The following is a 266,310-nucleotide window of genomic DNA, read 5'->3' as shown; positions in this document are numbered from 1 at the left end:
CTCCTTTGTTGAAGACATTGAAATTTTAATCAATAAAACTTTAGATGTAAGAATTGTTTGAAAAGATGAAAAATCTGTATTCTGGTCTTCAGTATACATGTGATACATTAGACAAATTTGGGGTGTAACTTCTAAAAACTTGCTCTCTTACTCTGTCACTTAACTCACTTTTACTTTTATTCTCACATCCAGCTGTACATGATTTCTTTGTAAGAAACCTGATATTAAGAAAAAAGAGAAGAAAAGAAAATCGCTATTGAGTTAAAGGTGTTATATTTTTATTATTGTTATTATCCTTTGGTTATGAAAAGTCTGTAATATCAAAGATAGCAGCTTTTTCATCTATAAAATCTCTTGATTTTTTTATTTCTTTGTGTGTTTTATGTGTGAAAAAAAGTGGCAAAATGACAGACTGTAAAATTTTGAAATAGTCAATCTCATATTCATTGCATACAAATGTGTATGGAAGAATGCATCAAGTCACGCTGTCCTGCTGGGTTGGGAGAAAGCTGTTTCAGTGAAATTAGTGCAGATTGGTGAGTAGTTACTCTCACAGGCTCAGTTCATTTGGTGAAATCCAAAGCACATTACCCCAGGACAAAGACTTCTGCAGTTCAGCCAATCTTACAGGGTATAAGGTTCATAAGTAAAAGGACACACAATTTTTGCTATTTTTTATTGTCTTGGAAAAAGCAATACTTAATTGAGGCAACTTCCAGAGTCCTGGATTCCTAAATTCATTCAGCACCAACCAAGGGACATGTATTTGATCAAAGGAAAAGCAGTACAAACCAAGAGCTGATAGGGCACACTTAAAAAAACTAGACAGTTTACATAGAATTTCCTCATTTTAACTTCATAATAACCATGTGCAATAAGTTATTTCATAGTTGAAAATATTAACATTAAAAAAGCAGAGCTTATAAAAATGGCAAGGCATGTGGTTAATATACACACAAGTAGCATTTCTATATAATAGCAACAATGAGAATACATAGTTTTAAATAACACATCCTTTTTGTGTAATCTCTGAATGTGGAAAATTATGAAAAGTTTAATGAAATACATATAAAAGGAAGTTAATGATGAAGTTTTAGCCCATGTTCATGGATATAAAGGCTTGAGGTCTTTAAGATGTCAGCTCTCCTAAACTCATCTGTAGATTTGAAGAAATTCAATAAAGACTCTATAGGGCTTTTCAAAGAACTTGGTAATATTATTGTAAAATACATATCAAAATAAAAAGGCCAAAGAGAAGGAAGCTCTGGAGAAAAAGAATAATGAATATATAAGCAACAAGAGTAAAAATCAGCAGGTGGGACTACATCAAACTAAAAAGCTTCTACACAGAAAAAGGAACAACAAAATGAAAAGGCAATTTACGAACTAGGAGAAAATCCTTAATGAGTATGCTAAATGAATCTCCTGGGCGGGGTGGGGGGCGATGTCAACAGAGTGATGACATAATTGCGCTCTTTGAGAAAGCTGGATACAGTTAAGATCTTGTTTGTAAAGATGATGTACAATGGCAGAGCAAGTGAGGTACTCCTGGGTAGCTGGATAAAGCTGGATGAAGCCAGTGTCCCTATGGAGATAAAAGCAAAGGGGCTGTTGACAGAGACTAAGAATAAAACATATCAGCCAACACTATATCAGCCAATGTTATTAGTTTCTGATATGATTGAGTTTGTGATTTCAATAATATTGGGCACAGGGGATTTAATGGATGGTAACATGGCATTAAGGTTGTGGTAATCCATCATGAAGCACTATTCTTTCTTCCAAGTATAAGAACAGGATAAACTGGGCTGTTCAGTGGTAACTCAGTGGGGATAGTCCTTGAGGGTTGAGTTTTATTTACATTATACCATATATTAAATATTTTGACTGAAGAGATGGTCCATAGTGCCCCATTTTGTCAAGACACTTTAAAGTACCAGTCTTAATTTTATTGCTCATTGAATCAGAATGTTATGCCCACTATGAGATATTTTTGTGAAAAAGGCATAATGACTATGGGGAGTATAGACAAGACCACAGTTGTTACAGTTAAGGTGAGATATAACTGGTCTCCTATATTTTATGTTCAATAATTTCCCCAAGGTTAGAAATGGAGCCTTTTTTAAAATTTGGTGGAAACCCATGGTATAACTGTAGTCTTAGACCCAGTATTGAATAAGGCTATGAAGCTGTATTTTAGGGGATGTTAAAGTTAATTCAGAACCTATTTTGCAGAAGCACAAAAGTCAATCAAGAACTTTTTATCTGTTTGTTGCTTAAGTTATTTCAATAAATTTTGCATTTACGAGTGGGTCAAATTGTGAACTTCTCTTTCAGTTTTTTTGTTTCTTCCCTCTGTATTCAGATTTCCTTCTTTCTCTTACTTCCTCGTTTTCTTACTTTTTGTTTCTTTCCTTCCTCTCTTTCTTTTTTCCTTCTTCCACAGTTACTGGGCATGCCTCAGGCTATAGATCCTGCCAACAGTGATACCTTTCTTCCTTCACAGATTCTCATGTCACTGGCATCAAAGTAATGTTGTCAAACACAGATTTGTATGCTTAATGCCCCATGAGGCTAAACAAACTGAAACATCTGAGTTTGGAGCAGAGGAATATTTATTGTGAAGATGAAGCAAGAAGAACAGATGACTTGTGCTCAAAAGACCTGAGTTTCCCAATGGTTTTCAGGGAAGAGTTTTTAAAGGCAAAATTTGGGGTGAGGGCTGCAGGGTATATGACTTCCTTCCAAATGGCTGGTAATAAGGTAACAGGATGATGTCTTTGGAATCTCAAGTTTCTGGTTTCAGCTAGTCTGGGTTCTACTTACTGTGATCAGGTTATCGTCACCATCCTCCATCCATGATGGGGGGGGGGGGGCGGGTGGGGTGAGAAGGGGTCTTAGTTTCTGTAGAATAATTTGAAGATAAGCATCATATAATGTTATCATACCCCTTTAGGAGAAACTAGGAACCCTATGAATCTATTGTCTTATTAATTGCTTGAGCTTATTCTTTAGACTCAGGGAAGGCCTAGGAAACTAATGCCTTTTCTCCTATTTTAAAACAAGAAACAAGGGACACAGAGGGACTTCTGTACCCAGGAGGGAATGTCAGTTCCTGCTAGGTTTCAGCTGTGGCCTCTGCCACAAAGATGGTTGATTAACTCCCACACTGCCACAAGGATGTTGTACATTCTATAAACCTGAGGATCTATAACCTCAGGTTATATGAACTTGAAGACCATGAACATTTCTGTGATAGAGCCACAGGCTTCAGAAACAGTAGCAGCAAAAGGTATTTAGTGAGGTCGTAGTTATTCTCTTGTTTTTAGAAATGCTGCCATCAAGACACAAGATCCTAGGCTAAGACACATGATTCCTTTCCCTCAATGTTGATGACTCCTGTTCCTGGTGAGTTAAAAGGGGAGGAGGGAATTTTGACCTTATTTAGCTTAGATCTGAAAAGTCATGGTGTCATTGCATGAAGGGGAACTTCTTATCTAAAAGGCTAATTTTATTGGAGATAGTGAAGGACAGGGAAACCTGGCATGTTGCAGTTTATGGGGTCACAAATAGTTGGACACAACTTAGTGATGGAACAAAAACAAATTTCATTGTAATAAAAGCATGATGAGAAACATGTTACATGTGGATGCAGGAGATTCCCGTCTCTCTTTACCTTTATATTTGTCTACTTTCCAACACATGTGATTTCCAGTCAGCCTGGAGAGTGCTGGCCTGTCTGCCCATGCACCCCTGCTCTTTACAAGATGCATGATTTGCTGCTACCTGACCTGTGCCCCCCGCCCTTTCTCTGCTCATATTTAGCTCCTGTTTGCCCTAATATCCTGACTCAGTTCAGTTCAGTTGCTCAGTCATGTCCAACTCTTTGTGACCCCATGAACTGCAGCACGCTAGGCTTTCCTGTCCATCACAAACTCCCAGAGCTTACTCAAACTCATGTAATCGAGTCGTGATGCCATCCAACCATCGCATCCCTTCTCCTCCCACCTTCAATCTTTCCTAGCATCAAGGTCTTTTCCAAAGAGTCAGTTCTTCACATCAAGTGGCCACGTAATGGAGTTTCAGTTTCTGCATCAGTCCTTCCAATGAATATTCAGGACTGATTTCCTTCAGGATAGACTGGTTGGAACTCCTTGCAGCCCAAGAGACTGTCAAGAATGAGAGTCAGGGGATAAATGGGGCCCTGGGGTAAACAGTTGGAGTCCCTTCTCTGTTGACAAATACAGCAAGTTGAAATTACCTGGATAATCGAGGGCAGAGGCTGAACCCGCCCAGACAGAAGATGAGAGACCACATATTTCCTATTCCTGAAGGCGGGAGACCTCCCTGACTACACAAGCACAGGCAGGCTCCTTGGAGGCCAGAAGGGGAGCGGTACTAACTACCCACAGGCCTCTTAAGAGGGTTCTGCAGTATACCAAATTCGGACTCTGCACCAGGCAAACCAAAAGTATTGGACAAAGGAAACTAGAAGAAATGTTCTATATAAGAGATTTAAACTTCCATGAGGACATGAGTCTGAGTTCAGGTATGTCTATCCACATGCTTTGTACCTTTTTCCTTGTGATAAACACTTTTCTTATTTCACTACTTTCTGTCTTTGTGGGAATGCTTTTCTGAAAAGCTGGAGAACCTGGGCCTTGTCATCGACCACTGGTTTAGTGGTTAAGATTTGATGCTCTCACTGCTAAAACCCAACCTCAATCTCTGGCTGGGAAACTAAAGCCTTGCTTCAAGTAACTGCAAGTCAAGGCCGCCAGAGATCACGTTGGTATAGGTGGGAAATTCAAGCCATACAGGAAAATATTTTTTCCAACTCCAATTCCTAATAGTCACAAAAACCCCAGGTCATCTTTTTTTCCTTGCTCTTTCAAACAGTTTTTGGACCAGCTGGAGAAGGCTTCTTTGCTCTTTTCAGAAAACCTCACTACATTTCATTTCATAACATCTTGCTGTGTGTATGTACTTGTATGTATGTGTGTGTTTGGGAAGAAAGGTCATCATTTTTGACATACAAACCAAAGTTTGGGTGAGAGTTCATCCTGTCTCTGCAATTTGTTGGAAACAAATGATGTTAAAACATGCTGTCTGGATGGTGCCCACGTCCACTCCAGGTCTGTGTCTTCTGACGTGGCTTGCTAGCTCGCTCTGTGGCCTGCTAGGGCTTCAGGGCACTTTGTGGCTGACCACTGGGAAGTTTCCATGCTTAAAGCTGTGCTGTCTTGTCCTGCATTTTCTTAGTCTTACTGAGTCTCTGTTACCAATATATTTAACTGATCCAAGTCATGGAAGTTAAGTCCAATGCTGTAAAGAACAACACTGCATAGGAACCTTGAATGTTAGGTCCATGGATCAAGGCAAATTGGAAGTGGTCAAACAGGAGATGGCAAGAGTGAACATCGACATTTTAGGAATCGGAGAACTGAAATGGACTGGAATGGGTGAATTTAACTCAGATGACCATTCTGTCTACTACTGTGGGCAAGAGTCCCTTAGGAGAAATGGAGTAGCCATCAAAGTTAACCAAGGAGTCTAAAATGCAGTACTTGGATGCAATCTCAAAAGTGACAAAATGATCTCTGTTCATTTCCAAGGCAAACCATTCAATATCACAGTAATCCAAGTCTATGCCCCAACAAATAATGCTGAAGAAGTTGAAGTTGAATGGTTCTATGAAGACTTATAAGACCTTCTAGAATTAACACCCTGAAAAGATATGCTTTTCATTATAGGGGGCTGAAATGCAAAAGTAGGAAGTCAAGAGATACCTGGAGTACCAGGCAAATTTGTCCTTGGAGTACAACATGAAGCAGGGCAAAGGTGAATAGAGTTTTGCCAAGAGAACGAACTGGTCATAGAAAACACCCTCTTCCAACAACACAGGAGAAGACTCTACACATGGACATCACCAGATGGTCAACACCGAAATCAGATTGATTATATTCTTTGCAGCCAAAGATGGAGAAGCTCTATACAGTCAGCAAAAACAAGACCAGGAGCTGACTGGCTTGGATCATGAACCCCTTATTGCCAAATTCAGACTTAAACTGAAGAAAGTAGGGAAAACCACTAGACCATTCACGTATGACTTAAATCAAATCCCTTATACAGTGGAAGTGACAAATAGATTCAAGGGATTAGATCTGACAGACAGAGTGCCTGAGGACTATGGACTGAGGTTCATGACATTGTACAAGAGGTAATGATCAAGACCATCCCCAAGAAAATGAAATGCAAAAAAGGCAAATAGGTTATCTGAGAGGCCTTACACATAGCTAAGAAGAGAAGAGAAATGAAAAGCAAAGGAGAAAATAAAAGATATGCCCATTTGAATGCAGAGTTCCAAAGAATAGCAAGGAGAGATAAGAAAGCCCATTATACAGAGTGAAGTAAGCCAGAAAGATAAAGACCACTACAGTATACTAACACATATATATGGAATTTAGAAAGATGATAACACTAACCCTATATGCAAAACAGAAAAAGAGACACAGATGTACAGAACAGACTTTGGGACTCTGTGGGAAAAGGCGAGGGTGGGATGTTTAGAGAGAACAGAATCAAAACATGTATATCATCTAGGGTGAAACAGATCACCAGCCCAGGTTGGATGCATGAGACAAGTGCTCAGGCCTGGTGCACTGGGAAGACCCAGAGGGATCAGGTAGAGAGGGAGGTGGGAGGGGGGGTCGGGATGGGGAATACATATAAATCCATGGCTGATTCATGTCAATGTATGACAAAAACCACTACAATATTGTAAAGTAATTAGCCTCCAACAAATAAAAATAAATGGAGGAAAACAAAACAAAACAAAAAAAAACTCTAAAGAAACTGAAAAATGAAAAAAAAAAAAAAAAAAAAAAAAAACAATGGGCAAAGGACTTGCATAGACAGTTCTTCAAAGAAGAAATACAAATGGCCTATAAGCAGATGAACTGATGCTCAACATCGCTAATCATTGCTAAGTCACTTCAGTCATGTCCGACCCTGTACAACCCCATAGACGGCAGTCCACCAGGCTCCCCCATACCTGGGACTCTCAAGGCAAGAACACTGGAGTGGGTTGCCATTTCCTTCTTCAATGTGTGAAAGTGAAAAGTGAAAGTGAAGTCGCTCAGTCGTGTCCGACTCCTAGCGACCCGATGGACTGCAGCCTACCAGGCTCCTCTGCCCATGGGTTTTTCCAGGCAAGAGTACTGGAGTAGGGTGCCATTGCTTTCTCTGTGCTAATCATTAGGGAAATGCAAATCAAAACCATAAAGAGATATCAGTTCATACCAATTAGCATGGCCACTATCAAAAACAAAACAGAAAATAACAAATGTTGGCAAAAATGTGGAGAAATGTGAACCCTTGTGTACTGTTGGTGGGAATGTAAAATGTTACAGCCCCAGTGGAAAACAGTATGATGATTCCTCATAAAATTAGAAATAAAATTACTGTTGGTTCAAGAAAAAAAAAAAAAGCCTTCCTCAATGATCAATGCAAAGAAATAGAGAAAAGAAGTAGAATGGGAAAGACTAGAGATCTCTTCAAGAAAATTAGAGATACCAAGGGAACATGTCAAGCAAGATGGGCATAATTAAGGATAGAAATGGTATAGACCTAACAGAAGCAGAAGATATTAAGAACAGGTGGCAAGAATACACAGGAGAACTATACAAAAAATATCTTCATGACCCAGATAACCATGACGGTGTGATCACTCACCTAGAGCCAGACATCCTGGAATGTGAAGTCAAGTGGGCCTTAGGAAGCATCAATATGAAAAAGCTAGCAGTGGTGATGGATTTCCAGTTGAGATATTTTGAATCCTAAAAGATGATGCTGTGAAAGTGCTGCACTCATTAGGCCAGCAAATTTGGAAAACTCAGCAGTGGTCACAGGACTGGAAAAGGTCACTTTTCATTCCAATTCCAAAGAAAGGCAATGCCAAAGAATGTTCAAACTACCACACAATTTTACTCATCTCACACGCTAACAAAGTAATGCTCAAAATTCTCCAAGCCAGACTGCAACAGTAGGCGAACTGTGAACTTCCAGATGTTCAAGCAGGATTTAGAAAAGTGAGAGGAACCAGAGGAACCAGACAAAGTGTCCTTGGGGATTCAAACTCAGGAAAAATAGTAATACTGATTACCTAATATTTTAACTTTTTTTGTAAGGAGATATTTCCTTTTTTAACAATTTTTTGAAGGTATAATCAATTTTAAATAAACTGCACATATTTGAAGCACATAATCTGATGCTTTGAAATCAAAGCATGGCACCATGGCACCATCTTCCCACCTCTCCAAACACATCCATCTCCCCAAAGATTTTTATTGTTCCTTTACAAACCTTTTTTCCACCCATCTTTGCTCTTCCCATCAACTCACCACCAAGGATCCCAGTTTAGTTTGCACACAGAATTTTATAGAAACAGTTATATCACTTGTGCAGTTTCGTTGCCTCATTTCTTTCACTACATAGTTATTGTGTAAGTAATCTATGTTCTATAACTTTCCTACAATGTGTTTATCCTTATTATTGAATATTCTAGTATATGGATATACCACAATTTGTCTATCCTTTTAACTACTCATAAATATTTGTGTCATTTCCAAGTTAGGCACTATAAATGAAACATTTGCTATCATCAGTCTTTTTAATTTTAACCAAATAGATATGTAGAAGAATACCATTGGGAATTTCATTTGCATTTCCCTAATGAGTATGATATAGAATAGCTTTTTATGTGCTAATTTGCATCCCATATAACTTTGGTAAAATGCTTATTCCAAATTTTTGAACACTTTTTCAAAAGATGTGTTGTTTTGCTTTTACTAATATTTTTAAAAATTGAGGTATAATTGGCATACGTTATATTAGTTTCAGGAGTACAACATAATGATTAGACATTTGTATATATTGAAAAATGATAATCACAGTAATTGTAGTTAACACCTGCCACTATACATAGTTTCACAATTGTTTTCTCTTGTATTGAGAACTTTTAAGATTTACACTCTTAGCAACTTTCAAATATGTGCCACAGTATTTTTCACTATAGTCTAAGTGTTGTGCATTGCATTTTAATGACTTATGTGTTTTAAACGTAACTGCAGTTGTGAACATTTTGATACCATTTACCTATTTTATCCTTTCCATATTACCCACTTCTGGCAACCCACAGTCTCTTCTCTAAATCTATAAGCTTGTTTTTTTGTTTTTTTTTTGTTTGTTTGTTTGTTTTTTGTTTTTTCTGTTTTCCTTAGATTCCACATATAGCTGAGATCATATAGTATTTTTCTTTCTCTGACATATTTTTCTTAGGATAATGCTACCAAGGTCCATTCATGTTAACTCAAATGACAAGATTATTTTATTTTTTTAATCACTGAAAAATGGAATGTTTCATTACATATATATACCACGTATCTGGTCCCATCACTTCATGGCAAATAGATGGGGAAACAATGGAAACAGTGAAAGACTTTATTTTGGAGGGCTCCAAAATTGCTGCAGATGGTGACTGCAGCCCTGAAATGAAAAGATGCTTGCTCCCTGGAAGAAAAGCTGCGACCAAGCTAGACAGCATATTGAAAAGCAGAGACATTCCTTTGCCAACAAAGGTCCATCTAGTCAAAGCTATGGTTTTACCGATAGTCATGTATGGATAAGAGAGCTGGATTATAAAGAAAGCTGAACACTGAAGAATTGATGCTTTTGAACTGTGGTGTTGGAGAAGACTCCTGAGAGTCCTTTGGACAGTAAGGAGATCCAACCAGTCCATCCTAAAGGAAATCAGTCCTGAATTTTCATTGGAAAGACTGATGCTGAAGCTGAAACTCCAATATTTATGCTACATGATGCAAAGAACTGACTCATTTGAAAAGACCCTGATGTTGGGAAAGTTTGAAGGCAGGAGGAGAAGGGGACAACAGAAGATGAGATGGTTGGATGGCATCACTGACGTGATGGACATGAGTTTGAGTAAGCTCCGGGAATTGGTGATAGACAGGAAAGCCTGGCGTGCTGCAGTCCATGGGTTCGCAAAGAGTCGAACAGACTGAGTGACTGAACTGACTGACCACATTTTCTTTAGATATTCCTTCATCAATGGACAACTTAGGCTATTTCCATATCTTGGCTGTAGTAAATAATGCTGAGTGAGCATGGGGGTGCAGATTTTTTTTTGGGGGGTTACTGCTTTTATTTTCTTTGCCTAAAAACCCAGAAGTGGAATTGCTGGATCATACAGCGTTCCAATGTGAATTTTTTGAGTAACCTCATACTGCTTTTCATAGAGGCTGAACCAATTTACTTTACCCTCAAGAATGCAAAGGGGTTCACTTTATTCCAAATCCTTGCTAACTCTCATCTCTTATCGTTTTGATGATTGCCATACTAACAGACATAAAGTCATGTCTCATTGCAGTTTTGATTTCCATTTACTAGGGATATTACAATGCAGGAAGTCTTGTTCAGGCTTCAGAAGCAGGTGATCAGGCCTCTGACCTGCTTCTGACCTGCCTGGGCACTGCCCAGGTTCTGTGCCTGCCTGCAAACACAGCAAGTCAGGCTGCACTTTAAATAAGAAAGAAAGTGGATCTTGGAATTCTTGCATCCCTGGCTAACCCCTTGGGATCTAATGAAATCTCATGACTCTTTAGGTGAAACAAATAACATTGCAAAAAGCTAAAATAAAACCAGAGCTGCATTTTTGCACTTGCATACTGTAGATAACGATATCGGTTTTTGGTCTGAGAGTATAAGTAGGAGCCCCTGAAACTGAAATTTGAAGTTTCACCTGTGAGATGGACACACTGCCTGGGATCCTCTCCCAGTTGGGACACCAGAGTGCTGTAAACAAGGGGATTTTCAGCACTGTTTGTGTCTGGATGCAGGTTGACTTAATCTGGTGACGTATACACTGGTGCTTTTCTCCATTCTATGTTTCTTCTTTTAATGACTGTTTGAAATTAAGTCAAAAAATGTTCTGTAAAGAACTGAAATTGTTTATGTATGTAACTACTGGCTTCTTTTGTTAATAATCTTTTGAAGCTAAAATGAAAGTAAAACTTTCTGCAAAATACCATTTCCCTAGTGACTAGTGATATTGAGCATTCTTCATGTACTACCTGTCAGTTGTTTGAATATCTTCTTTGGAAGAATGTCTGTGCAGATCCTTGTTTCATTTTTCAGTTTGGCTAAGGTCAGTGGCTCAGTTGTGTCCAACTCTTTGTGACCCCATTGCAGCAGGCCAGGATTCCCTGTCCATCACAAACTCCTGGAGCCGTCTCAAACTCATGTCCATCACGTCAGTGATGTCATCCAACCATCTCATCCTCTGCTGTCCCCTTTTCCTCCTGCCTTCAATCTTTCCCAATATCAGGGTCTTTTCAAATAAGTTGGTTCTTCACATCAGGTGGTGAAAGTATTGGAGTTTCAGCTTCAGATTAGTCCTTCCAATGAATATTCAGGACTGATTTCCTTTAGGATGGTCTGATTGGATCTCCTTGCTGTCCAAGGGACTCTCAAGAGTCTTCTCCAACACCACAGTTCAAAAGTGTCATTTTTTCAGTGCTCAGCTTTCTTTACAGTCCAACTCTCACATCAATACATGACTACTGGAAAAACCATATCTTTGACTAGATGGACTTTTGTTGGCTAAGTAATGTATCTGCTTTTTAATATGCTGTCTAGATTGTTCATGGCATTTCTTTCAAGGAGCAAGCATCTTTTGATTTCATGGATACAGTCAACATCTGCAGTGATTTTGGAGCCCCCCAAAAAATAAAGTCTGTCATTGTTTCCATTGTTTCCCTATCTATTTTCCAAAAAGAGATGGGACCAGATGTGGTGATCTTAGTTTTCTGAATGTTGAGCTTTAAGCCTACTTTTTCACTCTCCTCTTTCACTTTCATCAAGAGGCTCTTTAGTTCTTCCTCCTTTTCTGCCATAAGGGTGGTGTCATCTGCATATCTGAGGTTATTGATATTTTTCCCAGCAATCTTGATTCCAGCTTGTGCTTCATACAGTGCAACATTTCTCATGATGTACTCTGCATATTAGTTAAATAAGCAGGGTGACAATATACAGCCTTGACGTACTCCTTTTCTGATTTGGAACCAGTCTGTTGTTCCATGTCCAGTTCTAACTGTTTCTTCTTGAACTGCATACAGATTTCTAAGCAGGCAGGCCAGGTGGTCTGGTAATCCTATCTCTTTCAGAATTTTCCACAGTTTATTGTGCTGGACACACTCAAAGGGTTTGGCATAGTCAATAAAGCAGAAACATATGTTTTTCTGGAAATCGCTTGCTGTTTTGATGATCCAACGGATATTGGCAATTTGATCTCTGGTTCCTCTGCCTTTTCTAAATCCAGCTTGAACATCTGGAAGTTCATTCTTCACGTATTGCTGAAGCCAGTCTTGGAGAATTTTGAGCATTACTTTACTAGTGTGTGAGATGAGTGCAATTGTGAGGTAGTTTAAGTGTTCTTTGCAATTGCCTTTCTTTGGGATTGGAATGAAGACTCACCTTTTCCAGTCCTGTGGCCACTGCTGAGTTTTCAAAATTTGCTGGCATATTACGTGCAACACTTTCACAGCATCATCTTTCAGGATTTGAAATAGCTAAACTGAAATTCCATCACCTCCTCTAGCTTTGTTCGTAGTGATGCTTCCTAAGGCCCACTTGACATCACATTCCAGGATGTCTGGCTCTAGGGGAGTGATCACATCATCATGGATATCTGGATCATGAACATCTTTTTTGTATTGTACTGTGTATTCTTGCCAATTCTTCTTAATATCTTCTGCTTCTGTTAGGTCCATACTGTTTCTGTCCTTAACTGTGCCCATCTTTAGAAGACTCTACACATGGACATCACCTGATGGTCAACACTGAAATCAGATGGATTATATTCTTTGCAGCCAAAGGAGGAGAAGCTCTGTACAGTCAGCAAAAACAAGACTGGGAGCTGACTGTGGCTCAGATCATGAACTCCTTATTGCCACATTCAGACTTAAATTGAAGAAAGTGGGGAAAACACTAGACTGTTCACATATGACCTAAATCAAATCCATTATGATTATACAGTGGAAGTGAGAAATAGATTTAAGGGGCTAGATCTGATAGACACAGTTCCTGATGAACTGTGGATGGAAGTTCATGACATTGTACAGGAGACAGGGATCAAGACCATCCCCAAGAAAAAGAAATGCAAAAAAGCAAAATGGCTGTCTGAGGAGGCCTTACAAATAGCTGTGAAAAGAAGAGAAGCGAAAAGCAAAGGAGAAAAGGAAAGGTATTCCGATTTGAATGTAGAGTTCCAAAGAATAGCAAGGAGAGATAAGAAAGCCTTCCTCAGTGATCAATGCAAAGAAATAGAGGAAAACAATAGAATGGGAAAGACTAGAGATCCCTTCAAGAAAATCAGAGCTATCAAGGGAACATTTCATGCAAAGATGGGATCAATAAAGGACAGAAATGGTAGAGACTTAACAGAAGCAGAAGATAATAAGAAGAGGTGCAAGAATACACAGAAGAACTATACAAAAAAAATCTTCACAACCCAGATAATCACAATGGTGTGATCACTCACCCAGAGCCAGACATCCTGGAATGTGATGTCAAGTGGGCCTTAGGAAGCATCACTATGAACAAAGCTAGTGGATGTGATGGAATTCAGTTGAGCTATTTCAAATCCTTTAAGAAGATGCTGTGAAAGTGCTGCACTCACTATGCCAGCAAATTTTGAAAACTCAGCAGTGGTCACAGGACTGGAAAAGTTCAGTCTTCATTCCAATCCCAAAGAAAGGCAATGCCAAAGAATGTTCATACTATGGCACAATTGCACTCATCTCACACACTAGTAAAGTAATGCTCAAACTCTTCAAGACTGGCTTCAGCAATACATGAAGCATTGAAAGGTTGTTTAAGAACGGTTTTTATAGCCATTGCGAGGGCTTCCACCTTTTCCTTTGTCTTTCTCTGCCTTTCTTTCTTTTCCTCATATTCCCTACCATAATAGACTGTCTGAGCCAGTTGTAACAGATTATCTAAAGACTAATTTGGCCCATACACCCATTTTGATAACTTACAGCGAATATCTGGAGCCGACTGAGTGAGAAATCTATCCTTTAAGATCACTTTTCCCTATTCACTTTTGGGATCAATCTCAGTGAATCTGCAAAGGGCTTCTCTCAGTCTATCTAGGAATTTACCAGGAGCTTCCTTCTCCTCCTGTTCTATGTCTGTCAGTTTGCCATAGTTTAAAGGCTTAGAACATGTCTGCCTGAGTCCTTCAAGAATACATCTGACAAAATGACTCTGATCCCATCTTCCTTTAGCAGTGTTAGTCCCAGTCTGACTCCCAGTGGGTACCGCGGCCATGCAGTATCACATAGGAAGACCAGGTGTGTCTTCTTTAAGCCCTGGGGATCAAATCTATCCTAGTTTTTCAGGATACAGTTCAAAGGAGTGAGGCTGGAATTGTTAGCTCCCATCTGTAAGAGAGAAAAAAAGCGACCAGCGCCATTTTTTCTACCAGAGGCATCCCTCCCTGCTCTAGATGGGGGTGTAGACAGACTTTACACCAAAAGCTTTTCCTTCCTGGTCGGACTTAGTCTGTCCCTTACCCCCGCAGACGTCACACTCATCCCTCCCGGTTCTACCACCAAGATGGGGTGGGGATGGATGCACCAGGGGTAGACCTGATGGCATCCCTGACTGACGTCCAGCTCTTCACCTCGCTTGCCTCTGATGCCACAGAGAAAGCTCTGTGTAATCAGAGTAACCTTCCGGAATGCCTCCCAAGCTAAGACCTCTGGGGGACACATTCGTCACCTGAGTGCCTGTGCATGACCCTGAGTGTATTCCTGACCGCAATAAGACCTGCACGAACTTTAAACTGAGATGCTCCTTCTAAGCGTCACCACACCAGTATAAGAGCCTCCTCTTATCCACTAAGAGCCAGCGTTACCAAAGGAAAAAAAAACCATTGCCGTTCCAATCCGAGTAACCTTTAACCTCAGAGATGCTCTTGGAGTTAGAGCTCCATCTAGCTTCCGAACTTTCCATGCCCAGTGAGGCTAGGTGCTTCCTGACTACCAATCCAAGTTTGAGACCTAGACCACAGAAGAGTAGCAACGTAGATAACAAGCCCCTTGAAAGCCTATGATCCGGTAGATAAGGTTAGTACTTCTAATTCCCAAGGAGTTAAGAAATGGTCAAAGAGACCGAAAAGTTTGACCGGGAAAGGAGAGTTTGGTCCACACGCTTTGCCCGTTTCTGGTCGGTTCCTGAAGGAGACATTGGTTGCCTCTTGGCATTGGCAGGTCGGTATAAACCCCCGACAGGTTTCTGCCATAAGCCCTATGAGGTCGCCGCGGAACCGCAGAGCAGGGCTCCTCACTTGCTTCATGCAGGGCGTTTCATTCATTCACACAATGACACCTTATAGTTAGTAAAGTACAGCGGAAAATGTGTTCACTAGGAGAACAAAGAACTAGGGCTCCAAGCATCCTTACCTTGTCCTGAAGGATCCCGGACGAGCCCCCAAGATGAAAGGTTGTTGTTGAATGATAAGATGCCGGATTCTTGGCCTCTGGAGGAGACGAATTCAATCCGGGGCCAGAGATGAGGCTGGATCGCTCAGAGCTTTTGTGTAATAAAGTTTTATTAAAGTATAAAGGAGATAGAGAAAACTTCTAACAGAGGCATCAGAGGGGGGCAAAAGAGTACCCACCTCCTAGTCTTTAGCTGTAAGTTATATAGTCACTCACAGTCTGTTAATGAAAAGAAAGGAATGTCTTAGAATTTAGAATGGCACCAGATAATTCATCCCTGGCCATAAAATGACTTGAATCTTTTAGAAGGGCAGATTACCAAACAAATAGTTTCATTTACATAGATTAGGGGAACAATATCTGAGTAAATGGGTTAGGCCATTTGGCGGAACTTACAGAGTCTGGGGTAAATTAACATATCTTAAGATAAACATTTCCATAAAAAAATGTATTGGTTAACTCAAAGTTTGAGAATAGTTAGCTTCAGGTGAAACCAGGTGTCATGGCAACACAACATGTTAAGACAAAACTCCTTTTAAATTTGTATAGAGAAGAAAAAAATATAGCTGGTTTGTTTCCTCCTGACGCTTAAGAGAGATAAAAATGTCTGGCACTTGCAGCCTATTTCCTCCATTTGGAGACCCTTGGCCTCCCTGCCTGTTACCCTCTCAGCATGAACTTCCAGATGTTCAAGCTGGTTTTAGAAAAGGCAGAGGAACCAGAGATCAAATTGTCAACATTGGCTGGATCATCAAAAAAGCAAGAGAGTTCTAGAGAAACATCTATTTCTGCTTTATTGACTATGCCAAAGCCTTTGACTGTGTGAATCACAATAAACTGTGGAAAATTCTTCAAGAGATGGGAATATCAGACCACCTGACCTGACTCTTGAGAAACCTGTATGCAGATCAGGAAGCAACATTTAGAACTGGACATGGAACAACAGACTGGTTCCCATTAGGAAAAGGAGTACATCAAGGCTGTATATTGTCACCCTGCTTATTTAACATATGCAGAGTACATCATAAGAAACGCTGGGCTGGAAGAAGCACAAGCTGGAATCAAGGTTGCCAAGAGAAATATCAGTAACCTCAGATATGTAGATGACACCACCCTTATGACAGAAAGTGAAGAAGAACTAAAGAGCCTCTTGATGAAAGTAAAAGCAGAGAGGAGGAGAGTGAAAAAGTTGGTTTAAAGCTCAACATTCAGAAAATTAAGATCAAAGTATCTGGACCCATCCCTTTATGGCAAATAGATGGGGAAACAGTGGAAACAGTGACAGAATTTATTTTTCTCGGCTCCAAAATCACTGCAGATGGTGACTGCAGCCATGAAATTAAAAGACACGGACTCCTTGGAAGGAAAGTTATGACCAACCTAGACAGCATATTAAAAAGCAGAGACATTACTTTGTCAACAAAGGTCTGTCTAGTCAAGGCTATGGTTTTTCCAGGGGTCATGTATGGATGTGAGAGTTGGACTATAAAGAAAGCTGAGCACAGAAGAATTGATGGTTTTGAACTGTGGTGTTGGAGAAGACTCTTGAGAGTCCCTTGGACTGCAAGGAGATCCAACCAGTCCATCCTAAAGGAGATCAGTCCTGGGTGTTAATTGGAAGGACTGATGTTGAAGCTGAAATTCCAATATTTTGGCCACCTGATGCGAAGAGCTGACTCATTTGAAAAGACCCTGATATTGGGAAAGATTGAAGGCAGGAGGAGAAGAGGACAACAGAGGATGAGATGGTTGGATGGCATCACCAATTCAATGGACATGAGGTTGGGTAAATTGCAGGAGTTGGTGATGGACAGGGAGGCCTGGCATGTTGTGGTTCATGGGGTTGCAAAGAGTCGGACACAACTGAGTGATTAAACTGAACTGAACTTGCATGAAATATTCCCTTGATATCTCTAATTTTCTTGAAGAGATCTCTAGTCTTTCCCATTCTATTGTTTTCCTCTATTTCTTTGCATTGATCGCTGAGGAAGTCTTCCTTATCTCTCCTTGCTATTTTTTGGAACTCTGCATTTAAATGGGTAAATCTCTCCTTTTCTCCTTTTGCCTTTAGATTCTCCTCTGTTCATTTTTAAATTGGATTATTTGATTTTTCTGCTATTAAATTGTATGAGTTCTTTATATATTTTGGATATTAATTATTAGTCAGATGTGTGGTTTGCAAATATCTTTTTCCCATTCCATAGGTTGCCTTTTCTTATAGTTTACTATTTCCTTTGCTGCTCAGAAGCTTTTCATTTGATATAGACTCACTTGTTTTTCATTTTGTTTCTTGTGCTTTAGGTGTCATATCCAAAATATCATTGTCAAGACCCAAGAGAAGAAATATTTTTTTCTATGTTTTCTTCTGGGAGTTTTATGGCTTTGTGGTTTGCATTCAAGTTTTTAATCCATTTTGAGTTAATTTCTGTGTATGGTGGAAAATAGTAGCCCAGTTTCATTCATTTACATGTGGTCATCTAGTTTCTCCAGCTCAATTTATTAAAAAGGCTGTCTTTCCACACTGTATATTCTAGGTTCCTTTGTCACACATTAATTTACCTTATGCCTGTGGGTTTATTTCTGGGCTCTCTGTTTTGTTCCATTCTCGGCAGGTGGCTTCTTTACCACTAGCGCTACCTGGAAAGCCCATGTTTATTGTTCAACAGGGATTAAATCTTTGGGATAGAAATGGGTGATCCCAAATGCATTGGATTATAAAACATGTTCTTATTAGATTCTTGGATTTATTTGTATTAGTATTTCTATGAGCCATTTGTTGATTTCATTTATTTATTTATTGGAGTACTTGTCTGGTTTTGGTATTATGCCCTCATAAAATGAGTCTAAAACTAGTCCCATGTCTTCTATTTTTTGGAAAAGTTTGAAAAGGATTGGCATTAATTCTCCTTTGAATGTTTGGTAGAATTTACCAGTTAAGTTGTCTGGTTCTGGACCTTTATGTTGGGATGTTTTTGATCATTAATTCAATCTCCTCTTAGCCTATTCAAATATTATTATTGAGTTTTATTAAGAGTTCTTTAAATGTTTTATATAGATACAAGTTCTTTATTAAGAGTTCTTTAAATGTTCTATATAGATACAAGTTCTATATAGATACAAGTTCTTTAAATGTTCTATATAGATACAAGTATCTATATAGATGTAACATATATGTAACATAACATACTTTGCTAAGTATGTTACTTATAAATATCATCTCCAGTCCATAGCTCCTAAGTTTTCTCAACTGTGAATGCTTCTTTTGAAGAGCAGATATTTTTATCATGGTGAAGTCCACTTTATGATTTTTTTCTTCTTTGTATTGTTATTTAGTGTCATAGCTAAGAAATAATTGCCTACTCCAAGGTCACAAAAGATTTTTTATTATCTTTTCTTCTAAAAGTTGTATTATTTTAAGTTCTGCATTTAGGTCTACAGTCCATTTTGAACTAATTTTTGTGTAAAATGTGAATGAATGAAAGTTTATCTTTTATTTGCATAAGGATTAAATTGCCCCATAATTGTTTGAACATACTATCTTTTATCTACTAAGTTGCCTTTGTACCTCAAAATCAAAACTATTGTGTCATGAGTTTTGCCTAAACCCAGCCACATTCCCATTTTGAAAAGTCCACCTTAAACCATTTCTGCTAGACCCCAGGTCTTGTAAACCTGTTCCCACAACTCCTGCTTCTGATGACTACTAAGGTTCTGCCAAGGGGGTGTCCTTACTCACTGTTGGAGGTCTCAGAAGCTTAGTGGTGCCTCAAGCTTAGAAGCCGACAGGTTCCCGTCCCACTCAAAAATGTCCTTATTTTAAATTGAAATAATTATTTAAGAGTATGTTTAGATGGGAGATGTCATGCTTAAAGTTCATTTTGTCAGGTGTTATTTCCCAAGAAAATTTTAAATCATAACTTATGATTTACTGTTGTGAAGATTTGACAGTAGCTTTTGAAAAGCACAGTTAGTCAAATTTGCACTTAAAATTATAATTCTTTTATTTTTAAACTAGAACTGCTTATCCTTTAATATTTAATAAAGGTTCTATATGAGTGCTTCTCACTTTTATTTGTTTATTCATAGAAAAGTTACTCTTGGTAAACGTCAGTCTGTAATGTTCCAACAGGAAACTGCAGGAACTATAGGACCAAAAACACTGATATTTCATCATAGCAACTACTGGAAAACATACAGTTTAGGGGCCACAGTGGTATAGATTAAGTCTCTGAGATAGAAGCGAGTTGGGTGATAAAACATGTGTTTATTAGATTACTGTGTCTATTTCTATTAGTAAATATATAGGTAATTATATTTGAGTCTCATGATATTTCTGACCCTCACCATTTTCCATGAAGGATTTTTATAAAATCCAGAGATGATTTTATTCTCTTATCAAAAATATTAAAACAAATGGAACCTAATTTAGCCTAAACACTTTTGCACAGCAATGGAAACCATAAATAAAATGAAAAGACAACTCTCAGAATGAGAGAAAATATTCACAAAGAGAGCAACTGACAAGGGATTAATATCCAAAATATGCAAATAACTCAATATCAAAAAGCAACTCAATCAAAAAAAAAAAAAAATGAACAGAAGATGTAAATAGACATTTCTCCAAAGAAGACATGGAGATACACATGGAAAGATACTCAACATCACTAATCATTAGAGAAATGCAAGTCAAAGCTACATGAGGTATCTATCACCTCACTTCAGTCAAAATGGCCATCATCAAAAAATCTACAAAGAATAAATGTTTGAGAGGGCATGGGGGGAGAAAGAAGCCCTCCTATACTGCTGGTGTGCATGTAAATGTGTTAGCCACTATGGAGAGCAGTATGGAGATTCCTTCAAAAACTAAAAATAGAGCTACCATATGATTCACCAACCCCACGCCTAGACATATATCTGGGAAAAACCATTCTTCAAAAAGATACATACACCCCAAAGTTTACTGCAGCATTATTCACAATAGCAAGACATGGGAGTAACCTAAATGCCCTCTAACAGAGGAATGGATAAAGAAGATGTGGTATACATATACAGTGAAATGTTACTTAGCATAGAGCAGAATAAAATAATGCCATTTGCAGCAACATGGATGGGCCTAGAGATTGTCACACTGAGTGAAGTCAGTCAGACAGAGAAAAGACAAACACCATGTGATATTGCTTATACGTGGGATCTATACAAGGCTACAAATGAACCTATCTACAAAACTGAAGTAAAGTCACATTTGTAGAAAACAAACATGGAGTTCCAAGGGAGTAAGAGGGGGAGGGCTAAACTGGAAGACTGGGATTGACACATATGGACTGCTACATAAAATAGGTAACTAATAAGAACCCACTGCACAGCACAGGGAACTCTACTCAATATGCTAGTGGCCTATATGGGAAGAGAATCTAAAAAGGAAAAAGTGAATCTGTTGTACAAAGTGAATCTTTACACAACGTATGTGTTTGTATAACAGATTCACTTTGCTGTATATCTGAAACTAACTCTACATTGTAAATTGGTTATACCCCAATACAAATTTTTTTCTGAAGTGTGGAGACAAATTTAGTGCACTCTGGTGAGGAACAGAGCTCCAACGCATTTGTCTGCTAGCCTGTTGGACTCTGTACCATATTCTTCCCTCAGTCCATGGAACCTCAAGTCTATTGGAACTGATTTGGTCCTCTCGTCTCAAGCTCAACCATCGAGGAGGAGCCAAGATGGCGGAGGAGTAGGATGGGGAGACCACTTTCTCTCCTACAAATTCATCAAAAGAATAACTGAACGCAGAGCAAACTTCGCAAAACAACTTCGGATCGCTAGCTGAGGTCATCGGGCGCCCAGAGAAGCAGCCCATTGTCTTCGAAAGGAGGTAGGACAAAATATAAAAGATAAAAAGTGAGACAAAAGAGCTAAGGACGGATATCCGTCCCGGGAGCTCCTAGGCAGCATTGCTTGGGGTAGGGTCCGGGCCGAGTGCCCTGAGGACAATCGGAGGGAACTTCTGTGAGTTGCCAACTTGAACTGTGGGAGACCAAAAGAGAGAGAGTAAATTAACCGGCCCGAACACACTGCCGGCCGCTCGCAGAACAAAGAGACCGAGAGGGTCCAGAGAGGAGCTCGCAGGCTGCGGACCCGCCCAGCCCCGCCGGAGGCAGGAGGCAGGGGGGAGGGGAAGGTCGCGGCGAGACACAGGGCGCAGGCACCCGACCTGCGCGGGCGGGGACTGGGGCTGGGGACGCGGAGGGCAGAAGGCGCGCGCACCCGACTGGCGCCAGCGGAAGCTGAGACTGGGTCCGCGGAAGGGAGTGGGCGCGCCACACCTGGGTAGAGTGCGCCCACCAAGCCCCTGGCTGCCTGGACCGCTCTGACGGGGAAGGCACAGAGAGCAGGCGCAGCTTTTCCTTCCGCGCTTTTGTGGAACACCCGAGGGCTGGAACCTCGCGCAGCGCGGGGCGCGCTCCATATAGAACAGCCGGGAGCCTGAGCAGCACAGACGGAGAAAGCAGCGTCAGCCCCTCCCGGCAGCCCCAGCCCATCCCCGCGGCGCAAGCCTGTCCCCACAGCGCAAGCCCCTCCCTGCCCCGCAGAGCGACGGAACTAGCTACCTGAATAAGAGTCCACCTCCACCCGCCTGTGTCAGGGCGGAAATGAGGCTCTGAAGAGACCGGCAAACAGAAGCCAAATAAACAAAGGGAACCGCTTCAGAAGGGACTGGTGCAACAGATTAAAATCCCTCTAGGAAACGCTGACTACACCGGAGGGGCCTGTAGATATCGAGAAGCGTAAGCTGGAACGAGGAGCTATCTGAAACTGAGCCGAACCCACACTGACCGCAACAGCTCCAGAGAAACTCCTAGATATAATTTTACTTTTTTCTCTTTTTTTTTTTTTAATTTTTTAAATTTTTTTTTGTTTTTTTTCTTTTTTCTTTCTTCTCTTTTATTTTCCTTTAAAATCCCCTATTACTCCCCCATTACTCCTTAACTTTCATTTCCACAGACTTTTACGATTTTTTAATTAGGGGGGAAAAAAAATTTTTTTTTTCTTTCTTTTTTTTTCTTTCCTTTTTCTCTTCTATTTTCTATTTTTCTTTTTCTCTTATTTCTTTTAAAGTCCTCTAGTACTCCTCTACTACTCTTCATTTTCATTTTCACTACACTATAACCTTACAAAAAAAAAAAAAAAAAAGAAGAGAAGCCCTATTTTTAAACCGAAGATTATTCTCTCCCAATCTTGACTCTCTGTTTTCTACCTCAGAACACCTCTATTTCCTCCTTTCCCCTTCTCTTCCCAATCCAATTCTGTGAATCCTTGTAGGTGACTGGGCTACGGAGAACACTCTGGGAACAGACAGCTGCGTAGATCTGTCTCTCTCCTCTTGAGTCCCCCTTTTTCTCCTCCTGTTCATCTCTATCTCCCTCCTCCCTCTCCTCTTCTTCATGTAACTCTGTGAACCTCTCTGGGTGTCCCTAACGGGGGAGAATCTTTTAGCCATTAACCTAGAAGTTTTCTTATCAGTGCTGTATAGTTGGAGAAGTCCTGAGACTACAGGAAGAATAAAACTGAAATCCAGAGGCAGGAGACTTAAGCCCAAAACCTGAGAACACCAGAAAACTCCTGACTACATGGAACTTTAAGTAATAAGTGACCGTCCAAAAGCCTCCATACGTACACTGAAACCAACCACCACCCAAGAGCCAATAAGTTTTAGAGCAAGACATACCACACAAATTCTCCAGCAACGCAGGAACATAGCCCTGAACATCAACATACAGGCTGCCCAAGGACACACCTAACACATAGACCCATCTCAAAACTCATTACTGGGCACTCCATTGCTCTCCAAAGAGAAGAAATCAAGTTCCACGCACCAGAACACTGACGCAAGCTCCCCTAACCAGGAAATCTTGACAAGCCAGTTGTCTAACCCCACCCACTGGGTTAATCCTCCACAATAAAAAGGAACCACAGACCTCCAGAATACAGAAAGTCCACTCCAGATACAGCAATCTAAACAAGATGAAAAGGCAAAGAAATACCCAACAGGTAAAGGAACATGAAAAATGCCCACCAAGTCAAACAAAAGAGGAGGAGATAGGGAATCTACCTGAAAAAGAATTTAGAATAATGGTAATAAAAATGATCCAAAATCTTGAAAACAAAATGGAGTTACAGATAAATAGCCTGGAGACAAAGATTGAAAAGATTCAAGAACTGTTTAATAAAGACCTAGAAGAAATAAAAAAGAGTCAATTAAAAATGAATAATGCAATGAATGAGATCAAAAACACTTTGGAGGGAACCAAGAGTAGAATAACGGAGGCAGAAGATAGGATAAGTGAGGTAGAAGATAAAATGGTGGAAATAAATGAAGCAGAGAGGAAAAAAGAAAAAAGGATCAAAAGAAATGAGGACAACCTCAGGGACCTCTGGGACACTGTGAAACGCCCCAACATTCGAATCATAGGAGTTCCAGAAGAAGAAGACAAAAAGAAAGGCCATGAGAAAATACTCGAGGAGATAATAGCTGAAAACTTCCCTAAAATGGGGAAGGAAATAGCCACCCAAATCCAAGAAACCCAGAGAGTCCCAAACAGGATAAACCCAAGGCTCAATATCAACCATCCTGTTTTCTCTATTATGTGCTCTAATGCACGATCCAGGTCAAGGCTTGGAAGATTTGCATGCAGGGTTATCTACCATACACATTTAGGAAACCCCTCCGTGAGTCTTCTTCACTCTCTGGTCAAGGTGTCAGCAGTAGGCTGGGTTCACTCCAAACTGTCTCTGAGCCTCTGAGTCAGAGTCCTGGTGGATGAGGAGCTGTCACTCAGGACTGCCTTGCTCCTTCAATACTTCATAGTCTGAAAATCAAATCCACACCTTTTACAGGTAGATTAGAAATAGAATTTTCTTCTCTATACTTTTTTGCTGGAGGACTAGGTTTTAAAGCCTCTAGTCACTGTGTGACAGTTTCTGCCAGCGGTCTGCTTCAGCAGGGTGGGGTGACTTTGATTGTCAGACCTGTCTCAAGCTATCCACCCACCACCTGGCTTCAACCCATGGTCCCAGGAGTGTGTTGGTTTTCTGAGGAATGAATCCTACCTTCCAATAGAAAGGTTACTTCCAGCTACACACTGGCACATTACAGAGTCTGCATACCTCGCTTTTTTTTCTTACTACTTAGAGAGATTATTCTTCTTACTTCTTAGGGCATTAGAACAGTGTCCTCATTCTTCCAGAACCATAGTTTTCCACATGAGGTTAAACAAATGCCCCTTAGGCCATATTGACCACATCTGGTAGGAAGAGTTGTACTGAAGACTGGAAGATCTAGTTGGTGGATGGATTTGATTTCCCTGAATCTTTTAAAAATATTCTTTGCTTTATTGTGCTGAAAAATGAAAGTTTACATTAGGCTGTCTGGGTTGTGAAACACAAATGTTGACATATGGAAAGATTTCTCAAAGCTCTTTTTATTTTTCTTAAAGTGACAAAATTGCCTTATGTTTAAACTCATTGAGTAAAATGATATTGTTTATTTAATACCCTACATATTCTCAGTTTTATAATATCCAGCATGACTCTGGAGAGAAGTCTTTCATTAGAGATGGGAAGTAGTGAGTATTTAGGATGACAGTGTCATTTTAGGAGTTCAACTGGGACAAGAGATTGGTCTTTTTTTTTTTTTTTTTTTTTTTGCTGTTGTTAAAGAGTGAGATAGTAAATATTTGGGGCTCTGTTGGCCTGCAACTACTGAACTCTGCCACTATAGACTGAAAGCAGCCTTGAACTGTACCTATCAAATGGGTGTGGTGGTGTTTCAAAAAACTTTAGACAGGAACAAAGCAGATTTGATCCCATGCCAGAGTTTGTTGACTCTTGTCCTAGAAAAAACTCTGAAATTTCGCATTCATTTTTATACTCCCTCTCCATGACCCTCCTTTTTAAGAGCATCTTTCATCTGTGTGGTGCAGTCAAATACTGAGTTACCAGATTTATATTTATATGTTTATGTGTGTGTGTGCTCAGTCACGTCTGACTCTTTGTGACTCCATGAACTGTAGCCTGCCAGGTTCCACTGTACATGGAGTTTTCCAAGCAAGAATATTGGAGTGGGTAGCAAATTCCTACTCCAGGAGATCTTCCCAATCCAAGGACTGAACCCAGTCTTTTGTGTCTCCTGCATTGGCAGGCAGGCCCTGGTGGCTCAGGTGGTGAATTTGCCTGCAATGCAGGAGACCTGGATTCGATCTCTGGGTTGGGAAGATTTCCTAGAGAAGGGAATGGCAACCCACCCCAGTATTCTTGCCTGGAGAATCCCATGGGCAGAGGAACTTTGTGGGCTACAGTCCATTGGATTGCATACAGTCAGACATGATTGAGCGACTAACACTTTAGTGCCACCTGGGAAGCCCTTTATATATTTATGCATTGATCATGTTTCCCAAACTACACGTGTATATGAAATTCAAGCTTATCTGGGCATAGTGTCTTTATCTGGCAGCCCCATCCCAATGGTCGTGTTTCCACCTATCCCACCTTAATCTGGAGTTTGATGTCCTTTTCTAGATCACAGTCTTCTCTGGAAAATGAAAGTTCTTAGAGAATGGATGAGGGAAAATTTAGGGCCATGTTGCCTTTCCTACAATTGCCTTTGTTGCAGGTTAGGAACATTAATGAGGAAAAGGAACAAAGTTTTTGTCTCAGGCTAAATATAAGCACATCTGAACTTGGCAAGAGAAGTTTGGTGGAGCCTGAACTTTATTTCCATTCCCTGAACATCTTCCCTGTTCATAGGTTACCTATTGTTTCTAAGTAAGGTGAATCCTGATGGAGTCTGCATGGAGGACAATATTCAGAGAAGAGGAGTCATAAAGGACACCTATAGATTGTTCTAAATTTTAGTGTTTGGTGGCATTGTGATATGATACAAAAGAGAACCTACCTAGTGCAGAGTAAATGCTTTGGTGCATATATGTTCCTTGGGCTTCCCAGGGAGCATTAATGGTAAAGAACTCACCTGCCCATGCAGGAAACATGAGACCCAGGTTCAATCCCTGGGTCTGGAATATCCCCTGGATGAGGGCGTGGCAGTCCAATCAAGTACTGTTGCCTGGAAAATCCCCATGGGCTCTGGAACTTGGTGGGCTACAATCATAGGGTTGCAAAGAGCCACACATGACTGAAGCAACTTAGCACACATGCATATATGTTCATTACTATTCTCTCATTCTTTAATATCCCAATTATTTCAATTCATTCAACATTAAAAATTCAAAGAAAAATTCAACTTGTATACTTTGTGCTTGCTGATTAATAAACACAGTTAAAGCGAACATTTAGAAAAATATGACTATACAAAGTAGTTTGCTGATCTCACAAGACTGAGGTATTATTTCAGTCATTCTAAATGATATTGGTATTCGAGTTCAAATTATATTCCAGGCTGGCTCTGAAACGGGCAAAATTGTTTCCCAGAAGACATTGGTAAAAGTCTGCTAGACTGAGAAGTCAGTTCTCATGTTCTCTGGGGTGTGAGGGAACACTGTATCTTTCCCCGTAAACACGGAGAGAAGGCTAATGGGCTCTGGGGACTTCCTGACGGGGAAGATAATGAAAGATGCCTTCGTACCTGGGCTGTTCAGCACCATTGACCTTCCCTGTAATTGAAACACATGAAAGGGAGTGGGAAGTGAGAGGCAAGGCTCTGTCTATTTCCTGGCAGGTACAGTTACTTAAGCCTCCAAATAAAGAAGTGACTTTAGATTCCCACTTCAAGGTACTGCTTTTAAATCATTCTTTACAAAAAAATCAACTGGAGATACCATTTTTTGTTTTTTAACTCTAATAATATAATCATTTCTTTCTTTTGATCTGTGTTTGTGGATTAAAAGCACATCCATCTCAATAAGGTAGGTGGGCGTTTGCTACTTAATTAATGTAACTAATACAATCCACCATGTAGAAAATGTTACCAGAGGAAAAAAAAAAAAGGTCTTAAAGGTTTACCATAGGAGACCAATATAGGATTCAAAGTGGTTTTAGACTAACAGGCAACAATAGTATTTCATTTCCCACACATGAAATCACTTTATGGAAATGAAAAATGGAAATGCAAAAATTTAACCTAGTTTAAACTGAGGAATAACATCATTTTGTAATCACAATACAAGGAAAATGAACCTAATCCTATAAATGTGTGTATGAACATAAAGAAAGACAGTTATCATCATTATGTCAATGACAAGACAATAGAACAATGGAATTGTGTGTGTGTGTGTGTGTGTGTGTGTTGTGTGTGTGTATGTGTGTGTGTGTTGTGTGTAGGGAGTTGTTATTAACACTTCTCACTTCCCTGGTGGCTCAGATGGTAAAGCATCTGCCTGCAGTGCGGGAGACCCAGGTTGGATTCCTGGGTTGGGAAGATACCCTGGAGAAGGAAATGGCAACCCACTCCAGTACTCTTGCCTGGAAAATTCCATGGACTGAGGAGCCTGGTAGGCTACAGTCCATGGGGTCGCAAAGAGTCGGACCCGACTGAGCAACTTCACTTTCACTATGCCAGTTATACTTGTACATACAAGTATGTATTTCTGTGATAAGACAAAAAACATCTAGAAAAGCATTTTTAAAAGTAGTTATCTTTGCAAAAGCTACAAATTCCTGTAATTAAAAAGTCATCCACCTCATGTCACATACTCAGAATATCATCTAGTGGCATTTGTATCAGAACTTGCTATTATAAGTTAGAGCCTATTTGCTTTTGAATCTACTTGAATTATGCAGCGATTACTTGAACTAAATTAGAAAAAATGTTAAACATTTCTATTATCTAAACCAAGATGAAACTGAAAGAAAGCAAGATGTTTCAAAGTTTCTAATACAGTTTTAAGTGAAAATGGGGAGTAAGTGAAGTTGCCAACTGGGAAATAGTCAGATGGGATATAAAACAATAAAGGCCCTTATATGATAAGCCTTTTACTGACATTATGCTCAATGAAAGCTTTTCCTCTGATATCAGGAACAAGAGAGGGATGTCCACAGATGCCACTTTTGTTCAATATAGTATTAGAAGTCCTACTCAGAGTAACTCAGTAAGAAATCAAAGGCATCCAGTTAGAAAGGAAAAAGTAGCATTCTTAGTATTTGCAGATGATGTTATTATACATACAAAATCCTAAATACTTCACCAAAAAGTTCTTAGAAGTAATAAACAACTCTAGCTGCAGACTACAAAATAAATATACAAAAACTGGTTGCATTCCTATACACTAATAATGAACTATTAGAAAAAAAATAAGCATTGCATCAAAAAAATAAAATGCCTATGAATAAATTTAACCATGGAAGTGAAAGACCTGTACTCTGAAATCTATGACATTGATGAAAGCAATTGAAGAACACAGAAATAAATGGAACAATATTCTGTGGCTCATAGATCAGAAGAATTATTGTTAAAATGTTCATACAACCTAAAGCAATCTAGAGATTCAATTCAGTTCCTATCAAAACTCCAATGGCAATTTTCACTGAAATAGAGTAAAAAAAACCTAAAATATGTAAGGAGCCACAAAAGACCTGAATAACCAAAGCAATCTTCAGAGAGAACAAATCTGGAGGTATCATGCTTCCTGATTTTAAATTGTATTACAAAACTATGATATGGTATTGGTATAAAAACAGGCACATTGATTAAAGGAACAGAATCGAGAGCCCCAAAACAAATCCACACAGATATAAGCAATTTATTTATCACAAAGGAGCCAAGAATATGAAATGGGAAAGGACAATCTCTTCAATAAATGGTGTTGGGAAAACTGGACAGCCATACCCAAAAGAATAAAACTGGGCTACTATCTTACATCATACACAAAAAATAACTCAATGGAATAAAAACTTGAATGTAAGACCTGAAATCATGAGACTCCTAGAATAAAACATACACAGCAAGCTCCTGCACATTAGTCTTGGCCAAGATTTTTTATATATTATGCCAAAAGCAAAGGCAATAAAAGTACAAATAAACAAGTGACACTACACCAAACTAAGAAGCTTTTGTACAGTGAAGGAGGCTATCAACACAATGAAAAGGCAGCTAGCTGTGTGGGGGAAATATTTGCAAATAATGTATCTGATAATGGGCTAATATCTAATACACAGTAAGATCTCACACAACGCAATAGCAAACAGACAATCTAATTAAAAATGGGCAGAGGATCTAGATAGACATTTTTCCAAAGAACACACACAGATGACCAACGTGTATAGAGAAAGATGCTCAACATCACTAATCATCAGGGAGATACAGATCAAAACCACAAAGAGCTATCACCTCACAGCTGTTGGTGTGATCATCGTCCAAAGATAGGAAATAACAAGTGTTGACAAGGATGTGGAGAGAAGGGAACACTCATGCACTCTTGGTGGGAACACAGATTGGTGCCACCACTATGGAAACTCACATGAAGTTTCTTCAAGACATTGAAACTGAGAATACCAAATGATACAGCAATTTCATTTCTGTGTATTCATACAGGAAAGGAGGAAAACATTAACTCCAAAGGCTATGTGGCAAATGTCGGGGTGTGGGGGTGGGAAGTAGGTGACGTGAGTGAAGGGGGTTCAAAACATATGCTTTTCCAGTTATGAATAAATAAGACATGGGGCTGTAATGCATAGCATGGTGAATATAGTTAACAATACTGTATTGCATGTTTAAAAGTTGCTGAGAGTAAATCTTAAAAGTTCTCATCACAAGAAAAAAATCTATGACTGTGTATGGTGATGGATGTTAACTAGACTTACTGTGATGATTATTTTGCAATATATACAAATATGAAATGATTGAATTGTATGTCTGAAACCAATATAGTGTTCTATGTAAATTATACCTCAATAGGAAAATTCTTATATCAAGATCAGATGTCTATTTTGATTTTAAATTAGAAAAAAACTTTGAAGGATACAGTCAACTCTGCCTCCCTCTTCCTTCCCAATAGAAGTAAAGAAAAGCTGTTACCCTTATGCCTTTCATAAAATTAGAAATTTTGTTTAAAGAATATATCTTAATTTTTAAAAAATTGAATAAAAAGGATATTTTCCCCTGGCCGCTCATGTTGTTGATTCTGTGAATTTATCCTTCCTTGTAATGTGACTGAAGGAAGTTCTAGAACCTCCCTTTTCTTTACATGTTTGCACCTTAGCTACTGCCATCAGTGGGCATGTGGTGATTGACTTCGGTGGAATGATGGCTAGCTGACTCTGTATTTCATTTTAATTTTATGTTTCTCTGATCCTATTTGTGCCAGAATGTCAGGAAAAGTATCTGTGTTGTTTATCTGTGTGCAATCATATGAAATGTTTATTAAGCCTCTTTGGAAATACCAAGAAGTATTGCTTTTACACTTTAAGATCTTAGCTGTGATTTTCCTATCTTAGACACCAGTATCTATTTAGATGTGCTAGGTGTTTTAGCCATGTCCAACTCTTTGTAACCCCATGGACTGTAGCCCACCAGGCTCCTCTTGTCCATGGGATTCTCCAGGCAAGAGTACTGGAGTGGATTGCCATGCCCTTCTCCAGGGGATCTTCCAGACCCAGGGATCGAATCCACATCTGCGGCTATAGGATTCTTTACTGCTGAGTCACCAGAGAAGGCAGTATCTATCTTAGATACCAGTGTTAGTCCCCCAAAGTCTTACTAGATTGAAGAGGGCTGAACTGGAAAGAAATATTGTAAGCAGATAAGGTAGGGGGTTCATGATGGCATAGCTTTCTTGACATAAGAGAAGCCATTTTTGGTCCAAGTCATTTCTAATCAAAGTCTGGCCACAGTACTTGCCCTTGAACAGGTCTCAATAATTAAGGATCTTAAGTGGAAAAAATAATTCAGACTGTTATCAGGTAACAATAGCAAAGATAATAATAGCAAAGTAACAATAGCAAAGATAATATCAGTTTTAAAGACTCCCAGTTCTGTTTCAGGGGAAGGATTAGCCCAAAGTTCTCAGCCACCTGGTCAAGTGGAACCTAAGAGATGATAGTGTTGACTTTTTCTGACCGTCAGGATTTCAGTCAACTAAAGGCTGGGCTCTGCCTACCTCCCAAGCCTCTTTATGAATACACACATACCCTTGATATAAAACTTCCCCAGTTTTGCTGTTCCGGGAGACTCTGCTTTGATAAGTGTTGCTGGTGTTCTACTTACTTGCTGCAGGTAATAAATCTTTCTTTCTTCTGCTTTTTGCTTTGGTTGTGTTTTTTAAGCTCAACATCCACCAACAGGCAGACTCAGTTTTTCGGGTAACAATATGAGGTTGACAATTCCTGTAGCTGAGATTTACATAATTAGATGCATTATCCTTTGGTTGTTAAAACCCAGGCTTCCAAGGACTAATTATAGAAAACACAGCTCATCGGAGAGAACCTGCAAAGATGCTGTGCACTGTGTGTTTTATATTGGGCATGTGACGTTTGTTCTCGCTGGAGTCTGTCTCTCCATTATTGTTCTTCAAGATTTGTTGCCTGGGAGTTTATGGGAAAAATTACTCCTAATAGAAATACTGTTATATTTTATTCACAGTATTCTAACTTTCAGAATATTTAATGACAAAACTGTTCCCATTACCAGAGTAAAGCTAAACATACTTTCAGATTTAAATAAAGCATGCAGAAATAATTTATAGGGAGAAAACTATTGAATGAAGAAGAAAAATGAATGGAGTCATGTTCGGTCTATGGAGAGCACTGGGAAAGGACTTCATTCGGGTGGGGCAAGCTGACCTTTCCTCCTCTTAGGGTAGGGAGTCATGAGTGCACAGACTGCTCCCAGGGAGCAGGAAGCAGAAACCAGAAGACTTTAGTCAGGAATTGCTACCAGTGAAGTTTCCGTTAAAATAAACTTTCCTAGGCAGCCTGTCTGCTTTTACACATATGAGAGTACACACACTTCTGAACATGTGCAGTTGATTTCTTGTCTTTTATTTTGTGACTCTTGCTGACTTCAAGTCCTCTTTTTTGTTTGGTGTGAACTCTGCAGTCACACATACACAAACACCCATGATGTTTAGAGTTTGAATCATCACTTAGAGAAATGTGCAAGATTCTGTCTACACATTTTCTTCATCTTTTTTTTTCAATTTTTTAAAGCATTTAATTTAATTTTGTATTGGAGTCATGTTAGTTTCAGATGTACAGGAAAGTGATTAGTTAAATATACATATATTCATTTTTTTTTCAGATTCTTTACTCATATAGGTTATTACAAGATGTTAAGTAGAGTTCCTTGTGCTATACAGTAGGTCCTTGTTGACTATCTATCAACCTTCTTATATAAAAGAACAAAGTGCTGTGGAAAGTGGTCAGGAAATGTGGCAGACTATCCCTGACCTGTGGGGATTTAGCTTGGAGAATGTGGTGGTTCTGTTAGGCATCCTTTCTCCTCTGTGTCCACAGCTCTATCTGACCCAGGTCCCTGTGAATACAAGTGGTGTAAGTACTTGACATTCCACTTTCTCATGTAACCCTCGGATCGGTCCGCTGTTGGTAAGACTTCTATTGTCTTATGAAGCAGACAGCGAAGCTGAGGATCACAGGTGTTGAGTAGCTGTGAGGGTCTCACAGTTCAGTCAGTTCAGGTGCTCAGTCGTGTCCGACTCTCTGCAACCCCATGAAGCGCAGCACTCCAGGCCTCCCTGTCCATCACCAGTTCCCGGAGTTCACCCAAACCCATGTCCGTCGAGTCGGTGATGCCATCTAACCATCTCATCCTCTGTCGTCCCCTTCTCCTCCTGCCCCCAATCTTTCCCAGCATCAGGGTCTTTTCAAATGAGTCAGCTCTTCGCATGAGGTGGCCAAAGTATTGGAGTTTCAGCTTCAACATCAGTCCTTCCAATTAACACCCAGGACTGATCTCCTTTAGGATGGACTGGTTGGATCTCCTTGCAGTCCAAGGGACTCTCAAGAGTCTTCTCCAACACCACAGTTCAAAAGCATCAATTCTTCAGCGCTCAGCTTTCTTTGTAGTCCAACTCTCACATCCATACATGACCACTGGAAAAACCATAGCCTTGACTAGACAGACGTTTGCTGACAAAGCAATGTCTCTGCTTTTTAATATGCTGTCTATGTTGGTCATAACTTTCCTTCCAAGGAGTAATGTCTTTTAATTTCATGGCTGCAGTCGCCATCTGCAGTGATTTTGGAGCCCAGAAAAATAAAGTCAGCCACTGTTTCCACTGTTTCCCCATCTGTTTGTCATGAAGTGATGGGACCAGATGCCATGATCTTAGTTTTCTGAATGTTGAGTTTTAAGCCAATTTTTTCACTCTCCTCTTTCACTTTCATCAAGAGGCTCTTTAATTCTTCTTCACTTTCTGCCATAAGGGTGGTGTCACCTGCATATCTGAGGTACTGATATTTCTCCTGGCAATCTTGATTCCAGCTTGTGCTTCTTCCAGCGCAGCGTTTCTCATGATGTACTCTGCATATAAGTTAAATAAGCAGGGTGACAATATACAGCCTTGATGTACTCCTTTTCCTAATGGGAACCAGTCTGTTGTTCCATATCCAGTTCTAAATGTTGCTTCCTGATCTGCATACAGGTTTCTCAAGAGGTAGATCAGGTGGTCTGTTATTCCCATCTCTTTCAGAATTTTCCAAAGTTTATTGTGATTCACACAGTCAAAGGCTTTGGCATAGTCAATAAAGCAGAAATAGATGTTTTTCTGGAACTCTCTTGCTTTTTCGATGATCCAATGGACGTTGGCAATTTGATCTCTGGTTCCTCTGCCTTTTCTAAAACCAGCTTGAATATCTGGAAGTTCATGGTTCACATATTGGTGAAGACTGGCTTGGAGAATTTTAAGCATTACTTTACTAGTGTGTGAGATGTGTGCAATTGTGCCGTAGTTTGAGCATTCTTTGGCATTGCCTTTCTTTAGTATTGGAATGAAGACTGACCTTTTCCAGTCCTGTAGCCACTGCTGAGTTTTCCAAATTTGCTGACATACTGAGTGCAGCACTTTCACAACATCATCTTTCAGGATTTGAAATAGCTCAACTGGAATTCCATCACCTCCACTAGCTTTGTTCATAGTGATGCTTCCTAAGGCCCACTTCACTTCACATTCCAGGATGTCTGGCTCTAGGTGAGTGATCACACCCTTGTGATTATCTGGGTCGTGAAGATCTTTTTTGTACAGTTCTCCTGTGTATTCTTGCCACCTCTTCTTAATATCTTCTGCTTCTGTTAGGTCCCTATGATTTCTGTCCTTTTTTGAGCCCATCTTTGCATGAAATGTTCCCTTGATATCTCTAATTTTCTTGAAGAGATCTCTAATCTTTCCCATTCTATTGTTTTCCTCTATTTCTTTGCACTGAATGCTGGGGAAGGCTTTCTTATCTCTCCTTTCTATTCTTTGGAACTCTGCATTCAAATGGGTATATCTTTCCTTTTCTCCTTTGCTTTTTGCTTCCCTTCTTTTCACAGCTATTTGTAACACCTTCTCAGACAGCCATTTTGCTTTCTTGCATTTCTTTTTCTTGGGGATGCTCTTGATTCCTGTCTCCTGTACAATGTCCCGAACCTCCATCCATAGTTCATCAGGCACTCATCAGATCTAGTCCCTTAAATCTATTTCTCACTTCCACTGTATAGTCATAAGGGATTTGATTTAGGTCATACCTGAATTGTCTAGTGGTTTTCTCCACTTTCTTCAATTTCAGTCTGAATTTGGCAGTAAGGAGTTCATGTTCTGAGCCACAGTCAGCTCCCAGTTTTGTTTTTGCTGACTGTACAGAGCTTCTCCATCTTTGGCTGCAAAGAATATAATCAATCTGATTTTGGTGTTGACCAATTGGTGATGTCCACGTGTAGAGTCTTCTCTTGTGTTGTTGGAAGTAGGTGTTTGCTAAGACCAGTGCGTTCTCTTGGCAGAACTCTATTAGCCTTTGTCCTGCTTCATTCTGTCCTCCAAGGCCAAATTTGCCTTTTACTCCAAGTGTTTCTTGATTTCCTACTTTTGCATTCCAATTCCCTATAATGATTTCCGTGATATTGAGTGGTTTGCCTTGGAGAGGGTCTCACAGGCGGGTATCAGCTCCCAGGGCAGCTGTGCAGCTGGTATATGGAATGCTCAGTAGGCTGCAGCACTTCATGGGGGTTTCATAGCTGTAATTTCACAATGGTTCTGTGGTTGGTTATCATCACCATTTTACAAACAAGAAAAGTGAAGCCACAAAGTCTCCAACTAAAGAAAGTATTAGTTGCTTAGTCGTGTACCACTCTTTGGGACCCCATGGACTGTAGCTCACCAGGATCCTCTGCCCGTGGGGTTCTCTAGGCAAGAACACTGGAGTAGATTGCCATTCTCATCTCCAGTGGATCTTCCTGACCCAGGAATCAAAGCCGAGTCTCCCTCATTGCAGACAGATTCTTTATGTTTGAGCCACTGGGGAAACCCGACTAAAGAAGGCAGCTCTAAAGGGTAAAACCAGGAGTTTTACATCAGCTGTCTTCTAGCAAGTCCCGGCTTTGGGCACTGCTTTCAACCTTCCTCACTTAGGGCTGCCCTTGTCTTAGAAGGTCATGCAATGGCTCCAGAGCTGATGTCTGTCCAGAGATCGATGTTGTACACTGCACAAGGGTGCCGGGGTCCAGCCTCGGCAGGATCCAGGGGGTACCCTCAGGATGAACAGCGTCGGTGAGAGAGAGAGAGAAGACACGTGAGACCAGCCTTGATAGGGCCAAGTCTGCAAGGGAGAGAGAGAGAGAGTGACCAGACGGGGGTGCAGAGAGTCTGGCAGAGTCTGGCCATGCTGTATTTTTTACCATAGCTTTTATACCCTAAGTTAGTACATTTCTAAGGGGAAGATAGTTTAACATTACGTCAGCTTGTCCTTCATGAAACCAGGGTGTTTTCTGCATACTTCTTTGTTTATGAGGGTCTTGTACATTATCTTCTGGCCTTGGGGCCTATTAACATTTTATGCAGGTCAGGTGAATGTAAACCTATCTTCTGTTTCTATGGTGACCTTAATTAAAAGGTAGTAGTCTCATAGGGCAATAGTACAGAGTAGAATTATATTCTTGTTAATACAAAAATTAATCTTTCTGCAAAAGTTGTCAGTTGCATTTATTTAAGAAGTTTATCCCATACAGACTCTGCGACTTTGGTGAGGCAGCTTCTGCCTAGCACTCCTGGCTGACAATTAACAACCATCTCATTGTTACCACACTAGGGCTAAGTTCTTATTTCTCTAGATCTTTAACTATATTAACAATGGTTTTTATAACACAACCTTAGCACATTAAAGGCAAAAATACAGCAAGCATAAACACAGCAAGCAAATCACAACCCAATAACCACCTATAGAATAATTTTTCTTATGTTTTCTAATAGGACTCCTTTACCCCTTAAAAGAGCTCTATGTCTATTAGGGCTTTTATATAATCAGGTTCTTTATGCTATTTTATGATTAGGATATTATAAGCAATCATGCATATTAGTACTAAGCATTTGGCTAACAAACTACCAGCAAAGGAGTTTAAATTAAAACACTCCTTTCACCCTGAATAATCTCATAAAATACCACCACCTGGGAAACTTATTGATTAAAGTTCTAAATTGATTCTTATTTGGGAAGAGATGGGGAAGGCCTTCCTGCCTGTGTCAGAGAAATTAGGGAGTAGTCCATTGAGGCAGGCATCAGAAAGACAGATATCATCTTTAAGGTGAGAGCCGGGGGCAGCTTTTCGAAATCCCTGAAAACCTGATCTGCCTTGCCTGTCAGGCTTTCTCCTTGTGACCTTGTCATGGGTGGGATCTCGTGAGCTGGCCTTTTCGAAAACCCCTGAAAACCTGATCTGCCTTGCCGGTCAGGTTTTCTCCCTTACAGCCTTGTTAGGGGTAGGGTCTCGTGAGGTGACTTTTTCGAAACCCCTGAAAACCTGATCCGCCTTGCCTGTCAGGTTTTCTCCCCTATGGCCTTTTTAGGGGTAGGGTCTCGTGTGTTGGCTCCCGGCACAAGGGCATCTGCCTGCAAGTCTCAATCTCTTGTATATTGCTTCACCTCTTATTTGTGAAACTCAATCCTGAATGTCTGCTCAAGTAATTTAGCAGTATTGCCCTTTTTGGTTTTAATTGACATCAATTATTGAGGTGCCTACTAACCCATTTTAAATGGATTTCCTGTTAAAGATTAAATGTTTTCACAGGTGACAGCTTTTCTGTTTCAGACACCTTAGAGCCCATGAGAAGGGGTTTCAGAGCTCAGCTGATCTGGTTTTAAGTCTGGCTTGCTTTGTGACACATCCTTTAAACTCTCTGATGTTAGTCTGCCTATCCATTAAATGGGTATATAACATTTGCTTTAAAGGGATGCTGTGACCATCTATTTAGAACACACAGAAACACACAGACTGGTGTATAGGCTTTAAAAAATAATGAACACTTAATGTAAATCATTACTTTATTTTAAAATTAGGAAATAAAATATTCAGGTCCTGCGATATGTAGTAGGTACTGAAAACATGTGTGTTTAATGAATGCAGGTCATTCTACTGCTTGTGGCTTTTTTCAAGGTTCTAAATGCACCCTTCAAGCAAGATTTGCTGTCAGTGTTTCCCCAGGCCTGTTGATTAATGGGGTGGCTGGGTGGGTGGGAAGAGTTCATGACGCCCAGGGTCCCTGAATAGGAATGGAGAATTTAGAAAGTTGAGATCAGAATCTCCATACTTGGGCAAATTCTCAGCAGTTCTACTTGTAAACTCTTGTGACCTTGCCAAGTTATTTTCATTTTCTATTCCCGCTTTTGTTTTTTACTCAGGTTTCAGAATAGAAATAATAGAAACACCTTCTCTGCTTCGTGTTCAGGCATATAATGCCCTGCTCAAAGCTAAATTTCCTTTCATGTTCCGACCACTTTGGATGGTGCAAGAATGCCTGGAGCCTGTTCATAAGTCTCAGCACATTGCTATGAGTCTGGTCCCAGTTTTAGGAGAGTGTTGACCCTAGTGATGCTACATTCATGCTTTCTTCATTTACACCTGCTGGCAGTCTCTTCAGAAAATAGAGGAGGCTGCCAGGCTTATTTCAAAGTCATGGATCTTGAAATCCTTCTGACTCCATGGAACAACAGGCCTCTATCTGTATACTCTGAAATTTTTATTTATTTGTGATGCCTTTTATATTGCTTTATTTTTCAGTATGATGCTTTGGGGAATTGTTATTGAAGAATTTGAGTGAAAAGCAATACACACACAGTATACAGAAGTTGATGCAAAACTCTTCATTCATCAATTAAGTGTATTCAATTTACCTCCTTAATATAAGGTCACTTCCATGATGATGTTTGGAATAAGATTCCTTCTCCCAGGGTGCACAGTTTTTAGTTTTCTGTATCTGCAGACCATAACTCGCAAATCTCCAAGTAGGAATACACATAATAAAATGATTACATTATAGTAGAAGTGGGGTAGTTTTTAAGATTATTTATTTTTTATTTCCCCTTTATTGAAATATGTTTTGATATATAACACTGTATATATAACTCTACATATTTTAAAATGATTACTATAATAGGGTTTTTAAAAATACGAATCATTAAATGAGTTGAGAAAGCAAAAACAGTCTTTTTTTACAACAGTTCTCAATACATGCAAATATTTCCTTCAAATCTGATTACTTGCTCAACCTTCTTTTCAACTAAAATAATAATAATAACAAAAAACACTTCTCCTAGCATCAGTGTGCGTGCTCAAGCATCATCCCCATGGTGAAGCTCGGTCTCCTTAGACTGAAGTCCATTGACCCGCTCAGCTGCCGAGAGTGGGAAACCTGCAGGTGAAGGAACTAGGACCTCGGATCCAGAACGACCTCCCCAGCGTCCTCTGTAGAGAGTTGAGGTTGAAGATCTTCAACCATCTGACTCGCACTTCCGCCCGCCACCGCCAGGGGCGCCCGGGCCTCGCAGAGCTAGCAGAGCGGCAGGAGCGGGTGGAGGCGGGGGTCGGGGGTTGGGCTGGGGGTGTGGCTGCAGGTTGGGGCTCCCGCCCAGCTGGCTGCGCGGGTTCGCAGTGAGCAGAGGAGGAAGCGCTGGCGACCCCGAGAGGGAGGAAGCAGGCAGACCCCATCTCAGAGCACCTGCCTGGACACCGTGGGTTTTTGGGGTGGGGGAGCCCCGGCGACTTGGAGCATGGACCCCGTGGCGGGAACCTTTCTCAGAATGCTCTTTCTTTTGTCTGCCCAGCCCTGGAGTACATTAGCAGCAGGAAATACTTGTGAGTACAGCACGTCTTTTAAAACTTATGCTGACAACTTAGAATTCGTGTTATTAAAAAATAATAATAATTGAATTTTACAAATGGACTAGCTGGCCTGTTTCTGAAAATGAGGCATTGAAAAAACATCGCGAAGTCCCAACGTGTGGATAGGACGGTTTACAATGGTTTTCCCACTTGTCAGGTCTATGAAACACAAAGCCTGTTTGACTTTTTGTCTGTGAGCTGAATTTTGTCTCTGTGCTGTTGTTTTGAATATTCATTGAGAAAGCTCAAGTTCTAGTAAAACCTAAAATTAGCATGAGAATATTGAGGCGGACAGAGACCAGAGAGAGAAAGGAGAGAAGATCATGCCAATGTGGTCATTTATTTCTTTTTAATACCAATGCATTTTGTTGGATTTATGTAAGAAAGAAAATCGCTGGCCGACCTGGCCGGGTCCTGTATTAGCATAGATGGTTGCTGGTGGGGCTCTGCAGAATCGGGCACGGAGAACTCCGGCGCTGCATAGACGGGCGGGCTCCGCAGCAGAGCTCAGATGGCGAATCTGGATAGTCAGAATTCCGGTAAGGGTAGACCCGTCAAAGGTAGATGGCTTTTGCTGAAAGGAAAAGTAAAACCTGCCATTCAGGTTCATTTGCAAGTGTACATGCTTGTATATTGTGATCTGTTGTGTTTCTGACTTTGTTGGTTCCGTGAAGATGTATTAACCCCTCTGTTCTGAACTAGCACCCTGAGTGATCTGAAGATGCTAGCCAAATTGATTCAGCTGACCTCAGGGCATTTTAATCTGAAAATCAGAAAAAGTTTTCCAAGGGTTATTCAGATTAAAATCTCCATCACAGGTCTTTTCTTTCTTTGAGGGATTTTAAGAAAGCCCCCATGTCCTCCTTCCACACCATATTCCCTTGAATAATTTTTAAAAAATCAAGTTGTAGGGAGTAAGGTAAGCTAGTATGCATTTCAAGAAAGTGCTAGTAGGCATGCTTAGAAACTGACCTTGTTTCTGGATATCCAGATTTAGCTGGAGTGGGGGAGGGGAAACAACTCTGCCCTCACAGTGAAGTTTGTACTAAAGTGAAAAGCGTTTTGTACAAATACAGTGACACTTCCAGCATTCATCCATATATCCAGTCTGTGATACTTTTGTGCTGTCCTCATTTAGTATTTATGGCTCATTTAATGCCATATTATGTGAGTCGCTCCTAAAAATGAGTGTTAGCAAATACTGCCCCGTGTTTCAGACACAATTTTAATTATCTTTGTGTACAACTTCCATGAGTTAATTAAAATGGGGGCATTTACATGAAATCCGTAGGTCCTGCAGTCACTTTGTCACTTTGCTGAGAACTTAAAAATGACTAGTACTGAATGATTTGCTAGTATGAAAGAATTGTGGAATAATTTAATGCAGTACCCTGAGGTGCAATTAAAAAGTCACTGGAGGTCACTCTTACTTAAAGGAAGCAGCTTCAACAGTCCTTCCCTTGTAAGCTAAGCGGAGTTCTGAGCTGCCTTTCTTGTTTCCTTAGTTGTGATTACAAGATACTGGCAAGATCAGTTGTTTGTATATTTATTTTTTCTGTTTGTGTTTTGTCCCCTGAAATCCACAGAGGTATAATGTTCTTCTTACTGAGCATCTTTTTAACAGTCACTTGCTCTGAGGTGCTCCGCGTCTGAGTAGCCAGGCAGATATCCCTTTCTGAGTTGGCTGTGTCTCCTAGCTCAGGCCACCTGGGTCTCTGGCTGACTCTTCAAATATCATTGCTAGTTTTAACTTTTCAGCCTGTTTTATTTAGATGTATTTGGTACTCCTGTTTAAAGTTCAGTGAATTAAAAGTACCTATGTAAATTTGCATTGTTAAGAACATTTGAGATTCTATAGTTAAAATCCTTGATTACCAAACAGATGGCTGTTACAGTTGATCAAGTGTGAAGTATATATTTAAACGGCTTTGCAGACTTAAAGGTTCATAGAGACTAAACAAAGTGATAATTTCTTGGTAATCGCATTTGACAGTATCCTTTGTAACCATAGCTTCAAAGGCCAGTGGATCTCATTATAATCCATATTAGCTAATTGGATCAACTGGATTTTTCCTTAACTCTAGAATGTTTGGGAGGTGTTTGTTTGTATATGTAGATTTATATACAAGCAAGGTGTTTCAAGCATGTATTTGAAATTTGTTATTACTTAAGTCAAGGTAGAGGTTTTTTTTTTTTTTTTTTTTTTCAGTCCTGTCCCATCATTTGAGAAATTCTAAAAAGGAGTTTGTCACCAGGGTGGGATTTAGGCTTATAAAGAAGAAATCATAAACATCAGCATTGCTTAAGGCTTTTGATGGCTAACCTTTTTATTCCTAAGAAGTATTTTAAGAACTCAAGTAATCCTTTCAGACAGGATTTTAAAACTAACAAAAATGAAATATTCTTGAGCCTTAATAAGAAAACAGTGATAACTGTATGTAAATTTTAAAAAGGTACAGATCTTTCCCCCCAAAGGATCCAGAGACATGTTTACTCTGTTTACAACTTGTTCTCAGTAGTAAATCATACATAAGGCATCCTCTCAAGATATAAGACTTGCTTGAAGCATTTGGCATCTCAGAAATTACCCATGTTTTGAAATGAATCTTTACAATTAATGGGAAGTTTTAAGTCAGAAAAAGTCTGCATGGAGAGAGTAATGTTTCTAAAGACCCAAAACCATGGATGTTATGTATGTATGTATACACACACACACACATACACACACACACAAAAATATATACAATCTCTGCCTTTTTGAAGATAACACACACACACACATATATATATATACATATACATATATATGTATATATATAATGTCTTTTTGAAGATAAAACAAGTTGAATGGGCAGCATCTCCAAATTTTGACCTAGGACTTGATATTTAAAAATCATCTACCTCTACTTGGTTTGCCTTCTAGAACTTTCTGTACTTAGTCAAGATGAAAGTGTTATTCAAGTGGGGCTCTCCTCTTAAATGGAACTGAAGAGGAAAGTTAGAATATAGATCCCAAGTTAGAGTCCTGTTTGTGAGAAGATGTGAAGACAGTGGTTGGTTCACTTACTTCCCACTATGAGCCACGAGTGGAAGAAGGCAGTAGCTCTCTGCTTTAGGATTATTCCTGTTAATCTACTATTTCTTTGTGAATTTCCAGATCTTTGGGGAAAGGGGGAGGAGAAGAAGAAGAGGTATAATTTGTATAAGAAAATGTCAATATTTTGATTGCATATTTAGTGTTGTAAATTTGTTTCCTGGATCACATATCACTTTGAGGAGTAATGGTAGTCTTTCCTATTAAGGAACAACACAATTGGAAGTTAATTTACAGTTGAATTATTTTCCTAGAAGTTGCTCTCCTCCCTAACCCTATTCCCCACTGAAAAGAAAAAGAACTGAAGCATGTGTTAGACATTTCAATTGCTGTTGATGGTGATTATTTAACATGAATGATGACATTTATAGACGAAGGGATTCAATTTAATGAGTATGACCCACTCAACTCCAACTTGTAATTTTCTCTAGAATCTTCATTTTGTTTCCTTCCTCTGTCATAAGTATCCTTGTTATGAGGGGAAAAAAAGATATATTCTGGCCCACAACAGGTGGAGCATACAATTTGAATGACTGTTTTAGGAGTGATAATCAGGATTTGTATTTATCCATCAGTATCTCTTCTCTTAACTCCTGCATACGTGTGAGAGGTCTCTGCCCATCATTGAGGGCTGTTGGCTAATGTGGAAAACAAACCTGTGATCTTCATGTGATACCTAATTCTTGATCTAAGCAACAAATGTATTAGCACCTCAGTTTGAAGATTTGTATCAGATTTGAATCCTTTCTTCATTGGAGGGTTGGCTTCCTTATGTGCTAAAGTGTTATTGTATCATCTTTAATGAAAGTTTATTATTATATTCCTCTAATAGAAATTATCACACAATATTATTATGTTGAAATAAAAACAATATGGATAGAATAATAGTGAGACACATTGTATGAATTATCCTAACCCAATAATACGATTAACCTGAAGAATTTGGTATAAAGGTAAATGCAAGCAGAATGGAGGAACTGAAGATAATGCTGCAACTGCTAAGAAGTATAAAATCACGAGAATTTAGGTGAATGTCTAATAGTGTGTTTATCACCTGTGCCTTCTTGAGGATATTGTTTTCAGAACTCTTTATGATTTCAGTGGGCACAGATCCTGTGTGATTATTTGCTAAGTGTCATCACATACTTTACTGCTAAGTCTTACCATCAGTCTCAGGTCATGCTCTGTGTGCTGTGACTGTGTAGTTCATAAAGGAGTCTTTACCGTGGAGAGTATGGACTGAAATCCTGCTAATGTTTCAGCTGGCGCAGGCTTCTTTTGGTCTCATGGTGTGCTTAATGTTTATCTGAAGTGAGTCTGCTCCTCCAGATTAATCAGGATTATCCCTGTGAATCTACTCTTTCTTTATGAATTTCCTTATCTTTAGGGAGGAAGAAGAGATATAATCTGAATAGGAAAATGTCAGTATTTTGGTTGCATATTTAGATTGAATTATTTAAGACTGCCCATTTCTGAAAGGCATTAGACCATATGTAATATGTTCCTTGGTTTAGGAAGCGAGCCTGTCAGAGGACGTGCCCCTGGAACAAGGGAACAGGGAATCCGTTCGTGATGTGGTGTGGAAAGAGAGCATGGGATACGGACAGAAGCCTAGAAAGCAACGGAGATCGGTCTTTTTGGAAAGAATCAAAAAACTAGTAAACAGACTTTAAAAAAAAATCATATTTGGATAAACTTCCCAGAAATACGGAGGTCAGGATATTTTTAAAATTTAAGGAAAACAGTGGCACTTTTTTCCTCAAAAAAACAAAAAACTTACTGAGTCCATGTGACTATCAACATGGGGTGACAGGCAAGGCTAGAACTATGCTTGGGGGGGCCCTGAAGCTTATGCAGTTTGGAGAGACTCTTTAAGCAAACAAACATAATGACTCTAAGGACTAAGGGCAGATTACCAGTGACCCTACCATCCCTGAAGACCTGTTTTGGGGAGAAGACTGGAGCTCAAGAAAATCTGCTCCTTTGAGTAAATCAACCAAATCAGGAAGGAAGGAAGGAAGGAAGGGAGGAAGGAAGGAAGGAAAGTTGCTCAATTGTGTCCAGCTCTTTGCGACCCCGTGGACTATACAGTCCATAGAATTCTCCAGGCCAGAATACTGGAATGGGTAGCCTTTCCCTTCTCCAGGGAATCTTCCCAGCCCAGGGATTGAACCCAGGTCTTCCGCTTTGCAGGTAGATTCTTTACCAACAGAGCCACAAGGGAAGTGCACCAAATCAGGAATCCATTAGTAAGAAGAAACATTCAAAAGTACTAAATAAAGGACATTCTCAGTAACAAAAATCCCAATTAACTGAGCAAGTTTTACCTTGAATATTTCCCTTGAAACCAAAATCAGAATTTCAGTATGTAAGTAATCCATGGCTGATTCATGTCAATGTATGGCAAAACCCACTACAATATCGTAAAGTAATTAGCCTCCAACTAATAAAAATAAATGAAAATAAATGTTTAAAAGAGCTCAAACAATTTGGAATGAATAGAGCCAGGGTTTACCTGTAATTCTGATTTAAATCCTGAAAAGCAAGTATGAAATTAACCTCTAGATCTTCTCCCTACTTACATTTTAGAGCCCTTAAAGGCTTGGCTTCAACATCTGGAGTTCTTTAGAGTAACTTCTGAAGTGCTCCCACTGCATCTGCCACCTGTGGCAATGATTGCTTTCAGTGTCTTTTGCACAATGTTGGATAACTTTAAAAAACTGAATTACTTATGTCTGCCCATTTCTGAACGGCATTAGACCGTGTGTAATACATTCTTTCAAAATATCATACTTGTTTTTCCCAGTTCGAGTTCTGTGGCATAAAGTCAATACGCTAAGAACAATTATACACAACTTTTAAGTTAAGCAAAAATCAATGCTTTGTAAGTCAACTGTACTCCAGTACAAAATAAATAAAAGTAAAGATATTATGGTAGCATGATCTTTTGACATTATGCAGGAAAATTATTTAATAGATGTACATGATTGTTTAAGTATCTAGAAGAATGCACCTATGTCTGACTTGGTCATTTAGTATTTGATTAGAGTTTGGACATTACAATTGATGATTTCTTTTTCCGTCAGGTACACATGATAACTACAAAGGTTGTATTGCCCTGTAGAGCATTGGTCAGCCTTTATGTAACCTAGCAATATCATTCTAAGCTTCCTCTAGAAATGCTTGTAAATTCCTAGTTTCTCAAAATACTCTTTTACTGGACTAGGCATTAATGAGTTTATAAATCTTTAGCATACATTTGTTCTATATTTGTATGTGCTGTGTTTTAACTCTTTGAAAATGTTGCTTTGACATAGAGATTGCACATATCTGGCAGGTAAAAATATAATCTTGTGTGATAATAAATATGCTTAGTTTGGTTGTTGCTTTAAAATAAATTTTCTTTCTGGTTCATTGGAAATTTCCCTTTTTAATAATAAAGTAGAGAGTCTGGCTCACAATAAATAATAAAAATATTCTCCTTGGTTCCAGGTAATGGGTATTTTCAATGTACTGATTTGAAATAGAATTGAAACAGAAAGTACTTAACATTTTAAGCAGTTTGAAGTTAAAAGCTTTATAATTTAAGCTAAATAATTTTTATTTAAAAATATATACCCATTTCATGGGCAAATTTAAAAAAAAAAATTCCTCCAAGGCTGTTAATCACAATTAAAAAAAAGAAAAAAAAAGGTATATCCTACTAGAATATGGATTTTATTAAGTTTTTACTCAGTAGTGTGCCAGGATATGATACTCATGGAGGATGTGTTAGTTATACCTAACTTATGGAGAGAGACATGAAAAATCTGTGCTTTTTTAACTGGCAAATATAATATTTTCAGATGCGTCACTTTAGTGATATGATAAATGGTGTATCAGATATTTAAATATGTCTGTTCCTAAGTTTTATTGAGGGCTTCCCAGGTGGCACAGTGGTAAAGAACCCGCCTCCCAATGCAGGAGACTCAGGAGACATGAGTTCGATCCCAGGGTTGGGAAGATCCCCTGGAGGATGAAATGGCAGCCCATTCCAGTATTCTTGCCCGGAGAATCCCATGGATAGAGAAGCCTGGTGGGCTTCAGTCTACGGGGTCACAAAGAGTCAGACGTGACTGAGCAACTGAGAACATATGCACACCCACGTTTTACTGAGATGTGGCTTTGATAATGTATCACTTGTGGTTCCATCACTTGCCTTGGTTGCTGTCACCTGAAGAGAAAAGGTTTTTATGCTGCATGTTCACTGGACCACTGTGGGAAGAAGGGGCTTATTCCAAATAAGATTCCACCTTATTTTGAATCTGTGGCAGTTTAAATAACCTCAGTAGCCATATAATGCTGTGGCTTAGACCTTGTGTTCCCACATCCTCATTTCAGCATCATCTCACTACTTACAGTGTTAAGGACTCAATAGACAGTTTCTCTGGAGTTTAGAAGTAAGCATGATATTGCTGTTTAAATGAATTACAGGAGTGACCTGCTGCCTTGAGACACAGATCAGGTGCCACCTGCACCTCTCAAGGTTGTAATTAGTTTTTTTATTTTAACATTTTTAAATCCTCAGGCAACCAAAGAGCTTGATAAGGTTAAGCTGAATGAATACATAAGGAATGGTGAATTGGTGGGGAAGTGGCAGAATGATACTTATGTGTGCAGATATGTCTGTGGGTCTTAGGGAACAGACACACAGTTCTCTCTGGTAGGGCAGAGAGAGCTGCTGATGGAATTAAAAACTGTCAATAGTTATAAGAGAGGCACAGATTGGATTAGGTGACAATCCAGTTATGTGGGATTGAGCTATTTCTTATTTACTACCATGCAAAAGCAAATATTATTTACTCAGGATTTCTGAGTATGTGAGCAATCAAGAAATGTAACGACATCTGTCCTGACCCAGTTGAACCCAGGTGAAACTGTCGCCTCCGTGTGTCTGAGGTAGTCTGTGTCCAGTATCTTCTAGGATACTGGAATGCAGTCACCCTTAGAACCAGCAGCAGTTAACCTGCCTCTGAGGCCTTCCCTGGTCCTGGTTCCTGTTAAAATAGTACTAAGGGATGGCTGGTAGGATTTTCTATTAAGGGCCAGTAGATATGATAAAGGGAATCCAATTAGCAGTAGAAAATAATTCAATAATTCGATTCAAGTCAGAGAAAGTCATTTTAATCAAAACTATTATAGAAGAAAATACTTTAACAACTGTTAATATTTAAATGTCTCAGATTTGGCTGATTTAAGAAAAACAATACGTATCTATTGACATCTATTTGAATGTTTGGAGATTATAAAAATTAAAGATTTGTCATGTAGCTTGACTTTCGCTGTGTCTTTGATATTTAAAAACTTGAGAATAAGGACATTGCTACACTAAAAGTAATACAAGATAAAAAGGAAAAATAAATAGCTGTGTAATGTCATCAAGCTAGCCAGCTGCTGTGTGTGAGTAATTCTTAGGCTTCTCTGCAATGCTGTCTTGATTCATGGACGTTCTGATAAGAAAACCTGTGAGCTTGATACTTCAAGCATATCCTTCTCTATGTATGAACTGTTCCATCACTGTGAGGGGTTAAAAAATTGAGGGACTTGCCGGGGTCCAGCCCCAGCAGGATCCAGGGGAACCCCCAGGATGAACGGCGTCAGCGAGAGAAGACAGACAGACAGACACACACACACAGACGTTGCGTAGAAGAGGTAGCTTTTTTTTTTTTAATTTTTTTTATTTATTTATTTTATTTTATTTTATTATTTATTTTATTTATTTATTTATTTTATTTTATTTTTTTTTATTTTTAGGATAGCTCAGTTTTTATAGAATGAATGTTACCCTTAAGTCACCACATATTACATCAGATATTGGTTTGTGCTTCCGTCAATATTTTTTTCCCCATGTTTTTCCCCTAAGCATTTATCTAGAACATTTCTGATTACAGGGTTTATACTTAAATATCCTGGACATAATCTTCTTGCCTCAATGGCCTCACATTCTCACTCTAACAAAAACAATGTTTCATAAATCTCAGGTATAGTGTAAATTCTTTGGACAATAAACCAATACATGGGAAGGGTTACAGTAACATGTTTGACATTTCTGAAAATAGTACCATGAGAAAAACCTGATATTTTTCTTTACGTGAAACCACAAAATCCCAATTTACAGCGATTAACTATTAAACAGCAAAAACACCTCTAAAGCAGCAAAACACCTCTATTAATAGTAAAATAATGGCAGTAAAGCTGGTTAATATAAATCTTCTATTAAAATCTTATATACCCCATTTTCTAACTTTACAAAAATACCCATAATATCCCATATTGTTTAAAGAAAGGGAAACAATGAACAAGTAGCAGCAAGGAAATAGCAATAGTGAAAACCCTTTCAACCAAGGAGAAAGTAAACTAAAGCAGTATATCTACTTCTAAATCTAAACACCTCTACTCTTTTCTATTCTAGAACATTATAATCTTTTAAGCAAGCAGCCAAACTATACCTGTGGCCTTTTCTTTTTTTTTTTTAATTTTTTTATTAGTTGGAGGCTAATTACTTCACAACATTTCAGTGGGTTTTGTCATACATTGATATGAATCAGCCATAGATTTACACTTATTCCCCATCCCGATCCCCCCTCCCACCTCCCTCTCCACCCGATTCCTCTGGGTCTTCCCAGTGCACCAGGCCGGAGCACTTGTCTCATGCATCCCGCCTGGGCTGGTGATCTGTTTCACCATAGATAGTATACATGCTGTTCTTTTGAAACATCCCACCCTCACCTTCTCCCACAGAGTTCAAAAGTCTGTTCTGTATTTCTGTGTCTCTTTTTCTGTTTTGCATATAGGGTTATCGTTACCATCTTTCTAAATTCCATATATATGTGTTAGTATGCTGTAATGTTCTTTATCTTTCTGGCTTACTTCACTCTGTATAAGGGGCTCCAGTTTCATCCATCTCATTAGGACTGGTTCAAATGAATTCCTTTTGACGGCTGAGTAAAATTCCATGGTGTATATGTACCACAGCTTCCTTATCCATTCATCTGCTGATGGGCATCTAGGTTGCTTCCATGTCCTGGCTATTATAAACAGTGCTGCGATGAACATTGGGGTGCATGTGTCTCTTTCAGATCTGGTTTCCTCAGTGTGTATGCCCAGAAGTGGTATTGCTGGGTCATATGGCAGTTCTATTTCCAGTTTTTTAAGGAATCTCCACACTGTTTTCCATAGTGGCTGTACTAGTTTGCATTCCCACCAACAGTGTAAGAGGGTTCCCTTTTCTCCACAGCCTCTCCAGCATTTATTGCTTGTAGACTTTTGGATAGCAGCCATCCTGACTGGTGTGTAATGGTACCTCATTGTGGTTTTGATTTGCATTTCTCTAATAATGAGTGATGTTGAGCACCTTTTCATGTGTTTGTTAGCCATCTGTATGTCTTCTTTGGAGAAATGTCTGTTTAGTTCTTTGGCCCACTTTTTGATTGGGTCATTTATTTTTCTGGAATTGAGCTGCAGGAGTTGCTTGTATATTTTTGAGATTAATCCTTTGTCTGTTTCTTCATTTGCTATTATTTTCTCCCAATCTGACGGCTGTCTTTTCACCTTACTTATAGTTTCTTTTGTAGTGCAAAAGCTTTTAAGTTTCATTAGATCCCATTTGTTTAGTTTTGCTTTTATTTCCAATATTCTGGGAGGTGGGTCATAGAGGATCTTGCTGTGATTTATGTCGGAGAGTGTTTTGCCTATGTTCTCCTCTAGGAGTTTTATAGTTTCTGGTCTTACATTTAGATCTTTAATCCATTTTGAGTTTATTTTTGTGTATGGTGTTAGAAAGTGTTCTAGTTTCATTCTTTTGCAAGTGGTTGACCAGTTTTCCCAGCACCGCTTGTTAAAGAGGTTGTCTTTTTTCCATTGTATATCCTTGCCTCCTTTGTCAAAGATAAGGTGTCCATAGGTTCGTGGATTTATCTCTGGGCTTTCTATTCTGTTCCATTGGTCTATATTTCTGTCTTTGTGCCAGTACCACACTGTCTTGATGACTGTGGCTTTGTAGTAGAGTCTGAAGTCAGGCAGGTTGATTCCTCCAGTTCCATTCTTCTTTCTCAAGATTACTTTGGCTATTCGAGGTTTTTTGTATTTCCATACAAATTGTGAAATTCTTTGGTCTAGTTCTGTGAAAAATACCATTGGTAGCTTGATAGGGATTGCATTGAATCTATAGATTGCTTTGGGTAGAATAGCCATTTTGACAATATTGATTCTTCCAATCCATGAACACGGTATGTTTCTCCATCTGTTTGTGTCCTCTTTGATTTCTTTCATCAGTGTTTTATAGTTTTCTATGTATAGGTCTTTTGTTTCTTTAGGTAGATATACTCCTAAGTATTTTATTCTTTTTGTTGCAATGGTGAATGGTATTGTTTCCTTAATTTCTCTTTCTGTTTTTTCATTGTTAGTATATAGGAATGCAAGGGATTTCTGTGTGTTAATTTTATATCCTGCAACTTTACTATATTCATTGATTAGTTCTAGTAATTTTCTGGTAGAGTCTTTAGGGTTTTCTATGTAGAGGATCATGTCATCTGCAAACAGTGAGAGTTTCACTTCTTCTTTTCCTATCTGGATTCCTTTTACTTCTTTGGCCTTTTCTTTTATGACTTGATGTTTATGGTCGTGTCCTGAGCCAGAGCAATCTTAAGCATTTCCGAAAAGGCTTGGACTTTTCCAGCGAGGCCTTATTACTATATATTATAATTTCCAAAAATTAATAGAAAGCCCAACAACAGTAAGACAGAAGGAAGAAAGGGACATTCCGGGCCCCTGGGACAACCTCTAGGGGAAGAGCTGCCTTGCAGGTTCCTTTCTTGTCCCGGCGGCTCCCAACAGGGACTGAAGAGGATATGAAGAGTTTAGTTAAGATACATTTAAGAGAGTTTAAGGGAGCAAATACCAATTACTTTTTGCATTCTTAAATTTACAGGGAACATTTCTGAAAAAAAAAAAAAAATGAGGGGCATAGAACACAGTAGAATTGACAAATCTCAGAGTCAGTTACCAATTAGAGAAAGTTGAATGGTCTATTTTGAACTCTGGTACAAGGTTAAGAAACATAATATCAATTTTCCAGATTATAAGAATAAATGTTTTATCATCATAGTTTACTATTCTTTGTCATGATGAACTACTGATCTCTTTTAAGAAACCTGAAAATCTGATCTTTGGGAGATTTGCGTTGCTATTGACTGATTTCACTCGTTCTTCTTATAGGTGATATTAATAGGATTCAGTTTTTGGAAGAGAGGCTGCATGTTTGTCTAGAAAAAGATGCTTTTCCTCATGAATTTTGTTGTAAGGGGAAGCAGGAGTGGGAAGATACATCCTGCAGACTATTGTGCACTTGAGCAGGAAAAGGACCTATGTTGTATGTTAATCACCATCCCAGTTTCCTAGGAATAAGACTGGGTTACCCAACTTCGCTTACCTTCCCTCCCAACCCCCAGCATCCACATGCCAGAGCCTCCCATTTTCTTAAATGACGTGATGCTAAGTGACTGCCTGGGCCAACTTGCATGGATTTTGTCGGCCAAAGAGTGGTCCTTCTTTTTTCACTACTTCCTCTGGGAGACACCCTGAGGCCTTCTGCTATTGCTCTATTTTACAAGTGTAAGAAGGACTGAAGTGGGAGGATGGCAGTGAGAATGAAAAAGTGGCTCTGCACATAAAGAATACTTTCAGAACTTAGTGGTTGTTTGATTATATGTGGAGTAATGAGAAATGGGAGCGTCAAGGACTGGGGTATTGGCAAGTGACCTAAACAAAAAGGCGAATTGCTCACATTTCATTTCAGGCAAGATTAGATCCAGGTGAGGTGATGCCATCGGTGTCAGCCGCTCTTCGTCTTTCAACCCTGTCTTTCCAGTGTTGGCTTGATGCTCAGGCAACAATCTGCTTGGTAGCTCCATATCCAAGGTCAACCTTCCTAGCCACAGTGATGCTTTCTTCTATTTGGACTTTGGTCCTTATCACCCTGAAGCATTAAGCATGCACTTATTTATTTATCCCCTCAACCCAAGCTCCAAGAAAGCAGAGACTTCCTTTTTCTTTTTTGTTGTTTCCACTTCATGGTCCCCAGAGCACAAGGGTAAGTCCTGGAAGACAGTGGGTTCTCAATATATACTTTTGGGTAAGTAAAAGTGTGAATGATTCTCTTTTGCAAAACATCCAGCAAGATTCCCAGGTCTATTATAACTTTCACTGTTTTGATAGTGATTGCTCTTTTCCAGCTACTATGACAGGAAAGGGTGGCTTTCTTTTGACCAAGCAAGGAGCCAGGAAGTGACTGCAACTTGATCCCTGACCAGGTGCTTTGACTGCATCACTTTGAAAAGAAAGCAAAATGCACCATCCATTTAAGTAATTAGTTTAACATCTATTACGAACAGTATTAGCTTTCAGGCTCTTATCTGCTTCATAGAACAGATGGTTGGATAAGTGTCTTCCTCCTTAGTCAGATTTTAAACTTCCTGAAAACTGAGTCTTCTTTCTTTGTCCCTACATTGCTCTGCTGTTGGTACTCAGTAAGTACCAAATAAGTGGAGAAATTAATATATTTTAAACATGCTACCTTGAAAGTATATGGAAGATCTGCAGAATCCCCCTGTGTATTTTATATATATTTTTTATTTTAGGTGACCTAATAAAAATGAATTTTCATGTGACTGTCCCTGAACTCTCTACCAGCCACTGATTTCTTCATGGAAGCATCCATTGGCTCATTTTGAGTGTCTTATTTTCTTTCAGTAGCAAAATTTCAGACATAATTTCTAGCCCAAGGCTTTGCTAAAAAGCATGTTACGTGCTCTAAGAGTTGCTGTGAAGTCCTGAGGGAGAGCTTGAAAAGGCCAAGTGTCAAGAGAGCTACCGAGGACCAACAAGCAGCAGAGAGCGCTTCCAGCAAGTGTCATTAGACAAGATGACTGTGTCTCAGGAGGTCTTGGTCCAGTCTGATCTCAGCCAGGCTCCATGCTCAGGAGGGGCCTAAAACAGAGGTGTCTGGAAGCAGTGTGAAAGTGGCATTCTCCACAAGTCTGGCGCTTAGGGTCTTCCTGATACTTGAAGCAGTTTCTAATCCAGGTGGGAAAGGCTTGCTGAACATTAGGGCAAAGGATCTGCAGGTGGCCAGGTGGCCGCTGCCCTTCAGTGAGGTGTCCAGTTATTTCTTTGACACCCACGAGTCTAAATTTCTTTGAGCCACACCTGCCTTTGGGAGCAGGAGCCATGGACTCTGTGTCCAGTAACTTGCGACATCAGGAGGAAGTTCCCACTGGGCCTGCAAACTTGACCTCCACCCCCACCCCCAGTCTGGGCTGAGGGATTTCTAGTCTGGTTATTATTGTCAACAAAATCTGCTATTATCTTTGAAAGTTTTTATGACTAGCTAGCTCAAGGGCATGACAATATGCACATGCTGTCACATAGAGAATATCTGTATTTTCAGATGAAGATTGTTTCTATTTTGAGAATTACACAGAAGGGCATGGTGGAGGTGATATAAATGAAGATGATTCCAGCAGCACTCTTTCAAACAGCATAAAGCTATAAAATTCAACCAAACATACTAATGTAAAGAACCACACTTTTAGATAGGCAGTAGAGTGGAGTGGTTATGAGAGGAATGTTTGAATTGGAATTCTCACGTCAGAGGTTAATGCCCACTGCATGACCTTGGTTAATGGACTTATCCTTTCTGTATCTCAGCTTTCTTGTCTCTAAAACTGCAAGTAATAATTATAACCCATCTCATAGGATTGAAGATTAAATTGGGCTTCCCAGGTGGCACTAGTGGAAAATAACCCACCTGCTAATGCAGGAGACGTTAGAGAGGCGGGTTCAGTTCCTGGGTTGGGAAGATCCTCTGGAGGACGGCATGGCAATCCACTCCAGTGTTCTTGCCTAGAGAATCCCATAGAGCCTGGTGGATGCCCTATGGAGCCAGACCATAGGGTCACAAAAGTTAGACATGACTGAAGAGACTTAGTATGCATACATGAAGTTTAAATTAATTAATATATGTAAATATTGTCTGGAACATATTAAGTCCTCAGTGAATTTTAGCTATTATTATTATTGCTTCTGTTGATCTCAAGTATAAATTCAGAAATGTGACTTTGGTTCATGACTTCGGGTAGAATAATTAGATATGTAATTTTAGGGAAAGATGTAAACATCTTTGGGTATTTCTGTTATCCAAATTGTCACTAATAGTGTAGATTAAGATATTATTACAAAAAGATAATATTAAAAAGAAGTTTATGTTACAGAATTAGAAACTCTAACAGTATACTGAAATGTTTCGGCTTTCTGTAATATCATCTCTCTAAACAATAAAGCTTTTCTGATTTGGCTATTTGGATTAATTTGGCATTAGCAACTTTAATCTTTAAAACTTCTTTCAAGTTTTCACATTTTTTTCATTAGCTGAGAACAACTCCCCAGATCAAGACAGTATACCCCTGAAACATTAACTTCTTGTTATCTGGCTGTTTTCTTAAAGTCTTCTAAGACATGTAGTATATGACCATCAATACAGATAGTCTAACATTTATGATTGTGAAATTAGTGTTAGTCTCCCAAGTAAGAATACTTTGGATGCTTTGGGGTGTCATCTCTATTAGAATGGGTATGAAAACATTGGTGTGGATCACTGGAAAGAGAGCATTACTGGTTGATTTTTAAAAGGTTAAGTTTAGCTCTGTGTCTTGAGTTTTCTTATGTCTCCTTTTCTTCAGTTATCCCATCACTGACTTGTTCAAGCTTTCCATATCTCTGGCATTTACTACTGTTTTCTCCATGATTTCCTGTCTCTGCCTTACCTCCTTCTAATCCATTTACCATCCTGCTGCCAGAGTAATCTACCTAAAGATGACTTACCTGATGATCTTGCATTTCTGGTAGGGCTTTTCAAGTCTTCCCTCATATCACACACTCATTCACTCACTTATTCCTTGAAAGGTGACTTCTCTTCACTTATTGCTCCCAATCCCTCTTTTAACTGACCCTAAACTACAACCCCCTACCTACCCTGGCGTTCTTACATCAGGACTTTCACTTTCCCCTCCCTCTACTTATGGCACTTTTTCTTCATGTCTTTCTGTTGAATGCAGTCATGTAGGCTTACAGATCCATTTCCAGGAAACATATGCTCACAATAAAAATGAAAACATCAAATGCATGAGGAAACAAGTCACCATGAGTAAAAATCAGCAGAAATAACAGGCTACTAAATCAAACCAAAGTAAATGTAGACATTGAAATAGATTTAGGATACAAAATGTTTTGTATGTATAAAGAAATAAAAGATTAAAAGAATGGAAAGAATAAGAGACTATTAAAATGATCAAGTAGAACTGGAAAAGAGCAGTATAGAGAAATGAAAAGTGGAATCACCGAAATAAAGAATTTAGTAGATGCTGAAACAGCATATTACACCCTAGTAAGGAGAGACTCAGCAAATTATAAGACAAATTTGAGATAAATAACCAGTGTAAACTACAGTCGGATAAAGAGATGGAAAATAGGAAAGCCAAGTTAAGGGACAAGGTGTAAATATTCTACATGAAAAGTCTGCAGACTTTTCAATTATTTATGGAATATTTATATTTTTACTTAACAATAGATCAGGTTCAGTAATTTAAAAATTAGTAGCAAAAACTAAAATTTCTTAAAACTGTAAAGAATAATGTGTCTCAATTATAAAAGCTCATATTATGCTGAGTTAGATGAATGGAAAATATAATTAAAACAGAAGCGCGCACACACACACACACACACACACACATACACACACCTAGAAACATGGTCACATTTTAAACCACTAACAATAATGATATAAACTGATTTTCTATAAAAGAATGAGAGCTAGTTTGATCTCAGCAAAGCAGTAATACCAGAAGCAGAAAGAAATATAGAACTAAATATGAGTTGTGAGGAAAATAACTTTTTAACTAGAAACTTGTTTAAACTATCATAAAACATGAGCAGAGATGATAAAGAGGGAGTCTAAATTCTTGCTAATATTCTTGGAGAAATAGGTCAAATTTAACTGTAAAAATTGAGATTAAAATTGTGTTATAAATAGAAGGATGGATCAGTAGAAGTAAATTAGATGTGATATTTTCTGTGCTTTTCAAAATCATGAAACTGATTTAACTCTTTAGACAAATGTCATGTTTCCTATTTCATGTTTTAATATGGTTGCATGTTTTTAATGAAAAAAAAATTCTTCTTTTCATCTGCTAGCAAGAGTATTCATAGTTTAAAAAGGGGTGTTTGTATTTTAGAATGAGTGAAAGAGCTTATTTAAGCATGTGGGGTTTCTGTTTGTTTGTTTGTTTTACCCAACTTAGTTATTTTCTGGACCTCTGTTGGCTTGTGGGAGCTTACCCATGAAAACCATAAAGGTTGATGAGTAGCACCTCTGGGAGGATTTGGGTGACACAATTTAATTCACACCTTTACCATCATACTAGTATACTTAGAAACAATCACCAGTTATTATTGCTGAAAACTAATTGAAGCATTTTTTTGTGAGTGATTAAAATATTTAGCTATTTCTCAGATTTTTAAATATAATGAATTTGGATCTTATTATGCATTTTCTGTAAAAATCTGGAGTTCCCTGAGGTTAACAGATTTACAAAAGACATTTTTTATAAACTAATTTTAAGTGCTATAGTCTTATATAATGTTTATATGTAGTCTTATATATAACCTATAGTCAGGTTTATGAAAGAAAAGGCCATTTTCATATCTGGTATAATTCAGCAAACCCTGTGAGTCTCTAATTCCTACTTGCTGCTGAATTAAAATGTTTTACCTTCAAGCTGACATGAGCGCCACACACCAGCACAGTTTGGAAGGTTGGTAAAAAACACACTCTTCAGGCACAGTTTTAAAGAAATGTTTACTGTACTTTGTGAAAATAATACCAAATAGGTATTTTATCTTTATACATGAATCTAATGAGATATGAGAATGCACTTCTTTATTCAATAGTAGTCTAATTTTGTCTTTACTTAAACATATGTGCTCATGGGCATGCACACACACATACGCAATTCCTAAAATTATTGGATTTTTCACTCTCATAGCAACAGTGCCTTATACTTTTGAATAAACATGAACAATTAAACAAAATGATTGTTTTATGGACTTTTTTGGGCAGAGATCCAAGTTTTCAATGAACTATTAATTATTAGTTATTACTAAATAACTATTATTACTATTAATATTTAAATATTTTTAGGTAAACATTGCATTAAACAGTAGTGATATATTATAATAATAGTGTACCTCAGTGAATTAAACCAGAAAATATTTACCAGGAATTAGTTGTATTAAAACTTTAAGTATCATTTGAATCCAAATTCATAATATCAAGTTTTTCTTTTTCTCCTATGCCATTTGTACACATTCTTGGAACTCTACAAAGAAATTACTGTCTTGCTTTTTCTTCCCTCCAATAAAATGAGAAAAACAGCATTTTATGGAAGGGTCAATAACAAATACTTGTACTTTGAATGAATTGATTGTACTTCCTGCCATTAGCTATGGACATCATTTTGTCAACTGTCCCCTATTAAATCTCATGGAGAAAAGAAAGAAGAGAGGAAAGGAGGAAGACAAGGAAGAAGGAGCGAGCGGGAGGAACAAAAGGAAAGTGTATCCAGATTGTAAGACAGCGTGTGAATAGACTTTTATCTGTAGTCGGACAAACTTTCTGAAAGTCTCAGTTGATTATTTAAAGCACCAGATACACATTTCTTTGCAATGATATATATTCTGTTTTTATTCTACAACAAAGCAGTAATCTTTACTTTGGAATATGTTAGCTATTTTATGTTAATTTTTTCCAATGAAAATGTCCAAATTACCAAATAGAGTGTAAAAAAGTTTCTTGTGTAATCTGTCTTGTCCTAAAAATGTAACAATGGTTATTTATGAATCAAGTATTATAGTACCAGGTATTATATTTTTGTTAAATATTGTAAGTTTTTAAAGTCACATGGCATTTTTAGAAGAAACATTCCTATAAACATAAATGAACGTCTAAGGTCTTTATTTTCTTGGGCTCCAAAATCACTGCAGATGGTGACTGCAGCCATGAAATTAAAAGATGCTTACTCCTTGGAAGAAAAGCTATGATCAACCTAGACAGCATATTAAAAAGCAGAGACATTACTTTGCCAACAAAAGTCTATCTAGTCAAGGCTATGATTTTTCCAGTATGTGAAAGTTGAACCATAAAGAAAGCTGAGTGCTGAAGAATTGATACCTTTGAACTGTGGTGTTGGAGAAGACTATTGAGAGTCCCTTGGACTGCAAGGAAATCAAATCAGTCCATCCTAAAGGAGATCAGTCCTGAATATTCATTGGAAGGACTGACTGATGCTGAAGCTGAAACTAAACTTCAATACTTTGGCCACCTGATGTGAAGAACTGACTCATTGGATGCTGGGAAAGATTGAAGGCAGGAGGAGAAGGGGATGACAGAGGATGAGATGGTTGGATGCCATCACTTACTCAATGGACATGAGTTTGAGTAAACTCTGGAAGTTGGTGATGGACAGGGAAGCCTGGCGTGCTGCAGTCCATGGGGTCATAAAGAGTCAGACACGACTGAGTGACTGAACTAAACTGAACTGATAATTGTACTACGACACTATGATCTATATTCATTATACTGTTAATTAGACCTCTATGGTTTATTTGTGCATTGATACTATTTGTACCCTTAAACACCTTCACTGTTATCTCTGCCCATACCCTAGTAACCATTTTATTTATTTTTTTTTACAGATTTCACTTTTTTAGATTCCACGTATAATGACATCATACAGTACTTGTCTTTCTCTCTGACTTTCTCTCTTAGCATTGAAAAAAGTGAAAGTGTTAGTCACTTAGTTGTGTCCTACTGTTTGTGACCCCATGGACTGTAGCCTGCCAGGCTCCTCTATCCATGGAATTCTCCAGGTAAGAATACTGGAGTGAGTAGCCATTCCCTTCTCCAGGGAATCTTCCCAACCCAGGAATTGGGCCCAGGTCTCTTGCGCTGCAGGCAGATTCTTTACCATCTGAGCCACCAGGGAATCCCCTCTCTAAGCACTGGAAGTGAAAGTCATTCAGTTGTGTCTGACTCTTTGTGACCCCATGGACTATACAGTCCATGGAATTCTCCAGGCCAGAATACTGGAGTGGGTAGACATTCACATCTCCAGGGAATCTTCCTGACCCAGGAATTGAACCGGTCTCCTGCATTGCAGGTGGATTCTTTAGCAGCTGAGCTACTAAGCAGGAAGCACATTAGCATTCTGTTGTAGCAAATAGAAGGCTATCTCCCCTTCTCATGGCTGAGTAGCATTCCATTGTGTGTGAATACCACTTTATCTGTTCTTCCATTGATGGTCTTTTGGGTTGTCTCCATATCTTGGTTATTGTGAGTAATGCTGTGATAAACATAAGGGTGCATATATTTTGCCAAAAACTTCTTTTTTTCTGGTCAGGCAAGAAAAGGAAATTTATTAAAAGGGAAATGAGAGGGTGACTGACCCTTGAGAAGAACCAGGGTCCTCCCTTTTTGATGGGGTCCTTCTTATACCCTGCCAATGGAAGATTCTCTGAGGGAGTGATTTTTTAATTTAATTATTTTAATGTGTATTTGAATTTGTTTTGCTAACATTTGGTTGAGAAATTTTACATCTATGTTCGTCAGAGATAATAATTTAATTATTTAACTTTCTTTTCCTGTAATATCCTTGACAGATGTTATCTCTTCCTATGCTATAATTTCATTGCCAAGTTGTAGCATCTATGAAAAAGTGAAAGTGTTAGTCTCTTGGTCATGTTCAACTCTTTGTGACCTCATGGACTGTAGCCTGCCAGGCTCCTCTGTCCATGGGATTCTCCAGGCAAGAATCTTGGGAGTTGGTTGCCATTTCATTCTCCAATCTCAACCCATGGATTGAACCCGGTTCTCCTACATTGTAGGCGGATTCTTTACTACCTCAGCCACAAAGGAATTATTTTTAATGCTCTTCTCCTTTAACACTTATAGTTAAGAGTTTAACATACTATTCTAAAATAATTTGCAGCATTCTATTTCTTATCTTAATCAAAGTTTTGTATACTTGGATCTTTTTGTTTCAGCTTGAAGAGTTCCTTTCACCATTCCTTGTAAGGCAGGACTACTGGGGTGGTGAATTCTCTCAGCTTTACTTTGTCTGGGAAAGGCTTTATTTTTTCATTCTGAAGAATAACCTTACTGGATAGGGTATCTTGGATGGAAGGTTTTAATATGTCTTTTTTTTTTTTTCCTGGATGCCTTGAAAATTGTTTATTTATGATTGAGTTTTTACTTTTGACAGCTTCATTAAAGTATGTATTGGACGAGGACTTTTTGTGGTGAGATAATAAGATATTCTGATAGCTTCCTGGATTTGTATACTGAGCTGTACCCTAGGTTTGGGAATTTCTCAACTATTGTTTCTTTAAGTAAACTCTGCTTTTTCTCCCCTTTCTTCTCTTTCTGGGATAAACATTATTCTTATGTTGGCCTTTCCAGTGGAATGAGATGGTTCTCAGGGTACACTTTAAAATCCATAGTTCTCTTTCCTCTCCCACCTGAATTATTTCTATGTTTCTATCTTTAAGCTTGCTAATTCTCTCTGATCTGCTCTATTTCTAATGCATTGTAATGCACTCTTTATCTTATTTATTGAGTTCCTCAGCTCTAGAAATCTGATTCCTTTTTAGAAATTTAGTCTCTTTGGTAAAGTATTCCTTCTGCTTGCTATTTTTACTTCTGATATCACTGAATTGCCTTTATGAGTTTTCTTGTAGTTCATTGAATTACATCATAGCAGCTATTTAAAATTCTTTACAAGTTAGATCACGATATTCCATACCTTTGGGTTTGGTTGCTGGAAAATTGTCATTTCCTCTTTTGTGATATTGTATTATCATGATGCCCTAATTTAAAAAGGGAACACTTTTTTTTTAAATTTTTTATTTTATTTTATTTTTTAAATTAGTTGGAGGCTAATTACTTCACAACATTTCAGTGGGTTTTGTCATACACTGATATGAATCAGCCATAGATTTACACGTATTCCCCATCCCGACCCCCCCTCCCACCTCCCTCTCCACCTGATTCCTCTGGGTCTTCCCAGTGCACCAGGCCCGAGCACTTGTCTCATGCATCCCACCTGGGCTGGTGATCTGTTTCACCATAGATAGTATACCTGCTGTTCTTTTGAAACATCCCACCCTCACCTTCTCCCACAGAGTTCAAGAGTCTGTTCTGTATTGTTAGGAGATTTCCTTTTGTTTTCCAGAAGGAGGCGGTATGGCACAAATTTTTGGTGTATCTTAACCAGAGATGATGCTGTGAAAGTGCTGCACTCAATATGCCAGCAAATTTGGAAAACTCAGCAGTGGCCACAGGACTGGAAAAGGTCAGTTTTCATTCTAATCCCAAAGAAGGCAATGCCACAGAATATTCAAACTACCTCACAGTTGCTCTCATTTCACATGCTAGTAAGGTTATGCTTAAAATACTTCAAGCTAGGCTCCAGCAGTTCTTGAACTGAGAACTTCCAGGTGTACAAGCTTGAGTCTGGAAGAGGCAGAGGGACCAGAGATCAAGTTGCCAACATTTGTTGGATTGTGGAGAAAGCAAGAAAATTCCAGAAAAACATCTATTTCTGCTTTATTGACTACAGTAAAGCCTTTGACTGTGTAGATCACAACAAACTGGAAGATACTTAAATGGGAGTACTACACCACCTTATCTGTCTCGTGGGAAACCTGTATGCAGGTCAAGAAGCAACAGTTAGAACTGGACCCGGAACAACAGAGTGGTTCAAAATTGGGAAAGGAGTACGACAAGGCTGTATATTGTCAGCCTCCTTATTTAACTTCTATTCAGAATACATCATGTGAAATGTTGGGTTGGATGAATCACAACCAAAGTTAACCAGCAGTTTCTAAGGTTGGGAATTCACAGAGTTAAGAAAACAACAACAAAAGGGAGTTTGCTGGGAAAAATAGCAACAACCTCAGATATGCAGATGATCCTACTCTAATGGCAGAAAGTGAAGAGGAACTGAAGAGCCTCTTGATGAGGATGAAAGAGGAGAGTGAAAAACCTGGCTTGAAACTCAACATTCAAAACACTAAGATCATGGAATCCTGTCCTATCGCTTCATGGCAAATAGAAGGGGAAAAAGTGGAAGAAGTGATAGATTTTGTTTTCTTGGGCTCCAAAATCACTGTGGACAGTGACTGCAGCCATGAAATTAAAAGACACTTGCTCCTCGGAAGGAAAGGTATGACAAACCTAGACAGTGTATTAAAAGTCAGAGTCATCACTTTGCTGACAAAGATCCATATAGCCCAAACTTTGGTTTTCCAGTAATTATGTACAGATGTGAGAGTTGGATCATAAAGAAGGCTGAGTGCTGAAGAGTTGATGCTTTCGAATTGTGGTGCTGGAGAAGACTCTTGAGAGTCTCTTGGACAACAGGGAGATCAAACTAGTCAATTCCAAAGGAAATCAACTCTGAGTAGTCACTGGAAGGACTGATGCCGAAGCTGAAGCTCCAGCACTTTGGCCACCTGAGGCAAAGAGCTGATTCTTTGGAAAAGACCCTGATCCTAGGAAAGATTGAAGGCAAAAGAATGGTTAAATAGCATCACAGACTCAATGGACATGAATCTGAGCAAACTCTGAGAGGTAGTGGAGGGTGGAGGAGCCTGGCGTGCTGCAGTCCCTGGGGTCACCAAGAGTCAGACACAAGTGGGTGACTTAACAACAGCCACCAAAGTTAACCAGCAGCTTCTAAGATTAGGAATTCACACAGTTTAAAAAAAAAAAAAAAACAGCAACAACAAAAGCAAAACATGGTGGCAAATGGGGAGTGAGAGAGATGTGAATAGTTAGCACAGGGCTTTGTGAATGCCCGTGTTCTGGTAGAGATAGCCTCAATTTGAGGGGAGCCCCAGATGCCCTTGGGTGATCCTCTTGCCTCCAAGGGCAGACAGCCAGAGAAACTTTCCTTCAGTTGTCTATTCACTAAGCTTTCTTTCTGCATTCACTGGAGTCTTTCCTTACAGAGAGCAACTGGTCCCTCCAGCTGGGATACATGTGGCCGGGCAGACTCCCACTTACTGCCTTCACCCTCCATCTCTTCCGGCAGGAAGGCTGTGCTTGCTCTGTGCCAGAAGATCCCCCTCCTTTCCTACTGTCTCCACCTCCTGCCCTAGCTCCTCTGCTGCTTCCCTCACTCAGCTGCCTACTCCACAGTCCGGGCCACCCTCTTTAGGGGCACAGATGGATGAGCTCTTGGCTGTCCATGCATGCTGTGCAAAGGTACACCCCCACTCTGGTTATGGATGTCCTATTCATTGTAAATCAAAGGAGAGAGGAGAAAATTAAAAAAGGAATGATTCCGTATCAGTGCCATGATACTGTTCTTGTTTAGCTGCTAAGTCATGTTCGACTCTTTGGCAACCCCGTGGACTGTAGCCTTCCAGGCTCCTCTGTCCAGGGATTTTCTAGTCAAGAATACTGTAGTGGATTGCCATTTCCTTCTCCATGATACTGACATCACTTCAGAATTGCATATTTTATTGCTCTGTGACTATTTCAATAATTTGAATAAAGTTTGTGAAATATGAGACTCTGCTCCTTAAGTGGACATTTCAGATTTCTATGCAAGCAAGGAAGCTCTCTAGTTAATGAGCTATGGATAGTTAACATCTTTTAAAACTACACATTTAATGTAATATCATTACTAATGTGAATTGACAGCTGAGTTTCCCAAGTGCATCCTTCTAGACAGAATCTTGATAAGGTGTCAGATTTCTGAATGTGTGTCTTTTACACTGCCCAGGTCTCCAATTCTAGTTTAATAACCACAAAACACAATACAGGTGCCAGGACTACTCATATGAACACTGCCGTATCATCCTGGTGGTCACATTGATGGTCTTTTCAGGAACCATTGAGGTTTTCATCCGCTGCAGAGATTTCCCAGCTTCAGCCCCCAAGCAGTGCACATTCCCTTCTCTGAAGAACAGAGTGTATTTGCCTTAAGTACACAAGTATCATCAATTGTGACTCAAATACTCTGTTTTGGTGGAACTCAAATGAAATCCTCTCACAAATCAGAATCTCAGGGGCAGAAGTGGGGAATTATCCCTTGGGCACTTTCAGGGTCTGAAAAACTATTATGTCTGTTTCTCCCCTGAATTTTATTGCACAGCATTTTACAATCTTGATAAATCTAGAGATGTGACTTCTAATGCAGATATGTTCTAATCTTTCCATTTGTGAATTCTTTCTGAAAAATATCTGAGTGTGGTGGACTGTTAAATTTTACTGACATGCCCTATTTAAGCAGGAACAAGAATGTCTTTTAAAATAGATGCTCTGTTGGCTTCCTATTGGTTAGATCTCACTTCTCTGTCTATATTTTCCTGGGCCCCACTGTCACACACCTACCCCACCTCCATGGACATTAAGGCCGCATGAATTTTCTGTTAGGATGAGCTTGGCTGTTTCAATGTTTGAAGCTCAATATATGTCAGGGTTGAAATATGACTTAGATATGGAGATTTAAGAAAGTTCTCTCAGACATGATCAATTTAATTCAGCAAACATTTATCAAATGCCTACCATGTACCAGGCATTGTGATAGAAGCTGAAGAAATAAAGATATATATATATATATTTAACTGCTGATCCTGTATGAGGAACAGGTTGATTCATTAAACTGGAACCAGTTGTAATTTTAGAACCACTCCCATCATTGGGAATCTGTTCTTTTTGTCGAATACAGTTTTTCAGTGGCCATGGGTGAATAATTATTGAGATAATTAAAACTGACCTTTCAAGCAGGTTTAAATCTTTGGCTGCTTAGGGTGCTGAAGAGGACAGTCCATGAAAACTGGGACCATTCTCTCTCCAGGTATTTGATTCATCTGAAGGTCGACAGAGTCACACCATCTTGCATAATTTTAAAATCATGAAGGGATATATTGGATTCTTTCAGTTGCCAGGCTAAGAGCAAGAACTAAGTTTTATAAAAAGGCTCCTGGATATATAACACAGAAACAAAAAACACAATGGAAATGGTATCTCTTTTCTCAGTGAGTTATTTGAATATAGTCTTTATTTTTAAATTAATTTATTTTTAATTGGAGGATAATTGCTTTACAATGGTGTTGACATTTTGCCATATAGTAACATGAATCAGCCATAGATATAAATATGTTTTCTCCCTCTTCAATCACCCACCCACTTGATGGATGAATGGATAAGGAAGCTGCGGTGTATGCACACGATGGAATATTAGCCATAAAAAGGAACACATTTGACTCAGTGCTAATGAGGCGGATGAACCTGGAGCCTGTTATACAGACTGAAGTAAGTCAGAAAGAGAAAGACAAATATCATATATCAGTGCATATATAGGAATCTAGAGGGATGGCGCTAATGGACCGCAGAGCAGCAGTGGCGACGGAAACGGATAACAGACTTGCGGGAGAAGAGGGTGGGCCAGATAGGTCAATCGTAACTTTTATTTTTAAGTGAAGTCTCCGGGTTCTTGATAAAGAGAAAGCTTCCCTGTCCTTTAAAAAAAAAAAAAAAAAAAAAAAAAAAAGCTTTATTTTTTAGAGCAAATTTAGGCTTATGTAAAATTGAAGAGAAAGTATGGATTTTTCCCCAATAGCCCCTTCCCTCACACATGCTTAGCCCCTCTGTTATCGGCGTCCTTCTCAGAGTGGTACATTTTGTTTATAATTGATGGACCTACACTAACATGTGATAATCTCCCCAAGTCCATACTTTATGGTTTATTCTTATTGTTGTACATTCTGTGGAACAAATGTATAATTTCATGTATCCAGTGTTACCTTATTGTACAGAATAGTTTTACTGCTCTAAAAAAAAAATCCCTCATGCTCCTATTCATTTCTCTTCCCATCTAAACACTGGCAACCACTCATCATTTTAGTTGCTCCATACTGTTGGTTTTTCTAGGATATCATATAGCTAAACTCTTACATTTCTCATGCTTTTAAGACTGGTTTCTTTCACTTAGTAATATGCATTTAAGTTTCTCCTGTGTCCTTTCATGCATTGATGGATTATTTCTTTTTGTTACTGATATTTCACTGTATGGATGTACTACAGTATGTTTATCCATTCCCTACTAAACGATATCTTGGTTACTTACAAATGTTAGAGCTGAGTGGTTAAAGCTGCTACAAACATTTTTGTGCATGTTTTAGTGAAGACATGACTGTTCAATGATTTTGAGTAAATACCAAGGGGGAGGTTTTACATTGCATGGTAGGAATATGTTGAGTATTGTAAAAACTTGGCCACATGGTCTTCCAAAAAGGCTGCCCATTTTGCGTCCCCCCAGCAATAAATGAGAGTTTCTATTTCTCTACATCCTCACCAGCATTTGGTGTCATTAGTATTCCAGAATCTGACCATTTTCATAGGAGTGCAGTGGTATCTTATTGTTGTTTTAATTTGCATTTTTCTGAAGACATATAACATGGAACATCTTTTCATATGCTTCTTTGTCATCTGTGTGTCTTCTTTGGTGAAATGTCTGTTAAAGTCACCTTTGGACCATTTTAGATGGATTTGTTTGTTTTCTTATTGTTTAGTTTGAGTTCTTTGCATAATTTGGATAACAGTCCTTTGTCAGGTGTATCTTTTGCAAATATTTTCTCCCATCTTTTGGCTTGTGTTTTATTTCTGTTGACAGTGTCTTTTGCAGAGCAGGCGTTTTTAATTTTAATAAAGTCCATCTTATCAATTTTTTTCATGGATTGTGCCTTTGTATTTGCAAAATCTTTGCAGAACACACTTTCATCTAGATTTTCTCCTATGTTACTTTCAAAGAGTTTTATAGCTTTGTGCTTTACAGTTATATCTGTGATCTCTTTTGAATTAATTTTTTAGAGGTGAAAAGTCTGTGTCTGGATTCATGTTTTTGCTTACGGAAGTCCATTTGTTCCAGTATCATTTGTTGAAAAGACTATCTTTACTCTGTTGTGCTGCCTTTGCTCCTTTGGCAAAGGTCCATTGATTGTCTTTCTCTAGATCTACTTCTGGGCTCTCTATTCTGTTTCTATTTGTCAGTTCTTTTGCCAATATCCTGTCTTGACTGCTGTAACTTGACGGTAAGTCTTAAAATCAGGTAGTGTCATTCATACAACTTCTTCATGTTCTTCTTTAATATTGTGTTTACTATTCTGTGTCTTTTGCCTCATCACACAAAGTTTAGAATAGATTTGGTGATATCCACAAAATAATTTGCTAGAATTTTGACTGAGATTGCCTTGACTCTATGATCAAATTGGAAAAAATTGAAATCTTGACAATATTGAGTATTATTGTCCATGAACATTGAGCATCTCTTCATTTATTGATATTTAGCTTTTCTTTGATTTCATTCATCAGAATCTTATAGTTTTTGTCAAATTGTGTTGTTGTTTTAGTCACTCAGTCAAGTGTGACAAATGACATGAGTCATTTGTGACCTCATGGACTATAGCCAACCAGGCTACTCTGTCCATGGAATTCTGCAGGCAAGAATACCAGAGTGGGTAGCTATTTTCTTCTCCAGGGGACTTCATGACCCAGGGATTGAACCCAGGTCTTCTGCATTGCAAGTGGATTTTTACCATCTGAGCCACTAGGGAAGCCCTTCCTCAAATAGATCTAATACATATTTTGATAAGTTTATACCTGAGTATTTTTACTTTTAGATGCTAATATAAATGGCAACAAGGAGTTCATGATCTGAGCCACAGTCACTTCCTGGTATTGTTTTGCTGACTGTATAGAGCTTCTCCATCTTTGGCTGCAAAGAATATAATCAATCTGATTTCAGTGTTGACATCTGGTGATGTCCATGTGTAGAGTCTTCTCTTGTGTTGTTGGAAGAGGGTGTTTTCTATGACCAGTGTGTTCTCTTGGCAAAATTCTACTAGCCTTTGCCCTGCTTCATTCTGTACTCCAAGGCCAAATTTACCTGTAACTCCAGGTGTTTCTTGACTTCCTACTTTTACATTCCAGTTCCCTGTAATGAAAAGAACATCTTTTTTGGGTGTTAGTTCTAAAAGGTCTTGTAGATCTTCATAGAAGCATTCAACTTCAGCTTCTTCAGCATTACTGGTCAGGGCATAGACTTGGATTACCATGATATGCAGTGGTTTGCCTTTGGAAATGAACAGAGATCATTCTGTCAGTTTTGAATTCATTCCAAGTACTGCATTTCAGACTCTTTTGTTGACTATGATGGCTACTCCATTTCTTCTAAGGGATTCTTGCCCACAGTAGAAGATATAATGGTCATCTGAGTTATATTCACCCATTCCAGTCCATTTTGGTTCACTGATTCCTAAAATGTCAACGGTCACTCTTACTGTCTCCTGTTTGATCACTTCCAATTTGCCTTGATTCGTATACCTAACATTCCAGGTTCCTGTGCATTATTGCTCTTTATAGCATCAGACCTTGCTTCTATCACCAGTCACATCCACAACTGGGTGTTGTTTATGCTTTGGCTCCATCTCTTCATTCTTTCTGGAGTTAGTTCTCCACTGATCTCCAGTAGCATATTGGCCACCTAATGACCTGGGGAGTTCATCATTCAGTGTCCTATCTTTTTGCCATTTCATACTGTTCATGGGGTTCTTAAGCCAAGAATACTGAAGTGGTTTGCCATTCCCTTCTCCAGTGGACCACATTTTGTCAGACCTCTCCACCATGAAGTGTCTGTCTTGGGTGGCCCTACATGGCATGGCTTAGTTTCATTGAGTTAGACAAGGCTGTGGTCTGTGTGATCAGATTGGCTAGTTTTCTGAGATTGTGATTTCAGTCTGTTTGCCCTCTGATGCCCTCTCTCAGTGCCTGCCATCTTATTTGGGTTTCTCTTACCTTGGACGTGAGGTATCTCTTCACAGCTGCTCCAGTAAAGCTTAGCCACTGCTGCCTACGTTGGTCATGGGGTATCACCTCTCTGCCTCTCTGCCAATCACCACTCCAACTCCTTATTGCCAAATTCAGACTTAAATTGAAGACAGTAAGGAAAACCACTAGACCATTCAGGTATGACCTAAATCAAATGCCTTATGATTATACAGTGGAATTGAGAAATAGATTTAAGGGTCTAGATCTGATAGACAGAGTGCCTGATGAACTATGGATGGAGTTTTGTGACATAGTACAGGAGACAGGGATCAAGACCATCCCCAAGAAAAAGAAATGCAAAAAAGCAAAATGGCCATCTGAGGAGGCCTTACAAATAGCGGTGAAAAGAAGGGAAGCGAAAAGCAAAGGAGAAAAGGAAAGATATTCCCATTTGAATGCAGAGTTCCAAAGAATAGCAAGGAGAGAAAAGAAAGCCTTCCTCAGTGATCAATGCAAAGAAATAGAGGAAAACAATAGAATGGAAAAAACTAGAGATCTCTTCAAGAAAATCAGAGCTATCAAGGGAACATTTCATGCAAAGATGGGCTCAATAAAGGACAGAAATGGTACAGACCTAACAGAAGCAGAAGATATTAAGAAGAGGTGGCAAGAATACACAGAAGAACTGTACAAAAAAGATCTTCATGGCCCAGATAATCACGATGGTGTGATCACACACCTAGAGTCAGATATCCTGGAATGTGAAGTCAAGTGGGCCTTAGGAAGCATCACTATGAACAAAGCTAGTGGAGGTGATGGAATTTCAGTTGAGCTATTTCAAATCCTGAAAGATGATACTGTGAAAGTGCTGCACTCAATATGCCAGCAAATTTGGAAAACTCAGCAGTGGCCACAGGATTGGAAAAGGTGAGTCTTCATTCCAATCCCAAAGAAAGGCAATGCCAAAGAATGCTTAAACTACCTCACAATTGCACTCATCTCACACGCTAGTTAAGTAATGCTCAAAATTCTCTAAGCCAGGCTTCAGCAGTACATGAACCATGAACTTCCAGATGTTCAGGCTGGATTTAGAAAAGTTAGAGGAATCAGAGATGAAATTGCCAACATCCGCTGAATCATCAAAAAAGCAAGAGAGTTCCAAAACACATCTACATCTGCTTTATTGACTATGCCAAAGCCTTTGACTGTGTGGATCACAATAAACTGTGGAAAATTCTGAAAGAGATGGGAATACCAGACCACCTGACCCACCTCTTGAGAAATCTGTATGCAGGCCAGGAAGCAACAGTTAGAACTGGGTATGGAACAACAGACTGGTTCCAAATAGGAAAAGGAGTATGTCAAGGCTGTATATTGTCACCCTGCTTATTTAACTTATATGCAGAGTACATCATGAAAAACACTGGGCTGGAAGAAGCACAAGCTGGAATCAAGATTGCCAGGAGAAATATCAACCTCAGATATGCAGATGACACCACCCTTATGGCAGAAAGTGAAGAGGAACTAAAAAGCCTCTTGATGAAAGTGCAAGAGGAGAGTGGAAAAGTTGGCTTAAAACTCAACATTCAGAAAACTAAGATCATGGCATCTGGTCCCTTCACTTCATGCCAAATAGAGGGGAAACAATGGAAACAGTGACAGACTTTATTTTGGGGGGCTCCAAAATCACTGCAGATGGTGACTGCAGCCATGAAATTAAAAGATGCTTACTCATTGGAAGGAAAGTTATGACCAACCTAGATAGCATATTAAAAAGCAGAGACATTACTTTGCCAACAAAGGTCAATCTAGTCAAGGCTACGGTTTTTTCAGTAGTCATGTATGGATGTGAGAGTTGGAGTATAAAGAAAGCTGAGTGCTGAAGTATGGATGCTTTTGACCTGTGGTGTTGGAGAAGACTCTTGAGAGTCCCTTGGACTGCAAGGAGATCCACCCAGTCCATCCTAAAGGAGATCAGTCCTGGGTGTTCATTGGAAGCACTGATGTTGAATCTGAAACTCCAGTACTTTGGCCACCTGATGCAAAGAGCTGACTCACTGGAAAAGACCCTGATGCTGGGGAAGATTGAGGGCAGGAGGAGAAGGGGATGACAGAGGATGAGATGGCTGGATTGCATCACTGACTCAATGGACATGAGTTTGAGTAAACTCCAGGAGTTAGTGATGGTCAGGGAGACCTGGAGTGATCTGGTCCGTGGGGTGGCAAAGAGTCAGACAACTGAGTGACTGAACTGAACTGAACTGAATATAAATGGCATTGTGTTTCAGATCCTTAATTACATTTATAGATGAGTGATATACAGAAATGCAATTGGTTTTGTATATTAACCTGTATCCTATGTTTTTGTTATAACCACGTCTTAGTTCCAGAAGTTATTTTTTTCTATTCTTTTGGATTTTTTTATAGAGATGATCCTGTCATCCATGAACAAAAACAGATTTTTTCCTTCCTAATCTGTAACTTTTTAAATTTCCTTTTCTTGTTTAATTGTATTAAATAAGCTTCCAGTAGGATGTGGATAAGGAGTTGTGAGAGGGAAAATCATTGCCTATTTCTTGATCTTAGTGGGAAAACTTCAAAGTTTTCACCAGAAGTGTAGTGTTAGCTGTAAGTTTTTCGTATATATTCTTTATCAGGTTGAGTGTGTTCACCTTTACTCCTAGTTTACCAAGCGTTTTTGCCATCGATAGGTATTGGATTCTGTCAGATGCTTTTCTGCATCTATGCTTATTGATATGAAGGATTATATAAATTGATTTTGGAATGTTAAACCAGCCCTGCATACCTGGGTCAAATTCCACTTGTTTGCAGTATATAATTATTCTTGTACATTGTTGGATTTGATTGCTAATATTTTGTTGAGGATTTTGTATCTGTGTTCATGAGAAATATTGGTCTGTAAGTTTTTTTTTCTTGTAGTATCTGTGACTTTTTTTATATTGTGGTAATATTGGCCTCATGGAATAAGGCATAAATTATTCCCTCTGCTTTTATTTTCTAAAAGGGATTATGGAGACGTGGCATGATTTCTTCCTTAAATGTTTCACTGAATTCACCAGTGAAGCCATTTGGATTTGGTGCTTTCTGTTTTGGAAGGTTATTATTATATATTTTTAAAAAAATATTTGAATTATTGTTTCAAATTCTTTATTAGATATAAACTATATTTTCAAGGAATTGGTCCATTTCATCTAGATGATCAAATTTATGCCCACAGAATTTCTCATACTATTCGTTTATTATCCTTTTGATGTCTATGGAATCCTAAAGATCAGTCCTGAGTGTTCATTGGAAGGACTGATGCTGAAGCTGAAACTCCAGTACTTTGGCAACCTGATGTAAGAGCTGACTCATTTGAAAAGACCCTGATGCTGGGAAAGATTGAGGGCAGAAGGAGAAGGGGATGACAGAGGATGAGACTGTCAGATGGCATCACTGACTCAGTGGACATGAGTTTGAGTAGGCTTCACGAGTTGGTGATGGACAGCGAGGCCTGGTATGCTGCAGTCCATGGGGTTGCAAGAAGTTGGACACAACTGAGCGACTGAACTGAACTGAACTGATAAGCAAGAGTCTTCATTAAAGAAAGGAGTGTTTATGACTTGATGAAATGATTATGATGCAAAATTAGTGCGGGAAAGATTATTTATTTATAATTAAAGGACCGATACTGAAGCTGAATCTCCAATACTTTGGCCACCTGAAGCAAAGAGCTGACTCATTAGAAAAGACCCTGATGCTGGGAAAGGTTGGAAGCAGGAGGACAAGGGCGAGGCAGAGGATGAGATGGTTGGATGGCATCATTGACTCAATGGACATGAGTTTGAGCAAGCTCTGGGAGATGGTGAAGGACAGGGCAGTCTGGTATGCTGCAGTCCACGGGATCACAGAGTCAGGCACAACTGAGGGACTGAACAGCAAAGAAGTAAAAATAAAAGTGCTTATCTTTGGGCTCTGCTAATGGCTAGGCATAATACATATGCATGTGTGAATTAAATGAATTAACCAAGAACATGGTCTAAGGCTCCCTTTCTCACTTTGTTCTGGCAAAGATATAAATATGTTCTACTATTAGAAAAGCAGAAGTGCTAGTTGCTCAGTTGTGTCTAACTCTTTGTGACCCCATGAACTGTAGTCCACCATGCTCCTCTGTCTGTGGAATTCTCCAGGCAAGAATACTGGAGTGGGTGACCATTGCTTTCTCCAGAGGATCTTCCCGGTCCAGAGATGGAACCCAGGTCTTCTGCATTGCAAGCACGTTCTTTGCAAGCCACCAAGGATGCTCTACTATTAGAATGCATAACTTGTTGGAAAAAGCAAGAAATTAGAAATCACCTCTGCTGTCCTCCACCCTATTTCCTATCAGAGTGGGCATTGAGGGTCATGAAATTAAACAACTGGATCTAGTGTAGTTATGCAAGCTCATGGCATGCAGAGAGGTGCCAAAGGTAGACCCACATTGGGTAGCTGCAGATATGAACACACTGGGACCTGCTGCAGCACATATTTTTGGGAGAAAGTGAGGGTGGTAGCAACTGAACTGAAGCTGGGAAATTATTCAAGGGTCCCTAGAGTGTCCTGCATGCCAGTCTTATAAGCTTAGAACGTCCTGTAGATTCCAAGGGGTCATCAACTCCTCTGCACTGTGTGTGTAGCTGAGGGCTAGAAATTGGCCAGTGCCCCCAAAACAGTTGGCTAAGTTCAGAACTGGAGTCCAAAGTAGTGAAGACATGGATTGAGAATCTGCATGAAAATGGAACCCCAGTTATGTGGATTAAGCACACCACACTGTCCTTTTCATTCGAGGGAGTATGCCTGGTTATTACGAAGTGGTTATTGTTACGAGTGGTTATTACAAAGAGAAATAAACTTACTTTTAGCCTATTTAACTATAATATTATCTATTTTCACTTGTTAATTCTTATAAGTTTATTACTTGTACTCACTTCTTTTTCCTGCCTAGGTGGTAAATGGTTGTACTTATCAATTGTTTTGCTATCTCATTTGTTAAAAACAATTGTTTATGAATAATTCTTGTAGCTTTGAAGCATTTCAGGATTCATGCTTATTGGGGGATAGAAACAGTATTTATCAGAATATTGATAAGAATGATATTCAGTGGAAATCAAAAAATTTTTTTAATAATTCCAGAGAAAAGTTAAATTGGGTCTTTACAACTTTGTCTTCAGGAATTATAGTATAAAATATAGACATTTCAGATAGAAAACAATAGTCAGGGAGACTTTGGATGGCATCTGAGCCTTCGCGTTGCTTGAATATAGTTTACTTAGAAACACAGTGAATGCACAGAAAGCATATACAGAGTTGCTCTTCCATGTAGTGGGACGTGGTCATGTTTTTTGATCATGTGCATTCTCAGATTTGACTGTGTGAAACTGAATTGGAACAATTAGGGTTGTAAAGAAAGCTATTACTTTTAAAATTGTTTCTCAAAAACAAATATTGCATCACAAAAGTGATTACATCTCACTCTTTTTTAAAAAGACTATGGTTTCTTTTGAAGAAATAATAAAAAATGAAAATATGACTTGGAACTCTGAATGCTGCCTTCTGTATCTCTCTATGGAGATAATATGTTTATAGACTATTTTGAAGAAGTTTATTTGATGACTTGTGTTACCATACAGAAAGTAATAAAAACAAATACTTCAGTCCTCATAGAAACTCTGTCATTCTTTGATTTCTTTTTCCCAGTTGTGTGATTCAGTTATGTAACATCCTCATTGTACAGATGATATAACTGAAGCTTAGGGAAGGCCACTGACACCACAGTAGTAGGCAGCTTGGTAAATGCCAAACCCACACCCCATCTGGCTCCAGAATCCACACTTGGTCCTCAAGTTTTCAATCCAGTAAGGAGAGATCTCAAAATGGTGAGATGAGAAAGATGTGCCTAAGTGGGGAGCATCTGGCCAGACTTAGAAAGAAAGCTGTGCTGGGGTGAGGTGGGAGCTGGGAAAGGAGCAGTCTTGCCAAGTTAAGCAGTTGATGGAAATAGTCCTTACTTGCCCTCAAACAGCTTTGTGACCTTGAGGAGGTTACTTAGGCCCCAGGAACCCCTTTATTTAAAGGGGGAAATGATGCAGGCTCCATCTCCACAACAGGCTGTCACCCTTGAGAAACTGTCAGGTCAACATTTGCATTAGCGCAGCTGACTATGGATTGTGGATGGTCCCCATCTTCTGGAATTTTCTGAAAAATGTCCCAGTAATAATCATCTCCCAGGAATATCTCAACAGCTTGTACCTATAATACGCACACCCACTATGGGAGATTCTTTGCTCTTTTTTTTTTTTTTTTTCCATTTATTTTTATTAGTTGGAGGCTAATTACCTTACAATATTGTAGTGGTTTTTGTCATACATTGACATGAATCAGCCATGGATTTACATGTATTCCCCATCCCGATCCCCTCTCCCACCTCCCTCTCTACCCGATCCCTCTGGGTCTTCCCAGTGCACCAGGCCCGAGCACTTGTCTCATGCATCCAAACTGGGGTGGTGATTTATTTGTGCCATGGATCCTTCTGGCACTTTGCTGAAGCTGTGACCTCTTTTCAGAGCAATGCTTGTGAAATGTGTAAAATGTATACATCTGGTTACAAAGTAAATAGTTATATTGAGATGCTAATATCAATATATTAGAAATTATACTCTGTCTTCTTAATTATTAGAGCATTAAATAACAAGATCTAGTGGTGATTTTATTTATTTATTTTTCTAGTGGTGATTTTAATAAATGCTGTTATTTTGAAGTAAGGAGGACCATAAACAATATTTCTGGGTATCTGTAATTTACGTTGGTAACAAATGCATAGCACTAGTGAATACAGTCTCTTTTGTCTACATTTGTGATTGAGGAATATGCTAAAATTTAGCTAGAGGTTAGTGAAAATAAAGATGTAATTTTTTCTATTCATCTTAACAGACCTGCTAAATCACATCTGTACTGCATGTTATTAAGAACCCTTGAACTGTGTGGTTCAGTGTTTCAAGTTCTATGAAAAAACCTCCTGGGCTTTTGATTGAACTTCTAATGAATCTTCAATTCAAACTAGAGAAAACCAATACATTAGAAATACTGTCTTCCTATTTGCGATCATTGCAGTCTGAGCTTATGTAGTTATTCTTTAATGTCTTTCAGTACAATTTTTATCATAATCTCCATAAACATCTTGCAAGCTCTGTAAGATTCATTCTTAGGTATTTTGTATGTTTTGTTGCCATTTGCTATTCTATTTAATTTATTTTCTAACTATGAATAAGTTTAGAAATGTAATCAGCTTTTGTATAAGGAATTATGAAGCTAGCCCATGACTTTCAGAATTTCAGCCTATATAAATATCTGGAAATGATAACAGTTCCTTTTTTCCCGCCAATTTTGTGCTTTTATTTTTTAAATTTTCTTTTATGTCCTAATAGGACTTTTAGTGCAGTGTTCAATAGAAACAGTAGTTAAGATGTTCTTTCTGACTTTCAAGGAAGTACTTTTAATATTTTCCCATTGAGGACTATTGTGCTGGAGCCAATTTTTAGCAGCTATGAAGTCCTAATCATTAATTTTCAGTGAATTTTGTATGAAAATACAATCATTATAAAATTAAATTACTTATTAATTTAGTAATTTATAAATTAGCATAATAAAGTAAATCATATAAAAACAAAGTAATGCATTCTGAAATTTTGACATATACTACTTTATTTTATGGCATCTTCAGTTTAGTTCAGTTCAGTCACTCAGTCATCTCCAACTCTTTGTGGCCCCATGGACTGCAGCACACCAGGCCTCCCTGTCCATCACCAACTCCTGGAGCCTACTCAAACTCATGTCCATTGAGTCAGTGATGCCATCTGACAATCTCATCCTCTGTCGTTCCCTTCTCCTCCCGCCCTCAATCTTTCCCAGCATCAGGGTCCTTTCAAATGAGTCAGCTCTTCACATCAGGTGGCCAAAGTACTGGAGTTTCAGCTTAAGCATCAGTCCTTCCAATGAACACCCAGGACTGATCTCCTTTAGGATGGACTGCTTGGATCTCCTTGCAGTCCAAGGGACTCTCAAGAGTCTTCTCCAACACCACAGCTCAAAAGCATCAATTCTTCAGCGCTCAGCTTTCTTCACAGTCCAACTCTCACATCCATACATGACCACTGGAAAAACCATAGCCTTGACCAGATGGACCTTTGTTGTCAAAGTAATGTCTCTGCTTTTTAATATGCTGTCTAGATTATTCATGGCATTTCTTTCAAGGAGCAAGCATCTTTTAATTTCATGGCTGCAGTCAACATCTGCAGTGATTTTGGAGCCCCCCAAAAGATAAAGTCTGTCACTGTTTCTGTTGTTTCCCCATCTATTTGGCATGAAGTGAAGGGACCAGATGCCGTGATCTTAGTTTTCTGAATGTTGAGTTTTAAGCCAACTTTTCCACTCTCCTCTTTCACTTTCATCAAGAGGCTGTTTAGTTCCTCTTCACTTTCTGCCATAAGGGTGGTGCCATCTGCATATCTGAGGTTATTGATATTTCTCCCAGCAATCTTGATTCCAGCTTGTGCTTCTTCCAGCCCAGCGTTTCTCATGATGTGCTCTGCATATAAGTTAAATAAGCAGAGTGACAATATATAGCCTTGACGTACTCCTTTTCCTATTTGGAACCAGTCTGTTGTTCCATATCCAGTTCTGACTGTTGCTTCTTGACATGCATACAGATTTCTCAAGAGGCAAGGTGGTCTGGTATTCCTAGCTCTTTCAGAATTTTCCACAGTTTATTGTGATCCACACAGTCAAAGGCTTTGGCATAGTCAGTAAAGCAGATACAGATTTTTTTCTTTTTTTTTTGGAACTCTCTTGCTTTTTCAATGATCCAGCGGATGTTGGCAATTTCATCTCTGGTTCCCCTGCTTTTTCTAAATCCAGCTTGAACATCTGGAAGTTCATGGTTCATGTACTTCTGAAGCCTGGCTTAGAGAATTTTGAGCATTACTTAACTAGCGTGTGAGATGAGTGCAATTGTGTGGTAATTTGAGCATTCTTTGGCATTGCCTTTCTTTGGGATTGGAATGAAAACTGACCTTTTCTCGTCCTGTAACCACTGCTGAGTTTTCCAAATTTGCTGACATATTGAGTGCAGCACTTTCACAACATCATCTTTCAGGATTTGAAATAGCTCAACTGGAATTCCATCACCTCCACTAGCTTTGTTTGTAGTGATGCTTCCTAAGGCCCATTTGACTTCACATTCCAGGATATCCGGTCTAGGTGCATGATCACACCATCGTGATTATCTGGGTCATGAAGATCTTTTTTGTACAGTTCTTCTGTGTATTCTTGCCACCTCTTCTGCTTCTTTTAGGTCCATACAATTTCTGCCTTTTATTGAGCCCATCTTTGCCTGAAATATTCCCTTGGTATCTCTAATTTTCTTGAAGAGATTTCTAGTCTTTTCTATCCTATTGTTTTCCTCTATTTCTTTGCATTGATCGCTGAGGAAGGCTTTCTTATCTTTCCTTGCTATTCTTTGGAACTCTGCATTCAAGTGGGTATATCTTTCCTTTTCTCCTTTGCTTTTCACTTCTCTTTTTTTTCCACAGCTATTTGTAAAGCCTCCTTGGACAGCATTTTGCTTTTTTGCATTTCTTTTTCTTGGGGATGGTCTTGAAACCTGTCTCCTGTACAATGTCATGAACCTCTGTCCATAGTTTGTCAGGCACTCTATCAGATCCAGCCCCTTAAATCTATTTCTTGCTTCCACTATATAATCATAAGGGGTTTGATTTAGGTCACACCTGAGTGGTCTAGTGGTTTTCCCTACTTTTTTCAATTAAAGTCTGAATTTGTCAATAAGGGGTTCATGATCTGAGCCACAGTCAGCTCCTGGTCTTTTTTTTTTTTTTTGCTAACTGTATAGAGCTTCTCCATCTTTGGCTACAAAGAATAAATCAATCTGATTTTAGTGTTGACCATCTGGCGATGTCCATGTGTAGAGTCTTCTCTTGTGTTGTTGGAAGAGGGTGTTTGCTACTTTATTTTTATGGCATCTTACTGTTATCTAATCTCTTGAGGTTATTTACATACCTTGAATCTGTGTGGTGAAAATGCCATATAATGATGTAATACATGCATTCTCTTTCCAACTTCATGATTAGTGACATCACATTGATAGCCTTGAATTGGCCACAGTATAAGTATTTACACCAGTGTTTTTGTTGTCTAGTTCAGTCATATCTGACTCTTTAATGACTTCATGGATTGTAACTCCTCTGTCCAAGGCATTTGCCAGGCAGAATACTGGAGTGGGTTGCCATTTCCTCCTCCAGGGGATCTTCATGACCAAGAGATCTAACCCAAGTCTCTTGCTTGGCAGGAGGAACAGTATACACCATGGGTAAGTGACAAATGCTACCACGATGTTAAAGGTTTATTAATAAACCTCTGATCAAGACTAATGTTTACCACAGGCTCTAGTGCTTTCCTAGCCTGTTGGATAAAGGAAAGGGAATTAAGAATGAAAAGATGGAGAGTGGGAGGGGAATGAGAAGGAGATGAAAGTAAAAGGGCAGGAAGAAGACAGAGAGGCGTCAGTCAATGTGTTAACCAGAATGTGGTGTGTTTCCCCCCAGATAACTGTGATGCTCCTCTGGCGTCCTCCTTGCCCCGGGCTTCCTTCACCAGTTCCTCGGAGCTGTCTAGTAGCCATGGCCCTGGCTTTGCAAGTCTTAATCGCAGGGATGGTGAGTCTGCAACTGTTTGCTTGTTAATCTCCTTTTTAGTTTTAGAACTGGTTATAGAAGGATGACTAATCAAGTGTGCTGGTTAGGAATAACTAAAACAACACATGAAGAGCCAGGGTCACAGCCACTGGGGAAAACTCAATAGGCCACTGCATATGTCTGTGAGATGTGAAGCTGCCATAGGATATGGTGGGAAAATGACTTCATCCCCAGACTTGGCCTGAGAAAACCAGGTGAAGGCTGCTACTGAAAATAAAGATCCCCTTCCTATTAGTGGGAAAGGAGTTAGTGACAATTTTTTGGAGAGTTATTCATCCACTTTTGCTATTTGAATGTTGTTGAGTTAATCACTTTTTCTGTTGCACATATATTAATTCAGTGGATTAAACACGTGAATACATACACATAAAACTCTAATGTTTTGATATTTTTTTAAGAGATAGATTTTTTAAATGAAAGATTTATTCAGAAAGTAAAAGTTAAAATTAACTGCCTCATGTAGAAACACTGCTGTAAACTCTGGAGATACTACTAGGGGATTGACTGTGTTTCTCCCTCTTTGACATTTTCTAAGATTAGCATTTAAGATTAGCGTTCAAGATTTTCTAGCTTGAATTTACTGTGTCCTTAAGAATCAAATTCCAAAAACCCAGTAAGTGATCAATAAATGGGCAGGGAAAAGTAAGAAAACAGGTGAAGAAATTCATTGAGCTCATGGTGGGAAGGCATGTCTGTTAATTGCCTACCTTCATCATCTTTGCCCAGGAAAAGGCATTTTATGGGCAGATATTTACTCCTCAAAGCATCATCCATAATCTAGATTTCAATGAGATCAATTAAATTAAAATTACCCATTTTGGTCTAATAGTTACTCTAATATCAGGTTATCATATAAACTTTCCAGTGGTACCCTAAAATTGTAAAACCTAAATAAGCCATATTTAATTAGTTTAAAGAAGCTCAAGGGGCTTGTGTGTTGTGTTTCAAATTTGCATATGTCAAATATGTTTCTGATTCAGGACTCTAGTACTGTCAGTATGGTAGCACTGGAAAGTTTATAAACATTAGAAGGGAAAATCCTGAAGTTTAAGATAAACTTATTTCTATTCAATTTAATTAAAAAATTAATAACTCAGAGTATGATAAGCCATCATTATAAAATGCTAAGTACAAAGCTTATCTTCTATATTTAAACTACTCTCTTTGCATATTTAAATTAATTAAAGAGAGTGGCAATCAGCTAATGAAGTTTTTTTTTTAATGGTTGTTGCTACTCTGATTGTATATAGTGTAGATTTTGCTAATATTTCTAGATGCTACCACCTGATTTCAGACCCATTTCTAAAGCATGCTTTAGATAGCACAATTTATCAATATTCCTACTAAGGGATTATTTATGTGTGTTTTCTATTAAAAGTCAGCATCTTGGAGTCTTTTTTTGGCATTTCCTTTGCCTTGGCGAATGCTGGAGAACATATTAGTTCACTTTAGATTACTGTGAGGTAAAATATGGATAGTATAAAATGTGGATGAGCAGAATGAGCATAGTGATGATGATGATTCTTCATATATAGTAGTTTTAGCTTTAAAAAAATATTTTGTGTATGATCTAGCAATGAAAACCATGTTGGACTCCCTGATATATGCTTAAAATTCCCTTGGTCTATGTTATAATATTCGCAGGTTTTAAAGAAGGTGGCCTGTCTTACATTCCTAGTTTCTTATAATGTTCATTAGAATTAGAAATGCCTCCAATATTACAGCTTCCACCAAGAGCTTTATACATAATAGCCCATCACTTCATCTACCTGATACATAAAGGTGATAAGAGAATAATCTATGTATAACTTTTGATTGTGTGAGTGTGTATCTGTCTATCTATAAATTTGACCCCTGGTATAAACCAAATTCAAAAAATTCAAAATTGAAGGTATCTGATGACTTTAAAGTACATCACCGATTCAACACATAACAATACTGATTTATTAGAATTTATTGCACATTTAATGTTTTTCATTTTATATATAGTTTTGCTTTCACATTTTATTTATGCATTTATTTTGTTTTCTATTAATTTATGAAAAGGAGTAAACTATTTCTTAGAGAAGACTTTACAATAAATAGAAGAAAGAGGTCTGTGAAGGATATTGAGAGGGATGAGCAGAGAAGTCAGGGTAGATCCACATGTTTCCAGGGACAGGCAGAACTCAAGCAGAGAGTCTAATCATATCAGCTGCTTTTGTTTCTATTAATATTAAGTTGATATTTCCTAGAATTATGTTACCCAATATTTCTCATAAAAATAAGATTGCTGAAATCTGTATATTCTAAATAAGAATGTTGTAATATGATTTCATTTTTTTCTTCTAAAAAATCTCCTAAGGAAACTTTATCCAGTTTATCCAAGGTTTTCCAGACGAAAGTTAAAAAAACAAAACCCAAACCAAAGACTATCTTAGTAAACCATGCTGGACTTTCATTCTGTATCTTGCATATAAAAATAGCCTTTTGTTTTTACAATTATTGTTATTCCTCAGATTGGTTCTGTAGCATTTCAGATGCTCCTTTCCAGCATCGCTGTGTTCTCTCTGGTCATGTGATCTGTAAACACAGGTGTGATGGTGAAATGTGTGGTTCTACTGCTGCTGCTGCTGCTGCTAAGATTCTTCAGTCGTGTCCAGCTCTGTGCGACCCCTTAGACGGCAGCCCACTAGGCTCTGCTGTCCCTGGGATTCTCTAGGCAAGAACACTGGAGTGGGCTGCCATTTCCTTCTCCAGTGCATGAAAGTGAAAAGTGAAAGTGAAGTCCCTCAGTCCTGCCCGACTCTTCACGACCCCATGGACTACAGCCCACCAGGCTCCTCCATTCATGGGATTTTCCAGGCAAGAGTACTGGAGTGGGGTGCCATTGCCTTCTCCATGTGTGGTTCTGACCAGAAGCTCATTGAAGTTGATTAGAAGGAAGTATGGGCTTCCCTGGTGGCTCAGAGGTTAAAGCGCCTGCCTGAAATTCGGGAGACCTGGGTTCAATCCCTGGGTTGGGAAGATTCCCTGGAAAAGGAAATGGCAGCCCACTCCAGTTTTCTTGCCTGGAGAATCCCATGGACAGAGGAGCCTGGTGGGCTACAGTCCATGGGGTCGCAAACGACTGAGCGACTTCACTTTCACTTTCAGAAGGAAGTAAACACACATTTGGGCTTCCCCGGTGGCTCAGCTGATAAAGAATCCACCCGCAATGCAGGAGATCCCAATTCAATTCCTGGGTTGGAAAGATCCTCTGGAGAAGGAGATAGGCTACTCACACTGGTATTCTTGGGCTTCCCTGGTGGCTCAGATGGTAAAGAATCTGCCTGCAATGCAGGAGACCTGGGTCTAATCCCTGAGTTGGGAAGATTCTCTGGAAGAGAGCATGGCAACCCACTCCAGCATTCTTGTTGCAGGAAGGGAGACTCCTTCCAGGGCCCGAAAGTCGGCTCTTGTCTAACACTCAGAATTAAATTTTCCAAGGAGATACATGTGCTGATAAAGCAAGAGATTTTATTGGGGTGGGGGGCACCTGGGTGGAGAGCAGGAGGATGAGGGAACCAGGGAGAACTGCTGTCACGTGGCTTGCAGCCTCGAGTTTTATGGTGATGGGATTAGTTTCCGGGTTGTCTTTGGCCAATCATTCTGACTCAGAGTCCTTCCTGGTGGCACACGCATTGCTCAGCCAAGATGGATGCCAGCAAGAAGGATTCTGAGAGGTGGTTAGACACATCGTGTCACCTTTTGACCTTTCCTGAACTCTTCCTGTTGGTGGTGGCTTGTTAGTTCTGTGTTGCTTACCAGGACCTCCTGTTGTAAAACAACTTATGCAAATGTTTACTATGGTGCCTGGCCAGCGTGGGCGGTTTCAGTCAGTGTGCTTCTCCTATCATTCTTGGCTGGAGAATCCCCATGGACATAAGAGCCTGGCAGGCTATAGTCCGTGAGGTCCCAAAGAGTCGGACACAACTGAATGACTAAGCACAGCATCATACACACATTTTGTTTGAGGCTGATAGCTCAGTTTCTCTGTACACTGGTGCTGAGTTGAATCTAAGAGACAGAGTTTGGGGTGAAGTGGTAAAGGATAGCTTTATTACCTTGCCAGGCAAAGGGGGCCACAGTGGGACTAATGCTTTTTAAATCATGTGTCCACACTTCGGAGAGATAATGAGAGTTTTTATAGCAATTGTTCAAAGAGGATGTGATCAGCTCATGGACATTCTTCTGATGGTTTGGTGGTGAGGTAAATGGAGTCAACCTTCAGGTCCAACTGGCCTGGGGTCTCCAGGCTTGTGGGCAGCATACTGTCATTGATCGTTAACTTCTCCCACCTCGAGGCAGCTTCAACATCTGCAAAATAGTTCAAAGATATTGTTGTGTATATCTGTTGATGGGGAAACAGGACCTTGTCCAAAAGCTGCTCTTGACTTTCTTCCTGGTCTCACATCCCTCCCTTCCCTAATTAACAACTGCATGAATCTGCCCATTGGAACTCAGGGGAGGTCATAGAGGCTGAATGAAGGCTGTTTCCTGTAATCAAAGAAATGAGGGACATAGAAAGTTGTGCCCAGGAGCCCCATAGGGCCCTGCATGGTATCATGTTCTTTTTTGTTTTTCCAAAATGCTTGCATAAACCGTCATTCCCAGAAAGAGGAACCACTCTATTCATGGCCCAGATGCTGAAATTCATGCACTCTACTGCAGCAAGCCACTCATCAGTGACAGCGCAAATGAGATTGCTTCAAATTTAGCTTGATCAAAAATGACATTTCAGATTGCTATTTGTGTATTGCCAACAGGAAGTAGATGGAAACAAGCTGAAATGACTGGATGTCTTCTTTTTTCTTTGTAATTCTTCACCTTCTCATACTGACATTGATCCCGTTTCCTCAAAATAGACATATATTTTGGTGGAGCCAAGAAAGATTTTTGTCTGAAGTTCCAATACAGTGAATGACTAAGAATTTTAGAACTATTCTCAGTTTTAAGATACTTATTTTTCAAGTTAGGAAGTACACTTACTAGTACAAGTTAATGCTATAGGTTTTAGCAGAAAATAAATATGTATGATTACATTAGGGGAAAATGCTTAGACTTGGGCATTAGACAGTGAACATTTTCTTATAACCTGCAATGTCTGATTATTTGGATCTGCAGTATCCCAAATAAGATATGATATAAAATTCATTCTTTGTTATAACAAAGTTAAAAAATAAGGGAAAGAGTGAATAATAATTTAAAATGTCAAAAAGTATGTCAATTCCTGATATAAATCAGAATATTACATCAAAAATTTCTGATGCAAATCTTATAATAATTAACTTTCCCCTCATATTTTTTCATAGAATCATAGTTCTCAAATATTCCTATCATTTATTCACAGGCTAGAAGCCTGGTAGACCTGGTCAGTATTCCCAAATACTAGTCTGAGCAATTCAAATTGCCATAAAAGAGCTTATGAATTAAATTTTTATAGATATATGAATGTACTGGGAAATTTTTGCCTCTGGATGTCAGATTTTGCATTCTGTTTGTCTGTGCTTCTAAAAATTTTTAGACCATTTAAGGCCAATACACATTTTTTCTTGAAGCCACTTTTTTTCTGTTGTTATTATTTTTTAAACAAGTGATCCTGTAGATGCACTGTGGTTGTTGAGTGCAATGAATAAGCCAAGTGTAACAGCATCTGTACACCCACATACTAAAGCCTGGGCGGCACTGTCCTGACAACCATGTAACTTTATTATTAAATCACAGCTCCTCTAAAATGCACTATTGTAGGGACTTCCTTGGGATCCAATGGTTGACTCGTGCTTCCAATACAGGGGACTTAGGTTCAGTCCCTGGTCAGGGAACCAAGATCTCACATGCCATGGAGCAAGGCCAAATAAATAAATAAAATAATAAAATGCATGTTAGTAGCATGTGGGAGGAGAAACCATCAAATCCCAGAGTTTGTGTAGACCAGGCTATAGAGTTGTCATGTGGAATTGCATAGAACTCATCTTTTCTGATTCTTCAGTGGTCCTTTTCAAGATCTAGAGTCTTCTGTTTCCCCATAGAGCCTAAGGCACTAGATGATACAAACCAGGACAAACCAAGAGTGTTTTCAGTGTCGTCAACAACTTCCAGGGAGACAGTGTTGTCGTTTGTGTCTATCATGTAGCCCAAATTATAGAACTACCCCCCAAATAAGGCAATCTTGTCTCTTTTGGATTCATAGCCTCTTTTGAACAGAAGAACATCTTCCAGGGATGCTCAGAGTTCCTTGCTCCTACTTCTGTCCAAGACAGTATTTGGGTTTACAGACGGGCTCCTGCCCTCATGGAGCTGAACAGTAGGAGGGGTGCCCCATGTTGGGGTCTCAGCTCCTTGTTATCTGCTGAGGGACGTTTGTCTGCTCTTAACTCTGGGGGTTACTGGGCACCCATTCCTGAAACCTGTGGCAGATATACCTCTTGGTAAGATCATGTTCCCAGGGAATAAGCCACTATCCCTTTAGGAATCTGTCTGGTGTCACTCCTTGCCTCCTTGAAGCCTGACCTTGAGTCTCATTTGGTTTCCAGCCTGAGTTCCCTTGATTACAGGTTTAATTTGTCTTTGTCAAGTTAACCTGTTCAGATCCAGTCAGACTCTCATTTAACTTCTATGCCCCCTTTTGGTGGCCTGTGGGGAATTCTGGGTCACTATGTGGGGAGGTGGGGGGGCGGGGAATCCTGTGAATGACTTCGTCCTGTCCCGAAGTGACCTATCGCTTCCACTCAGCTTGTGGCCAGCGGTGGTCACGCAGCCCCTCTCAGCCACCAGGGGGCGGGGAAGCGCAATCCTGCCTGGGCCTGGAAGGGAGAAAACCGGAAACTGTTGGAGACTCTTAGTAATGACCGCCCAGCCCCTACACGATGATCTCTCCAAACTCCACACGGGCCCCCAGAAAGCCTCTCCTCTGCTTGTTTGTTTCTCTCACTCTCTGTCCCCCTGGGACTTCATTCCTGAGCAAGGTGTCTGAATCACTTCTCCCACGACCTTTCACCCTTCCTCCATTTCCCCTCTTTCCCACAATCCTCTGGGCTTCCATCTCTTCTTCCTGACAAAGGGGGCGACACCACACGTACTGTTTCTTGTTTTCTCAGTTGGTCTTTGTCCTCCGTGGCTTCTCTAGGGCTTAAGGGGATAGTGATCACTGGCTAACAGGATTTGCTGGAGAGAGGAGTGAAAAGCACAATGGATTATCTTTGCAAATTATGTCTGTGTTTGTAATCTGAGCAGTAAGTATCTCAAGGTTGCAACAATTTTGCCATAGTATTTTTCCAAGAGTAAATAATACCTATGACGTACTTGACAACTTCCCCAAAGGTATGTAGAAGCTCCTCTAAGCACTGTCCAAATTCTAAAATGGTTGTCTAGCAAATTCAGCTGATTTTTCCCCCAAAGTAATTCACTTTTATGTTGTGTGTAATATACAGAAATGTTCATGAAAGTCATTTACTTAACAGTATGTATCCTTGACATGAATGAGGGCTAGTGGCTTAGTCAGTAAAGAATCTGCCTGCAATGCAGGAGACCCAGGTTCAATCCCTGGATCAGGAAGATGCCCTGGAGAAGGGAATGGCCACCCACTCCAGTATTCTTGCCTGTGAAATCCCATGGACAGAGGAGCCTGGTGGGCTGCAGTTCATGGAGTTGCAAGAGTCAAACATGTCTTAGTGAGTAAACCATCACCATCCTGACATACACCATGATTGGTCATTGTTTACTCCACTTTAAATATTGGCATCCCTATGAAGATATGTTTTGCCCCATCACCTCATACTGCTTTGCTCATACAATGTAATTCCATTGCTTCTTGTGGGGATATCCTTTTTTTCCCATGTTAGAGCACAGAGGAACCCTGAATTGCTAGTTTAACTGGTGACATCGAAACTGGTCCAGGAAGACCATAGCCAGTGACTAAGTCTGCTGGAATATCTCAGTGGAACCTTTCGTGGCTGCTCCTGCCTTTGCTCTGAACATAATGAGGAGCTTCTTAACCAGTTGCTGACTGAAAGATGGTATTTCAGGGGTTCCCTGTTCTCTCTACAGTGTGATTTTTGCAGTGGAATCCTCCCTTGTTGCTGTGTTTCCTTCAAGGAAATCCAGCGGAGGGGCTTCACCCTGACAGATAATAGTTCCATACTTTACTGGGGATGAATGCCAACTCCCTGAAAAAAAAAATGCTCCTTTATCAGTTGTATTTGCATTTTGTGATGCTTAGATCTCATCCTTTTTGGAGTCTCACTTTACTACTCTATTTTATATAACAGGTTGTCGGTACATACTCTTTTTATCCAAGGCTTTCACAGTGTGCTTACAAAGTGTAATGAATTCAGCTAAATAACATCACTAAAGAAAATGTAACTTATACCATCAATGGAACTTTTTCCAGAGGCTTCTGGCTGAGTGAGCAGTGAAGTATGGATGGCTAATTTAGTTATCATGGTTATTTCCCTGACATGATCCTATACTGTATTTAATTGAAAAAGGAGCCATTGACTTAAGAAGTGTAATGGTGTATCTGTGGGAAGTGGTGAGGGCCTTGGAATAGAGTGCCTGGCCTCCTGGGCATCCTGGACTCCCCACTGTTCTCTACACATCAGAGGGAAATGATGCCTATTCTGAGTGATCCCATGAATGATCCAAACTCATATCTGTTCTGAGTAACTCAGGGGCCCTGAAAGATGCACAATGATGCTTTTATAGAATCAGACCAGATCTCAGAGCTGCACGTTTGGTAAACATGAAGATTTCACAGGAGATGGACAAATAAGCTCTGTCATACATGTTATTTAGTCATAATGAAGTACTACATGTTTGGATGGTTTATAGGCTTGCTGGGCAATTCTCATTTTATCTCTAAGATAAGAAATTAGCAAAATCATCTTATAGTCTTGTCAGTACAGAACTTCAAACAAATAAGAACTGAAAAGCTAAAAATCAACTCAACTCTGATTGCCTCTCTAGTGTATGTTTTCTGACACTTGGTTAGGGGTGTCGATTTGGTTTACAGAGATTTGGAAGGATGGACTAATTATAGCTCAGGCAGGCAGGATATCTCAGGCTCCTGTCTTGTTGTGGCAAGAATTTAAACAACAGATTGGTTTACAGCTCAAGCAGACAGATCTTTTATGAGCGATGAATAGTACACTCCTGAGAAGAGGGAGTACCTGACCTGAAGGAGTGGCCACGATCCCTCTTGACTTTCCCTTTTTAATCCTTCCCATCTTCTCCTCTTGGTTCTGCCCTGTGTGAGGTAGGGCTTGTACCAGCCACCAATCAGGAAAAGGAATGCAAATAGATGTATGCTCAAGGCTGGCTGACGGTTGCAAGTTACATAACAGTAGGCTTTATTGCACATGACTTTCCCATAATTTAGTCTGTTGGATATATGTGTAGAATATTTATGAGCCCTTAATGGGCCCCTGGCTGCCTAAGGTCCCTTGAGGACACATCTGTGCATCAAGGGCACTGTGTGCTGGACCTGGAGAAGCCCCTGGGGTTAGTTTTCATCCACTGTGTGCCTAGAGTGCTTGTGCAGCAGTTGGAAAAGTCTCTGTGGTTATTTTTGTAGCATATCTGTGAGTTTTCCTGGGCATGTCTAGGGTGAGATTTAGAGATCAGCTTGCATCCCTTTAGGCTAGGCCATCCCTTGTTGCTAATGCCTAACTCCCTACTTAACATTACTGTATATGAGAAGCAAAACAAAACAAACGGTAGCAATGGATTTTTATTTATTTTATGCAGAAAGAGCTGCAGCAGTGAATGTTAAATGCCACAGGCATTCAAAGTTGTCCCTTGGGATGCTTCAGACAGAACTTCAGGGAGTCACAGGTGAACAGTCACACTGTGTTTTTTTCCCCTTAATATTACTGGCATTTAACTGAAATCACAAATTAATCAGTATACACTTTTAAATTTTATTTTGAATTGTCTTCTTACAAAGCCATTACAGGGTATGTTTGCATTTAGTACAGGAGCGTGTTTTACTAGGCTGCTGTGTGATTTTTTTTTTTCCCCTTATGGATGCACTTTTTGGAAAACAGTATGTTCTCTCCTGCTCAGGCTGCTAGCAGATTGCTGGGAGTACAGCAGAAAGGGGATCAGAGGTTACCTAGACAGGCCCCAGAGGCAAAGTTTCTGTGTTTTCTCTACATCTTGATAGTCAGGAATGATATATGTAGCTAGTTGAAACTGCTTCTTAAGAAATCAGAGCTGGAGCAAATGCTTAAATTTTCCTCAGCACTGTAGGTGTGGTTGTGACAAAAACATCAGTGTTTAAAGCCCAGAGATCTCTGAGCAGGCAGGTCAGAGAGCATCCCCAGGGCCTGCCCACCCATCAGCCCCTCTTTCCTGGAACATCTGTCATTCCTGCTTCTCTCATCCTCTCCCTACTCACTCAGACCCAGCTGGAATCAGTAATATGTCTCCTGTGAATTTGCTGCTGTTGTTCAGTTGTTAAATTGTGTCTGACTCTTTATGATCCCATGGACTGCAGTACACCAGGCTTTCTTGTCCTTCACTATCTCCTCAGATTCGTGTCCATTGAATCAGTAATGCTATCCAACCATCTCATACTCTGCTTTCCCCTTATCCCTTTGCCTTCAGTCTTTCCCAGCATCAGGGTCTTCTCCAGTGAGTCGGCTTTTCACGTCAGGTGTCCAAAGTACCGGAGCTTCAGCTTCAGCATCAGTCCTTCCAATGACTATTCAGAGTTGGTTTCCTTTAGGATTGACTGGTTTGATCTCCTTGCAGTCCAAGGGACTCTCAAGAGACTTCTCCAGCACCACAATTCAGAGGCATCAATTCTTCAGCACTCAGCCTTTTTTATGGTCCAGTTCTCACATCCATATGTGACTACTGGAAAAACTATAGCCCACCAGGCTCCTGTGTCCATGGAATTCTCCAGGCAAGAACACTGAAGTGGGTAGCCATTCCCTTCTCCAGGGAATCTTCATGACCCAGAGATCAAGCCCAGGTCCATCTGAGTCACCAGGGAAGCCTCTTCTGTGAATTAAGATGCATTTAAGTGAGGAAAAAAAACACACAGAGCTTGATTAGATCCATTTGAGACAATGTAATGGAGATCTTGAAGGGAAACTTCCCTTGATGACAGTTTCAATTTAGCCATTTACTTACTTGACATATAGATGCCCTGGAGATGGGTGGGTCTCTTCACTTCAAATTAACCCATTTGACATTAGTCCCTTGGGTATCTCTCTGCTCTGAATCTTGTTGAAAGTTGAGGAAGGCTTGAAATTATTTTTCTTTTCAGCTCTGGGTAATTTCCCTCTCAGCACAAAACTGACAGTCTTTATGACAGTTCATGCCCCATGGTCACCAGGAGCAGGAGTCATTGTCTTTGTGGTCAGTGACCAGGATAATTAAGGCCCCAGCTGAGAGTTTCCTGTTCAACCTTTCCTTTCCTCCAAAGACACAAGTCACTGCCTGTGTCTGAGCCGACCAGAGGTGGGGGAAGCAGTCCCACAGGAGTAAGTGGAGACAAACCTTCCAATATATCTGCAAATTGTTTGCTGTTTTAGTCCTTGAGTCTTGTTCAACTCTTTGGGACCCCTTGGACTATAGCCTGCCAGGCTTCTTTGTCCATGGGATTTCCCAGGTAAGAATACTGGAGTGGGTTGCCGTTTCCTTCTCCAGGGGATCTTCCAGACCCAGGGATCGAACCTGCACCTCCGGCGTTGGCAGGGGGATTCTTCACCACTGAACCACCTGAGAAGTCCATGTCTGCCAGTATAGCAATATTAAATATAGTCTGGCTATCAAGAAACAAACAATACTGAACAACTGACAAATCACAGAGGTATGTTCTTAGAAGGGGTAGAGAATGAAAAGGGACCTAAGCTTTAATTAAACACCTTCATGAGAACCTAAAATGGTTGTTTCTTCTTTGCAAAGCAGAGACTGTAACACCAGTCTTACTTGCAGGGTGTGTGTCAAGTAACACTTGGAGCACCTGGGAGGGTCCTTAGCACATCCCATGCTTGTGAGAAGTATCAGCTCCTGCATTGTCTCTCGTTTATCTCGTTTACTGCAGAACATTGGTTCAGCTCTACCAGTCAGTAAGGCTGCTCGGGGCCCCCTAACAGTGTTCAGGTTATATTTGTGTATTTCCCACTTTTCCCAGTCATTAGTAAAAGAGGCAGTCACCGTGGTGGACTATGTGAGTGAGCAAAGCACAGTAGCTCACATCATCCCCCAGCAGGTGTCTGGGGATTACCCCATGGCTGTGTTATCTAAGGGAAATGAATTGCCCCATGGTACAGGGGACTCTGCAGTTTCATTACTTTGGCAGAGTACCTACTTAATCAAATAGCTTCATTTGCATACCAGTAGCACCTCCTCACCACAGGTAAGGGGTATGAATTGTTCAGGGTCAGTTACCTGCAGATGTTGAAGACCAGTTGACAGAGATGAAGATGTGTCTGTGAGAGGCTGGTCCCAAGGCAACATGCTGGCAACAAGCTGATACCTTTCAGTCTGTTGTGCTTTTGTACATGTGGTACTCATAACATGTTAGTGATACTTCCTGACTTCAACAGAGATTACAAATGACACAGAAAGATTGTGAAGTTTTTTAAAAGAGCGTATCATCAGTACATCCTTTGATACTAATATAAGTCAAAATACAGGACATTTAATAGTTTCTCAGAGATTTAAAAGGATTCATATAAAATTTTGTAAGTAGAACCTCTAAGTTAAAATGACAGCTAAATGCCAACACCTAATATTTGACTTATTTTGGTTACAAAATTATAGGCAATTGCCGAGTAATGTTACTTGGGACTATTAGTTAACCCTCAGCTAGAACTCAGAGGGACTTCTCATTCATCAGATATTAGTTGGGACCTTGGCACAAATGAGTAGAATTAGCAGGAAGGTGTTGGGTAATGATCATTCCTGCAATTAAAGACAAAGAAAGATTGATAAACTTTCACAGGGTGTAGAACACTAAGGAGATACAGTGACTAAATGCAACACAGGATCCTGGAACAGAAAAAGTGAGTTAGTAGAAAAATTGGAGACATCGAAATAAAGTTTATCATTTCTTTAACCTTGTACCAGTGTTCATAGCTTAGTTTTGATCAAAGTGCAATGGTGATGTCAGAAATTAACAGTAGGAGACATTAGCTAAAAAGTAGACAGGAATTCCTTACCCATCTTTGCAACTCTTTTGCAAATCTGAAATTATTTCAAAATAATTTCAAAAAGTTAAAAAATGTATTATAGGACAACCAAAAATGTGGCATATTATAGATTCTGGATCAAAGGAAAAGATTGTGCTTGTGACACAGTAAGAAGAAAATTTATAATATTGGAACAAGGATTTACTATAGGAAATGAGGAAGTCTCAGAAAGAATCTGTAAGCTTTAGACTTAACTAAGAGTTATACATGCAGTGCAGTTAACAGAGGATGTAGTGAAGCGATAGATGTGCCCACTTGCTGGTGACTTGCTGGTCACAGCCCCACACACTGATGTAAGTACCCCACTTCCATTTCCCTTCAAGCTGTCCTGTAACCATTTCACACCTCTCCTGATGGGCACTGTCATAACAGTTTTAGTAAACGGGGTGTGGATGTTAATAATTGCCCTTAATATAAAGATAATAAATGTTGCCTACAGGATCAGGCTTTGTTATGAGAGTCTCGAATTAGGTGTAAGAATAATGGGAAAAAATTTTTAAAGCTACTTTTTTCATGTTAGGGATTGTTTACATGACACTGTGTTTTCTAGACATGGATAATTAGCAAAATATCAGTTCTAGAATGCATTTCAGATCTATTTCCCAATTTTATATTGCATACTAATTTAAATGAACAAAGTGTATTATAATATGATATCTAAATCCAAGTTAAAAGCTCATGTTTCCAATAAATGGAAGAACAAAATATACCAATAATACATTCTCAGAAATCTGTGACTCTTTGGTTTCTTACCAGCACTGGAAAAAGCAAAGCACAGTGATTTCTACTCTGCACCTATTTTCATCAGCACGCAAGAAACTCCTTATCATTAGCCTCCTCTGGATCCTCACTCATCCTACCTCCTGCCTGTCCAGAACTCTCGCTCCCCGCACAGAAATTAATTTCATCTTCACCACTCCCATGTTGTCTTTCAAGTTATTCTCTGAATTGTTGTCAAGTTCTTCTATTATGAGTCCATGAGCACCTTGAATGCAGGGCTATGCCATAACCATCTTTGTTATCCCAGTTCTCAACACTGTAGTTCCTTGTGTTAGGAATCCAGAGTTAAGGTTTTCTAATTCTGCCATGGTCCGGGTATTCTCCTTATGGCCAACAGAGGGCAAGTCATGCATTAAAGCCAATGAACACACTAGTTCCAAGCACTGATGTGATGGCCTGTTGTCCACCTGTTATATTAAGCACTTTCAGTGAGTGGGACCCCCAAACTCCAAAGAGTCAAGGGCTACAGACAGTCCAGTTAATAAAAGCTTCATTCATTCACACTTAACTTGTGTTTTTACTTTTTGTTTGTATAAGTGTGTGTAATTATGAGGCATTATATAAGAATTTGAAACTATGATTTTTATAAATTTCATTTATGATACCGTTCTTCCAGGTTAATAAAAACTTCAAAGATTTCTCCATCTTTATCATTTTTCTTTTTTCTATTCCCCGCAAAAAGGAGCTGGTGGCTGGTCGCCTCTTGTGTCAAATCAATACCAGTGGCTGCAGATTGACCTTGGAGAGAGAATGGAGGTCACAGCCGTGGCCACCCAGGGAGGGTACGGGAGCTCCGACTGGGTGACCAGCTACCTCCTGATGTTCAGTGACGGCGGGAGGAGCTGGAAGCAGTATCGCCGAGAGGAGAGCATCCAGGTATGTGCGTCTATTGAAAAGCAGTCTGTCAGAATATGAACTGTGCCAGTTACAACATTTTGCTGCCCATGTGTCAGGTCAAGTACAGAAACAGAGCCTCCTAAATTACTCGAAAATATTCCCATGGAATGTATGGCACATGTGACATTTTAGAATACACTGTCTCTGTATAATTTATGAAATAAGTAAAAGGTAAAACAATGTAGGGGAAATGTCTTCCCATTATTTCTTTAAACAGTGTGTAGTCTAAGGTTTAAATAAATCACATACAACGCACTTTATTTTTGTTTAATATCAGGCACAGTAGTTTATATTGCCTGAGCATTTTTTAATTAAAGTATATCCATTTTTTTTCTGTGCCCTTTGATAAATTGAAATTTCTAAAAGACTCAGAGCATTTAAAGATTGATGTAATGGAGAATGTTCTGTGGAAGACTTCTTGAGGCATGTGTTGAATTCCTGATCCAACAGGAACGTGAGCACCATGTGGCTTCTTGCAATTTATGGACAGTATATGGTTAGGATTCTTTGAATCATAACTACTTTAATTTACATCAGAGACATAGTTTCTATTCTGATCACATATTCATGCTCCTTTTAGAAGAATTAGGTTTTGTTTGCTTAACTTCTGGAATTTTAAAATATAGGTAATCGACTACATAGTTAGGGTTTCATATCTTTAAATCACAGTTTGCTCCAAGTGAAAAGCTTCAAAAGTAGTGTTGTAAAGACCTGCCCAGGGTTTGCAATTGGGTGATGGGGCAACCAACTGGGGGTGGGAGGGGTGGCCTGAAGAAGATTTGTCAAATGGAGACAAAATTACTTTTTTTCTTTTTATTAGAAATGTAATTTAGAAATTTGGAGGAGCAAGGAATGAACTGTTAGTGTTTAATGAGGACAGGGTTTCAGTTTAAGATGAAAAGTTCTGGAAATGGGTGGTGGTCATGGCTGCACAACAGTGTGAATGTTAATGTCTAGAATTGTGCATTTCAAAATGTCTAAAGGGCTAAATGTTACGTTGTATATATTTTACCACAATAAAATATATACAGTGTGTCTTCCATTTAACTTAGTCTAAGGATGTTGTGTAACTTAATTTTTTTTTTTTTCTGAATTGTCATGGTAAAAGGAAAAATGTCAGCTAAAAATCCATTATCAATAAGGCTAATAGGCCACAAAGTGATAATATTTCTTGGGTAACAAATTGCCCTCATTTGAGTTTCCTTAGACACCAATGTTATGTTAAGACCTAATAGATTGTCTACTTAATCTTTTTGTCTCTGGAGTGCTTATTATTGTCAGTAAATGTTGATGTAAATTGAATCAAGAAGAATTCGTTAATTATCTAACATTAATTAAAATAATAAAATGGGAAGGAATTTGTGAGTGTTTTTAGGGCTGCCTGACAAAGTTTCTAAACCAGCAGTTGCCATGTATATGATTGGGAGCAGTTATTAGTGTTGTGCTAATTCTAAGAGCACCAAGTCCAAACCAGAGTCAGTTCAGTTCAGTCACTCGGTCGTTTCCAACTCTATACAGCCCCATTGACTGCAGCGTGCCAGGCCCTCCTGTCCATCACCAACTTCTGGAGTTTACTCAAACTCGTGTCCATTGAGTCGGTGATGCCATCCAACCATCTCATCCTCTGTCGTTCCCTTATCCTCCCACCTTCAATCTTTCCCAGCATCAGGGTCTTTTCAAGTGAGTCAGTTCTTCGCATCAGGTGGCCAAAATATTGGCATTTCAGCTTCAGCATCAGTCCTTCCAGTGAATATTCAGGACTGATTTCCTTTAGAATAGACTGGTTGAATCTGTCCAAGGGACTCTCAAGAGTCTTCTCCAACACCACAGTTCAAAAGCATCAGCTCTTCGGCACTCAGCTTTCTTTATAGTCCAACTCTCACATCTATACATGACTACAGGAAAAACCGTAGCCTTGACTAGACAGACGTTTGTCCACAAAGTAATGTCTCTGCTTTTTAATACGCTGTCTAGTTTGGTCATAACTTTTCCAAGGAGTAAGCATCTTTTAATTTCATGGCTGCAGTGACCATTTGTAGTGATTTCGGAGCCCCCAGAAATGAAGTCTGTTTCCACTGTTTTCCCATCCATTTGCCATGAAGTGATGGGACCAGATGCCATGATCTTAGTTTTCTGAGTGTTGAACTTTAAGCCAACTTTTTCACTCTCCTCTTTCACTTTCATCAAGAGGCTCTTTAGTTCCTCTTCACTTTCTGCCATAATGGTGGTATCATCTGCTTATCTGAGGTTATTGATATTTCTCCCAGCAATCTTGATTCCAGCTTGTGCTTCCTCCAGCCCAGCGTTTCTCATGATGTACTCTGCATATAAGTTAAATAAGCAGGGTGACAATATACAGCCTTGACGTACTCCTTTTCCTATTTGGAACCAGTCTGTTGTTCCATGTCCAGTTCTAACTGTTGCTTCTTGACCTGCATGCAGATTTCTCAGGAGGCAGGTCAGGTGGTCTAAGATCAGTATTATTTACGAGTAAGCAGGTTTAACTGTATAGCACAGGGAACTTTGCTCAATATTATTTGGCAGCCTGGCTGGGAGGGCAGTTTAGGGGCGAAAGGATATGTGTATATCTATGGCTGAGTCCTTTACTGTCCGCCTGAAACTATCACAACATTGCTAATTGGCTGTACTCCAATATGAAATAAAAAGTTGTGTTTTTTTTTAAAGAATAAGTTAAAGTTAAATGAAGCATCTACTTATAAAGAGAAACTTTGCTAAAAATTGCATATTATTTTTCAAAATTAGGTAACTAATGGTTGTGCTTATTCTCTCAGTCATGTCCAACTCTTTGAAGCCCATGGACTGTAGCCTGCCAAGCTCCTCTGTCCATGGGATTTCCCAGGCAATAATACTGGAGTGGGTAGCCATTCCTTTCTCCAGAGGATCTTTCTGACCCAGGGATCAAACCCTTGTCTCCTGCATTGCAGGCAGATTCTTTACTGTCTGAGCCTTCAGGGTGCCTGCTTATTCTTAGTTGTATGAATTAAGGTTTATGCTTTTGCCATCTTCAACTCCATTTGATTGAGAAAGTGTAAAAATTCTTATTTTTCAGTTAATCAGGTTCTAGCGGAACCACATCTAAGCATCACCTTCTGTCAGTCTGTTTAATGATCAAGTACCCTGTGGAAGTAGGGTCAAGAATGGTGGTGTTGTTAATCCTAGACCATGCAGGTGAGGACAGAAGGATCCCCCAGACCTACGCATTGTGCCACACAGAAAACCTGGTGAGGTAGCCTGCCTCCCACTCCTGAACTTGTGTAAACAGAGACCTGCGTACCCTGCCTGTGTCCCCAGCACTTCATGGTGCCCGGGTCTGAGCAGAAAGTTGGCCAGTGTTTGCTGAGTTATTGAATGAGTGGACTCTCTCTTCTGGTAGGTTGCCTTTGTTGAGCTCCATGCTCTGTGCTTCTCTGTAGCCCACTGTCCCAGCTTGCAGCCCTTGGTCCTTGAACGTCCAGTGCAGGTGTTTCTCCTCTCTTAGCATTTTTAGTTCCTTTAGGAAAGGGGCTCATCCTTGCATCTTCAGCATTCATTATCATGGGTTGAGCAAATTCACCTCTTACTCGGGGCCCATTGTACACAATTGGCATTGACAGCAGTAAGTCTTACTACTTGATAATTATGAATTATACTTTCAGTTACTTTAAAAACATTAGGCACAGTGAGCCATCCTTATCATGAGTCTTGGGAATGGGCCAGCCTTGCAAGCAGGCCTTTCAGATGGTAGCAGTCAGAAGTTCCCTGCTGACTCTTCTGTGTACATGCTCACTTACTTCCCTGTGGGTGTAGGACTGCAGCCCTTCAGGCTGTTAGCTGGGGGCTGGTCTTTGCTTCTACAGGCCTCCTGCCTCCCTTGTGCGTCCCGCGTGGCCTGCTCTTGCAGCAGCAGGTCGAGTCCTTTCGCCTTTAAATCTCCCTGTGTTCTTGTTCTCTTTCTGCTTCACCTCTCCGATTTCTTCTTCTGGCTGGAGAAAGTTCTCTACTTTAAGGGCTCCTGTGGTTAAACTGGGTCAGCTTGGGACAGTCTTCCTAACCTTGATCCCATCTGCAGAGTCCTTTTTGTCATGCAAAGTTATATGTTCACAGTTCTGGACATTAGGGCCTGGACATCTTTGGTGCCATTCTGCCCACCCTAATGTATTTGCGCATCTCTGGTTTTTTTCTTTCCGCATTTGGCATCCTTTCCTGTCAAAGACATTCTCATTGGATCTGAAGATGTTTTCCAAAGTCATATGGAGTCTTGCTGCTGGGGTATCTGAGCATGAACTCACAGTTAGTGTTTCATGGATGGTCCCCATAAGAAGCTGCTGCCGCGTCCTCACTGATGCAGTTCTCATCCACAGCAGTGTCCCCAGCTTGTGGCCTCTCTGAGGCAACATTGACCCCTCGGAAGAAAGACCGTGTATAGGCTTTCTTCTTAGGCCTCCTTCTACATGTTAAAAAGAAGAAGTCCAAATCAAGCACTCCTTCTCTGGCCGTAAAAGTTTTGTGGGTGTTCTCCTTGTCTTAATTTTTTAAAGGGCTTTTCTTCTTCTTTTGCATCTATTACTGTTTGTGCAAACTTTGTCCACTAACACAGGTTAACTGTTTCATTTATAATTCCAAATTCCAAAAACTCTGGGAAAAGTTTTATCCTAATTCCTTATTTAAAATGGACATTAAATGATAGTAAGACAAAAGGTCTTTACTTATGTTGCTTTGGGCAAGTTGTCCATATGCTTTCCCATATGTTTGCCATGGCATGTTAATTAATATGTGAAATGCCATGTATACCTCCCTAAATTCTCCAAATTATAAAACTGAGACATAGCTGGCCCTGAAATCTTTGACTAAAGAATTTGAGGACTTCAGCTCTAATCACTGAAGGTTAGTTACACAAATTTATTGATTTTTTAAAAAAGAAATTATATTCTTTACTGGTGATATGTTTCACATTAATATTTACTGATGAGTGACTGCTTCCTTGGCTAAATTAGATTTCTGTGTGAAAATAACCAAATAAATTAAGTACTCAGAACTGCAAAAATACACTCTAAAAGGATTTTATTTAAATAAAATATAGGACTGTGTCTTAAATGAAGGTAAAATTATTGCCGTTTCTTGCCAAGTGGTGTGCTACTTCTCAGGACACACACACTCTTTTGATGTGCAGAGTAAATGTCCTCATTTGAAATGCAGTGGAAGATATATCACTGGGGAAAAAAAGGTGAGAAAAAGCGGCTCATTTCCTATACGATGTGAAGAAGCATGGTTTACATCAGTCCGTTGGGAAACCAGGTGGCTTGACAAGGCTTGATACTGAACACTCATAGGACTTAAAAGATGTGTTTGCAAGTTCAGTCCAACTAAATCAGAAAATGGCCAGAATCTTAGGATGCTGCGGGTCATAGAAAGCATGGAAGTGAGCAATACAACAGACCAGAGATCACTGTCAAAATTCAGTAATGTTTATTTTATTTTTTATAATTAACTGATTTTGTTTTTTGATTATTTTATTTATTAATTTTTGGCTGCACTGGGTCTTCATCGCTGCGTGGGCTTTCTCTGGTTGCTGTGAGCAGGGGCTCCTCTTCCTTGCAAGCGTGAGGCTCGGGCTTTCATAAGTGCTGGCCTGTGGGCTCGGCAGTTGTGGCTTGCGAGCGCTGACTCACAGTCTCAGTAGTTGTGGCACACATGGGCTTAGTTGCTCCCTGGCATTTGGGATCTTCCCAGACAAGGGATCAAACCCTTGTCCCCTGCACTGGCAGGCAGATTCTTAACCACTGGACCACCAGGGAATTCCCAGTAATGTTTATTTTCTACTTTCCCCTGAGGTAAATCAACTAATACATATCAATCTACTGTGATTCTTGGATTCAGACAAGAATTTTGTGAGGCAGTCCTTGTGAATCAGAATTCTTACCTATAGGCTAATGTGAGCTCTGAGTTCCCTGGAGGCTTCTGGACCAGGTCGGGGAGAGGTGTGGGCTCCATCAGCTCTCCTGCTCTGAGGCTGTGGTCTGCGAGAATGCCTGGTGGGCAGCAGAGGTCCATGGCTGGGCAGCGTAAAGCTCTGATGGTATTCCAGGTGGAGGTCAGGACTCCAGCTCCATCACTGCCTCCCTGGACATCTATGAGGTCTTCCTGGGGCTGTCACAGACTTTGACCAGTTATCTTGCTCAGGCTACCAGCCTGCCCTGACTTTGTCTCTTCTCCCTCTCAGTTCCATGTGGTGGGAACAGTGGGCTGACTCTATGAAAGCCAGACTAATGCACCCCCTCACCCCCTCCTGTCAGGTGATGATGGCTCATAGCTTCCTCTGCAATGGCGTCCTTTGTCAAGGCTCATCGGGCCCATGACCACTGGGTCCCTGCTCAGCCATGGGCACCTTTCCTCCTGGAGGGTGTTTTTCCTTCTATATTACTTTGGCTTCACTCTCATGTCCTATTTCTCCCTCTTTTCTTCTATCCTTCTGTTCTTTCTTTATTTTTTCATCTATCATTAAATATTTTTCTCCTCATTTCTCTCTTCTTTCTCCATTTCCCCCTATATTCTACCTCCTTTCTGTATTGCTACAAACTCTAGATAATCAACTCAAATCAGTCTAGGTACTCAGGAATCCAACGGCACTGAGAAGGGGAGGATTTAGCTGGGTCTCTGGCATGGTTGTAACTAAGAATCAGCCTGGCCTTGGGTATTCATTCATGTGAACTGGCTTCTGGTATTCATTTTTCCAGTACTGGCTCAGAAATCTGAGGAAACACGTTGACTTATGTGGCTCTGGCGGAGGGTCATCTCAGATCCTATGGCCTGTGGCCGGGGAAAGAGTTGGTCTGATCAGGACAGCTCTCAGACTACCCTGCATCGAGCCCTGAAGCCCCTGGGTTGGTAGGTGGGGCCATACAAGGACTTCATGTCCACTCTGATGGGGGCACTCAGGAGGGAGAGATGTTGGGAGGGCCTTATTATCACATTTCCTGGTTTTTTTTTTTTTTTTGGTCTCTCTTTCACTCTCTGCCCATGACATTTTGCTTTCTTTTTTATTTCTCTGGTTTCCTCTTCTCACACATCTTATCTGTCTACTCCTCTCTTTCCCATTTTCTCTACAAAAAAAAGGACGTAGGCTGTTATGGATCCTGCTACTCGGCAGGTGGCCAGTGGACCAGCAGCATCACTTGACAGATCTTGATAGAAATATGGACTTTCAGCCCCCACCCAAATGTATAGAATAGAATCTGCATTTTAACAAGATGACCAGGTGATTTCAGTGCAGTTTAGATTGTGAGAAGGACATACTGGAATGACCCAAGTCCCATCTGTGGGGAAAATTGTTTTGCACCTTAACCTAGTCTCCAGCTTCCTGGATCAGAGGGGACTGTGCTCCCTGCATGCGGATGCAGCTCATCCCGCCCATGTGTTAGCCTGGGCAGGTGACGCTTTCTGTAACAAGACCTCGGGAACCTTGCTTCAGTGGCCTTTGGCTGCAGGGCATCCTCTTTATCCCTGAGAGTCACCAGCCTCATGGGGTGAAGCCGAGGTATTTTTTCATTGTTATCAGTAAATAGCAAGTGGTTAAAGTTAGTCCTGCCTTTGGAAACTATAATATATCTTGAGACTCTATACTCTGCATTTGTTAGGGGTTTATTCTTCATATTAAAAACTCATCAGAACTCTAGTTCAGAAGTTACACTCCATGAATTTAAGATGGAAGTTCTTATTCATAAGGCAATGAACTTAGATTTTTAAGTGGATAAAGTGTATTTTTCTTCCTATGCAGGCCCTTTGCGTGAAAAAGGCATTCTTCTAAGAAAGGACTGGCAAAATATATTTGAGAAAGATAAGAAAAGAAATTATTTGAAATAAACATAAGTCCTAGTATAAATAATTCCATTTAATAGGTTTCTTTTGCCTTGAAAAAATAAGTAGCAGTAGGTCCTTAAATGAATATAAAATAGACAGAGCAAGTCATTTGAAACTTTGTTCTTCTTTGGATAACTTCCAACCTAGTACACCAAGTAGACTAATTAATGAGATTAATTAATATTGAATTGAAAGATTCACAACAATCTCACAGGATTCTAAGAGAGCAACAAAGGTGAGCCCAAGGGTGTAGGGTAGAAAAAAGACAAGGAAATATTGGAAGCATGAGGGTTGGGTTGGAGGCCATTTGTTGGTTATATATGCACCAATTTATTTATTTAAGAGAAATAGCTGATGCACACATGGCAAAATATTTACCTTGTTAAAATAGATCTAGATTGTTGGTACATGTATATCTGTTTTGGCAGGGATGTTTGAAATATTGCATAATCAAATTAACAAACCATATTGGATTCAAGTTTAAATGAATTATGTTTACTTGGTATAAATAGAAAGATCATATGACTGTGTGTAGTTTCAAAATAAAGAGGGATAAGAGCAGTGTTGAATCAAAATAAGAAAAACTGGACTCAGAGACAAGGAGGAGGGTTTGTATGTAAGGAAGTAGGTACATGTGAAGCTCCGTCGGGAGATAGAAGGAGCAGAAATCCTCTTGACAGAGATTTCTGCTAATTCAGTCATTAAATATATGTTGGTTTATTTCAGATCAAGGTTAATACACTTATTGCTAATGAGTTAATGACTCAACAGAGCCAATCCCTGCGTCAGGTAGGTGGTTGCTCAGAAGGGTCTGCCGAGTGTACCTTGGCTGTCTGAGGCTTGTGCTAGTTCTGGACTCACTGATTTCAAGTTTGGTTCTGAGACTGGATGGTTTCTAGCACAACAGGAGCAACACTTCAGTGATTCTGTGTTGATCTCTTCCACGTCCTTGGCCTTGGCGAGGACATGGCCCTCCGTTTCCTAACCGTCCACCTCATGAACATGGAGTGCATTGATTCCCAAGGCAGTGACTGTGTACCATGGTCAGTCCTGTTGATTTCATTTACCATCATGGACCACAGTGGAATTCTCTGTACATTATCTCCCCCATCCTGGGCTCTGAGAACCATTAGGTCAGGGGCTAATTGCCCCAGAAGGCCAGGCCTATTACAATTTCTCAATAAGGAGTCATTAGACTGAGTTAAGGAAAAGTTGCAGTTCTCAAACAGACCTCAACCCAGATGGTTTAGTTAGGGTAAAACTTAGCCAAGTATGATGCTTCTTATGTGATGGGAGGCTTTCAGTGCCAGGTCTAACAAGAAGCTTGGCACTTTTCTCCCACAGAGTTGTAGGAGGATGATGCCCTGTTGAACCAGAGACAGAGCTAGTCCCACTTGCCTTTCCCTCAGGTCTCAGTGACACAGAGATGAACACTGGATTTGGTCTGTCAAACTGTTCAAAGTTGGAAAGTTTGAAGCAGAGAATTGAATGAATCTGATCTGTGACCACAAAGTAATTGATGGGTCCCCAGAAGCCTGGGATCCAGTATAACAGCTGCTTCTTGCCAGGCTGACTGCATCCAGTGGGTGTGGGGCATCCTTCCTTCCATTTGCCAATTACAGTCCTTTCCAATCTGAAAACATTTGCTCACATCCCTTTCTCCTTGTATGAAAAATGCTTAGACCCTCCCTTCTTTTTCTACTCCTAGGGATTTTTGTTTTTATTTCTTAAGTATCACTATTCTTCTACCATATTTATTCATCTCATGCCTATTTCACATCAATTCTGGTGTCAAGGACTACAGTTTGTTTATAACTATATCCTTTGTACAGACTTTATTGCTTTGCAAAAGTAACGATTTTACTTATCTGAATTGCCATGTGTTGTCAGGTTGAGAGGAGGGGATGTGGTGGCAAGTAGAATTTTAAATATGTAGCAGGATAAACAGCAACTCTTGAGACATCTTAAAAGTTACAATTTTACCTTTCATAGATTGAAGTTGTTGCAGAAGTGGTGTTATTGGAGATCTATGTAAATTAGGGTATATTTTATGAAAAAAGTAAATCTTAAAACAGTAACATGAACAGAGTATGGCAGAGTTGTGGGGGAAATAGCTTTGTAAGTAGAACTTTTTACCCATTTGAGAAAGAACACTGCTTGTAAGCAAGAATATTGTTTTTAAGCAGGAAAAGTATATGATGGAAAAAGTAAATTTTTACCGAGAAAGGTAAAATGGCAGCACACTCATTGAAAGGAAATGTCGCTGAGCCGACTTTTAGGAAGGCGGAAGGCCACATTTTATAAATTTACACAAGCAAAGGCACTAATGGAATTTTTAAGTATTCATTTATTTTCGGTCGCACTGGTTCTTCGTCGCTGTGTGCGGGCTCTCCCAGTTGCAATGCGAAGGCTGTGTCTGCCGCGGAACACAGGCTCCGTGCGCGTGGGTTTCAGGGCCGCAGCGTGTGGTCTCAGCGGTTGTGACTCACAGGTGCTAGAGCTCATAGGTTTCAGTAATGGTGGCTCGTGGGCTGAATCCTGGACCAGGGATGGATTCCATGTCTCCTGTGTTGGCAGGCGGATTCTTATCCACTGTGCCACCAGTGTGGGACACAATAACGAAATTTTAAAATTTTGCAAAAAGGAAGACAGGCTTTGAGGATTTTTTTTTTTATATTAGTATTGCAGTCTCAAAATTCTGAGAAAATAAGAATTTCTGATGAGCAAACCTCAGACTTTCAGAGCAGTTATGGTTAGGAAAGCAGGTGAGAAGCTGGATGCTGTTCAATCATGTTTAATGTCTCAGACAGAAAGAAAGATTGGTTCGACCGGGGGCCAGACAACTTCCCCTGTGAATGGACAGATAATAAATATTTTTGGCTTTGTAGACCGTATAGTCTCTGTTGTGACTGCTCAATTATTCTGTCCTGTGAAAGTAGCCACAGGTAATATGTACTAATAAATGAAGGAGAGTAGCAGAGTTCCAATAAAACTTTATTTACAAAGCCACGCAGCCAGCTGGTTGTGGATTTAGGTTGTTTAGCCCTGGTCTAGTCCATTTTTAAAAATCTATTTAAGGTGAAATGTAGGGATCCAGTATGAGAAATGAAAATTATAGCATCAGTGTGACGCAGTACAACCTCTCAGACTTGAACTCCTCAGAACTTTTGCTAATACTCCTGCTTAGGACGGTACTTTTCAAATTGTGTCCTAGAAAAGCTTTCTTTTCATTGTAAATGTATGCATGTAGTTTGATGTCTTTCAGGATAAGATACAAATACTACACATCTGACCTATGATACCATTACATAGTACTTAGAATAAAACTAAGTTTAAAAAAAAGAATCAGTTTGAAGAAAAATGTTAAAACAAGAAGAAATGCTAACCCACACTGAGTACTTAGCAAGTGCCTGACACTACTTCATATGTTTTATACATATTTATTAAATGTATCCTCACAACAGCCCTCTAACACCCGGTTTACAGAAAATGACACTGAGGTGTGAAGAGTTCAAGTTCAGTACCCTTAAAGCACAGAGCTTGTTGTGATGTCAGAAGGTTTGAACTCCAGCTCTCTGGCCACAAGGCCCACATTCAAACCACCTCACCACAGAACAGAGGATTCATGTTGGAGGTGGATAAAATGATGGTGCAGAGTGGGGGTCCTCTTCCTCAGGACGTGGGAAGCAGGCACGCTCAGACAGTGATGGTAACATAAAATGTCATAAAATGGGTTTATGTTCAACTCATGTCTCCTGCATTGGCTGGTAGATTTCTTTACCACTGAGCCACCAGGGAAGCCAATATGCCCAAAACATGTACCCAAAGCAGGATCTTAAAGAGATATTTGCACACCCATGTTTATCACAGCTTTGTGCACACCCTTAGAAGATGATTTCTATAAACTTAAGTGTTCAAAAGCACCCACAATTTAGAGTTCTGAAGATGACAATTCAAAAGGAGTGGTGCTATTAAATTCCATCAATATATTGTCTACACCAAGTAACAATTCTACTTCTAGGAGTTAGTCCCACCAGAATACTAAGAGATGAAGAGAAAGTGCCTTTGAAAAAATTAAGTACATTGTTTATAGTCATGATCCAGTTGTCTGTCAGTCGGTGAATACATAAATACTTCATTTAATGGAATGATATAATACATGGAATTATTTCCTTTCAAAACAAAGAAGTTACTTAATCAATCTATTTATGTCTTTGAAGTTACATTGGTTTAAAACATATAATGTTCATATGTACAACATTATCAAATACATTTACTGATAAAGACCTTTAAGAAATATTTTTTTACAGCAAGGAAAGAGTATGTATTTATTGTGCTTCCATTAGAAATGTCCAAGATGAACACATACATACATGTGCATGCAAATATATATAGACTATTTCTGGAAGCACACAAGATAAATTATGAATAACATTTCTCACTTTGGGTAGATATACAATGAGTAAGCAATGAATGCTATTTTTCGATTACATGCATGTATTGCTGCTCAATTAGATACAAATTTTGAAAGGAGTGAAGGAAAAAACAAAGGAAATACAAAGTAGTATCTTAATTCTGGTAAAGAATTGTTGTTCAGTTGCTAAGTCATATCCGACTCTTTATGATCCCGTGAACTGCAGCATGCCAGGCTTCCCTGTCCTTCACTATTTCCCTGAGTTTGCTCAAACTCATGTCCATTGAGTCAGTGATGCCATCCAACTATCTCATCCTCTGTCACCTGCTTTTCCTCTTGCCCTCAATCTTTCCCACGGTCTTTTCCAGTGAGTCAGCTCTTTGCATCAGGTGGCCAAAGTATTGGAGCTTCAACCTCAGTATCAGTCCCTCCAATGAATATTCAGGGTTGATTTCCTTTAGGATTGACTGGTTTGATCATCTTGCAGTCCAAGAGACTCTTAAGAGTCTTCAACTCCACAGTTCAAAGCACCAATTCTTTGGCACTCAGCCTTCTTTATGGTCCAACTCATATCCATACATGACTGTTGGAAAAACCATAGCTTTGACTATAAGAACCTTTGTGGGCAAAGTGATGTCTCTGCTTTTTAGTACTGTCTTTAGTGTTGTCTAGGTTTGTCACCATTTGCTGGATTATAGAGAAAGCAAGGGAATTTCAGAAAAACATCTATCTCTGTTTCATCAACTACACCAAAGCCTTTTACTGTGTAGGTCATGACAAACTTGGAGACTCTTAGAGAGATAGAAATACCAGACCATCTCTCCCATCTTTTGAGAAACCTGTATGCATATCAAGAAGCAACAGTTAGAACCATGTATGGAACAACTAATTGGTTCAAATCAAGAAAGGAGTACGACAGGGCTGTGTGCTGTCACCCTGTTTATTTAACCTATACACTGAGCGCATCATGAGAAGTGCTGGGCTGGATGAGTTACAAGCTGGAATCAAGATAGGCGGGAGAAACATCAACAACCTCAGAGATGTGGATGATACCATTCTAATGGAGAAAGTGAAGAGGAACTGAAGAGCCTCTTGATGAGGGTGGAGCAGAGTGAAAAAGCCGGCTTAAGACTAAATGTTAAAAAAATACCATGGAATCCAGCCCCATTAATTCATGCAGATGGAAGGGGAAAAGGTGGAAGTAGTGGCAGATATCCTTTTCTTGGGCTCCAAAATCACTGTGGATGGTGACTGCAGCCGTGAAATCAGAAGATGATTGCTTCTTGGCAGAAAAGCCATGACAGACCTAGACAGTGTGAAAAGCAGAGAAATTACTCTGCCAACAAAATCCGTATAGTCAAGGATATGGTCTTCCCAGTGGTCACATAAGGTTGTGAGAGCTGGACCGTAAAGAAAGCAGAGCACCAAAGAATTGATGCCTTTGAACTGTGGTGCTGGAGAAGACTCCTGAAAGTCCTTTGGACAGTGGAAAAGCTTGTTTAATCAGCAAACAGATCAAATGAGTCAATCTTAAGGGAGATCAACCCTGAATATTCACTGGAAAGAATGATGCTAAATACTGAAACTCCAGTATTGTGGTCATCTGATGCAAACAGACGACTCATTGGAAAAGACCCTGATGCTGGGAAAGATCGAGGACAGAAAGGAAAAGAGGGTGTCAGAGGATTAGATGGCTGGACAGAACCACTGATGCAATGACCATGAACTTGAGCAGACTGAGAGATGGTGAGGGACAGGGAGGCCTGGCATGCTACATTCCATGAGGCGGCAAAGAGTTGGACATGACTGGCAGACTGAACAAAAACAACAACTAGTTTTGTCATAGCTATTCTTCCAAGGAGCAAGTGTCTTTAAATCTCCTGACTGCAGTTAACGTCTGCAGTGATTTAGGAGCCCAAGAAAATGAAATCTGAGACTGTTTCCACTTTTCGCCCATCTGTTTGCCATGAAGTGATAGGGCCAGATGCCATGATCTTCATTTTTTGAATGTTGAATTTTGAGCCAGCTTTTCCACTCTCCTATTTCACCTTCATTAAGAGGCTCTTTAGTTCCTCTTCACATGCTGCTGCTGCTGCTGCTAAGTCACTTCAGTTGTGTCTGACTCTGTGCGACCCCATAGAGGGCAGCCCACCAGGCTCCCCCATCCCTGGGATTCTCCAGGCAAGAACACTGGAGTGGGTTGCTATTTCCTTCTCCAATGCATGAAAGTGAAAAGTGAAAGTGAAGTCGCTCAGTTGTGTCCGACTCCTAGCGACCCCATGGACTGCAGCCTACTAGGCTCCTCCATCCATGGGATTCTCCAGGCAAGAGTACTAGAGTGGGGTGGCATCCTCTTCACACACCAGCCATTAAAGTGCATGGCATCTGCATATCTTGCTGTTATTGTTCAGTTGCCCAGTTGACTATTCTCTGCATTCAGTTGGGTTTATCTTTCCCTTTCTCCTTTTCCTTTCATGGTAAAGACTATAACATTAAATTTACCATTCTTACCCTTTTTAAGTGTACAGTTCAATAGTATTAAGTATAGTCATAGTGTTGTGAAATAGATCTGTACAACTTTCTCATCTTGTAAAACAAATTGAGTCAGCACAAAGTTCCCTCTCTGCACCTAGCCATTGGCAATCCCCTTTCTACTATCTGTTTCAATGGTTTTTGGTGCTTAGATTCTTCATATTAGTGGAATCCTACAGTATTTGCCCTTTTGTGATGATTTATTTCACATAGTATAATGTTCTTTTGGTTTATCCATATTATGTGAAAGTGAAAGTTGCTCAGTCATGTCCAACTCTTTGTGACCCCATGGACTGTAGCCTGCCAGGCTCCTCTGTCCATGGAATTCTCCAGGCCAGAATACTGGAGTGGGTAGCTGTTCCCTTCTCCAGGGATCTTCCCAATCCAGGTATTGAACTGGGGTCTCCTGCATTGCAGGTGGAGTCTTTACCAGCTGAGCCATCAGGGAAGCCTGAATGTAAGTAAATAGATTCTGTATCATTTTTACAGTGAATATATTCCCAATATAGGCTTTTAGGTGGTATGGATAAGAAAAAGTACTTTTTCAACTTAGAGAAAACATTCTAGGCGACTTTCTCCTTTTTTAACATGTGTTATTGAAATGTAGTTGATTTATAATGTGTTAATTTCTACTGTATAACAAAATGATTCAGTTATATATCTGTATATATGTATGTATGTGTGTATACATATATATAATTCTGTATACATATGTATCCCTGGGAATGGTTACCTACTCCAGTATTCTTGCCTGGAGTATTCCATGGGCAGAGGAACCTGGAAGGCTACAGTCCACGGTGTTGCAAAGGGCTGGACCCAACTAAGTGACTAACACACACACACACACACACACACAAATATATATATATAGTTTTAGTTGTCAAGTGATGCTCAACTCTTTTGCGACTCCATGGACTGTAGCTCACCAGGCTCCTCTGTCCATGGGGATTTCCTGGGCAAGAATACTGGAGTGGGTTGCCATTTCCTTTTCCAAGGGACCTTCCCAAAGCAGGGAACCCGAGTCTCCTGCATTGCAGGCAGCTTCTTTCCTGCTGAGCCACCAGGAAATATATATATACATGTATAATTATTTCTCATATTCTTTCCGTTATTGTTTGTCACAGAATACTGAGTATAGTTATCTGTGCTGTGCAGTAGGACCTTGCTGTTTACCCACTCTGTATAATAGTTTGTATGTGCTAACCTCAAACTCCTGCTCCATCCCTCCCCTACCTTCCCTGCACTTTGGCAACCACAGTGTATTCTCTATGTCTGTGAGTCTGTTTCTGTTTCATAGAAAAATTAATCATTTCTGTCATACTTTAGATTCTGCATATAAGTGTTGTCATATGATATTTGTCTTTCTCTGACTTACTTCACTTAGTAGGTCCATCCATGTTGCTGCAAACGACATTCTTTTATTATTTTTTTTTTATGACTGAGTAGCATTCTATTGTATATATGCACCACATCTTTATCCATTCATTTCTTGATGATCATTCACGTTGTTTCCGTGTCTTTTGGCTGTTATAAATAGTATGCAATGAACATTTCGGTGAATTCGTCTTTTTTAATTATAGTTTCCTCCAGATATATGCCCAAGAGTGAGATTGTAGGATTATATAGCTACTCTATTTTTAGTTGGTTGAGAAGCTTCCACACTGTTTTCCACAGTGACTGTGCCAGTTTACATTCTCACCAACCATGCAGGAGGTTCCCCTTTCCTTCACACCTCCTCACTTGCTATTTGCACTTTTTGATGCTGGCCATTTTGACTGGTGTGAGGTGGCACCTCACTGCAGTTTCTCTTGCAGTTTTGACTTGCACTTCTCTGATAGTTAGGAATGCTGAGCATCTGTGCTGGCCGCTTGTCTGTCTTCTTTGGAGAGGCGTCTGTTCAGGCCTTCTGCCCATTTTCAACTGTGTTGTTTGTTCTTTGTCATTGAGTTGTATGAGCTGTTTGTGTGTTTTGGAAATTAAGCCCTTGTTGGTTGCATCATTTGCAAATATCCTCCTCACTTCCATATGTTTTCTTTTCATTTTGTTTATAGTTCTCGTTGTTGTACAAAAGCTTGTAAGCTTGATTAGATCTCATTTGTTTATTTTTGCATTTATTTCTATTGTCTTGAGAGACTGACCTAAGAAAACATTGGTATGATTTATGTCAGAGAATGTTTTGCCTATGTTCTCTTCTAAGAGTTTTTTAGTGAGGTGATTTTCTCCTTGCAGATAAAAAAGCAAGTGTCTCTGGGATTATATTACAGAGATTTGTATGTGTGGACAGAAGTGCACTTGTCCACCATGCTGTGTAAGTATTCATAGGATGAAGCTTCAGACACGAAGCACGTGACTCATCTTCCATCCATATTCCCAATTACTCTTTTGCTGTGCTGGAGATTCTGTGCTTATTTCTTTAGGAGGGATCAGCTAAGAGCTAAGGAAGAGAAGTTTTGAAAAAGAGTTGAAGATCAGGGCATTTTTCTAGAAGGGGCTATGAGCAAGAAAGAAGAAGGGCAGGCAGTGGAAATATGAGAACTTAGCCTCACACTGCATCTGTGACCCAAAGAGAGAAGTTCAGAATAAATCAGTTTTGATGCATATTAGGCAAGTGGAGTTTATTTGGATTTGAACTACTGTCTTCCCTTTTGTGTGTGTGTGTTTTTTTTTAAATGTTCCTAATCATTCAGCCTGAGTGGCTTATCTTCCTTTCAGAGCTTTGAACATTTTAATGTTTCAATATCCTTCTTTTTTAAAACAAGGAGAAGAGAAAAATTATGTGAGCAGTAGAAAGAACTCCCTGGGGAGCTCTTGTGTATTCTGCAGCAAAAGCTTTATTAGCTAAAGTTCCCACTGATGGAAAATTCAGACATAGGAAAAGCTCTTGCATATTGTAAGCAAATTTGAGAGCTACCAAAAATATCTTCAGAATGCAATGCAAAATTACTGTGGCAACAGGTTTTCATCTTCATATCCCCAAATAATAAAAAGTGAAATGGTCAGTGAATTACATCACCAACAGGTGATGTTCAGTTCAGTTCAGTCGCTCAGCCGTGTCCGACTCTTTGTGACCCCATGGACTGCAGCACACTAGGCCTCCTTGTCCTTAGATTAAATAAATAACTAAATAGATGAATCAATTATTTGAGGAACCTGACAGTGATATCCAGGGTCTTCTGTAAAAATGCCTGTCAAACACTCCATGTGTGTGTGTGCTCAGTCTCTTCAATTGTGTCCAAATCTTTGTGACCCTGTGGACTGTAGCACACCAGGCTCCTCTGTCCATGGGGATTCTCCAGGCAGGAATACTGGAGTGGGTTCCCATGCCCTCCTCCAGGGGATCTTCCAGACCCATGGACTGAACCCACATCTCGTGTCTCCTGCATCGGCAGGCGGGTTCTTTATCTCTAGCGCCACCTGGGAAGTCCCGTCAAACACTCTGGGGCGCCTTTAAGTGGGAAGGGGTTACATCTATCCCTCTATCAGTGTCCTAGGGCCGTGGTCACAGAGTACCAGAGAGCGGGGGCTTAGAACAACAGGAATTCGTTGTTTTAAGTCCCCTCCTCTCATAATTCTGGAGGCTAGAAGTTAAAAATCAGTGTCCTGGCAGGGTGTGGTCACGATAAAGGTCTCCGGAGAACCTCCTCCAGGTTGCTCTCTTAACTTAAACGATGTTAACAGCGATTCTTGGAGCTCTTTGGCTTGTAGATCGTCATCGCGATCTCTGCCTCTGTTGCCATGTGGCTTTCTGCCTCTGCACCTTTATCTCATCTTCCCTCTCTGTGTGTCTCCCCTCTTATTAGACTTCCTTGGTGGCTCAGACAGTAAAGCGTCGGCCTGCAATGCGGGAGACCCAGGTTTGATCCCTGGATTGGGAAGAACTCCTGGAGAAGGAAATGGCAACCCACTCCAGTACTCTTGCCTGGAAAATCCCATGGACAGAGGAGCCTGGTAGGCTACAGTCCACAGGTCTTAAAGAGTCAGACACGAATGAGCAACTTCACTTCACTTCACTTCCTCTTCTTGTAAGGACCCAGGTCATATTGGATGAGGGCCCTCTGTCATGACCCCATCTGGAACTGATGACATCTGCAAAGGCAACATTTCCAAAGAAGTTCACATTCACAGGTTCTGGAGTTAGGATTCCAATATATCTCATTATGGCAATTGTCTAGAAGGACAGAGGTGTGCATGTGTCCTGAGTTGTTTCATTCATGTCTGACTCTTTGCAACCCAATGGACTATAGTCCGCCAGCCTCCTCTGTCCATTGGGATTCTCCAGGCAAGAATATTGGAGTGGGTTGCCATGCCCTTCTCCAGGGTATCTTCCCCACCCAGGGATCAAACCAGCATTTCTTATGACTCTTGCATTGGCAGGAAGGTTCTTTACCACTGGCGCCACCTGGGGGGTGAAAGTGAAAGTGAAGTCGCTCAGTTGTGTCTGACTCTTCCACCCCGGGGACTGTAACCTACCATGCTCCTCTGTCCATGGGATTTTCCAGGCAAGAGTACTGGAGTGGGTTGCCATTGCTTCTCTAGAGGATCTTCCCAACCCAGGGATCAAACCCGGGTCTCCCTCATTGCAGGCAGACGCTTTACCGTCTGAGCCACCAGGGAAGGCACCTGGGGGGTAGCTGTAGTCAAATTAGGCTTATTGAAAAGAAAATGAAGCACTTTCTCATGTTGCTTGTTGTGCCCACTCTTTGTTAGGGAAGAAGAGGATTAATCTGGATTTGATAAGAAATGCTTCTGGACCTCATAGCAAACAGAATCTGAGAAAGTGAGCAAACAGCACCCTGGAGTGCTACAGGGAGCAGGATCTAGAAAGGGAGACTGGGATTTGAGTCAATGTGAAGATCAGTGGTTGGTATCTAACATTTACTGAGTGTTCATTGTGAGCCAGGCATGGCTTTAAGCATTTCAGGGGCATCATATCCTTTAATCTTTCTCCATGAGTGTCTTCATTTCACAAAGAAACTCTGAAGCTCAGTTACACAATGGTCAATTTCTATGTTACTCTGGAATATTCTAAGGTAGATTGAAGTAGCCCTTTATTTTTCTATTATTATTATTTATTCTTTATTACCTTCAATGAGATAAATACCCAGAGCTCACAGAAGAAAGAGAAGGTGGAAGGGAGGAAGCCTTTACAACATCATCGTGTTCGTGGTGAGGCAGAGGCAAGTCTGAGTCACCTGAGGGCTGGGTTTAGGAGGTAAGAGTGTGCCCAAGGATGCTGTTCAGAACTGATATGGAGAATTGCCGACCTCAGGATACTTAATGAAAGTCTGCGTACTGTGGTTTTGTGGCTGCCCCAGCTCAGACTGTGCCTCTGTACTTAGGGGTCTACCATCTTTGTTCAAGGTTCCAGACAGAAACACACGTGCTGAATTTTTGGTGCCTTTGTAAATTCTGTCTTACTCTACTGGGAGTGAGATGGAGACTAGACCCAGATGTTTCTGCCAGGTTTGGAGGCAGTTCAGTGTTGAACAAAGCACATTCTCTGCTTCATAAAAGGGTGCTCAGCTCAAGACTTGGGGCGTCTTGTTCACGGAAATGAGAAACAGCAGCTTTGGGTCAGGCTTTGCTTTTATGCACGTTTGGGCACAGCATCTCTGAGCAGCAGGTTTTTCAGAGTCTCTGTCCTTTGTTGGTCCTTTGCTCAGTCATAGGAAGCCCTCAAGATGCATCCAGATGTGTGAGTGAGCACGTGCTCGGTCGTGTTCAACTCTTTACGACCCCACGGACTGCAGCCCACCAGGCTCCTCTGTCCATGAAATTCTCCAGGCAAGAATACTGAGTGGGCTGCCCTGTCCTTTTCCAGGGGACCATCCTGATCTGGGAACCAAACCCATATCTCTTGTGTCTCCTACACTGGCAGGGGGAATCTTTGCCACAGAGTCACCTCAGAAGCCCATCTAGATGCATATTATTCCCTAAATCACTCTGAACCCAAAACCTGATCCTCAAGTACTACCATAGGCCAAAAATCAACCAGGAAAGGGGAGGAGGGATGAAAGGAGGATGCAGGTGGGAGGTGCGCAGGTAAGGGTCCTGGCTCAGCTGTCACCTGCAGAACAGAAGCAAGTTGTCACACCTTACTTTCCCTGCCTCCAGGCGGAGCCTGGAGAGCTTGACTGGATTCAGTTCTCTCTATTAAAAAGTTGCTAGGTCATTTTCAAATTTCATTTTATTTTCTCATTTACACTTAGTTTGCAGTTGAGCTTGTTTGGGTTTTGCTTTCTCCTTTTTTCCTCCTGATTTTGGCTTTATTACTTTCAAATAATACTTTTCCTTCAATCACCATTTTCTTCGTATTAATGCTATTTTACACTGCTTGCTGAGGGCTGATTTTGTTACCCTCACTGCTGTTTTGTCTTCTTGGCAGCCCCCTGAGACGATATATTTACTATACTGTGTTCTCCAAGAAACTGTTTAGAGGCTGCCAAACAGACAGGCTCCTGAGAGACTTTCTGTTACCCATTTTCAATGGGAAGCAGTTTCAGCCAGAACTGGGTAATTACCCGGTTCCATCGTAGCTGGGTAATACAAGCCTCCAAATCATAAGGGGTGGGGGATGTGAATTCTGAGCATTTATTTTGATGGAATCATGGGTGTAACTTTCCCTCTTTCGGCTCCTGACGTGGATTAATGATTCAGAGGTCGTTGTGTGTGTGCTAAGTCGCTTCAGTCACGTCTGACTCTGTGCAGCCATATGGACTGTAGCCTGCCAGGCTCCTCTGTCCATGGGCTTCTCCAGCAAGAATGCTGGAGTGGGTCTCCATGCCTTTCTCCAGGGGATTTTCCCACCCCAGGGGTTGAACCTGGCTGTCTTATGTCTCCTGCATTGGCAGTCGGGTTCTTTAGTGCCACCTGGGAAACCCTCAGAGGTCATTACCTTAATATAAAAAGGTGTTCATGCTGGCAAGAGCTGGATAAGCGAGTAGGCACTTTGCGACTCTCACTGTGTGAAGCTGATGAGCAGTATATCCCCTGGTAAGGAATGAGAAATTATGCCACGTGTCCTGCCGCTGCGTGACACCAGATGAGGTGCGGTGTCAGTGAGCTTCACGCGACGTGAAGCTGAGGGTGGGTGTGTTGGCAGCCGGCCAGAGTGCCGAGGAGACCTACAGCCGTGGTGAGGATGGGTGGTCGCCCATCACCACAGGGGCTCATATGCAGGAAACTTGGTGTTTCTCTGTATTGGCCTGGGTCACAGTGATGACATTCACATAAATGAAAATGCTGCTTTTCTTTGTGTAAGTTTTTGTTATTATAAAATATACATAACATACAATTTACCATTTTAAGTATTTTAAGTGGCATTAAGTACACTTACTTATATTTCTGTCACCCCACTATTCATCTTCAGAATTTTTAAGAGATAAAAGAACTGATATTTATTGAATGTGTGTATTTTTATATAATTTTGAAGGTTACACTCCATTTACAGTTATTACAAAATATTGGCTATATTCTTCCTGGCATATATCCTTGTAGCCTATCTTACATCAATAGTTTATACCTCCCCCTCCACACTCCTATTTTGCCCCCCTGCCCTGGTAAACACTATTTTTTTCTCTGTATCTGTGAGCTTGATTCTTTTTTTGTTATAATTACTAGTTTCTTATAATTTTTAGATTCCACATGTAAGTGAGAAAGAGAAAGACGAGAGTTCCAGAGAAGAGCAAGGAGGATAAGAAGGTCTTCTTAAGTGAACCATGCAGAGAAGCAGAGGAAAACAAGCATGGGAAAGGCTAGAGATCTCTTTAAGAAAATTAGAGATACTCTAAGCCTGAACCCTAACCCTAACCCCTAAGCATAACCCTAACTGTAACCCCTTAGCCTTTGTCCATACAAAGATAATAAAGGAAAGAAATGGCCAGACTTTAGAAGCAAAAGAGATTAAGAAGAGGTGGCAAGAATACACAGAAGAACTATACAGAAAAGGTTGTAATAATCCAGATAACCATGATGTTGTGATCGCTCACCTAGAGCCAGACATCCTGGAGTGTGAAGTCCAGTGGGCCTTAGGAAGCATTACTATGAACAAAGCTAGTGGAGGTGATGGAATTCCAGTTGAGCTATTTCAAATCCTTAAATATGATGCTGTGAAAGTGCTACACTCAATATGCCGGCAAATATGGAAAATTCAGCAGTGGCTACAGGACTGGAAAAGGTCCGTTTTCATTCCAATCCCTAAGAAAGGCACTGCCAAAGAATGTGCAAACTACCATACAATTGCACTCATCTCACATACTAGCAAGGTAATGCTCAAAATCCTTCAGGCTAGACTTTAGTAGCACATGAGCTGAGAACTTCCAGATGTACAAGCTAGTTGTAGAAAAGGCAGAGAAACCAGAGACCAAATTTCCAACATCCACTGTGTCGTAGAAAAGGCGAGGGGATGAAGACAAACACCTGCTTTTGCTTCACTGACTCAGCTAAAGCCTTTCTGTTTTCCTATGCTCAGTCGCTCAGTCATGGCCACGTCTCTGTGAGCCCGTTGTCCGTGGGGATTCTCCAGGCGAGAACACTGGACTGGATTGCCATGTCCTCCTCAGAGAATCTTTCCAATCCAGCGATTGAACCAGGTCTCCTGCATTGCAGGCGGATTCGTTACCATCTGAGCCACCTGGGAAGCCTTTGACTGTGGCTCACAACAAACTGTGGAAAATTCTTAAAGAGATGTAAATATCAGACCATCTTATCTGTCTCCTGAGAAACCTGTATGCAGGCCAAGAAGCAACCGGACAGGAAATGATGGACTGGTTCAAAATTGGGAAAGGGGTACATCAAGGCTGTATATTGTCACCCTTCTTATTTAACTTATATGCAGAGTGCATCATGTGAAATGCTGGCTGAATGAATTACAAGCTGGAATTAATATTGCTGAAAGAAATATCAACAATCTCAGATATGCAGATGATAACACTTTAATAACAGAAAGCGAAGAGGAACTAAAGAGCCTCTTGATGAAGGTGAAAGAAGAGAATGAAAAAGCATGCTTAAAACTCAACATCCAAAGAACTAAGATCACCACATCTGGTCCCATGTCTTCATGGCAAACAGAAGGTGAAAAAGTAAAAGCGGTGACAGATTTTATTTTCTTGGGCTCCAAAATCACTGTAGACATTGTCTGCAGCCATGAAATTAAAAGATGCTTCCTCACTGGAAGAAAAACTATGACAAACCTAGTAGCATATTAAAAACCAGAGACACCACTTTGCTGACAATTGTCCATATAGTCCAAGCTATGGTTTTTCCAGTAGTCATGTATGGATGTGAGAAATGGACTGTAAAGAAAGCTGGGCACTGAAAGATTGATGCTTTCAAATTGTGTAGCTGAAGAAGACTCTTGAGAGTCCCTTGGACTACAAGGAGAATCATCCAGTCAATCATAAAGGAAATCAACCCTGAATATTCATTGGAAAGCCTGATGTTGCAGCTGATCCTCCAATACTTTGGCCACCTGATGGGAAGAGTCACCTTATTGGCAAAGACCCTGATGCTGGAAAAGATTGAGAGCAGGAGGAGAAGGGAGTGACAGAGAATGAGATGGTTAAATGCAATACAAACTCAATGGACATGAGTTTGAACAAACTCCAGGAGATAGTGAAAGATAGGGAAGCCTGGTGTGCTGCAGTCCATGGGGTCACAAATAGCTGGACAGGATTTAGGGACTGAACTGCAACATTAATGCAATGCTGTTTTTGGCTGCTTCTTGTTGTTCACTTAATGATTCTACGGAGAAACGAGGCCTCCAGTTTCTTTGTTGCCTAGCTCACACCACTCACCTTTATTTTTAAAATATCACATCTTTTTCAATATGTGCTGAGGTGTACATTTTCACATTTTGTAATTTTTGCCTGTCTTTATATTTTTTAATGAAAATAAAAACAGGAACATATCCTAGTCACTGCTGGAATAAAGAGAAGCTTTACTCTACCAGAATACCCTGTGCAGTGTCTATAAGGGCCTTTTAAACCACACGTGTCAGTTTTTCAGAGAACCAATTGACCTTGTATGACTGGAGATGCTTCCCTTCAAACCCAGGTCAGCTCCCTCTGTTGAAGGTGGTGTTGGTCTCTCCAGATGTTGCTGTATATGGGACCCAGCATGCTTGCACCCCCCCACAAAATTCAAGGGCACTGACAATTCCCCCAAGTCAGTACTTATTCAGGAGGTGACAGAAGCACTATAAATATAAAAGCATGCCAGGTTCTAAGGCAGCCTTCACTCCACATAGGAAGTATGTGGCCAGAATTTGATTTGATGAAAAATGAGTATCGGTTAGAAGCCAGCATGGACCCCTTGCTCCTTTAATGACTTCATCTAACATCTTCTTGTTGACCCACCCAGATGTGTTTTATCCTGTGTCCAGCTATCATTGGCTCTGCGAGTCCCCTAAGACTTTCCCTGTTCCAGTATCTGCTCCCTTCAGGTGACCTACACCTGCCCATTTTCTATCAGACGTTTCCTGAAGGCCATCCTGATGTGGTCCTAACAGCCTCGGCTGAGCACTGCCACTTCATGAACTCACTAAAGGACACATTCCTGTGGGTCATGTCCTCCCAGCCCAGTGACTCTAAGAAGCTCCAGCACAGAGGCTGCCAGCAAATGCTGGGAGGAGCCCTTAGTGCCACAGGGAGGCACCCATGGCCCCAAACCCAGGGCTTCTTCCAGGAGAGACTCCCCAGGAGGGAAAGGGACTGTCTCCCCGTGTGGACAGAGGGACAGCTCACCTCTCTGACCTCAGGCTGGAGAACGTGGAGGGCTCAGGACTGTGGAAGTCTCTGCAGGGCACTTGCCTCCTTCCTGAGAGTCTGTGTGACCCACAAACAGGCAAGGAGGTGAGATCCTGCTCCTGTCTCTCCCTCAGGAGTGGAGTCACTGTTACGGGGAAACCTACCCTCACCCTGATTTCATTGTGGCTGGTTAGAAAGCAGGGAGAACAAGCAAAACCAAAACCTGAGTGTGGTTTTTGAAGATACATGAACCAGCATCTTTATGTAGCACCTTCTAAAAACAGAAAAGCGAAAGTGTTCGTCACTCAGTCGTGTCTGACTCTTTGAGACCCCATGGACTGTAGCCCACCAGGCTCCTCCGTGGGCTTTTCCAAGCAAAAATACTGAAGTGGGTTTCCATTTCCTTCTGCAGGGATCTTCCCGACTCAGGGATCAAACCCAGATCTCCTGCATTGCCGGCAGATGCTTTACCATCTGAACCACCAGGCTTGTTATAGCACCTTCTAAGGATTGGAATTCTAATTCCAAATGAAATGGTCTCTGTTTTAACTCATTACTGATGGCTAACTTTCTTCATTTCAGATACAGTCTTTAACAAATAGATCCCTGTTCTGTGTTCTGAAGCAAATCCCATAGCCTTGCCTCCCAACCCTGTGGGACCAGGAGAGGCATTTTCCCCTAGAAAAGTGGGGGTATTCTGTCCCACTCTGTACTTTCCTGAGTGCCCTCTCTCCTGGTCTGTTCTTGGGGCTGCGATCTCCCTTCCTTACTCTGATCCTTCTCTGACACTCTGGGGCCCTCACAGTGTGGCCCTGACCCAGACTCTTCTTTCCTAGCCATCTCGTTTCCTACACTTCAGCTGCATAGAAGCAGGAAGTTCTGCCCAGCATCCTGCTTGTCCTGAGAGCACTCTGCTTCATTCCAAGTCTTGGCCTTTGCATGGAGGTTCCCTTTACTGGAAATGCTCCTCCTCTCCTGGTAACAGGTTTAAAGTCAGAAATTTGTGGCCTCTTTCTCCTCCGAGCATTGCCTGATTTCCCAGCAAACACATCTGCTATGGTTCCCTCGAGTGTTGAGTCAGGAGCCATGTGATGCTAGTTTTGGCTCCCGCGTCACCAGCCTGCATGTCCCTGAGTGCCCAGCTCTCTCACTGGTCTCTGCCTTGCGTGTTTCCTCACTGGTTACTCTTTGTAAATGTTGTGAGTGAAGTATTTACCACATTTCTGGCTGTAAGCTGCTGCTGCCTCATAGGATAACTTTATTAAAAGAAGTGATTCATGGAGTACAGAGATTATTCTGGCTTAACCAATGGTGGGGGATAGGGTTGATACAAATTTCTTCTTGTTTTTAGTGCCAAATCACCAGAGTGATGCTTAAAGGCAAGGACAGATCTGCTAATCTTTGCAGAATAATTTTTTAGTTCACAAAAATCATTCATTCTAAGCCTAAAAAGTAGTATGTGAGACAAGCACATGGTTGATACATCCAAAAGTGAATTTTTACAGCCCCTGGACATTTGTGATGCACTTGAATCCTCTTGGAACAGGTTGAAATTTAAACTGCATTGATTTCTGAATTGCTGATACAGTAATATACCATAGTTCTGTAGTTCAGCTAATTTAATAGAATGAGATTTAAAAATCACATTCAAAATGGAGCAAAAGCCAAACTGACTCTTTTCATATTAACTAAATGATAACAGTGGGAAGTTTGATTGTCCTTTTCATGAAACACACCAAAATTATATGTTATATTACATTCACTTAGCACAAAATGTCTTTAAAAAATAAATTGTAAGCACAAAACAGCCTGAGGCGTACACTTGCATGCCTGCCTGTGCATGACTGACGTCCCTGACAGCTTGCAATTCATGTTTACAAAATTATTCACTGTTTTAAAAGGATATAGCTGAAGGATGGCTTCCTATGCCTAAATCACTTGTGCATGGTCCCCACTCTAGTGCGTTTTACACAACAGGATTTTATTAGTCATAAACCATGGCTGATGGTCATGAGCACTGGGGTTAATGGGGGAAATAAAAATAAAGATGGGACCTGAGAAGCTGAGCTATTGTGAGCAAATGTCCAGGAAACAGACTCTCTAATAGCTTATTAGGTATCTAGGAGCCAACAAAACCTTCTAGATAGTCTGTGTAGAAAAGAATGTAGTTTTCCAAAACTGCATATATTTGGGATTAAAATTCCATTTGCTGCCAGTATCATTGTAAATGAAGGAGTAAGTCTCTCGTGTAGGGTCTTAAAGGACCACTGCAAGATTTCTACAAAAGAAATTAAAGGGGTTATTATACTCACAGATGCTTGAGAGGGAGGCAGGGCTACCTCAGCACACAGCAGCCGCCTCCCTGTGGGGAGTTGAGAGAGGGGACCTCAGGCACGTCTTGGAGGAGAAAGGAAGGCTCGGGGAGATTTCATTGTTTCCTGGAATGTCTAAGTCATAGTCAGTGTGTGCGCTCAGTCACTAAATTGTGTCCAATTCTTTGGGACTCCGTGGACTGTAGCCTACCAGTCTCCTCTGTGTATGGGATTCTCTAAGCAAGAATACTGGGGTAAGTTGCCATTTCCTCCCCCAGGGGATCTTCCTGACCCAGGGATCCAGCCTGCATCTCTTGAACCTCCTATACTAGCAGGCACATTCTTTACCACTGCATCACCTGGGAAAAGGAAATATTGTAGCAGGAATCAGCCTGAACACACTGGCCCACCAGGTTCCCTGGGTGGACACTCACAGCCTGTTTGTGTTGAGGCAGCAGAGAACTAGGGAATTTAAAACAATTTACAATCCAGTCATCTTCACTCTTTATTCTCATTTTCAACCTTATTTTCCTTCTTCAAGGTGAGAGAAGCAAGACTTTGCTATTGCTCAGGAAAGGTCCAAAATGTCCAATCCTTAGTCTTCTGAAAGTTAGGGAGAGGAAACTGACTTCCTATTAATTAGTGGTGATATGGCATTGAAATACCAGACATCCAGCTGAGGCTTCTATGGTGCCCACTGGGCTCATCCACACCCAGCCATGAGCATTTTTCAGACTCCTCAGTGCATTCATTATAGTGCAAAAGAAAAGAACACCTTGTCTTTCCGTTTTTGTTCCTTCTGCCACTGTCTTTATTCTTGTTGTTGTCTTTCAGTCACTAAGTTGTGTCCGAATCTTTGCAATCCTGTAGACTGCAGTATGCCAGGCTTCCCTGTCCTTCACTATCTCTTAGAGTTGACTCAAAATTTTATTCTACCTTTCCTTGTTCTACAGACTGTTGGCCATGGAACTCTGGTTAGTTTTTCATTATATATATAGCACCAATACATCTTCCCTCCTTGGCAGGGGTAGTCAGGAAGTCACTGTTAACCTCTGTTTTGTAGAAGAAATTGGAAGTGCATGGAGATTAAGAGATTTACCCAAGTCGGAATCACAAGAGGTCAGGCATTCTTAGTTCTTGTGACTTAAAAAAAAGAATATTGTCCTCTCCATAAATTCATCACTGCCTCACTAAGTTTGTATGAGTGGCAACATGGGCAGAAAAGGCTCTGAGGGCCTCAGTACCTGGGCATCCATCACTACCTCCAGGGAAGGAGTCCAGGGGCAGCAGTGCTGAGGGTGCTCACTGCCCTCAGTTCAGTTCAGTTGCTCAGTCGTGTCTGACTCTTTGCGGCCCCATGAACCGCAGCACGCCAGGCCTCCCTGTCCATCACCAACTCCTGGAGTGCACCCAAACCCATGTCCATTGAGTCAGTGATGCCATCCAACCATCTCATCCTCTGTCGTCCCCTTCTCCTCCTGCCTTCAATCATTCCCAGCATCAGGGTCTTTCCCAATGAGTCAGCTCTTCACATAATGTGGCCAAAGTATTGGCGTTTTAGCTTCAGCATCAGTCCTTCCAATGAACACTCAGGACTGATCTTTAGGATGGACTGGTTGGATCTCCTTGCAGTCCAAGGGACTCTCAAGAGTCTTTTCCAACACCACAGTTCAAAAGTATCAATTCTTCTGTGCTCAGCTTTCTTCATAGTCCAACTCTCACATCCATACATGACCACTGGCAAAGCCATAGCCTTTGTTGACAAACTAATGTCTCTGCTTTTTAATATGCTGTCTAGGTTGATCATAACTTTCCTTCCAAGGAGTAAACGTCTTTTAATTTCATGGCTGCAATCACCATCTGCAGTGATTTTGGAGCCCAGAAAAACAAAGTCAGCCACTATTTCCACTGTTTCCCCATCTATTTGCCATGAAGTGATGGGACCAGATGCCCTGATCTTAGTTTTCTGGAGGTTGAGCTTTTAGCCAACTTTTTCAGTCTCCTCTGTCACTTTATCAGGAGGGTCTTCAGTCCTTCTTCGCTTTCTGCCCTGAGGGTCACTGCGCTCAGTCTCCCTCTTTACTCTCCTGGGCCGAGGTAGAACTCTGTGGGCAGCTCATGTGGTCCCTCAGGGCCCTCCTAATGGGTCCAGCTTTGAATCCGAGAGGCAGACCCCATGGGGCCTGTAAACCGCCTGCCCGTTCGCACAAGGATGGCGGGTACTCAGTGATGGGACAGGCAGAGCTTGCATAGAAGCACCGAGGCAGTGAGCTGCTCCTCTGTGCTTACTTAAACCTTTGAGAAACGCATAGGGAACTGAAAATGCCATCCTTCTATCAGGACATCTACCACCCTTGTATTACTTTCAATACATAGCATACTCAAAAACACAAACTAAAAGCTTCTTCAAGGCAGAAGAACAGGAGAGTTCTGTCTTGGAATACTCCTACAATATCTGAAGTTAGTATTTAAAATGAGAAAAAAAAAATAGCTGAAGTATTGTTCTTAAAATCACCCTGTAAGCAGCTATAAAATTCTTTAAGAAAAATAGCTCAGGACAGAAATATAATAGAGGCTGCACGCATTCATGAATTTATCTGCCTCCTAACAAGCCCAACCTGTGAAGTGTGGAGCATTTTATATGTTAGAGGCGTAATGATAAATCACTAAAATACTCACTTGATCACGCTGCAGTACATTTGTATTGCTTTACTTGAATGCTCACTTAAGATTTTTCTCTGAAATGTACTCAGAGCAGAGACAGTTATACAATAAAAGTGAGAAATTGTAAAAGCATAACACTGTCTTAGAAATAGTCCATACAGAAACAACTTACTCAGGCACAGACTTTCCACATGTTTTATGTTCTGTCCACAGAGCTAGCCCAGGGCAGAATAGTAAGGCGGTCAAAGAAAGTGTCCTATCATTTCCCTCTTACCAACTCAGACATCAACATTTTCTCCCACTCTTTCAGTGCCAGTTGCTCTCAGCTGAGAATAAAGGAGGTGAAAATGTGAACTCCCCAAAGAAAACTCTTTCTTTGTCTCCCCCATCCTTTGCAGAGCCTTGCACGATGCCTGCTGGCAAATGTGGTCCAATAATATTGTTGGATGCATAAACGGATGTGAGACCCTGACTTAGAAGAATGCCTCAAAGGGTAGTTCTGTTTCAGTAAGACACTTCTTAAGTTTGAAAAGTCTTTGAGATTCAGAGTAAATCAGTATTTCAATGCCATGGCGGCTCCTTAGGAGGAATGGAACAGTTATTTTGAGCGACAGTGGCCATTTCTGGTGTATTTCAAGTCACACCTCATAGTTTGCTCAATGTTTATAAATTTCATGCCATTCATCATATCGTCCTTTTTTATCATTTGTTTTCTGTAGACCTTTAACCATGCACTACCTGTAGTACTCAGGTGTCAGGTTTGAATCGTTAATTTTTTAATCTTGTTTTTTTTTTTAGCATATTCATGAATGAGATAAATCTTTGCTTTTATTTGTCTGTAAAGAATATATTATACTACATTATACTATATTTGCATTTCTGAAATTTTTATAGCTAAGACATGATAAAAATAAAGGAATATCTCCTAAACAAAAATGGGGAATTTTCTTCTAACACTTCAGTCTAATGTCTGCAAAATAATCCAGAAGAAAAGTAATAATAAGCAATTTTCTTTACAAACTAGGAAACATCAGCTAATTCCTCCTTGCATTTCAGACAGTCAGAGTGATTGAATTCATGTTTAGGTGAGAAAGACTATGTCACTGAGACAATTAGGTGAGGTTATATAAGCACTGTATGGTTGTGAGAGTTGGACTATAAAGAAAGCCGAGTGCCGAAGAATTGATGCTTTTGAACTGTGGTGTTGGAGAAGACTCTTGAGAGTCCCTTGGACTGAAAGGAGATCCAACCCGTCCATCCTAAAGGAGATCAGTCCTGGGTGTTCATTGGAGGGACTGATGTTGAAGCTGAAACTCCAATACTTTGGTCACCTGATGTGAAGAGCTGACTCATTGGAAAAGACTCTGATGCTGGGAATGATTGAGGGCAGGAGGAGAAGGGGACGACAGAGGATGAGATGGTTGGATGGCATCACCAGCTCAATGGACATGGGTTTGGGTGGACTCCGGGAGTTGGTGATGGACAGGGAGGCCTGGCGTGCTGCGGTTCATGGGGCCGCAAAGAGTCAGACACGACTGAGCGACTGAACTGGACTGATATAAGCACTTGTGCTTGGCTCAGGGTTTCATTTATGGGAAGCACTCCACTAGGATACAGTGAGATGGTTACTTCTCTTGGTAGCTCCCATATATATGAATAAATTTTTTCCCTTGTTAATTGTCTTTTGTCATTTTAATTTGCAGGCCCCTAATTACTAAACCTAAGCTGGCAGAGGAAAAGTCTGCTTCCTGACACTAGCAGTTGTTTGAAGAATAATGCCATCATTTCCTGTGACTATGAAATCACAAGGTCACAGATTAACCTGCATACTTAGCAAGTATAAAACATACTCTGAGTTCAAAAATAAGATCATCAAAGCATACTGAAGTATTGATATAAACATTTTGAAATGATAAAGATCTGACTGTACAGATAATATAGTATGCCATGCCAGGCTCCATTGCTTCAGCCCTGTCGGACTCTAAGACCCCATGGACTGTAGCCCGCCAGGCTCCTCTGTCCTTGGGATTCTCCAGGCAAGAATACTGGAGTGGGCTGCCACGTCCTTCTGCAGGGATCTTCCTGACTCAGGGATAGAAACTGAGTCTCCAGCAATGCAGGCCAATTCTTTACTGCTGAGCCAGCGGGGAAGCCCATAATAAACTATAAAAAATGGTTAAATTTAGTGCTGGATGAAAGAGTGGCTTCTTCATTCTTTAAGCTTTTCTGTGTTATTTGAGTTTTCTAGCCAGGCATGTCAGTGTCTATTACTTATTTTATATGTCACCAGGGATTTTCTGACTAGTGAGATCATAGACTATATTTTTATTGTTATTTTCTATCAAAAAGCAATGGAATACATACTATTTTTAAAACGGGAGCAAAGGAGAATTTCTAATCATGCATCAATAAAAAAAAGAAAAGAGCAGAAACATAAAATAGCAGATCAATATGTTAAAATATATAAACATTTCCACAGTGACTTGAATTAAATAGATTATTTAGTTGCAGACATTTTCATACACATTCTCTAGTAAGTCTTCTGGGAGATAAACTTTAGTCTTTCCATCCAGAACTTTTGAGTGTCTGACCCTTTGCCCTACTTGCTACATGTTAACCTGCCATTTTCGTGGGTGCCATAGAAGACGAGAGACTTCTGGGTCGGAGACAAAGGTCTCTATTTCCTACTTGGTTACTCACCAGGCACCGCAGGCAGCACAAAGGTCAGAATATCTGCTTGGTTCTCCTTCACGCTGAGTCACACAGAGGCCATGTGGGTAAGCCCAGATGGATGTCGGCATGCACAATGGGTTATGTTGCAAGATCTCAGGGAATCAGAATCTTTTGGCAGGTAGCTGTGCTTGCCCTTTGCTTTGGAAGAAGACGTTATCTTACAAGGCTGTTTTCAATATAAACATCCTTGGAAAGAGAGCTGGGAATAAAGGGCAGTTGATGCTTCTCTTAGTAGGATGTGCAGAAATGTGGGAAACCCATGGCAAACTGTCTTACCTCTGCTCTGACACACTCACAGACTTTTACTTTTCTTATAAAATCACAGTTATATGTTGCAAATGACTTATTTTACATTTGCTTTAACTTAGTTTTCAAATATATATTTCTTTATCCTGTTTTAAAATTAACTCCTCTTGTGTAAGAGTTAATTTTGCACTTATAGTATGAATCAATATGACCCTAATCATTCTGGTTTAACTGTATCGCTGACTCAGATTTAAAATGCTGAGAAAAAAGCACCTCTATTTTATCATTAAAACTACCAAAACAGCTTTGAAATGCACAATTAGTTTAAAAACAGCTGTTTGATCTTGACATATTTTTAAACATATTTGGCTAAATCCTACTTAAGTTAACACTTCCTTTGAAAACAGAATTGTGACAAGCACTTTGAATGTGTTATTATTTTTCTGCAGAAATAATAGCAGAATCCTGTGGCAGTAGTATGTCCCTCATAAACACAGTGTAGGATAAATCTAAATATTCTGATTTGAGAAGAAAATTTTGAATGGAGGGATTTTTATTCCACTGCTGCAGGATTGTCTGTATGTTGTATGTTTAGTTGCTCAGCCGTGTCCAACTCTTTGCAATCCCATGGGTGTAGCCCACCGGGCTCCTCTGTCCATGGGATTCTCCAGGCAAGAATACTGGAGTGGGTGGCCACTTCCTACTCCATGGGATCTTCTGGACTCAGGGGTCAAACTCCTGTCTCTTGAGTCACCTTAACTGGCAAGTGGATTCTTTGATCACTAGCGCCACCTTGGGACTCTTTTTCTTTTCTTTCTTTTTTTGGACACTATATAGCGATTTATTGCTTCAGGTCCATTTCTAAAATTTCATAAACAAAGGATAGATGTAAAGTCATGAATTTTGAAGAAGCATAATTAGAATAATAGAACATAAAATACTTATCATTTTGAAAATAATTCATAGACAGGATTACATTATCTACCTATCTGGCTCATTAACCCAGATAACATTGTTCCATTTTTAAGCCACCCAGCAATAAAGGAATAGAGAGGGAGAGAGGGAGAGAAAGAGGGAAAAGAAGGGAGGGAGAAGAGAGGAGAGAGAGAGAGAACCCTAAGAGTATGTACATTCTTGTGACAGTAAGTATCGTAACTTTCATGGACTGATTTTGAAAGACAGCTAAAGAGTGCCATATATATGTTAAAGGTTTGTAGAAATGTGATGGTTTTGAAATGCTGAAATTTCTAGCTTTACTTGTTAAAGATTTTCAATATTTCTTGCAACTAAAGTGAAATTTGATAAAGAATAAGCTTTTAGGAAGTTTAAGAGATTTGTTTTAGAAAGTACTGATTTACAGAAATGGTAGAGAAGAAAAATATTTCTTCAAGATATTCCAGTGGGAGAAGAATTCACAAATGATATTAATATCTCTGTGCTTCACTCTCATCTGTAAAGTATATGACATAGAACTGAGCAGTCTCAAGTTTCTTACATGTTTTTCGTACTCCTGTAGGAATAAGAAGTCCATAAGGGACTCACTGATCCAAGGCACTCAGCAGGACCACCAGAGCCCAGTCCAGAAGCTAAGAGTATTGTTTTGCTCCACCTACGGTCACAAAAGACCACATTCAGATGGTTTAAACAACAAAAATCAGTTTTCACTCTTCTGGTGTCTAGAAGTCCCAGACTAAGGTGTTGACAGGGTGGTTTTTCTCTGGGACCTCTCTGCCTGGCTAACAAATGGCTCCTTCTTGTGTGTGCTCACAACCGTTGCTCTCTCCACTGCGTGCAGGCTTCCCTGATGCCTCTCTCTGTTCAGACTTCCTCTTCTAGTAGGGACGCCAGTCAGATCGAATTAGGGCTGATGCTAATGGCCTCACTTGACTGCTAGTCACATCTTTAATGACCCTTTCTTCAAATACAGTCCCAGTCTGTGATACTGGGGGTTAGGATTTCAACCTATAAATTTGGGGGTGGTATGCAGTTGGGTCCATTCCCTACCATTTGAAGTATTTTAATGTTGAACTAGACTCATGTTGGCATCACTTTAAGTTAGCAGAACTTCTTAATGGAAATCTTCCTGATTCTATACAAATCACCCAGTTTACATATTCCTATTTTCAACGTATACAGCAGGCCACTGGGTTAGTGCTATTATCCCAATAGTCTCAAAATGATCTACACTCAGAGTTAAATACTTCAGTTCCTTTAATTTTGTTACTTTATTTAATTCCTTGAAGCTCCCAACAGAGTATGCACACCATCCAGTACTCATTTGAGGCATTCCTTATAACACTAACTACGTTTTATTCTTGTAGGTTACTCTTGAAATATTGGAAGCTACTTTATTTATCAAAACTAAATTTGTGCCCATGTATCAAATTACATGTAGTTTTATTTGCAGTGTTCTGACACTGTTTTCAATAACAACACATTGATTCTAAAAATATGGTCTTAATGTCATTGGAAATAATTTTTCCTGGCTTTTTAAAATTCTCTTTTCAACCTCTTTGCCCCCCTCCCAAACGTCTTCTAAAATGTTTTCTTCCTGATCATTTAGAAAGATCGGGAAAGAAAGAATATTGAGAAACTTGGCCCTGATTTTGCTGCATAGGAAGGGTGACTTGTCTTTCATCCTGGTGGCTTAGTTGCTAAATCATGTCCAATTCTTGCGGTCCCATAGACTGAAGCCCATTAGGCTCCTCTGTCCATGTGATTTCCCAGGCAAGAATACTGAAGTGGGTTGCCATTTCCTTCTCCAGGGGATCTTCCTGACCCAGGGATTGAACCCTCATTTCTTGTGCCTCCTGCATTGGCAGGTGGGTTCTTTAGCGCCCCCTGGGAAGTCCATCTTTCAACCTAGATTAATATTTCAAGCATGAGGGGAAAAAAACAGTAAAGATCTGTAACTTTAGCAATGTGTTTGAAAAATATTTGATTTCAATGATATGTCTTTAACGCTTACATTGCAGTTTAAACAATACAGTGGTTAACAAAAGCATGTCAATTAAAAGTAGGATTTAGGACTTCATTTCACATAGCTGCATTGGCCCTGGTTTTTGGGTTATTCCAGGCCCAGATGCTGTGGATTCCTGTGTGGTGTAGCTGTGCTCCGCTATGGGGCAGCTAGGTTCCTCTTGCTGCAGGAGAAGGTGGTGGGACCCATGGAGATAGATGTCTCTTTTTGCTTTGTTTTTGTTTTGTTTTTTCGCTTGGTGACTTGCTTCCACCAAGAGGCAGTAAACAAAAACTGAAAATATGGATTAAGTGCATGCTTTTCCTGGACTTGCCAGGTTGACTCAGTGGATAAAAGAATCCACCTGCAATGCAGGAGATGCAAGAGGTGCAGGTTTGGTCCCTGGGTCAGGAAGATCCCCTGGAGAGGACATGGCAGCCCACTCTAATATTCTTGTGTGGTCTCATGGACAGAGGAGAGTGAGGGCTACCACTCATGGGGTCACAAAGAGTCGGCCGTGCTGAAGCAACTGAACATGCACACATACACACTTTTCCCAACACATTTACCCAACCTGACATTTTCATGGCGGAATATATTATATAAATGTCTGGAAAGAAAATGTCTTAAGTGTACTTTAGGTAGATGCTTGCTTAATCAAGCAGAAGCAGAGATTATTCTCTCATTTTCTGGAATGTGTTGAGGTAAACGTACCCACACAAGGGAACACTTTGGAGTTCCTCTGGTACAAAGCCCCCTTCTTTGGATGAGCTGAAGTCTCAAGGAGTGAGTAATCCGTCCAGGTCACGTATTTGACATCATGAACCATGTTGCTGAATTTTCAGCTCACTTGATAAAACTAAAGTGAAAGGAGGATACGTTCCTCAATTTTATTCATGTATAAATAGTACAGTATTTTGCAGTTCATGAAGATACTAAAAATAATTAACAAGAACATTTGTTTTAAAGCTATTGAGTACAATTTTTTCATGGTCCAATTATAGGAAATCATTTGAGTATACATTTTTGTGATCTGTGAGCGTCTGGAAATAACATGGACTAAGTATTATTATTTTGAACAATAATACTTACTGCTATTCCCACATTACTCATGAAGAAGCTGACAGTTGGGAATGTAAAATGTTTTGTCTAAGACCTTCATAATCCAGCAATTAAAAAGGTCAGAATTAGAACCTGGGTCTTCCTGTTCACCTTCTTCATCCCAGCAACATCCTACCCCTTACCTCAGGGGTGGCAAAATCCAATTAACAGTGTGCTTAAATTACGGATGCCTGAATTCCTAGTGGCACAGATTAGAGACAGTCTTCATTTATTTCTAGTGCATTGAGACCTATTTCTATAAACAGTGCCTCTCACATCTTGAAATGAAGAATTGATAAAAATCTTTCTTAAGGCACATATACTTCAAACTTAAAGTAATGAATGTGTTATACGCATCTTGAAGGTCACTCAACACAGAATTGTGATGACTCACATTACACCAGAGACCTTGGCCCTGCAAGAGCCTCTTACCTATTCTTTTTCATGATTCCTTAGATGCCACTGATGTGATTGCTAAGTAAACTCAATGGGGACTTAGAAGCTTTTCAGAAATGTCATCAATTTCTAAATAAATTATTTTGGAAACACTATTATAGCATGTGAGTGGACCCCAAGCCACAGATTTCAGTCACTTTCATGCACAGTGAAAGAACATGCTTGTGGAAACGGAAAACTTTATGAAACAATGTTTGTTCTTAATTGTTGTTGTTGTTCAGTTGTTCAGTTGTGTCCAACTCTTTGCAACCCCATGGACTGCAGCACGCCAGGCTTCCCTGTCGTTTACCAACTCCTGGAGCTTGCTCAAACTCATGTCCATTGAGTCGGTGATGCCATCCAACCATCTCATCCTCTGTCGTCCCCTTTTCCTCTTGCCTTCAGTCTTTCCCAGCATCAGGCTCTTTTCTAATGAGTTGGCTCTTGGCATCAGGTTGCCAGAGTATTGGAGCTTCAGAATCAGTCTTTCCAATGAATAGTCAGGAGTGATTTCCTTTAGGATTAACTGGTTTGATCTCCTTGCAGTCCAAGAGACTCTCAAGAGTCTTATCCAACACCACAATTCAAAAGCATCAGTTATTCAACACTCAGCCTTCTTTATGGTCCAACTCTCACATTTATACACGACTACTGAGAAAACAATAGCCTTAACTAGACGGACCTTTGTGGGAAAGTGATGTCTCTGCTTTTTAATATGCTGTCTAGTTTTGTTATAGCTTTTCTTCCAAGGAGCAAGAGTCTTTTAATTTTATCGTTGCAATCACCATCTGCAGTGATTTTGGAGCCCAAGAAAATAAAGTCTGTCATTGTTTCCACTGTTTCCCCATCTATTTGCCTTGAAGTGATGGGTCTGGATGCCATGATCTTTGTTTTTTGAATGTTGGAGTTTTCAGCGAGCTTTTTAACTTTTCTCTTTCACATTCATCAAGAGGCTCTTTGGCTCCTCTTTGCTTTCTGACATAAGGGTGTTGCCATCTGCATCTCTGAGGTTATTGATATTTCTTCCCACAATCTTGATTCCAGCTTGTACTTCATCTAGACTGGCATTTCGCATGATGTACTCTTCGTATAAGTTAAATAAGCAGAGTGACAATGTACAGTCTAGATGTACTCCTTTCCCAGTTTGGAAGCAGTCCTTTGTTCCATGTCTGGTTCTAACTGTTGCTTGTTAACCTGCATACAGGTTTCTCAGGAGGCAAGTGGTCTGGTATTCCCATTTCTTTAAGAATTTTTAAAGTTTTTTGTGATCCACATAGTCAAAGGCTTTTGGGTAGGCAACAAAGCTGAAGTAGATGTTCTTCTGGAATTATCTTGCTTTTTCTATGATCCAGCAGATGTTGACAATTTGATCTCTGGTTCTTCTGTCTTTTCTAAATCCAACTTGAACATCTGGAAGTTCTTGGTTCACATATTGAGCATTACTTTGGTAGAGTATAAAAAGAGTACAATTGTGAGATAATTTAAACATTCTTTGTCTTTGCCTTTCTTTGGGATTGGAATGAAAACACATTTTCCAGTCCTGTGGCCACTGCTGAATTTTCCAAATTTGCTGGCATATTGAGTACAGCACTTTAATAGCATCATCTTTTAGGATTTGAAATAGCTCAGCTGGAATTCCATCACCTCAATAAAATATTCAATTGGAATGCCCTTAAGTTATTGAAAATTGAGTCTGTATCAAACTAAAGAGATTCTGGTGATCAATAATGGAAAACATTGTGCTGGCTTTTTGAAAAATTCTATGATAACTAACAGGATAATGCTATTAAGAAAATGGTTAGATGATAAGCCTTTAAAATTCCTTACACTGACTCATAAAAATTCCAGGATAGATAGTCTTGCTCCTACTTTACACACGGAAATACTGACTCCCACAAGGTCACACAGGTAACAAGATGGAGAAAAGATTTTGTTGAAGCCTGTTGCCTCATGTTCATTCTGTATACCATTGACTCACCCACTATCAAATCTCTGAACCTACAGTAGGACTTCTGAGGAAGCACCAGTGGCTGATTTCTCTATGAGGATTTTCATCATATTCCCTCAGTTCAGTTCATTTCAGCCACTCAGTGATGTCCGACCCTTTGTGACCCCATGGACTGCAGCAGGCCAGGTCTCCCTGTCCATCACTAACTCCTGGAGTTTACTCAGACTCATGTCCATCGAGTCGGGATGCCATCCAAGCATCTCATCCTCTGTCATCACCTTCTCCTCCCACCTTCAATCTTTCCCAGCATCAGGATCTTTTCCAATGAGTCAGTTCTTTGCATCAGGTGGCCAAAAATATCAGAGTTTCCGCTTCAGCATCAGTCCTTCTAATGAATATTCAGGACTGATTTCCTTTAGGATGGACTGGTTGGATCTCCTTGCAGTCTAAGGGGCTCTCAAGAGTCTTCTCCAACACCACAGTTCAGAAGCATCAATTCTTCTGCACTCAGCTTTCTTTATAGTCCAACTCTCACATCCATACATGACTACTGGAAAAACCATAGCCTTGACTAGATGGACCTTTGTTGGCAAAGTAATGTCTCTGCTTTTTAATATGCTGTCTATGTTGGTCATAACTTTTCTTCCAAAGGGCAAGCATCTTTTAATTTCATGGCTGCAGTCACTATCTGCAGTGATTTTGGAGCCCAGAAAAATAGTCAGCCCTGTTTCCACTGTTTTCCCATCTATTTGCCATGAAGTGATGAGACCGGATGCCATGATCTTAGTTTTCTGAATGTTGAGTTTTAAGCCAACTTTTCCACTCTCCTCTTTCACTTTCATCAAGAGGCTCTTTAGTTCTTCTTCACTTTCTGCCATAAAGGTAGTGTCATCTGCATACCTGAGGCTATTGATATTTCTTCTGGCAATCTTGATTCCAGCTTATGCTTCATCCAGTCCAGCGTTTCTCATTATGTACTCTGCATATAAGTTAAATAAGCAGGGTGACAATGTACAACTCTGATTTACTCCTTTCATGATTTGGAATCAGTCTGTTATTCCATATCCAGTTCTAACTGTTGCTTCTTGACTTGCATGCAGGTCAGGTGGTCTGGTATTTCCATCTCTTGGAGAATTCTCCAGAGTTTGTTGTGGTTCACACAGTCAAAGGCTTTGGCATAGTCAATAAAGCAGAAGTAGATGTCTTTTCTGTAACTCTCTTGCTTTTTTGATAATCCAGCAGATGTTGCCAATTTGATCTCTGGTTCCTCTGCCTTTTCTAAATCCAGTTTGAACATCTGGAAGTCCATGGTTCACGTCCTGTTGAAGTCTAGATTGGAGAATTTTGAGCATTACTTTACTAGTGTGTGAGATGAGTGCAATTGTGAGGTAGTTTAAGCGTTCTTTGCAATTGCTTTTCTTTGGGATTGGAATGAAGACTGACTTTTTCCAGTCCTGTGGCCACTGCTGAGTTTTCCAAATTTGCTGGCATATTGAGTGCAGCACTTTCACAGCATCATCTTTCAGGATCTGAAATAGCTCAACTGGAATTCCATCACCTCCACTAGCTTTGTTCATAGTGATGCTTCCTAAGTCCCACTTGTCTTCGCATTCCAGGGTGTCTCGCTCTAAGTCAGTGAACATACCATCATGATTATCTGGGTCATGAAGATATTTTTTGTTTAGTTCTTCTGTGTATTCTTGCCACCTTTTCTTAATATCTTCTGCTTCTGTTTAGGTCCATACCATTTCTGTCCTTAATTGTGCCCATCTTTGCCTGAAATGTTCCCTTGGTATCTCTAATTTTCTTGAAGAGAGTCTTTCCCTTTCTATTGTCTTCCTCTATTTCTTTGCATTAATTGCAGAGGAAGGCTTTCTTATCTCTCCTTGCTTTTCTTTGGAACTCTGCATTCGAATAGGTATATCTTTCCTTTTCTCCTTTACCTTTAGCTTCTCTTCTTTTCATAGCTATTTGTAAGGCCTCATGAGACAGCCATTTTTCCTTTCTGCATTTCTTTTACTTGGGGATGGTCTTGATCACTGCCTCCTGTACAATATCATTAACCTCCATGTATAGTTCTTCAGGCTCTCTGTCTATCAGATCTGATCACTTGAATCTATTTGTCACGTCCACTGTATAGTCATAAAGGATTTGATTTAGGTCACATCTGAATGGTCTAGTGGTTTTCCCCACTAGACTTTATTTCCCCACTTAACTTTATTCAAGTTAAGTATGAATTTGGCAATAATGAATTCATGATCTGAGTCACAGTCAGCTCCCATTCTTGTTTTTGCTGACTGTATAGAGTATAGAGCTTCTCCATCTTTGGCTGCAAAGAATATATTGAATCTGATTTCAGTGTTGACCATCTGGTGATGTCCATGTGTAGAGTCTTCTTTTATATTGGAAGCGGGTGTTTGCTATGACCAGTGTGTTCTCTTGGCAAAACTCTGTTAGCCTTTGCCCTGCTTCATTCTGTACTCCAAGGCCAAATTTGCCCCTTACTCCAGGTATCTCTTGACTTCCTACTTTTGCATTCCAGTCCCCTATAATGAAAAGGATATATTTTTTGGGTGTTAATTCTAAAAGGTCTTGTAGGTCTTCATAGAACTGTTCAACTTCAGCTTCTTCAGCATTATTGGTAAGGGCATAGGCTTAGATTACTGTGATATTGAAAACGATATTGAAAATTATATTGGAAACGATATTGGAAATGAACGGAGATTGCTCTGTCGTTTTTGAGATTGCATCCAAGTACTGCCTTTTGGACTCTTTTGTTGACTATGAGGGCTACTCCATTTCTTCTAAGGGATTCTTTCCCACAGTAGTAGATATAATGGTCATCTGAGTTAAATTCACCCATTCTAGTCCATTTTAGTTCACTGATTCCTAAAATGTCGATGTTCACTCTTGCCATCTCCTGTTTGACCATTGCCAATTTGCCTTGATTCATGGACCTAACATTCCAGGTTCCTATGCAATATTGCTCTTACAGCATCAGACTTTACTTCCTTCACCAGTGACATCCTCAAGTGGGTGTTGTTTTTCTTTGGCTCCATCTTTTTATTCTTTCTGGAGTTAGTTCTCCACTGATCTCCAGTAGCGTATTGGACACCTACTGACCGGGGGAGATCATCTTTCAATGTCCCATATTTTTGCCTTTTCATACTATTCATGGGGTTTTCAAGGCAAGAATACTGAAGTGGTTTGCCATTCCCTTCTCCAGTGGACCACATCTTGTCAGACCTCTCCACTATGACCCATCCTTCTTAGGTGGCCCTACATGGCATGGCTTATAGTTTCATTGAGTTAGACAAGGCTGTGGTCCATGTGATCAGATTGGTTAGTTTCCTGTGATTGTGGTTTTAAGTCTGTCTGCCCTCTGATGGAGAAGGATAAGAGGCTTATGGAAGCTTTCTGATGGGAGAGACTGACTCAGGGGGAAACTGGGTCTTGTTCTGATGGGCAGGGCCATGCTCAGTAAATCTTGAATCCAATTTTCTGTTGAAGGTTGGGTCTGTGTCCCCTCCCTGCTGTTTGACCTGAGGCCAAACTATGGTGGAGGTGATGAAGATAATGGTGATGAATGCTATACTCAGTGCCCCCAACCATACAGCAGGCCATCGCCCACCCCACGCCTCCGCCAGAGACTCCTGGACACTCACGGGCCTGTCTGGGTCCGTCTCTTATGGGGTCACTGCCCCTTTCTCCCGGGTCTGGTGCGCACAAGGTTTGTCTGAGCCTTCTGAGCTTCTCCAGTGGTTATGGGGTTTGGCTCTAAACGTGATTTCACCCCTCCTACTGTCTTGCTGCGGCTCATCCTTTGTCTTTGGACGTGGGATATCTCCTCAAAGTCGCTCCAGCACCACACAGCCGCCGCTCCAGTGGCTTCCTTAGTAGCTCAGCTGGTAAAGAGTCTTATTCCTACAGGCTTCATTTTGTTACTTGTTAGAACAGGGCAAGAACAGGCCTTTGTTCCTGACATTCTGTGCTTGGCCTGCACATTTCCGTCTGTTCTGGAAACATGGAAGCAAAATTATATGATGATAGATTATGCCACATTTAAAACAGAGTAATGTCAGTGTACTAAAAAAATATGAGATCATTTCAGTAATAAACCCCAGATGTCAGAGTGGGGTGTTACTAGAGATACATTATACTCCAAATTAAGTTCACTTAAATTTCTGTATCTTAAAGAAATATATCATTTATTTGCAAAGGAACTATTGATAGTTCTATATTTCCTGACCCAGGGATTGAACCCAGGTCTCCTGCATTGTAGGCAGACGCTTTACCATTTGAGCCACCAGAGAAGTCCTCTATATAAGACAAAATAATGTAATTTCCTAAAATTAGAATGATCTAAGATAGTCAGTCACATACTGACATACCTGGGTACAGGTATGTGTGTGCTGTGCTTGGTCGCCCAGTCATGCCTGACTCTTTGTGACTATAACCCACCAGGCTCCTTTGTCCATGAAAATTCTTTGGGCAAGAATATTGGAATGGGTTGCCATGCCCTCCTCCTGCAGATCTTCCCAAACCAGGGATTGAACCCAGGTCTCCTGCATTGCAGGCAGATTCTTTACCATTGAACCACCAGGGAAGCCCATGAATACTGGAGTATGTAGCCTATCCCTTCTCCAGGGGATCTTCCAGACCCAGGAATCAAACCAGGGTCTCCTGAATTGTAGGCAGATTCTTTACCAGCTGGGCTACCAGGAAGCCTACATGTATGTATACATACATACATACAATCCAAATATTGATTAGGATTAAAATCACGTATAGGGAATGTTTTGTATGCAGATCTCAGAAATTGTAAACAGTAAATTCTTAAGCTCCTCTATTCATAGACTATTAGCATTGATTATTCTCACTTGAAGTGTTTCTCAAAGAGTATTCTGTCTTAAATTTCAATAAAACAAAAAGAGAAATCCCTTTTGTTGTAGAGTATTACCATCATAGCAATCTGAAATACAGTTTGTATTCAATAAAAGAGTACTTCAGAAAGAAGTAATAATGTATAAGGAAAGTTTAAAAAATTAAATAGCTTTCCTAGGAAATAATTTCATTTCCTAGCTGTGCTAAAATAAATATCAACTTTACTTCTTGGCTTCAATCATAATGTTGGAATTATAGTGAATGTAGAAAGTGATGTTCCTTTCCAGTTTACCTGGATGTCATAGATATTATGGAGTAGGAAATGGCAACCTACTCCAGGATTCTTTCCTGGAAAATTCCATGGACTGAAGAGCCTGGCGGGCTACAGTCCATGGGGTCACGAAGAGTTGAACACGACTGAGCACACACAGGCAAGTGCTTAGATATTGAACCTCAGGTAAAATATTAAGAACAGTTTGCAGAGTCTGACAGATGAGCTGTCTCTGCCAGATGCAACAATAATAACCCAATATCAGCCACAGCCGTAGTCCTTGCAGCCGTGCCTTCTGGAGCATTTACCTATAGGTAGGCTGTGAGTGGCTTCCATTTCAGACATTTTTCTCAATTAGTACTCCAAACTTTAGAGTACATTTTATCAAACTGGTTTTGTAGACAAAAGAACTGTGATTTGCAACAGACAATATCAGCTTAGTACCACATCCTAGGCAGTGGTGGAGCTGAGAAAATGCTACTTCTACGCATATCAGCCTGGGGTCCAATATAAAGTTGGGGGGTGGATGTTCTTGAGTTCTTCTTTGGAGTAGAGAGGTGGTGAAGAGGGTTTACCTGATTTTGGCATAGCAGTTGTTAACATTGGAAAGAAAAGATGATTTAGGTCAAAGATTTTACTTTCATTGAACAAGATAAATAATCAAGTGACCTTATGGTGTCATTTCATTCATTGGCCAAGAGGCAGCACCACAACCTCTGGAATATGCATTCTCATTACATTTGAGTCTTCTCTTTTCTTATTTCCATTTGTTTATACCAAGGAAATCTCCCTGGTGGTGACAGTTCACAAGCTTGATTACCAATTTGGCTTGGTTTGATCTGGTTGTTAAACCTGGCCCATCATTCTGCAAAGCTAAATAACTAGGCAGAGACCATTCCTGGTTGATTTAAGGAATCTTGCTCTCTGGGGGCATAAATGCATCTGGCTGTTTGTGTTAACTGCATGGCAGGTTAGGTGGGTTTGTCCCTCTGCTGCAAGTGAGCATGAGAAAGCATCAACCTCTTTTTGTTCCATGAATTTATTATTATCAAATAGAGGTCTGTTATGTGACATCTTTGATTTCTGATTAATAAAATTTTGTGAGATCAAACAGTGCAGAATTTGAAGGTAGCCCACTCCAAAATAACTCTACGTTTTATGTTTTGGCTATTGGTTCCAAAAAATTGGTGGAATTTAGATAGCTTTAACATTTGACAGTAGTTTTCAAAAGAGACACATATACCTAAGAGACCTTACACTTTGTTTTCAGAGCTTAAACTGGTCAGGTCCAATTGCATTACCTAACCAAACTTCGGTCCACTTGCCCACATGCAGTAAATCCAATCTACTGACATTGAGTTGTGGCGAAGGAAAGTAAAGCATTAATTGCAGGGTCCCAAGCAAGGAGTCCCGGGAGGTAGTGCTTAAGGAGTGATTAATATTATATATATGAAATCTGGAAAGATGGTACTGATGAAATTATTTGCAGGGCAGCAGTGGAGACAGACATAGAGAACAGACTTACGGACACAGTGTGGGTGGGAGGAAGGAGCGGGTGGGATGTTTGGAGAGAGTAACATGCAAACATATGTTAACATATATACAATAGACAGCCAATGAGAATTTGCTGAATGACTCAGAAGACTCACACCATGTTGATGTTGGGCAGAAACCAACACAATACTGTGAACCAATTATACTTCCATTAAAAATAAATATATATGCATTTTTAAAAAGACCCAAACTCCCCAGTGGCTTTCAGGGGAAGATTTTTAAAGACAGGTAAGGAAAGGGGGTTGTGAGGTATGTGACCAGCTCATGGACATTCTTCTGATTGGTTGGTGATGAGATAATCAAGAGTCAACATCATCAACCTTCTGATTCCAACCAGTCTGGGATCTATGTGCTTATGGGCAGCATGTACAGTTAACTTCTTCCACCTGGTGGAGGTTTTTATATTTTCAAAACAGCTCAAAGGACATGGCTCAAAATATCATCTGTGACCCTTGAGGAGGTACTGGAGGTCTTTAATGGCTAAACTTGTTATTTTGCTTTATTTGGTGTTTTTTCTTTTCTTTTTTTTTTTTTTTCACTTCTATGATTAAATTTACTCTTGGAACTCGGGGAGGGCCTGGGAAGCTAAGTTTCTCTATGGACAGGAGACAAGTGGAGGGCGTGGTGCAGGGGAGTCTCTTCCAGGAAGGTCCCGTGTGATCCTGCTGGTTTCACATGGTTTCTCTTTGAAGGCAGAGACAAAGGAATTCTTTACAGATGACTTGTGATGGTCTTTCAAATTGTCATGAAACTTCAGGACAGAGATTGATGTACAGTTGTTAATGTACCAAGATTGGCAAGATGGCAGAGGTGAGAGGGAAGTAGATTCTATAATAGGAGGCAGCTAGATTCATTTCATCTGAAACCCACCCATCATTTTTTAAAGTACAGTAAACTCTGGGGCTTCCCCAGGGGCTTAGTGGTAAAGAATACACTTGCAATCCAGGAGCCACAGGAAACGCAGGTTTGATCTCTGGGTTAGGAAGATCCTTTGGAGAAGGAAATGGCAACCCACTCCAGTATTCTTGTCTGTAGAGTCCCATGGACAGAGGAGCATACAGGGGCTACAGTCCATGGGGCCGCAAAGAGTCAGACATGACTGAAACGACTTAGCTTTAGCTCACGCACAGTAAACTCTGGGCTTCCCAGGTGGGAATCCTGGGAAGTGGTAAAGAATTCACCTGCCGAGCAGGAGAAGTGGATTTAACCCCTGGGTCAGGAAGATCACCTGAAGCAAGCAACCCACTTCAGTATTCTTGCCTGGGAAATCCCATGGACAGAGGAGCCTGGCAGGCTACAGTCCATGGGGTCACAAAGAGCCAGGTACAACTAAGTGACTGAACAGCAGAACAGTAAAGAGTATTAAAGAGAGGTTTGCCAGGATGACTGGAGAAGTTGCATTGGAATGCACTTCCTGTGTGTTGGAGATTGTACTGTGTTTATGCAAGCTTTATCGCCTACATGTAAGTCTTTTTAAAATGAATAAGTCATTAGTATCATTAGTAACATATCTCTAATCGATGTATGTGTATACAACAACATCATTCATTTTTTGGTTTCCCTACCTTCTGATATTTACATTAAAAGGAACACCATACTCCTTATAACAAGTTTCTTTGCTCTCATGCTGACCTCCTCTAGCGTGAAGCCAGATGCCCGCGGTGAGAAATCACACTTCTTATCTGTGGCAGGTGGCGTTGCTGTGTTTCCCCAAGCACCTCCTAAATGCAGATAACTTGGGGCAGCCTGACAAAGCACAGTGAACACAGATCAAAATTTTAATTCCCATGACCTCATCCTGGTCACAGTGGAGAATAGCTATCCTGCCGGCACAGACTCTTCATTTTCTTAGGCTTGAGTTTTGCATTGGTGGCTCACCAGTGAAGAATCTGCCTGCAACGCAGGAGACGCAGGTTCAATCCCTTGGTCGGTAAGAGCCCCTGGAGGAGGGCATGGCAACCCACTCCAGTATTCTTGCCTGGGAAATCCCCTGGTAGGCTACAGTTCCTGGGGTTGCAAAGAGTCGGACATGTCTAAGTAATTAACATTTTTGCATTTATAAGTTAAGGATTTTGAACTAGAACACTGGTCAGATCCCCCCCACCTCTCAAATTTTAGGGTCTAGGATTCCTTTTGTACATCCTTCAAGCTGGCATTGTGCTTGTTTGTCCTGGAAGTGAGGCTGTGTGTCTTGACTACTTGGAGATTAGGAAATGATTTAGGTGGGGGCTGAGCAACTTTCTAAAAGCAAGTCTTTGAAAGCAGCAGGTTTATAGCCAGTTTAATGGTGCCATTGAAGCTTAAACTACCCTACAAATAAGGGAAGTTTAGATGATGATGACTAATCCAGGCATTGAAGAGAGATTGTCACATGCCTCAAATGTTAGCAGAGTTGCTCTAAAGTAGCCATGAATTTGCATACTAACAAAGTGAAGGATCGTTTGCTCATTATTAGTCTGTGAGGTGAGAGCAGGAAGATGGTATTATGCAGACACATTGATTCCTTTCTCCGTTTTCTCTCAGGGTTTTCCAGGAAACACAAATGCAGACAGCGTGGTACACTATAGACTCCAGCCGACCTTCCAAGCCAGATTCCTGCGCTTCCTGCCCTTAACCTGGAATCCCAAAGGCAGGATTGGGATGCGGATTGAAGTGTACGGATGTGCCTACAGTAAGTGGTGCTTATTCCTCAAATGAAGTTTTTGATGGAGTGTTGTGTTCTAAACACCAAATTGAAAGTGGAACTTGACTTTTTCAGCTTTTTAAATATCTGTGCAGGCGGCACTGGTTTTATGGAAAGTCTTGATAATATTACAGTTATTTTAAGGTCGACTTCAGAGGAGGACCAGAAATGAGCCTTTAAATCTTAGATTCTCAGAGGTTAGCTGAGTACCTGTTATAGAGTGGGCACTTCATAAAATGAACAAAGCTCAAATCAAGAGCAGTTATATTTATTGTGATTGATGGTTCTGTCTTCTGCTGCTGGAACGATCCTCCTGTAGGAACACAGGTGAGAACAGCTGTCCCCGTGTTCCCTGGTCCCCATGGGGACTCACTTTTCTCTCTACTTGCGTCGCTGTGGAAACTTCTTTTGAACATCATTTATGTTTTATGTCTTCTGGCTTTTCCCCACTGACAATGAAAGAAAAGATGCTGGCAGTCAATCTGAGCATAAAAACAAGCATAAAAGCATTCCATGAAATACATGGGGGATTAAATCTACAGCTGCCATTTTGAAGGTCTAGAATATACTGGTATTTTTTAAGTGAACACAAAAATTAAAAAAAATTAATTTAAAATATAATCTTCTAGAAAACTGGAAGATTGACCTGAAGAATCAGTTGGCTGGGAACATCTTGGGGTTTTTGTCCTACTTCATTCTGTCCCTTTGTAGAGAAGTGTGACCATAAGATATACCACACACAGGATATTTAATATGTCAGATCCGACCTCCTGCAACATTTTCTCATTCAACTCCCACTCTAACCAAATGAATTCAGTATAGTAGTAACCTCACTGTTTCAGAAAAGAAAGAAACCAAACCTTTGAGAAAGTAGATGTTTGCGAGAGCTATTACATATTGGATCTAAGATTTAAAACTGTCTTTTTTCCTCATTTTGTATTCACGACTACCATACTATTCAGACATTGATTTCTTTATTCCCTCACCTGTCATATATGAATTTATTTATCTGCAGAGAACTGGATTGTATGTGGAGGATGCTTCTGAGATTATTTATTTCTTTGTCAGGAGTTTATGAGAAGTCATACAATTGTACAAAGCAAATATAACATATTGTAACATGATCATGGGGCATGGGGAATAGAGGGGTTGGGTTGGAAAAGGAAACTTTTTGACATTCAATTTTCAAAGTAAAGGTCGTGGGCAGTGAGACGGGGGTAGGGATGGTGCTTATAAGATGAAATGACATATATAAACTGGGGGAGTAGAAATTTAGTGTTCTTGTGGTGCAGGGATGGATGTGGGCATGAGTTGTGGAACAGTGGAGATATCAGTTCCACTTTGATAACCCCCCCACAGACAATGGGTGGTTCTGGAGCTGAGGCTCACCCACGCCACCCATCCCACACTCAAGGGTCACCTTTAGCCTCTGTTCCATATCCCTTCCTAATGGCATGTTCTATTTGGCTCTGCTTCCTAACCCCACCTCACTCTCTAGTGTTTATGAGTCCATGGACCATTCAGCATAGATGATGCCGGGTTGCCTCCCTCTTTCTGCTGATCATTTCCTTCCATCCTTTTGGTTCTGGGGTCTGTCAGAGTGCTCACTGCTGTGATGGCCATGATGCCTGATATTTAGAGTTTCTCTTTGATCCCATGAAATTAATGTCTCCTTCTCCCATTTACTCTGGAAGCAACTTCAGGTTTACCGACTTCAAAGCAGAACATGTTCTTTGATGGGGATTTGCCGTTAGCTTGATGTTCTTGGTGAGGAGCTACTACTCCAGTTTCTTGGGTTGGAGGTCAGTACCAGGGAGATCAAAGCTGCGTGTCTGGTGCCTGGAAGGGCCAGTTGACTGTACAGCTGTCTTGGACCCTGCCTGCATCCTAAATTCAGCAAACATGAACTGCTGGGCACAAGGGACTCCTAGCATAAAAATGCAAACAGGAAATAATCATCACTTGTAAAACAACACAAAATATATTCCTCAATACTAGTGGCTCTGCTTTGTCTTCATTCTTATTATTAATAATGATTCCAGTGTAGCACTTTGCATTTTTATTTTTGGCAGTAACTTAATGTGATTTGGTTTATAGCTCAAAGTGATAATTATTCTCTTTTTTCATGTGTGCTTCCTCTGCCCTGTTGTTAGTGAGAGAATGTCCAGATTGCTTATTTCTTTTCAGTTTCATCTTTTTACATTCCATTTACAGTGATATTTACTATTCCTATAAACACTGCGTATTTTCATGGCTTCTTGGCTTGGCATATATATTTTCACTAACTGAAAAGCCCTTCCCCCATTTCTAGAGTAAAAGTGGAAAGTGTCAGGTCTTCTTAGAGTCCCTACTGACCTACCCACCAAGGCCAGGGTCTGGCATGGGATTCCTCACTTTCCCCTGCCCCTCCCCTCTCTAGCATTCCCATCCATTCAATGTTAACATTTCCTATGTACTTGTTCTAGACTCTATATTCTACCCAAAACTGGTCTCTGAGCTTTCATCCCATTTCATGTTTTCAACATTTACATACAGTCTGACCAATTCCAAGTTGACATCCTTGATACAGGTCTCTGAAGCCCCACATATCTGGCTGCTGCTGCTACTGCTAAGTCACTTCAGTCGTGTCCGACTCTGTGCAACCCCATAGATGGCAGCCCACCAGGCTCCTCCCTCCATGGGATTCTCCAGGCAAGAATGCTGGAGTGGGTTGCCAATTCCTTCTCCAATGCATGAAAGTGAAAAGTGAAAGTGAAGTCGCTCAGTCGTGTCTGACTCCTAGCGACCCCATGGACTGCAGCCTCCCAGGCTCCCCCATCCCTGGGATTCTCCAGGCAAGAGTACTGGAGTGGGGTGCCATTGCCTTCTCCACAGACATCTGGATAATTCTCCACATTTCGCCATCATTTCTTTAGTGAAGCTGCTGGTCGTCTTTTGAGTCTCTCCTGCCGTTGGCTCTGACTCCACACGTTCATATTCAGAGTCGACTCAAGTCTTCCCTTGTCGTACTGCATCATATCAGCCCCACAATTGTAATGCAACTTTATGTTCATCACTGTGTTTATTGCTGGAGTGAGAGAGGGAAGAAAGGCAGAGAGGAAAGGAGGGGAGAAGAAATGAGGGGCATAGTTCATGAATTCAGAAATGTAGCCTAGATAGGCACAGAATGGGGACCCCCATTGGGGTCTACAGTCATCCATGTGGCACTTCTGTCCTGTGTCAAATCATTCATTGAAAATCAAATGAGTTAAGAGGGAAGAGAAGAAGGGAATAGAACATGTACTTGCCTGTTTTAAAACCGTGTGTTTATTTTACTTAAAAAAAAATGTTGATTGTTGCAGTGAAAAATGTTCTATGTAACAACCACACCATGTGTCAATGTTTATAAACCTGATCTTAATGTCTCTGAGCAACTGTTCTATGTAATGAAGGGCTTTTGTGGGACCAGATCAGAGGCTCTAAATGTATCAGCATTAACTTATTCTCCTTACTGACAAAATGGCAAGCATATGTGGGGTTTTCTTTAATAATATTGTTACTGATACATTTATCAAAATATAGCCTCAGTTAATAAAGCAAATGTTTATAACATGTGACATTGGAAAAACACTTCCTATTTTTCAGCTAAATATCACATTTCCCCTACTCCTTTTGGAATGTATGTTCTGTACTCTTACATAGAGGGAACCATTGCTTTCTGTTTCAACACATAATGAGTGACTTCTGTGTCAAGTACCCGAATTGTTTAAATAATTGAATTATATACAAAAGCATTTTATAAATATGAGGATTTCTTGTAAAAGTTAAGTATGATGCTAAGTGGTAATTTAATGCATTATTTTGGTGTTTTCATTCAAATAAATTTAGTGGATTATTTGTATTAGTTGTGGGCATATAGCATTTGATTTGTTCTTATAGGAGTACAATAACAACAATTTTATGCTTAGTGGGCTGGTGGAAACGAGTTCATCTTAGCATTCATCACCAGTAAGCCCTGAGACATGAAAGCTGGCTTCTGCAGGTCATGGCATGATTGGTGATTTGAAGCTCAAGGGAGCCTCTACTTAGCGGAGATTAAACTCAAGGAGGACCACCTACGGTTCTCCCCCATTCATATTTGGAGAGCTCATTACTGCTGACTTACTGAGCAAAATACTCTCTATCCCAAAATATGACTGTCTTTAAAATTTTTGCATTTTTAAATCTATAGCTTTTACAAATCATGTTTCAGTATTTAGTGCTAAATTTTAAAATATACATATATATTGACTTGCCAATTTGTTTTCAAATATTCCGATTAGTTTATGAATACTTGGTAGTGAATGATATTTTATAAAATAAATTCTGTTTGATGAGGCTTATTATAACTGAGTTTCCAATCTGAATATTCTGTGTGATCATGTGTATTCTTAATTGTTGTGTGGGCTTACCTGGAGGGCTTCTTGGTTAACACTGCAGCCCAGTTTTTGAACCATGGTTGGCGACTTTCCAATGCCTATGTGTAAATTCTGTATAAAGAGTATTTGTTCTGTGATAGTTTGATATCTAGATGACCTTGATTCTTTGCATTCTTTCTTTCCAAACCCTTTCACCAGAGAAGAGTCTATGTTTCTCCTATCTCCATCCTGAGCTCTAAGACATTTCCTTGTCACTGTAGTTTCCTAGAAACCCACAGTAAGACATTCGATATTACAGGTGCAATCTGTTTTTTCATGGTAGTAGAAATGAGAAAGTGAGGGAAGAACTGTCAGTTCCAGGAGGGATGGGCCATGTCTGTCCCCTCCTGTTTTGTCCCAGCATCCAGCAGAGTTTGCGATATTTGCATCAGCATCAACTGAAAATAAAGCTGTGCTTGTGGAATGGACAGAAATTAGTTTGGGGTTGGGGGATAGGGAAGATGGAAAGAAGTGGTCTTTTAATAAGAAAATTTCATTATGCCAAAGCAAAATCCTTGCCAAAGTAGAATTTGAAGCTGTGGAAGACTGTATAGAAACCAGTCTTTTATATTATACACAGGAATATATAGCCAGGAGCAGAAATATTGACCTATTCTTTACCTCATAAAATATATATTCAAGAATAATCAGAGTATATTGAATTATGTAATAGGAAAGTCAACAAAAATAATGGCATTTGTGATTTCCTATATAAAATAGGATTTTTGATTTTTCAGTTATAGAAAACTAATTTCTATAGTTATTTATATTATATTATATTAAAAAAAAAAGTCTGGTTGTGAGTTCATTCTTACTGCTTAACCATCAGGAGCCAGGTCCAGTAATAATCGCTACATGGTTCTGCTGAGTGGGGCATGGCAAACTTCTGTAAAGGATCAGCCAGCAAATGTTTCTGGCTTTGCAGGTCCTTGTACTCTCTGCCACCTCTTCTTTGTTTTCAAGCTTGATTCTTTTTAAACAAATCTTGAAACAGTTCATGGGACTGTACAATAACGGGCTAAAGCATGATGTGGATGGTTTCAGATGAAGAGAAGCTTAAAAGTCCGGGTTTCTAAAAGCAAATTTTGAATTTTATCTCTTTAGTAACCTCTTCAATTGAGCTCAAGTTATTATCATTTAAAATTTTAGTTAAACTGTTACTAGATACATGATTTTTAAGTGGTTACATATCTGTATTATAATTTAGTCACTTTAGGCTTAAAAAAAATCTGTCAAAATACATGTTGAATATGCCTCATAAAATATAATTTGATGACTCACATGTGGTTAATTGTTCTAGAAACTAGTATTAGTGATTACATTAGAAATAGAGTCAAAACATTAAGAAAAAAGAAATTTTTTAAAGCCATGTTTTTGTGTTTCTATTACATAATACATTTTTCATGACTCCATTTTGCCTGAGGAGAATATTCCGGGAAATATAATTTAGGTGCTTTAGAGCAGTGATTCTCAAAATATAGGCACAGATCAGCCACGTCAACATCACAGGGGACTTTTCAGAAACCCAGATACTCAGGGCCGCTCCCCCCCTCCCCAAACACACACCTGGTCAGTCAGAAACCCTGAGATGGAACCTATCAGTCTGTGTTTAATAAACCCTCCAAGAGATTCTGAGCCCTAGAAGATGAGTATTACTATTACAAAGCAATACAGCAAGAGGGAAGACGAGGAAAAAAATAATTCAATCAAAATAATCCTGGGAAAATCACTTACAAAAAAAAATTTATTAGCTGACTACAAAACTAAGCCTTAATTATTAGCATTGCCTTTCAGTGACACATAAACCATACTGCAAAAATGTGAAAGCATTTAAATTCTCTGCTAACAAGTTTTCATTAGCTTATTATTATCTAATACTCTAAGGGACACATTTGAATTTAACATAATTATGTTTTCATTAATCATGTTTATTTAATTATGCAACAAAGAATAATTGTTTGATTATATGGCTTAGAGACAGAGTTCAGTGTTTATATATTTTACATTTTGTATGTGAATCAAAGAGAAGAGGTGGCAAGAATACACAGAAGAACTATACAGAAAAGATCTTCATGACCCAGATAACCACAGTGGTGTGATCACTCACCTATAGCCAGACATCCTAGGATGTGAAGTCAAGTGGGTCTTAGGAAGCATCTCTACAAACAAAGCTAGCGGAGGTGATGGAATTCCAGTTGAGCTATTTCAAATCATAAAAGATGATGCTGTGAAAGTGCTGTACTCAATAGGCCATCAAATTTGGAAACCTCAGCAGTGGCCACAGGACTGGAAAAGGTGAGTCTTCATTCCAATCCCAAAGAAAGGCAATGCCAAAGAATGTTCAAACTACCTCACAATTGCACTCATCTCACGCGCTAGCAAAATAATGCTCCAAATTCTCCAAGCCAGGCTTCAACAGTATGTGAACCATGAACTTCCAGATGTTCAAGCTGGATTTAGAAAAGGCAGAGGAACCAGAGGTCAAATTGCCAACATCCATTGGATCATTGAAAAAGCAAGAGAGTTCCAGAAAAACAGCTACTTCTGCTTTATTTACTACACCAAAGCCTTTGACTGTGTGGATCACAACAAACTGGAAAATTCTTAAAGAGTTGGGAATACCAGACCACCTGGCCTGCCTCCTGAGAAATTTGCATGCAGGTCAGAAAGCAGCAATTAGAACTGGACATGGAACAACAGTCTGGTTCCAAATTGGGACAGGAGAACATCAAGGTTGTATATTGTCACCCTGCTTATTTAACTTATATTCAGAGTACATCATGAGAAACGTTGGGCTGGAAGAAACACAAGCTGGAATCAAGATTGCCGGGAGAAATATCAATAACCTCAGATATGCAGATGACAACACCCTTATGGCAGAAAGTGAGGAAGAACTAAAGAGCCTCTTGATGAAAGTGCAAGAGGAGATTGAAAAAATTGGCTTAAAACTCAACATTCAGAAAACTAAGATCACAGCATCTTGTCCCATCACTTCATGGCAAATAGTTGGGGAAACAATGGAAACAGTGAGAGACTTTATTATTTTGGGCTCCAAAATCATTGCAGATGGTGACTGCAGCCATGAAATTAAAAGACACTTGCTCCTTGGAAGAAAAGCTGTGACCAGCCTATATATCCTATTAAATAACAGAGACGTTACTTGGCCAACAAAGGTCTGTCTAGTCAAGGCTTTGTTTTGTCCAGTAGTCATGTATGGATGTGAGAGTTGGACTATAAAGAAAGCTGAGTGCCAAAGAATTGATGCTTTGAATTGTGTTGGAGAAGACTCTTGAGAGTGTCTTGGACTGCAAGGAAATCCAACCAGTCCATCCTAAATGAAATCAGTCCTGAATATTCATTGGAAGGACTGATGCTGAAGCTGAAACTCCAATACTTTGGCCACCTGATAGGAAGAACTGACTCATCTGAAAAGACCCTGGTGCTGGGAAAGATTGAAGGTGGGAGGAGAAGGGGATGACAGAGGGTGAGATAGTTGAATGGCATCCCCGACTTGATGGACATGAGTTTTGAGTAAGCTCCGGGTGTTGGTGATGGACAGGGAAGCCTGGCGTGCTGTGGTCCATGGGGTTGCAATAAGTTGGTTCAGTTCCGTCCACTGAACGACTGAACTGAACTGACTGATGTGAATCAAACTTCCACATTTTCAAAAGGTACCTGCTTAAAATGGACGATTCTTTTTAAGTTGTGAATATCAAGGGTTTTCTGGAAATAGTTAAAGTGAAGTGAAGTCGCTCAGTCGTATCCGACTCTTTGTGACCCCATGGACTGTAGCCCACCAGGCTCCTCCATCCATGGAATTTTTCAGGCAAGAGTACTAGAGTGGGTTGCCATTTCCTTCTCCAGGGGATCTTCCTGACCCAGGGATCGAACCCGGCTCTCCCGCATTGCAGGCAAACGCTTTACTGTCTGAGCCACCAGGAAAGCCCAAAGATTGAGAGAAATGAAAGTTGCTCATTCATGTTGGATTCTTTGCAACCCCATGTGCTTTACAGTCCAGGAGTTCTCCAGGCCAGAATACTGGAGTGGGTACCCTCTCCCTTCTCCAGGGTATCTTCCCAATCCAGGGAGCGAACCCAGGTTTCCTGCAGTGAAGGCAGATTCTTTTCCAGCTGAGCCACAAGGGAAGCGCTGGAAATAGTTACCCTGAATGAAATGCAGGTCCATGTACAGGTTGGACACAGAGTACATAGCAACAGTGTACCAATGACTGGCTGTAGCAGAACAACCTTCTTAGTGCGCTTGAGATACAACACAAAATAGGTGTGCCCTTTTGTGCTGTCCCTGGACCAAAATGTTGTCATAAAAATACATGCCTGTTTACTGAGAACCCTTTAATATGGTCTGCAGTAGTATTTAGTATATCTGATGTCTTTATGTGTGTCTTTTACGGCCAGACAAAAATATATTAAAGTGACTGCTTATGTGAGAATTGTTAAAAGTCAGAGTTCCTGGTTCAGAAATAATTAAGCCATTTACATTGAGTGACACTGATATTTAATTTCTTACCAGTCTGTGAGAACTAGTATAGCTTTTCAGAAAAACAGAAATGTTGAATGATTATTAAATGTACAGGGAGATTTTATTCAGGATAGATTGACTTTAACTTTTTTCCTAATCTTTGTTATTTATAGGATGGAAATAGGCCAGTAAAAGATAGGAGAAATTGAAATTAATCAACATTTCTAGATGATACATTTTGGGGAAGATGTGAGAAAAGGCAAACAGTGTGGAGTTGAGATATGCCAAATACGTTAGATACGTTAAACAAGCCAGAGATATGCTATGTATGTATATGTGTGTGTTGACTTACACATTTCAATGCACTGATAAGACTATATTATAATTAGACCACATTTTAATGTCTTCCATTGTAGGATCTGAGATGGTTCATTTTGATGGGAAGAATTCTTTGCTGTACACATTTAATCATAAATCCATAAATCCAATCAAAGAAGTTATTTCTCTGAAATTTAAAACCAGAGAGAACAATGGGATTCTACTCCACAGAGAAGGACCAGATGACAAACACATCACCCTGGAGTTAGTTAAAGGAAAACTCATCGTATTCCTTAATTCAGGTAAAAAAAAAAGTGTTTCGGGAAATACTATTTAGATGAAAGTATCTTTTATGATGAATTTTTCTTCACAGTTAAGTAGTTAATTTAAAACCAGAGTGCTTTTGGATGTGAGGGTGATCTGGCTTGGCTAGAAATGTGTTCCCTTCCTCCCTCACAGCTCCACGTGCGTTCCTCCCAAATCTGTGCTCTTGGTTGAGGAGGACCACCTTCTCCTCTAGAGGAGGGCCGTTCTTTGGTCAAGGGTATATGCATAGCTTTGCTCCTTCGCTAGAACATCAAAACAAGCTCTCAAGGTCCATTTGCAGGAGAACGTAGGGTCGTCAAGCTTCCAAGACTCCAGACACATCCAGATGAGGCATTCCATGTGGCAGTCTGCCTTTCTTTAAAAAACAAAACAAGCATAAACAAAAAAGAACACTTTGTGAAAGAAAGCAGATCCTATAAATGATTATTCTGAAGACCAGAGCTGCCCAGGCAAATGGACACATGGTCGCCTACAGTCGAGCTCTACTAAGAATGACATGTGTGATCCTCAGTGTGCTTTTTTGTAAAAAGTTTTATTTCTTGATAATCATGTAAGATCAGTAGCAGATGTTCAATAAATAACCTGATAGTATCATTATGACAAGGGTGGCTTATCATAAACTTTTGAAGTAGTCCTATGAATGAAGACCTAGGAAGAAAATATTTTCAAGAAAAATGAAAATTCAGTACATAATAATAATAAAACAAGTTAGATAGAAGATGTTCCTCAATATCAAAGAAGATTGTATTGAAGATTAAGGTAAAAGCAGCTCGCCAGTCCTTGGGATAAAAGAATGTAAGGAAAGCGTAACTGATGTGAGAAATGCTAAACCTGAAAGCACTGATCATGGTATTGAGCTAGACGGAACGGTGCATTTACACGTCTTCCTTTTCAGGTCGTGCTAGCTCGCCCTCGCCGGATGCTCTCATGCTGGGCAGTTTGCTGGATGATGAACACTGGCATTCTGTTCTCATCGAGCTCCTCAATACAGATGTCAACTTCACTGTGGACACGCACACTCATCATTTTCGGGTGAAAGGAGAGTCCAACTATGTGGATCTCAATTATAAGGTGTGGAATAACTTTTTAAGTATTACAGATTTTATCATTTGATTGCAGCATAATCTTCTATAGAAAATACTACTACATTGAAAAATTCCCTTTCCTACTAATTCAGAATTCTGATAAAATATTTCTTGTGTGTGGTAACTTCACACTGGAAGATACATGCTCAAGCTATTGAGACATTTTATTCCTTACAGATGTTAGTCTTCACATGAGAGTAAATAGTTGTTAAATTTAGGAAATCCATACATGAAGAGCTACCAGTTCAACAAAGAATATTTTTAAATGCATTTGTTCACACAGTTCCTCTGTATTTCATCTGGTGTTTGGCTGCGAATATTACCTTCGAGATTTCTTTGTTTTAGGGCAATCCTAAACAGAATTAGCTACCTAGGATAATTTAGAGAAGTAATCCACATATATTCCAATCTGAATTTTTTAAGTAACAAGAAGGCCAGGAGCACACATCTCAGAATACTGTTTCTTGGGGTTTTTAAACACCTGACGATATTTGCAGCATGTTGCCCATGTGTGTCTAATGTACACTGAAATGCATTGTTTGTTCTGCCAGTTCTGCTGCGCACATCTGTCAGCAAACCAGGTTTCAGCATTCACTTGGTATGAGTGGCCTCAGCAGCAGGGGCCAGCTGGCGATTCTGGTCTTAAATGATATTATTAGTGGCTTTGTAATTCTAATCTATCAGAGTCGTGGCAAAGAGCAGGATCCCATAGTCTAGTTTATAAAGTAGAATATCCTCACAGTAGACTGCCTTGTCACACAAATTGAGATTTACTGTGGGCATAAAGATCGATATTCCCCATCAACAAAAATGACAGAACTATATGAATAGCAGCAAATTGTAGGAAGGACATTTAATATATTTATCTCAGTGTAATAAATAAAGCATTGGTAAATACATATAAAACCTCCTTTGAAATTAGCATGGTAATATAAAATAATTCCAAGCAGATTTGAGACAATTACCACTAAACCTGCTAATCATACATGTTTAGGCAGATAATCAGAAAATCATTAAACAATGTTATTTATGTCATTTTTTTCTTTCTAAGATCAGCTTCGGAGGGATTCCTGGACATGGAAAATCAGTGGCATTCCCACATAAAAACTTTCATGGCTGCTTTGAAAATCTCTATTATAATGGAGTGGATATCATTGATTTGTCCAAGAAACACAAGCCACAGGTCCTCATCATGGTAAGAAAGTCTATAGGCAAGTTCAAGAGAAAATGAAACTGCAGTTTGATTGATTCAGCTTTAAAATAAACTTCTGAAGGCAGGGAAGGTACAAATCATGTATATAGTTATCCCTAGATATCCTTGGGGAATTGGTTCCAGGACCCCCGAGTTGGAGCAATCCAAGGATGCTCAAGTCCCTTGTATAAAGGCACAGTATTTGCATATAACCTAGTTATATCCTCCCATATACTTTAAATCAACTCTAGATTATATATAGTACCTAACATGATGTAAATGATATGTAAATAGTTGTAAATACAATGCAACTGTTATGTGAGTAGTTGCTGGTGCTGGTCAAGTTCAAGTTTTGCTTTTTGGAACTTTCTGAAATTTTTCTTTCTAAATATTTCCCTGGTTGGTTTGTTGTATATGAGGATGTAGAACCTGGGCATACAGAAAGCCTACTGTACTTTTTTAGTTTATGTGTGGTTTCATTTTTCTGTGTTTGTGGAAATAGATGAATAGTTTCACAAAAATGTTTAAGTACAATCATATTAAGGCATTTTAATGCAGTGTTTTTCTTTTCAGTAGGTTTCTTCCTTCTTTCTCCATATTCTCCACATGGCTACAATCCCTCTGTCAACCTGGGATGTTACTAAGCTAACATTTGTCCTTCCTTGTTTGGTCCATAGTAATGGAATCCTCTATAGATAGATAGACTCATACTCACACATGTATTTATGAATCTGTATGCTTCCACATTTGACATTGTTTACAAAAAATCATTTTATAAAAGTTTTTCTCCATCTAGATTTTTTGATTCAACAATACCTTGTAGGAATTCTTTTCCATTATCAGGAATAGTTCTACATTAGAATGTCTACATCACTATCCATTAGGAAAACGTACCATTATTTATCTAGTCATTTCCTACTCAGGACATTTGCTTTACCTAGATTTTTTTTACCACTATAAGCTGACAGTTGCACATGTATGCTCAGTACAGGGCCTTCCCTTTTCATGAGATAAAATTCCAGAAGTAGAATTTCTTGGTAACAAGTTTTATATAGTTTTACATTTTAATAAACATTGTTGGATTGCTTTCCAAAAAGCTATAGCATGACATTTTCCACCAGCAATGTATGTTAGAACCTTCCATCACATCTCAGCCAGCCCTCATGTACCCCTGCCAGCTCAAGGAACATGAACTAATATCTCTTTGTTACTTTGTGTTTATGGGACTACTGGTGAATTAAATAATCTTCTCACTTTTTTTTTGTCCATTTGGACTTGTTTTTCTGATCATTCTTCACTCTTATTCTTTTGCCTAATTTTTATTTTATTTCTTTAATTTTTGGTCACTTTACAAGACAGTTTTATATTTGATAGATAACCCTTTGTTATTAATATTATCTTATTTATATCATATATTATATATATTTTGTATATATTATGTGTATTATGTTAATATTATATATTCACATATAACATATACTCTCAGATCTTTTTGTGAGTCCCTTGTTCCATCTCATTGCTATGTCTGTCCCTACACCACTAACACACTGATTTGCTTACAGTAACTTCACAGTATGCTTTGCTATCTGGTCAGTTCTGTCTCACTGGTTTTTTATTTGCATTATTATCTTTTGGAGAGGAAGAGTAATGTTTGAGTATGTATTCTGCTATCTGAAATCCATAGAAAAGTTTTTATCTTCAGACAAAATTCTTGTAGAGGGTTTAATTGGAATTATATTGAGCCCATCCTGTCCAAGCACTATGATTAAAAATAGTCTGTTCCTGGAGCAGTAGACATATTGTAAGGATTAAAAATATCTTTAAAAACAGAATTATATACAAATAAAAACAGCCTGCTAGACAGATCAGATCTTAAGCTGGGTGATAGCCTTGGGTGATTTGGTTTGTAAGAAGTTCAGAGAAGAGACCAGCCTACCTGTGGCAGGACCAACCTGGCCACACTCTTATCTTCAGACATGCAAAGCACATGCCCTGCCTATAGTCAGATGTAGCTATCGCCTGAGGGACACACCACTTCCAATCACGTTTACATAGTCAAGACAAGCACAGGAAACCTCCTGGAGTCAATGACCCTTGGTGCTAGCCTTCACGATGGGAAAAGCATCCAGTGCCTCAGGAGAGGCACCTGTCCCTTATGCTGTGTCCCACGCCTGGCATGCCGCCACTGTTCAGTCACTCAGCCGAGTCTCTTCACGACCCCATGGACTGCAGCAGCACGCCAGGCCTCCCTGTCCTTCACTGTCTCCCACAGTCTGCTCAGATTCATGTCCATTGAGTCTACAGTGCCATCCAGCCATCTCCCACCCTCTGTCGCCCACTTCTCCTCCTGCCCTCAACATCAGGGTCTTTTCCAGTGAGTCGGCTCTTCACATCAGGGGGCCAAAGTATAGGCGTTTCATCATCAGTCCTTCCAATGAATATTCAGGGTTTATTTCCTTTAGGATTGACTGGTTTGATCTCCTTGCTGTCCAAGGGACTTTTTAGTCTTCTCAAGCCCTATTCAAAAGCATCAATTCTTTGGTGCTCAGCCTTCTTTACGGTCCAGCTCTCACATTGGTACATGACTACTGGAAAGACCGTAACCTTCACACCCAGCATTAAGTCTGAGAAAGATGTGGCTCAGGATTCCTTTGCAAATGCTTGGTAATGGAGATGGACAGTTCCTCAGAGACTCAGAAATAGGCAATGCCCTATTCAGGCAAACGCCCAACTGAACAGCACTTTTTCTTTTCATTTTTATATTTAGTTATTTTTGGCTGCACTGGGTCTTCATTGCCCTTTCATTGCTGTGCATGCATGGGCTTTCTCTAGTTGCAGTGAGTAGGGGCAACTCTCTAATTGCATTGCATGGGCTTCTCATTTTGGTGGTGTCTCTTGTTGCAAAGCGTGGGCCCTAGGGCCCACAGATTGCAGTTGGCTTAGTTGCCCCACGGGATGTGGGATCTTAGTTCCTGGACCAAGAGTCGAACCCATGTCCCCTGCATTGACAGGCAGATTCTTAACTACTGGGCTACCAGGGAAGTCCTTGAACAGTGCTTCAAAGGACCTACAACGTAAATCTGGATTTAAGTTTGATGGGGAAGCCTCATTTTAAAAATCCTAGATTGCTGACTTGTTGATAAGAAATTCAGTAAGTCTTGGAAAATCTGTTGTCTGTGAAATGGAAGCATTCCGACTGTGCTTTCCTAAAGCCTGTTTCACTGTGTTCACAGGGAAACGTGTCCTTCTCCTGCTCACACACACAGACTGTCCCCGTGACTTTTCTGAGCTCCAAGAGTCACTTGGTGCTGCCGGGCGCTTCCGGAGAGGACAAAGTGTCTGTGATCTTCCAATTTTGAACATGGAACAGAGCAGGACTGCTGCTGGCCAGTCAGCTTCAGCATAGGTCAGGAGCTCTCATCCTTGTTCTTAGTGATGGAAAACTCAAGCTGAGTCTCTCCCAGCCGGGACATCCAGCCAGGGACATCACAGCAGGTAACAAACGTCCCCCCTGAGATAATGCATAGGTCTTTGTTGTGACTGTATCTTCTTGCATGTAAACCTAAGATGGGTAATCTTTAAAATAAATGAATAGCTGGATACATAAGATATTCGTAATCCTACTAGAGAGAACTAGATTGGTTTTTCTTTTGAAATAGGTAACTCCAGGCTGTTGGTGTGTCAGTCAATGTGACATAGCATAATTATTAAAAAGTTTAAAAATAAATGATCATAAACTTGTGGTTACCAAAGGGGAAAGAGGGAGAGGGATACATTAGGAGTTTGGGATTAGCAGATATTCACTACTATTAATAAAAATGGATGACCATCAGGGACCTACTGTTATAACACAGGTACAAAGGGAAGTTTACTCAGCATTTTGTAATAACCTATAAGGGAAAAGAATATGAAAATGAATATGTATATTTATGCATATATAGATGTAGACATGTGTGTGTATATGAATCACTTTGCTGCACACTTGAAGCTAACACATTGTAAACCAACTATACTTTAATAAAAAATTAATAAAAGAAAAAAAATATTTAAGTTTGAGTTAGAACCTAGAAGTAAACTTAGTTACTAGAAGGCATTAGACTATTCTAAGGAGTCTTAAGAAAATAGATTTCTTTGAACTGTTTTTTAAACCTATATACACATTGATTTTCGAAATATTATAAGTTACTTTCCTTTCTTATGTCTGAGCCTTCGCTTCCTTTGTTCCTACTTGTTTTTGGTGAGGCTGCTTCTAAGTGGGTGAATGTTCTATAGTTTTCTGAGAAGAACCTATTTATTTCTAGACTCACTTCTGAGTCGTGCTATTTTTGAACTTTGGGGACTGCTTTACATTTAAAACTGATAAAATTTAAACCTAGGTGGACTCATGGCATGTCATTCCTTGAAGGCTTAATGTGGAAGGCCTGCCTTGTCTGATCTATGGTTATCAGCTTGGGACTGAAAAGCTAGGAATAAAGACTAAATTTTCCTTTCTTTTTATAAATTAAAAAATATATATATATGATGATCAGCATGCAAATGAACTGAGTTGACAGTGTCAATTCAGATTCAGTCAATTGCTTAAATCTTTGCTCAGCGGTAAACCATCTGCCTGCAATGCAGGAGCCACAGGTGACATGGGTTCAATTCCTGGGTCAGGAAGATCCCCTGGTGGAGGAAATGACAATCCACTCCAGTATTCTTGCCTGGAAAATCCTACGAACACAGAAGGCTGGCAGGCTTCAGTCCATAGGGTTGCAAAGAGTCAGACATGACTGAAGCAACTTAGCAGGCACGCATAATTTACATGTAATATGAACTAAAAGAGATCGTTTTTTAGTGTCGTTCATGTGGGTGCACACTGCCCTTCCCCCGACACACAGGTATGTGTCAAGTATTGACTTTTTTGTAAGCTGGCACTGACCCAGCACATAAATATTTTATTGCACCAATGTTAAAGGTTTTACAGTGTAATGTGCCATTTTTCAGGAGCAAACTGAAGGTAAACTTCTCGTGATGCTTGCTTCTTCCTTTAGCATCATTTGAAGAGGAATCTTTTATGCAGTTGAAATAGATGCAAAATTTTTTCACTCTAAATGTTGTATCAAGTACTCAAATGTGTACCAAATTGAAACTTAAATTTCATTAAATGATATTGAAAAGGCATCTTGTATCCTATTTCCAGATTGGAGATAATTTTTCCTAATAGTTATCTCATGATAGTTCTGAAGAGCTGGAAAAATGTACCAGAAGTGTAGATTCTGGTGCATGTGTGTTCCTGGGGCAGGGCTAAAGAAGTGGGTCATAGAAACAGAGAAAAAGTGGGAGCAATAAAGGAAAAGGAAAAAATGAATGTCTGCATTCACCCTTTATAAGAAAAGACACAAGTCTACCCTTTGCCAAGTTGTGTGTAGTGCTGTGGTCATTATCCTCTGTTATTAGAATAAATTATTTGGTTTATGAGGTGGGGTGTGAGAGGACTCCTCTCCCATGCATGTTTCCAGATCTGCCTTTGATAAGCAGTCCACTTGTTCTCATGAAGCCTCAGAGTCTTCATCTTTAAAATGACACTAATAAGTGTTATGGTGACAATGCAGGGATATGTCATATCTAAACCCTTGGGACCATAGTGTCAATTAGTAATAACACAACAACCATTAGTTATCAATATTTCAACACTAGCACTACAACCATGGCATCACCCCCAAGACTGAGGCCTTTAGAGGGATTGGAAGGGTGTGGTAGAATTAGCATCATATTTATAGTTGCACAAATCAAAAGTCCAAAATCTATTTTCTGGTCTCCATCCATCCTTTGACAAATCATGTTTCCTGGAAAACAGACTGTCCTTTCATCAGAAGTGGGCCAAGTTGAAATCACACTGAAGAAAAACAAAGGATGAGATTTACAATGGAGAGGAGACAATGAATATAAATGCCTTCATTTTGTTTTTAAATTAGAATGGCTAATTTTTACAAAGAACAGTCTTGTATCACATAGATGGATGACATCTACTACAAATTCAAGAGATTCTGGAGTGCTTTCTGCAAATTCTCCTGTGAAGTACCTCAGTATGCTAGATCAGCAGTCCCAGCCTTTCTTGGCACCAGGGACTGATTTTGTGGAAGACAAAACAGTTTTTGTAGAAGACAAAAACCAGTCTGTGGCTTTTCCACAGACATGGTGGGGAGGATGGTTTCGAGATGATTCAAGTGTATTACATTTATTGTGCACTTTATTTCTACTGTTATTACATCAACTCCACCTCAGATCATCAAGTATTAGATCCCAGAGGTTGGGGACCCCCGTGCTAGACAGAGAAAGAGAGAGAGACAAGAGAGAGAGGCAAGGAAAAGGTGGTTGGGTGAGAGAGAGAAAGGAAATATTTCACAAAATCAAACTAGGTTTTAATGACAGATTTTAAGTGAATATAGTTATTATACTGACAGGTATATGATATAACAATTAAGAGAAACTCCAAGTGATAAGGCTGAAAAGAACATGTAGAGTTTTTTTTTTTTTTTTTTCTGGTTCATCCTCTTTAGCTCTAAGACTACAGAACTTCTTTCGAAACTTTATTTCAGGTTCAGTTTCATAATATATGTTTTAAGGGTCTAACTTGAATCCTCCATATTCTAGTTTTCAACTTTTCTCATGAATTTTCATGAACAAGTGTTGAATATTTGAAAAGGTTTCTGACTTCACCAATAAGAAACAAAAAGCAAGAGTGTAGCATTTTTACTGTCTGCACATGGTGGTCTTAACTAGTGACTTTAAAGCTATCCCCTTCCTGAAAGTGAAAACGTTTTGCGATGCATTATAACTAATATTTAACAGTATGAGAAAAACAAAATTTCAGCTGCTTCACAGCAGGATCCTTGACCTTCTGGGTCATCCTGGAAACATTTCCGGCTCAAGTGAATCTTATATGTGTGCCAAGTCATGCCCGACTCCTTGTGACCCTACGAACTATAGCCCACCAATTCCTCTGGGCTTGGGATTCTCCAGCAAAGATACTGGAGTCAGTTGCCATTTCCTTCTCCAGGAAACAGTGGTTTGGAGTTGAATAGATTGGAGTGCATATTGGAGTGGATTGCCATTACTTCCTCTAGGTGATCTTCCTGACCCAGGGATCAAACCCGTGTCACCTAAGCTCCTACATTCCCAGCAGACTATTGCTGAGCCACAGGGGAAGCCCCCAGTAGACCTTGGTGGTGGTAGTTAAGTTCCTAACTTGTGTCCAACTATTGTGACCCCATGGACTGTAGCCTGCCAGGCTCCTCTGTCCATGGGATTCTCCAGGCAAGAATACTGGAGTGGGTTGCCATTTCCTTCCCCAGGAGATCTTACCCACCCAGGAATTGAACCCAGGTCTCCTGCATTGCAGGCAGATTCTTATCAACTGAGCTATGAGGGACGCCCCAAGTGAATCTTGAGTCCAAGTCGTTAATGAGAGATCCAGCAGGGAAAAAAAAAAAAAAAGCTGGTTTGAAGAGCATTTGAAGGACATGGATTTACATGGTCAATGGGTTGTAAATACCAAAATATAATATGAATTATATATGACTGGTTAACTTTCTATCAGAAATATGCACTTATTTTGGGGGGTAGACTAAAATCCCCACTATTCTCTAGCATAACTTCTAATTTGTAAGATTAACTTCTAAATTTACAGAGCTGTGAAGAGTCTGTGCCTTTAACATTCGTAAAATTTGTTAGTTAAATATATGGGTACATACCAGAAGATGTACAGATTGGAGTCATTCAAGCTTACTAGTACGCTCAGTCAGTCAGTCAGATCAGTCCCTCAGCCGTGTCCCACTCTGCGACCCCGTGGACTACAGCACGCCAGGCTCTCCTGTCCATCACCAACTCCTGGAGCCTACTCAAACTCATGTCTATCCCACTGGTAATGCCATCCAACCATCTCATCCTGTCTTCCCCTTCACCTCCTGCCTTCAACCTTTCCCAGCATCAGGGTCTTTTCAAATGAGTCAGTTCTTTGCTTCAGGTAGTCAAAGTGTTGGAGTTTCAGCTTCAGCATCAGTCCTTCCAATGTATATTCAGGACGGATTTCCTTTAAGATTGAGTGGTTGGATCTCCTCGCAGTCCAAGGGACTCTCAAGAGTCTTCTCCAACACCACAGTTCAAAAGCATCAATTCTTCAACTCCCAGCTTTCTTTATAGTCCAACTCTCACATCCATACATGACTGCTGGAAAAATCATAGCTTTGACTAGAAGGACCTTTGTTGGTAATGTCATGTCTCTGCTTTTTAATATGCTGTCTAGGTTTGTCATAGCTTTTCTTCCAAGGAGAAAAGATCTTTTAATTTCATGGCTGCAATCATCATCTGCAGTGATTTGGGAGCCCAAAAAAATAAAGTCTCTCACTGTTTCCATTGTTTCCCCATCTATTTGCCATGAAGGGATGGGACCGGATGCCATGATCTTAGTTTTCTGAATCCTGAGTTTTAAGCCAAGTTTTCCACTCTCTCTTTCACTTTCATCAAGAGGCTCTTTAGTTCTTCGCTTTCTGCCATAAGGGTGGTGTCATCTGTGTATCTTAGGTTATTGATATTTCTCCCAGCAATATTGATTCCAGCTTGTGCTTCATCCAGCCTCGCATTTTGCATGATGTACTCTGCATATACATTAAATAAGCAGGGTGACAATATACGGCCTTGGCGTACTCCTTTCCTGATTTGGAACCAGTCTGTTGTTCCATGTCCAGTTCTAACTGGACCTTCATACAGGTTTCTCAGGAGGCAGATCAGGTGGTCCAGTATTCCCATCTCTTTAAGAATTTTCCACAATTGTGATTCACACAGTCAAAGGCTTTGGCGTAATCAACAAAGCAAAAGTAGATGTTTTTCTGGAACTCTCTTGCTTTTTCAGTGATCCAACAGATGTTGGCAATCTGAGCTCTGGATCCTCTGCCTTTTCTAAATTCAGCTTGAACATCTGGAAGTTCACAGTTCAGGTATTGTTGAAGCCTGGCTTGGATAATTTTGAGCATTACTTTTTTTTTTTTCCTTCTTCTTTTTTAATCAGCTGGAGGCTAATTACTTTACAATATCATAGCGGTTTTTGCCATACATTGACATGAATCAGCCATGGATTTACATGTGTTCCCCATCCCGATCCCCCCTCCCACCTCCCTCCCCATCCCATCCCTCTGGGTCTTCCTAGTTTACCAGCTCTGAGCACTTGTCTCATGCATCCAACCTGGGCTGACGATCTGTTTGCTGGCGTGTGAGATGAGTGCAATTGTGCGGTAGTTTGAGCATTCTTTGGGATTGCCTTTCTTAGGAATTGGAATGAAAACGGACCTTTCCCAGTCCTATGGCCACTGCTAAATTTTCCAAATTTGCTGACATATTGAGTGCAGCACTTTCACAGCATCATCTTTCAGAATTTGAAATAGCTCTACTGGAATTCCATCACCTCCACAAGCTTTGTTCATAGTGATGCTTCCTAAGGCCCACTTGACTTCACATTCCAGGATGTCTGGCTCTAGGTGAGTGATCACACCAACCTGGTTATCTGGGTCATGAAGATCTTTTTTGTACAGTTCTTCTGTGTATTCTTGCCACCTCTTCTTAATATCTTCTGCTTCTGTTAGACCCATACCATTTCTGTCCATTATTGTGCTCATCTTTGCATAAAATGTTCCTTTGGTATCTCTAACTTTCTTGAAGAGATCTCTAGTCTTTCCTTTTCTAATGTTTTCCTCTATATCTTTGCATTAATTGCAGAGGAAGGCTTTCTTATCTCTCCTTGCTATTCTTTGGAACTCTGCATTCAGATGGGTATATCTTTCCTTTTCTCCTTTGCCTTTAGCTTCTCTTTTCTCTTCCTTTGTAAGGCCTTGTATGACAACCATTTTGCCTTTTTGCATTTCTTTTTCTTGAGCATGGCCTCAAAAAAATCAAGCAGTCATCTCACTGTTGCTTTTCCATGAATGGAAGTATTTTTTTTATGACCCCCTTCCCTGTTGACCAAGACAATTTCTGAAGATTCCAATTATTCCTGCCCCCACCCCTTCCATTGAAGCATTCATGTCTGGGGCCTGTTGTGCAAGCTGCGCGACCTCCTGTGGAGGGGACAAATCCCCTGCTCTTGGCCAAATAACTCATTTTGGCCACTGGCACGTGACCAGAAGGAGCCTGTGCCACATCTGAGTAGAAGCTGCCAACACCATAGCAAGATTCTGCCAAATGCTGTTTTCTCTCTGCAGTGAGGCAGGGGGTAGGTAGGGCTGTGTATTAGCCTTGGCGCTGCTTGAACGAATGCCTGGAGCACAAAGGAAAGAAAGCCAGATGGCCTAGGGCCAGATCAAGAAACAAACCCTAGTTGTTACTCATTGAAACGTTCTTTATGTCCACAAAATAACCTAGTAGAAGCTAACACACACACACTGTGTGGGTGAGTGTGCTGGGACACCTAAGGCTTACTGATGCATTTGCATGATACAGCACTGGGCTTTCATTCAATAGAAGACCCTACAAGTTGGTCTGTAGTAGATGTTAGGGTCATGCACAGTTGGTGGGCACTCAGTGATTCAACTAGTTTATCATTCCAGCTCCATCACTTGAAGAAAATATAGATATTTCATCTCATAGATTCAAGAGACAATGACTGCTTTGAAGGAATTAACAGTAGTTTAAAAAAATGATAGGCTTCCCAGGTGGCTCAGTGGTAAAAAATCCATCTGCCAATGCAGGAGACACTGGTTCAATCCCCGGGTCAGGAAGATTTCCTAGAGTGGACAATTGACTCTAATATTCTCGCCTGGAAAATCCCATGGACAGAGGATCCTGGAAGGCTGCAGTTCATTGGGTCACAAAGAGTTGAACACAAACATGACTGAGCATGCATGCATGTCATGTGACGATGGCTGGAATACATTGTATCTTATTTGGAAAGAAAAACAGAAAATGTAAAAATGACATAAAATGAAAAACACAATTCCTGCAACCAAAAATGAAGGTTAATATTTAAGAATATTTCTTGCCACTCTTTACCATCTTTATCCAATGTTTGAATATATACAGATACACTTTAATGTAATGCTTTTATAAACTTTTATTCTATTCTATGAATGTTCATGTTTTATTAATACTTAAATTGTTATTTTTAAAGACTGTCAGTATATTTTTTTAAATAGTCTGCCAAGAATATTATAAGTCAGTCAGTCAGTCAGTTCAGTCACTCAGTCGCATCCGACTCTTTGTGACCCCATGAATCGCAGCATACCAGGCCTCCCTGTCCATCACCAACTCCCGGAGTTTACTCAAACTCATGCCCATTGAGTCGGTGATGCCATCCAGCCATCTCATCCTCTGTCGTCCCCTTCTCCTCCTGCCCCCAATCCCTCCCAGCATCAGGGTCTTTTCCAATGAGTCAACTCTTCACATGAGGAGGCCAAAGTATTGGAGTTTCAGCTTCAGCATCAGTCCTTCCAATGAACACCCAGGACTGATCTCCTTTAGGATGGACTGGTTGGATCTCCTTGCAGTCCAAGGGACTCTCAAGAGTCTTCTCCAACACCACAGTTCAAAAGCATCAGTTCTTTGGCACTCAACTTTCTTTACAGTCCAACTCTCTCATCCCTACATGACCACTGGAAAAACCATAGCCTTGACCAGACAGACCTTTGTTGGCAAAGTAACGTCTCTGCTTTTTAATATGCTGTCTAGGTTGATCATAACTTTCCTTCCAAGGAATAAACGTCTTTTAATTTCATGGCTGCAGTCACCATCTGCAGTGATTTTGGAGCCCCCCAAAATAAAGTCTGACACTGTTTCCACTGTCTCCCCATCTATTTCCCATGAGGTGATGGGACCAGATGCCATGATCTTAGTTTTCTGAATGTTAAGCTTCAAGCCAACTTTTTCACTCTCCTCTTTCACTTTCATCAAGAGGCTTTTTAGTTCCTCCTCACTCTCTGCCATAATGGTGGTGTCATCTGCATATCTGAGGTTATTGATATTTCTCCCAGAAATCTTGATTCCAGCTTGTGCTTCTTCCAGCCCAGCCTTTATCATGAGGTACTCTGCATATAAGTTAAATAAGCAGGTGACAACATACAGCCTTGACGTGCTCCTTTTCCTATTTGGAACCAATCTGTTGTTCCATGTCCAGTTCTAACTGTTGCTTCCTGACCTGCATACAGGTTTCTCAAGAGGCAGATCAGGTGGTCTGGTATTCCCATCTCTTTCAGAATTTTCCACAGTTTATTGTGATACACACAGTCAAAGGCTTTGGCATAGTCAATAAAGCAGAAATAGATGTTTTTCTGGAACTCTCTTGCTTTTTCAATGATCCAGAGGATATTGGCAATTTGATCTCTGGTTCCTCTGCCTTTCCTAAAACCAGCTTGAACATCTGGAAGTTCTCGGTTCACAGATTGCTGAAGCCAGTCTTGGAGAATTTTGAGCATTACTTTGCTAGAGTGTGAGATGAGTGCAATTGTGTGGTAGTTTGAACATTCTTTGGGATTGCCTTTCTTAGGAATTGAAATGAAAACGGACCTTTTCCAGTCCTGTGGCCACTGCTGAGTTTTCCAAATTTGCTGGCATATTGAGTGCAGCACTTTCACAGCATCATCTTTTATGATTTGAAATAGCTCAACTGGAATTCCATCACCTCCACTAGCTTTGTTCGTAGTGATGCTTTCTAAGACCCACTTGACTTCACATTCCAGGATGTCTGGCTCTAGGTGAGTGATCACACCATTGTGATTATCTGGGTTGTGAAGATCTTTTTTTGTATAGTTCTTCTGTGTATTCTTGCACCTCTTCTTAATATCTTCTGCTTCTGTTAGGTCCATACCATTTCTGTATCGAACCCATCTTTGCCTGAAATGTACCCTTGATATCTCTAATTTTCTTGAAGAGATCTCTAGTCTTTCCAATTCTCTTGTTTTCCTCTATTTCTTTGCATTGATGGCTGAGGAAGGCTTTCTTTTCTCTCCTGGCTATTCTTTGGAACTCTGCATTCAAATGGGAATATCTTTCCTTTTCTCCTTTGCTTTTCACTTCTCTTCTTTTAGATAATGACGATATATGAAAGTGAGAATAAGTTTTTATTTTTATAACTTGCATCTTTGGAAAATACCTGTAGTTCTCAGCATCACAAACTACTAGTGGGCTAGATGAGGCTAAAATATGTCTGATACCATGTGATTGGAAATACTTTATGATTTCATGATTGTTCAGGGTCATTCATAGGAATTTTATTCTCTTAAGGCCCTAGGACTGACACAAACCAATGCTGTGTTTTTCAAAGCAAGATGAGTGACCCACTGTTGTTTCCACTTTACCCTTTCATTCTGATTTCTTTCTTTGCCCCCCCCCACAACTTTTTTGCACCTTTTTGACTAAACTGAGTGATGAGAAAGTGAAGTATATCCCTGGCACTGTGCACAGAGGCCATAGTAATCCTAACTGAACATAATCGTTTTTGTTATTACATAAACAAATACCAGACAGGCCAGTCCACGACTGATGGATCAAACACAAGGAACCTCTGCAACCACAAAATTTACTCCACAAGACCCTCTTCCAACTGACATGGGTAGCACCTTCTTCTAGATAAGCATGACCAACATATCATGTAACCTAATTGCCTGCTTAGAAGCCCCCAGGCAAGTCCACATCTGTCCTTCACCTCTCTCTGTCTCTCTGTGTCCCCTGTGGTGCATTCTGCATTGGTCAACCAACTAAGTGACCTAGGTGGGCTTCAGTGAGTTCTTGGTGGTCTGTGGAAGGTGGCCCAAGTATGTGTCATATTGTTTTCAAGTAGTGGCTCTGTTGAGGTATTAACAAGGTTTGTAGGAATTTGTTTTAACCCATTTTGTTTACCTCCAGGTGCTGGATTAAATGATGGGCAGTGGCATTCTGTGTCCTTATCTGCAAGAGGGAATCACCTGAGTGTGATGGTGGATGGTGAGGCAGCCTCCATGGCTCATTCCTTGCATGGGCCGATTGAGTCAGGCGACACCTACTATTTGGGGGGTAAGTGAAAGGAACTGGGCTGCACTGACAATCAAGCCATCTTTATCTTTTCTGCTCCTGCCTTCTAAGGCAACTCATATTTTTACATGAAAATTAATAGTGAAGAATGATTTTTCTTTTTTAGTTATTGGGAATTTTGAATGATCAAAGATGATAAATTGTGGTCTAAAAATGAAAGTCGGATAGATGGCTTTGTTTAAAAGTGCACATCATAAGGTTGGTTTTAAATTTGGCATTTGTTTTCAACTACGGTTGCACGTTGCAATCACCTGGAAGGATTCAAAATGCTGAGGCCTGGCTGCATCCCCGGAAATTCTGATTTAACTGGTTATGTGCCGTGTGCTTATGCTTAGCTGCTCAGGTGGATTCTTTACCTGCAATGTGGTCTGAGCCACCAGGGAAGCCCAAGAATACTAGAGTGGGTAGCCTATCCCTTCTCCAGGGGAGCTTCTCGACCAAGGAATTGAACTGGGGTCTCCTGCATTGCAGGTGAATTCTTTACCAGCTGAGCTACTAGGGAAGCCTGACCTGGACAACAGGTTTTTGAGTACTTTCTGGTGATTCTATGTGAAGATAACACTGAGGGTCATTGCTCTCTATTTCTTACCTTGCCATCAGGTAAGGCCAAATGATGCTTATAATTTTTCCTTTAGCTTTTATGTGGCAGGTTTTTTGCTGCATGTGGGTGTCCTTCTGCCTATTGGCTTCTTTTCTGCCTAGAGCCTGGCTACTCAAAATGTGGTCCATGGACCAACAGTATCAGCATCACCCGGAAGCCCTTAGAAATGCAGATGCACCATCCAGACTTCGAATCTGCATTTCACCAAGATCCCCAGGAGGTCTGCTGCATTTTAAAATTTAAGAAACTTGGACTTCTCTGGTGGTCCAGTGGTTGGGATTCTGCCAATGCGGGGGACACGGGTTTAATCCCTGGACTGGGAAGATTCCACATGCTAAGGCAGCTAAGCCCATGCACCACAACTGCTGAAGCCCAAGGCCCTAGAGCCCATGCACCCCAACCAGAGAAGCCACCCCAATGAAAAGCCCACACACCACACCTAGAGGGCAAGCCCTGCTCATTGCAACTAGCAAAACCTATGTGCTGCAATGAAGACCCAGCACAGCCAAAAATAAATGAGTAAATAAATGATTTTTTAAAAAGATGTCTATTCCCACTGCCTAATACAGAAGGGCATCATTATATACAACAGAGGAAGAGATAAATTCAATGGCTGTTAATATGTCACGCATGGGTGTTCAGTCGTGTCCTGCTCTTTGCGACCTCATGGGCCATACCCCCCAGTCTCCTCTGTCCGTGGGATTTCCCAGGCAAGAGTACTGGAGTGGGTTGCCGTGCCCTCCTCCAGGGGACCTTCCTGACCCAGGCATTGAGTCCCTGTTTCCTGCATCTCCTGCACTGCAGATGGATTCTTTACTGCTGAGCCACAGGAGAAGCCCATTAATATGTCACTCATTGCTTAGTGATGGATTTTACCAGGACATCACCAGTCCATCTCCTCGGGATGTAGTCAGTGGGTGTTTTGCCTGCTTAGTGAACCTTGATTGAGTCCATCCAGGATCTTTTCCAGCAGGGAGGGGGAACTTCTGAGGGTAATAAATCTCCATCCCTGGAGCATTCAAGTGAAAAATCCTCAGCCACTGGAAGCTTAGAACTGTCAATAGTAAGACTTATTTTTAATCTTGGCTTGAAGCCGTCTCTGACATTATTGCTGTTTTGCATTTTATACTTTTCTTTTTCTAAAATAAGTTTGGAATCATGGTGGAGATAACTTGATAGCCCAACAAGAAAGTATAAAATTCTCCCTTGAGAATTGACAATAAGTACATCAACCATGAATTGGGTTGTTTAATCTTTGAAGTCCCCTAAAGCAAACTTCATGGGGAAAGGTGGAATTGTGCCAGCAGCTTTAAAAGTTAGGATTGCTTGCTTTTCTTGTTTGCTAAATGTGATGCATTTCTGACCCAGATACTCTTTTAAACCTTTACACTTAAATGATGCATTTTATAGCTCAGGAGAGGAACAGATTCCTGCAAAACTAAATAAAGAATTTATCCAAGAACTGTAATTTAAAAGATAAAATATTTTGAAGCACTGAAAGATACAGAAAGAACAATCTGTGTCTACTGTTTAATGACACAAAATAAAATACCTTTAACATTTTGTTTTAAAAAGTAAAAGAAAAATACTTTTCAAATCATCTTTCATATTGAACATACTGCATACTCAGAATGCACAGCTACTTGAGAGTAGGTACTTTCCATAAATATTTGCATACTGCTGCAACATGAGTCAGTTGTTACTGTGAAATAGATCATATGCACACACTTTAAAAAGACTATAATATTTCATAAAAAGAATATATATGGGTGCATCTTCTTGTCTACATAATTAACCACTACAACACTTGAGGCTTCTGTTGCTCCTCTAGACTTTCATTCCCCTAGTTAAGTATTACCCTGCTTTTTTAAAGCCAGCCTTTGTGTATTGCTTTTTTTATAATCTATCATCTATGTAGGTAACTTTAAACAATAAATTGTCTTGTGTTGCCTTGCTTTTAACTTTTTGAAGAGGATAAACCTGCATTCATTCTTTTGTGACTTGCTTTTTCTGTTGAAATCCAGCCATGTGGCTATGAAAAGCTGAATTTAATTAATTTTCATGGATGTGTGGTTTTTTGATGCATATTGTACCATGTTTTACTTATCCATTTTACCATTTTATGTTGATGGACATTTTGATTGTGCCCATTTTTATTTTAAGAATGCTATAAATATCAGTGCAGCTGCTAAGAGACATCTTGCCAGTGATTTTTAAGTTTTTCCTTATGTATAAACTATCTGACTCCTGATAAGTACAGTTAATTTAGTGAAACAACATTCGGTACCGTGGTTTTAGTGGCAGGCTCGAGAACCCACAGTTGTCACATCGGCTGTGCACATACACCTTCGTTACTATCTGTTTAGAGGTCCTAGAGAGCTGGAGGAAATGTGATGAAAAAGGTATAATAAGCCTTTCTTATGTAGTTTCATAAAATTGTGTTGATATACAGAGAACTGTCTTGTTAATATGGTTTCCAAGAAGAAACAGTGTCCCTAAGACGAGTGGAATTGCGAAGTTTAAACATCCCACGAGATGGCATAATGACGTTTCTTCATGACAACTTTCCTATTTTTCTAATGTCTGTGTTGGCACTCAGTGGCAAATATAGAACTTGCAGTCACAGCACTTTCTTCCTAACTAATGTATAAATTTAGAGTAGCCTCTATAAGCATAGCTATAAATACCTAGTTGATTCCTACAGAACAGTTTCAGATACTGATTCAAATGAAGTCAGTCAACTGTATATCTTACACCAAGCATAACATAACAGCATTTTTTCCTAGAGAAAGAATATATATTACTTTTAAAATTCAAGTAAAGCCTTTGCCAGATTAAAACAAAAAAGTAAAGCCAAAATGGACTAATTTACTGATGTTAAATAAAAAGATAGATACTATTTTTACTCAAGGAAAACCAGGAGAGGCAGGTCTAGGACTAATGAGCATGGAGTTCTGATTCTCAGTAGATTTATTATATTCACAGTTTTTATGCACGTCTAGAACCTTTGCTCATGGTTTCCATATTTGTCTCCATGATATGTTGGACTTTCCAATGCTGTTCTGGGTAAAGTAGGGTAGGTCAGCTACAGCTTGAGCTCTACTCCTGAAAACTCTAATGTCCAAAGAGTAGCCTCTGTCAGTATCTGCTCACTTATCTTCTTGCTCAGTACCAGAATATGTATGATGTTGACAAAGAAGTGAAGTTCATCCAGTCTATGCTCTGTAGCAATATTGGGACTAATAAAATCAGTGTTCCTGGGTCATCTAGGTGGAAACCAGTTAATGATATTTGACTTTTCAAGGAAAACAATACTCCCTGTTCTGAAATACTGCCTGACCAGGTTTCCTTCCCATCCATTACTGTTTTTCCTGATGGACAGTCAACTGCAAGTTTCCAATTATCATTATATGGTCAGTCGAATTTTGTTGGGATGCTTCCCCATGAAAGCAGACTAGTATAGCTTGCTATTACAGTTTTGTTTTTTTTTTTCCTAATTGAAGGATAATTGCTTTATAGTATTGTGTCGGTTTCAGCCAAACATCAACATTTTTTGTGTTGTTCATTCACTAAGTCATGTCCAACTCTTTACAACCTCCTGGACTGCAACATGCTAGGCTTCCTTGTCCTCCATTATCTCCCAGAGCTTGCTCAAACTCATGTCCATTGATTTGGTGATGCCATCCAACCATCCTGTCCTCTATTGTCCCCTTCTCTCCCTGCCCTCAATCTTTTCCTGCATCAGGGTCTTTTCTAATCAGTTAACTCTTCGTATCAGGTGGCCAGAATATTGGAACTTCAACGTGAGTCTTTCCAATGGATATTCAGGGTTGATTTCCTTTAAGATTGACCAGTTTGGTCTCCTGCTGTCCAAGGGACTCTCAAGAGTCTTCTTCAGCACTACAATTTAAAGTCATCAATTCTTTGGGGCTCAGACTTCTTTATGGTCCAACTCTCACATCCATATATGACTACTGGAAAAATCATAGCTTTGACTATATGGACCTTTGTCAACAAAGTGATGTCTCTGCTTTATAATACACTATATCAGTTTGTCATAGCTTTTCTTCCAAGGAGCAAGCATTTTTTAGTTTCATGGCTGCAGTCACTGTCCACAGTGATTTTGGAACCCAAGAAAATAAAATTAATAAAATCTGTCACTGTTTCTATTTTTTCCCCATCTATTTACCATTAAGTGATGGGACCAGATGCCATGATCTTAGTTTTTGGAATGTTGAGTTTTAGCCAGCTTTCTCACTATCCTTCTTATAGTTAGGGTGACCATATAATTTCAGGACACTTTAGCAATGAAAGAGGTGATTTCAGTGATTACTGCAGGACAGAAGCCTAAACCATGGCTCTCTGGCCACCTGGAAGTCTCTATTCCGTCTTGGCCTGGCGATCTCAGAGCACACTATCTTACAGTAAGAAGGATTGTCTATAAATGGCAATAGGATTGTCTATAAAATGGCAATATTTCTAAAAGTCCCTTCAGAACTCTGTGATCTAGGTATCACTTTTTTAAACTTTACACACCCTCCTGGGTGTCTTTTCTGGGCTGTGCTGGGTCTTTGCTGAGGCATTCAGACTTTCTGTAGCTGTGGCACCCAGGCTTAGTTGCCCCGCCGCATGTGGGATCTTAGTTCTCCGGCCAGAGATCGAACCCACACCCCCTGCACTGGAAGGTGAATTTTTAATCACTGGACCACCAGGGAAGTCAGAAGGTATCCCTTTTTCCTTTTTGCCTTTTCTTAGTCTGAGCTTTTTTTGTAATTTTCCTCCAACAGCAGTTTCACTAATGGTCCATTGTATATTGGTGCCTGCTTTTAGGGGTAGTGGAAAGTAAAGCTTTAATAAATTCCCTTCTATTGAATCTTTGTACTGCTCAGTAGCATACTTGCATTACAGAGTTGGGGAATATTAAGTTATGTTCAAAATCCCCCGAGTGTCCTTCTGTGAAACGTTAGCAGGCCAGTGAGCCTATGACAAGCCTAATGAAGTCTCATCTGAGGACCCATTCTGGTGTATTGACATAAATGACAATTTATCTGCCATCCTCAGAGGTACTTAAGCTCCTGAGTCCCTCAGTCATGATGGATATCTTTCATTAATTTAGCAGTAACTACTCATTGTGCACGTCACTGTCCATTCCAAATCATGTCATGGATGAATGGCCCGCTAGGGCTTTGGGACAACCATCTGTACGGAAAGGTGTCTCCTGACCCGAGCTTCTCCCGGGCTGCAGTGCCCTTACTTCTTGACTTTTATATCATACCTGGAGAACAGAGCACTCATTGGTTTGACCTTTCCTTTTTTGAAGTGTCACTTTCAGAAAGTTTTCCTTGTGACTACTGGATATGTTTTTTCTTTGTCCTAACAGGTATAGTTAGATACTGAGATGTGTTCTGGATGAGTTTGAGGATGGCAATCTGGAGAAAAGGAAGAAAAGAGAAAAGGATTAACAGGGATTCCACAAAATTATTTATTGACTTCATGTTTCCTATGTTTTATCTTAACATTCTTAGTTACTAAGAGCAGTAAGGAGAAGCCACCTAGAAGATACAGGGGCTTCCTAGGCGGCTTAGCAGTAAAGAGCCTGTCTGCCAGGGCAGGAGCTGTAAGAGCCATGAGTTCGATTCCTGGATCAGGAAGATCCCCTGGAGGAGGGCGTGGCAGCCCACTCCAGTACTCTTACCTGGAGAACCCTACAGACAGAGGATCCTGGCAGGCTGTGGTTCACGGGGTCGCGGAGCTGGCCGTGACTGAAGCGACTTAGCCCAGCACACCGCAGAGCACAGAGCATGCAAAGACATCCCAGGTTTCCTCCAAATAGACCCAGTCCTTCAGAGATTCTCTGATACATGAAAGGTGTGTGTTTTCACACCAGACAAGAAAATGGTAAAGGAAAACTGCAGAGTTAAACAGTTCTTTATGATGTAACATTACAATTGAAATGTCAAAGTCCCTTTGAGGTTAATTTCTGAGGTTTCATTGTGCCTTTAATGGCTTCAACCTGATGCAGTCCTTGGTTTGTTTTGAATCCTGTTTGTCAGAAATACAAACCATTAAAGCCTCAGTCACTGAAAGAAAAGTATAGGAAAACTGTGTGTATTTTATGAAAATTCTTAGGTAGAAAGCTAGCATCCATTATGCAGGAACAAGAAGAGGCTCTGTCTTCAGTTTTTGCTTTTTGAAAGTACACCAGCAATTTCAAGACACAAGTACAAAGAGAGATGAATGAAAAACACAGAAGTACAATGAGCAAAATCTTTACTTTATAAAATTACTTATTCCATCTGATTTAAAATAAAATATTTTTATTTAAAATAAAAAATAAGAATCTTATAAAATAACCCCAAACTGTAAATATTAACATAAGAATTTCTGAATATTAAAATTATTGGAAAATACAAAGCAAAATAGTTAAAATAGTTCTATAAGTGATATAAATGAAACATGGTAAGGCAAAGCATAAATAAAATAGGTAAATTTCTTGTCAAGCATAAAATTGCTTGACAATTTTGGGGAATTATTACAATATTAATCATTTAGAATATTATCCTTGTTTCATATTTGCAGATGAAAATAAAGTGTTCAATTCAGTAAACACTTTGAGCGTTTTACCTATGTAGAGTTGTAGCTTTCATTCCATAGGAAGCTGCCTCTGCATGGGAGATTTGCGTGTGGGTGGGTTAGTAGGGGTAATTCTTTGAAACAACACCTGGAAGGTTGAAAGAGTAACTGTGATGGGCAGAGAGACAAGCTGAACTGCAGGGCAGTTGTGGTGAAGCCTCTGAAAACCCCAAGGGGTTCTCTGAAGCAGGCATGCACTTTAAGGACGTCCCATTGAGAAAATGGTGTGCAGCCACTGTGTTGCATCACTCCATTGCATCCTTGGTCACTTTTATTCCTGAGGACAGACACAGCCTTATGAGAGCTAGCTTCCTGCAGCCCAGCTGTTCCCGGGGAGGGCCTCAGTCTTGATTAGAGGGGAGTAATGGGACCTGGGCTCTGTACAGCAGGTTTCTCCAAATTGCTGCCTTTTACAGAAGCATTTCACGGTGACAGCATCCTCTTAGCCTAACTTTCCCCATCTTCTACATTGTCAGTCTTGCAGTAGGCAAACCTAAGAACCTGTGATTTCTTTAGGAGACAATTCAGGGGAGGGTGAGAGGGCACTCAGAATCCTGCTGGCCTTACAAGTGGAGAAGAAGGTGGCTCTGGACCCCACTTGCTTTGATTTTGATGTTAAAGTCTTGTCCTTGTTCATAATCATTCTAAGAGCATTATCTCTTGGGAGACCCAGGACGATAAAGCAAAACTACTCTGTAGGAATTGTGGTTGGTAACTGTACAGCAAACCAATTAATGGCTGTAACAGAATTTGTAAATTTGACTCTTATTATTGAAATTAATCAAAGGTCATTTCTTGTTTCCATAGAACATTGTGTTGCTTGTTTTCTCCATTATTCACAATGCTATATAGTTACGAGAAATTGTTAATTTATTTGTGTATTCATGTTGAAATATATTTGACTAAAATGCCTAATTAAAAAAAGAAAAATGTACAAATTGCTATTAGACCAGTTATTATCAAAAGTGTCTTAAAATACACCTGTGAATGCACACACGTGGATATTTAACAATATTTAGATGAATGGAGGGTATCCAGGTCAATTCTCAATTTAAGATTATTTTTAAGCATTTTAAATTTATTAAGTCCTCTTGTGCCTCTAATTTTTTTTCCTGATTCTGCTCTCACATGCCTTTAGTTCATCTAGTTTAACATCATACTAAAAAGAGTGATGTCTTAAATGTGCTTTCAAAAAATAAATCAGACTGCTTAGATTAAAAGTGCAGTAACTCTATTCGTCAGATTTCACATCTTCCCTTCCTCTCATCTCTCTGTAAGCCTGGCTTTGGTCTTTATTTTTACACTTTACCAATACCAACACATTTTGTTCTTGTCAGCTCTCCACCACCCTCTCCATAGGTGATGTGACCTTCTCAAATGGTGTTGTTCAGTAACTAAATCATGTCTGACTCTTTGCAACCCCATGGATTCCAGCATGCCAGGCTTCCCTATCCTTCACTATCTCCCAGAGTTTGTTCAAACTCATGTACCTTGAGTCAGCGATATAATCCAACCATCTCATCCTCTGTTGTCTCCCTCTCCTCTTGCCCTCAATCTTTCCCAGAATCAGGATCTTTTCCAATGAGTCAGCTCTTCAAATCAAGTGGCCTAAGTATTGGCACCAGCACCAGTTCTTCCAATGAATATTCAGGGTTGATTTTCTCTAGAATTGACTGGTTTGGTCTCCTTGCTGTCCAAGGAACTCTCAAGAGTCTTCTCCAGCACAACAATTTGAAAGCACCAGTTCTTCGGCTCTTAGCCTTTTTTATGGTCCAACTCTCACATCCGTACATGACTACTGGGCAAACTATAGCTTTGACTAAACGGACCTTTGCTGGCAAAGTAATGTGTCTGCTTTTTAATACGCTGTCTAGGTTTGCCATAGCTTTTCTTGCTTCAAGTGTCTACTAGCAATTTTTGCAAATGAGAAATACGGTACAATATTTTTTTCATAACTGTTTGTTTTCTCCTGTGTCTCTATGTTCATTCAGGCTGTCCTGACAACAGCAGCTCTCACCCTGGATGTGCTGTTTCCGCGGGTGGATTTCAGGGCTGCCAGAGGCTCATTTCCATTGGCGACGAAGCAGTGGATCCCATCTCCGTTCAGCAGGGGGCGCTAGGGAGTTTCCGTGACCTCCAGATAGACACCTGTGGCCTCACAGATAGGTAGGCAGCCTCCCGTCAGCGTGCCTGTTTTCAGGGTGTTTTTTGTTTGTTTGTTTGTTTTTTAATTTTTAATTGGAGGGTATTTGTTTTACAATGTTGTGTTGGCTTCGGCCATACAACAGTGTGAACCAGCCCTAAGTATCATGTCCCCTCCCTCTTGGACCTCCCTCCTCCCCCCACCGCATCCCGCCCCTCGAGGTGGCCACTGGGCACCAGCTCGGGCTGCCTGCATCATATGGCAGATTCCCACTGGCTGCCTCTTAATATTTTATATATGGTAATGTCTATGTTTCAATGCTACTCTCTCAGTTCATCCCACCCCCTGCTGTTTTCAATTTTTGATAGTAGATTAGAAACAAATAAACTGGTGAAAAAGAGCATCTTGCCCTTTCTCCATTCCCAAGATTCCGTTCCATAGGGGAAAATTATATTTACACAAAAAACAAAAATGACAGACTTTAAGTAATCGTTTCTTTCCAATGATACAGTTTTAGAAGACACACTGTCATAAATTTTCCTTGTATGTGCCTCCAGGCTACTTAATTCATACAGAATACTGTTGATGCTATTATAATTATTGATGACTATATACTTTAAAAATTTCTAACACTTCAGAGAACAGATTAGGATATTCTAAAGAGATCATGGAGGACCCAGAAATCAAAATTCTATGTGGTTAGCTGCATTCACCTTACATTCTCTATTCTACAGGAAAAATGAAAAGTAACTCTTTCTTTGATAAAAGTTGAAGCTTTAGGGATTTCTAGTGATGTTGTAAACACAGCAAAGAGTGGAGAGGATTCAGTCGCTACATACTGAGCATAGTACCACTTTACTGGAGAAGATAAGAAAGGCAAAGCTTTAAAACAACAGCATATTAACGTTTCTAAGCATTGCAACTTTACCAAAGTTATTTGCTAGCCATACTATCAGACTTTTAAGTGATTTTGGCTAAAAGGGATGGCTTAATCATCACACATGCACCTTTTTTTCTGTGCCTAGTATGTCTCACTTCTCTGCAATAGCAGTGCATTAAATTTGTGTTGAACAAATGTACACACCCCAGACATCCCCACACATCCCCACATAGGGCACTTTTCAAACATTCACACTGCACATTTGTGGAGTAAATCTAATCCAAAATTAACAGTAATTGAAATTCCCTGTCATCACCAATTAACTACAAGTTACAGCGCAATTTAGCAATGTATGAGAAGATCACAAATTCCCAGTATGTAAAACACTGACTCCCAAGAACTTGATACTTTAATGCAAATGCCCATGGCTGGATATTTGCATTCTATCCATTTGTAGTGGAAAAAAATTATTTAAATAATTTAGACAAAACTCTCAATACTAATTTTCAGATTATAAAAAACAATTGGCATAGAAACTATAGCAACATCTGTAAGTTTTAATTGCAGTCATCTCTGGAATCTTGAGTCTTGGAAGAGGGTTAGAAATGTTCTTTTGAATGTAGAGTGCTACCCTCACCCATGGGAATGAGTTAGTAGGGCAAGAAGGTGAGAGGTCAAGTTCACAGGCAGCAGCAGGGTTGTCACTTCAGTCCGGAAACTCAAAGAAAGTTATTTTAGGGCCAGGAGAATTCCATCCCAGCATATGTTGCAATCACAATATTTTTCTCACATAATGGTGGTCCCTTTGTGCATAAAAATTTCTTGTCCAAAAATAAAAAAGCAAACAAACAAACATATCTATGTTGTGTGTGACCAAAATAGAAAATAGAAACATTTTCCACATCACATTTTAAGAAGATTTTCAGATATGTGTACTAATCTATGGAGACTTCTGTACTGTTAAGCTATCTTCTATACAAATCAGGTTCATGGCAACTCTGTAAGTGGATATAAAAATAGCTGTTGGCACTTTGGATGGCCTATATAGTCACTAATTGTAATTTTTTATGGCTTAACATCTAAAAACATGTCCTTATTCTCCATTCTTCTTATTACTAAAAATGTTCATTTTCCTCAGCCCTTTAGTCCATACCTACTAACTGCATGTCCAATGTACCATGAAATAGATTCCCTTAAAAGCGCAGCGAAGCAGACACCCCCGCCCGGGCTCTTTGGGCGCTGCGCACTGTGGCCGGCCATCAGCCTCGCCCACCGCTCTGCCTGCCCCGAGCAAATCCTAATGTGCTCAAGTGAAGCTGAGCTTTATTATTAAAATGCAGCTAGCTTTATGACTTCTGTCCATCAGGCACAGGAATTAATAATTCACAGTGGCATTCCTCCACACACTGCAAATGCTGCAAAGATGTTTGGAATCCAAGGGGTGCTTAGAAGACCTTCCCGAGCCACACAAGGACCTGTGCTTATGACACTCTGCCTTCCTGAGGCTCTGATGTCACTTTACGGGGAAGGGCTCCCTGTCCTTCGGGACGAGGCTGTGGGGTAAGGATAGCAGTGAGGAGAGATCGCGCCTTACACTCTTTGGGTTTTGGACATTAGGATTTCCTGTTGTGTAACTCAGGCTACATAGCTCTTTTCAGGTTCCTTTTAGGCTTAAGTATTTGCCATCCCCAGCTATGGACTGTGTTGATGGGGTCACTTTTTCCAGTTCCACTGCTTTTGATCTAACATTAACCTTCTAGATGCTAAATGCAAAATTGTGAAACAAACATCTTGTTTTTTTTTTTTTTTAAATAAATAATACATTTAAAAGAAAATTAATTACCACAAACTCAAACATTTTGTTTTTGAAAAAATCTTATACCCAAACAATTTTAGGTAACCCTATAATATACTTTATCATAGAAGAGTCATCTTCATCCTATTAAAAAGTATGGAATCTATTTAAGCAAGATTTTAGAGAGTTTCAACTTGTCAAAAAAAAAAAAAAAAAGGCAAGAAGCTGCTTTGTTCAAATGAGGGGCAAAGGGGATGGGCCGAGCTTGGGTCAGGCCACCTCTTCAGCCCCAGAGGATCTGCAGAACACCATCTGAAATTCCTCCCCTCCAGACACTTGGTGACTTTGCTCTTGACTGTCCATTTCTTTAACTATTACTGTAATTTGCTGACTGTCAAGCTATGGATAAGGGCTTCCCTGGTGGCTAGGTGGTAAAGAATCCACCTGCAATGCAGGAGACACAGATTGGATCCCAGGGTTTGGGAAGATCCCCTGGAGAAGGAAATGGCAACCCATTTCCAGTATTCTTGCCTGAAAAATTCCATGGACAGAGGAGCCTGGTGGGCTACAGTCCATGGGATTGCAAAAGAGTTGGACATGACTGAGCGACTAAGCATACAGAGACATTTTTTTTTTGAGTAAATTTCATATACTTGCCTGTATTGATTGAGTCCCTTACAATGAACATTTTTAATTAATACACAAAATTTTTTAGAGCAGTTTTAGGCTAGCATAAAGTATAGAGAGTTCTCCTCTATCTCTTTTTTCCAGTCTCCCTACACACAGTTTCTATATTTTTAACATCTTGCATCAGTGTTGTACACTTATTAGAATTGATGAACTGATACTGATACATTCTTGTTAACCAAAGTCCCTGCTTTACATGGGCTTCCCAGCTGGTAAAGAATCCACCTGCAATGCAGGAGACCTGGGTTTGATTCCTGGGTTTGGAAGATCCCCTGGAGAAGGAAAAGACTACCTCCCCAGTATTCTGGCCTGGAGAATTCCATGGCCTATAGTCCATGGAGTCGCAAAGAGTCGGACATGACTGAGTGACTTTCACATACACACTGATTTACATTATAGTTCATTCTTTGTGTTAGACAGTTCCATGAGGTTTTACAAATGCATACTGTTTTGTCTTCACCATTATGGTATCATGTATAGTAGTTTCACTGCCCTAAAAATCTTACATTCATCACCTATTCAATCATCCCTCCCTTTTCCCAACCTCTGGCCTGGAAATCACTAATCATTTTACTCTCTTCATAGTTGTGCCAATTCCAGGATGTCATGTATAGGAATCATGTGCTACATACAGAGCCTTTCATTTAATAACATGAATTTAAGGTTCTTCCAGGTGTTTTGTGACTGGACAGCTCATTTGTTTTTAGTGCTAAGCAATATTATATACCACAAGTTTATCCATTCACCACAAGCTGGAATCAAGTTTGCCGGGAGAAATATCAATAACCTCAGATATGCAGATGACACCACCTTTAAGGCAGAAAGCGAAGAGGAACTAAAAAGCCTCTTGATGAAAGTGAGAGAGGAGAGTGAAAAAGTTGGCTTAAAGCTCAACATTCAGAAAACTAAGATCATGGCATCTGGTCCCATCACCTCATGGGAAATAGATGGGGAAACAGTGGAAACAGTGTCAGACTTTATTTTTGGCGGGGCTCCAAAATCACTGCAGATGGTGACTGCAGCCATGAAATTAAAAGATGCTTACTCCTTGGAAGGAAAGTTATGACAAACCTAGATAGCATATTAAAAAGCAGAGACATTACTTTACCAACAAAGGTCCATCTAGTCAAGGCTATGGTTTTTCCAGTGGTCGTGTTTGGATGTGAGAGTTGAACTGTGAAGAAAGCCAAGGGCAGAAGAATTGATGCTTTTGAACTGTGGTGTTGGAGAAGACTCTTGAGAGTCCCTTGGACTGCAAGGAGATCCAACCAGTCCATCCTAAAGGAGATCAGTCCTGGGTGTTCATGGGTAGGACTGATGTTGAAGCTGAAACTTCAATACTTTGGCCACCTCATGCGAAGAGTTGACTCATTTGAAAAGACCTTGATGCTGGGAGGGATTGGGGGCAGGAGAAGAAGGGGATGACAGGGGATGAGATGGCTGGATGGCATCACCGACTCGATGGGCATGAATATGAGTAAACTCCGGGAGTTGGTGATGGACAGGGAGGCCTGGCATGCTGCGATTCATGGGGTCGCAAAGAGTCATACACGACTGAGTGACTGAACTGAACTGAAATGAAGGACATCTTGGTTCCTTCCGGGTTTTCCCAGTTAGCAAAGCTACTATAAAAATTTACGTGCAGGTTTCTGTATGGAAGTAAGTTTTCAGCTTATGTGAGTAAATACGAGGGAGCTCAATTACTGGATCATGTAGTAAGAAGATGCTGAGTTTTGTGAAATATTGCCAAACTGCCTTACAGAGTGTCTGTGTCATTTTGCACTCCCACCAGCAGTGAATGAGAGCTCCTGCTGTCCTCATCCCTGCTGGTATTTGGAGTTGTCAGTGTTTTGGATTTTTGCTTTCCTAACAAGTCTGTAGTGTTATCTCATTGCTTTAATTTGCATTTCTCTACTGACATATGATGCTGGAGATCTTTCTGCATTTTTATTTGCAGTCTTGGTACCTTCTTTAGTCAGGTGTCTATTCAGATCTTTTGCCCGAGTTTTTAATTAGTTGTGTTCTTATTGTTTAAGTGCGTGCATGCATGCTCAGTTGCTGTCGTGTCAGATTCTTGCAAACCCATGGACTGTATAGCCTGCCAGACTCCTCTGTCCATGGGATTTTCAAGACAAGAATATTGTAGTGGGTTGCCGTCTCTTTCTCCAGTTCCTCCAGTATTTTATACCCCAATCTTTGTTAGATACATGTTTTACAGAAGTTATCTATTAGTTTATAGCTAATCTTTTCATTCTCTTAGTGTAATTAATAGAAAAAATTTTTTTAATTTTACTGAAGTGCAAATTACCATTTTTTTTCTTTTGTGGACTGTTTCTGAAAAGTCATTGCCAAACCAAGGTCACCTAGATTTTCTATGTTATATTCTGAGAACTTAACTGTTTTGCATTTTGCATTTAAAAATTCTGAGATCTAGTCTGAGTTCATTGTTGTGAAGGATGTAAAACCTGTGTTTATAATATTATTTTTTTGCATGTGGATGCCCAGTTGTTTCAGCAGTATTTGTTGGAAAAATTGTCCTTTCTTCAGTGAATTGCGTTTGCATCTTTGTTAAAGATGAGTGGATTGTATTTGTGTAAACCTGTTTCTGGACCTTCTATGCTGAGCCATTAGTCTGTTTGCTCGTTTGCCAGTGCCACGTGGCCTTGATTTCTGTAGCTTTATAGCAAGTCTTGAAGTTGGGTAATGTTAGTTCTTTGATCTTTTTCATTTTTAGTATTCTCTTGGATCTTTTACTTTTATATGTAAACTTTAGAATCAGTTTGTTGACATCCACAAAATTGCATGCAGTGATTTTGATTGATTCTTTTCCTCTATAGATCAAATTGGGAATAACTGAAATCTTGACAATTTTGAACCTTACTCTCCATGAACATGGAATATCCCCACTTACTTAGATTATTTTTGTTCATCAGAATCTTATAGTTTTTCTTGTATAGATCTTGCATATGTCTTGTTATTTTTGTATCTAAGTATTCTGTTTTTTGATAGTGCTAATGTAAGTGCTGTGTTTTTTATTCTAGATTTCAGTTCATTGTTCCTTTATAAGAAATAATCCTAAAAAATAAATAAATAAATAAAATATAAAAAAAAGAAATAATCCTGCAGCTTTGCTCTCATCACTTATTAGTTTCAGAAGTTTTTTTGTTTATTATTTCAGAATTTCTACATAGAGAATCATGTCATCTGTGAACAAAGATAGTTTTATTTCTTCCTTCCCAGTCTACATATCTTTTACTCCTTTTTTTGTCTGATTGCATTAGCTAAGACTTCCAGTATGATGTTTGAGTAAGAGTGGTGAGAGCAAATCTTTGCTTTGCTTCTACACTTAGAAGAAAGCATCTTGTTTCTCTCCAATAATATGACGTTGCTCTAGGGTTTTGAAAGGTTTTTTTTAATCAAGTTGATGAAATTGCTCTCCATTGCTAGTTTCCTTAGGTGTTTTGTTGTTACTGTTTTTGTTTTGCTTTTTATCATGAATTGGTGTTAGAGTTTCTCAAAGACTTTTTCTGCATCTATTGATGTGAACTTATAGTTTTTCTTCTTTAGCTTATTTGTGTAATAGATTGCCTTAATTTTCAAATTATTTTTTCAGATTTTGGAGCAGCCTTTATACTTGCAATATATTCCGCTTGATTATGTTGTATATATTTTTATACATTTTTGAATTCAGTTTATGATTGCTTTGAGGATAGCATTTATTTTTGGTAACGAAAAATTAAATAACCTTCTTACAATTAAAATTTTAATCTTATAAACCAACATTAAAATCTCACCTTTGATTTTGATAAGTGAGGTATAATAGTGTCCATGAGACGTAAGTGGTTATTTGGTTTACCTGAGTGATTTTGTGGTTTATTCAATTATGAGGGGAAAAATAAAAATAAAGCCCTCAGTCATAAGTGCTCTCTCTAATTCCTGAGGGCATCCTCAGTCTGACTAAAGTAGATCACATTCAGAATCCCTGGCACTGTGATACTACATGGATAAAAAAACTGTCTCTGTTTTCCCGCCTTCTTTCCTTCTCTTTAAAATGGAGGGAGGGGGGAGGGGGGATCAGGATGGGGAACACGTGTAAACCCATGACTGATTCATGTCAGTGTATGGCAAAAACCACTACAATATTGTAAAGTAATTAGCCTCCAACTAATAAAAATAAATGAAGAAAAAAATGTTTTCTTATGCACTAAGTCAACATGGCAATATGTTACAGTGTGGTGTACATAATACACCAGCTAGCTTTGGCTGCACAATAGATTATCTTTAAAACTGACTAGCCCAAAACAGCAGCTGTTTGTTTATCTCACAGTTCTGTATTTGCTGCTGAGCTCTCTCGTGCATCTGTGGTTGCCTGAGGGTTCAGCTGACAGCTGCAAGACTTATAATCCTCCCATTCACTTGTCCTGTGATTTTGAACCCACCAGAGTGACTGGACCGCATGAACCAGCCCAGGTTCCTTCATGTGGCTGTGCTTTCAGGGTTCAAAACTCAGTGAGAGAGAAAGCCCGTTGCCCAAGCCCTTTTCTAGCCTCTGCTGGGTCGGTTTGCTAATGCCTCATTGGTCTAAGCAGGTCACATGCCCAACCCTCACTCAAGATGGAGAAGTAAGCTATACCTTTTGATGGAAGTATCCATAGGTCACACTGCAAGGGCATGGAATCAAGGACAGAAAATGTGCTATTTGTGGCCACTGCAGGCAATTTATATCCTTAGTCATGTATGAAATTAATCTTGCCTTATTTGTGAAAAAGCAAACATGTTTTATGATGTAATGAGATGTGTAGAAAATTTGCCTGTCACGAATGCATGACAGTTGGTAGCATCTAATTAACTTTTTAGTCTGTAATTGATATCACATTTGAAAATTTTGATGATAGACCCAGCAAGTGTTGTCCATGTTAAGTTTTTCTGGTCAATTCACTGTTGCTATCAATCTTTGATTACATTTTAAGATACAATTTATCATGACCAAATGTGAGAGATAGTGCTGTGTCTGCTTTCCCCTAGGTGTTTGCCCAGCTATTGTGAACATGGGGGTGAATGTTCCCAGTCCTGGAACACCTTCTCCTGCGACTGTGCACACACGGGTTACACGGGCGCAACTTGCCACTCCTGTAAGCCTCGCACTCCTTTGTCCAGATTTCCATGTGGCTCTGTTTTTCTGTCCATTATTTTGTGTATATGTGCATGTCTGTGCAACTCTGTGCTAGAAAGTAACAACAAAAATAATTACTTTAGACATTAATTTTTGTCTGATTTGTTTAATTTACTTTTTACCTCTTATACTTTTTATTTTGCATTATTTCATATGAGTGGTAAGGCAGCTTACAGAAATATGTGTATCCTAGGACAGAAAATATGTAGGTGAAAGACAATAAAGATAAGAAAATAAAATATAGTCAAAGGTAAAAATAAAATCTAGAGTTCATGTTTTGTAAACAATGTTTATAAAATTAAGCAGGAAGAATCTCAGAAGTGCAGGGTGGAAGCTAACCTGGTTGGGTTTCTCAATATCAGTAAGAAGCCAGGTGAATACTCAGGTCCCTTTGCAATCTTGATGCTCTTTGGTGATGATGGTGTTGGTGTTGGTGTTGGTGATGATGATGATTAATATACTGGCACTTACCACGTACTTGCATGATTCTAGGTCTCTGCTTATTTCAACGCCTTTAATCCTTGAAACAACTCTAGGAGATAAATGTCCAATTATCTGTGTTTTGCACTTGAGAAGCTAAGTTTTTTTACCCAATGTCACATTCTCGATCACCTCTCATTGGTGTTTCTTTTGTTTAGAACATCAGTCTCTTTTCTGAAGAATCATTCTTTCATCTTTAAAGCTAACAAATCTTTATGATCGACCAATCCATTATCTACAAGCAAATTATGAGAGAAAGCCCTGAAATGTCCTTGGTTTTCTAATTATTGGCTGTCGTTTAAGCTTTTGTTTTATTGTTTTCCTTATTTCCTTTTCATTACTGACACTTCTGAAACTCTTCTCTCATAGCACCCCTCCCTCTTGGTCTTCAGAGAGAGACAGCATGATATGAAAATTCACTCATCTCACCACATTCAGTCCCTCCTACTGGGGGAATACATTGCACTGTTAAGAACTCTTCCCTGTGAATTATTTAATTTTATTTCCACATATGGGAGAAAGGCAGAAATTGGATTGACATATCCTCCTAGGATCACTCTAGTTTGTGGATCTTGTCTAACTACCACCTGAGTTTTTCTGTGTAGATGCCAGATTTGATCCTTAGAGCTGACTTAAAGATCCAGTCCAACTCTGTGCCAGAATTAGTGCCACACTTCCCTCCCAGCAGCCATTAGCAGCTTTTCAGGTTTTCAAAGGGTTTTTCCTGTCAAGGCAAAGGGTGATGAGCAAGGGAGCTGTTACTCGATTGATCATTCATTTAAATGCATGCTAAATATTAATTGAGTTCATCATCTGCAGATGCTAATCACTTGCCTTGTAAAACATTCATTGTATACATAGAAAATTCATTTATGAATTAGGATAAATTGAAACTACAAAGAGACTTTTCATATATATTATATATATTCCTTTGAATTTTGATTTTCTTGAATAATCATTTCCAAAGCATTTTAGGATGCTTCTTTTTAAAACGAACTTTAAAGACGGAGTGAAGTAGAGCTGCTGATTTGTGAAATCCATTTCATTGAAAAAAAATGCATTTCATGTGGAAATTGTCTTAAGTAAACAAAGAATATAATTACTAAGTAAATTTTTTAAAATAGCATAATTATTATATAATAACAGGTCATTTAGGGATATTAAGCCAATGCATTTCAGATGCTTAGATATTCTGAAACAGCAAAGAATTAGACTAGAGCCAATCCAGTTACCCTGATTTTGACAGGAATTCTGTGTTTCCAGAGCATAAGGTATTCAGATCCACATGTTGCATTGTGATACTTCCTAAAATCTTTCACTCTGTGCCTGAGAATCTTTGTGCTATCCGAGTGAAACAGGGAAACACTCCTCTAGAGAAAATGTCCCTCAGCGCAAGACAGAGTGAGTGTCACTGGGGAAAGTATCACTTAAGTAGCAACGTGGAGGATTCGTCCCACGGTCGCTCCTGTCTGAGACCTCCGTCCTCTGCAGCTCTCCACGAGCAGTCGTGCGAAGCCCACTGGCACAGAGGCAACTCTTCAGGGCTCTATTATATCGACTCAGATGGAAGTGGCCCTCTGGAACCATCCCTGGTATATTGCAACATGACAGGTATGCTAATAAGCATTTTTAATGACAAACTCATGTAAATACTTGCTATGTAGGAAAAATCCAGGTGCAGTAAGCAGAGCTTACCTAGTGGCAGCTTTACTTAGATGTGCATTTTGATTGTAATTGTAATAGGATTTCTAAGAAGTATTAAATGTAATGTTCTAAAATAGTTAAGAGGTGGTAAATAAAAGTTATGTCATTATTTTCCTGAAAATGTTCTTTCTTTATGCAAAAAATAGCAATAAATTGCTGTTTATTAATCTACAACATAAAAGGGTAAACTTTCTTTCTTAGTTCATGTCAATAAGTGCCAAAGTCTTTGGAGAATGTTCACTTCATAAATTGATGAAAATTTCCATTTATATCCCTTTGAATCTGTAATCAGGTGAGTTTATCTGCGTGCATGCATGCTAAGTCGCTTCAGTCCTGTCTGGCTCCTTGTGACCCTATGGACTGTAGCCCACTAGGCACCTCTGTCCATGGGATTCTCTAGGCAAGAATACGGGAATGAGTTGTCATGTCCTCCTCCGGGGGATCTTCTGGACCCAGGGGTTGAACCCACATCTCTTATGTCTCCTGGGTTGGCAGGCAGATTCTTTACCACTAGCACCATCTGGGAAACCCTGAGTTTATCTAGGGAATAATAAATGTTTCTAAAGTGTATATGGACTTCCCCGGTGGCATGGTGGTGAAGAATCTGCCTGCCAATGCAGGAGACACAAGAGACCTGGGTTCAGTCCCTGGGTCAGGAAGATCCCCTGGATTAGGAAATGGCAACCTACTTCAGTCTTCTTGCCTGGAAAATTCGCTGGACAGAGGAGCCTGATGGGCTACAAGTCCATGGGGTCACAAAGAGTCAGACGTGACTGAGTGACTAACGCACACAGCAAGTGTATATATGCCATCTAATAATACTATTCACGTGCAACTGTATAAATAATAACTCATCTTCCTTAAAAACCTGATTGTTAATATGTGTTAAAGGACTTGTGTATTACATAGTGTTTATGACACCTTTAATTCTTTAAAACTTTTTAATTTAAGCTCTCTGACAAATGTATAGGAGCACAAAGGACCAAAACTTCCACTGCAATGAATGACAACTTGCCTGATGGAACTGATACAAATTTTTTATACCTCTTCTCTACCGGTATCTATATGTGTTTGTACCCATAAATTTTTCTCCATGCTCATATAAGGTTTGCCCAATAAAGAGGACAAACCTCTTTTAGAAAACTTTCTGTTACTCTAGCAGTGTAGCCCTAACAGATACTTCAACAACCACAGAATTTAAGTACAAATTCTGAGATAATTATCAGAAAAAAACCAACTATAGATGGTTCTTAGGTAACTATAAATTAGTTATAGTTTGGTTTCTCTGTTGTTATGGCTCTACATCACTCAGGAAGGGTTGCAGATCTCACAAGGAGGAAATTATTTATGGGTAAACTTATAATGATGGTTTGTGAATAGCTTGCAATCCTAATGTGGTTTTTATATCAATACCTATTGTCATTTCATACATGAAAAAAATCTAAGCATTTTTGGCAGTGGTTAATATGTGATCTGATCTAAATTCAGTCAAATATGTATTCTAGTCCCCAAACCACCCCAGAAGTTGTTACAGAAGATGCAGGAACTCCCAGGGCATTGCACTGGTGTGAGTATGGCTGTTTGGGGCTTTGGGGAAAATATTTTATCATAAATACTGACCAGAAGATTGTGGTGTGATGATCCAGTTAAATACATCAACTTACTTTTACTGAAAGATATGTGATCAGTGAAATATGTAGGGAAACGGCCCAAGGGATCTTTCTAGATATACTGGACTCTAGTGGTTTATAACCTTCAAGTGATTCAGTTTCTGCTTTGATTTACTTTCATTGCCATGACTCAAGTGAGTGCCAAGAACAAAGAAAGCTAAATAAAGAAGCTAGCATCCCAATAATACGTTTCCTTTATATCAATTAGATTCTTAATTATCACAAAAGTCTAGGGCAGATTTTCATATATATTTTCTTATATTTTCATATATATTATCTTGGGTTAATCCTATGAGCAGAGTTCCATATACACTGAAAAATTCCAAGAATCATAGAAAGGTAGAAATAGTCCCAAATAGCATGTACCCAGATGAGTAAAATTTCAAAGGTATTTGTTGATAATTAACTGTTGGCAGGCTTGGTAAGGCTGAGGTCAAGTTTATAAGTCTGCCAAAAGGAATAACCAAGAGCTGATTGCCTGATCTTCTCCAGTTTATGGTTGTAATAAAAGAAAAACATATTAATCATCATAGTGAACACATGATCTAAGCTTTGCCATGAAGCTTTAGTTGTGCATATTTCTAAAGCCCATTTGGAATGTGTAACTATCTCAAAGGTGTTCAATTTTTGATACTGATTGCTGCAATAGCTGATACATTTTGATTCCCTGCAATTGCTATTACCTCTTCAAAGTGAACCTAGGTCCCTACCACCGTAGACAAGAATAGTTATCAAAATGCAAAGGGACAGTAAGAACAGATACTCAGCTTTTTTTTTTTTTTCATTTATTTTTATTAGTTGGAGGCTAATTACTTTACAATATTGTAGTGGGTTTTGTCATACATTGACATGAATCAGCCATGGTTTTACATGTATTCCCCATCCCCATCCCCCCTCCCACCTCCCTCTCCACCCACTCCCTCTGGGTCTTCCCAGTGCTTTGATTTCAATTAACTTAGGATAATACTTGATGATATATAAGCATGTTTTTCTTATCCTAGAGATAAGAAGGAACCTATGAATAAGGGAGGGAATAGGTAAAATCTACTGATTACCCATCCTGATTAATTTATATATATGATGGCCTTGAAAACTGTCTTCCAAGGACATGAATCACTCCCTTTCCCAGGGTGACGTGAAGAAATGCCCAAGTTAAGGCACAAAACTGAAGAGTTGCGAGAAAACTTCTGACAACATTGAACACGTGTACTCAGCGCCTGCCCTGAGCTGACACAGCTGGGGTCACAACAGACTGTGAATCTGAACACCTCCCTCTCATGATCGGGGGTGCTTTTTCGGGTGGGGAACCAAACCCTTGACAGAAGCGAATCAAATACATGGCACATTATAAGGCAGTGGGTGCTGTGAAGCAGAACAAAGCGGGGAATGGGGCACAGACCGCAGAAGGACGGGTTACAGTTTTAAACAGAGAGATCAGAAAAGGACTCAGTTGGAAAGCTGACATTTGCACTTACCACATCACAGCAGCAGCACTGAGACAGGAGGTGGAGCCTTCGGGGGACGGGGGAGACGAGGGCAGGAGGCCTCCAGCCACAGGGAGCCTGGCCTGTGGGACCGGCCCAGGCAGAAGGACCAGGATGTGGCCTTTCCTCAAGTCATGTGGCTGGAAAGGGGCTGGTCCAGGTTTCACAGTTAAGACCTTTAACCATCATGGTGCATCAAGGCGGGGCAAGGAGACCAGTTAGGACTTTGCTCTAGTAATTTAGCCAAGATGGTGGTAATGGTGGGGAGCAGGGTAGGAGAGAGGAGGAGGAGAGAAAGATTGCTTTAGAACCACTGGACCGGATATGGACAGAGAGAAAGAGAGGCAACAAGCAGGGCTCCCATGTTTGGATCTGACTCCTGGAAGGAAGGGGCAGTTATTGTTTATGGAGATGGAGAATTCTTGGGAAGGACCATGTTTTAATGGAAGACCAGGATTCCAGTTGTGAGCATGTGAAGTTTGGTTTGCCTGTTGGTCATTTAATTAGATAGTAGGGATCTCTTGTTTACTAAAACAAGTGTAAAATATCTTCTTAAAGCCTACTGGGTGGTTATAATATCCTTGGCAGTACAAACTTTTAAAAATATAATGTGGACTGTGACTTCACAAATCAACCTGACCTGCCGGCTGTCGTTTGCTTTACTGTCACTAGTGGACACTGTCCAGCAGGATGAGGCTTTTCCAGGTCCCTACATGTTTGTCCCCCTAGGGGAGCTCTGCATTCTGCAGAAGGATCCTGTGTCAGCATCCAGGAAAGGCTGTATTATTATTATTAAGCTTCTTTATAGATGCTTAGGGCTTTCCAGGTGGCACTAGGCTAAAGAACCGGCCTGCCAAGACAGGAGACATAAGAGATGTGGCTTTGATCCCTGGGTCGGGAAGAGGGCATGGCAGTTCACTCCAGTATTCTTGGCTGGAGAATCCCATGGACAGAGGAGCCTGGGAGGCTATAGTCCATGGGGTCACAAAGAGTCAGACACAACTGAACACAGCATAGCCCAGAGGTGCTTATTTGCACACGGGTTTAGGAACCACTGTCGTGAAGTTGAGGAGCTTTGATTTCAGTGAGCACAGCCTCCTCTATCTTCAAAAAATTAAAATGGAAAGGGAATAAAGGGCACCACACAATGGAGAAATAAAACTAATGGAGATGTAAAATTTTGGTGCTGCTATTCATTTCACAGCCCAAGCAAATATTCTGTTGTTCCTAGGTTGCTGTGGGTGAGATTGACTGATCCATCATTGAATCCTTGTGGCTATGGTTTGTCCACAATGCAACAAAAATTGTTCACATGTATTAAGATAAAGTCTAAGACATTAATTCTCTAAAGTAAATGTTTTCTAAAGACTCTAACTTAATCTTGGAAAGTTTTAAGAGCTCTAAGGTATATGTGTATGTGTGTGTGTTCATGAAAATCATTGATAATAATTTAATGATTTACATTGATATGTAAATGTCTATTATTAAAGCACACTTAGTAACTATGCCTTTATATTACATTGCAAATGAACAAACATTAAGTCCAGATTATTGTTTCACTATGACTTTTGCATAATAAGTTTTTTAGAGAAGTTTGTGGTTGCCTAACTCTCATCTAAAACTCCTGAAATTAGTATAGTCTTGTTCTATGTGAAAAGATTAATGTTCTAAGAGTTCTATAATTGCAATTAAGGTGGAACATCAAATGGATCATGGAGATGGAGTGCAGGAGTTAAATAGTTCAGTGAAGATTTCCAAATAATATTAAATGCCAAGGATTTTTATAAAACTCAAAGCCTTAAAGAAATCTGTGTGCTGAAGACATATAGGCCAAATGACCAATGACTACCTCCAACAGCTAAGCAACAAAATATTTAACTGAAAAATTTAAAAACACAGATGGTTCCTGGAAAAAACCCAAGGAATGAGCCAGGGTTATAGCTCAGTGGTAAAGAATCTGCCTGCCAATGCAGGAGACTTGGGTTAGATCCCTGGGTCTGGAAAATCCCCTGGAGTAGAAAATGGCAACCCACTCCAATATTCTTGCCTGGAGAATCCCTTGGACAGAGGAGCCTGGTGGGCTACAGTCCATGGGGTCACAGAGAGTTGGATACTACTGAGCACACACACACACATAGCTAAATAGTTCTTACTGATCCAAGGGTCACATGAGTTTCCCTCAAAGTCTTTGTATTGATAGAGGAACGATCTTAGGGTCCTGATTCTGTTCTTCCAACCTGGAAATATTTACACTATAATCATTTCTCCTTCTCCATAAGGCTGCAGTGCCTGTGAACAATTAAACATTCTTTAATTATTCAAAACAAAACAAGTACTAACACTTGGAAAAATATACCCAGAACAAAATTCTAAACCAATGACTCAAATTAAATCCTTGGTAACAGCCTTCAGAAATGTAGTCCTAGGACCTACAAAAAGTCCTACAAAAAGCCACTCTGCAAGTCTTTTTTAGTACCTTTAGTACTGAGACATCCAAAACAAGACAGAAAATGAAACTGTTTTGAATGGACTGCTTGTGAAATTTGTTGATGGGTCTATTCCCTTTCTAAACAGAAGGAACAGAACATAATTTCTTTGGTGACAAGATGAGGAAGGTCAATATCTCTCCCCACTGAGACGGAGATGTTTGTGTCCATACTGTACCCAGGATGTTAGCAGTCACTCAGTCAGTCTAACTCACTTTGACCTTATGTACTGTAGCCCTCCAGGCTCCTCTGTCCATGGGATTCTCCAGACAAGGACACTGGAGTGGGTAGCCATTCCTTCTCCGGGGGCTCTTCCCAATGCGGGGATCGAACCTGTGTCTCCCACATTGCAGGCAGATTCTTTACAAACTAGGCCACCAGAGAAGCCCCAGGGTAGTTGTTTGCTATTATAACATCATAGTCATGAGGCTCAGAAAGTGGGTCTCAGACACTGCACTGTGGGAATGATTGTTGCTGGAAGAAAATGGGTTATCGTCAGAGCAGTGAGTCAACTTCCGGTCCATAAGAATCCCTGGAGGCTTAATGAACAAGCTGAAGACTGGGTCTGTTGCCTCCCTGACCATTCCCCCTTCAGATCTTAATTTATTGACTAACCAGTTATAATGCAGCACTTTTTACTCATTAGTATTGCCTTCATGCAAACCAAGCAGTTGCGTTTCTTTTCTTATTGAGACACAGTTGATTACACATTGTGTTAATTTCAGGTGGACAGCAAAATGATTTAGTAGTACCGACATATATATCTATTTTTTTCAGATTTTTCCCCTTATAGGTTATTACAAAATATTGAGTATAGTTCCCTGTGTTGTATAATAGGTCCTTGTTGATTGTCTACTTTATGTATAGTAGTGTGTATTTTGTTGTTGGTTCAGTTGCTCAGTTGTGTCTGACTCTCTGCAAAACCATGGACTGCATACCAGGCTTTCCTGCCCTTCACTATCTCCCAGAGTTTGCTCAAATTCGTGTCCATTGAGTTGATGATGCCATCCACCCATCTCATCCTGTGTCACCCCCTTCTCCTCCTTCCCTCAATCTTTCCCAGCATCAAGGTGTTTTCCAATGAGTCATTTCTTTGCTTTAGGTGGCCAGAGTATTGGAGCTTCAGCATCAGTCTTCCCAATGAATACTCAGGGTTGATTTCCTTTAGGATTGACTGGTTTGATCTTGCTGTCCAAAGGACTCTCAAGAGTCTTCTCCAGCACCACAGTTCAAAAGCATCACTTCTTCAGTGCTCAGCCTTCTTCTTTTTTTTTTTTTTTAGTGCTCAGCCTTCTTTATGGTCCAACTCTCACATCCATACATGACCACTGGTAAAACCATAGCTTTGACTGTCCAGACCTTTGTTGGAAAAGTAATGTCTCTGCTTTTTCATACACTGTCTAGGTTTGTCATATGTATATTTTGAATCTAAAAAATGATACAGATGAACTTATGTACAAAATATAAATAGACTCACAGACATGGGAAAGAAAATTGTGGTTACCAAAGGTGAAAGGAGGGTATAAATTAGGAGTTTGAGATTAAAATATCTGCAGTTGTGTTTCTTCAACAGCCATTTTCCTGTGTCAGAAATTGTGTCAGGTCCCCAGCATGGTGGTTTAGCAAAGGGCAGTCAGTCCAGTTGTCTTACACACAACACAAGCTGCTTTTGGGGGGAGAGAAGTAGATTTATTAATATAAGAACGCTTATGAGAGATGTAAGCAGTAAAGAGAGGGGATTCTGCCAAGCTATCTTTTTAAGTCCTCTACAGACTGGGTGTAGCCCCAAACCACTATGTGTTTAACGTTTGTTTGTTAGTATAGATCTTCTTCCTTTCTTCTCTCTTTTTCTAGAATTCCTGTCTTGGCATATCCAAACAGCTCCCTTTTCAGTTATCCATTCAGTTCATGCATTCATTCAATTATACACACTTTATACTATGAACTTGCAGGCACTAAGCTATATGTGAGGAATGAAAGGGAAATTAACTGTTCTCATAGACTTTCAGATGAGTGAGACAGACAGATGTTAACTCAACTCACTAACAATGTTATGAATATCATAAGTTTTACATTTGCTATTTTAAGTAGATATCAGCGCTTGTTGGAAATTTGTCAAAAAGAAGTGGTAAGTATAGACCGGAGAGTTCTTTCATGAGTAAATGCACAGGTGCTGCAACATATATTTTCTTTGCTTATAAAGAGTTGGGATTTCATTGCTCTTGAAAATTGAGATTGGCAGGAATCATAGCATTATTGTGCATTCATTACATGTGGCAAGTTTTGTTTGGAACTAGCGTTTCTTACAAAAATGTATTTAAAGTTGAAATGTTGGAATTTATAAGGAAAATGAAAGAAGAGCTGCACTTTGATGATTATCATACATAGTGAACCTGCATTTCTTTTATACTGGCCTTTGCCTGGAAAGAACTCTTTTCCACCTCCACTGGAGAGACATTATTCTGACCTGCCTCTTGACACTTCTAAAGGTAGTTCATCAAACATGTGGCATGGTGTGGTTGGTGACGCAGAATTTCTGGGGCAGGTCCAGTCATTGTGCACAAGGGTAAAAAGACAAATGCTTCAGGGAAGCTTATTTTCCTGCTTTTCTGTCAGCCATGCAGTCTGCCCCGACCTCGTGGGTGGACATAGTGAATGGTCTGGATGAACAATAAAAATATAGATGCTCAGAGAGTAGCTAGGCCAGAAACATGCCCGGTTCACGGCCTTAGCATTCAAAGGTGGCTATAACGATAGCATTTGGTCTTCAGCATTTACTAAATACGGAATTGGAGGCGCAGAGATTTCTTTTACTTTTCTAAGACCATTTCTCCCCTATGGCTCAGCAGTAAAGAATCCTCCTGCAATGCAGCAGGGGCTGCAAGTTCGATCCCTGGGTCAAGAAGATTCCCTGGAAAAGAAAATAGCAACCTACTCCAGTTGTTATAGCCATGCTTTCCAGGAAACAAACTCACTCAGAAGTGGAGTGCAGTTTATTACACCGGCGGACCCAAGGCAGAGTCTCCTCTTAGCCAAGGACCCTGACCAGAATTTGTGAAAATCTTTTATACCCCATGTGTACGTGTCCAAACCCACCACCCCAATTCCCTTGAGACTTACATAAACAAAGGAAGGGTAAATACAACTACAATAACCCCATCATTCATGTGTTATGTGTTCAAACAGTCAATAATCAATAAGCCCGTAGTTACATTCCAAACAGTTAATAATCAATAAGCTTGTGGTCACGTTCCAACCAGTTAATAATCGATAAGCCTGTGATTACATCCCGATAGATACGGAAAAAATTTATGACCTGTCCGGAGACAGGGGTGATTATGGTATGTTTCCTCTTAGGTGATGAGTAACCTGGATGTGGTCTTCAAGATTCCCCTGCCTGGAGGGGGTCTTATCCTTCCATTGTCATTCCCACAGGCACTAAGCAGAGAGTTCAGAGTCCACTGGAGAGGCAGCCGAGCATGATCAGCACAGATAGGCCTGAGGTGGAGTCCTGGCCCTATGAATTCCTTCTTCACAGTATTCTTTCCTGGAAAGTCCCCTGGACAGAGGAGGCTGGTGCTAACAGTCCATGGGGTTGCAAAGAGGCAGACATGCCTTAGTGACTAAACAAGACCATAGATTATAACCCATATCTCTTATTGACCATGACCATACAGACTCTGTCTGTATCTAATTTTATGAATGAATTATATAATGTGCTCTCTGAGAAAATTATTTTGCTCTGGAGCTGTATGATGGGCTGACACACAAAGGGAGGCACTAACATCATCCAATAACTGAGCTCCTAGGAGGTTCCGGGTAGGGGCCAGGCATGTGTATGTATTGCCTGAAGACAAGGTACGTCATGTTGAGTAAACGTCCATTCTTGTTAAATGGCAGATGTCTGCCCTTATGAGTGAGCAGACACACATTCAGCGTGACCTCGTAAGTGAAAGCATCATCCTCTGAAATCCCAAGAAAGAAGGCTGTGAAGTAGCTACATTCCCTTGAAGCTATCGAGCTGTATCCTATAGCATTTTCTTGTGTCCAAAATATTAAAGTAAGTCAGAAAAGCCTCAAGGCCCCAAAATTATGGCAGGAAGGGCAACCCTTATGAGGATGCTCCTATAAATATTTATCAGGAGGGACCCGAGATGTGGGGCCAGGATGAATGCCATCTCTGGGCCCCCCAGGGCCCGGCAGTGTCTCCTTAGTAGAAATCTAAGGAGATGTCATCCCTTCCCTTCAGTAAAATGCACACACCAGTTATCCTCAGCTTTGACAAACAGATGACATGGCAGGGACCAGGGCCTCTGCAATCCAGGGCAGGGCCAGGTGAGAGCTGACCATCATCTTCCTCAGGACACCCTCCGAACATCTGGAGCAGTGGACTTGGCCTTTATTGGCCCTATGAGCACATAAATGACCAGGATCCAGTTCTATTTTCATTGCAAATATAGGAGAGGGTTCAGGTGAGTAAGACTGTCTGGGAAAATTACAGACCTTAGCACTCTTTGAGAAGTTTACTCAGAAAGCTCAGTGACTTACACTATATTACTTAGAAATGTGTGGCTAAATTACATAGTTTCATGGATTTAGTTTTGCAAGTGAGTTTTTCTAGACTTCCGTCTCCTTATCTGTGTGGCAAGAGGGTTGAGGTGAATAAAAAGTGAAAGCTAGTTGTAATGATATTTCTCTCTGTATAGTAACACAATTTCTAAGAAGGCTGTCTTGGGTCTCTATTGTTGTTTTTGTTCAGTTGCTAAGTTGTGTCTGACTCTTTGCAACCCCATGGACTGCAGCAGGCCAGGTTTCCCTGTGGTTCACAATCTCCCTGAGTTTGCTCAGATTCATGTCTATTGAGTTGGTAATGCCATGCAACCATCTCATCCTCCATCATTCCCTTCTCCCCCTGCCTTCAGTCTTTCCCAGCATCAGGGTCTTTCCCAGTAAGTAGGTTCTTCACATCTGGTGACTAAAGTATTGGAGCTTCAGCTTCAACATCAGTCCTTCTAATAAATATTCATGGTGGATTTCCTTTAGGAGTGATTGGTTTGATCTCCTTGCTGTCCTTGCTGCTCATCAAGAGACTCTAGTTCTTCCTCGCTTTCTGCCATTGGGTGGTATCATCTGCATATCTAAGATTATTGGTATTTCTCTATTGTAATATTCAGATTGTCTTTGTGGGTTCAGGAATGACTTCTAGTGTTTACATCTGTCTATCCTTATTTATCATCCTGATTGCATCTTCTTGACTAGCTGTATCTGGAGATAGATGTGACAAATTAAATTGTCTGGCATTTTGCCTTCTCAGTCTTCTCAAAACATGTAACCTCTTCTCATTAGAAGAAACAAAGGCAGCTGGCTTAATTTCCAAAAATATTCTGTTTGGACACAAATGCGAAATGCTGGACTGGATGAAGCACAAGCTGGAATCAAGATTACTGAGAGAAATACCAATAACCTCAGATGTGCAAATGATACCCCCTTTATAGCAGAAGTGAAGAAGAACTAAAGAGCCTCTTGATGAAAGAGAAAGAGGAGAATGAAAAGGCTGGCTTAAAACTCAACATTCAAAAAACTAAGATCATGGCATCCAGTCCCATCATTTCCTGGCAAATAGATGGGGAAACAATGGAAACAGTGACAGACTATATTTTCTTAGGCTCCAAAATCACTGCAGATGGTGATTGCAGCCATGAAATTAAAAGAAGCTTGCTCATTGGAAGAAAAGCTATGACAAACCTAGACAGCATATTAAAAAGCAGAGACATTACTTTGCCAGCAAAGGTCCATCTAGTTGAAGCTATGGTGTTTCCAGTAGTCATGTATGGATGTGAGAGTTGGACTATAAAGAAAGCAGAGCACCAAAGAATTGATGCTTTTGAACTGTGGTGTTGAAGAAGACTCTTGGGAGTCCCTTGGACTGCAAGGAGATCCAAGCAGTCCATCCTAAGGAGATCAGTCCTGAATATTCATTGGGAGGACTGATGCTGAAGCTGAAACCTCAGTACTTTGGCCACCTGATACGGTGAACTGACTCACTGGAAGAGACCCTAAGGCTGGAAAAGATTGAAGGCAGGAGAAGGGAATGAAAGAGGATGAGATGGTTGGATGGCATCACCAACTTGTTTGACTTGAGTTTGAGCAATCTCAGGGAGTTGGTGATGAACAGGAAAGCCTGGTATGCTGCGGTCCATGGGGTCCCAAAGAGTCACACAAGACTGAGCGACTGAACTGAATGGACACAAATTAGACTTCATTTCAGGCATCTGTGGGAGGAGGAATTTTTACCTTCATTTTCTTTGAGGTCAATTTCCAGATCATGAGCAGTGAACCCACTAACTATAAAGGCATCAGATTTTTCATAATGAAGCCTTATTTTCTGTCTACTTCTCAGAGAAATGGAAATGAGTATAGCAGATATGCTTTCAATGTATATTTACCTGAATATGTAAAATAAAGATTCCATAACTGATTGTTTTGCTATAAAAGATTCCTTGTATAGTTCAGAGGTCTATTATAAAGCATGAAAAGTGTTGCCAATTGCAAAGTGAATATAACTTGGCAAAAAGAAAAATCAAACTGAAGGATAATGTATGATATGGTAAGTCAGTGTAATTATTATAATATCAAACCAAACCAGCAAATTAACTTGGCTAAGTTAACTTGACTAGGTTCATTGGTCCAGGCAAAATGGTTGACCAAGTGCCGCCAATGGTCTCCCTTCTCCTGTGCAGAGGAAGACCCCACTGAGGTCGATTAGCATGTTCTGAAAGAGTCTAGTTTAACGATAGTTCAAAATTCGTGTTTAAATTTGCCCATGATTAAAAAGTAGCTCAGTCGGTAAAGAGTCTGCCTGCAATGCAGGAAACCAGGGTTCAATCCCTGGGTCAGGAAGATCCCCTGGAGAAGGAAATGGCAGCCCACTCCAGTATTCTTGCCTGGAGAATCCCACGGACAGAGGAGCCTGGGGGGCTACAGTCCCCGAGGTCGCAAGAGTCGGGCACGACTTAGCAACTAAACCACCACCACTACCAAAATTAATTACTTCAGATCCAAAATTGTGCTTCAGACTACCCTGAATAATGGCTAAGTTGAGCAAACTCCGGGAGATAGTGGTGGATAGAGGAACCTAGCATGCTGCAGTCCTTGGGGTCCAAAAGAGTTGTACACAACGTAGCGACTGAACAACAATTTTTCCATCATGCTGGTCACTTTAATTCATTAGTCTGTCTCCTTGTGGTTGAAAATTAAGTTTATGTGGCATGTCAAAGGTTCATGGTTTTGAAATCTATGAAAATAATATGTTGTGGAATATTAGAGAAATATGATGTGTCATTGTTGGGGTCTTTTAAATAATATTTCTAGAAAGAGCAGTCATTTAAAGTATTTTTCAGAAGAGCAATTTGGAGGTTCTTTTCAACCATTCCCTTCTCTCCATTCGAAAAGATTTCTATTATTATACCTTAGCCATGGAAGACCATAAATCTATCATACTGACCACTAGCCTATATGAACCATTCAGGCATATCATAAGCCATGAAAGTAAATGACACAGTGGCTCTGGAAATGATGGACTCCCAAGCCTAACAGTCTTCTGCATGACTCCCTGCACCTTCATCTCATTTGATGGAAGAAACCCTGGGCGTGAATGTGAGTAGGTAATTACCAAAAATAATACCAGGCCCACTTAAGTAATTTTCCAGGAAAATGTTGAAATGTAAAATGTCTAGTGAAAACATGATTAAGGATGAATTCAAGTTGCCATGGGAACACTCACAGCCCCCTCTAGTGAGCAGATAGGTGGGTGATCCATTAAGTCTTTTTTTAATTGAATATAAAACTGCATTGGTCATGCTGACTCACAGTTTGTTCCTGTTCTTGCTAATTTTTGCATATTTTGATGCTTTTTCCCATAAGCTTTGAACCAGAGTTTTCCCCATGGCCCTTGGGGTTCTCTTCCCTGAATCTCTCAATGTATTTCATGTGTTAAGGGTTTGTGAGCACCAGCACAGCTCTTAGGTTTTTCCCAGACCCACATCCCCAGGGGAGGAAAGGAACAGGGACCTGTGGGGACCCCCTAAGTGAATTCTTTGTATTATTGTTTTGATTTCTTGCTCTTTTACTCATGTATTAATTATTAAGAAATCATATAAACTCTATAAGACTGTTTCCTGCTCTGTAATATAGAACATTTGTGTGCAGACTGATCATTTATCAAATACATATTACAGAGAAAGTTAAATGACATTACAGAGATAGTTGACTTAAGGTAGCTTGAGCTCAGCCTTTTAGCCACAGAGCCACGGCCTTCTATACTGTGGGAGCTTCTGTGTTTATGGTGGGAGGTACATTTGGGGGGGTATTTGTGGTGGGATGTATATTGGGGGGAAGATAAAAGAAGTCAAGTTGTTTTTCTTCTGTTATAAATGTTATGGAGTGTGCATTGTTTTTTAAATCTCTTTGAAAACATAGGTAATCGGTGTAACAGAAATATGTGAGAATTTTCCAACAGGCATTCATGTAACTATGGTTACTGCTAGGAACAGTCTTATTCCTAGGCACTGTGTTTTTTTTTAGTGCTGGCCATTGAAAAGGTTGCTGACACACTGTTAGTTAATTTTTGTCAAAAATTCTTAGCTTCTATTATTTTGCATGATCATGCTTGCAGCTTATTCCTCAAATATGTCTTTTACACATTTCTCTGATTATCAGAGGAAAAGATGCTCAAATGAGAAATATACTTGTAGAAAGATAAATATATACACCGTAACCTTTGGCTTTCTCCTTATAGTAATGGAAAGAAAATATTAGGGCCAAAAAGTTCTATTTATAACTTTGAGTGTTATACTGTAGAATTTTAAAAATTGGCCGCCTGACAATGTTGCCTATAATAATGATAGTGAAAATTTCAATAAAGAGAATCCCTCCTGTTAAACATTTTGAGAATAATTGCAAAGAGATCTGATGACTACAAAAAAATAAAAGAAAACTTAATTCAGATAAAAGATGCTCTGCTTTCCATATTTACATTTAATGATTCCATCCTCATTATGGTCTCCTTGCTTTCTCCCCACCCTTCTTCTGCCCACCAGACACTGCGTGGACCTCAGTGCACCATAACGGCTCCCACTTGGTCAGGGTCAAAAGCTTGAATGGAGAAAGCCCCCATCCGGTATTTTTCAAGTACATGGCCAGCATGGACCAGCTCCAGACCATCATTGGCTATGCGGACAACTGCCAACAGGAACTGACTTTCCACTGCAAGAAGTCAAGGCTTTCAACTCCCCAAGGTGAGTAATCAGAGTAATTAGACATCATGAGCTATTGTCCCCACAGGTCACAATGACTTGCAACAGATGTATGAGAATCTGTGCCCATAGCACCCAGGTCACAATCTGAGATACTTTTTCTTGGAGCAAAGACTAAAATCTTTGCCCAAAGCCACAAATGATCTGAAGTTCCCTCCCATCCCCAGACTCAACTGGGCAACTGAGCAGTAAAAGCCTCTTAAAGAGGCCCCTGGAGGGCTCAGTACTTATTTGCCATAAAGGGCAGGGACATCTCAACCCTGTGGTATCTTGGGAAGCATTGCTAACAACAACTTGGCTTACTTATCTGGAGGTGATTATTTGATGAGATCCTTTTTCCTACACTGAATGTGATTAGTGTCTTGGCTAATTATAAAGTAGGGAAAAATGTTGGTATCACCACTTCTTTCACACGTGAAGTGCTAGCAGTTTATTTTCCATATCTTTTCTTCTTTTGAAAAATTTTATTTTTGATTTTCTATTTTCTTCCTTTGAAATACCTCATTTTGTTGGAATGTGCAACCTGCCTGCATGAAGCATGCAACTATTTGGTTTTCTGGAGACTGGCCTGCCGCTCCTCTGATCAGGCATCTGGGGATTAGAATAAGCAGAGAGTGCTAGGCAGGTCCTCAGAGTTCAGGCTTGTCACTCAGCAACTATGGGACTTAGGAAATCATTTTTTCTGAGTCTTCAGGGCTAAGGCGCTAACTCTGCTAGAACCTAATTGCACCATACCTATAAATGGCATGAAGTAAATGCTACTTATTTGCATCTCTCTGGTTTATTGAATTTATAGTTAGTGCTAGTGGGTTTCAGAGAAGGCAATGGCACCCCACTTCAGTACTCTTGCCTGGAAACTCCCCTGGACGGAGAAGCCTGGTAGGCTGCAGTCCATGGGGTCGCTAAGAGTCGGACACGACTGAGCGACTTCACTTTCACTTTTCACTTTCATGCATTGGAGAAGGAAATGGCAGCCCACTCCAGTGTTCTTGCCTGGAGAATCCCAGGGACGGGGGAGCCTGGTGGGCTGCCGTCTATGGGGTCTCACAGAGTCGGACACAACTGAGCGACTTCACTTTCACTTTTCACTTTCACGCATTGGAGAAGGAAATGGCAGCCCACTCCAGTGTTCTTGCCTGGAGAATCCCAGGGACCGGGGAGCCTGGTGGGCTGCCATCCATGGGGTCTCACAGAGTCGGACATGACTGAAGTGACTTAGCAGCAGCAGCATTGGGTTTAGTGCTTACTGTTAGTTGATTGCTAACTAAATTGCTAATTAGATCTATTGCCAAATAGATCACTGAACTAAAATTCTACGTTCCCAGAAGAATGAGAAAGCTGCCTCCAGGAGAGTATTGTTTATGGGTTCTCTAACCAGGGAAAACAAGACAAAGACAGAGTAGCGTTGAAACCAACCACTAAAAAAGCCTTAAGACAAAGCCACCCCGTGAGCCAGGGAGCAAACTCATACACAGAAGCAGATGGTCTCGTCCAGAACCTGACATGACCCAGATTGCCAAAGGAGTCCCACCCGAGAGGCCAGTGTCTATTTGCCTGTGGTTACTCAATTGTTAGCCCTTTGTATGAATATGTACATTAGCACCACCACCACCACCACCAACAGGTATTTAAATGTGTATTTAATTGAGGCTAGGGGAAAAGATGGAAAGAGAAAAGACTTATAAACTTGATAAACACCTACTAAAGAAGCAAAATAAAGGACTTCATTAAATATACATGCTCAAGTTATTTGCATTTCTTATATGCTGCTGCTGGAGAATTTTTAGTGCAAACTTAATTTAAACAAATTCACTGCAGACCTACATATTTCCAGATGTGCTTAATTAAGGTTGAGATGAGGCAGGCAAATAGTGTTGCCTGATACACCTTAAAAGTTTGCACTAATTTGCTAGGTTTTATCAATAGACACAAATGAGCATGCAGAGCTTTGATGTTACACTTGTGTGGAAGGAGTGAAAACAACAAAGCCTGGGTCCCTCGTTGCTGCTGTTTTAGTTGCTAAGTCTTGTCTGACTCTGTGAAACCCCACAGACTGTAGCTCCCCAGGCTCCTCTGTCCATGGGATTTCCCAGGCAAGAAGTCTGGAACGGGTTACCATTTCCTTCTCCAGGGGATCTTCCCAACCCAGGGATCAAACCCGCATCTCCTGCATTGCAAATGGATTCTTTACACTGAACCTGGGTCCCTCATTAGATGGCTGCAATGTGAAAACAGCGCAAGGGGACTGCAGTATGGGAAGCAAGTAGCTTAGGAATTTTATAGGACAGACTGGGGACCATCAGTCACAATTCAGCCTTATCTCAAGAATTTTCCACCCTCATGTTCTCAGAAGTTATCAGGAGACCAAGTGGTGGTGGTAATCTCGAGAGGAGCTATAACAAGCCTGGGTTCTCAGAGCAGCGGCCCTCGTGTTGGTTTTGATTTCCAAGAGGGCTGGGGAGGAGCAGTGGGCCTAGGATCTCGCTCAGATCCTGGAACATTTTTCCTTCAGCATCTTTAAGGTCTCCGTGTTATAGATCGTTTCGGGGATATGATTACAGGTGGCTAAAGAGGAAGTTGTGTGACTGTGTTGACTTTAGGAAACCATTCCATCACCGTACTATGAATGCTTAAGGTCACTGAGGATGGTCGCAGTGGCTGGCGAGGACAGTGACCCATGGGCTAAAACAATTGAGAAAGTGGAGCTGTGAACCCTGGTCATTGCTGTCTTTCCTGTTCCTTTTCATTTCAGCCTCTAATTCTTCTTCATGTTATTCCTAATGCTTTCTTTTTTTTTTTTTTTTCCTAATGCTTTCTTATGCAAATTCTCTAGGTTACTCAAAGAAATTTTGAATGGAGCCACATACATTTTGTACCTTTAAGAACCCTTAATGGTTCTCATTTTAGAGAGAAAAATGTAAACACAGTTGTGCATTTGCATATAATGATTTCTTTGCTCTTCAGTCAATGAAAGAAGCTGTTGAATAATTACATTTTTAAGATGGAATTTTGAAAAATACCTATTAAATATTTATTAAATATTAAGCTGAAAAGATCTTCCACCTCCTAGAGATGTTTTCAACACATTTTAAAAAATGATGGTTGATATTGATTTCTTGGCACACATCACACCCACTGGGCCCGCAGTGCATGGTAATGAATGCAGTCTATGTGTTTACAAGCTGGGAGGTTGTCAGCAGAAGCCAAAGTCTTATTGAATAGGGAGCCATAATGAGCAGTGACGATTGTAAGTTAGGAAGAAGCTGCTACAGATTCTTGGTGGGGGCCTGATGGGGACAACTTAAGAGTGAAAAGCACAGACTCTTGACAGATTTAATGTCAGTTCCATTCCCTGCTCCCCCCCTGGCCTGAATCTCTGTTTACCAGGGACTGTTTCCTCTCCACCTTCCTGTGTGCGCCACCTTCACTGAACATCCTCCTCCGGGTGCTCTATAATCCCACACTGGGGCTTCGGCAGCGTCTTCAGCATGAATAAACAATCTTGCAGAGCTGAGGCAGCCTCTGCTCCTGTCACTTAGGCATCGCACTGAGCAGTGGGTTTTGCTGAAGATCCACTCTGTAGTTGTCTCGGATTTGTCCAAACCAAAGACTCACTTCAGGCATGAAGAGGGCTGACTGGTGCCATTTCTTTAGTTTCCAGAGTAACCCATTTAGTATAAGTACATATTCCCAAGAAACTAAAGATATGCTAGGAAGTGCCAGTGTTTTTAGCTAATACATAAAGTGAAAGAATTCTGTATTTTGCATAACATGAAACATTTTAATGGCATTTTATTAATAGGATCGCAAACAGATTTTAGATTCAATGTATAAATTACTCTGGTTTCTATTTTGATGACAATTCTTTCTTGAACATTATTTCTGCAGAAATGATGTAATTGGAGTCCTCAAGAGAAATATGTAAACATCATGCTTGAATGAGTTAGGGACAATTTGCTCATTTTCTGATAAAAGAAAAAAAAATGGTTAATGATGATATGACTTGACATTAAAGTATGTATTTTTAAATAGTTGGGAGTCCTCCTAAAAATGATCCTATTGCAGAGTTAAAATATAAAATACACTTCTAAAAGTCTCTCTATGCTTTAAATAAAGAGGAGTAAAGGAATTATTTTGGGGAGGCAGGTAGTGGGGGCCAAAGTAGGTGTCACCTTTCTCATGCTTGTCTTTCAGATGGAACCCCAGTGAGCTGGTGGGTTGGAAGAACCAATGAAACACACACTTACTGGGGAGGTTCTCAGCCTGATGCTCAAAAATGTACTTGTGGATTAGAGGGGGACTGCATTGATTCTCAATATTACTGCAACTGTGATGCTGACCGGAATGAATGGTGATTTCCATATAATTTCCCTGTGCAAACTGTAATTTTTTTGTTGCTTAAACTGTGTACCTTAGGCAGACATTGGCCATGACAGTACAATAAAGAGAATAAATTAAAGTATGCCCTAGCAACTTAAAAGTATAAGCTGTGATGTGCATATAGTGTCATTAATCAGAAGCCTAAAATATTAGGTAGCTCTTTTTGTTTACTGGTGGATAACTAAGCATGTCTGTTCTATTTTTCTACTAAGACAAAATAGGAATGAATGTTTCCCATTCACTGAAAGTGAAAGATAAGACTTCTTAAAGTTAATTCAGCTAATAAAATGACCAGGCCATGGATTATTTACTGACCTTCCTAAACTTCCAGCTGATTTCTTGAATGGCCACATAAGGGAAACCAGACAAGGCCTTGAGTCCATGAAAGAGAATACAGAGAACACAAAATTCTCCATGCAGCCGAAGGTCTCAGAAGGCTACAAACCCCAAAAAAGTGAATGAGGACAGATCTTCTAGTTTAGCACTCTGAGTAGAAAAAAAAATTCTCCCTGAAAACTCATGTCTACAGACCTGCTCTCACGCAGATTTGGTGCCCAAATTGACATAACTTGGATGGCCCTTAAATTGGTTAACATGGCCACGGGTTGGCAGCACCAGTGGCTCATCCTGAGATTACATGATATTCTCACTGCAGACCCGCCGTCCCCTTCACACAGGTCTCACAGGATTCCCATGATAAAACGCTACCAAATGTGGACTCACAATCCAGGGTCATACAACGCCAGAGGACACGACTGAGAGGCAGAAGAAACCCCAAAGAGTAGATCCAATGCCTAAAAATCTCAGATCAAGGATATATTAAAAACATAAGATAAAATAAATATGTGAGCTGCTCAAAAAATTAAAAATGGAATTGAAACATGAGAATCTTCCTGTTAACAAAGAAGACTGTGATTTACAAAAGAACCAAGTGAATGCTTAGAAATGAATATATTAACATGTATATCAATATATATTAGAAATAAATATATTGTCATTAGTAATGACAATATTACTCAGTTTAAAACTTTTGGATCAGATATTAGTAGAAAAGGTGTGTAAATTAAATGACACACAAAATGAATGGAGAAAAACAAAATGGGACCTAGGAAAGTGGTGACACTGAAGAGTCATGTGAAGAAGATGGAACGTGTGTGTGATTAAAGTGTCAGAAGAAAAGATTTGAGATATAATAACTAAAAGAGGCAGTACTCAACTAGCTGAGAAATTTCCAGATTGAGGAAATATTAAAACACCAAGCTAAAAGTAAATAAATAAAAGTAAATCTGTATCTAGACATCCATGGTGAAATCAAAGAACACTAAAGAGAATGTTTAAAGGAGGAGAAAGGAAAGGAAGACTCTGAAAGGAGAGACAGCCAGAGAGCTGTCCTTCCCTGAGCAGCCCAGAGCCCAGCCCACAGAGGGCGCAGCATGCCCCCTAGAGGGCAGGAGTGAGATGCCTGTCTAACTCCCGGTGTTTACCAAGCTGATATTTTAGGAAGTGCTATAAAATTAGTGCTATAAAATTATAGACAAACAACACTGGAGAAATTTACCAGCTGCAGACTCCACAAAAGGGATTTTTTTTTTTAAAGCAAGCCATATTTTTTTAATCACAGGCCACTCAAAAGGTCTGTAGCATCTGTGAGATTTATTTAAACAGTTGTTAGGAAGAATTTGTTTTCTCAGTAAACACAGCAAACCTTAGACAAAGTTTTTTGATCGAGTCTTTGACAGTGTTAACATGAGACCATTTTCTTCATTATGATGGTCTCTAAGTTGACTGATTATACCAGCAACTCGTCGACCCATTAAGTATTGCAATGTTACCACACTTCAGCATTTTAAAACTTCATGATCCTGTTTCTGCTATTTTTTGAAATTAAGGCTTCAAAAAAAAAAAATATACCCTCACGTAACCAGGACTATTTTTGACAAAACAAAATAGTGTAGAAATCTAAGTTATCCCCCTACAGCTTTTTTTTTTCCCCTCTACAGCTTTTAAGATGAAATTACACAAAAGGGATTTTTAAGAATGGTTCTCAGAATGAAAGAAAGTGATATTACAAGGAAGGTTTCAGAAGCAGGAAGAAATATTGAGGAAAAAATTTATAAACATAGAAGTGGAAAACATGTACTGATAACTTATGACTAGATGTGTGAAGTTGAAACATAAGAAAGCAGTCAGATCCTATTAACAAAGATGATTGTGGTTTACAAAGGAGCTAAAAGACTGCTTAGAAATAAAAATATTGTTGAAATTTAAACTTATTTTGTAAATATTTATTAGAGTTAAATTGCTTAAAGTGTTTATATTGAAATTTATATAACCCTTAAAGAATTGTTTCAATTCAGCAGAGGGAAGAAAGAAAAATGGGATTTTAAAAACTTAGTTAATGCAAAAGAAGATAGAGCATGAGATTGAAAAAGAAGAGAAAGCAACAAGTCTGAGATAAAAATGTGTGAACAATCATGCACAATAAATGTGACAAAAATGGCCATTTAGATCCAGATCTCATATTGCATCTTGTTTGTACAAGTGGAAATATTGAAAGCAAAGAATTACCAGCTAAATATCACAAAGTCAGTAAATTTTAAAGGTTTTTTAGGTGGATTAAAATCACTGTTACTATGTAATGATACTTCTTAATTTCACCAGAGAAAATTAACAATCCTAAATATGTATGCTTCCAATAAAAATGACTAGAAATATATATAGAAAAAACTTTGACAGAACTGAAAGAAGAAATTCACAAATCAACCATGATAAGAATATCTGTTTGTAATTGGTAATCGAACAAAAACTAGTAAGAACATAGAATATTTTCAAATTAAGTTAACAGCTTGATTTGTTGGGAACATAAAATTATAGAACACATAATTTTCTCAAGCACATGTGGTGCATTTCTGCAAATTGATTTTCCCAGTGTTTCATAAAGCAAAACTCAAAAACTTTTGGTGCATTTGTTATCCTATGGACAGTTTCTCTGATAGCAATGCAATTAGGTTAGAAATGAATAATAGAAAGCTAAAAAATATGTGTGAGTTAATTCAAAATCGCAATTGGAAAGATTGGAAACAAGGAAATAAAGATTATATTACTCATAGAAAATACAGTTGTCAACAAAGGAAACCTAAGAGAACAAACAGAAATATTATTGAAATTAATGAGAGAACTTAGTAAGACTACTTACTGAATCATAGAATAACTGAATTCTTATCAAAAATGTGTTATTATGAGAAAGTCCTATAAACGCCAGTTGCAAAAGCAACAAAATAGTAATGTATCTTGAAATAAAGATAGCAAAAGTATGCAAGACTTTGATTAAAAGAAGACTTTATAAAACTTTATTATGAAAATCCAGATGACCGAAATAAATGGAGACATCATACCACCGCCATGAATAAGAAATCTAAGCATCTCTCCTCCAAATAAATTTCTCGATTCCATTTAATTCCAAACAAATGCTAAACATTTGTTTATTATTTTTAAGTATTGACAAAGTGGTTGTAAAACTTATTTTGGAAAAGAATGGCGCATAAATAACTAAGACGACTATGAAGATGAAAACAAGGTGGGGAGACCAGCCCTATCAGACATGAAGAAGTCTTAATGATCCCTCAGTAATACAGCATGACTTTGCCAAAGGGGTGAGCCAGTAGAACAGCAAAACCCAATCAAGAGCTTGGAACTTTCAAAGTATGTGATTCTGGATGATGAAAACTATAGTCAGCAGTCCCTCTTTCTCCCCAATGATTGTAACACTTAAAGTTGACACAGTATTTCTCCCCTGCAACTTTCCCAACAACTCAATGTTCTTAAAGCTCTATTATACCTCAAAAATATAACAACAAACAGAATTTCTAAAGCATTAGACTCTCTGAAAAGAGTGACTTTGGAAATTCTCTTACTGAATGTTTAAAACTGTTGTGAGAAAACTTTATGCCTAGAAATGCAATGTTTACAGATTTGGGGAAAAATTGAAAAGCAAGCAAAGTGAGATATAATCGTAAATTAGGCAGTTTTGAATGAGTCTGGTGACCATAGCGTTGCGAGTCGAGCACTCTGTGGCTTAGCGTGAGCACGCGCTGCTGACCACGCGTTACAGTACTCTGCATAAAGCATGGGCAGCTGGGGATGATCTATACTAATGAGGAATTTTGAGGTAAGAATTGTTTGAAATTTTCTCAGATTCAGGAAGGTACTTAATGATATTATCTACCTTAATGCACACTATTTGCATTATGATACTTTAAAGTTTCTTTTAGGTTTGTGAATGCATTGTCAGTGTTGAAAACAGAACTACAGTGTAGCTTTTTCCTATATTAGACAGTGTAGCTTTTAAAGGTTTCCTTAAAATTCAAAGTTTCTCAATGAAGAACTAATATACTTACATTTTTCCTCTAAGATATCTGCCAAAATAGCAGTCATAGGAATTAAAATACTTATTTGTAATGCTTACTGATATTTAATACCAGGAATTAATTTGGTGTGCTATTCCTGTGTTTATAACAAAATAACTTTCCATACTGATCGCCCTGTAATTCAGTGGCACCTTCTAGCTTGTGATCCCAACAAAGCCGGGTATTTTGTGTTTAGGATGAAGCCTGTGTGCTTCTATCAGTAGCAGCCGCAGGGGCTTCCCCAGATAAAACCATGTGGCTTAATTCAGTCTGATTTTTTGAAGCAATTTGATTTTTAATATTTGTTTCTTCAATTTTAGGGTGTTTAGTTCCTATTTTTCATATCTTACCACATGCACTGCCAGTCACTGTGCTCAAATTTTTAAATAAAATAAAAATCTTAATAATTTTTAATTTTCCGATTTACAAGAATATTTTGATGCCTAACCGCACTGGAATGATTAACTATTAAGTTAGGAAGATTTTTTTTTTTTGCACCAAAACTGTGAGGTGATCTGCACTATTTTTGATAATGCTTCAACTTATATAAATACATATATAATTTGGAACAATTACTATATATATGAGTGACTGGTGATTTTGTAATTGTTAAAAATGAAAACTTGCTAGGTTCTACACAGAACAATTGACAAACCAGTATTTGTCCATAAATTAGAAGTACATATGTAATTGAAATATAAAATGAAAAACATGAACAGCTTACTGAAACCTTTCTACTTTGTCCAGAGAGGACATTGGCAGTACAAACAGCTTACCAACCAGGTCTTCTGGCTTCTGTTCCAGTCATTAAATTGTATTGAACTATAGATTTTAATATGTCCCCAAATAGTCACTTACATGATGATATTATTGTTATTTCTATTATTTAGAACATCCACTAGGGTTCTGGGGGACACTGACAATGGGTTTTCTGTTCACTTCCCCAACACACAGGGCATGACTAACAGAGGATGTGTAATAAGTGTTTGTTGAATGAATGGATGGTGAAAATCATTGGCAAAACACTTTCCCATGCATTAGCCCATTTATTAATTTTAAGGATACATTGTATCATATCTTCATCATGGTTTTGAATCAGTATTTTGTTTTGATTTTGTTTTTAAATTTAAGGCTTCAACAAATAAGGAAATGCCTCATAACCACAGTAGGAATTTCTGAAACTTTTAATAAAAAAACACAAGTTCCAAAAATTGAAAACCTATTTCTTGTCAGTCAGATGGTTTTGGTTTTTGTCTTTTGCTTTTTTTTTTTTTTTAAATCAAGGCAGACTGCTCTTGCGTCTGTAAATTTTACATTCCAGTATGACAGACTGGCTGAATTGCAAACAGCAGTAAGCTGCTTAATTGCATTGAAATGTAATTTCATGTCTGTTCCTATGACCACAATTTTGGACCTGCCTGCTTTCTTCTCTATGGCCCTGTAGATGAACAAAGGTCTCTGGTCCTCAGAAGACCTCATTCAGTACACTAGTATGTTTGTAAGTGTTCGGATGAGCTGTTTGATTTCCCTCCTGTTATATGTTTACAAATTTAGCTTAATACCCCTTGAACTGCAATAAAATGCTTTTACCTTTCTGTATATTATTAAAAATAATGTTAAGGTGGTTGTGTTTGTTTTCTAGGACCAGCAACACAGTAGTCCTTTCCCATAAGAAGTACCTGCCGGTTACTCAGGTTGTGATGAGAGGCAGAGGGCGGCCACATTCTGAAGCGGCTTATACACTGGGCCCTCTGCTCTGCTCAGGGGACAGTAAGTAGTGGCAACAGGAACTGCCTTGACCCTTGCTAATGTATTTCAGTGATTTATGAGAAATCTAACTGCCTGGGTTCATAGAATCACTGTCTATACTGATAATCTGTACTTCATTAGGAATGTATTAACCTATAATAAAATAAGTGTATGTTGCTAATATAATTGAGAAAAAGTACTACCTCTGGATCATGTGTTTTTTATATAGCATTTAGGGCTTCCCAGGTGGCGCTGGTGGTAAAGAACCCACCAGCCAATGCAGGAGACATAAGAGACGCGGGCTCAATCCTTGAGTTGGAAAGATCCCCTGGAAAAGGGCATGGCAATCGACTCCAGTACTCTTACCTGGAGAATTTTAATCCCATGGGCCTACAGTCCATAGGGTCGCAAAGAGTCAGACATGATTGAATGACCTGGTACACAGGCACGCATATAGAATCTACATCAGACTCTCCTGAAACACTCATGAAATTGTTTGAAATATCATGTAATTTGTTCAGCAAACATCCAATATGTACCTACTAAGTATAAGACATTTTGCTGAGGGCTGAAATGCCTGAAATTGGTGAAATAATGAGAAAATGAGAGGACAGAATCCATCAAGTGTATCTATGCATTAATGCCTTCTGGTAGTTCTTAATATTCACACTGGAAGCCTTGATGCTCTTAATTCCACTTACCCCTCCAACTGCACCTTAATTTCTTTCATATCCTTCACTGCCCCCAAATAACTGAAATAAAATGAGTTCTATCTTTAATTTCCCTACTTCTAGCCTCTCTTGAACATAAGACAGATATTCTCCTTCATTACTCCTCAGAAACTGGTTTTTCTAGGTCACGAATGAGAATTCAACATTGCTAAGTCCAATTCTTATTCTCTGATAAATATCTGAGTTGACCTGTCAGCAGCTTGGGAATTCTCCCATGATTCCTTGTTCTTTGAGTCACTTTCTTTACTTGGTAGCCAGCATACCACAAAATTCTGTTCTTTCCCTTCTTTCCCTAACCTTCTTCATCTTGCCAGTGGGATAGTGTTGGGGTTCCCCAAGGCTCTATTCTCTGCCCTCTTTCCTGTCTATTCTCCACTGGTGATCTTTGCCCATTATCTCATGACTTTAAATGCTGCACAGACAGGTTTCATGAAGCAGTTATCTCAGGATGCTGGAAAGCAAACAGCAGCGGGGAACAGAAAGCAGAATTCACCATGCGCCTTCCTCCAAAGCCTCTTAGCCATGGGATCACAAAGGGAGAGGGTTCCAGGGGAAGTCCTCTAGTCCTGACTGGAGGAGGGGACAAGGAACTCCTGTCAGTAAGCACAGGAATCTCATCCCTCTCATACTTATCTCTGTTTTCTGAGGTTCCAGTTCCCGGGCAACCCCATGGCAACAGTGGCAGACTCATGTTACTTTTGTTTTCTTTCTCTGTTCCCCATCACTTGGCAATGGTTGTAGGTACAGGAACAGAAGTAAATAGGAAAGCACAATAAAGCAGGCTAAATAGAGCCCTAGTTTTCTGGCGATGTGGATGAAAAGAGAGCCCCAGGAAACTGGAAAGTATTGGAAGAACACAGAGAGGAAAGAGTTCAAAAAAGTGATGTTATAAGTTGTTTATGAAGTCCTGGGTTCACCTCTGAACTACATGTGCCTCAAACTGGTCTTAATTATAGACCAAGAAGTTGAGAATGAGTGAAGTAGCTACCACCCAGGACTCAGACTGGCCACTGTGTGGTGCAAAGGTGAGGCAGATCTGAAAAGTACTGCAAAAACTCTGAAAACTGGACTGCCATAGGAGCCACGGACCACAGAGGGAAGGTTGAAATGTGTGGGCAGATCATAACCAGGTCAACAGGACTGGAAAATAAAAATGTCAACATATTCCTTGAATTTAAACAAAGCTCCCAGTTTGTTAACATAGTATTGTAAATATCTAGGAAATAATCCAAAATTATTAGCATACAAAGAACCAGAAAAATCAGTTTGCATAAGAAAATGTAATCAGTAGATAACCAATAACACTGAGGTTAAAATTAACTGATAAAGACTTTAAAACAACTATTACACAAAACTGTAATGAATAACAAGAAATGCTTTTGAAACAAATAGAAAAAGAGAATGTTTCAAAAAAGAAATAGGCTATATAAAGGAAGCTAAAAGAAAACTTTAGAACTGAGAAGTATAGCAATGGAACTAAAAGATGCACTGGATGGACTAAGTAGAAGATTTGAGATGGAACAGCCAAGGGCCTTGAAGATAGATAAATAGAAATTATCTAATCTAAGCAAGAGAAAGAAAAAAATACTGAAAAAATGAATAGGGTCTCAGGGGCCTGTGGGTTAATAATAAAAAATATAATATTCATGTAATTGAATTTCCAGAAGAAGAGAGGAAAAGTGTTGGTCCTGAAATAATATTTGAAAAGATAATGGCTGAAAACTTTCCAAGTTTGGTAAAAGAGAGACTGGGAAGTTGAGTGAATCTGAAACAGGATAAACTCAAAGAAATTCACATCTAGACATATTGTAAGCAAACTGATGAAAACTAACGACAATGAGAGGAATTTTTTGAAAGCAGCCAGAGAGAATAATGATGTGTTGCCTATAGGAAAACACCAATTCAGATGACAGTAAGTTTCTCATCAGAAATATGGTGGCCAGAAGGAAATGGCAAGATATTTCTATTTGGAAAGTATTGTCAATTTATAATTCTGCATTCAATAGAAAGATCCTTCAGGAGTGAAGATAAAAGTTTTAAATATCTCCAATGAAAGAAAACCAAAAGCATTCATCGCCAGGAAGCATCCTTTAAAAGAATTTAAAGGAAATGGTATCTGAAGGAAATTTGGAACTTCAGGGATAAAACAATCAGCATTAGAAATGGTAAATACCTGGGTAATTTAATAGAGTATTTTCCTATTGAGTTATTTTAAATGTATCTGTGGACTGAAAACACAACACTATTTATGAGGCTTTTATTTTATGTAGATATAATACAAGTAGCAACAAAATCAACAGGAGTAGATAAGGGTCAAATTGTTTCCAAGGTTTTTGCAAATCACTTAACATGATTAAAATATAGATTTTAAGCAGACTGAGAAAGTAAGTATATTATTGTAATCCCTAAAAGAAACAATTATGAATCTGCTACAGACAAATACAAATAGAATACTGGAAAGTATTTAAATAATCCAGAAGAAGGCAGAAAGGGGGAAACAGAAGAACGAGAACTAGGACAAATAGGAAAAAAATAATGAAATGAAGAACTGATGTATCAAAATTCATATTTAATGTACGTGGTCTAAATAAACTCATAAAAGACTTTGTTATGACTCAACAGTATACTGTCTATAAGAAGTTCAATTCAAATATAATGACATAATAAAAAAAAATGATGGAGAAAGATATACTGCACAAACACTGGAGTTTCTATATTAAAATTTTTACTTGAAAGCAAAGTAAAGTAATAGATATAAAAAAGAACTAGAAGACCTAAGAATCTTAAATATGTATGCAAATAACTGAGCTTCAAAATACATAAAGCAAAATTTGACAGGATGGAAAGGAGAAATAGAGAAATGCATAATTATAATTAGAGTCTAATTCTCCTATCTCATTAATATATGGAACTAATAGAGGGAAAATTAGCAAGGATATAGAAGATCTGAATGACACCAGAAAGCAACTGACATTTATAGAATACTCTACGAACAGTAAAATGCACATTCTTTGCAAATGCACATGAATCTTTAACCCAGAAACAGCATATTTTGTGTCATAAAACAAACCTTAGCAAATATCAAATAATTTAAATCGTATAAAATGCATTCACTGACACAATCAATTAAATTAGAAATAAATAAGAAAGATAGCAAGAAAATCTCCAAACACTTAGAAATTAAACCTCAGGTCCTTAAATAATACCTAAGTCGAAGACAAGGTCTTAATAGATCTGATAATACATTTTGAACTGAATAAAAATTAAAATACAGAATATCAAAATTTGTAGTATTAAATTTTGTTATAGCAGTGCTCAGAGGGATGTTTGCAGCAATAAGTACTTATATTATTAAAGAAGTACTTATATTATTAAAAAAGGTCTCAGTTCAATAATGTTAGCTTTCACCAAAAGAAACTAGAAATAGAAGAGGGAAATAAACCTAAAACAAGCAGAAAGAAGGAACTAATAAAGACAAGAATAGAAATCAATTAAATTAAAAGCAGAATACATACTGATCTATAAAAATTAAAAGTGATTTTTTATACTCTTTTAAAATACTGATAAAATAGTTAATCCTCTAACAAAACTACCCAAAAATAGATGAAAATTATCAATATGGGAATTGAGTGTTGGGATAACACTGCAGACACCCCCAACATCAAGAGTATGAAAAAGTACACTACAAACATCTGAACAAGTATTACATCCATTATACAGATGAAGTGGACCAGTTCCTTGAAAACCACTAACAACCAAAACTCACTCAAGATGAATGAGACAACTGGAATAGACCTAATAGTATTAGTGGGATTGAATTTGTAATTAAAAACCTTCAAAAAAATCCAGACCAAGCTTGATTCACTGATGAATTCTACTCAAGAAATAATACCATATCTATAAAATCTCTTTCAGAAAATAGAAGAGGAAATTCTTTCCAACATTTAAAGCAGAATGTTGTTCTGATATTGAAACTAGACAAAGACAGTAAAAAGAATGATAACTGCTAACAATGTTATTACTAACACAGACACAAAAAATATCAACAAAACATTAACAAATAATCCAGGAATATATATTTTTTAAATGCACCACCACCATCTGCAGTTTATCCAGGATGCGAGGCTGATGCAGTGCTTGGAAGTTGATCAATGTATCTACCATGTTAACAGTCTAAGGAAGAAAAATCATGATCATGCCAGATGCTTTTTCTGTATCAATTAATATGAACATTATAATTTAAATTGCTAAAATACCAAATTAAAAATTATAGTTTATATCATAATAGCATTTATAATGAAGTTCTTAGCAAACTAGGTGTAAAAGAAAATTCTTCAGCCTAATAAGACAGTATCTATACAGAAATATCATAATTATTGGTAAAAAACTGGATGCTTTTCCCCTCAGGATGGGAACAAGATTAAGATATCCAATCTCAACACTTTTATTCAACAATATTTATCATTGTCTTAGCCACGGCAATAATGTAAGAAAGAAAATAAGTGCATAAAGACTGGAAAGCCAGAAAGAAAACTCTATTTACATATGCACACTTGATTGGTTGATTGGTTGTTTAGTCACTAAGTTGTATCCAACTCTTCTGTGACTCCGTGAACTGTAGCCTGCCAGTTTCCTCTGTCTATGGGATGTTCCAAGCAAGCATACTAGAGTGGGTTGCCATTTCCTTCTCTAAGGGATCTTCCCCTCTCAGTGATTGAAACTACATCTTCATTGCAGGCAGATTCTTTACCACTGAGCCCCCAGGGAAGCCTGCATATATGACTGCCTACATAGAAAATCTCAAGGAATGTACTACCCAAAACAGAAACAAAAACCTTACTAGGTCTTATAAGTGAGCTCAACAAGATCTCAAGATGCAATGTCAACAACAGACAAATCAGTTATATATGCTAGCAATGTAAACTAGAAACCAAAATCTATAAGAGAATATCATTTTCAGTATCTCCAAAGAACATATAATACTCAGGTATATGTTTAACAAAAACATGTATAAAATCTGTAAACCAAATAAATGACTAAATACTGAAGAATCAAAGAAATCTGAATAAAGGAAGAGATATACTGTGTTCATGGATTGGAAGACTCAACATAAGAAAGATGTCAGTTGCCCCCAAGCTGAACACACTCTTCACCAAAGAGGACATAAGGTGGCAAATAAGCACATGAGAAGATGCCCAACATCATTATCTATTAGAGAAGGAAAATTAAAACCACAATGAAATAATACTTTACATCAATTTGAATTGCTAAGATAAAAAAATATGTATACTAACAATGTAAAATGCTGGTAAAGATATAAAACAACTATATCTGTTACACACTGATCATGGGAATTAAAAATGGTATGATCACTCTGGAAAACTGTTTGGCAGTATCTTATAAAGTTAAACATATACTTACCATATGACCCAGGAATCATGCTCCTGGGAATTTACCCTAGAGAAATGAAAACATATGCTCACACAAAAACTTTTCACAAATGTGTGTTCTTGTGGTTGTGCTCAGCTGCCCAGTCGTGTCTGCCTCTTTGCAACTCCATGGACTACATAGCCCACCACCAGGCTCCTCTGTCCATGGAATTTTCCGGCAAGAATACTGGAGTGGGCTGCCATTTCCTACTCCAGGGGATCTTCCTGACCCAGGGATCAAACCTATGTCTCCTGCATTGGCAGGCAGATTCTTTACCACTGTGCCATGCAAATTTTTAGAGCAGTTCTATTTGTAATTGACCAAATTTGGAAACAACTTTAGTGTTCTTAAATATGGATAAATAAACTATGGCACATTCATGTGATGGAATACTACAGAGCAGTGAGAAAATAATAGATGTTGACATGAAGCATCTCAAACGAATCTCAGAGGCTTTATGTTGTTGCATTCTGCTTGACTCCATTTATATTTTATTTGGGAAAGGTAAGACTGCAATACAGAGACTAGTTCATGACTGTCAGGCTGAGGGCTGGGTAGAGGGTGTGACTGCAAAGAAATAGCAAGAGAGAGTTTTTTGGGGGTGATGGAACTATTCTTTATTCTGATTTTGATGATGGTTACACAAATCCATGCCTGTGTTAAAATTTATATAACTGTAAAAGTCTGTAAACTTTATATAACTGTAAAACCCTAAAAAGTCAATTTTACTCTATGATAATTTAGTTTAAAAAAAGAACAAAAAAACCAGGCCTTTACCAAAGTGATTATCCATCCACTCACTTGCAGGCATGTCCAGATTCTTAATCCTCAAAAGAATCACTATTTAGACATTCATCTCGTGGCCACATCTTCAGAAGAACTCCCATAAGAAGGCTTGTATGGATAAATAATTCTTTGAATGGATAAATAATGCATTGAACAGTAACAATGCTAGAAATATAAAAGGCAATTGTTACTTGTTGTATTTTACTGCTATTGTCATTGTGTTCTATTTTCTTTTTGTAAACAGATTCATTTTGGAATTCAGCTTCCTTCAATACTGAGGCTTCATACCTTCATTTCCCCACGTTCCGAGGAGAGCTTAGTGCTGACGTGTCTTTCTTTTTTAAGACCACAGCCTCTTCAGGGGTGTTTTTAGAGAACCTGGGAATCACAGACTTCATCAGGCTAGAGCTGCGCGGTGAGTTGTCCAGCGGGCACACATCCACTGGGGCACTCAGTGATTAACAATAACCTTGCTGGTGACCTAGCTCCTAACACACCGACATGTTTCCTTTGTCAGTTATATTTTTTCTTAAATACTAAGTGGAAAGTGAAACAGTGATTCCTGCAACACGCAACAGTCTGTACACTTCCTTGTTGTTTTAATTCTATGTGCAAAAAGAGTATTAAACCAAACTGGTCAAATAACTTCTTACTAAATCACAACATTATGTGATTTAATTGACTAAACACATTGTTTATATATATGCAGACAAAACTTAATGTCTTGCTATCTGAAATTCACCTAGTGCTTTTAAAACTACATAAAGGTTTAAACCACCTTTAAATAAAATCACTTCTATATATAAAGTCAGATAAAATATTAGTTTTGCTTCTGTAGGTAAATATCTCTATTGCTTAGGGCTTAGCAGGATGAACAGTAAACTCTGGGGAGAAATACATTAAAATCAGCTTCACTTTTCTTTCTCCAGGATACAGATTTATTCTCCACCCCGACCCCTCCCCAACCAATGCAGACTGGCATCTGTCTGCATCCCTAGCATGTCTTCTTCCATAAGAAGCATGCCATAGTACTTTTTTCAGATCTACTCAAGACTAAATTTTCTCTCCTGTGGATGAACTCAGGCATCTCTCATATTTTCATTTCCAGCCCCAACAGAAGTAACCTTTTCCTTTGATGTGGGGAATGGGCCTTGTGAGGTCACCGTGCAGTCTCCCACTGCCTTTAATGACAATCGGTGGCACCACGTGAGGGCAGACCGGAACGTTAAAGAAGCGTCCCTTCAAGTGGGTCAGCACCCTCGCAAGACCCACCCTGCCCCAGCTGACGGGCACACCCGCTTGCAGCTCAACAGCCAGCTTTTCGTGGGTGAGTGCTGCTGGCGGCTTCTAACTGTACCATGCTCTGAGTGCAAAGATACACCAAGAGGAGATCGCAGCTACAACAACAGTGATGGTAACAGCTGCTGCAACTGCTGTAGGCACTGGTGGGAGAAGGAGACACTGAATAAAATCCCCTTTAACTCTCTCCTTCTCCCACTGTGTCCATAATTTCGTTCTCTATGTCTGCGTCTCCATTCTCTCCCTCAGATAGGTTCATCAGCGCTGTTTTTCTAGATTCCATATATATGCGTTAATATACGATACCTGTTTGAGCCCAGCCTGGTGCTCTGAGATTCTGTGATTACCTAGAGGGGTGGGATGAGGGGTGGGAGGGAGTCTCAAGAGTGAGGGGAGATATATATATATATATATACATATATACACACACATATATATAATTATGTAATTATGACTGATTGACACTGTTGTGCAGCAGAAATCAACACAACATTATAAAGAAATTATCCTCCAATTAAAAGGTAAATTGAAAAGAAAAAATGTTCTGAACTGAAAAGGAACTTTGAGACTGAAACTCAATGCAGGCAACTCCATAAAGGACAGTTCTGATGTTTGCTGTGGGTAACTTACATCCAGGGGATGATGAACCAGAGGCATCCACAGGGGCACCTCGTGCCCTGGAAAGGGATCCTGGGGGAATCTGAAGTGGCAAAGCTAAAAGTAGAATCTGACTACCAAGTGAGAAGGACTCATGGCCCAGTCCCAGGACTTTTCTGCCCCCATGGAGGTCTCATGACCACCTGCATCAGCAAAAGACACTCTTCCAGCTTTCATATCAGGTGAAAGCAAGGGTAAAGGTTGATAGGGAAATAGCCGGCTGGGATGCAGTCCTTGTGAGTAGGCTAAAGATCAGTCATCCAAAAAGAGGAGGGTGGGGTGGGGTTGCAGGGCTAAGATGGAGCTGATAAAAAAAAAAAAGAGTCAGTGTGGTTCAGCCACACAGACACTGTACCAAGAACTCATTTAATATGAGTATCTCTGCCATAGATTATGTGACTCAATGGCTCAGTCATGTCCGATTCTTTACAACCCCATGGAGTGTAACCCACCAGGCTCCTCTGTCCATGGGATTCTCCAGGCAAGAATACTGAAGTGGGTTGCCATTTTCTACTCCAAGGGATCTTCCTGACTCAGAAACTGAGCTCACATCTCTTGCATCTCCTGCAATGGCAAGTGGATTCTTTACCACTGGGCCACAGATTATTATACCCAGTTTACAGATGAGATCATGGAGGTTCAGCAAGATTAAGGGATTTGATCATAGAAACCCAACAGGAAGGGAAATCCAAACCCATGTTGTACTGATTCCCAGGCTTGCACTCAGTATCATAGACAATTTATATTTGTTTCAGTTACCTCTTATCGCTACTATTTATTTTTTAAAAATAGCAATTTTTTAAGCCATTTCTCTCATTTCACTTCTTAGTGAAGTCAGAGAATCAGACTTGTAATTGGGACAAAATCCTCCAATGTCCGCCCAAAATCAGACAGTAGGAGGCCAGGCCGAGAGAAGTAGCCTCGTGTGACTGCACAACAGTATTTAATCCAGCCCAGCGCCAGGTTCCTCTCCGCCCTGCTCCCTCTCTGCTGCTCTCATTACAAGCGTCATGTTTAGAACCAGAGTGGACTCATTATTCTGCTGTCCCTTCTTTAAAGATAAATACTCTGAGTAGTGGAAGTCTTCCCTCTAATTTACTTGCTTAGTCTTTATTATTGTTTGTTTTCCCAAAGGGAGAAATAAATTTTGCTACATTGCTTTTTAGACAACTCTATTCTAATTTGGAGACTAAGCAGATTAATGAAGTAGCTCTCACTTGGTCTGTTCTCATGTATTTTAAAGTAAATAAGGACACAGTCCAATTAAAAACTGACGTAAATCACAAATTAGCAGAGTCTGCTTTGCCAGAAGTTACCTACTACAGTGTCCAGCAACTGATGCTATTGAATGAATTTGTGTGTGTGTGCGTGCATGTGTGTGTGCACGTGTGTGTGTGCGTGCGTGCGTGTGAATGTGTGCACGTGTGTGCGTGTGTGTGTGTGCGTGTGCATGTGTGTGCACGTGCGTGTGTGTGCGTGTGAGTGAGTGTGACTGTGTGTGTGTGTGGTACAGCCCATGGCACCATTAAACTCAGGTTCAAGCACAGTTAGTTCTCACTGACTCGAGGAGGCTTCTCTGAAAGTTATCAGATTGCAAATCAAACTAAACAGTTCTATTTTCTGATTTAAATTCTGAGGATTAATTAACAGAATTTCTAGGAACAAAGTTTGAATGGAAACCTACCTTGAGCTAGTGTTTCTGTTATGGCGATGTTTCTAAATCCTGAGGTGTTCGTTGAAAATTCAGTGAATCAGGATCTTTGGGAATAAATCCAAAATCTGTTTTTAGCAGGTACTTCAGGTGACTCTTGTGCTCCCATATTTATTATGTTCACATGATAAATGATATAAAAATAGGGAGATATATATTATTTGGTTAATGTTATACCGCCTAATCTCAGAGCTGCCAGGATGGAGTGTGAAAGGCCTGAGGTCCTCAATTTTGGTTTTACCTCTTCTGCCTCCTCTTTCTTCCCAGTTCCTTTTCACGGCTTTATTATTCAGAGCTCATCTAAGTAAGGATTAGCATTATACAACACACACACAATATATAGGGTTGGTCAAAAAGTTCATTTGGCTTTTTCTATAAGATGTTACAATAAATCTTAAATAAACTTTTTGGTCAATTTAATACATACATTTGTAATACATCTATTATACAAAAATATATATGCACAAAAATTGTCATATATATATAAAATACATGTACAAATTTATGTACCACACATTTATAATATATATTACATTGCAAAGATTTTTAACTATATAACCTTTATTATACATGTCATTGTTTATAAATTTAAACTTTAATAAGGATCAGTGGTCTTCATTTTGTCCTTTAAGAGAGGAACAAATGTAAAAATGTAAGTCTTTCTAAATATTTTAGAATAAATATTACCAAGTTCACCTTAAAAAATATTTTCATTAATGCTTTTAACTCAGTGCCATTTGATGGTTCTTAACATTCGATCACAGACTATGTTTTCAGAATTGTATTTGTTCATAAAACTTTGAGCAGTGACTTTTTTGTCATTACCTATATGCGGCTTCCCTAGTGGCCCAGCAGTAAAGAATCCACCTGCAATTCCCGGGGCGCAGGAGACACAAGTTTGATCCTTGGATGGGGAAGATCCCCGGAAGGAGAGCATGGCAACCCACTCCAGTATTCTTGCCTGGAGAGTCCCACGGACATGGATAGAAGAGCCTGGTGGGCTACAGTCCACAGGGTCGCAGAGTCGGACATGTCAACTGAGCAGAGAGCAGAGATATGGCCTCAGTTCAGCATGAAGGTGAAATCCTAAATAAGACACCGAGGAATGCATTTGCATTTGCAGTGTTTCCCTTGTAGGTGGAACCGCAAGCCGACAGAGAGGCTTCCTGGGGTGCATTCGGTCTCTGCGATTGAACGGGCTGGCCCTGGATCTGGAAGAAAGAGCCACAATGACCCCAGGAGTGGAGCCAGGGTGCCCAGGACACTGCAGCACCTACGGCCATCTGTGTCACAACGGAGGGAGGTGTAAAGAAAAGCGCAGAGGGATCTCGTGTGACTGCACCTTCTCTGCGTACGACGGGCCGTTCTGCGAGAAGGGTGAGTGTGCCCAAGGAACAGCCTGCAGGGAACGGATGGAGCCGGAGAAGTTCGTGAAGATGCTCTGGCATTTGACTCTAATGAAAAGATAAGGCAGTTCTCTGTGCTAAGTTGAAATAGAATTGTTTCTATCCCAAATGCCTCCATTTCCCTTGAGAGGAGGTAAGCTTGTATTCTTGACAAGGCTATGACTGCTTCTAGTGGATCAGAGGGGCATCAGTGAGGTCTCCTTGAGGATTTAGTTACAGTTTACTGCTGTAGTAAACTTTATACGTTTACACTGGACATTTAATTTTGCATTTTTGAGGCAATAATAAAATATTGTTACTCAATTCTGGGTTATGGGACTATGGAGGGGTTATCTCTTTACTTAAGCTTTATTATTTTCCATCTTGACTTTTTTTTTAATTAAAAAACAGCAAAGGCGGAGTTCCCTGGTGGCCTAGTGGTTAGGATTCGGTGCTCTCACTACAATGGCCTGGGTCTAATCTCTGATCAGGGGACTGAGATACTGCAAGCCATGTGTCACAGCCAAAATAAGAACAAATAATACTAAACTAAAAAGTACTCAGCAGAGCATGACATTATTATTTTTCTCTTTTGAGATATTTGCAGATTAGAGATATTCTTTGCATATATAGAAATATACATAATAAGAGGCGTGCACTTACATATTGCAAATATAGCCAAAATTGCTTGCCATTCCAGACATTTCTGCCTATTTTGGAGCTGGCTCCTCAGTGATCTACAACTTTCAAGAACATTACAATGACACCTTTAGCAAGAACTCCAGCTCCTTCACGGCTTTATTTCATGAGGATCTGACACTGACAGGAGAAATGGCCACACTTAGCTTCCGGACCACAGGGACACCCAGCTTACTGCTCTATGTGAGCTCATTCTACGAGGAATACCTTTCAGTCATCCTTGCCCCAAACGGTGAGTGTCTTTACTTTAAGAACAAGAAGACTGACTTGGGTGGCGTCCATGTCCTGGCTATTGTAGATAGTGTTGCTGTGAACATTGGGATACACATATCTTTTTGAATTATGGTCCATCAACAGAGGAGTGGATAAAGAAGATGCAGAGCAGATATGCAAAAAAATATTAGTCATAAAAAGCAACAAAATTGGGTCATTTGTAGAGATGTGGATGGACCTAGAGAGTGTCATACAGAGTTAAATAAGTCAGAAAAAGAAAAACAAATGCTGTAAATTAATGCATACATGTGGAATCTAGAAAAGCATATAAATGATCTTATTTGCAAACAGAGACACAAATGTAGAGAACAATTGCATGGTTACCAAGGGGGAAAGGGTGGGGGTGGGAAAAATTGGGAGGTTGGAATTGACTTATATACACGGTTGATACTATGTATAAAATAGATAACTAATGAGAACATGCTGTATAGCAGGGCAGTGGGGGGAGGGAGTCTTGCCTTCTGAAATGAAATAATTAGTGTCACTGTATGGATATGCAGCAACACAAGAGATGACTCTATACATAGCCATCACCAGACGGTCAATACCAAAATCAGATTGACTATATTCTCTGCAGCCAAAGATGGAGAGGCTCTATACAGTCAAAAAAACAAGACCAGGACCTGACTATGGCTCAGATCATGAACTCCTTATTGCCAAATTCAGAGTTAAATTGAAGAACGTAGGGAAAACCACTAGGCCATTAAGGTATGACCTAAATAAAATCCCTATGAGTATTCAGTGGAAGTGAAAAATAGATTCAAGGGATTAGATCTGATAGACAGAGTGCCTGAAGAACCATGGATGAAGGTTCATAATGTTGTACAGGAGGTGGTGATCAAAACCATCTTCAAAAGAAAGAAATGCAAAAAGGCAAAATGGTTGTCTGAGGAGGCCTTACAAATAGCTGAGAAAAGAAGAGAAGTGAAAGGCAAAGGAGAAAAGAGATACACCCATCTGAATGCAGAGTTCCAGAGAATAGCAAGGACAGAGAAGAAAGCTCTTCTAAGTGAACAATGCAAAGAAAGAGAGGAAAACAAAAGAACAGGAAAGACTACAGACCTCTTCAAGAAAATTAGAGCTACCAAGGGAACATTTCATGCAAAGATGAGCACAGTAAAAGACAGATATGGTATGGACCTATCAGAAGCAGAAGGTATTAAGAAGAGTTGTCCAGAATACACAGAAGAACTATACAAAAAAGATCTTCAGTTCAGTTCAATTCAGTCCAGTCACTCAGTCGTTTCCAACTCTTTGCGACCCAATGAATCGCAGGACGCCAGTCCTCCCTGTCCACCACCACCTCCCAGAGTTTACTCAAACTCATGTCCATCGAGTCGGTGATGCCATCCAGCCATCTCATCCTCTGTCATCCCCTTCTCCTCCTGCCCTCAATCCCTCCCAGCATCAGGGTCTTTTCCAATGAGTCAACTCTTCACATGAGGTGGCCAAAGTATTGGAGCTTCAGCTTCAATATCAGTCCCTCCAATGAACACTCAGGACTGATCTCCTTTAGGATAGACTGGTTGGATCTCCTTGCAGTCCAAGGGACTCTCAAGAGTCTTCTCCAACACCATAGTTCAAAAGCATCAATTTTTCGGCACTCGGCTTTCTTCGGAGTCCAACTCTCTCATCCCTACATGACCACTGGAAAAACCATAGCCTTGACTAGACAGACCTTTGTTGACAAAGTAATGTCTCTGCTTTTTAATATGCTATCTAGAACTTTCCTTCTAAGGAGTAAGCGTCTTTTAATTTCATGGCTGCAATCACCATCTGCAGTGATTTTGGAGCCCCAAAAAATAAAGTCTGACACTGCTTCCACTGTTTCCCCATCTATTTCCCATGAGGTGATGGGACCGGATGCCATAATGTTAGTTTTCTGAATGTTGAGCTTTAAGCCAACCTTTTTTTTTTTTTTTTATTAGTTGGAGGCTAATTACTTCACAACATTTCAGTGGGTTTTGTCATACATCGATATGAATGAGCCATAGATTTACATGTATTCCCCATCCCGATCCCCCCTCCCACCTCCCTCTCCACCCGATTCCTCTGGGTCTTCCCAGTGCACCAGGCCCGAGCACTTGTCTCATGCATCCCACCTGGGCTGGTGATCTGTTTCACCATAGATAGTATACATGCTGTTCTTTTGAAACATCCCACCCTCACCTTCTCCCACAGAGTTCAAAAGTCTGTTCTGTACATCTGTGTCTCTTTTTCTGTTTTGCATATAGGGTTATCGTTACCATCTTTCTAAATTCCATATATATGTGTTAGTATGCTGTAATGTTCTTTATCTTTCTGGCTTACTTCACTCTGTATAAGGGGCTCCAGTTTCATCTATCTCATTAGGACTGATTCAAATGAATTCTTTTTAACGGCTGAGTAATATTCCATGGTGTATATGTACCACAGCTTCCTTATCCATTCATCTGCTGATGGGCATCTAGGTTGCTTCCATGTCCTGGCTATTATAAACAGTGCTGGGATGAACATTGGGGTGCATGTGTCTCTTTCAGATCTGGTTTCCTCAGTGTATATGCCCAGAAGTGGGATTGCTGGGTCATATGGCAGTTCTATTTCCAGTTTTTTAAGAAATCTCCACACTGTTTTCCATAGCGGCTATACTAGTTTGCATTCCCACCAACAGTGTAAGAGGGTTCCCTTTTCTCCACACCCTCTCCAGCATTTATTGCTTGTAGACTTTTGGATAGCAGCCATCCTGACTGTTTAAGCCAACTTTTTACTCTCCTCTTTCACTTTCATCAAGAGGCTTTTCAGTTCCTCTTCACTTTCTGCCATAAGGGTGGCGTCATCTGCATATCTGAGGTTATTGATATTTCTCCTGGCAAAAAAGATCTTAATGACCCAGAAAACCATGATGTGATCACTCACCTAGAGCCAGAAATCCAGGAGCGTGAAGTCAAGTGGGCCTTAGAATGTATCACTATGAACAAAGTTGGGGGAGGTGATGAAATTCCAGCTGAGTTATTTCAAGTCCTAAAATATGATGCTGTTAAAATGCTGCACTTAGTATGCCAGCAAATTTGAAAAACTCAGCAGTGGCCACAGGACCAGAAAAGGCAATGCCAAAGAGTATTCAAACTACCGCACAACTGCACTTATTTCATGTTCTAACAAAGTAATGCTCAAAATTCTTCAAGAGAGGCTTTTGCAGCACATGAACCATGAACTTCCAGATGTTCAAGCTGGATTTAGAAAAGGCAGAGCAAGCAGAGATCAAATTGCCAACATCCATTGGATCATAGAAAAATCAAGAAAATTCCAGAAAAACATCTACTTTTGGTTCATTGACTACACTAAAGCCTTTGTCTGTGTGGATCACAACAAACTGTGGAAAATTCTTAAATAGATGGGAATGCCAGATCACTTTACCTGCCTCCTGAGAAATCTGTATGCATGTCAAGAAACAACAGTTAGAACCGGACTTGGAACAATGGACTGGTTCAGAATTGGGCAAAGGAGTATGTCAAGGCTGTATATTGTCACCCTGCTTGTTTCACTTATATGCAGAGTACATCATGTGAAATGCTGGGCTGGATGAAGCAAAAGCTGGAATCAAGATTGCTGGAAGAAATATCAATAACCTCAGATATGCAGATGACCATCCTTATGGCAGAAAGCTAAGAGGAACTAAAGAGTTTCTTCATGAAAGTGAAAGAGGAGAGTGAAAAAGCTGGCTTAAAACTCAACATTCAAAAAACAAAGATCATGGCATCCAGTTCCATCATGTCATGGCAAATAGATGGGGAAACAATGGAAACAGTGACAGACTTTATTTTCCAGGGCTCCAAAATCACTGCAGATGATGACTGCAGCCATGAAATTAAAAGACGCTTGCTCTTTGGAAGAAAAGCTATGACAAACCTAGACAGCATGTTAAAGAGCAGAGACATTACTTTGTTGACAAAGGTCAGTATTGTCAAAGGTATGGTTTTTCAGTAGTCATGTATGGGTGTGAGAGTTGGACCATGAATAAGGCTAAGTGCCAAAGAATCGATGTTTTTGAACTGTGGTGTTCAAGAAGACTCTTGAGAATCCCTTTGGCAGCAAGGAGATCAAACTAGTCAATCCTAAAGGAAATCAACCCTGAATATTCATTAGAAGGACTGATTCTGAAGCTGAAGTTCCAATACTTTGGCCACCTGATGTGAAGAGCTGACTTGTTGGAAATGACCCCAGTGCTGGGAAAGATTGAGGGCAAGAGGAGAAGGGGATGACAGAGGATGAGATGATTAAATGGCATAACCAACTCAATGGACATGAGTTTAAGCAAACTCCAGATATAGTGAAGGACAGGGAAGCCTGGCGTGCTGCTGTCCATGGGGGTCGCAAAGAGTGACTGAGAGACTGAACAACAACAACGTGTGTGAGAATTGTATCATAAAGAAGGCTGACAGCCAAAGAATTTCATACTGTGGTGCTCGAGAAGACTCTTGAGAGTCCCTTGGACAGCAAAGAGATCAAACCAGTTAGTCCTAAAGGAAATCAACCCTGAATATTCATTGGAAGGACTGATGCTGAAACTGAAGCTCCAATACTTTGGCCACCTGATGCAAAGAGCTGACTCGTTGGAAGACACTGATGCTGGGAAAGATTGAGGGCAGGAGAAGTGGATGACAGAGTACGAGATGACTGGATGGCATCACCTATTCAGTGGACCTGAGTTTGAGCAAACTCTGAGGGGTGGTGATGGATAGGGAAGCCTGGAGTGCTGCAGTCTGTGGTGTCACAAAGAGTCAGACACAATTGAGCGGCTGAAAAACAACAACAACACTGTTCATTTTGAAAGACGGTATCTCATTTTGTATATGGAAAATACTTCCTCCTCCTTGGAAGTGAAATCATGAAATGTATTAAATCATATCAAACCCAATTTCCTTGAGCATCAGATAAATTGTTCTCTACCCATCAGAGGTTGGGAAGTCAGTCATGCCCTGTTGCCTGCGTGCAGGCTAAGTTACTTCAGTCATGTCCGACTCTGTGACCCTGTGGATTCCAGCCCTCCAGGCTTCTCTGTCCACAGGATTCTCCAGAAAAGAATACTGGAGTGGGTTGCCTTGCCCTCCTCCAGAGGATTTTCCCAACCCAGGGGTCGAACAAGAGTCTCTCATTTCTCCTGCATTGGCAGGTGGGTTCTTTACCACTTGCGCCACCTGGGAAGCCCCCATGCCCCATCCACGTATAAAGAAAAGTAGAATGAGTGTTCCCTAACCCATGGTCGCCCGGAAAAGAGCAGGACTAACACTCTCCCATTAGAGAACAAAGCAAAGCTTTAACCCTTTCTCATGGAGAATAAACAGAAACTTCTGGAAAAGATTTCTACAATCACTGACTAATAGGACCTATTACATGTGATACCATAGTGCCAGGTGGAGAGTGCATCTGTGAAGAAGAGCAGTGTGTGGATTGGGAGATTTGGATACTGTAGCAAATCACTCACTTTTCTCTTTTTGCTATTTCTTGATTATGGTAGAAACATTAGAAAATATTTCTGGTTGTGCAAAAAAAGTAATGTGAATGTCAGTGATACATTAAAATGCATTAAAGTAAGTCACATTAAAAGAAGTTATGCTTGTAGAAACTGAAAGTTAATACAAAATTGCTTGAGGTGTTACCATTTAATAATATGAATACCACATGAATAATCAACTTCAAGCCTCACTTGGTGTTTTCATATGCTTAACTTGGACTTTTTCCTCTGGTTCAGGAAAATGGAAGAACTTGGAAAAAGACTGTTTGGTCTTGACTTTTAAGACTGTGTAATTGGATTCTGAATTTGGCCCCACAACAGCATATAAATAATTGCTAGTCTGGGAAAAGTGACTGTATGCACTCAAGTAAAGGCTCCATAGATTCAAATTGTATTAATTTTTTTAATGTGCATTAGGACCTGCATTGCTAGTTTTTATAAAATTCTATTTTAGTTAAAATGTCATTTTTCTCTTCTTTAGGAAGTTTGCAGATCAGGTATAAGCTAGACAGACACCAAGAACCTGATGTTTTTAATTTTGGTTTTAAAAACTTGGCTGATGGGCAGCTTCACCATGTGAGGATTAACAGAGAAGCAGCAGTGATGTTTGTAGAGGTAAGGTCGTAAATTCAACACCAACAACAGTAATCAAAATCATGATGCTCAGAAAGTATGACTTAAAGCCAAAAGTTGATAACAAATCCTAATAAGTGAAATACACATTCAGCACTGTCCTTCCATAAGTCTAGGATAGGAAATGTAGTCAAGGTGTTTTATTTCATTTAGCAATGTTAGTTTATCAAGAGACTGTCAAAGCTTTGATTAATATTTGACCTTTTAAAATACCATGCTCTCCTCACTGGTTTCACTTTATTTGATTGGGAAATATTGCCTAGTTTTTCATAGGGACTACTGGAGATAGTCCAATGGGAACCTATTCCTACTGGATTACAAAAGAACAAATGCTACTGAAATGTAAACACGCAAGAAAAAGCAAGATCTTGCTTAAAGTGGAAATACATTTTGAAAAAATCGGAGTCTTTTAAATTATGCATTGTCACTGGGTTTTGAAGAGTAATCTTTTATATTGAATCTGTATGAATAATACATTTTTTTCTGTTCATGTTATAAATTTCCTCTAAATAAGTAAAAACTTTGAGGTTCAAAGTAGCTCTTGCATCTCTTTGTGGACTGTACCAATTATGATACTTAAATCATGAAGACAAATGTAGGGGAAAAGGATGGGATGGAGTGAAATTTGAGGTGCTATAGAAGTTGTTTATAAAATACTTTTCTCTTTTAACCTTTGCGATAGCTTGAACATACGGATTATTTTTATCATTTTTCTTGATTTTCCTTTGATTCCCATCCTTTTATCAAAATTGTTTGCCATTTTGATGTTTACATCTTGTGGAACATTTAATAGGTTAACCAGAATGCACGGAGACAAGTCAGCCTGTCTTCAGGGACAGAATTCAATGCTGTCAAGTCCCTTATGTTGGGGACAATTTTAGGTAAGTGGAAGAAAGAGGGCCCCTCTCCCCCTACCACCCCATGATTGAGATCAGAAGTGTTAAGTTGCAAATATGGGAAATATTCATCATGCGGAAAGAAGCTCCTTGACATATTCATGATTTCCCAGTGAGTGGCATTCAAGGTAGAAGCTTGCACTCTTGTCTGAGTGCATGTATAATCACGAATAAGTGCTGCTTGTGAGTTGAACAGGGGCGTTCCTTGAAAACTGCCTCCACATTTACCCTCTCACTTAGCAATCAAGCATAATGAAAATTTGCATTTTTCTGACAATTCAGGAAAGACAAAATCAAAGCAGATAGCAAGTTCACAAACTCTTTAGTAATCAGGTGTCAAATGCAGAAATCATTTTAATGATAAAAATAGACTTAGGCTTAAGAAAAAGCTGCTCTTAGCAAACAAATAAGCTTTGAGCTGTGGCCTGGGCCCTGCCTTGCCTGTGGGCTGAGGTGAAATGTTTTCATTACTCCCAGCTACTCTTGGAAAATCACACTCTAAATATCCCACAGACATCCTATCCTTTATGGCTGCTAGTTATTCTCCACAAAAATGCCAAAGTAAAAGCATACTTTACTATTTAAATGTCAAAACCTTGATGCCTTTTTCCCCCCTTTCACCAAGAATTACATTGAAATAAAAACAAATATTGAAAGGTATTTCTTTTCTTTTTGATTATTTATAAACTATATGTTTTATTGATATTTAAATGTTATCTAGGGGAAATTATCCATGGCATATTTATTATTCCTTCTCTAGTACTTGATATTCATATAATTTTGTTTTGTCCTAAATAATCGATGGAAACTTGTTAGGTGTTCAGCCATTTATGCATTGATTCTTTTGGTCATTTCTTCTACCCTACATGTATATATATATATATAGTACATCACAAACTTGAGAATGTTAGAGAAGGCACATGAACGGATGTTCCAAATATGTCGAGAAGCATAGTAACTATTAAAACTATCACATCTTTCAAACAGATGGACAATAAAATGATGACTTCTTATTTTTCAGACAGAGGAAATGTTATGAATCCTAGTGTGCTCTTCCAAGGGTGCTCTTATAAACGGTAATAACAAAAGTGTAAGTTTTAAATGCTACAGCCTAACTGTTAAGTTCAGCTGTTAAAATGGCTGATTAAGCCAATGAAGAAGGGTAAGAATATAGTTTTAGCTTGGTATGGTGAATAACAACTTTATGGTGAAGTGGTGATGGTCCTGCACTGTAATCATGCCTTAAAGGTGGATATAGAATCTGTCTGGCCTTGATAATGTATTTGATAGACAGGCAGCTTATGCTGAATGTCTTTTCCTGTGGTTCATTGTTCTTCACACTCCCCACATGTGGGGTAGTGGTGGAATAATTAACACAGAAATAAAAATGAAAATATTTGTTTCCCATTGAATGCTGGGAGATGTTTATACCCATCACAGCCTATTGTCGAGGTGAGTATTCCAGTCTGTAATGTGCCATTTGGATGCTTACCAGGTACTTCTGACATCTTTGTTTTCATGATATTAATAGATTTTTTATTCTGTTTAAATAGTGGCATAATTTTAAAAGAATGGGAAAGCAAACAGAAACAAACCAAAAAAAAAAAAAAGAGTTGGAAAAACAGTTCAAAAGAATAACTGCTCTCTCAGCTTTCGCCCATGAGAATAACAGTATATGTTTAAATAGAGATTAAGAAATTCCTAAAAGCTCAAAGACCACCTTCAGTTTTAGAGAACAGGGAGATAAAACCCTATCTTTGGTTGTCAGCCTAACTTATAATTGTTTTTAATATCCAAATGGAGAACAATTTGCTCCCTTTTTATCTGATTTTGAGCTCTACTCTCTGGCCCTACTGATCCTTGGTTTGGGAAAAGTAAGTAACTGATCACCTAAAATGTATGCAAGGGACTTCACTGGTAGCTCAGCTGGTAAAGAATCTGCCTGCAGTGTGGGAAACCTCGGTTCAATCCCTGAGTCGGGAAAATCCCCTGGAGAAAGGAATGCCTACCCACTCCGGTATTCTTGCCTGGAGAATTCCATGGACAGAGGAGCCTGGCTCCAGTCCTGGAGTCACAGAGTCAGACACAACTGAGCAACTAACACTTTTACTTCAATTTCAAAGGGTGTGCAAGCCTCATAGCTGCATTTCTGTCAAGTGGATGCAACCTGTGGGTGGAATGACTGTCCTGTCTGCACCCAGATCTGATCCCTCCTCCACTGTAGAGAGGAAGTCTGTGTGCACTCTTTTCCCAGTCCAGAGGACAGACATGGTCAAACAAACACATCACACACAACTCCATGTCCTCAGTGACTCCAGCATCCAACAGGAGAAAGGAGGCATGTTCAGAAATGCCCATGTCCCCAAGTAGAAAGTTGCCATCAGTAAGTGTGAAATTGACAAAGGAGTATTTTAAAGGCAAATTAGGTTCAAATGTATGATCTATAAAGAAACAGGCAATAGATTATGGAAATTGACTTAATTACTAAACTGTATTATATGAAAAGGATTATTTTAATTAAAAAGTATAATAATAGGTTTTGGTATATGAGTTTTTATTTTCCTGTGATTTAATATATAGAGAACAGTAGCATGGAATTGACGGTGTTAATGTTTTTATTCAAGGATGATATACTCAAGGATGATATATTCAAATGCATCTCTCTCAGGCCATAAAAATTAAAGTTGAAACTCAGCAATGAAGTTTATAGCCTGAAGCAATTGAATCTAATAAAATTATAAATATTCATTTCATCTGTACCTAGAGGTATGTATCTTGATCAAAGGCTAATAAAACTTTTCATGTTTTGGATAACTTTATTTTCGGATGGCTTCTGTTCTGCTACCACTCTCAAAATCAGTTACTGAGTATAAGACTACAGTTTTGTGTTCAGATTTGGCAAGTAGGCAGAACTTCACTTCACTGACATAGTAAACTAGACCAACAGATTGGTTAATAAGGAGCTATTAATTTCGCTGAGAAAGTTGTCCCAAACTATGATGAGCTATCCAGTACTTACTTTTGTGTGTGTGTGTGTGGTGTGGAGGTATTTTTATAATCTTGTAGAGGAGAAAGTCTTTCCAAACATGTTAAAAAAAATCAGGAATTATTAAATTAAAGAGTTTAAAATTACAGCATGAGATTTAATAACATCTATAAAGAAAAATATAAATAAGGTTAAGGAGCCAAAAATAATAAAGTGGTCAAAATTTTGTAATACAAGATAATAATTAAAATTTTGTAACACAAGATAATAAAATGTCCTTAACATACATAATTCTCAAAATCATTAAGATTCTGTTTAATGCAAGAGTATATTGCTGTTCAAGACAATAGAAAACTATATTAATTGACATGTGCAACATTGACATTAAGTAAAAGAAGCATCTACTTCTTTTTTTAGTAGAAAGCCCTACATAGAGTGTGACCTCAGCATTTCTTGTTAGCTATTTTGACTCACGGAGTTATCCATTCTGAAATGTTTGGTGGTTCCTAGTATGTGCTTATATTTCACTGGATATTTGAATGCTTCATAGCAAAATACATACTATACCTGCCCCCAAAGCACTTGTGATATAATACAAAATATAAACAATAAAATAGTGTTCTAGTGATTAACTAATCTAGTTATTATTATTGTTTTCCCTAATGAGTTTTGGAAAATGCTTTTAAATAGACTTCTGATTAACAACCCCTTTGTTCTTTCCATTCTTCAATGATTGTATTAGTGATGACCAATCAGGTTAAGTTTTCCCAGTTACTATAAAATTATTTCAGTAAAATCCTACTTTAAATGTAAATTTTTAGATTTCTAGTGTTCTGTCTAGTTTTGGCTCTGAAAGGACTTATAATCCCAAAGTTTGAGAACTTTAAGATACCAATTAAGGTACCCTACTTTGAGATTGGATACAATCTCAAAAATGACAGAATAATCTCTTTTTGTTTCCAAGGCAAACCATTTAATATCATGGTAATCCAAGTCTATGCCCCGACCAGTAATGCTGAAGAAGCTGAAGTTGAATGGTTCTATGAAGACCTACGAGACCTTCTAGAACTAACACCCAAAAATGACGTCCTTTTCATTATAGGGGACTGGAATACAAAAGTAGGAAGTCAAGAAACACCTGGAATAACAGGCAAATCTGGCCTTGGAGTACAGAATGAAGCAGGGCAAAGGCTTACAGAGTTCTGCCAAGAGCACACACTGGTCATAGCAAACAACACAAGAGTGTCCCAACAACACAAGAGAAGACTCTACACATGGACGTCACCAGATGGTCAACACTGAAATCAGATTGATTATATCCTTTGCAGCCAAAGATGGTGAAGCTTTATACAGTCAGCAAAAAAGAGAACAGGAGCTGACTGTGGCTCAGATCATGAACTCCTTATTGCCAAATTCAGACTTAAATTGAAGAAAGTAGTATGACCTAAATCAAACCCCTTATGACTATACAGTAAAAATGAGAAATAGATTTAAGGGGCTAGATCTGATAGACAGAGTGCCTGATGAACTACAGACGGAGGTTCATGACATTGTACAACATGCAGGGAGCAAGACCATCCCCAAGAAAAAGAAATGCAAAAAAGCAAAATGGCTGTCTGAGGAGGCCTTACAAATAGCTGTGAAAAGAAGGGAAGCAAAAAGCAAAGGAGAAAAGGAAAGATATGGAAAGCCTTCCTCAGCAATCAATGCAAAGAAATAGAGGAAAACAATAGAACGGGAAAGACTAGAGATCTCGTCAAGAAAATTAGAGATACCAAGGGAACATTTCATGCAAAGATGAGTTCGATAAAGGACAGAAATGGTATAGACCTAACAGAAGCAGAAGATATTAAGAAAAGGTGGCAAGAATACACAGAAGAACTACACAAAAAAGATCTTCACGACCCAGATAATCACGAAGGTGTGATCACTCACACTCAACTAGAGGTGGACATCCTGGAATGTGAAGTTAAGTGGGCCTTACGAAGCATCACTATGAACAAAGCTAGTGAAAGTGATGGAATTCCAGTTGAGCTATTTCAAATCCTGAAAAATGATGCTGTGAAAGTGCTGCATTCAATATGTCAGCAAATTTGGAAAACTCAGCAGTGGCCACAGGACTGGAAAAGGTCAGTTTCATTCCAGTCCCAAAGAAAGGCAATCCCAAAGAATGCTCAAACTACCACAGAATTGCAATCATCTCACATGCTAGTAAAGTAATGCTCAAAATTCTCTAAGCCAGGCTTCAGCAATACATGAACCGTGAACTTCCAGTTGTTCAAGCTGGTTTTAGAAAAGGCAGAGGAACCAGAGATCAAATTGCCAATATCCGCTGGATCATCAAAAAAGCAAGAGTGTTAAAAAAAAAAACACACATCTATTTCTGCTTTATTGACTATGCCAAAGCCGTTGACTGTGTGGACCACAACAAACTCTGGAAAATACTGAAAGAGATGGGAATACCTGACCACCTGACCTGCCTCTTGAGAAACCTGTATGCAGGTCAGGAAGCAACAGTTAGAACTGGACATGGAACAACAGATTGGTTCCAAATAGGAAAAGGAGTATGTCAAGGCTGTATATTGTCACCCTGTTTATTTAACTTATATGCAGAGTACATTATGAGAAACGCTGGGCTGGAAGAAGCACAAGCTGGAATCAAGATTGCTGGGAGAAATATCAATAACCTCAGAAATGCAGATGACACCACCCTTATGGCAGAAAGTGAAGAGGAACTAAAGAGCCTCTTGATGAAAGTGAAAGAGGAGAGTGAAAAAGTTAGCTTAAAGCTCAACATTCAGAAAACTAAGATCATGGCATCTGGTCCCATCACCTCATGGGAAATAGATGGGGAGACAGTGGAAACAGTGTCAGACTTTATTTTTTTGGGCTCCAAAATCACTGCAGATGGTGATTGCAGCCATGAAATTAAAGACGCTTACTCTTTGGAAGGAAAGTTATGACCAACCTAGACAGCATATTAAAAAGTAGAGACATTACTTTGTCAACAGAGGTCCGTCTAGTCAAGGCTATGGTTTTTCCAGTGGTCACGTATGGATGTGAGAGTTGGACTGTGAAGAAAGCTGAGTGCTGAAGAATTGATGTGGTGTTGGAGAAGACTCTTGAGAGTCCCTTGGACTGCAAGGAGATCCAACCAGTCCATCCTAAAGGAGATCAGTCCTGGGTGTTCATTGGAAGGACTGATGCTGAAGCTGAAACTCCAATACTTTGGCCTCCTCATGTGAAGAGTTGACTCATTGGAAAAGACCCTGATGCTGGGAGGGATTGGGGGCAGGAGGAGAAGGGGACGACAGAGGATGAGATGGCTGGATGGCATCACTGACACAATGCACATGGGTTTGGGTGGCCTCCGGAGTTGGTGATGGACAGGGAGGCCTGGCGTGCTGCGGTTCATGGGGTGACAAAGAGTCGGACACAACTGAGTGACTGAACTGAACTGAACTGAAGGTACCCTAGCATTTTTGCTATGTTTTATTTCTCTAAAAACTTTTGTATAATTGGTATTCTGTTCATTTTGGCTTTGAGCATTAAAAAAAAAAAATCAAAATAACAAACCTCAAATATCAAAACAAAACAAAACAAAAATCTGTTCTTGAAGTGTGCAAACTAAAGATATATCTTCCTGTCTTTTCCTAGGGGAGAATACAGTTCAAATCAATATAGTCATGTGAATAAACTTTAGTAAGCCAATTATCTGAGTGGGAAAAGAAATTAACTGAAGGACTCTATGTGGAAATGGAACTCCATATATGATAATTGGGTGATAAACAGTTCATGGAAAGTACCTACTGAGATCTGCATGGAGAGACTAGAGTTTAGACAGTAAAACTCCCTTGACTTATGTGACATGTATTAGTCTTTCCTATGCTCTCCCTAAGAATTTTATCTCATTTATCTCAGAAGAAATTTACATAGAAAGACACAAATAGTTTATAGAATTTCAGGAATATGAATGTAAATGCAAAAATGCTCAGCAAAGTATTAGCAAGTCTAATGTAGTAATATAGAAAAATTATCATATGCCATGACCAAGTAAGATTTCTTCCAGGAATTTAAGGTTGGCTTAACAGATAAAAATCAATGTAATGCACTATGTTAATATAGTTAAGAACAAAAAGCACATGATAGCCTCAATAGACACAGAGAGATCATTTGAAAAAAATCCAGCATGCTTTCATAGTAAAAACACTGAACAATTAGAAATGAAAGGGACTTCCTCATGTGTAAAAAAGGCATCTGCAAAACCCGCACAGCATGGTGAAACAATGGAAGTCTTCCCCTAAGATCAATAATGAGATAAGGATGTCCACTCTTACCATTTTTGTTCAAGACTGTAGTGCAGATTTGAATGAGGGCTACTAGGCAAGGAAAAGAGCAAAAAATATCCAATAAAAAAGCAAGTAAAATTATCTGCATTTGTAAAGGACACGATCTCCATGGAAAAAGCTATTAGAACTAATAGTTTTGGCAAAGATGCAAGATCAACACACAAGAATTTATTGTATTTCTACATACTAGCAATGAATAATACAAGGATAAAATGAAGAATGAAAGATAAATTCTATTTACAATAGCATTAAAAAGAATCAAATACTTTGAAATAACTTTAACAAAAGAAGTACAAGACATGTACACTGAAAACCATAAAATATTGTTGGAAGGAATTATGCAAGAGTTACATAAATAGAAATATATGTGTTCATGGGTTAAAAGACCCAAGAGCACTCAGATGGCAGATGGCAGTGCTCCCCAAGTTTATCTACAGGCTCATATCGAAATCCAAATGGCCTTTTCTACAGAAATTGAAAAGTTGATTCCAGAATTCACGTAGAAATGCAAGGGTTCCAAGTAGCCAAAAGAATCTTGAGAGGAACAATAAAGATGGAGGTCTCATCCTTCATGATTTCAAAACTTAGTACAAGGCCACAGTAATCAAAACTATGTGGTATTGGCATAAGAGATATATATTGATTAGTGGACTAGATCAACAGTCAAGAAGTGAAGCTATGTATTTGTGGTCCACTGACTTTTAACATTGGTGCCAAGGCCATTCATTAGAGGGAAAAAAAGTAGTCTCTTCGACAAATGGTGCTGGCCCAGCTAGATATCCACAGGTTTAAAAAGTGAGGCAGGACCCCTACCTAACACCATACACAAAAATTAACTCAAAATGGATGATAGACCTAACTTTGTACCTAAAATTATAAAATTCTTAGAGTGAAACATTACTGTAAGTCTTTGTAACCTTGGATTAGCCAATGATTTCTTAGAGAAGGTTTTTCAAAAGCCTTGGGTTAGATCAAAGTTTCTCAAAAGCATAAGCAGCAAAGAAAAATATATAAATTGGACCTCATTAAAATTAAAACTTCTGTAATTCAAAGGACACTATCAAGAAAGTAAAAAGACAACCCACAAAATGAGGAAAAGTATTTGCCAGTCATGTATCTGATAAGAGACTTTTATAGAGAATATATAAAGAACTCCTATAACTAAACAATAAAAAGATAGGTAAACTAACTTAAAAATGACCAAAGAATCTGGGTAGACATTTTTTAAAAGAAGATACACAAATGATGAACAAAAAATGATGTTCAGAATAACTAGTCATCAACAAAATGCAAGTCAAAACCACAAGATACCATTTCACGGCCTTCCCTGGTGGCCCAGCAGTGAAGAATCCACTTGCAATGCAGCAGACACAGGAGACACGGGTTCTGTCCCTGGGTTGGGAAGATCCCCTGGAGGAGGGCTGGTAACTCACTCCAGTACTCTTGCCTGGAGAATCCCATGGACAGAGAAGCCTGACGGGCTACAGTCCACGGGGTCACAAAGAATCAGACACAACTGAATGACTAAGGACGCACACACCATTTCACCCCCAATAAGACGTCTGTGATCATAAGGACAGACAGTAACAAGGTCATAGAGGGTATGGGGAAATTGGAACTCTTGTGCATTGCTGATGAGAATGTAAAATTGTGCAGCTGCTGGGGAAAAACTGTTTGGCAGTTCCCTAAAACTTTAAACACAGTCAAGTGACCCAGAAATTCCACTCACAGGTAAATACCCAGAGAAATTGAAAATATATATCCACATACAAAAAGTGTGCATGAGTCTTCAGAGAAGTGTTATTCATAAGAACCAAAAATTGGAAACAACTCCTGTGTCTATCAACTAAGGAACAAACAAAAGTTGTGTACAATGGAATGCTAGCCCATAAAAAGTAGAAGTACTCATACATGGGACCATATGGATGAACCTTGAAAACTTTATGCTAAATGAAAGAAGATAAACACAAAAGATTACATATTGTATGATTTCTTCTATATGAAATGCCCAGAATAGTTAAATCCATAGAAACAGAAAGCAGTTTAGATTTACCAGGGACTGGGGGCAGGTAGGAGTGAGGAGTGACCACTAATATGTACAGGATTTCTTTGGGGGTGATAGATCCTGCAGTTACGTACTGGGAATAGTTTTACAACTGTAAAAAACCCACTGAACTGTACACTTTAAAAGGGTGAATTTTATGAGATGTGAATTATATCTGAATAATAAAAATTCCATTAGAGATTTATTTCTTTTGCTAATAATGCATTTTCTGCACATGTCCCTGGGAGAGTTGGAACACTGAGTGATAACTGAACATTTCTTCTATTGTATGAGTGAGTTTATTCAAGAATAGGATTTGATGGAAAATAGAGAGGGAAGAACTTGGACCTCTGAATTGGAGTGTGGATATATCAAGGAGAGGCTACATGAGCCTAATCACAATTTAGAGAAGGACTGATGAGCTGAAAGCAGCAAACATGTAGAATCTGACAATGTTTCTTTGTTATGTGAAAGACTACTCAAATGTTATTATAGGAAGAGTCTTTTTAGTTTACTAAAGACTCTTTCTCCAATTGGGCTTCCCAGGTGGCTCAGTGGTAAACAATCCACCTGCCAAACAGGAGATGAGGGTTCTAGCCTTGCGTTGGGAAGATCCCCTGGAGGAGGAAATGATAACCCACTCCAGTATTCTTGCCTGGAAAATTCCATGGACAGAGGAGCCTGGTGGGCTGCAGTCCATGGTGTCGCAAAGAGTCAGACACAAGTTAGTGACTAAGCAACAATTATTCCAGGAAATACCTTCTGGGAGTGCTTGTTAAAGTGCTCGCAGTTCCAGATTACCCCTGATTGCTTCCCAGGTATTGGTTGCAAGTGCCAGCGATAGTTTGGTGTGGTGGAAGTGGCATGCAGGGAAGGGAGAGTAAGTCACTTCTTGCTGACTCTGAAAATCAGGTCCCTCCAATGATGAATTGTTCAAAAGTCAGGCTGAAAATTCTACTTAGCATCATTTTCTAATCATGTCATTTATTTAGATTAAAGTATGTTCACTGTTGTTTCGTCAAGTCCAAAATAAATAGCAGGTTGATATTTATATTCAGTCTAGCCAATTCTATTTGCCAAAATCTTTTTTAACATTTGTCGCATGTAGTCATGGTTCACTAGCTTTCTTTGCTTGATAGTCTCTTATTGCATGAATATACCAGTTTGTTTATTCTCGTGTTAACTTGCAGCTGAATTACTTCCTGTTTGGGACTATTAATCTTTGGTATCAGCTTTATAGCTGTACCTCTTTATTTTTTTAGCAGTTACTCCAAAGATTACTCATACTTGATTTATTACATTCTACTTTGAATGTACACTTCCCAAACTACATAGAAACCTTATTTTTATTCCGATTTTACTTCCTCTTCCACCCTTTTTGCCATTGTTGTCATGTACTTCACTTATGGATATTATTTTTTCCACAAGACATTATTATTGCTGCTGTTTTAACAGTCAGTATTCACTTAACTACGTATTTACACTTTCTGATGCTCTTCATTGCTTTCTGCAATTCCATGGACAACTCACTTTTCCTGATACTTGCTTGCAGATGAGAGCCTTAGGGAATCTTGGAAATCCTCTTTTTGCTATCCCACTGTTTACCGCCAGTGCCTTTCAGAAGCACTGCTCGTTGTGGGTAGCAGAAAGCTCTTCACACACACTTTAATTCTTTGTTCCTTCCCTTTCCTTGTGGACCTTTCATTAACATGTTTGTTCCTCACAAAACCAGAAATCATCTCTTGTGTTAGAATGCATGGCCTTGGCAATATATTTTAAAGGCAACACTATCAACACCTGAGACCGTTGAGAATGTTTATGCCCTGAATTGTTGGAAATCTGATACTGCTCTCAAGATTTTGTACCATAGACATTTTTTAAGAGAAAAAATAGAGTAAATCTGCTTTCATCCAAAGTGATTTAAGGGGGGTTACTCAAAATTACAGTGGAAATGAACTTTAGTCTCAGCCCTTAGCACACTCTTTCCTAAAGGTGACTTTGCTTCACATTCACACTCAAACCACTTTCCTGCCCCCTCCTTACCCTATCTTGAAAGTGCCCCTGATTTGCCCTTACTTCTTGTTGATGCCCGTGTTCTCAAGCTAAGGGTTGATCAAACATTCTCATCCTAATATGTACATTTCTAATATGCATTAAGTTTTGCCTAAGGTTTCCCTCACCTTTTATTTTTTTCTTTGCACTTTAAAGGGAAAATTTTTGAGCCAAAAGGCAGAATCCTTAAGGATAGGACTTCAGGAGTCAGCTAATAAGGAAGACAGATTCACACTGTTTCTAAGCACAGTTTTGTTAATTTGAATGCTGACTTTGTGTGGACCTAGGTCTGTGAAATGGCAGCTTGGACCATAAGATTTGTTTCTACTCCCAATTCAACTTACTTGTACCCCTAAACCCAGGAACTGTACGGCCATCCCAGTAGGCAGAAGAGGGCAGGCAAGCGTGAATAAGAGAGCAGAGGTGAGAATTTGCCCACTGGACTGGAGGAGGACATTGGAGAAGGAAATGGCAGCTCACGCCAGTACTCTTGCCTAGAGAACTCCGTGGACAGAGGAGCCTGGTAGGCTGCTGTCCATGAGGTCGCACAGGGTCGGACACAACTGAAGCGACTTAGCATGCATGCGTGCATTGGAGAAGGAAATGGCAACCCAGTCCAATGTTCTTGCCTGGAGATTCCCAGGGACAGAGGAGCCTGGTGGACTGCTGTCCATGGGGTTGCACAGAGTCAGACATGACTGAAGTGACTTAGCAGCAGCAGTAGCTGGAGGAGGACATAGCAGAGTCTTGGGTGGTGTGTGAAGCCTGTGGATCCTGGGGAAAGCTTGCCTTTCAGAGAACTCAAGACTTCCATAGTGAAGGTCAACATTGCTCCACATGATGATCCCCATTATCTCTGCTCCTTCTGAAGCTGATAAGGGCTGGATCATTGGGTCATATCCTTCCTATCATGGTGAAGGCAAGGGTGAAAGACCTCTTCCTATGCTTCATAGGAAGTCAGACAGTCTGCCTGCAGGTCTGCTGCTGACTACAGGGGCAGAGAAGTGGCACTGTCCAGGGTGTCAGGACTTGTATATCCTATAACATCTCCAACCATGGAGTTCCAACAAGCTGTCCCAATAAATATATAAGTAAATAATGCTGCTGCTGCTGCGTCGTCCCTGGGATACTCCAGGCAAGAACACTGGAGTGGTTTGCCATTTCCTTCTCCAAAGCATGAAAGTGAAAAGTGAAAGTGAAGTCGCTCAGTCGTGTCCGACTCTTAGCGACCCCGTGGACTGCAGCCTACCAGGCCCCTCCGTCCATGGGGTTTTCCAGGCAGGAGTACTGAAGTGGGGTGCCTTTGCCTTCTCCGAGTAAATAATGATGCCACCACTAAGAGAATCTAAAAGTAAGAGTGGGGATGGAGCAGGAAGAAAAAACAACAAATAAAATGTCCACATCAATTTAGAGCTATTGAAGAAGACAGAAAACTAGGATAAAACTTGGCACTCAAGGAGATTTTAATAAAATCACACATATAGATACAAACATACACTCTGGGAGTTAATATGACTTTTAAAAATGTCACTGGATGATCTAAAGTAGAGAATCCCCACTGATTTTCCTTAAAAGTGATGTGGAGTATCCTGCCATAGGCAAAAAGATTAAGAAGCAGAAATTAGGAGGGAAAGTAAAAGGGACTTGGAAGTTAGATCTAGAACACTTAGTAGGAATAATTGGAGATCCAAAAAGAGAATTAAAAGCAAAGACAAAATTATGTATTAAAATTTTTCTCTTAACTAAAGGAAAACTTGAGTTGCAGACTGAAAGGACTTATTGATCCTAATGAGAATAGACACAGATCTGCAGAAATTCTGGGAAAATCCCTGAATTACAAAACCATAGAGAAAAGTCTTCCAAACTTTTCAGGCAGAAGTTGCTACAATAAAAATAATAGTATTGGTACCAGCATCCAATTTTTCATTTGCAACAACAGAATAAAAATGATATAATGATATAGCTATACTGCTAAGAAGAATGATTGAAGCTCAAGCATCTAACATATAATTTATCTGACAAGGTTATAAAAGATATTTTGGATAACAAGGAAAGATTGAGACTAAATATTAATCAAGCATCCCATCTGAAAAATATACTAGAGAATTACTTCAATTAAAAAAAAAAAAAGAATCAAAACCATAACCTCAGGTTGGGAAAATGACAGAAAGTTATGAACACCAAACCTTTCAATGTATATTTATACCCATACATACATGCATAACATAATTAAAGCTACACGATTAAAGATAGGCTATTCAGATACATATAAATCTTTCCATACACATTCACATTCTCAAATCCACACACACACACACACACATATATATATATAAAGTATCTTGAAATATGGGAAAATATAATGCAATATAATATACTACTGATGTTTCTTTCTTTAGTAATAACACTATCTACAGACATGAAGCCAGATTATCTTTAAAAAAATAAATTCCACAAAATTGATCTAACTCGTTATGATATATGTCTGCCCTGGGTTCCTTCTGTTACCCTTGCCTGGTGGTGCTCAGGTCAAAACTTTGACTAGAAAAGCTAGTAGTGTCTAGTTGCTCTTTTTGTCCAACAGATAAAACTTTTATTTTACCTGTAATTTTTTCTCCAGTATTTTAGCTTTGCAAAAGTCCTGGGTTACACAAGCAAGGGTGTCTTCCTTTAAGAAACGTCTGAATGCAAAATTAAAAAAAAGTCATCTTTCAAGTAACCTTTTAATTGATAATCCTTTAGTGGGGTTGTGCCAAGCTTATTTTACTTCAGTGTACTTAGGAATCTACCTAAAATTCCACATGCATAAAGCTATTTGATATTTCATATAATCAACTTGGCCAATATAGCTATGTGTGTCAGAGAGACGTTTATGATGATTATAATAATGCAAATGCATGCCCCTTGAGTTTAGGTCTTTTTAGAGGTCTTTTCCATAGCAAACATTATTTTTGCAACTTTAAACATATGAAAAAATTTTTGTAAGCCCAAATAGCTCCCAGTGCATTTGCTGAAAATCTCAAAGTTAGACCATTTTTCTCAAAGGTATGGCTCTTTGTCAAACCAAGAGAAATAAAGATACAAAATGTATCTCATTATGAAATGAAGTTTAATAGGAGAAAAAGTAACAACTTGTAATAAGATTCAAGAAATCCACCCCATGAGTTTGTAGGGGAGACAATGCTTGACCTCTTTTCTCTTAAGATCTATGACTGGGCCTGATAATTAAATTTACTTAAGATGTATTAACAGGAGAAAAATATAAAGATTTGTAAATGTACATGTGGCCCCCATAGGAAATTAAAGACCCAAAAAGCAGGTAGGCCCAAGTATTTTTATACTAATTTGAACAAAGAGTGGTGATTGTGAAAAGGTAACTAAAATGCATGAGGAGAGTGAAGGAAGGTATTGTTTTAACAATCTGTTCACAATGTTTGTAGGTACAGATTTCTCTCTGCTGGACTGTTTATCTCTGGTCATAAGAATGCATTTTCCGTCCTGGTACAGATAGGGTAGCTTTTCCATGGGAATTTTATTTGCTGCTTTCAAGAAGAAAAATTGACATCAGTGTCCTTTGCCCTGCTGTTTTCAAGTAACTAATTCTTATGCCAAAGTGGCATATTTGGGAGTGGCATATTTTTTCACCCTTCAAAAGAAGCTTCAGAGTATGCTGGTTACCTTTAATGACAATAAGGATGTGTTTAGTTACCGTGACATTTGGTAAAACTCAGTGGCGTAAGATGTCAGCCAACTATGGACATGCATCATTAGCTGAAGCCAGTGCAAGTCATCTTTTATCACGTGGTGGTGGTGTGGTGTTCAGTTGCTCAGTCGTGTCTGACTCTTTGTGACCCTGTGGACTGCAGCACACCAGGATTCTCTGTCCTTCACCATCTCCCGGAGTTTGCTCAAACTCAGGTCCATTGAGTCGGTGATGCCATCCAACCATCTCATCCTCTGTTGTCCCCTTCTCCTGCCTTCAATCTTTCCCAGAATCACAAGGAGGGACCTCTGAATTTCTCAGACCACACCTTGAGAGGGCCATATTTTAAAAATTTCAACAGCCAGACTGTCCACAGAAGGGTGGTAATAGGACTAAATGTATTCTTTGATCATAAAATATATATTGCATGTGTCATATGTAACAGACACTAAACTAAGTGCAGGGGAAGACAAGAATAAAACACTGTCCACCAGGAGCTTCCACATGTTGCATGAGAGAGATGGATGAGCTAAAGACAGTGACCTTCTGTAACTGATGCACCAGGTAAAGTTAGCTGACAAAGCTCGCTGGCAGAGAGTTCAAACTCCTGGCTTGAGTTCAAACACTCCTATTCAAAAGTTCTCTCCAACTGCTTACTAGTGGCATAGCATGAGGCAAGTCAATAAATCCTGCTCTAAATGCTCACTTTATTTTTAGGATAACAATAGCCCTTTATTTTTTGCAGCGTCCAGCATGTATGTACTGGAGGATACATGTCCCATAAAAGCTATTTATTATTATTTATATTCATCAGGAAATGGAGAAAAAAGAGCAGTGCTCCTCAAAAACTCAAACTCAACAGAAATAAAGGTTGTCCTCTGAGAGTTCATCTACAACATCATGATAGATTGCATCAGAGCTCAGATTTTCAGGGTGAACTTAAAGGCTGACTATTATGCCAGCCCCCTGGAGGAGGGCACAACATCCAGCTCCAGTGTTCTTGCCTAGAGAATCCCATGGACAGAGGAGCCTGGTGAGCTACAGTCCAGGGGTCACAAAGAGTAGGACCTCTGTCACAAGGAGTAGGACCTAAGTCACGACTGAAGTGACTTAGCATGCATGCATTATGCCAGCCAAAAAAACTTACAGAATATATACACATATTCTATGGCAGATACATGCATTCATTAAAGAAGAAAGAATAATATAATGACCTCCACTTACTTGTCCCTTAATTTAACTTCAAACAGAAATAAAAGTACTCAGGGTGGTTTGAACATTAAAAAATAACCTCTAAATCGCTTAACACAATGCCCAGACTATAGGAGTCAGTTGGTAAATTCTTGGTAACTGTTTATGATTGTTTGAAAAAGAAGAGACTGTGAGCCTTTCTACACATGATGAAGCAGGATGGAGTTTGACAGCAGATGCCAAAGTTGCCTCATACTGACGTGGTTTCCTCTGTGCGGGATGCAGACACTTCCTTCTCTGACTGACACATGTAAACTTGAAGTCTACAACTAAGGGGCCTTGGGTGAGATTTCGTGCCCACTGAGCAAGTGCACTGCGGGATGCAGGCATCAGTGAAACGAAGGAATTGATGTTCTGCTCTCCTGTGTCAACCACGACTCTTCTTTAGGTCTTAATAACCAACCTCTTGTCAGTTTGGGGTGAGAATGGGGATCAGGATGTGGTTGGTGAGGGCAAGTCTTTATTTATAGAATAGGGATTTATAGAGATCACACTTTTGGAGAGGGGGAAAGAAAGTGGGGTGCGGAGTTCCCGCGATAGCAGTTGTGGGTAAGAAGATGCCCTCACTGTGAGGCTCAGAACTGTCAGCAAGACTAAAATATTAATTAGGAGATAACTTCAGAAGGAGTTCCCAACTCTGCCGTCCCCCAACTCACGAGACCTAGGTCACCAACCATCTACAATACTGGTCACAAATCCCGTTCAAAATATTCTGAAAACTGCATTGGTGGAGGAGGATTTCGTTTGCCCGTAACAGTGACTGCATCCAAGGAAGCTTTAATTTTCCCCACGGGGAGTATCAACCAAGGCAGGGCATCAACCAAGGCCTCTCTGGTACGGCCGTGGACCTTTTCCTAAGGAAGAAGGAGGAAGGGCTTGAAGGGGCCTCGGTTCCTCACGGCTGCGCAGGGGCAGGCTGGTCCCGCGTCCGCGCCAGATGCCCATGAGCCCTAACGGTGTGTCCGCTTCTCTGCCCGCAGAGCCCCTCGGCGCGGACCCGGACACGCTGCGGGCGGGCGCGCGCGGCTTCACCGGCTGCCTTTCCGCGGTGCGCTTCGGGCCCGCGGTCCCTCTGAAGGCGGCGCTGCGCGCTGGCGGCCGCGCCCAGGTCACCGTCCGCGGACACGTGGCCCCCGCGCCCGGCTGCGCGGATGGGGCGGGGCCCGGAGCCCCGGCGCGGGAGGCCACCCGCCCTCTCGCCGGCGGTGCAGGTGTGTGACTCGCTCCATCTCCATCCCCTACACCTGCACTCGCTTCACATGCCAGCAGGATTAGGCTCAGAGTCTCCATGCCAGAGGTTTCCCAAAGTCCTCAATTCATCTTCTCACTTCTCTGGTCCTTCCATTCTTGGTTCTTCGTTTCAAATTCGTTTCTGTGACTGCATTATCTGCTCCTCTTTCAAATGTTTGTGGATTTCTCAAAACTCCTTTCCACTCTCTGTCATTCTCCCTTTTTCTACTGTAGGTCGTTCTGGACCAACAGATGAGGGACAGCCCTTAGTTAATGCGGACACAAGTGACTCCGCGCTCATCGGAGGTAACGGGGCCGCGAATGACCTCTTCCTTGGTTCTGTTGTCGCTGTTAGCAAAGTCCAAAAACTATCTGAGAATCCGTGATGATTGTGAGGTCAATGGCAGACCACGTACATTTGCTAAAATTCTTGATGTAACTGCACCGAACTCAGCTCCTTTGAAAAAGCTTTGTAGAAGGAACTGATGGCTCCTCTTTTTTAAAGGATGGTTGCAAACTATAATAAGAGGTTTTTCACTTGAAAATAGTCATTAGTTTCTCTCAGAATGTATGAATATTTAAGACACGTTTACTTTTACTTCTTTGATTTAAAATAGCCATAGGTCAGCCCCTTAGCCCAGAACACTTAAAAATAAGATTAAAAATAAAACATAAAGTAGCACTGATATATATACACTACTGTGTGTAAAATAGCTAGTGGAAAGCTGCTGATTCACCTTGTTGTACAATAGAAACTAACACAACATTGCAAAGCAATTATTCTCTAAATTTAAAGCGAAAATAAATTTTATTTTAAATAAAAAAATGCAGCATTTATTGGGAGAAGCACCTAAATTATACAAATTGCCATTTACCTAAACATAAAGATATAAAACTAGACAGATATAGATATCCATTAAGTAAATCCACTTCATATATATATATATATATGAAGAAGTAAAAGTAATTGCACTTTAAATATCTTCTATCATATCCCCTGAAACAAAATTTATCCAGGTGGGACTCAAAAATTAATATTCAATTCTCCCACCTTATCATTCAAAGAACATTTTAATTTGTTTAACTAGATTATGGAAATGTGAATCAGTTTCAAACTCTGCCTGGTGAGCAGAAGTAAACTGCTGTCCATTCTCTGCCACCTCAAAGTGAGGTAACTACTCCTAGAGCTGGATGATTGGACTGGAGTCCACTGTTTAGGCCAGCTACAAACCTGCTCAGATTGGATCTGCCTGTATTTATTAAGACACCAGGTTTCTCCAGACAACTAGTGAAGTATTCAGACATTTTAAAGTGCTGATCAAATCTATGTAAGAATGTCATTATTTCCATTTCTGTATCAATTACTTTTATTTTTGTAATGAGTGAGGAATGTGACCTCCATCTTATAACTCCAAAAACAAGTAAAAGCCATAAATATTATTTATAATGCATATCCAAAAGGAATAACTTTCTTGTTAAAATTTAGATTAAGTCTTAATCCTAAATCATTCTGATTTATTTTTAATGAGAAAACTTCACTATAATGTCAAAGTTAAGTGAAAATAAATCAACTTAAATGTGATTCATATTTACAAAGTAGGAACCAAAGTTCAAAATTTTGCATTATCATAGTTGGTGCCCTTTTATTAGACAGAACAAAGATAAAAGTCAAACTGATGATAGAACAAAGATGTGGTCCTTAGAGTTTTATTGCCTGCCTGTGTGTGTGCTCAGTCATTCAGTCATGTCTGACTTGTTGGGACCCCATGAACTGTAGCTGGCCAGGCTCTTCAGTCCATGGGATTTTCCTGGCAGGAGTACTGGAGTGGGTTGCCATTCCCAGGAAATGAACCCAAGTCTCTTGCATCTCCAGCATTGGCAGGCAGATTCTTTACCACTAAACAGAGTTGTATTGCTTTTGCTAAACATCACTGGCAAGAGGTACAAAGTAAGTTACTCTAGTGTCACTCCCCTGGGAATTCCCTTTTGGCCCTTGATACACGGGAGCCAAGCACAGAAGGTCTCAGGGGCAGAGGGTGCAGTTTCCTGGGCCCTACGATGGACCTGGACCTGCCTCCATCTGTGTGGCGGCCAGTGGCCCTGTGGTTTGTCAGTTACTGAGTACCTAGACCTCCAGTGTATCATTCTTGAAAGAACTATCAGATTTTTAAAAAACTAATCACAGACTTCACCTTTGTGTGAAATATTTGATCTGTTTAAAGGATTATCCCAATAGGTGAATTTCTCCATATTCTGCATTTTGCATTTTTATTTTCTCCCCTGTTAACAAAGGAAGCACTAGGAAAGGAGTATTAACCTAATCAATATTCAAACCTGGTAAACCAGAGATCACAGAGGATTTCTTGCCAAGCGATCTATGCTGTGGATGGGCAGATGGATGGATAGAGAAAGATATAGACGTGTAGATAGAGACACAGACAGGTGTGAGCACTTGTCAAAAACACATTTACACTGGAGTTGCTGATAGGAAGGTTATAGAAGCCATCAACTGCATTCTTCAAGTTATCTCAGTCTCTTCAGATAGAGGGTGGAGATGGAAGTTATTCTAGGAGCCCAGCAAACCTGACAAAACAAAAGCAAGGTAAAGTTAGAGGTGATCAATCACACACAGAAAATCCTGGATGTAGAGGTGGGTCAGTGTAATGGTGACAGTCATCATGTAATCAAGTGGTTTGATCACTGTTACTGAGTTAGTGGTCCCTGATACTAAAATTGGATATGATATAGCTCTTAAAACAAAGCTCTATGACTAAACATAAAAATAATTAAAGTAACTCTGTTACTGGTTCTCACATGAGATGGAAAATATATTGAAAGTAATGAATATTCTACTTATGAATAAATATTTAAGAATATTCATAGAGTAGTAAATATGCCACCTCTTCTCAGCTAAGGAGTCTGAGTTCCTGATAGCATGTGCTCCTCAGGAATCTTTGTGACCAATTGCACTCAACCAAGCTTCAAGTTTGTTGGACTCCATCACACTTGCTTAAGTCTGTCCCAGAGTATAATAAAGAGACTTCATTTTGCAATACAAATTTTGATTCACATAACTAAACACTAACATGTGTTTGCTTACATTTGTTAATTGGAAATACTAATTAATGCCTATGCCAATCATCTTAAAACAATATTGACTAGTGAATGTTCCTTTTTGCCTGTTTCAGAATGGATTGGATATTTATTCTTCACTAATGTGATATAGCTTGACTTAACATCCCTATGGCTTAGCTTGATGGTGCCTTAAAATAATCTGTGAAACTTCTGAAATAATACTGATACCCCAGCCTCCCACCAAAAATTCTGAGTTATCATCTACTATGTAGCCAAGGTTGAGAACCACTGGCAAAGTTAATGTCTTCAATGCTTAAAACATTTCCAACATGAAAAATGTTTTACTTTCCATATAACTGAATGTCATTAATATTTCTACAAGTTTTTGTAATATATTAGTTATCAATTGCTGCCTGACAAATTATCACCTATTTAGCAACGTAACACAATCCATGTGTATTATTCCTCAGTTTATACGGGTCAGGAGTTTGGACACATCTCAATTAGGTCCTCTGCTTAGGGTCTCACAATCCTGAAATCAATGTGTGTCATTGGGATCCTGGGCTGGGGTCACATTTGAAGTCCCCTGTTTCACTTGCATAGATCATTGGCTGCACTCATTGCTTTGCAGCTGTGGCGCTGAGCGCTTCTGGACTTTCACCGGTTCACAGAGAGAGCTCCTTGTCACGGGGTGGCTTCCCAGCATGGCCCTTGCCACCTCATAGCCAGCAGGAAGAAGGAGACTCCAACAGTATGGATGCTACAGTCTTATCTAACGTAATCATGTACAAATAATCAGGTGCAGACCATCAGCTTTGTCATATTGTATCGGTTAGAAGCAAGTCACAGGGGGATCACACAAGAGTATAGACCCCCAGAGGCAACAATCACTTAAGACTCTCTTGGTCTCCTGGACATAAATGAAATATATACCACATTACTGTAGTTCAACTGTGTATCAGCATAACAGTTTAATCAGATTTTCATTAAAACAGGTAAAAATTTGGCCACTTGATGCAAAAAGCTGGCTAATTGGAAGAGACTCTAATGCTAGGAAAGGTTGAGGTGAAAAGAAAAATGGGGCAGCAGAGGATGAGAATGTTAGATAGCATCATCAACTCAGTGGACATGAATCTGAGCTCCCTGGTGACGCAGAAGGTAAAGAAGCTGCCTGCGATGCAGGAGACCTGGGCCCGATCCCTGGGTTGGGAAGATCCCCTGGAGGAGGGTATGGAAACCCACTCCAGTATTCTTGCCTGGAGAATCTCCATAAACAGAGGAGCCTGGCGGGCTCTCCAGTCCATGGGTCACAAAGAGTCGGACATGACTGAGTACCTGAGCACACTGGGAGACAGACCAGCCCACTGGGAGGGTGGAGGAGCTGTCACAATGAACCAGTCACAACTTAGCAACTGCACAACAACAGCAAAGCATTTAATCACTCTATGATGGGGCTACACAGTCTATGCCTTTTAAAAATAAAAACCCGCCTACTCAGTTAGCCATGCAGGTATGACCTAAGAGGCCCATGGTGCTTCTGAACTTTAGTGTGAAGGCATTAACTGGAATCCAATCAGATATGTCTTTGGAATTGAGGCGTAAAACCTGTGTCTAAAGTATGCATGGACTTAGAAGTAACCTTAATGTTATAATATTACCTGGTTTCAAATTTTCCAATGATAAGTGGTGCTAGGGTGGATTCTAGTTGGGCTGCCGTTTACGGTTTGTAATCTGACTTTGTATCTCCCCTCTCTCTAGGCGTGATAGCGGTTGTGATGTTCCTTTTGCTCTGCACTACTGCCATTGCCATACGCATTTATCAACAGAGGTGGCTATACCAAAAGAATGAAACAAATATTCCCAAAACTGGAGACAAGGCTGAAACTGCTCTGAAAAGTGAGCTCAACATGCAATGTACAGTCAGTGAAAGCCAGAAAGAGTATTTCTTCTGATCTGCTGTTGTGACTTGCTGATCACTGTGATGATGTGACTTTCTTGCTAAGCCTGGGGCTCCCAGGGCATGAAACCCACCTGTTGTCCTCCTGGGACAGGCGGGTGGGGGTCCTGCGCCACCAGCTTGCTCACAGACGGTCCCTGGAGGCTCTGCTCAGCGCTCCTTGATCCATTGATGTAACAGTGACTCGGCGTGCTCATTCGTCACTGATTGGCAGTTTCTGACGGTTCCAACTTCATCTTCTGAAAGGCAAATGTATTTTACATAATTACTTCTGGTTTTAAGTGAGAAGAAGGATTCAAGCTGTGGCCATACTCTTAAAAATACAACATGGAAGTTTGTTAACTTTGGACTCTAATGTTTTGTGTTATGTGGAAACCTACAGGATGCTTCCTTTATCAGTCACTTGCTGACATTTGTAAACCAGGAAGTGCTTCTCAGATGGCCTTCAGCTGCATTTCCATATTCCTGTGAACCAGAGCCCATTGGCCAAACACTGGAGAAAACATTTTTTTTGGCTGATTGTTTCTCCTTTTGTGTCTTTTAAATAAGTTTTGATACACTTTAATAATGAAATGAGTGTTGAATGTCAGCTATGACATTCTACTATTAAGTTCAGATGTGGAACAGAGAATTCATGGGTAGAAAAATGTGTAAAGGATATTAATCTGTGATAATTTGCTTATTTTTCTTTGTGATTTGTCATTATGTTCTTTGTAAATTGTAATAAGGATCACCTAGTAATCTCACAGAAATGTTTATTTTCTAACTAAATTTGTGCCCATATATAAATTCCACATTTAACACTGGAAATGTATCCATCCACATCTGAATGAACCATAATCTTAAATTTGTTTCCTTTATATATGGGATGGTTAGGTCACTTTTCTTTGCAGTCCTGTGATTTTTTTTTTTTCTGAAGGTTATAACAACTCTTTGCTTTCCTGTGACTTTATGTTCATCTATTAGGAAATAAGTCACATTTTAAACTAAATCTCTCCATTTCCCTTTCTAAATTGTGAGCTTATCTAGGCAAAGCATTCCTTGAGTTACCTTCTCACCTAGCTACTATTTGGAATATTAGTGGAAGAATGCTTATGCTAAGGGAAAATGCAAGCTGTATGATCTGAACTAAATTTGTCATTTCAGGCAAAATTCTAGAATCTTGAGATATATTTCCAATAGAGTACCCCAAATCGGCTAGTTCATTTTAAGTAGGGCATATTTGAATATTAGAAGAGCAAAAAATCATATTAACTATGAGAAGTTATCCAGTAACTACTTTTGTAGCAGTTGTCATTAGATACTCACATGACATCACCATTTACACTGAAAAGCCACTTATAATAAAAATGCACTGCCCTCTCCATATCCCACCTGCCGTGTGCCTGCCAGGTACTAACTTTGACACAAAAAGATCACTTGGAATTATTACCTTTTGTGTGTATACCTACTTTTCTGTGTTCTTTTTAATAAATGGGAAAAGATATCCTCTAATATTGTTTTTTCTCAAACATTTTTTGTTACATTTTCTTATATTAATTTTCTACAAGGTATAAAAAGCTACCACAGATTTAACACAATACACATTTATTATCTCACAGTTTCTGTGAGTCAGGAGCTAGGCATGGGTTTCTTTTTACTGAGACTTTTGCAAGGTTGCAGTCAAGTGTCTGCCAGGGCTGTGTTTTCATATGGAAAGTCAGTCAGCAAGGGATCTGCCTCCTTACTCCCATGATTATTGACAGCATTTCATTCCTTACTGCTGGAGAACTTAAGAAAGCTTCAAGGCTAGTAGAGGAGAGACTCTAGAGCAAGTATGCTAGCAAGAGAGAGTCTTATTTAAGGTAAATGTGATCATAGGAATGACATACCCCAATTTGCCATGTTCTGTTGGTTAGAAGGGATTCGCTGGTAGCTCACTGGTAAAGAATCCGTCTGCAGTGCAGGAGACCCTGGTTAGATTCCTGGGTTGGGAAGATAACCTGGAGAAGGGATAGGCTGCCCACTCCAATATTCATGGGCTTCCCTGGTGACTTAGATGGTAAAGAATCTGCCTGCAACCCGGAGACCTGGGTTCAATACCTGGATTGGGAAGACCTCCTGGATGAGGGCATGGCAACCCCCTCCAGTATTCTTCCCTAGAAAATCCCCAAGGACAGAGGAGCCTGGTGGGCTACAGTCCATGGGGTCACAAACAGTCGGACACGACTGAGCGACTAAGCACGCACATTAGTTGGAAGGAGTCCCAGGTCCCACACATACTAAGGGGAGGGTTATATCAAGACTTAACAGGCTGAGATCATGGAGACCACTTTAAAGTCTATCTGCCATGATGCTGCATCTATACTGATGTTTATTTGAATGATGAAAGGAGTTTAGAATCTCAATATAGCAATATATAAAGGACTACTTTGGTAAATGGTGTGTGTAGGTTTTTCCCAAAGGTATGTGTAGTTTGGGGAAGGATTCAACATAAAAATCATAGGCTCCATTAAACACATAGCTGAGTGTAAACATCATTAAGTTACAGCAACTTTAACAAGTGATCACTTTATGTTCCAAAAGAATGCATCGCTTTGGTACCTGAAATTTTACAGATTTCTAGATAGTGAAATCCACTGCACTCTGATCTCTTTTCTAAAGGGGAAACTTTAAAATATTTTTACTGAATTTCAGTGATGCATCATCCACATTCCCTAACTGATTTGTAAACTTTTCCTGCTTATTTGTTAAAAAACAACAACGAAAAAAAAACACTTTTGAATTAAATTAGAAAAATATTTTTAAGAGTTGAATGAAATTTGAATTATGAAATTATATTGTTTCTCCCCTAAGATATTAAAAAATGTGTGAATGTATGCATTCTGTACTGGTGTGTATATTCCTTTATCTCTACTTATTCTCTATATAGGGAATCTTGTGATCTGCGAATATTATTTATGATGGCATTTAGCTTGTCATATGAAAAGTGAGACACGAAGTAGCTGATATAAGCGGGGGCTTCCCAGGTGGCACGGGTGGTGAAGGGCCCACTGACAACGCAGGAGACCTAAGAGGTGCGGGCTCGATCCCGGGCGAGGAAGATGCCCTGGGTGCGGGCAGGGCAGTCCGTTCTAGTGTTCTTGCCCAGGGCCATGGACAGAGGAGCCTGGACAGAGAAGCCTGCAGTCCCTAGGGTCACAAAGAGTCGGACACGAGTGAATCGACTTAGTACTCATGCACAAATTAAAATACCTATAAATGTAGATATTTAAAACTTTGCCAGAGAACCAAAATGTAACAGTCAGTAAGTTATTTGTTGAATGTTTGCAATCAAAACTGGTTAAATGTGATTTTCCCCAGACAGTTGGTTTCTAGAGCACTAATTATATATACAGATGTCAGTTGCAAACAGTTCAAAGATAACAAGCCATCAAATTTTATTTTCAAATAGAAAAGGAAAATAACATATAACTAACACTCATTATTAGGACTAGAACTTAGGAATTCTTGTTTACCTCATTATGAAGCGAACCCCTCCCCCTATTACCTCCCCAGTATTATTTAATCACTTAGACAAACAAATTGGGGTATTTATATTCTATTTGTCTAAGTAAACACTAGACAATTTTTTCACTTGCTTTCATATAGAACTTTTGATAGATAATAACTTTCAATGGAATTTTGAAAAGTAAAAAATGATAATCATGGTCCTTACCTTGAAAGAAGACAAATATGATAGAAGCACTTTCCGTCTAGTATATGTTAAATCCAACTATGTAGTTGGATTGTCAAACCATGCTTTAAACAAAGAGGATGAAATGGACATATGTTAAATAAAAACATATTTAGTGGGTTACTTAATCTACTGTTTTGCAATCCAGTACAACAATGTTTGAGTCCCTCCATGCCTTGAATAGATCCTGGCTGTCTTTTTCCCTTTTTAAGTGGGGCTTATGATAAATGGCAACATGGAGGAAAGAATAAAAAAGAAAGTGATAGACATGAAATGGCCCACACACGAAATGGAGGGGACATGGGTTGGTGTTTCTGTGTACCAACGGCCAAACTGGAGCCCATGGGCATGTTAACAGGTTGAGGGAGATGATAGATTTTATGAACATTGAAAATAACTTACTACTTCACTTGAACAAAAATATTATTAATGAGATAGATCTATGGACTACCTAAACATACATCCAACTACTACCACTTTTCGAGAGGATGAAAGTATTTATAAACACTTGTTTAGCAAATTTAAATTCAGAGAAAGAATTGAACTTTTATAAGAAAAAAATTCTTATTCTCAGAATCATAGAGATTGTCTATCAACAGGAGAATCATCAAATATCCTTCCATCTGATATTACCTCTCCCTTTGCAGGTTTTGTAAGTGAGTCTAAGTTGCTTCTTCCAAACTGATATCATTAATTTGTAACTCAGTCCGGTTACCCGAGCCTTGCTTTGCTATACAAGTTTTCATGGGTGCAGCTTCTGCTAGTTTCTGCTGCAAATTTCATCAGGGAATCAGCCTTTATTTAGTATGTGGTATAATTCAAGTACAAGTATGGGTTTTGTTTTAGAAGATAGGTATGTGTGACTAAGGTGTATGGCAGGATTTATCATACATAGATCACATTGCTGGGAAAATAAGCTGAATTGCTACTTACTATGAAACTTCTGTTTCAAAATTATTAGTAATGTAATACATTCGCCAACCTTTGATTGTGACTAGAAAATGATGCATATTCCATCTATTTTATCATTATTTGTGTTGTGTGCTGTGCTGTGCTTAGTCGCTCAGTCATGCCTGACTCTCTGTTAACACGTGGACTGTAGCCCGCCAGGCTCCTCTGTCCATGAGATTCTCCAGGCAAGAACACTGGAGTGGGTTGCCATGCCCTCTTCCAGGGGTCTTTCCCCACCCAGTGTTAAGTATTACCAAATAGAAGTTTGTGTATCCGATGCCCAGTAAGACCAAACAAACCAAAGTTCTGGAGCAGAGTAAGGTTTATTGCAAGGTCATGCAAGGAGATGGGTGGCTCATTCCCACACCCCACCCCACCCCCCATCCCCCCCTCAAAAAAACCCAGGTCCCTGAAGGGTTTCAGGAAAGCATTTTTAAAGGCAAGTTGAAGGAGGGGCATGGTTAGTTATTGCAAACTTCTTGGTGTCAGAATCCTTTGTTCTTGAAACCCCCCATGTAGGTCAGGTCATGATGTTCCTTTAAATCTCTAGCAATACAAATGTTATTCTCTATTCTGCAACTTTTTATCTCTATATAAATGGATAAGTGTTTTTTTTTTTTTCTTTAAGGTCAGAACCGTGAGAATATGTGCTATCCTATGTATTTCAGGCTATAAAGTAAAGTGAAGTCGCTCAGTCGTGTCCGACTCTTTGCGACCCCGTGGACCGTAGCCCACCAGGCTCCTCCGTCCATGAGATTCTCCAGGCAAGAATACTGGAGTGGGTTGCCATTTCCTTCTCCAGGGGATCTTCCTGACCCAGGGATATAGGCAGCATCTTTTTACAAAAGATGCAGAGCCAGAGTGACTAAACACAGCCAACAGAGCACAAAGGAACAGATCTAATACAGAGCTGGATTTGTTTTTCTCTATTGCAAGAGGATGAGATGCTGGATTCAGAGTTTATCATTGACTTTGTAAACACTAATGTTCAGATCTAAACCTGCCTTTAGATTTGAAACATGAAATCTTATAATCTACTAAGACTTAAGAAATTTCTTAACATGGAATATCTACAACTGAATGTAGTACTTTGTATCACTACTCTTTGACTTTAATTATTAAAACCAATCAATGGCGTACACTATTTATAATTGTCTTCTTCTTTACAGATCAAAGACTTGCAGCACAAGGGCTTGTATTGCTTAGATAAGTGTCACACAGACAATAAATTACTGACGGACCGTAGAATGCAGGTTTTGACACTTCCAACAGTTGACTTGCTCTCATTTTCTGCAGCAAGTAAATACAATCCACGGCTAGATTTCTCTTTTGTTTGAAGATATGATTTATATGTCTAAAAATATGAAATTCTAACTATTCTGCCTAAAAACACACTTGCACAGTCACACCACACACACCCACCCACCCACACACACACACACACACACACACACATGACTTACTGGTGTCAGATTTGTGCTTTAATGTTTCCTAGAATGTTTTATGTGTATAGAGAAATACTGGTGTTTTCTTTAATTCTCAATATTTTAACCACATTTGAAGCCATCAAGTAGAATTTTTCTGAACATCATATACACAAATACACAATACACAAATTAGTTTGTAAATATTAGTTTTATAAATAAAATTACCTTAAAAAGTGCTTTTTAAATAAAATCAGGCTGACTAAAGCCATCATCAAATTACCTTAAGTATTTTATTAGTTAGAATGTTTAATCTATCAGTTTCTCCTAAATTTTTAAATTAACCTTAAAACCAGAAAAAACAGAATACTCAAATTAAGAAGTGACTTGAAAATTTTGGTAACATTTACGCCCAATCCATTACAAAACCATTGATAATGGGGTTTATATTCATTTGTATTGTTTTCAATGTATCTGCTTTTCTGAAGTTTACAGCAATACGTATGCTCATACCTTCTAGGGGATTTAACAATTTGCTTCACCTAAAATAAAAATACATTCTCTCAAACAAGCTAGGGTGGAAGCTTTTAGCTTCCAGCCAAGGATTCTTGGCCAGGATGTGCACTGGCTATATCTTTCAGGATCTGTGAAGAGACTGTGAATTAATTATTTTGTCATGCTGTTTGACCTGATATCTATTTAGTTAATTCATGTGAATTTCAGAACCTCTGTTTTGGGGCCAGAAATTATTTTTTAAGAAAACTTATCATAATTCCATTTATTCAGACTTTCCTACTGTTACACATAAGCTTATAAAAATTTCTTAAATACAGAGATCAACTAAATTAAGGAGAAAAATTATTGATTATTATTCTAATTCTAATTAGAATTATTTGTACAATAATTTTAGAAAAACAGCTATATTTAATCTCCATAATACCAAACTTTCATTTAATGAATCTTACAGTCTCAACTTGTTTCAAAGACCTGTAATTACTATGATAATTGGTATTCTCTCTTGGCTGATCCAATTGTATGGCATCCCCTAACTCCATCATTCTTCCAGAATTATTCCAGACATTTTTTAAAAATAATCCTTGCTT

At 39.7% G+C, this 266,310-nt stretch overlaps 1 protein-coding gene across 1 annotated transcript; it reads left to right on the top strand.

Moving 5' to 3' along the window:
* The first annotated feature begins 39,681 nt into the window (after window positions 1–39,681).
* On the top strand, window positions 39,682–259,192 carry LOC122696852 (contactin-associated protein-like 3). The gene is given in 23 exon segments (XM_043906968.1): window positions 39,682–39,870; window positions 80,633–80,743; window positions 95,468–95,661; window positions 144,861–145,008; window positions 154,352–154,555; window positions 155,476–155,651; window positions 156,717–156,860; window positions 160,091–160,352; window positions 170,727–170,873; window positions 180,117–180,291; window positions 188,656–188,762; window positions 190,775–190,894; window positions 205,726–205,923; window positions 210,136–210,292; window positions 216,370–216,497; window positions 223,668–223,838; window positions 224,532–224,750; window positions 228,228–228,467; window positions 229,176–229,406; window positions 235,423–235,556; window positions 236,368–236,455; window positions 253,836–254,066; window positions 258,919–259,192. Coding segments are annotated over 23 exon segments (3,864 nt in total). The 5' UTR covers window positions 39,682–39,785; the 3' UTR covers window positions 259,113–259,192.
* The last annotated feature ends 7,118 nt before the right edge of the window (window positions 259,193–266,310 follow it).

The sequence above is a fragment of the Cervus elaphus genome, chromosome 7 (genome assembly GCF_910594005.1).
Source record: "Cervus elaphus chromosome 7, mCerEla1.1, whole genome shotgun sequence".
NCBI classification, from domain to species: domain Eukaryota; kingdom Metazoa; phylum Chordata; class Mammalia; order Artiodactyla; family Cervidae; genus Cervus; species Cervus elaphus.
The sequence above is the reverse complement of the archived record's forward strand: the minus strand, read 5'-3'. Positions and strand labels throughout refer to the sequence as shown.